Source organism: Rana temporaria, chromosome 3 (genome assembly GCF_905171775.1).
Source record: "Rana temporaria chromosome 3, aRanTem1.1, whole genome shotgun sequence".
Classification (NCBI taxonomy): domain Eukaryota; kingdom Metazoa; phylum Chordata; class Amphibia; order Anura; family Ranidae; genus Rana; species Rana temporaria.
The window spans coordinates 119,731,811-120,012,073 of record NC_053491.1 but is presented as its reverse complement, the minus strand read 5'-3'; the positions used below and the strand labels follow the sequence as shown (position 1 = coordinate 120,012,073).

The 280,263-nt window shown below is 43.6% G+C and overlaps 5 protein-coding genes and 1 pseudogene across 6 annotated transcripts; 5 read left to right on the top strand and 1 right to left on the bottom strand.

Annotated features, from left to right (window-relative positions):
* The first annotated feature begins 12,645 nt into the window (after window positions 1-12,645).
* LOC120931677 (carboxypeptidase A1-like) lies at window positions 12,646-49,792 on the top strand. Its single transcript, XM_040343335.1, has 11 exons — window positions 12,646-12,743; window positions 14,039-14,120; window positions 15,383-15,517; window positions 21,884-21,982; window positions 23,540-23,641; window positions 27,940-28,038; window positions 28,178-28,288; window positions 30,859-30,949; window positions 35,038-35,237; window positions 37,304-37,388; window positions 49,517-49,792. The coding sequence occupies exons 1-11, from the start codon at window positions 12,679-12,681 to the stop codon at window positions 49,702-49,704; spliced, it is 1,257 nt and encodes a 418-aa protein (XP_040199269.1). The 5' UTR covers window positions 12,646-12,678; the 3' UTR covers window positions 49,705-49,792.
* Window positions 49,793-87,954: 38,162 nt separating this feature from the next.
* On the top strand, window positions 87,955-95,232 carry LOC120931676 (carboxypeptidase A1-like). Its single transcript, XM_040343334.1, has 11 exons — window positions 87,955-88,061; window positions 89,210-89,291; window positions 89,735-89,869; window positions 90,527-90,631; window positions 90,881-90,982; window positions 92,185-92,283; window positions 92,908-93,018; window positions 93,141-93,231; window positions 94,336-94,535; window positions 94,682-94,766; window positions 95,001-95,232. The coding sequence occupies exons 1-11, from the start codon at window positions 87,997-87,999 to the stop codon at window positions 95,186-95,188; spliced, it is 1,263 nt and encodes a 420-aa protein (XP_040199268.1). The 5' UTR covers window positions 87,955-87,996; the 3' UTR covers window positions 95,189-95,232.
* A 17,917-nt stretch (window positions 95,233-113,149) lies between these two features.
* On the top strand, window positions 113,150-123,810 carry LOC120931675 (carboxypeptidase A1-like). Of its 2 annotated transcripts, XM_040343332.1 has the most exons (11): window positions 113,150-113,257; window positions 114,520-114,601; window positions 115,089-115,223; window positions 118,132-118,236; window positions 118,483-118,584; window positions 120,482-120,580; window positions 121,225-121,335; window positions 121,458-121,548; window positions 122,883-123,082; window positions 123,299-123,383; window positions 123,617-123,810. In XM_040343332.1, the coding sequence occupies exons 1-11, from the start codon at window positions 113,193-113,195 to the stop codon at window positions 123,802-123,804; spliced, it is 1,263 nt and encodes a 420-aa protein (XP_040199266.1). In that variant the 5' UTR covers window positions 113,150-113,192; the 3' UTR covers window positions 123,805-123,810. The 2 variants fall into 2 exon arrangements, with proteins under 2 accessions (XP_040199266.1, XP_040199267.1); XM_040343333.1 differs by lacking the exon at window positions 115,089-115,223.
* A 12,691-nt stretch (window positions 123,811-136,501) lies between these two features.
* On the top strand, window positions 136,502-193,845 carry CEP41 (centrosomal protein 41). The gene is made up of 11 exons (XM_040343330.1): window positions 136,502-136,696; window positions 149,571-149,634; window positions 158,940-158,987; window positions 168,627-168,688; window positions 172,024-172,096; window positions 177,888-178,044; window positions 178,296-178,465; window positions 182,706-182,773; window positions 184,660-184,774; window positions 190,990-191,208; window positions 193,406-193,845. The coding sequence occupies exons 1-11, from the start codon at window positions 136,664-136,666 to the stop codon at window positions 193,543-193,545; spliced, it is 1,149 nt and encodes a 382-aa protein (XP_040199264.1). The 5' UTR covers window positions 136,502-136,663; the 3' UTR covers window positions 193,546-193,845.
* A 10,632-nt stretch (window positions 193,846-204,477) lies between these two features.
* On the top strand, window positions 204,478-276,636 carry MEST. Its single transcript, XM_040343329.1, has 13 exons — window positions 204,478-204,594; window positions 228,951-229,105; window positions 230,095-230,174; window positions 232,576-232,653; window positions 232,734-232,870; window positions 234,205-234,263; window positions 245,874-245,914; window positions 246,801-246,871; window positions 247,105-247,206; window positions 247,840-247,916; window positions 250,138-250,201; window positions 257,267-257,401; window positions 276,512-276,636. Exons 2-12 carry the CDS (start codon window positions 228,952-228,954, stop codon window positions 257,382-257,384), a joined length of 981 nt encoding a protein of 326 aa, XP_040199263.1. The 5' UTR covers window positions 204,478-204,594; window position 228,951; the 3' UTR covers window positions 257,385-257,401; window positions 276,512-276,636.
* Window positions 263,165-265,040, bottom strand: LOC120931672 (annotated as a pseudogene).
* Window positions 276,637-280,263: the final 3,627 nt, after the last annotated feature.

Sequence of the window (280,263 nt, the reverse complement as noted above, 5' to 3'; positions counted from 1 at the left end):
AATTAAATAACACTTGATGCATGGAGAGTGTGGAAGACATTGTGGGCAAGTTTAAGTGATCTCAGGAAAGTGGAAAAGGCACACAGTGGTGATGATTTGGAGTATGTTTATGAACTTTTACACTGGAAATTTTTCCTTTGGACATAGGACTTTATGTAAAAATGTTTGCATGATTTTTTTTATATGAAATTCACTTGGAACATAATATTTTTTCAGTTATATGTTTAATTATGTGCACTTTTATCATGTTTCAATAGAGTATTTTAAAGTGGAACTACACTGCATCTAATCAAAACAAGCTAAAAACACTATTTCATTCATTTTTAATATTCAAATCAAACCCACCCATCCATGTCTCTACACATTATTTTGCTGAGAAATCACCTTTAAAAACACCACCTAGCACCTCTATGGTTGTGGCCATCTTGAGTAAGGGCAGATGATTCATGTCGCATTTACTTCCTGGAATCTATCTGCCCTTGGCTCAGTCATGCAGGAAGGAGGGTGCCCTTAGCTGAGAAAATCCCTCCTCCCCTCCTGAAGACTTCTGGGATGTATGGCATTATTTGCCTACACATAGAAACCAGAAAGTAACTGAAGAAATAAATAAATAAAAAGTTTTAAACAAGTAAATATAATATACTTTCCTATATATTTACTAAAGCTAGCAGCATAAGGAATAACAATAGTTCATATTGATTGAGAGAGTAAAGTTCCACTTTAATTTTGTTGTAGTATTAGGATCAGTAACTTTATTTGAAAAAGTGGTTCACTATATTGATTTATTAAGGAAGAAAGGTGACTGGCAGGATCAACCAGGTACTTCAGATGGAAGAAGTACGTGAAAATAAAAAAAGTCCATGATTTATAAAATACACATATATGAGAGCACGCATAGATAACAAATAAATATTTAGGGTAACATACACTTTAGAGTATAACTAAGGGCAAAACTTTTTTCAGTTTTGGATAGAGTGGAGAAGGATTAGAACACCTGTCAGTTTTTATTGATGTCTGGGTTGTCCCCAGAAAAGTAAGAAAAGGGAAATCTTACAATGGGGACATTAGTTCTGGTGACCTAGGGGGCCCCACGGGATTCCCTTAATTTGCAGGGATTTCCTCTCACATCCTGCTTTGGCTGTGACACAGGAAGGAAAATCTTCCCAATGGGACACATGGGTTATAACCCTCTCTTACATGCTTCAAAATAGATGTATATGCCTATAGTTCTACCTTAAAATATGTGGACAACAAATGCACAAATGTTACAATACATGGGCAAAAGAAAACAGGCATTTCTGACTATGTGAGGATGACAAACAATATATGGACAACAAACTGATGCTTGTGGCACTATGTAGACAATAAACTGGCAATCATGACAATATGTTAGCAATTCTGACAATATATGGGCAACAAACAGGCCAACATGAAAATATGTGGACAACAAACAGGCAATTCTGACATTATGCCGACAAACAATGGACAATTGTGACAATATACAACCAAAAAAATTTCCTCTTCTCCCCAAAGAAAAAATCTATTTCTCATTTTCCAACCTGCTCTAGCAAAAATCCTCCTCCCACAGCAAAACCTCCAATATCGCCCCCCACCCCCTCCCCCAAAGCACGCACATGCATTTCCCCAGAACCCCTTTTTTAAGTTTTGAAGGACATCTTTTAAGCCTTTATTGGATAGGCTGCAATGTTTGGAAGGAGAGAGAGAAATCCGATTGCACCTGGAAATCTAAAACTTGTATCTTCTATTTGTAGCGCCTGTGTACTTTTAGTACAGGTGTTATGTCAAATTTAGAGGGGAATGAGAAAGTTATTTTGCTCTCATTCAATATGATTTGTTAAATTGGGCTTCTGCTGGACTGGGTCGTCCTGTGGGTTAATTTTGTGTTCCAAAAATGCCTTTCCCATCTTTGGATAGCAGGTGGCGCCAGAGGAGGCCAGGCGGAGGCGCTTTTCTCCAGCAGCCAATCACAGGAGTTTTTCCCTCGCAGGGCATGCTGGGGGAGGATACTTCTAGGGCAGACGCCATGTTTTAGGGAGACTGTTCCTGGTTCCGGGTGCGGCACCCACCTTTAAGGTGTGCGCACATCACGGGCCCCGGCGAGATGGCCTACCAGGCCAGGGCGCACGTGCTATGCGGAGTTCCAGACTCTGGGCTTTCATGGCCTGGAGAAACTAAAGCTACAAAGGGGCACCAGTGACTTACTGGGTCCCCACACTTCATGAGGAAGATCCCAAGCAAGTTGTGCTGTTCGATGGGGAGTCAGTCTGAGGTGAGCCTGGAGGCAGGCAATCCAATAGGGCCTAGACAATCAATCGGGGATCGCGGTGACCGGACACTGACAGTTTGCTCGATGGCAACCTGTTAGTCGGTGATCATACAGAAAGTCTACCTCAGGGAAAATTTGTATTTACTGAAAGGTTTCGCTCTACTATCCATGTTCCTGAGTACTGACCTGTGGCAGAGGTCTCACTCCTAATTAAAATTCTACTACAGCCAAGTCGGTGGCAGAGACTTTTTCCTTATCAGAAGTTCTAAGCGATACTCTGGCTGCCAGGTCGGCGTGAGAGGCTTGTCCAGGTACACTGTACCCACTCCGGCTGGAGTGGCGACGTGAATTGAAGTTTCATTGGAGGCAGGACTGCTTCCGTTATCCAAAGGCCTGAATCTGCAAATTCTCCTTTCACCAACCTTTCTCTATCTATCTCAAGTTGACTGTTAGCCATGTTGGGCGAGAAATAAAAGCACAGATAAAGACACTCTCCTGATTGGACATTCCGTTATTGCATCGTCATCATTATCATCACCCCTAGACACTTCACAGAGGTAACATAATCATGCCGTCCCAATCTAACCAGCGGCTCCTGAGAGGGTAGCGCTACATATTGATCAGGCAATTAGCATCTGGAAAACCATTGTCTCTTTTTTTTGGACACTGACAATGGAAATAGCGTACAGATTTGCACCACCAGCTAGAATGCCTTTTTAACCACTTTAGACCCCAAGCTGCAACTGGAATTGGCAGCTCCCGCGGTTCCCGGCAGGGATAATTGACGGAACTGCCAGATGCCCATGACAGCTGGAATCTAGCATCCAGTGCCAATGATGATCCTTTCAGCTCCAGGGTTTCCGATGCTTTCACAGAGTGCTCCAAAGAGCATTTTGTGAAAATAAAAGTAAACACAGCACATTGTAATGTAGCATAAAATGGGAATAAAGCTCATCTAAAGTAAGAAGCACACACTTACTTTGAGCTTGAGTATTCTGCTATGTTACATAACAGACAAATTAATCTGATATCATTTTAATTAGCAGACGTTGTTGATTATATTTTAGGGCAAATGTATGAGGGTGCGTAAATTATGATTCCTTTGGAAAAAAATGTATACTGATTATTCTCAATAAATGCTAAGGAATTAAAAATATATGTATCCAAATTTGCTAGCTATCTACCAAATGAAAGCCATATTTAGTATGGGGAACTCTGATGTAAGGGGGTCTCTGGTCATCAAAGCCCCCCTCTTGTATCAGAGTCCACAGAACACCCCTTAAATTCATTTTACACTAAGGTTGCCGCTTACCTCCTGCTGTGCGGCCAGGACATCAACAGGCCACAGAGCGGGCGGCCCCGGCCCGCGCGGTCCCCGCCCACCAGGCATATGCCCGGTCTGCCCTATGGCCAGTCCGGGCCTGTACCAAAGACTCTCAATGTGTCTATCAATGGACTAATTGTGATTACAGTATACAGAGGAGCGCTGGATGTTTTGTGTAATTTTTACATGTTTCTTTTGTTTTTGCTTATGCAATGTGGGACCTATCAATCCCTGCAAAATGTCCACTGTCAAAAAAAGCTAATGCTTTGAATGATTACATTTTTAATAACACAGAAGTTTAGCTAGGATTATTCGAGTAGCTTGAGGAATTTACCTGTTAGCCAGTCGGGGCAAAGTATCAGGTTGACTGGTCGTGGGCCGGAATCACACTACCTTGTGTATGGCACCCATTTGGCTGGCTTCTGTCGAAGGCTCATGACCAAAAACTCTGCCGACCATCTCCCGATCAGTGCTCTCAGCCATTCGCTCACCAGAGTGTTCTGGCGGGGGGGTCTCCCCCCTGTCAGAACACAATAGCTTAGCAGGGGAGATCGTTGTACTAACATTGGAATTGAGCTGTCAGCTAGTGGTGTGTACTAGACTTTTTTTTTAACTTCAAAACCAAGTTTATTGAGGTGTAGAAAAAATAAGAGGTACATACATGGTAGGCATTTGATCAACATTGATCAATAATCAGTACGTTTTTTTACAGATATATATTTTACAGTTTGGGTTCGCAGACCGCTTCATACCAGGACCTGTGCACATATATTTAACATTGTCATGCGTATAAAAAGAGACCCTGCACATTCCAGAAACCCCAATACTTGCAACAAATCGACCACGCCACACTCCCACCACAGACGCTCTTCACCTGCCCGGAACTCAGTCCGTGCATGTTTCCCCATCTTCTAACCACCTGTCCCATACACTGGAGAACTTTTGTGGGCGCCCCCTGTGTATGTAGATCATCTTCCTATAGGGAAGAGTGGTGTTCACCTCCCTTTTCCAGTCCTCCAGCGTTGGGGCCCTTTCCCTCATCCATGCCTTGGCCACCACCTTTCTAGCCATAAAGAGCGATTCACAAATAAAAATATTCTGGTATTTGTCTACGTCCACATCTGGTACCAGTCCCAAGAGACATAACTTCGGGTCCATACCCACCGGTGTTCCCATATTGTCATGGAGGAACAGCCAGTAGGCCTGCACGTCAGGGCAGTGCCACAACAAGTGGTAGAACGAGGCCGCAGCAGCGGCACACATGGGGCAGGCAGTGCTCCGTGTGGGTTGAAATTTTGCAAGTCTCATGGGCGTCAGATATGCATAGTGAATTATATACAGCTGCGTCAGTCTATCCGATAGTTTGGGGGATGACGTCTTTACTCCCTCTAAGATCTCTCCCCAGTCAGTGTCATCTATCTGTCCCAAGTCCTCTTCCCATTTTACCTTTGCCGCCTGTGACACCCTGCCCACCTTTTTCAGTCGAATAGTATAATATAAATTGGATGTGAGTTTTGTTGGATCAGCCCCGAAAATGATATCCAGCACCTGCGGCCTACTCAAATCCACAATGACCTGTTGCATTTGTGTTCTAAGTGCATGCCGAAGTTGCAAATACCGGAAAATAAATTGAGGCGGAAGGGAAAATTCTTCCCTAAGGCTTGTAAAGGATTTAGGTCCTGAGTCAGTCAGGACCTGTGACAGAAAGAGTATTCCATATGCCGCCCATATCCCCGGGTTCGGTACTGTTCCTAGTTCGGGTAGACTTCCGTTTCTCCACAGTGGTGTGTGAGAGTGTATATGCGTCCTGTCCAGTTTCTTAAGGGCTACATCCCAGATTTTTTGTTGGTGCGTCAGCATATCTGCCCCAAAGTGCGTTGTCCTGCATCCCCCATGTCCCGTCCTAAATATTGCCTGCACCAGGGTATGAAGAGGGCTATCTGGCCTGTTACACACTAATGACCTATGTCTCTGCGCTTCCGACGTATTAAAATGATATACATGGGACAGTTGCGACGCAATATAGTAATCTTGCAGATCCGGAAGGGAGCAACCTCCCTCCAATGCAGGATTTTTAAGTATGTGCCACGCCAATTTATGTTGACTTGAACCCTAGACAAATGAATTTAGGATTGCTTCCATCTGTTTAAACACTTTTAAGGGTATGTACAATGGGGCGTGCCAAACCATGTATAGTATTTTGGGCAGCAAAATCATTTTTACCAAATTTATTCTACCCATTACTCCCAGGGGTAGTCTGGCCCATGCTTGTGTTCGAGCCTTAATGACGACAAATAGGGGTTCTACATTCAAGGGGACATAATCCCTTAGATTCCTGGTCACACTGACCCCTAGGTATTTAATCTCTGCTACCCTCTGTAAAGGCAACTCCGGGGACGAGATCGGTGGGGGGAACTGATCCAGTGGGAGGATGCGGGACTTGTCCCAGTTAATCTTTAGCCCCGAATATTTACCCGCCTCTTCTATTATAAGCAGGGCTGCCCTTAGCGACGGTCCCTGATCTGCCAAATAGAGGACAGTGTCGTCTGCGTATAATCCTATCTTTTCCCATGTATCCCCTTTTCTGAGGCCTATCACGTCTGGGCTTGCCCTAATTGCCATGGCCAGCGGCTCCGCCGCCAGAGCATACAATAGCGGCGACAGGGGGCATCCCTGTCTCGTGCCCCGCTCCAATGCAATCTGTTCTGACAGCCACCCATTTACAAAGATTCTGGCCTTGGGTGTCTGGTACAAAAGCTGGACCCATTTAATGAAATTTGGGCCAAACCCGTAGCACTGTAGGCACTCCCACAGATACAGCCACTCGACTGAGTCGAAGGCCTTGGCCGTATCCAGGGACACTACCACTCTGGTCCCCACGTTGTCATGTTGTGCCTGTATGTTCATAAGCAGTCGCCTGATATTCATGGCCGTATTCTTACCCGGCATAAACCCGGTCTGATCCGGGTGTATCAGGGAAAGAATCACCGCGTTTAACCTGGAGGCCAAAATCTTAGCCAATATCTTGATGTCGACTGGCAGCAGAGATATGGGTCTATACGATTCGGGAAATCTGTGATCCTTACCTGGTTTGGGGAGGACTACGATCTGAGCCTCCTGCATAGACAAGGGGAGAATACCCGAGTCAAAGATAGAGTGGAAAACATCCCTCAACTTGGGCACCAGTATTTCGGAGTAAGTGGCATAGAACTCCAGTGGTAGGCCATCCAGTCCTGGGGCCTTAGACTTGGCTAGTTGTGATATTGCATTAGCGACATCCTGGGCGGTAATAGGGGCTTCAAGCTGCTGTACCTGCTCTGCTTTCAACTGTGGGAACTGTAACGCATGTAGGTACTCCTGTATTTCCCTCGGTGTGTGTTGACTTTGGGAGCTATATAAGTCTCTGTAAAATCTCATGAATCTTTCCGCCACCTGCGGGGGGTCCGTGACCAGCGAGCCGTCCGGCTCAGCCAGGGACACCACCACGGGTGGTCTGTCCTCCAAATGTGCCAGATACGCCAGCATCTTCCCTGCCTTTTCCCCGTGCTCGTAGACCCGTGTCTTACAAAAGAAGATGCGCTGTTTGGCTTTTTCCATATGTAGCTGTGTCACTACTCTGGCCTGCAACTTTACCTTATTTAGGTTCTCCGGGGTAGGCTGTGTGTTAAAGGTTTCCTCTAGCTTGCGCAACGCTTCTTCCGATTCGCACACTATTACCTGTGAGGAAAGCTGCAGTCTTTTAATTCTAGTGTCTAGCACCCTGCTCGCGTGTAGTTTAAATGCATCCCATTGGGGATTAAGTGTTGAGGGGTCCTGGTCGTCTGGGAAAAAGAACTTTAACTCCCGCTCAATACTGTCATGATCTTGTAGGGCTTTCAACCAAAACGGGTTCAGTCTCCACACCCTCCTCGGGGCCTCCCCCAGCAGAGACAGCTGCATCCAGCATGGCGAATGGTCTGACAATGCTCTGGGAGCAAATCCAACCTCCCCCACCCTGGGCACCAGGGGTGTTGATACCAGGATATAGTCAATACGGGACATTGTGGCGTGGCTGGTAGAATGACAGGTGTATGCCCTAGTCTCTGGGTTTCTTAGTCTCCATACGTCCGCCAGGGCGAATTCCTTCACTAGGCGGCCCAGTCTGGTCAGTCTGGGCCCCCCCCGAATCCCCTCCCGCCTGTGTCGGTCTGTCCAGAAATAGATCCATGGTCATGTTAAAATCCCCCATCCACACAGCCGGAACCGTCGGGAACTTGGCCATAAATGCCAAGCCCATCGTGACGACCTCCGAGCTGTACGGGGGGGGGGACATAGCACGCTATCAGCAACATAGGAATTCCTCCCACACGGGCATGTACAAATACATACTTCCCCTGCTGATCCGACTCCATGGAAAGTAGCTCAAATGGGGTGGCCTTTGTCACTAATAACGAAACCCCCCTAGAAAAGCTGGTATGCGTGCTGTGATACGCCCAGCCGATCCAGGGGCACTTCAATGCTGCCTGCAGGTGGCCCGTGACATGTGTCTCGGTCAACGCCATTATGTTAGCTTTTTGTGCTTTCAGATAGGCCAGGGCTGCAGTCCGCTTAATCTTATTTCTCATCCCCCTGACATTCCACGTTAGAAATTTAAGTGATGTCATGGTGTTACCAGGTGTATATTGTACCATCGGATCAGCAGGGTAGCATAGGAATACAACAAGTACATTAGTTCTGCAACATATGGTTTTCCCCTTTTCATTACCGCAGCATGTATATGTCCCCTTATATCTCCACACCATTCTACATATCTCAGAAACCTATAAGGGTCACAACGGTGGCCCTGCCAACTCCCCTCCCCCCTCCCCCCTCCCAGCCCATCACCTCCCCAACCTGGTGTGAGCATTTGATCCCTTAACCGAGTATCCAACACAAAATAACTTTTAATCATATCTTCCAGCAGAGAACCCTGACTGGAGGCACATATCTTGAAATCTATGATAGACTTTACATCACAAAACCAGTTTGTTACGTGGGGGCGGTTGTTCACTGAGCAACATATGGGTTCGGAGCTGGAAAAATGTAACATCCCCATGATGGTAAAAAAGAGGGTGATGTGGCCCATATTCTCCGATATGAGAAACAAAGATCCAAAAAAAAAAGGGGAAAAAACCCAAATTTAGGGCCTTGCTCCTCCCGCCCAACAGTATGTTACACTGTGTACCCTCCCCACCATTTCCAGCATGACCTCACCGGATCCATTGTTCGTCCGCATGCGTTGTGTAGAAAAATACATATAAGGACACGGTGGTATATAAAAAGTAAAATAAAAGGGAGCAGACCCCCCAACTGTGAAAGAATTGGCATGTGTAAACAAGGTCTACCACTCCTTCTTCTGTCCCCCCCCCCCCTAGTTCTACATGCAGCTGAGTCCTCCCCATCCCTGTCACATCGTCCGCAGCATGTGCCAGCAGAAGCATAAAAAAAAAAAAAAAAGGGGGGGGGGAAAGGGGGGGGAGGGCCCAAGGCCACGAGTCCTGGGCTGAAACAAGTATAAGGTAGATGAAGGATAAGGAGGGGGGGACTCCTGGAGGGCCCCGAAAAGTCTGAGTCAGTCAAATCTGAAGCAAAAAAAGTGGAAGAAAATAAGTTTTACAAAAAGAAAAAAAAACACCCGATAAACCTGGGGTCTCATCCAACTTGCGCTTCTCTTCGTCTAGGCCCTAAACGCTCGGGCCCCTGACATGGGAACAAATAGCCTCAGTGGCCTCCAAAGGATAGTACTCACGGTTCACCATAGCGAGCTTTAGTCTTGCCTTCCCTTGCGGTCCAGCCACGCCGCGGCTGCGGCAGGTGTATCGAAGAACTGCGCCCTTCCATCTTCCTCCACTCTGAGCCTTGCAGGGAACAGCATGGCGTACTTGAGATGAAGCACTCTCAGGCGTCGCTTCACATCTTGGTATTGCGCCCTTTTCTTTTGCACCTCGTTGGAGAAGTCCGGGAACACCGCCACGTGGCCATTGCCCATCTTCATGTTCCCCTTTTCTCTCGACAGTCTCATAATTTTGTCCCTATCCCTGAAGTTCAGGAACTTGGCAATAAACGTACGGGGGGGTGCTCCTTCAGGTGGGGGTTTCGCTGGTATTCGATGCGCCCTTTCCACCGCAAACATCACTGAGAATGCATCTCTCCCATATTCGTCAATAAGGAGGTTCTCCAGGAATTCTGCCAGTTCCCTGCCCTCTGCCCTCTCAGGAATGCCTATGAACCTTAGGTTACAGCGGCGGAGTCTGTTCTCCATTTCGTCCTGGTGGGCATGGAGCTGCCGTATCTGCTGCTGCATGTCCTCTGTGGCTTCTTGCATAGGAATCAGGACATCCTCCGCCGCGCTGATTCGGGCCTCCGTTTCTGTAACCCGCTCCCGGACCGTGGATAGGTCTTGTCTCATGAGGGAGATATCTATCTTCACCTCATCGATCTTGGTAGTGAGTGTGCTTTGCAGCGTGGCTATGGCCTCTAGCACTTTCGAAGTGTCCCCCGCATGGCGCCCTTCTCCCGGAGTTTCGTCGGCGCCATCTTTGGCCTGCTCCTCCTCTCCTCCGTGCCTGTATTTGGCTAACTTATCCGCCGCTGCGGACGACTTTTTCGGCGGGGACATCCTCCGTTCCGGTCCCGGAGACGGTTAGCTGCGTTGTGGGCTCTTTACAACCCCGGTGGCTGTCTCAGGCTGTAGATCAGGAGAGTCGGCGAGAGGAGCTCCGGCGCCCTGCTTCCTACTCCATTGCCAGTCAGGCCACGCCCCCGGTGTGTACTAGACTTTACTCTTTGTTTTAGAGAACATGCCATCTTAATGCTTCTCACCTTTCTCCAAATATACAGCACTGGATGCTTAAGCAAACAATAACCAGGCCTGAGTGGTGGCATGTCAAGTTAGCCCTTTCCAGCACTGAGCTTATATAGTTCTAACAATGGTGCACGTCTGTCGATTTAATCCTTTGCTAACTAAACACTACAATGAGACATCATGATTTTAACAAAAGTTATGAAGAATAAGGGCAGGCAGATGCCCATGGATTTAGATACTGTGTACACCATAATAGATGGTTATTGGATCTACAGTATATGTAATAGTTTTAGAATAAAAAAGATGCTTAGGGGGCTACAGTATTTATATTTGTTTTACACAAGATTCACACAACATTCACCCAGGATTCACAAGTTTGTCTAGTTAACATAATTAGTTAAATGTCTGAATTTTGGCAAAAAGTTAGACCCATTAGTGAGGGATATAAGTGTGGAGTGGTGTGCATATTGACTGTACATATTTTAATACAGTGCTAATCCATTCTTATTTGGACACTTGAAGCTTGAATGTACTGTTTATATGTATATATGTAGATTTTATAAAATCCCAAGGACTGGTTACAGTTTACGAAAAACAATAACTGCAAATGCATAAGCTTTTACCATAGTATCAATGCTTTTACCCTTAATAGTTAATTTGTCTTTCCATTTGTAATGTTTGTTTCCTGGCAGTATCCGTATAGGACAGCAAACAAGCTAATAACACAAGTTCACAGAAAGGAATACACTGAGTACAGCTTTATCTCTATGTCCTAAAATGATCACAACAGCTGTGAGAGTTTTCACTCATGTCTTTACACAGGTATGGCAAATGCGATCTAACTTGCTAAGTATGACAGTATGTGGGTGATTCACTAATGGAGTACAGACTGCCCACTTAGCAAAAATGGGTTCACTCCAATCTTGCAATCATTTGCAAAATCCTACTTGTGTGCACATAATTGAGAATTCAGAGTCAAAGCTAACAATGCAAAGTTGACATTCACTTCCGCATTCAATATGTCAATATGTCAGGAAAGCAGTAGGGAGTCCTTTCTTAAATGAGTATTATGGGAGCTTTATGCCATTGTTTATCTAAAAAAGATTTTACTTTCAAAAGCCCCTTTTGGCAGTTCATTTCAGGAAGCAAATTGAACCCAGCAGGGGATCTGTTCTCTACAAAACTTTCCTGGTCCAGCTAGAGGAATCTGCACATATCTAATCAGAGACATTTCTAGGATTGTAAAAGGTCTGCAGTAGTCCTTGGCACCTGGAGGAGAGCAATGGTATGGTGCTCTTTGGGGTGAATGGTCAGTGTGACCAAACCTCAGTAACAGTGAGAGGAGCTTAAAAGAGTAAGGTTAAATCAAACCTGAGCCTACTCTGCTCTTGGTGAAGAATGCTTCATGCATAAAGTTCAGGCTCAGGAGTGCATGCCACACAGACTGCAGAGGTCAGGTGTGCATAATGTGCAAAATGCAGGTCAGAAGTGCGTACCACACACTGCAATGGTGACAAATAAGTAATGCACAGTGTAATAGTTAGTAATTCCACCCAAGCAAACCCCCCCCTCCTCGTACAACCTACACCCCCCCCCCCTTGTGACAAAACTACCTTCAGCACAAACTCACCCTCCCTCCCTCACTCCCTGAAATGTACTCATCAGTCCTCATCTGCTGGTGAGTGTCCCAGGTCCCAATGCTGCGACCACCCATGTTTTATTTTTCAATGTGGCTGCCAGCTTCTGTCCCTGTCAACTTCCTGTCCGACTTGTAGCACAGAGCCAAGGAAAGAGCTCTGAAACTCCTCCTCAGCTCTGTGCTACAGGTCTAACAGGTGTCAGCAACCAGGGCATTTACCAGCAGATGCAGGGCACATGCTCCAGGTGCTTGCCACTAGCATTACCCTGCAGCTAACATTGGAGGAGGGTGAAGAAAAAAACCGAGCACCATCTTTCTTGTGGAAAATAACCTAGCACTTTGACTTTCATCATGTGAGTTATTAACTAAGGTGTTTGCTGTTAAAAAATGAAACACATCCAAAATCAGCTTCACTGAGAAGCAATGTCCTTAAATTATTTGGCAGCTTAGCTCCTTAAAACTCATTTAAGCATTATCTACTAGGTAAGTCATAAGAGTTGAAATGAGTAATGACTGCTGATATAAAAAGACCTTGATAATTCAAATAAAGCCTTATAAATAAACAGCATTTCTGCTGGTTGATTTTTTAACAAACAGTAGCAGATATGAATACTTTGCTAGCCATCTCCATCCTTCTAGTGGCTGTGTACAGCCAAGAGCTTTTCGTTGGGTAAGTCATTTACTCATTTTATTCTCCTAGAGGCAAATTTAACTATAATGTATTAATAAAAATAGAAAAAAACTTGCTGTAGATGCATCTGGCACATATGTAACCCTTTATGATTTTTACATCCATGCATTTGCTAATATTGCATATCAATCTTCATTATAAAAAAAATATATATATATATAAAGATATAGGGGCAGATCCTCGTAGGGTAGCGCAGTCTTCCGTCCGGCGTAGCGTATCTATGATACGCTACGCCACCTTAACTTACAGTTTTTGGTATCCTGAAAGAATTTCCGCCGTAAGTTACAGCGGCGTAGTGTAACTTAGGTGGCGTAAGGGCGCGCAATTCAAATCGATGTGATGGGGGCGTGTTTTATGTTAATACGTCGTGACCCAACGCAAATGATGTTTTTTTAACGACGCATGGGCCGTCCATGGGGGTATCCCAGTGCGCATGCTCGAAATTAAACCGAAACAAGTCAATGCTTACGACGGTGACGTCATTCTACGCAAAGCCCTATTCGCGAACGACTTACGCAAACGACGTAACATTTTCAAAATTCGACGTGGGAACGACGGACATACTTAACATAGGATACGCCTCATATAGCAGGGGTAACTATACCCTGAAAAAAGCCTTACGGAAACGATGTAAAAAAATTCGCCGGACGGACGTACGTCCGTGGATCGCAGTATCTAGCTAATTTGCATACTCGACGCGGAATTCGATGGAAAGGCGGCCAGCGTAAATATGCACCTACGATCCGACGGCGTACTAAGATGTACGCCAGTCGGATCGCTCCCTCATTCAGTCGTATCTTGTTTTGTGTATACAAAACAAAGATACGACGGGGGAACTTTGAAATTACGTGGCGTATCAATAGATAAGCCGGCGTAATTCGTTTGTGGATCTGGGCCATAACTGTTTGGAAGTTCAGAATGGTTTTGTTGCTATTTGCAAATAATTGATTAAGGAGTTTCTTATTGCACATGTGTGTAGTGTACCTAATATACCTATATGCCTAATGTAGTATACCATACTTGATTTTATTCTTGTATCATTGATAATGCATGCAGTCTGCTATATGCATAGTATTTCTAAATAGTAGACTCTTTTGGGAACGGCATACCTTTTCTCTCTCTCTTATATATATATATATATATATATATATATATATATATATATATATATATATATATATATATATATATATATATATATATATATAAATGTATAGCCATATTGTGCATGTGTGTGTTTGTAAGGATAACAAAATAAAAACAATTTATTACAGAGATCAAGTTCTACGTGTTGAAGCCAAAGATGATACTCAGCTTTATATATTGAGACAGCTGGAAGCTTTGAATCATTTACAGGTACCAGTCCTACACCTTTTTAACACTAATATTTAAATTGCAACTAAAGATTAATAATGCACAGGAATCAATCAGTTTTCTTTATGCTGAAGTTACCGTAATTTATTGACAAGTGTGTTCTTATCGACCTGAGCTAACACTCAGCAGAGTGAAGTGTTGGGTGAAGCACGATTTTCCATCTTGAAAACAAGGATATGTGTATTATGTGGTTATTGTAGATGTAAATGAATCCACAACAATGTGACTACATTGTAATGACCAATCACATTTCATCCTATACTCTGAAAAACGCAAAGTAAAACAAAAAACCTTTACATAAAAATGTTTTAAAGAATAGAATAAAAGGGGAGGAAGTATAAAAAAAAAAAAATTCGCAAACGCGAGTTTGCTTAAACTGATATTATGTCACATTGTATTCATGAATGAAGCCTGTAATAACTGTTTGAAGATTGCATTCATACATTACCTGCTGTCAACACGTCTAATATACAGAGCAGGGTAGGTTGTCATACTGACAGCTGGGCACTGCAGGTCATTCTGGGAGAGAGGTTCTCTCTGTAATCTGCATAAGAAATGGGTCCACAAACCAGGTGCACCTTTCCTACTGTAGCATCTGATGTGCCTCTGCTTCATTGTCAATGGCCAGGCCCTGGAGGTACAAGTAAACAGTACATTTTGCTGAAAAGGTACACATATTCTTTTACATCAACATTCGCAGGGTTATTTACTAAAGACAAATCTACTTTGCACTACAAGCGCAAACTACAAGTGCAAAGTGCACTTGAAATTGCACTAAAGGGGACTTGGAAGTACAGGCACTGTAGACCCAAGGGGGACATGCAAGAAAAATAAAAAGGATTTTAGCTTGCACATGATTGGATAATAAAATCAGCAGAGCTTCCCCTCATTTCAGATCTACCCCTCAGATTTACAGTGATTGCTTCCAAGTGCACTTTCAGTGCAATTTCAAGTGCACTTTGCACTTGTAGTTTGCACTTGTAGCGCAAAGTGGATTTGCCTTTCGTAAATAACCCCCAAGGTGTTTTTATCAGTCTGTTCTTCAACTCCCTACAACATTGGGCATTTTTAGCCGGTATTTGCTTCTTGTGTATGTAATATCATATAATTGCAGTCTATACAGCAATATTGTCCTAACTAAGTAGCTTGTATGCTGGTATAGAAATAAACCTTTTTAAAATGTAAGTTATTATGCAAATTCTTCCTTTATTGTGGACTAATCATATAAATTATTTGTATTTCAGATTGATTTTTGGCGCAGCCCTACAAGACCTAAACTTCCTGTAGACATGAGAGTTCCTTTCCCCGTTTTACAGAACGTTAAAGTTTTTTTAGAATCCAACAATATTGAGTATTCCATAATGATAGAAGATGTTCAGGTAACAACTATGTGGTTTATAAATAGATATTGCATTCATTTAATTAGTTAATATTTCCTGTACCTCTACAACTATTTCTTTAAAGCCCAAAAAAACAATAGTCCAGTCTGTGAAAATAATTGTTTAGATTCACCAACCACTCTATAAGAATAGTTTGGATTTAAGGCAGTATCTTGTAACAATATTATATTTAGCACTGAAGTGGGAAATTGCACCCATTTTCTGTGGTACTCCAAATGGCCACCCAGTATGTGGGATTTTTGACATCTGAAATCTGCAAATTGATTCCCCTCTCTCCTTGAAATGTTGTATTTTAAGGACCTTAAAGGGGTTGTAAAGGTAACAAAAAAAAATTCTAAAAAGCTTTCTTTACCTTAGTGCAGTCCTCCTTCACTTACCTCATCCTTCGATTTTTCTTTTAAATGTCCTTATTCTTCTGAGAAATCCTCACTTCCTGTTCTTCTGTCTGTAACTCCACACAGTAATGCAAGGCTTTCTCCCTGGTGTGGAGAGTCATGCTTGCCCCCTCCCTTGGACTAAAGGAGAGTCAGGACTGACGTTGCAGATAGAAAAAAGGAGCTGTGTGTTAGTGGGCGTCCTGACTCTCCTGTAGTCCAAGGGAGGGGGCGAGCATGACACTCCACACCAGGAGGAAAGCCACACACTACGGTGGTGAGTTACAGACAGAAGAACAGGAAGTGAGCATTTCTCAGAAGAAATAAGGACATTTAAAAGCAAAATCGAAGGATGAGGTAAGTGAAGGAGGACTGCACTAAGGTAAAGGAAGCTATTTAGGGAGAAAAAAATGTTTACCTTTACAACCTCTTTAACATCCAAGATATGGCTTATATTATAGTACAAAGTAGCCCTATTCCCAAACAATTGGTTCTATTTGTATGTTTATGTTACATACAGTGCCTTAAAAAAGTAGTCATACAGCTTGAAATTTTCAAAATTTTGTCATGCTACAACCAAAAACGTAAATGTATTTTATTGGGATTTTATGCAATAGACCAACACAAAGTGGCACATAATTGTGAAATGGAAGGAATTTAAAAAAAAATTATGTATTACAGATAAATATGTGAAAAGAGTCAATACTTTGTAGAACCACATTTCGCTGCAATTACAGCTACAAGTCTTTGGGGGGGATGTCTCTACCAGCTTTGCACATCTAAGAGAGTGAAATTTTTAACCATTCTTATTTGCAAAATAGCTCAAGCTCTGTCAGATTGGATAGAGAGTGTATGTGAACAGTAATTTTAAAGTCTTGCCATAGATTCTAAATTGAATTTAGGTCTGTACTTTGGCTGGGCCATTCTAACGTGTGAATATGCTTTGATCTAAATCATTCCATTGTAGCTCTGACCATATATTTAGGGTTGTTTTCCTGTTGGAAGGTGAACCTCCACCCCAGTCTCAAGTCTTTTGCAGACTCTAAAGCCGCGTACACACGATCAGTCCATCCGATGAGAACGGTCTGGTGGACCGTTTTCATCGGTTAACCGATGAAGCTGACTGATGGTCCGTCGCGCCTACACACCATCGGTTAAAAAAACGATCGTGTCAGAACGCGGTGACGTAAAACACAACGACGTGCTGAAAAAAACGAAGTTCAATGCTTCCAAGCATGCGTCGACTTGATTCTGAGCATGCATGGATTTTTAACCGATGGTTGTGCCTACTAACGATCGGTTTTGACCTATCGGTTAGGAATCCATCGGTTAAATTTAAAGCAATTAATTTATTAAAAAGAGCACACCACACATAGGATGGACTGTGGGTGTCTATAATAGTGCAGTGCCACATCCTAAATATATTAAAACAACGGATGTTGGGTATGGACAAAAATGGACTTTGTAGGCACCAATTGTAAAAGTATGAATACGTTTATTGATACAATGCCCAAAGGGGTTATTGGACCAACAATAAAATAAATTAAAACATTAAAACAAAAGAACAACACAGTAGCAACTGTGCTTAACAGCAAAATTATTATCCAATAATGATCCAAAAGAAGGCATCAGATCTCAGAAGAGATGTAATGACTATTGTGCATAGTAGGACGCAGAAAAGCTTGACATGTTTCGCGGATACCGCTTCTTCGGGAGCTATTAATAATTCATACAAGGTACTGAGTTATATTTAAAGATGGGTAATATTAAACAGGATTATGATGATTGGTAGTGTATTCAGAACTTCCAAGAATGCCTCATTAGTATCCAAGGTGGAGCACATCTATTTGTCGGCTACGCGAGGGTGAACCGTGGCCCGATAGGTTAAATTGTATGAGGGTGGTTGAAAACCAAAACAATGATGAGACAAGATGTCCCATAGGGTTTAGAGGGTACGTCTAAGGTAAGTTTTGGCCACATAGGTTACCACAATGGCTGAATCATTGATGTGATATCACCAAGAGGACATTCATGAAGGGAGTCAGTGTAGTCTGATAAAAGACGATAGGTGAGTGTGTCAGATGAAATGTTCAAAGCTTGGGATATGTTTTTATAACCTAACCATGCTTTAAACTTCTCCACAGCTTTATCCCTGACCTGTCTGGTGTGTTCCTTGGCCTTCATGATGTTTGTTCTCTAACAAACCTCTGAAGGTTTCATAGAACAGCTGTATTTATACTGAGATTAAATTACACACAGGTGGACTCTATTTTTCTAATTAGGTGATTTCTGAAGGCAAATGGTTCCACTAGATTTTAGTTAGGGGTATCAGAGAAAAGAGGGCTGAATACAAATGCATGGCACACTTTGCAGATATTTGTTTGTAAAAAAAAATTGAAAACCATTTAAAAATTTCCTTACACTTCAAAGTTATGTGCCACTTTATGTTGGTCTATCACATAAGAACCCAATAAAATATGTTTATGTTTTTGTTCGTAACATGACAAAATGTGGAAAATTTCAAGGGGTACGAATACCTTTTCAAGGCACTGTAATGAGTGTATGTTATATAGTGGGACAAGTTAAATAAAGTCCATCCAGTTCAACCTGAGGCCCCATACACACCATAGAATCTATCCGCAGATAAATCCCATCAAATGGGTTTCTGCGGATAGATCCTATGGTGTGTACACGCCAACGGATATTTATCCGCAAATAAATCTCCCCTGGAATGGATTTCCAGCAGATAAATATTTGTCGACATGCACAGAATATCTATCTGCTGGAATCCATTCCAACGGATGGATCCGCTCGTCTGTACAGACTTACCGGATCCATCCGTCCAAAGGGATTCCCCGCACGCGCCGTAATGAATAGACGCATGCGTGGAATTCCTTATATGACAGCGTCGCGCCCGTCGCCGCGTCATAATAGCGGCGACGGCGCGACACGTCATCGGCAGAGGATTTCAGCGCGGATTTCAATGCGATGGTGTGTACACGCCATCGCATAGAAATCCTCTGAAATCTTAGAGAGGATTTATCCGCGGATACGGTCCGCTGAAGCGTATCTGCGGATAAATTCTATCGTGTGTATGGGGCCTCAGTGTTTGTACTTGTGTGTGTGTCACTACCATTTTTCATATCCCTGTATATTGCGTTCACTAAGAAACACATCTAAAATGTTTGGGAATTTATCTACACTCCCTGCTGACACCACCCACTGTGGAAAGGAGCTCCATGTTCTTGCTGCTCTAACATTAAAGAACACCTTAGGCAGTTTAAAATAGAACAACCTTTTGTCCAACTTCATTGTTTGGGCACTTGTTTTCCTTAGAGACCTTTGGTTAAACAGTTTCCTCTCAATGCTAGAGTCACCATTTAAATATTTGCATATTGCGATCATATCCCCTCCTAAGCAACTTTTCTCTAGGGGCAAAAAACTTTAATGTTTGTAGTCGTTCTTTATAACTGAGGTCCGGAAGTCCCTTTATTAGCTTTGTTGCCCGTCTCTGGACTCTCTCCAGTTCAAGAACATCCTTCCTGAGGACCAGTGACCAAAACTCAATGGCATACTCAAGATATGGCCAAACCAGAGTTTTGTGAAGTGATTAGTTAGAATTATAGTTTTATCTCCTAAGTAAATACCCTGTTTAATTCATGCTAATAGTCTGCTAGCCTTGCTTGCTGCAGCTTAGCGTTGCATGCTATTCCTGAGTCTGTCATCTACTAGGACTCCCAGATCCCTTTTCATCCTTGATTCATCCAGATGTTCTCCCCCCTTGCATTCATTCTTTTAGCTCCCAAGTGCATTATTTTACATTTTTTTTTAAATTAACCTCATCTGCTATATAGCTGCCCAACCCTCTATTTTAACTAGGTCTAATTGTAAAGTTGCTATGTCCTGCTAATCAGAAAATACTGAGATCAAACTACTTATTCCAACCTCTATATCATTAATGAACAAGTTAAACATAATTGGTCCCAGGTCAGTGCCCTGGGGAACCTCACTCACAACTCTAGACCATTCAGAAAATATGCTATTAATAATGACCCTGTGCACAGTTTTCCATCCAGGTACATGCAAAATCATCAATGTGGAAAAACCTTAATTGATGTGGAAATCTAGATACACTACATCCCCAGTCCTTCCGCTATCCAAATCTATATTTTACCTCCACATAGAATTTTAAAAGGTTTGTCTGGCAAGACCAATCTTTTATCTAATTCTACATTGGTTACTAATGATACTGCTTTCATCAAAAAATTATTGGATATGGTCCCTTATTATTCCTTCCAATAGTTTTCATACCATTGATGTTAGGCTAACTGGCCTGAATTATCCAATATCCATGTATATATCTTGCCCCTTTTTTGAATAATGGTACCCTGTTTGCTTTTTGCCAATCTGCTGGTACCCTTCCAATCAGTAAGCTGTCCTTAATAAATAGGATTAATAGTCTGGCTATAACATGGCTAAGTTCTTTAAGAAACCTCTGGTGTAAGCCATCTGGTCCCGGTGATTTATTCATATTAATTTTTTTTTGTCTTTTTTGAACACCGGTCTCTGTCATCTACAATGGTACATTCAATGTAATGTTATTAACATTACTGTCTTGCTTATTATACTCCTCTTTTTATAGAAACTAGAATAATGTCTTTAATAAAATTGCTTTCTCCCTGTCACTTGTGACCAGTTGGTATTCATCTTCACTGGTGATCATCTTTTATGGGGCCAATATGTTCTGACCTAAATATTGTTACTATTAATATACTTGATTTTTTTTTTACTTTTTATATTTGTTGCCCATTGTAATGCACTGAGGAATGCCATTGTTTAATATGTCTTAAAAACATTTCCACTTTTTTTTCAGTGTTCTTTGTCCCAAGAATGTGATACTATTCAGTATGATTATACTATTGCCCTGCCTCCCCATATCTCTAACTGTGAAAAGAGACTTGTCTCCTCCTCATCCTTAATGTTAGGGGGTCTATAGCATACACCCACAATTAATTTACCTTTTTTTTCGTCCCTTTGTAGTTTTAGCCCCACCTCATCATTAGCCCTGTTAACATTGTCAACTCTTTCATATTCACTATCAAATCACTCTTGACATACAGGCACACCCCTCTCCTTCTTCTACCTACCCTGTCCCTCAGATTCAGGGAGTACCCTTGGTTAGTCATAAGCCAGTCATGTAAGATGTCAAAACTGGTTTCTGATGTTCTCACAAACTCAAAATCCTCATGTATCAGAAGTTCTAGTTCTTCCATTTTATTAACCAGACTTCTAGCATTTGTGCACACACCCTTTGCCTTTTAATTTTGCACAAGTGCATATTGTTTTATTCTTAATGGCTCCCCCACACACACATTCTTCTTCCCAACAGAGTGGCACCCTCCCCATTTACTGTACTGCAGTCTGTAGAGCTGTAGAGCAGGTGACTGACAGAAAGTCAGCCCAGTCCACATGAACCTAAAACCCTACTTCTTACACGAGTTCCTCAACTACTTGTTTAGCTCTTTAGGGTCCTACAGCCTCTCTGGTGTGGCTTGTGGAACAGGAAGTATTTCTGAAAATACTATTTTGGAGAGGCTTTTCTTTAATATGTCCCCCGAAAATCACGTTTAAGGACTATCCATCTTCCTCTAACTTTGCCATTTGTACCAATAAGTACCATGACAGTTGAATCTTCCCCAACCCCACCCAATGTAACATCTATCTATGTAACAGATTGCCCTATCTGTAATCCTTAAAAAAAGGGGGACCCTACCACTAGCATCTTTGTATCTTTGCTTGTTGTCCTGCCCCCATCCTCACTGGAGTAGATGTTCCCCTAGCAGCTAGAGGATGGATCCTGCTTTAGCAATGTAACTACTGAGCTGATATCCCCAAAACCACACAACTGGGCATATTTATCGGGATGTATCCACTCAGGACTAACTTCTCCAACATTTTAATCTTTCTTCAGGAATTACTGGATCAGGAACAGAAGGAAATTAAGGAGTCAAAATCCCGGGAAAGAAGTTCTAACAGTTTTATTTATTCTACATACCATCCACTGGATGAGGTTGGTATAATTCCAGATTTACAAGATTTGAATAACCATGTGAACACCACAAATAAAATAAATGCTGTATCCAATACAGCAATACTGACATACAGTAGGCAAAACAAACAAAGTACGGGCTCCATAATAATATACATTGTCAGTGTAACTAGCACACTAAGCAGAACACGAGCAAATTACTTTTGCTTGGGAGGCACCTATGGTTGCAGTATAAACTGACATGGTATTAGTTGTCAGAGTAATACAAATATTAGAGCTGCTAGAATTGACTTTTTTTTAGTTTTGGTTTCCAGACAGTCATCCTTGTTCAGACTCTACCTAGTATGTCCCCATTATACAGCAGCCAGTCAGTGTAAACCTTTACAGCATGTAATGTCAAAACTTTTTTTTTGGGGGGGGGGATATATTAGGGAAGGGATAGAAGCCCTCTTGGGTTTTTATTTCAGCTTGCATCCATGTTGGGAAAATTCACCCTCGACTTGTTCTGCTACCTCTTGTGACTAAGAGAGAAAGAAATGCAAAATTTAATAAGCTGTCACCAGAATAGATGGTAAGGAGAAATCTTCCAATGGGTGAAAATGTTCAAATGACAACTGTTTAAGATGGAAATTCCCCTTAAAGGAAGTCAAGGGAGATCTCCCTACTGAAACTCTGACAGAAAGAAAAAAAAAAATGTATGCCTTTAGATAAACTGCAGTGTACCTGGTAGACATAGATGACTGTGGTGTTGTCATTGACTTATATCATTACATTTAAAATAAAAAACACCTATTCTTTTTTGCCTTGTCCATGCTATCATAGCCCTCCTAGATACACCATTACCTTGCAATTGCATCTTCCAGCTTTGGAGGTTTGTTTACAAACGGTTATTGATCCTCTGCACACCTGTGCCACGCTTACCCATAACGACACTATTTCTGGGTTATGTGTTCTTCACCTATAGCAGCCCCCTTTTCCCATAAGGCAAGCAGGCCTACCCATATTTGGTTGCCCCCAAGACTTCTACAAAATGTCATAGTGCCTGGCTACCACTGAGCAAAGCAAACAGGTACTTGCGGTTGGCAGACAGGCAGAGTGGTTCAATGACAGTCCAGGTAAAAGGCAGGCAGAGTTCAGAGAATAGTTGTTATCTGATCTGAGGTCATACACAGGTAAATCCATCTATCAGAGGAGGGCAGATAGACAGAGGGCTTGATTAGGTATTACACACATTATCACACTCTAACACACTTTATCACAAGCATGAGACTGAAGGTTTGGCTGGCTTAAATCAGGTTTGGTCTTTATCCAGAGACTGGCCACATTAACCACAAGTTGCAAGTGGACAGACAGACAATGAGAATGTCACAGCCTAAACCAGGATGCTGGAATGAGACGCTATGATGGAGTAGGAGCGCATAAGCTCCTGAGAACCAGCCAAATCTGCATAGTAGCGTCTCATAGAGTTTTTGACATCATCCTGAAAAACACATTTCTAAGTAAAAACAAGCACAAAGTCTTCATATTTGTATTTGCATAGGACATACCAGGTTATCATGTTGTATTCATTTTTCTCAGATTTACAGCTGGATAGACAGTTTCGTAATGGAATACCCAAAATTGGTCAGCAAGATTGATATTGGTTCAAGCTCTGAAGGTCGTCCAATATATGTATTGAAGGTGATTTATCTGTTATTTTCATTTCTACAGCTTTACCTTTTAGTAACCAAACAAAATTTTTTTGCCTAAAACTAAACATAAATGGAACAGATGTAAACAGAAAAGGACACAGATTTGTTCCGTTTAAAAAAAACAGACCTGGAAGTAAGCAGAGTAAAACAGATGATCATCCGTTTACATCCACCCACATAAAGCCATGCATTGTGGTTCAATCTGGATTCGTCTAATAAACTGACAGACGGATCCAGACTGATGTAAAAGGGGATTTACTGTTACTATCATTCCAAGTGAAGAACTTGGAAATGATTAAATGTAACAAGTATCTTACATAAATAGAAAACGCGTGTGCTAGGGTCTCCACAATGTGTAAAGTGAGCTGCTAGCACAATACCCCAGCAGAGTATCACATAAATATGTGCAGCGCTAAAATGAAAAATTATGATGCAAAGAATGGATGTAGACAAACAGCACGTGATACTAATGTTATGTGCAAAAGCACGCCAGTGTTAACTACACATGTAAGTAAAATATCCAAATGCCACGTTCCAAAATGACCACCATATCTAAGTAACTACAATTCCAGTCTGGAAGATGGAACTCCCCGGGCATTGGCCATCTTGCCTTATATACAGCATAAAGAAGGTAAAATGAGGCTTTCAACCATGTCCAGCATATCAGAGACACTTCTTGCTGTCAAACGTTACTGCCCTTTGCATAAGTCAGTGTCCAGGAAGATTAGTCGCAGATGGAAATAAAGGCATAGCTGCTGATTTTTAACAACAAAACAAACGAGTGTTAGTAAGTCTGCTCAAAATGCACATTTTGGCCCAAGAAGTAGTAGATTTGCAATAATTGATAGAGTTAATAATGAAGGTAACAGTATGTTTACATGCTTAGGTCACTGTTTCATGCATACATGGACCCTGGAAAAAAAAAATCAGTTATGGGATCCTGTTAAATTTTGACTATTATTTAAAAACAGAAAAATAAAGAGTTTGCCCTAAAACGCTGTACAGATTACCAGATAGTTACAAATAGGTATGTAGCTCTACCCCAGGAGCCACTGGTGAATGTTGGTAATCTCCCACCCTGCACAGCCAGGCACATACATTTCTCAATCATTTCTGAGACAAGAAGCGGTTCTTGCAGCTTTGTTTGTTTTATTTATTAAGGGAAATTGAACTTGGATGGGGAAGGGTTATTATGGGATGTCCATTTGATCAGTAGAAGCCCTTTAGGTACACAACTATATACATCCGGTATATACACACTCCTCTTCTACCTCCAGCACACTAAAGCCCTGTACACACGATCGGTCCATCCGATGAAAACGGTCTGATGGACAGTTTTCATTGGTTAACCGATGAAGCTGACTGATGGTCAGTCGTGCCTAAACACCATCAGTTAAAAAAAACGATCGTGTCAGAACGCGGTGACGTAAAACACAACGACGTGCTGAAAAAAAACGAAGTTCAATGCTTCCAAGCATGGGTCGACTTGATTCTGAGCATGCATGGATTTTTAACCGATGGACGTGCCTACAAACGATCGTTTTTTTTCTATCGGTTAGGTATCCATCGGTTAAATTTAATACAAGATTGCTGTTTCTTAACCTATGGATAAATAACCGATGGGGCCCACACACGATCGTTTTGGTCCGATGAAAACAGTCCATTAGACCGTTCTCATCGGTTTTACCGATCGTGTGTACGCGGCATGACACAAACAAAAATCCTATCACTAGCACTCTAGCAATGCTAGGGGTGCTACAGGTACAATTTCAAAAACATTGCAGATAAAACACACTTTGGGAGAACGAAAAGAGAATGGCGCCTTAAATATATTACATTTTTTTCTCTGTTATCTCTCAATAAGTACAAATGTTTAAAAGTCTTTAATAACAGTTCCAATGCTAATTCTTGAATCCTGCCCTGTTGTGGTAATGTGTGCTAAGATGCATAGGGCATCACATGTGAATGACCCTTAAAAGTTCCCTCCCATATCACATCATTCAAAGATCAATAGGGGACAAATTAGGTACATCACCATGTTAATTTACTGATATTCTTATCACTTTATTTTACAGCAGATTTAGTTTTGAGTTATTGATATGGGATTGCATGTTTTTCAGTTTGCTATATGTTCTGTATGTATATATATATATATATATATATATATATATATATATAAAAAAAATCATATAATAATTTCAGACAACAGGTGAAAGCAATCAGTGAGCTATTAATGCTATCAAGAACACATGCCACCATGCTAAAATATGAACCTTCTCAGTTTACCTCATTGTGAGTTCTTGGTATTGCAGTGTACTCACTTGCACACAAACCTTCTAACATGATAAGTTAGAGGAGAAGTATTCCTCCCACTAACCACCAAGGAGCACTCTTCCCACAGGCCATCATTGTAAGGACAAAAAAGTGGGCACTGCCCCCACCTATGACTGGTCTTTGTAGCAAGGAGCACTGGAATGGCAATGTTTGTCAAACAAATATAAAGGGATTTCCAAGCTCAAACTTACCAACCAGCCAGAGGCCAACCGATTTGACCTGTCTAACAATATGCGTTAAGAACAGGGGTTTACTTGCACACATTTGCAAATACATGCGTTCTTAACGCATATTGTTAGACAGGTCAATTCGGTTGGTCGCTGGCTGGTTAGTAAGTTTAAGCTTGGATATCCCTTTATATTTGTTTGACATACATTGCCATTCTAGTGCTCCTTGCTACAAAGACCAGTCATAGGTGGGGGCAGTGCCCACGTTTTTTGTACCTGAATATATTGGTCAGGCAACGCCCTTGCTGCCTAAGTGCTATGTGCTGGGTGTTTAGTGTGACACTGCACCTTTAAGGAGGGGTTTCTCCTTCCAGGCTCACCTGTCCTCTACCTAAGCAATTATAAATAACAAGATGGAGACTTTCAGTAATTAGGGACTGCAGGAAACAGGGTGCCTTGGCAGGGCCTGCAGCTTACGCATTTATTTGCAAATGTGTGCAACTAAACCGCTGTTCTTAATGCATATTGTTAGACAGGTCAATTTGGTTGGTCGCTGGGTGGTTGGTAAGTTTGATCTTGGAAATCCCTTTATATTTGTTTGACATCATTGTAAGGAGCATTCTTCCCACTGGCCACCAGTGTAGTGGGGCCCCTCTTCCAATAATCACCAATCTAAGGTGGTAATACTGCCACTGAACCACAACCTAAGGAAGCCCGTCTCTACTGATCACCAAAGTAAGGGAGCACTTCACTGACCATCAATGTAAGGGGACACTTTTTTACAGACCACCAATATACAGAAAGACAACAAATTGCATGTCTCTTCTGACAGTTATGATTTAATTCCTTTCATTAATATTATTGAAATTAATTTTGTAATATAGAACAGCCCTGGGTGTGAAATTTAAAGTTTTAGCATGTCACATTTATCCTTGCCAATGTTCTTGTAGTTGTAAATATTAAAGTGGTTTCAAAGACGGAATGTTTTTTTTCATTCTGCATTAGGGAAAAAAACCTGTGCGCAAGATCACCCCAGCCCCCCCCCCATACTTATCCGAGCCTGACCTTAATCCAGTGCTGCTCCCGAGAGCAGTAGAACTCTTTGCTCTCTCCCTCCTCACAGGACAGAGAGGCAACAGCAGAAGCCATTGGCAAATCAAATCCTGTGATGAGTGGGGCTAAGCCACGTTATCTGTGTGAATGAACGCATGTAGCATGACTTGAGATCGAGCCATCATAAGAAATGGCTTCCTATGATGACACACAGGGATTAGGGAGAGCCTGGAGTGCTAGCTTGGGACCCTAGAGGAGGAGGATCAGGGCTGCTCTGCAAATCATTGCACAGAGCAGATAAGTATGATTGATATATATATATATATATATATATATATATATATATATATATATATATATATATATATATACATATACATATATATATCTTTTTTTTTATTCTATTTTTTTTTTTAAGAAAGGTCTACAATCACTTTAATTATTAGCAAAGGTTTCCTGAGACCCAAATTTCTCTTCATGGGTTTTTCTGTGTTAAAAGAGAAAAGCTGAGATCACCAGATTATGAACACAAGCTAATTGGGTGGACTGTAATGCCTGGATGAATGACTGAGCAAGAAGGCTATGCCCCCTGCATGCCTCTCAAGTCTTTTTTTTTTTTAATTTTTAACTAGAATATACCTATTCTACATGCTTATATGTTTGCATTTGATATTCTTGCTATTTTTTTAAGCTCTACAAAAGATCTGATTAATTGATATGTTTTATTTCCTAGTTCAGTACTGGAGAGAATAAGCCAGCCATTTGGATTGACACTGGAATTCATTCTCGTGAGTGGATAACTCAGGCCACTGGAATATGGACAGCTAAAAAGGTTATAAGCAAGAGCTAATCAATTCAAAATGACATGTATCTGAGATTGTACAGGTTTCTTATATTTCTTTAATCAAGAAAGGTTTAAATACCAAAAAAAAATAAAAATTTACAATACAATTTGTTGTGTGTGTTTACAGATAGCAAGTACTTATGGGGTTGATCCATCACTTACTTCTGTATTAGACAATATGGATATTTTTCTAGAAATTGTGACAAACCCAGACGGATATGCATATACCCATAACAAGGTAAGGTTGAATCCAGCTCTCAGATATTATTGGCTTTAAACTTGTTAAACTTGTTTTTTTTCTTGTCAAATTTGTTTATTGAATTTTAACAATTAGCATACATTAGTACATATGGTGGCAGCAAAAGAAAAGATCACATATATGTTAAGGATATTGAGTTGTAGTTCCAACAAAAAATAATGCTGCATAAAGACGATCATATTTTCCGTCGGAAAAACCTTGGATTGGTTTTTCCGGCTGGATTCCGCTCAAGCTTGGCTTGGCTTGCATACACACAGTCACACAAAAGTTCTCTGAACTTTTGTCCGTCAAGAACACAGTGATGTACAACACTAAGACGAGCCGAGAAAATGAAGTTCAATGCTTCTAAACATGCGTCAAATTGTTTCCGAGCATGCGTCGGAATTTTGCACATCGGAATTGCTACAGAAGATCGGATTTTCCGATAGGAATTGTTTCCGTCGGAAAATTTGAGAACCAGCTCTTAATCTTTTGTTGGTGGAAATTCCGACAGCAAAAGTCCGATGGATCATACACACGGTTGGAATTTATGTTCAAAAGCTCACATCGGACTTTTGCTGTCGGAATTTCCAATCGTGTGTACGGGGCATTAAAGTAGTTTAACTAAAACAATTTTAGCATGGATCTAACTACTCAAAAGATTATGTCATACATTGTATAAGAAAGGATAAAACCAACTTAGACCAGGTTAATATAAGATGACCTCAGATAAAAAAAAAGGTATAATTATTATCAAGAGTATAGTTTTTAAATAAAAATAAATAATTTATTATAGTGTAGTGCTACCCCCTCAGGAGCCGCTGGTTAGATTTGGGATCGGCGTATTTAAGTTACCTCCGTGATGTGTCTAGGGGTAATGATGGTGATGAGAGCAGTAACGGAATGTCCAGACTGTTGGTTGATGTTTTCAGTGCTTTATTTCTGGTCCAACATGACCAACAGTCAACTTGAGGTAGACAGTGTAGATTGGTGAAAAGAGAATAAACTTTGCAGATTCAGGCTATGGATAGAAGAAGCAGTCCTGCCTCCAATAACTTCACTTGTCACGTCGCCACTCCAGCCGGAGTGAGTAAAGTGCCCCTGGACAGACCTCTCTCACAGGCCTGGTAGCCAGAGCGTCACTTAGAACCTTTTGGGGAGGAGCGGGTCTCTGCCACAGACCCGGCTCTATTGGATTTTTGGGATTTTTTAAGGGACCCCTGCCACAGGCCCAATGCATCAAGAGTGTGAATAGTAGAGCGAATCCTCCCCGTTAATGATCAGCCTGAATCTCCCTCAGGTAGACTTCTTGTCTTTGAGTCACCGACTGACAGCTTCCAGCATACAACCTGTCAGTGTCCGGCCACCCAGATCCCCAATGGTTCGTCTAAGCCCTGTTGGATCACCTGCCTCCGGGTTCACCTCAGACCGACTCCCCATCAAACAGCACAACTCGCTTGGGATCTTCTTGGTGAGGGACGGGAACCCAGTCAATCACTGGGGCCCCTTTGCAGCATCAGTTGTCCCGGGCCATGGGGGCCAGAGTCAGTAACTCCGCGTAGCACGTGCGCCCCGGCCTGGTAGGTCCGTGATGTGCGCACACCCTAAAGATGGGTGCCGCACCTGGAACCAGGAACCCGCGAAGAACCCCGAGCAATGGCCTCCGCCACAGAAATACCCCTCCCCAGCTTGCTCCACGAGGGAAGACTCCTCTAATTGGCTGCTGGAGAGAAGCAGCTCCACCTGGACCCCTCTGGCGCCACCTGCCACCCAGAGATGAAACTGCATCTCTGAAGCACAGAATGACCCACAGGATAGTTCAGGGCTGGCGACAGCCAAATTTAAATAAATCAACATGGATGAGAGCAAGTAAGTCTCTCATCCCACTAAATTTAACGATAGCACCTGTACTGATAAGTACACAGGCGCTACAATAGAATCTAAAATCTTATATTACATATTGGAACTATGTACAATTGGTATAACGATATTTTTAAACAGCTTTAACAGTTTAAATATAGGTAAATTGATCACCAAGCACCAGCTGTGGCACTTTGTTCACCTTGCTGTACACACACATAGTTTTCTGTTTCAGGTGGGAAGACAGTTGCTAGGCAATGTTATATATCAGTTTATATCTGCAGTTTGTTTCTGACTTCTATTGTTATCGAGATCATTAACACACAAAAATGGCCTGTGGTTTTCAAAGAAGTTTTGGTGTGTCCTCATAGGATCTATCACTTCACAAAATGTAATATATTCCCAAACTGCTGAATGCAACTGTTTGTAAGATCACCTCCCAACACGCCTCAATACCTGCCGCACAATATTACTGTCCCCATGGTCAACAATATACAGCAGTATATATTCTCTTATCTTCTGCCAAGGGCATGCTAAAAATATAAAAGAGTAGCATAGATACACCGCAAAGTCACCTCTTCCATATATAAAGCAATAGAACTCTCATTCAAGGTGTTTCCCAAAGGCTTGCATCTGTTATGAACATTATACATTACTATGATAGAGATAGAAACTAATATATACTTTTGCTACACATTGTTTTTCACTAGAATCGCATGTGGAGAAAAACCCGGTCTATCAATGCCGGCTCTTCTTGTGTTGGGGTGGACCCAAACCGGAATTGGGATGCTGGCTTTGGAGGTACACAGTCAACTAATTTCCTAGTTTATTTTTACAATTTTTTGGGTAAATTAGTAACAAGGAATACTATGTACCATGTACTCATTCACCTGGGGGTGGTGGATATCTGGGGGCCACCTTATTCTAATAATATGTCTTATAGCTAATAAGTATCTTATAAGCCCCCCTGTAGAGCCCCACATTTTTGGGGGACATGATGCGAGGATGAGGCCCTTGTCCTTTCAACTAAAGGAACACTGTGCTTTGCAGGGTGGATTATTCAATCTGACTGCTTTCGATTATTTTTAAATATTCATTGGAGTTTCTGAGGAACTTTTAGTGTTACCTGGTTAGTTCACAAATAGACTTTACCTATTGCCTGGGGTTGCTCTTTAACTAGGCTGCTAGCATAGGTGTTGCCAGTCTATAAGATTAGGGTGTGCACCCCAAACCTCCAACACATATAGACATTTGACAAATTTACCAGCCTCTTCCCCGCTCTCCATCCTGAAACAATGGGATGAAGGGGGAGCAAGGGAGCACAGAGGGGGACCTGGGCAACAGAAGGAAGAGTAACAGGGAAAGGAGGGGTGGCATATATTAGTACCGATCCCCTATATTTTGTGGCAGCTGAATGTTGACAAAAGGGAGAGGAAGAGAAGCCTACTTTCAGCTGCTGCAGGAGGAAAATACAGATCAGTTCCACTAAATTCCACACCACCACCTCTTCTGTCTAGGTTCTGAGGGTCGGCAAAGAAGGTTTGCAATTTACCTGTCACCTGCCCACCATTGACAGGTTGCCAACCCCAGGATTAGAGTGTGCCCAGGCACACCTGGCACACCCCTTGCGCACGTCTATGGCTTCTAGGATGAAAGGTAAATTTAGTTATTATTGACTCTTCTGTAGTCAGCAGCTACTGATTCCTTTGGGCTGTTCTGGATCTCGCAAGTTGCAGGTTTGACCATTTTCCCCTGCCTTCTAGAAGCTTCAAGAACACAGGGGCTGGAAAAGTCAAATGGGCAACTTGCATATTTAATATGTGTCTGCAATCCCTGAGAATATGTGCCCAGTAGGTGGCTGAGGAGAACATACATAGTTTGGGGTCTAGAGCAACCAGGTTCTTGTACTTCTGGAGAACTTCCATAGCCTAAGGCAGTGGCTTCACCTAAGGATCTGGTCTGGAGAACTTACTGAACAGTGCCTGTGGAAGCGATAAAGTACATAGTTGTCCTGTGGCATTGTGAGTATTAACCTCTCCCTAATTGTACAGTGTCTGGTGGAAGCTAGGAATTGAGACAGCTCTTATAGTATCTCAGTTCTGCCCATCCACTTTGTACTTGGCATAGAGACTTTTTACAGAAACCTAGCCTAGTAAAGTGTGTCCTCGTGCTACATACAAGGCTTTCCAGAGAACCCCATACCACCCCAACCCCTCCCCTTTTATAAGTTCTGAGAAATAATAAATTACAAAAAGACAACCCCCAGAGTGTTTATTGGAGCCAGAGTGAAATGACTATTACTTGGGTGATCGGTCATTTCTGCAGTGTTTGGGGAAGAACCAATTAAAACTAGAGGCTCCTATATGGGGGTAGTGTTACAATTGATATTATAAAGCATAGGTGTGTAACCTTTAATTGGGTCCCTAGATGATTTCCATCAAAAATGGATGTTATGTGTGATCCTTTATCCTTCTAAATTTGGAAATTTAATTAATTTGATAAGGAATTTTCTAAACATATTTATAGAGCTCCAAAACTATGACAAAATGAATCCCATAAACAGCACCCTGAAACTTAAGACCATATAAAAATACAGTGCCTTGAAAAAGTATTCACACATTTTGTCATGTTAAAACCCAAAAATGTAATGTATTTTATTGGGATTTTATGTGATAGACCAACATAAAGCAGCACATAATTGTGAAGTGGAAGAAAAATTATAAATGTATCTCAATTTTTTTTACAAATAAATATGTGAAAAGTGTGGCGTGCATTTGTATTCAGACCCCTTTTCTGTTATATACCTAACATCTAGTGGAACCAATTGCTTTCAGAAGTCACCTAATTAGTAAATAGAGTCCACTTGTGTGTAAATTAATCTCAGTATAAATACAGCTGTTCTGTGAAGCCTTCTGAGGTTTGTTAGAGAATCTTAGTGAAAAAAACAACATATGAAGGCCAAGGAACACACCAGACAGGTCAGGGATAAAGTTGTGGTGAAGTTTAAAGCAGGGTTAGGTTATTAAAAAATATCCCAATCTTTGAACATCTCACAGAGCACTGTTCAATCCATCATCCGAAAATGGAAAGAGTATACTAATTTGACTAAAAAGGCATACCTATAATTAGTTGCTATGAATAATTACATATACTCTACAGTATATTGTATTATGTTACTGAATAATATAAAAATGTCAGGTGCAATCCTCTCACAAAAGTGTAACTTAGCAAATGGTAAATAATACAATTATGAATTACTAACAGATAGAGGAGCAGATACATCTGTAGTGTTAAAAGTCAAGAGCAGAGTAGGAAAATGTGCACACAACCACTTAGTTTCTGGCCCTCCAGTGTCCCTTTTGATCTATTTCTCCTTTCAGATTGAGGTAAAGTAGAGGTTAGATGGAGGTTCAAACAGAAATAATTGATTTCAAGATGAAGGTTCACACAGAAATCATTGATCTCTATTGATCAGCGCAGATTATGGTTACTAACGAAAGGCCAATGTCCATAAAGAATAAGAGAATTGTAAGCATCCCTATTCCTTTTACTTTTTCCATCTATGAAAATAGAAGAAGGTGGTGGAGTTTAAATCCAAACACCTGCATGTTCAGCACTTAACTAGTTACCGACCGCCCACCGTCGTTATACGTTGGCACTTTAAAGATGGATATGTCGGTAACGGCAGCAGCTGCTGCCACAACCGAGATATTCATCTCTTCAGTGGGCGGTCCTGTGAACGATAACGGCGGTCTCAGCGGCGGATTCGCTGCGAGATCAACGTTATCGGTGGCGGGAGAGGGCCCCCTCCTGCCACTCTCCCGCGCCCTCTGCCGCTTACCGTAGCAGCGGAGGAGATCGGGTGCGCTCGGCTGCTGACTGGGGATGCGAGTGAGGGAAAAATGTCCTTCACCCATCCCCATAGCTCTGCTGGGCTGAAGTGACGTCAAAACGTCAGTCCCGCCCAGCGTCTTAAAGAAATTTTTTTTTTTTTTTGTCATTTGAAAAAATGACAGTTTCAATTTTTATTTTATTTTTTGCATTTAAGCCTAAATATGAGATGTGAGGTCTTTTTGACCCCAGATCTCATATTTAAGAGGACCTGCCATGCTTTTTTCTATTACAAGGGATGTTTACATTCCTTGTAATAGGAATAAAAGTGATCATTTTTTTTTATTTCAGTGTTAAAAATTGTGAAAAAATAAAAATAAATCCGAAAACCCCCAAAAAAAATTTAAAGCGCCCCGTCCTGAGGAGCTCAAGCGCAGAAGTGAATGCATACGTGAGTAGCGCCCGCATATGAAAACGGTGTTCAAACCACACAAGTGAGATATTGCCACGATCGTTAGAGCGAGAGCAATAATTCTAGCCGTATACCTACTCTGTAACTCAAAAAATGCAACCTGTAGAATTTTTTAAACGCCGCCTATCGAGATTTTTAAGGATAAAAGTTTGACGCCATGCCACGAGCGGGCGCAATTTTTAAGTGTGACATGTTGGGTATCATTTTACTCTGCGTAACATTATCTTTTACAATATGTAAAACAATTGGGCCAAATTTATTGTTGTCTTATTTTTTAATTTAAAAAAGTGAATTTTTTCAAAAAAAAGTGCGCTTGTAAGACCGCTGCGCAAATACGGTGTGACAAAAAGTATTGCAATGACTGCCATTTTATTCTCTAGGGTGTTAGAAAAAAATATATAATGTTTGGGAGTTTTAAGTAATTTTATAGCAAAAAAAAATGTTTTAGTCTCGTAAACACCGAATCTGAAAAACAGGCTCTGGGCTTAACTAGTTAATCGCAAAGGCTAATGAATTACCTTGTACTGCAACCCTATAAATAAAGAAAAGGAAAGGTGTTAAGAATAATAAACGTGTTTTATTGCAGGTCCCGGATCTAGCAGCAATCCTTGTGATGAGACGTACCATGGACCAAATCCTCATTCTGAGCCTGAAGTTGGTGCTATTGTGGACTTTATCCTAGCACATGGGAATGTGAAGGCTATGCTCACTATACACAGCTACTCTCAGATGCTGCTGTTTCCTTATGGCTATACAAATAATCTTGCACCTGATCACCAGGAGCTGGTAAGAATGTGCAACAGACAGGAATTCTGTGCAGAATGTATAGTTTCCAATGGTGTGTTTAATAATTGCTAACTTAGGATTCCAATGTTGTTTTTGCTAAATGCTAAACATAGATTAAAATTATTGTTTTCTTTTCTTTAGGTGGTTTTTGATAAGCGGTAGTGGTGGCCCCGTTAGGGAGGCTTACTCTCGCTATTTGTCCTGGTGACCATTAAGTGAAACATAATCCCAAATTTTAAGTGGTCAACAGAACAGGAATAGAGGGGAAATCGTCCAATGGGGGTACTAGTTCTGGCGACCCTAGTGACTATCAAAGATTTCCCTCACTTTTGGGGAATTTTCTTTCATCTCTGTTGAGGACCAATGTCCCCCATCAATATCTTAAAGAAATAGGTTAGACATGACACTTTCAACTAATGAGAATGAATTTACAAACTAAGTATAGTATTTGAAGAACCTTACTTCCTCACTCTAATCTGTTCAGCACTAGTGACTAGGTACTGTAGGTGTGGAGATCCATTTTTTTTATATTTACCTTCATAGAATAATGTTTTATTTTCATAATTTATTGCATTTTGACTATGATGTGGGACCACCTTTGCATGATTTCACTTTAGAGTTTTAATCATGACAGTTCTTACTGAAAGAGTAGTTGATAGACATTCAGCAGTGGTGTTGAGTCAGTCAACATTAAGTGGATTCAAACATGTTTGAGATAAGCATATATCTATAATCAGTCAAAAAATATATATATATATATATATATATATATATATATATATTCTGCCATCACCCTTTTATGTTTCAATGTTTTGATTAGCACAACATTTTTTTAAAGTAAAAACTAACTGTATTCAGGACCATCACGACCCAACATAATTAGAAGCTTGGGAGTGAAGGAAACACAACAATTGGAGGTGTGATTAAACGACATAATCTACACTAGAAATGGGAAATACTGAACTAAATTACTTGCTTTGGTAAACATCTAAATTTTTCTTTGAACCACAGAGTTAATCTGCGAGATTAAAGCATTAAGTCTTTTATATGTGTATGTATTGCTACGAGGCCTAATCAAAAGTATGTGGGTGAGGGTGGCTCACATACACATGGTCATCACATACAGCCGAACCCCAACCCAGTAATTTCACTTTGCCGGGCTACACCAACTGTACAGCCCAACACATACTGTCTGATGCATGGATGGTGGCCAGAGGCCTACACTTTCTATCCTCCTGGCCCTGGTCCAAACGCCCAGCTTCCAGGACTCATCGGCCAGGTTTGCACCCCTCTCATCTCATCTTCCAGGCATTGGCTGTAAAGGCACTTCTCTCTTACATATTTACATGGAGGCAAGACCTTGTAACAGTTTTACTGTTTTAAATCGGTAGTAAATGCAGCATAATCTATATAATGTCAAAAGGTAGACACTGTCCAGATACTGGATGAGGTGAATGAAGGATTACTTCAGTCTGCACGTTCTTGTAACCCTGGTAAGAGTTTAAGGTGATTCTTCCTACTCTCCACAGCCAGATCACTATCTTTACAATTCACCTGACCCTGAAGGAAAGAACCAAGGGAAACACCAGCTCTTGCTTGGCCCAATGTGGCTTTTAGAGATCTACTCCATTTCCAGGTATAATCACCTTCTCCTCAATAGATGTTCAATGTGGGTTCCCCTCCTCAGCCCCTCTCCCAAAGGAGAAGACCAAGAGAACCTCCAGAAGGCCTTCCCTGTCCTAAGATTCCCTGGTCAGCAAGAGTCCCAGCCCACCCATCTTATAAAGAAACTCCCAGAAGCCCTCCACAAAAAGTAGGAAGATCCTTATAGTGATCTAGGCCAAACTCCACCTGCCTAAGCAGTAGAAAGCAGAGAAATAGTTACAATCACATCATCAAAAAGGTACATTATAAAGAAAATAGGAGCTAGTCATTTTCAACTGGACTTGTTTGTAATGTTGAACAGAGTAAGTATGATTACCTACTACTATGACATTTACAGACACACTGTAAGGTACCTGTTACTTAGAGTGAAGTTCTCTAAACAATTCAAAATATGTTTTCAGAATGAACTGGCCAAAGAAGCAGCTGCTGCTTTATCATCTTTACATGGAACTCGGTATAGATATGGCACCACCATTGCTACCATTTGTAAGTAGTCACACAGGAAATTGTGCATGTTAAATTAAATTAAGAACTTCTAAATTATTGTTTTTTAACATAAAGAGAAATTGTGTCACAGAATTGTGGTAATTGTGGATGCAAAGGGCGATAGTTAGCTAATATATTCCAGTACTTGTACAATGTGGGTGGCTATGAGGAACTAAAATAGTAAATTTTTCAGGCTTAACCAGTAATGCAAAGAGCAACGTGTAGGCGTAAAACCACTAGGAACCTATAAAAACCCAAATTGTACTGTCTAGTTTCGTTAATGTGAAATCTAATGTGTTGATGTGGCTAGCTGTACTTCATACCCTACACTATAATTAAGCTGATTTGTTTCAAAAGCTGAGACTAATGTACTATTTGCTTGCAGCTTCTGCTGTAAGTTCACTTTCTCTTGAAGTAGCTTTACTTCTATTTAAAACTGAAGTTTAATCTGCTTACATTTTGCCTTCCCTAGTACCTCCCTACCTAATATCAACATGCTAATGAATTTTTTAAGTAACACTTTTCTGTTTCATTACATATATTATTTTATAAACAGTGATAAAACTACTTGGTATGCAATTTTCACTTGCTATGTAATGCAGGCTAATTATGGCTGGTGGGAGGGGAAGGCAGAGGGCTGTACATAGCTGCATGAAAAGATCACAGAATTCTGCCTCAGTACTTCTCCTGAGAGTTCCCGGCCCTGATGCAAATAGTGGACTGGCTTTCAGGATGAATTATGTAAATATCAGAATGCTTGGTTGAATGGATGAATGTCAGTCTGGAGGAGTACTTAAAGGTTGGAGATCGCGCTGGACTGGCTCATTCAGTTAAGGGTCTGTGAGTGGGTAATGGTGGGGGCGGGTTGGGAGAGTTTGCTCCCAATGAATTCAGCCTAACAAAAGGGTGGCGGTGAGCCCTTTTGAGGGGCTGCTTGGGCTGCTAACTCTGGGTACAGCCTGAAGGTAGTCTTTGCATATTTTTATAAGGGTAGGTAAAAGGAGCGCCTGATATCCAATTAGAAGTAAATTGAAGGTGAATATGTAGTAGTTTTATTGGAACAAAGACTCCTCCTTCTTCAGGGCTATCAGAGAGAAAAAATAAAAGTGTACAGAAATATATATGTATATATAGCATGATGTGCATATGTAAAAATAAAGGTTAAAAGATACAAATCATTGTATTAGTGCATTGAGTGTGTGTATATATATATATATATATATATATATATATATATATATATATATATATATATATATATATATATATTGTGAGGGATTAGCTCGTGGGGATCACCTTTTCTGAAATCACAGTCTGTAAGCAGGCACTTTCTTTTAAGTCTGGCGGATGCCAGATTTTATTTATAAACGGTTTGCAGATTAAAATAAACAAAACAATAAATTAAATCCTTGCCGTCCGGCGCTAAACTAAACAAACAGGATCTCCTCTCTATACAGTGTGGGGCTAGTCCCTGACACCCACAAAACATGTAGTAAAGCAAACCTTTTTAGTACAGCACTCAGCGCTCCCCTCACTCAGGTCCCTTCCTGAGTTTCAAGCCAGAGCCCTGTTGTGCTCTCTTCCTGGACATTTAAAGTCCAGCTGATTGTGGACTCCAGTGGACCCAAACATCCGGACCGGAACCCTAGCCAGGCCCAGAGGCTGTAAAACCCGGAATGGATTCCGGTTCAGTCTCTCATGATAGAACGTATGCGAGGTGAAATGTACCTATGATCATGTATCGCACCTCGCATAGCGTCACATATCCTCCCCCTCTGCTCAAGCCCCTGCGGCTGAGCACTTGACCCAACCATACAGTGCACACGGGAGAGGGCATCTGCATTATTTTGGAGCTTCCCTGGCCTGTGCTCCACCGTAAATTTAAAAGGCTGTAGAGCCAGGAACCACCTTGTCACACGAGCATTTTTCTCCCTGTTATCACACATCCACTTCAGGGGAGCATGGTCTGTGACCAGCTTAAATGACCTCCCCAGTAGGTAATACCTCAGGGAGTCTAAGGCCCACTTAATGGCGAGACACTCCTTTTCTACGATGGCATAATTTTTCTCGTGCTTGTTCAGCTTCCTGCTCAGGTATACCACTGGGTGCTCCTCACCATCCCTGATCTGTGACAGTACGGCCCCTAGTCCCACCTCAGAGGCGTCCGTCTGTATAACAAACTCCTGGCTAAAATCCGGGGTTACTAGTACGGGTACCATACAAAGAGCCTGTTTTAACTTCTGAAATGCCCCCTCGGCTTCGGGGTTCCATTTGACCATGACTGACCCCTTACCCTTCGTTAGATCGGTCAAGGGGGTGGCAATGGTGGCAAAATTGGGTATGAAACGCCTGTAATACCCCGTAATGCCCAGGAAGGCCCTCACTTGTTTTTTATTGACTGGTTGGGGCCATTTTTGAATTGCCTCAATCTTATTGGTCTGCGGCTTGACCATCCCCCGGCCAATAACGTACCCAAGGTATTTGGCCTCCTCCAGGCCTATGGCACATTTCTTTGGATTGGCCGTGAGACGTGCTTCCCTAAGGGAATCTACGACCGCTTGTACACGGAGCAGGTGCGATTCCCAATCTGGGCTGTGGATGACCACATCGTCCAAATACGCCGCTGCATACGAGCGATGTGGTCTCAAAATTTTGTCCATCATTCGCTGGAATGATGCAGGGGCTCCGTGCAGACCAAACGGCATCCGCTTATACTGAAACGAGCCCTCAGGAGTGGAAAAGGCAGTCTTCTCCTTGGCCGATTCAGTAAGCGGTATCTGCCAATAACCTTTCGTTAGGTCTAGGGTCGTTATGTAGCGAGCCTGTCCCAACCTGTCCACAAGTTCGTCGACCCGGGGCATCGGGTAGGCGTCAAATTTGGACACACTGTTAAGTTTTCTAAAGTCATTACAAAACCTGATACTGCCATCAGGTTTTGGGACCAGCACTATGGGACTTGACCACTCACTGTGAGACTCCTCGATCACATCCAACTCTAACATATTTTTTATTTCTTCCGCAACTGCCTCTCGCCGGGCCTCTGGAATTCTATATGGTTTTACATTTACCCGAACCCCTGGTTCCGTCACTATGTCATGTTGGATCGTGTTGGTCAGTCCGGGTAAGGGGGAGAAAAAGTCTCTATTTTTCTGCACGAATGCCCTAACGTCACTTTGCTGTGCTACAGACAGGGAATCCGTGATGGGAACGTCAGGTATCACGGGTATCCGGTCTGTTGGAGGCGGGGACGTGGCCAGTAAAGTCTCTCGGTCCTTCCAGGGCTTTAAGAGATTTACATGGTAAATTTGGTGTGGTTTCCTTTTCCCTGGCTGGTAGACTTTGTAGTTTACCTCCCCCACCCTTTGGACAACCTCAAAGGGACCCTGCCACTTGGCTAAAAACTTACTTTCTACCGTGGGAACCAGTACCAACACTCTGTCCCCCAGGTTGAAAGTACGGACCTTGGCACCCCGGTTATAGACCCTCCTTTGGGCCTCCTGGGCTCGCTCCATATGTTCCCGTACTAGGGGCAGAACGGCGGCGATTCGGTCCTGCATCAAGGAGACATGCTCTATGATGCTCCTATATGGGCTGACCTCTCCTTCCCACGTTTCTTTAGCAATATCTAGCAGGCCCCTGGGATGCCTACCATACAAGAGCTCAAAGGGGGAATAGCCTGTGGAGGCCTGTGGAACCTCTCGTATGGCAAACATGAGATATGGTAGCAAAAAATCCCAGTCTCTCCCATCCTTGTCGACCACCTTTTTCAACATACTCTTCAATGTTTTATTAAACCTTTCGACCAGACCATCTGTCTGGGGGTGGTAGACAGAAGTACGGAGATGGGAGATTTTGTACAATCTACACAATTCCTTGGTAACCCTTGACATAAAAGGGGTGCCTTGATCGGTCAAGATCTCTTTTGGGATCCCCACTCGACTAAACACCTGGACTAATTCCTTGGCAATAACCTTGGCGGAGGTGTTACGCAAGGGTATGGCCTCAGGATAGCGAGTCGCATAGTCCAGGATCACAAGAATATGCTGGTGACCCCGGGCAGATTTCACGACCGGCCCCACCAGGTCCATGCCAATCCTTTCAAAGGGGACCTCAATTATTGGTAGAGGAATAAGGGGGCTGCGAAAATGGGGCGATGGTGCTGACATTTGGCACTCGGGGCACGATTCGCAGTACTCCTTGACCTCTGCATGCAAACCGGGCCAGAAGAATCTTTGGGTGATTCTCTCCCTGGTTTTTTCGACCCCGAGATGTCCCCCCATTATGTGACCATGAGCCAGGTCTAGCACCACCCTGCAAAAGGGTTTGGGAACCAGTAGCTGTTCTACCTCTTCCTCTCCATGTTTTATCACTCGATATAACAAATTGTTTTTAATTGCCATGTAGGGAAAGGACACCACCCAATTAGGATCCCCCGGTTCCCCATCCAACACCTTAACATTTTCCCTGGCATTCATGAGGGTGGGCTCTCGCAGCTGCTCGGTACAGAAATCCTCCCTCCTGACCTCCAAGTCGGGTACCACATTTTGGCTACTCTCCATGTCAGGGTCAGGCGAGGTTTCCTGTTCGTTACCCTCAGGCTGGGTGCTAGCTTCTAAGTCCTCCGGTTCCCCAGCCATGGCAGGGAATGGTGGAGGATCTCCGGCCTCCTCGATCCCACCAACAGCATGCCCTTCCCTTTGGCAAAACGGGTCTGGTGAGAGTTCTCGAGTTTCCCCAGTAGGGGGAACGCTATCTACGGGCCTCCCTTCACTCTCCCATAACTTCCAAAAATGAGGAAAGTCCCTCCCCACTAAGGCTTCATGGAGCAGTGAAGGTACCACCCACTGAATGTGTTACACAGCCCCAGGGGGTATCAACCTCAACCACCGCTGTCTGGTAGTCCCGAGTGTCCCCATGGATGCATATTACCCCAATACAACTGGGGTGTAGTTTTGCGGGGTCTACACACGCACTCCTGACTAAGGTCACCACACTACCAGAGACTAGCAGGGCTGTAAGAGGCTTGCCATCTACTGAAATAACGCACATTTGTTTTTCCAGGCGACGCTGACCTGTCGCAACACATGCGACCTGTGCAAACAGAGAAAGGCGTCTTACCCTATCAACATAATCACATTGCATAGGTTCATCATTTAGAGGGCAGTCTGCAGCAATATGGCCTAATGCATGGCAACGAAAACACCGTATTTGCCCTACCCCCAGTCCTCTTACCGGTCCCAAAAACCTTCCTGGCTTCTTTGGCCAGTCTCCAGGTCTAGGACCTACAGTCTCATCTGCTGTAACAACAGTCTTATCCACTCTCCCCAAACTCTTGAACCCTGGAACAGTCTTACCCGAACTGCTGGGAGATCTTGCACCCCTAGACACACCGAAGTGGGGCGTAGGTGGGTTTATCAAGTCCTCAGTAGCACTGTACCTCTCCACTAGGTCCACCATTTGGGCTGCAGTGTTGGGGTCCCCCTGTCCCACCCACTTTCTCAGGGTAGCAGGGAGCGCACGCAGGTACCGGTCCATTACCACACGCTCCACAATCTGAGGGCTGGTCAGAGTCTCTGGCTGCAACCACTTCCTGGTGAGGTGGACCAGGTCAAACATTTGTGACCGGGGTGGCTTGTTGCTGGAATAGGACCACTGATGCACGCGCTGGGCCCGGACTGCCATGGTGACACCCAAGCGTGCGAGTATTTCTGTCTTTAGAGTCTCATAGTCCTGGGCCTTATCTGGTTCTAGGTCAAAATAGGCCTTTTGGGGTTCTCCTGTTAGGAATGGGGCCAATAGTCCCGCCCACTGCTCTTTTGGCCATCCTTCGCGGTCAGCGACTCTCTCGAAAGTCGCCATGTACGCCTCAACATCATCCGCCGGTGTCATCTTTTGCAGGTGGTAGGAAGCACGTACAATCTTTGGTTCCGCTAACACCGGAGGTGCGGACCCCTTTTTCAGTTCCACCAGAGCTTCGGCGAACTGTCGGTTCATCTCCTGCTGGGCAGCCTGTTGTGCTGCAGCGGCCTCTCGTTGTGCTGCAGCGGCCTCTGCGACTTGGCGGTTGGTTTCCCGCTGGGCTGCATTGGCCTGTAGCAGGGCCTTTAACATTTCTTCCATTTTCAGAAAAGTGCCCGCTGAATCCACCACGTGTGAGGGATTAGCTCGTGGGGATCACCTTTTCTGAAATCACAGTCTGTAAGCAGGCACTTTCTTTTAAGTCTGGCGGATGCCAGATTTTATTTATAAACGGTTTGCAGATTAAAATAAACAAAACAATAAATTAAATCCTTGCCGTCCGGCGCTAAACTAAACAAACAGGATCTCCTCTCTATACAGTGTGGGGCTAGTCCCTGACACCCACAAAACATGTAGTAAAGCAAACCTTTTTAGTCCAGCACTCAGCGCTCCCCTCACTCAGGTCCCTTCCTGAGTTTCAAGCCAGAGCCCTGTTGTGCTCTCTTCCTGGACATTTAGGCCCAGATTCTCGTACATCGGCGCATCCTTATGCGGTCGTAGCGCATCCAAGATGCGCTACGCCTTCCTAACTTAGAGAGGTAAGCTCCGTATTCCCGAAGCACTGGCGTTCAAATTTGCGCCGGCGTAGTGCAAATTCGTGGGCGTATGTGGGCGTAAGTGAAAGTAGGAAGGAAGTGGGCGTGATACATTTAAATGAACCGTGACCTTATGCAAATGATGGTCTGAACGGACGGCGCATGCGCCGTCACGTGACCGGGTGTCCCCCGCCCCTATGCGCATGCGCACAACGCGATTGGCGAGTTGCTCAAAACAAGTGCATAAATACGCCCAGACATGCGCCCATCATGTGCAAAAGTACACCTGTTAGTTTACTGTTGGTGGTGAGCTTACTTTTGCAGTGCTTTGCCATGTCTGCTGAGCGTACAAGTAGAAGGAAAAAGAATTTCTCTCATGATGAGAGGGCCATAATTCTCGCAGGCATGGAGAGGCACTATGACCGCCTCCATGGGTCCAGGAGTAAAACCACAAGCAAGGGGCGAAGGGATGAGATCCTGCAGAGGATAACGGATCAAGTGAATGCTGTGGGCAATGAGGCGAGGAGGCCCCATCATATAGGCAAAAAAATTAATGATCTTCGGAGGAGGGTCAAGGACAAGATGGCCCTCATGGCGAGGCATGCCAGGGGCACTGGTGGGGGACCTGCCTCAAGGATCCGTCTGACACCAGATGAGGAGGTAGTTGCCCGGTGCCTTACCAGGGTTCAAGTTGAGGGATTGCCTGGCTATGATTCTGTTCATCCGCCCTTGAGGACAGGTAAGTGTTTATTTCAACTATCTGGTGTGTAGCATGTGTGTGGGGGGAGGTTGGGAATATGTGACAAGTTTGTGGGTCCACCAACATGTGAATGTTTTGTGTCATCCACAGGTGTCCAGGATGAAGCTGGCCCGTCTCGTGCCCCTGCCCGTCCCACACCATCCCCTGATGATGATGTCCCTGCCTGTCCCACACCATCCCCTGATGCTGATGTCCCTGCCCGTCCCACACCATCCCCTGATGCTGATGTCCCTGCCCGTCACACACCATCTTCATCTGATGAAGATGCCCCTGACCCCCAGGGAAGGCAAGCGGCATTGGTGGAGGAGAGTGGTGGCCACGCCTCCATTGAGGAGGTTCTGCAGGATGCGGAGCATTTGGGGGAGGAGGTGTCACTGTCCCTTTTCTTGGAGGATTTGGGAAGCTTGGCTGGTCCATCCCGGACCTCAAGCCCACGATCCTCCATATCCTCGGACTCCATCTCCAACCCAGCCACTCCCTCTGTCTCCATCCCCAACCCACCCCCTCCATCTAATCCCTCACCCTATGCCAGGCCTGAAGCCTCTCGTGGACCAAGGAGGTCAACGCCGAGAACCAGGGGGGTACCCGAGTTGCTGTCTGTGACACTGACCACTGCGCAGGAAGACCAGACCCGCCTTATGGGTGCGATGGGCCAGGACTTCACTCGAGTGGCTGACAGCCTAGGGGAGAGGGGACATGTCACCGATGTGATTCAGGACATTGCAGGCAACACCACTGCAATTATCACATGTTTGCGGGATCTCGAAACCACCACAGCAAGCCTGGTGAAAGAGGTGCAGACCCTAAATGAGTCCGTCCAGGGGCACACAGCTGCCATTGTTGGTGTTCAAACCGAGACCAATAACCTCCTGAGGAGGATAGCGGTGGCATTAGAGGGCAGGCCTCCAGCCCCGGTGGATGCTCCTCTGCCTGATGCAACCCCCCCCCTCAACCAGGCAGTTGAGGAGCCGGGGCCGGGGCCGTGGCCGAAGGCAGGCCAATTAGTTTTTCGTGATGATTATTGCTCTGGTAAAGATTTTATTTTTTTATTTTTCTAAGTATTGCTCTGGTAAAGATTTTATTTTTTTATTTTTCTAAGTATTGCTCTGGTAAAGAGTTTTTTTTTTTTTTTTCTAAGTATTGCTCTGGTAAAGAGTTTTTTAAGTTAGTGTTGACAAATGCACACGGTGAGGCGTGCAGAATAGTGTGACTGGTGTGAGAATGGGGGGGGTTGACACTCCTGCCAGCAAAGGGGTGTTACCCTCTGCCGTGTGAAAGGTGTATGAATGTACAGTAACATAATTGGAGCCTTGGCGCGGCGTTACTGCTCCCTAAAACAATGTGGTTTGATTGGGTCTAATCCAATTCGATGTGCATGTGGGGGGTGTGTGCTAGGGACCACAGTGGTGTGCACGTGTGCATTCACATTGTGCCATTTTTAATGTGTGTGTTTAACGTTCAAAGAGACGTTCAACGAGGCATCTCCTGATTGCTGATCCCTCAGCAGACGGGGTACCCTCAGGCAGGGGGGGATTGTCGGGTTGGGGGCTCAGGTCATCACGTAGTTCAACCTCCAGGCCCTTTCTCACTGCGAAGTTGTGCAGAATGCAACATGCCCCGATGATCTGGCACACAAAGTCTGGGGAATACAACAGGGTCCCCCCAGACTTATCCAGGCATCGGAAACGGGACTTCAGTTGGCCAAAGGTTCGTTCCACCACTGCACGGGTACTTATGTGTGCAGCATTGTAGTTTTCCTCTCCTGGGGTTTGTGGGTTCCGGAATGGGGTCATTAGATGAGGTCCAAGTGCATATGCAGAGTCACCTGGAAGAGAAAAGACAGGAGGAGGTTAGTCATGCATGTGTCCCTCGTAATGTCTGCGTCATGGGGGGGACAGTCATACCTGACACCCATGTCACTCACCAACCAGCCAGCTGTCCCCGTACACATTCTGGTCAAACTCCATTGGGATGTCGCTTTGGCGGTAGATGAAGCTGTCATGACAGGATCCGGGGTGTTTGGCACGGACGTGCCATATGAGGCCATGGGCATCCACGATAACCTGGACATTGATAGAATGCCAGTGCTTCCGATTGCGGAATAGGTGCTCTGTGTCATGGGGGGGCTGTAGTGCCACATGGGTGCAATCAATTGCCCCGATGGTGCGTGGGAATCCTGCAATTCTGACAAAATCTGCCCTTGCCTTATTCCGCTGGACCTCCTGGGTGGGTCTGACGATTTGGTTGGACATGTGTCTCAGGATTGCGGGTACAACCTGGTGCACACATCTGCTCATGCTGGTTTGTGACATCCCAGCCACACCTCCACTTGTGCGCTGAAAAGATCCAGTGGCCAGGAAGTGGAGTGTTGCCAGGACCTTGATCAGTGGCTGCACTGCATGTGAGCGGTGTGTTGGGCTTGTAAGGTCATCCTGCAGGATTGTGGTTATTTCCTGGATGGCTTGAGTATTAAATCTGAAGAGGCGATACACCTCTGCTTCCCCGATGGCCAAGACGTCTAATGGCGTTCGGTAAAAACGCTGCCGTGCCCTCCTCCTTCTCCTTCTCATTCGAAGCGCCTGGGCGCACACTAGTTGTGCTATGACCATGCCTGCCCCTGGCATGTTGGCATACAGAAGTCTTGTCCTGCAAGTGTGGTTGCTGAGCTCGTCCGTAAGGGTGCTGCTAAAGCTGCTCTCCAGCTGACCTGCACACGTCTGGTGCAAAGTTGCCCCTGCTTTTATGAGGGGCAAGTTTACACCGGACGAACAGCTTACGCGCACCGCTCGTAGCCTGCGTCGGGCGGTCGTACGTTCGGGAATCTCGGTATATCCCTCATTTGCATATTTGATTAGGAAATCAATGGGAGCGCTGGGCGTTCTCGGCGTAAATGTGCGCCTACGCTACGCCGGCGCACAAACGTTGCGCCGATCGAAACAAGACTAATTTCTGGCGTACCTGGTTCTGTGGGTACGGCGCACCGATACGACGGCGCATCTGTTCAATTGCGCCGCGCAAATCAAGGTGCCCCGGCATAACGCCTTTGAGAATCTGGGCCTTAAAGTCCAGCTGATTGTGGACTCCAGTGGACCCAAACATCCGGACCGGAACCCTAGCCAGGCCCAGAGGCTGTAAAACCCGGAATGGATTCCGGTTCAGTCTCTCATGATAGAACGTATGCGAGGTGAAATGTACCTATGATCATGTATCGCACCTCGCATAGCGTCACAATATATATATATTGCATTGTATTTAAAATCTAATAAAAACAAATAAAAGAGCCGAAGGGAAGGAGAAGCAACATATTGAAATGGATAAGAAGAGCTTCTCAAAAAGTAATGTGGTCTAAAATTCATCCAAAAGATACTTAAAAAAAAATCACTTTAGCAGAAAAAATAGTTCAGTAACTGACCTGCTGCTATATGCTGGTGAGTGGGCATATATCCCAAATTGGTGTGTCTGTGACACGGAAATCTGTAGGAAAAAAGTCAGTCCGATGTTAGTGCTGGGGGAAAGAAGAGAGGAAACAAAATGATAAAAAAGAGAGTGGGGGGGGGGTTGGCATAATGGGAGACTGGGAGAGGGAGGGGAAAGGAATGGTAAGGTAAAGGGGGGGGGGGTGGCGAAGGTTGGTGCAGGGACACTTTTTTAAAGTATCTTTTGAAAATTTTAGATGACATCACTTTTTAAGAAGCTCCTCGTATCCATTTCAATATTTTGCTTCTCCTTCCCTTTGGCTCTTTTTATTAGTCTTTAAATACAATGCAAAAAAAAATGTTTTATATATATATATATATATATATATATATATATATATATATATATATATATATATATATATATATATATATATATATGTGTGCTTTTTAAACACAGCTTTACCCCTTTATACAATGTTCTGATACATAAATCATGTAAACGAATAAAAAAAAATTCAATATTTTTTATTGATAACATTTATTTTTACATATGTACATCATGCTATATACGTATATGTTTCTGAACGTTTTTTTTTTTTTTCTCTGATAGCCCTGAAGAAGGGGGAGTCTTTGTTCCCCTGAAACACATTGACTTTATCATAGTTTGCTACTTTCAAGAAAAACAACTACATATTCACCTTAATTTTGCTTTTAATTGGATATCAGGCACTCATTTTACCTACCCTTACTACCCTTACAAGTCAACATTCCTTTGCAGGCTGAATTTTGCATGCAGACCACCCTAGATAACTCCCAAATATAAAGTTGAGCCGCTATGTTTGAAAGAATAGAAATCCACTGAATATAAGGTGTGGGCACGGACAATAAGGCTGGGGAGAAAAAGGCTAGATGATGCTGAATGTCCTCCAGCCAGGAAATGAGGAGGGCTTTGTCTGACTTGCTGCAGCTTCTGATGCACATTTTAAGAAGCTCACTGTATTAGTGTCACTGGTTCCCACAAAGTGTCAAAAGTGTGAGTTTCTGATTTGTCCGCCGCAATGTCGCAGTCCTGCTATAATTCGCTGATTGCCGCCATTACTAGTAAAACAAATAATAATAATAATATGTCCCCGTATTTCATTTTAAAAATCTGGTCACCATAGCCTAAAGCAGATCCCTGATTTGTGTTCATAGTTTCCTATTTAGTAAATATATTCATACTTTGGGTTGTACCTCCTAATGCAATAGGCAGCGCACACCTATGGTGCCTAGCTTTATAACCCCCTTGTGTGTTTGCATCACATAAACAACTGGGTATAAATGTTTAAAACACATACGTATTTGACAGTGAGGTAAGCAGGCTTGTAATGTTCCCAATTTCTGTGTCCTATATAGATCAGGCGGATGGCACAACAACTGACTGGGCATACGATAATGGTATTAAATATTCCTACACCTTTGAGTTAAGAGATACGGGAAAATATGGCTTCCTCCTTCCTGCTGAGCAAATCCTACCTACAGCTGAGGAGACATGGCTGGCACTAATGACAATCATGGAGCATGTCAGGGATCATCCCTACTGACACTCCATTCGTGGCCTTTCTACAAAAAGTAATATCTTTAGTCTATGTTTTAAGCATCTTTAAATAAACATATTAACTGCTATTATCACTGCAGTGTAAAGTATTTGTTTTTTCTAACAGGTGCTTGTAAGGTTATCAGCACACAACAATATACTGCATAATGATGCTTTTTTTTTTTAATTGTTTATACATGGAGTCTTCAAAAGGTTTGTATATCCAGATAAAACTTTTTTACTTAGATAAAATGGGGAGGGGTTATGTTTAGGAGATTTGCCCTCACATCCTCTACTGCTGACAAACAGGAAGTGAGGAGAGCTCTCCAACAGCAGAATGTTCCTAAATTAATGCAGCCTTGTGGTCTGAAAACTCAGTTCCATGCACACTGAATAGCACACCAGCCACATGCCCTTGGGCTCTCCATACTCTTGGCTCAGACAGCACAAAGCTAGTTCTCCTGGGTGGTGTCCCAGCAAACAGCAGCAGGCCCTGACCCCTGGACACAGACTCATGGACGCTCATGTCCCACAGTATTGAGCCCCCTTGTAGACAGGGGGCCTCAGCCAAGATACCAAAACATGGAGTAAAAACATACACAATCTTTGGTAATCTGAATGTTCTTGTATTCATCTGTACAAGGTACTAGTATCAGCATAAACATATCAGCATAAACACTTTTGTGGGTACCAGTATAAGGCTATCCAATATCTGTCTTTAACTTGTGTTACCAGAGGTAGGGTTGCCAACTTTTCATCAACCAAACCCGAACACTTTAGCGGCGCACAGCAATTTTTTTGTAGTACGTGCTATAGGATTGTAAGAGACCTGGGACAAGTTTGAGTCACCCTAGGAGAGTAGTAAGGAGGCGCGCATAGCGAGCTGCAGTGAACAGTGGCTGTGGCCAAATTGTGTTAACAGTGGAGAGGGTGGTGGACTTAAAGGGGCATGGTGTGCCCATAAAATATGATTAGATTAATAAAATAAATGTCACAGTTAAAATATGAACCTAGCTTATCTTAAAAGTGGACACTGTCAGTCAGTGGAGCAGTGGACGGTGTCAGTAGAGCAGTGGACGGTGTCAGTGGGGCAGTGGATGGTGTCAGTGGGGCAGTGGACGGTGTCAGTAGGGCAGTGGGTGGTGTCAGTAGGGCAGTGGGTGGTGTCAGTAGGGCAGTGGACGGTGTCAGTAGAGCAGTGGGTGGTGTCAATAGGGCAGTGGGTGGTGTCAGTGGGGCAGTGGACGGTGTCAGTAGAGCAGTGGACGGTGTCAATAGGGCAGTGGGTGGTGTCAATGGGGCAGTGGGTGGTGTCAGTGGGGCAGTGGGTGGTGTCAGTGGGGCAGTGGGTGGTGTCAGTAGGGCAGTGGATGGTGTCAGTAGGGCAGAGGACGGTGTCAGTAGAGCAGTGGACAGTGTCAGTAGAGCAGTGGACGGTTTCAGTAGAGCAGTGGACAGTGTCAGTGGGGCAGTGGGTGGTGTCAATAGGGCAGTGAGTGGTGTCAGTGGGGCAGGGGACAGTGTCAGTAGCGCAGTGGGTGGTGTCAGTAGAGCAGTGGGTGGTGTCAGTAGGGCAGTGGACGGTGTCAGTAGAGCAGTGGACGGTGTCAGTAGGGCAGTGGACGGTGTCAGTAGGGCAGTAGACAGTGTCAATAGGGCAGTGGACGGTGTCAGTTGCCAAAAAAATAAAAATAAAAGCAATCCACAGAAGAAAGAATATATTAGATAAAGACTACAGAGCTCTGGACAGTGAAGTGATTATGCCAGGATGGGACTGCAGGGAGAACTAGACTGATCTTCAATCAGCATTCAGCAGCCATGTCCCTGGAAAGAGCAGTATGACAAGTCCCACCACTGGAGAGCTGTGCACTGATCTGCAAGAATGTAAAGATAAAGACCCTCATATCTGCACTCACCCAGCTGTCGGTGTCCCGACCCCTTATCTCGCACGGAAGGCTCTGTGTTTGTTCCTCCCGCTGTGCTGTCCAGACAGGTCACATGCTCGTCTTGCAGAGGGGAGAGGGGAAGAGCCCGAGGCTGTGTCTCTGCATGGAGAAGGCAGTGGTGTGTCTCTCCCCCTCACAGCACACAGTCACTCCAGCAATGTGTCCCCGCACACATTTACACAGCACCAGAAACTCGGCCAGCACGTCGGGCAGACAGTGCAGGCAGGGAGAGAGACACTGGCTGCTCGGAACCCTACACAGTAATATAGGAGACTCCTCAGCACTGTATCCGGGGCTCAGGCAGACTGATTCCCGGACACAAGTTTCAAAACCCGTACTGTCCGGGGGAAACGCGTACGGGTGGCAACCCAAACCGGAGGACAGCTTCCGTTGGAGGGATGGTGGTATAAGATGTACCAGGTTGGCACTATCTTCATTGTATAAAGAGACTTCACAGTCTTGTTCTGGGGCACCAGGTATTTCAGGAGTTCTCACTATGCTGTGTCTACTGGTTAGGAACCTTTCATTGCGCTACTCTCTTTCCCTAACGAGCAGGTACCTGTCCTTGACCTATCTTGACCTTGCTTCAGGAGCACCCAATTGATGCGGGTCACCCTATTCATAGGGTCTCTAATTAAGATTAAAAAAGTAAAGCTGCGCTGCAAGATGAATCAACATAAACAATCAATGATGCACAAATCACCAGTGCAATCTGAATAAAAGCAAGTGAGAAATTGTGCAAAAGTCCATATGAAGGATGTATCGCAGAAAAATTCAAAGGTGACAGAAAGTTCTCCGAATGGGTGAAATTAGATGTCCGGATAATATCCTGTGAATCTGTATAGCAGATGACAGAATCCTCCACCACTTAAGTTCTAACTGCTTACCAGAACAAGAAATTAGTCAGGCATGTAAACACATAAGCCAGTTTAAGGGATCCGGGATATGCTGTCACTCTCTCTCTATTTTCACCAATCTTCTATATCAGACCCAGAGGAGAAAAACACTGACATAGCGTGATATCGTTTTAAAAGTTTTAATAGTAAAAAGTATTGCACTCACATGTATGTAGATAAAAAAAAGTGCATGTATCAATAATAGCCGGCCGGCTCTGCTGTCCGCTCGTCCTTCCGGGTAGACAGCGTGGTACGAATCGTGGTGACGTCAGCACGCCGCTCCTCCCTACGCCGTTTCGTCACAAAAATGACTTCTTCCAGGGGCCTCTCTCATTAAGATGACTGCATGAGATCTCAAAAAATGTCAGGGTCCAATCAGACAGCTGTCTTCCCTGAGAACGCCAATGGAGTCTATAGGGGACAATTCCCTTAACAAACTCAATTTTATGACCTCGTCGATGACTTTTTTCATCGAGGGGTCATAATTAAAGACTTATGGGACTTTATAAGGGTTCAACATCCCAGACAACCCACCTTCTATGCTCTCCCTAAGGTCCACAAAAACCTTGTGGACCCTCCAGGGAGACCCATAATATCGGGTAATGGCTCAATCTCTGAAGGTGTCAGTGAGGTCATTGACCAATATTTGAGACCACACGTCCTCAACCTACCATCCTACACCAAAGATACCATACATCTTTTACAGATGCTCGAAGATATGACGATACCGACGGATGCCATCTTGGTCTCCGTCGATGTTGAGACCCTGTACAACAGCATTCCCCATTCATTTGGGTTGAGGGCTGTTGAACAGGTTCTCAAGCAGCAGCCAACTACTGATTGGAAGTTCAACACCTTCATCCTTACCATGTTAGAATTTATTTTGTATCACAACACCTTTCTCTTCCAGGGCTCCCACTACCTCCAGGTACAGGGTGTGGCTATGGGAACGTGCTGTGCGCCTTCCTACGCCAACCTGTACCTGGGGGAGTGGGAGCGGGATTTCCTCCTGGGAGAGAATGCGTCGATGTGCGCTGCTCATATTTTGATTTGGCAGCGTTACATCGACGACATTTTTATTATTTGGGATGGACCGCAAAGTGGCCTCGATGAACTTCTGAGACTTATGAATATCAACAAATTTAATTTGTTTTTTACCATGTCTCATGACCAATCAGAAATCATTTTTTTGGACATTAAAATCAAAAAAGATCCCGATGGTAAAATATACTCGACTCTCTTTAGGAAAGAGACCGCCGGGAATACCATATTACATGCTGGTAGCTTTCACCCCGAACCTCTCAAGAGGTCTATACCTTACAGCCAATTTCTTAGAATCAGGAGAAATTGTTCTTTGGAGGATGACTTCCATGAACAATGTAATGCACTCTCTCTCCGGTTATCCTCTAGGGGGTATACAAAAACTTGTCTCCGGAAGGCGTTCAACAGAGTTAAAGCCCTAGATAGACGCAAGTTGATTTTTAAAATCAAATCACAAAATGTTAGGTCAGAAGAAAACAACTCAAGGATCATTTTGGGGTTCTCAAATGAGCATGCAAGAATTAGAAGGATAATAACAAAATTTTGGCCTATACTCACTGAGGACCCCATCCTCCAAAATCTACTCTTGGATAGACCTCAACTTACGTTTAAACGTGCGGACTCACTAGGGACCATGTTGGTCCGGAGTGAGTACAAGGGCAACTCTGTCAAAGACCCCTGCAAGACACATGGGACTTTCCCATGTGGACATTGCGCGCAATGTGAGGTCATTGGTAGGAGGACCACACTGGCATTGCCCAATGGGGAGACTCTCTCGCTAAAACATTTTGCCAACTGTACCACACGAGGGGTAGTCTACCTCATGCAATGCCAGTGTGGTTCCTTCTACGTCGGCAAGACCAAACAACCCTTCCATAAAAGAGTGGAGAAACACATGCATTCTATGAGAATTGGCAACTTGTATTTACCCCTTGGGAGACACGTGGCCAAAGCACATGGGTACCACATGCCCAAAGTCAACTTTTCCGTCCTTGACAGAATACATATCCCCCTACGTGGGGGGGATTGGAATAAGGTACTTCTCCAGCACGAAATGCGCTGGATTAGACACCTTAAAGCTACAATCTTTCCAGGACTGAATGAGATGGAGAGCTTTAGGCCCTTCTTAGAGGGGTTCAGTTCGGGGAAAACGGACTAGCCCCCACAGGCCACTGGGAGATCATCCTCCTGCCCCTTCCCCCTTTCCTTAATCGACTAACTGTTATTTCTTTCCCTTTCCCCCCCCCCCCACTCAGACCCTACTTGTACCCTTTGGGACACTGGGGCCTTAAGTTGAGATTTGTAATAAGTAGGATTTACATTTATAAATTATTGTATGATTTGACTTTGTAAATGTATGAGTCGAAAAGTTTTTCTTGGATTTATATATGAAACCTTTGATTGTAAACCTGTGATTAAATATTGACGATTTGTTTGCAGCACACCTTGTGGCCCTCCAACTAGGAGCCATATGTGATAGGTACCATTTCTCGACCGGCCCTTTCTGGGTGTCTTTGGTGTCCGTGATGATCCCACCCCTCCTATCACAAGAGGGCTCCTCCATCCACTGCCGGGGGACAGTAGCACCCTGGTGCCCGCCCCAGGGGCATTCTATGCCCTGGGGGCACTCTCTTACCCGGCAGTGGTGACTTTATTCCCCTTCTCTCAACTGTCAGACTTCCCATCTGCCAGTCTTTAAGTATTTAGGCATAGCAAACATCTTTGCCCTGTTTCTAGAAGTTCCTTCGGGAACATGATTTCCCCTCCCTTCCCTTGGGAAGGCACTGTTTGGAAATCTGTGGGCCCCCCTTTTTCCCCCTCATTTTATGCAGCGTTCCTCCAATGGTCCTTTTCCATCTTTGCCCTGTATTTATTTTTTGATTTCTTTATTTTCCCTGGTCCCCTTGTCCAATGACGTCCCGAAATTGCATTTTTATTGTTATTGTTTAATCCCATAGACTACCCGGCCCTTTTGAGTAGGCAGTGATTTCCGCTCCCTTTGTGCGGACACTTTCTTGTTTTCCTGTACCCGGTTATTGAGCGCCCTTGATTCGCGTCGTTGTGACGCGCACAATGGGCGGTTCCAATGAATGCGTTGTGTTCCGGTGTAGTCATTTGACATCCCGTGCACCTGATTGGGTGCGCTGCGGTCACATGATCCCTGGGATGCTGGGACTGCACTGGACGTCTTGGGTCATGTGCTGTATGACGCGCAGGATGCGCGTCACCAGCGGCCTGGCCATGGTGCTGCGCTCTGATTGACTAGAGCTCGGCCACCTGACGCTGATGTCAGTAGTGGGCGCGCTGTTTGCACGCCCAACACGGTGGACATGGAGGACAGGAATTATGCTTGTTTGCTTCCAATGTTTATTCATTGCTCCACCCACAAGCAATTACCCCATTCAATCCAGGGACAGCTGTTGTATCGCTGGAGTGAGTGGATCATTTACACCTGAGGCCCATCATCCTTCAAGTAAGTATAAAGGGGAGTCAGGGGGGTTTCTGTCAGCACTCATTTTCCTCCCTTCCCTTGTTGGAGTTGGAGGTTATTTTGGTTTCTGGTCTTTTTTGGTTTCCATGACTGGAGTGTCCGTTCATTCCTATTTGAGCTGATGTACTGGGAGTGGTAAGTACACTTTAGGGAGATTTTATTTATTTTACTCCTAGCTTCACCTTTTTAGTGAAGAATCTAATACCCTCCCTGTATACATCTATCTAAATTTCTCCCCAGCCATGACACTTCTTATTGCTCTATGACTGCTGACTTTGTTGTGGATACTCATGTTATCCCACCCCCCCATGGTTATGGAGCCCTCTGGAGTGGGGGATCGTTATGGACATTGAGCATATCATCTGGTTTGGTCGCCCTGATTGCGGCTCACATACAAGCTCCATGGGGATGATCTAGGCGCTCTGTGTCTGGAAAAGGGTGAGTCCCATTCCTTTTACATATTGAGCTTTCCACCTCTCCCCTTTATTTTCCACATGCTGCAAATCTCAAATTTTTGGTCACAGGTATATTTTATATGTATGTTATTATATACCCTTCTTTTGTTTTAGGAAAAACTTTCACTGCTTTTTGTTCCCTGAAGAAAGATGTATTACTGAGACATCTGAAACGCGTCGGATAAATGATCATCCATGCCCTTAGCCTAGTCCTGGGGTGTGCGGTGATCCTCTAGCAGTAACAATTTTTTCAATCTAGAAATTTTTCATCTTTTTAAATAATGTTGTTATTATGAAGTGTTTATGCTTTGAACAAATGTATTAAAATTTATATTTTTATGACCTAGTTGTCACAATTGCTTTTTGGTTGCCCGAAAAATCTCACCTCACTTAGAGGTATCCATCTTTTTCATTTGATACAGGGATGTTGGCAACCTCATGCCTCCATACATGAGCCAAATCTTTTCATAAATTATAGGGTGGACAATACACCCACATACCTCGCTGGGCTCATGTATCTTGGCATGGATCCTACTTTTTTCTAAAAACAATTTTCTTTTTTCAGACTCTGGTTTATATTTTACCCCGGACTCTATTGGGTAATTCCATGAGAACAGGGTCCAGAGCCTGTCCAAACTACCCACTTCTATATATTTTTTTGGGTTTCCTCCTTGGAGGATTAGAAATTATGATTGTTTTTGTTTAAAACATCTCTCGCTTAAAAAAAATTCCCCCCCCCCTCCTTCCCCTTTTTTTCCCCCCCACCCCCCCTTTTTTTGTTGTGTTTTTTTGTTTTCTTGTTTTTCGTTTTTTGGTCTTGCTTTTGTTTTTGTTTTTGTTGGTTAGGAAGGGTGATTAGGACGGCGCCACTACATCATGGGGGATCTCAAGGGTGGTCAGTGGGAAGAACTCATGTCCAAAATTGAAAAGAACTACCAAGGTAAGGAACAACTCACATCTGACCTGGCATCCCTTTTCTTTAACCTGACCAAGGTTCTAGAGAAAAAAGCTGCCTTGCATTGGCATATACAGTCCATGGAAAGATACATTAGTGAACATATTAATCCAATTGGATTACGCATTCAGATCTTTCCGATTTTGGACACAATTAGCAAGGAGCTTAAAAGTAATTGGGAGGCCAGACTAGATGAATGTTCCAAGAACCTAATGCAACTGCTACAAAACGAGTATCGTCAGCAGCTTCAAGTGCTGGATAAAGAAATTGAAGCCCTTTATGCTAATTTGACTCCTTTAAAGCCCTTAGAAGAATATGCCAACCTTGAACAAAAACTCAAGGAGCATCTGGAAACCTTCAGTAAATCAATTCTGATTAAAAAAGAAAAAAAGTATTGGAGAGACAAAAACGCATTCCGTGAAGGGAGAGCATATAAATGGGACAATATTAAAAGGTTTAGAAATCAAAATCCCAAGAAAAATAGCAAAATAGATGGTAAACATAAAGACTATTCCTCTGACACTCCCTCAAACTCCTCCTCCTCTATGTCCTCCAACACGGGGCGTATAGCATCAAAAAGGAAAGGGGCCTCCTTCAAACAAAACGTTGAAGGGGAAGTCAAACAGGCCAATAAAAAGGCCGCAACAGTGCCACAACTATCCCTGGTCACAAATAATTCTAGAAAAATAACGACTCCCTCGAGTGAAGTAATTGATGGGGATACTAAGGATCCACCATCCAACAGAAGCAGACTTTTCCCCAAAAAAGACAGTGGGGCCATTCCCAAAATACAACGTACCGCATTGGACAATTTTTTGGACAAGAGGGGGATGCCAGCAGCGTCCCCCAACCTAACAATAATGGATATACCTCCTGCACTACCGAATCTGAACCAGGAGGGGGTCTGAACATCATCAATCTTTCCTCCCATAGCCTCACAGCAGTAGAGCATGAGGTTTTGTCATTGGGACTTTCCTTTTGTCCCAATATGGGTACGAATATATTCGATGCTGTTAAAAACATACATTTGTTTGCCCGTAGGCCGTTTTATAAAAGCCTATATGCAAAACATATTGATCCACTCAAAGAGCTGGCCCCTAACCTTAAGGCAGCAGACTTCAAAGCCCTTAGGGATCTAAATCTCCTACTTCAGGAGAATGAGACATTAGATGGAGCTTGGGACAATGAGGCTTTGGAGGAAATGGAGAATGAGGATAACATCAAAAATAAGGATCCAATGTCTAGATTCAAACGAAGATCAAATAAATTTCCTATGCTAAATCAAAATCCAGCCATTTCCCACTTTGTCAGAGAAACTTCCAAAGAGCTTGAAGCCATGAAAAAGGACAGTGTCCATTCAAATCTAAGTTCCGAACAACAACTAGCTTTGAAAACTCTGAGAAATCTTCCAGATATTACTATTAAAGCCTCTGACAAAGGGGGAAATGTGGTCTTGATGAACAACAGTAATTATGAGCGAATGTGTCTCAAAATCTTAAATAACAAACAGTGCTATCTCAAAATTTCGCCAGCCCAGGTTGATGGCTTCAATAAACAATTTTATGACCTCGTCGATTACTTTTTTCATCGAGGGGTCATAATTAAAGACTTATGGGACTTTATAAGGGTTCAACATCCCAGACAACCCACCTTCTATGCTCCCCCTAAGGTCCACAAAAACCTTGTGGACCCTCCAGGGAGACCCATAATATCGGATAATGGCTCAATCTCTGAAGGTGTCAGTGAGGTCATTGACCAATATTTGAGACCACACGTCCTCAACCTACCATCCTACACCAAAGATACCATACATCTTTTACAGATGCTCGAAGATATGACGATACCGACGGACGCCATCTTGGTCTCCGTCGATGTTGAGACCCTGTACAACAGCATTCCCCATTCATTTGGGTTGAGGGCTGTTGAACAGGTTCTCAAGCAGCAGCCAACTACTGATTGGAAGTTCAACACCTTCATCCTTACCATGTTAGAATTTATTTTGTATCACAACACCTTTCTCTTCCAGGGCTCCCACTACCTCCAGGTACAGGGTGTGGCTATGGGAACGTGCTGTGCGCCTTCCTACGCCAACCTGTACCTGGGGGAGTGGGAGCGGGATTTCCTCCTGGGAGAGAATGCGTCGATGTGCGCTGCTCATATTTTGATTTGGCAGCGTTACATCGACGACATTTTTATTATTTGGGATGGACCGCAAAGTGGCCTCGATGAACTTCTGAGACTTATGAATATCAACAAATTTAATTTGTTTTTTACCATGTCTCATGACCAATCAGAAATCAGTTTTTTGGACATTAAAATCAAAAAAGATCCCGATGGTAAAATATACTCGACTCTCTTTAGGAAAGAGACCGCCGGGAATACCATATTACATGCTGGTAGCTTTCACCCCGAACCTCTCAAGAGGTCTATACCTTACAGCCAATTTCTTAGAATCAGGAGAAATTGTTCTTTGGAGGATGACTTCCATGAACAATGTAATGCACTCTCTCTCCGGTTATCCTCTAGGGGGTATACAAAAACTTGTCTCCGGAAGGCGTTCAACAGAGTTAAAGCCCTAGATAGACGCAAGTTGATTTTTAAAATCAAATCACAAAATGTTAGGTCAGAAGAAAACAACTCAAGGATCATTTTGGGGTTCTCAAATGAGCATGCAAGAATTAGAAGGATAATAACAAAATTTTGGCCTATACTCACTGAGGACCCCATCCTCCAAAATCTACTCTTGGATAGACCTCAACTTACGTTTAAACGTGCGGACTCACTAGGGACCATGTTGGTCCGGAGTGAGTACAAGGGCAACTCTGTCAAAGACCCCTGCAAGACACATGGGACTTTCCCATGTGGACATTGCGCGCAATGTGAGGTCATTGGTAGGAGGACCACACTGGCATTGCCCAATGGGGAGACTCTCTCGCTAAAACATTTTGCCAACTGTACCACACGAGGGGTAGTCTACCTCATGCAATGCCAGTGTGGTTCCTTCTACGTCGGCAAGACCAAACAACCCTTCCATAAAAGAGTGGAGAAACACATGCATTCTATGAGAATTGGCAACTTGTATTTACCCCTTGGGAGACACGTGGCCAAAGCACATGGGTACCACATGCCCAAAGTCAACTTTTCCGTCCTTGACAGAATACATATCCCCCTACGTGGGGGGGATTGGAATAAGGTACTTCTCCAGCGCGAAATGCGCTGGATTAGACACCTTAAAGCTACAATCTTTCCAGGACTGAATGAGATGGAGAGCTTTAGGCCCTTCTTAGAGGGGTTCAGTTCGGGGAAAACGGACTAGCCCCCACAGGCCACTGGGAGATCATCCTCCTGCCCCTTCCCCCTTTCCTTAATCGACTAACTGTTATTTCTTTCCCTCCCCCCCCCCCCCCCCCCACTCAGACCCTACTTGTACCCTTTGGGACACTGGGGCCTTAAGTTGAGATTTGTAATAAGTAGGATTTACATTTATAAATTATTGTATGATTTGACTTTGTAAATGTAAAAGTTTTTCTTGGATTTATATATGAAACCTTTGATTGTAAACCTGTGATTAAATATTGACGATTTGTTTGCAGCACACCTTGTGGCCCTCCAACTAGGAGCCATATGTGATAGGTACCATTTCTCGACCGGCCCTTTCTGGGTGTCTTTGGTGTCCGTGATGATCCCACCCCTCCTATCACAAGAGGGCTCCTCCATCCACTGCCGGGGGACAGTAGCACCCTGGTGCCCGCCCCAGGGGCATTCTATGCCCTGGGGGCACTCTCTTACCCGGCAGTGGTGACTTTATTCCCCTTCTCTCAACTGTCAGACTTCCCATCTGCCAGTCTTTAAGTATTTAGGCATAGCAAACATCTTTGCCCTGTTTCTAGGAGTTCCTTCGGGAACATGATTTCCCCTCCCTTCCCTTGGGAAGGCACTGTTTGGAAATCTGTGGGCCCCCCTTTTTCCCCCTCATTTTATGCAGCGTTCCTCCAATGGTCCTTTTCCATCTTTGCCCTGTATTTATTTTTTGATTTCTTTATTTTCCCTGGTCCCCTTGTCCAATGACGTCCCGAAATTGCATTTTTATTGTTATTGTTTAATCCCATAGACTACCCGGCCCTTTTGAGTAGGCAGTGATTTCCGCTCCCTTTGTGCGGACACTTTCTTGTTTTCCTGTACCCGGTTATTGAGCGCCCTTGATTCGCGTCGTTGTGACGCGCACAATGGGCGGTTCCAATGAATGCGTTGTGTTCCGGTGTAGTCATTTGACATCCCGTGCACCTGATTGGGTGCGCTGCGGTCACATGATCCCTGGGATGCTGGGACTGCACTGGACGTCTTGGGTCATGTGCTGTATGACGCGCAGGATGCGCGTCACCAGCGGCCTGGCCATGGTGCTGCGCTCTGATTGACTAGAGCTTGGCCACCTGACGCTGACGTCAGTAGTGGGCGCGCTGTTTGCACGCCCAACACGGTGGACATGGAGGACAGGAATTATGCTTGTTTGCTTCCAATGTTTATTCATTGCTCCACCCACAAGCAATTACCCCATTCAATCCAGGGACAGCTGTTGTATCGCTGGAGTGAGTGGATCATTTACACCTGAGGCCCATCATCCTTCAAGTAAGTATAAAGGGGAGTCAGGGGGGTTTCTGTCAGCACTCATTTTCCTCCCTTCCCTTGTTGGAGTTGGAGGTTATTTTGGTTTCTGGTCTTTTTTGGTTTCCATGACTGGAGTGTCCGTTCATTCCTATTTGAGCTGATGTACTGGGAGTGGTAAGTACACTTTAGGGAGATTTTATTTATTTTACTCCTAGCTTCACCTTTTTAGTGAAGAATCTAATACCCTCCCTGTATACATCTATCTAAATTTCTCCCCAGCCATGACACTTCTTATTGCTCTATGACTGCTGACTTTGTTGTGGATACTCATGTTATCCCACCCCCCCATGGTTATGGAGCCCTCTGGAGTGGGGGATCGTTATGGACATTGAGCATATCATCTGGTTTGGTCGCCCTGATTGCGGCTCACATACAAGCTCCATGGGGATGATCTAGGCGCTCTGTGTCTGGAAAAGGGTGAGTCCCATTCCTTTTACATATTGAGCTTTCCACCTCTCCCCTTTATTTTCCACATGCTGCAAATCTCAAATTTTTGGTCACAGGTATATTTTATATGTATGTTATTATATACCCTTCTTTTGTTTTAGGAAAAACTTTCACTGCTTTTTGTTCCCTGAAGAAAGATGTATTACTGAGACATCTGAAACGCGTCGGATAAATGATCATCCATGCCCTTAGCCTAGTGCTGGGGTGTGCGGTGATCCTCTAGCAGTAACAATTTTTTCAATCTAGAAATTTTTCATCTTTTTAAATAATGTTGTTATTATGAAGTGTTTATGCTTTGAACAAATGTATTAAAATTTATATTTTTATGACCTAGTTGTCACAATTGCTTTTTGGTTGCCCGAAAAATCTCACCTCACTTAGAGGTATCCATCTTTTTCAACAAACTCCTCTCTACCTGTAAAAATGGCACAGTTCTACCTACAGGTCGGAGGAATGCCTGCACCTGCCAACACCCTGCCCAGGCTCACCATATTCTCTGGCCACAAAGCAGCCTCCAGTTGAGCCCTCCCATGAACACCCTCCCAGAACCTTGCCTCCCGCATGCCCTCTGGGGTGTGCATCCAGCGCGCTCTGTGACTGCTGTGTCCTTCAGCAACAGCTGATCACAAATCGTGGTGAAGGGCCAACCACAGCAGCCCTTTACCATTTGATCAGCTGATCACATGTAATCAGACTTGCCGGTTATCGGCAGTCCTTTGTCAGTACATTGTTTATACTTATAATCAGTGCCCTGATTATCAGTGCAGCTACCCTATCAGTGCCACCTACCAATGCCCATCAGTGCCGCCTAACAGTTCTGCCTATCAGTATCACCTATCAGTGGTCATCAATGCCACTTTTCAGTAAAGCCTATTGGTGCTGCCTATCAATACCGCTTATTAGTGCTCTTCAATGCCCATGAGTGCCGCCTGCCCGTCCCCATGAGTGCCGCCTATCAGTGCCCATCAGTGTCGCCTATCAGTGCTGCCTACCAGTGCTTCCTCATCAGTTCCTCCTCAGCAGGACTCTCACCTGAAAGCATCTCTCTCATACAGCCCAAAGTCTGCATTGACAGTTCCCCCTCCCATCTCCCTCGCACGGATGGGAGAAGAGAGACCTGATCTGCTCCTTCTCCTCCCACCCATCTTCTCTTGTGTGCACCACGGGAAGTGTGAAGCCCAGCAGCGGAATGATCAAATTCAGATGCTTAGCTTCACACTTCCTGTGGTGCACACAGGAGGAGAAAGAGCAGATCGTCTCTCTCCTCTCCCATCCATTTGAGGGAGGAGGGAGGGGGGGGGGACTGTCAGTGCAGGCTCTGGGCTGTATAACAGAAATGCTCCCAGCTCAGAGCCCTGCTGCTTGCAACCCTGCTGGGGCCCCCAGACAGTGGCAGAACACCAGGGTCTGGTTGCAAGTGGGACCTTTGTGACCTTGGTAGCTTCACCACTGGGCCAGTTTTTTTTTTTTTTTTTTACATGCAGTTTAAAAGGTAATTACACTCCAAGTGAATACATTTTTAAGGGTGAACACTGGTGATCTGCCCACCAGCTTCTTACATATCTAAGGCCGTGTACACACGGGCAAACATGTACGATGAAACCGGTCCGCCGGACCGTTTTCACCGTACATGTCTGCCCGGGGATTTCTGTACGATGGCTGTACCAACCATCGTACAGAAATCCGCGTGTAAACAATACGCGGGGCGTGTTCGCGGTGTCGCCGCGACAATGACGCGGTGTCGCCGCGACAATGACGCGGCGACGTGGGCGGGCCTGCCAGTTAAATGCTTCCACGCATGTATCGAAGTCATTCGACGCATGCGAGGGATGGCGGGCGCTCGGACATGTACGGTAGGTCTGTACAGACGACCGAACATGTCCGAGCGGGCAGGATTCCAGCGGACTGTTTTAAAACAAGTCCAGGAATATTTGTCTGCTGGGAAAAGGCCCGGCGGGCAAATGTTTGCTGGAATCCTGCACGCTCGGGCCTACACACGATCGAACATGTCTGCTGAAACTGGCCCGCAGACCAGTTTCAGCAGACATGTTTGGTCGTCTGTACGGGGCCTAACAGATTCAAGCTGTAAGATATTTCCACCTGCATTTCAGTTCTTTCTGTGGTGCCAAGCGGTCTCATCAATTCTTTAATGAAGCATCTACCTTTCCACTGCTTCTACAATATACATGAATACATAGAGATAATTCTACAAAAAGGATGAGGTTGAATTTAAAAAACTGTGATAAAAGCAGCAATTTACAGAAAACCCTTGCTCATGCAGAGAAAAGGATGAGGTTTGCGTCAATTACCTATGCCTCTCTCTCCAGCGTATACTCAATTTTCCTTCAAAGCCCTGTCCTCCATTCAGAGTATGTAACTAATTCACTGTGACAACACTGGTCCAATCAGCTGAATGGAGCAGTGAAGAAGAAAATGTAAGGAAAGTATATGCTTTGGGGTTTCTTCCCAAACTCTAGATGTGCTGCCTTGACTCCTGTTTAAAACATAGATTGTAAATGCCCTGAGGGCAGAGACTGATGGGAATGTACAATATGTAAAGAGCTGCATAATTGTTGGAGTTATATCAATACCAGGTAATTAGTGGAATTTGGTCTTTTAGATTTGCAGTAGACTATGCAGTTCAAGGGAAGAACAGTAGAGGGAACCAGCCAACCACATATCTTAACATTTGCTGGTTACTTCACAGCATTTATGGTTTGCGTTAATCAACAAATAAATCGTATTTGTATATTCACTATATTCCATATTTTAAGAAAACTATAATTTGACTATAGTGCAATGCTAATTGCTGGAAGAAGTTTCAAGCACATAATATCTACATTAAAGGGGTTGTAAAGGTTTGTTTTTTATTTTCTAAATAGGTTCCTTTAACCCTCTGAGCGGTAAACCCGAGCGTGACTCGGGGTTCGTTTTTTATGTTAGGATCGGTTAGCCCGAGTCACGCTCGGGGTGGATGTGCAGAGAGCGCAGCGGCGTTCCTTACCTTGTCCAGGCGATCCAGCGATGATCTATCATTGCTGTGATCCCCGCCGAGACACACACCGCGCCGTCCATCCGCCATCTGACTTCCTGGTTCCGTTCCCTGCACCGCAATGGTGCATGGGAACGGAACTGGGAGGGAAATTCAAATGTTGCACCAACACAAACACATAAAAAGGTGGTGATACAATGTAATCTGAGAGGATTACACTGTATCACTTTGAAAACTGACACAGTGCCCTTTCATTGCCCCTTGCCATTGTCATTGCTGACATATAAAACCTTATAAAACCATATAAAAAATGGCATCAAAAAAGCGCTGTCCTCCAAATGCGCTTTTGGACCAGCTGAGCGACAGCGATAGCGGCAGCGACACGGAGTTGCTCGCAGATCATAGCGACAGTGAATCGTATGGAGATTTATCATCTGGATCTGACACTGACACTGATATAGAAAGTGACGCCGCAGATGATCCCGCACCTGACCTGAGTGATGTGCGCACTTGGTGCCCTATAGACAGCGATGCGGACCAGACATCGCCCCCGAGGTTCCGATTTACTGGATCTCCTGGGATGAAGGTAGATGTGGAGGCCGACAACCCTATGGCGTATTTGAAACTCTTTCTATCTGAGGAGGTCATTTTACAAATTGTGACGGAGACCAATCGCTACCACGATCAGCAATCTGCTACGCTGCGTGGCAGATTTTCCAGGTCCAGAAAATGGGAACCGGTCACCGAGGAGGACATTTGGAATTTTTTGGGACTCATCATCCTTCAGGGGGTGGTGGGCAAACCACTCCAGAAGTGGTACTGGACCACCAATAAGATGCTGGCCACTCCGTTTTTTGGCACTGTGATGTCCGAGTATCGCTTTTCACTAATAATGAAAAACCTGCACTTCGCCAACAACGAAGAATTTGACGAGGCCACACATCCTGCGCCAAAGCTGAAAAAAATCTGGGAGGTGTGCCAGATGATTGTTGCCAACTTTCAGCGGACCTATGTGCCAGAAAGGGATGTAAGTGTGGACGAAAGTCTGATGGCCTACAAGGGACGCCTGAGTTGGATCCAATTTATTGTGTCCAAAAGAGCGCGCTTTGGGATAAAATTTTACATGCTATGTGAATCATCCACCGGCTATATATGGAATTCGGTAATTTACACCGGGAAAGGTACCAAATTCAATCCCAGGTACAGCCGCTATGGGATGGCCACATCTTCTGTCATGTCACTGCTGGACCCATTGCTGAACCAGGGATACTGCGTGACAACAGACAATTTTTACACGTCACCGGAACTTTATGAGGTTTTGCTCCTCAATAAAACGGACGGGTATGGTACCGTGAGGCCAAACCGGCGTGACATGCCATCTACGTTTGGCAATAAAAAAATAAAAAAAGGAGAGATGGTTGCCTTTCAAAAGGGCAAAATGATGGCAATGCGCTGGCGAGACAAAAAGGACATGTGTCTCATGAGCACCATGCACAGCACCTCCACTGCCATGGTCCGCACAAAATACGGAAAAGATGTGCTGAAACCACAAGTCGTGATCGACTATAACCACACAATGGGAGGTGTCGACCGAGCCGATCAGGCGATGACATTTTACCCGGCGATGCGAAAACAACAAAAGAAGTACTATAAAAAGATTTTTAGGCATCTCCTTGAACAATGTCTTTGGAACGCCTATATCCTTTACAAAGAAAACACGAACATATCTCTTGTTCATTCGGACTTTATATGGAAGGTGGCTGAGCAGATCTTTATCAATCACCCGACGGCATCAGTGTCTGCTAACAGACACGGACGACGCTCTGTTGACGTTGGGAATCCAGAGCGCCTGACAGGTCGTCATTTTGTGGAATTTGTACCGCCAACCGCACGAAAGTTAGCGCCTACCAGGATGTGCGTCGTTTGCTGCTCCAAGAGGGATGAAAATGGGAAAAAAGTCCGAAAAGAATCAAGGTACTATTGCCCAGATTGCAATGTCGGACTTTGTCTCGTTTCTTGCTTCAAAGTGTTTCACACTATGGATGTGTATTGAATTTCTTTCTTTGACTAATTTCTTTATTTTTCATTGCTTTGTTGAATAAAATTATATTATTGATTAATTATAATTCATGTGTTTGTGTTTCAAATTTATCACATCTGGAATGTCTACTAGAGTCTTGTTTTGGTCAGGTTTAAGTAAGTAATTACTAAGAATTGCAGGCCTATAATACATATCACCAAATTTCCATGAAAAAAAATGTACCGCTTTTGGTACGTAATTCCAGACAGAATCATACCGCCAGGGAGGTTAAGCTAGTGCATTGTTGGTTCTCTTACCTTTTTCTTTGATTTCCCTTTTTTTTAAAAAATGTCTTTGTTTTCTTTGTCTGAATTTCTCACTTCCTGTTCCTCCTCAGTAAGCTGTTCTGGCTGACTAACCCCCAGCCAGAATAGCTCGGATGATGGGGGCAAGCTTACTAAGGAGAAACAGGAAGTGAGAAATTCAGACAAAGAAAAAAACATTTAGAAGGGAAATCGAAGGAAAAGGTAAGTGAACCAACAATACACTAGCTTAACCACTTGCCGACTGTCGCACGCAGATGTACGTCGACACAATGGCACGGTCAGGCACATTGGCGTACCTGTACGTCCCTTTAAATTTGCCTCCTGGGTCACGCAAGTGCGCCCTCCGCGTGCCTTGTGCGCGTGCTCGCGTGTCCCGTGAACTCGATATTCCTGGGGTGGCCTGCAATCGCGGTGGGCAAAGGCGTAACAGGGGGATGTATTTGTAAACAAGGCATTTCCCTATTCTTCCTAGTGACACTGTCACTGATGGCTGTTCCCCGTGATCGGGAACTGTCATCAGTGACGTTTCTTGTGTAGCCACGCCCCCTAATAGTAAGAATCACTCCCAAGTACTGACTTAATCCCTGCAGCGCCACCTAGTGGTTAACCCCATTCGCTGCCAGTATAATTTTTACAGTGATCAGTGCATTTTTATAGCACTGATCGCAATGGTCCTAAAAATGTGTCAAAAGTGTCCGATGTGTCCGCCATAAAGTCGCAGTCACAAAAAAAAAAAAAAAAAAATGCTCATCGCGATTTTTTTAACAAAAATATGTACAAGAATACGTATCGGCCTAAACTGAGGAGAAAAAACATTTTTTATATATTTTTGGGGGATATTCATTATAGCAAAAAGTAAAAAATATTGAATTTGTTTCAAAATTGTCGCTCTATTTTTGTTTATAGCGCAAAATATTTAAACCGCAGAGGTAATCAAATACCACCAAAAGAAAGCTCTATTTGTAGGAAATATTCTTTGGGAGCCACGTCGCACGACCACGCAATTGTCAGTTAAAGCGACGCAGTGCAGAATCGCAAAAAGTGGGTTGGTCTTTGACCAGCAAAATGGTCCAAGGGTTAAGTGGTTAAAGGAACCTATTTAGAAAATATAAAACAAACCTTTACAACCCCTTTAAGGCCCCTTTCACATTGAGGAGTTTTTCAGGCGGTACAGCGCAAAAAATAGCACTGCTATCCCGCCTGAAAAACTCCTTCACTGCAGACTCAGTGTGAAAGCCCGAGGGCTTTCGCACTGAGGCGATGCGCTGGCGGGAGACAAAAAAATCTCCTGTCAGCAGCATCTTTGGAGCAGTGAGAGGAGCGGCATGTATACTGCTCCTTCACTGCTCCTTCCCATTGAAAACAATGGGAAACTGCGGCAATACTGCCCGCAATGCGCCTCTAACCCTTTATCGTTAATACCGCACAGCTAGCGGCCGATTCCCGCGGCAATCCCGGCGGTATAGCGCCGCTATTTTTAGCTGCGATATACCGCCACCGCGGCTCCCGCTGTAATGTGAAAGGGGCCTTACAATAACCTACAAATCATGATAATGCCTATATACATACCTCCCAACTTTTTGAGATGGGAATGAGGGACACCTATCAGCAAAAGCATGCAGGCAGAGGACACACCCCTTGCCACACCCCCTAAAGGAGAATTGTACAAAAAAACAATATTGGAAAAAGAGAGATACCCCCCCAGATGGGACTTTAAAGGCCAAACCACAGTATAGGTATAAAAAATATGTATTATTTGGACAAAGTGAACCTGTTGACATTGGCTCAGAACGCACATAGAGCACCTTGGTACATAAAAACATAAAAAGCATATTCCATAGCCATATGGAATCACCAAAAAATAAAGGGCATTATCTACCATTTGGAGAGTGTATTTGATGTTACAGTTCTTTGTTGTGTATTGTATTGTGTTATGTTTTTTCTTTTTGCCACTCGGCACACGCTTTAATATATTTTTTGGTGATTCCATATGGCTATGGAATATGCTTTTTATGTTTTTATGTACTTAGGTGCTCTATGTGCGTTCTGTCAACAGGTTCACTTTGTCCGAATAAAACATATTTTTTATACCTATAGTGTGGTTTGGCCTTTAAAGTCCCATCTGGGGGGTATCTCTCTTTTTCCTATACAACAGGGATGCGGCCCACACCACTACTATTGGATCCAGCAGCACCTCCTCCTATAGCAAAAAAACAATATTGGTGCTTTTTTTTTACCACTACACTACTACCACTTCCTTTATATTGGCTTTTGGAATTTACAAATGCAGCAATTTAGAATTTGGATGAAAGGTTTAGCACTGGAAAACACTTGTTGATAGATAAAAAGTGCATTTTATATACATCTATATAGATCAGACCAAAATGAGGGACAAATGAGGCGGAGAGAGGGACATTGCTCCAAATCAGGGAAAGTCCCTCGAAATCAGGGACAGTTGGGAGCTATGCCTATATGTGTATGCTGTGGGATATAATTTTGTTTTTAGGTACAAAACTTAGCACATATTAACACTTCAGACTTGCAGCACTGGGGTCCACAGATCAAATACCAGTCAGGCCACTATCTGTATAGAGTTTGCAAGTGTAATATGCAAGTGTCATTTTGTAATAGTGTATTGTTACATTGTATTACCCATTTTATTCATACAGTATGTAGCTCAGAATGTGACCAGGTAGCCTGGTTCACACTAATGCGATTTCAGATGTGACTTGGGTCGCAATGAATCGCATGGCAGTGGAAATCAGAGGCACATTGCGGGCGGTATTACCGCGGTTTCACATTGTTTTAAATGGGAAAGAACGGTGAAGGAGCGGTATAGATACCGCTCCTTTCACCGCTCCAAAGATGCTGCTTGCAGGAGATTTTTTTCTCTCCTGCCAGAGCATCGCCTCAGTGTGAAAGCCCTCGGGCTTTCACATTGAGAAGGCTGGGGCAGGAGTTTTTCAGGCGGTATAGCAGCGCTATTTTTAGCGCTGTAACGCCTGAAAAACTCCTCAGTGTGAAAGGGGCCTAAAGAGAGCCTGTCACCAAAAACTCACCACATAGGACACCTTTTGTTCCCTATGTGATGAGAAAAAAAAAGCTAAGTAAAAAAAAAAATGGTATTGCAAAATTGAAAGTTACACACAAGCACATAACAATTCCCCCCCCCCCCCAATTTTTTTGGAGGCCCCCCACATACACGCACATAAAAACATAGATGCATGCATTGGTGGCGCCTACGCATAAAGACGTCAATTGCGATATACATGCTAGATATCACTGCTCACAGAGTGAGAGTAATATTTCTAGCACCGGAACGCGACATGTTGGGTATCCATTTACTCGTTGCAACCTCACCTTTTATATTTTGCCCTAAAATTAACTTTAATGTATTTTTTACTGAAATGTTGCTTTACCTTTGGGGTAATATTGTGTGACATAAAAAATTGGAACTACCGCAATTTTTTTTCCCAGGGTGTCTGCTTTCAAGAAATATATAATGTTTAGGGGATTTTTTTGTAAACTTCAGGCCTAAAAGCATTTTATAAAGATATGTGCAAAAATGGAAAAACGGATCTGGCAGCGAAAGGGTTCATGCATGCCAGTATTTTGCTAGCTTTGTTAGCTGTATATTATTTCATGCTATTGAATGAGTCTGTGATCTTCAAGCACCTCCAGATCATTCTCCATAAATGATTCCCCCAGGAGAGCTCTTCCTGATGTGTAATTTGCATGTATTTTTGGCACCCAAAACTTTACATTTCTCAATATTGAACCCCATCTCCCAGGTAGATGTCTACCTCCTATTTTATTAAAGTCTTCCTGTAATTATGCTACATCCTGTGCCAAAGCTATTTCCCTACATAACCACTTAACGACTGCCCTACAGCAGATTTACTGCTACAGGGTAGCCATTCTGTGCAGAATCACATGTATACGGGATTCTGCACTTCCAAGTAGGAGGCGCAACTCTTCTGCTCTGATTGGTCACAGCAGATGCCGATCAGCTGGTGTCAACCCATGGATGTCCACCAGCACCCACCTATCTTCCAAAAGACACATCGGACGGAGCCTATTTAAATAAGGCAAAGCTCCATGCTGACGAGTCCAGATGGGCTATCAAACATGAGTTCGACTTGAACATTGTCTGTTCGCCGGTTCGCCGAACAGCGAACACCCTTCAAAAGTCTATTGGAGAAATCGTAAGTGCTAATTTTAAAGGTTAATATGCAAGTTGTTGTCATAAAAAGTGTTTGGGGAACTGGGTCCTGCCTCAGGAGACATGTATCAATGCAAAAAAAAAGTTTTAAAAACGGACGTTTTTTCGGGAGGAGTGATTATAATAATGCTTAAAGTGAAACAATAAAAGTGAAATATTCCTTTAAATTTCGTACCTGACGGGTGTCTAAAGTATGCCTGTAAAGTAGTGCATGTTTTCTGTGTTTAGAACTGTCCCTGCACAAAATGTCTTTTCTAAAGGAAAAAAGTAATTTAAAACTACTCTCGGCTATTAACCTCCCTGGCGGTATGATTATGTCAGATTTTTGATGCTGAAAGCTGTACAATTATTTTGCATGGAAATTTGTCGTTTTATATTGTAGGCCTATAATTCTTAGAAATAACTCACTTAAATCTGTCCAAACAAGAGTCTAGTAGACATCCCGGGTATGATAAAGTTTGAAACACAAAATCATAAATTATAATATAATAACTATAAATAATTATAAAAAAATAATAATATAATAATTATAATAAAATTAATTTCCCCACTATTCACTATCGCTAAATTCTGCAAGTGTTCTTATTTACTATCGCTGTTTTCTAGCTGGTCCTAAACCACTTTTGACATAAAGGGACACTTTTGGTTGCTATGGACAATCTCAAGTTTCCAGGCAGAAAGAACAGTATATATAATATAAATCTGCATGCAGGGCACTGGACAGACCACTAGGGACAAATGGGATACAAAATTATTTCATACAGTAATGTAATCTGTAAGATTACAGTGTACTGTATGTATTATGAATTTTGTCATTTTTGAATTTGCCCCCAGGCTCCGCCCCGTGCGCCGCGATGCTCGCAGGGAACGGAGCCTGACACACAGAGGCATTGGGGCGAAGGACACAGCCTGAGGACACAGCGGGGGGACATCGCAGGATCCAGGGGATCCAGGTAAGTAACCTGCACCAGGATCCTGCAATGCAATCCCGAGTGTGGCTTAGGGTTACCGCTAATGGGACTGAAATTTAACCCCGAGCCACACTCTGGAAAACCACCAGGGAGGTTAATGAATTGTTTAAGACATCATCCGAAAATGGAAAGAGTATGGCACAACTGAAAACCTACCTAAGACATGGCCTTCCACCTAAACTGACAGGCCGGACAAGGAGAGCATTATTCAGAGAAGCAGCCAAGAGGCCGTGGAGGAGCTGCAGAGATTCACATCTCAGGTAATAGAATCGGTCCACAGGACAACTATTGGTCATGCACTCCACAAATCTGGCCTTTATGGAAGAGTGACAAGAAGAAAGCCATTGTTGAAAGAAGGGGACGGTGGAGAAAGAAGGAATGGAGTAATGTGTGTGTGAACTGGTATGATGTTATATGATCGTCGCCACCTCTAATTCCTCATTCAACCCTCCTGGCGAGTATATCCAGTATGTCTCCCTTTCGCAAAGCCAATGGAATCTCTCTGCCTCTGGGTATTTGTTCCAGCACCCAAACTTCGAGGCCTGTGGTGGATTTTTTATGACAGCAAAGTGGCGAGAGACACCATGTTTGTCCTTTCCTTCCTTTACTAGGCAACGGTATTCTCCAAAATGTTTTTGGAGTAGGCGGATGGTACGGTCTATTTACAACAAGTTACATGGGCATGTCAAACAGTAAATGGCAAAATCTGATGAACAATTATAAAATTCATCAAATTTATATGTTTTTCCTTTGGCAGTGTATTCTCTTTTACAAAAGCACACATTTTACATAGTGCCTTTTTGCAACAGAACATAATCAGTCTACCACGGACCCTTGTGGTTCTCCTGCCAGAATACCACATACCCCTAGAGACCATGTCCTACTGACCAAAACTCCGGAGCCAAACACCAGTGCTTATGACCTCACAGACATAGCTTATACTGTATGTCTGATCCCAATTATGGACCCAATGTTCTGTCCCACGTCATTTCACTTCCTATCACCCCATGCGACAATTCAGTAACTCAGATTAACCCCACTGTGCAGACTTTTTTGTGGTAAGTCCCCCTCCACAAAGCACACAAAAAAGAAAGTACACAGAAGAGGCTGCAGAGGGGGGAAAAAAATAGAGGAAGAGCCAAACAGCACCACAAAAAATTCACGCAGACTGTAAAGCTATTCAATCTCTCATCACACACACTCATAGTCACTCATGGATATTGAGATTTCTGTGCAAACTGAAGAATGAATGTGTGTTTTGGTGGAGCAAACCTACAGCTGTAGTGGGAAGTGAAACATTTAGAAGCAGTTTTACAGTTTCCTGCTCAGGACAGTTTGGTCACTACCTAGGTTTGGACTGAACTCTGGCTGTTTGGGAATTCATGGGGAACCTCATGCTATTGTTTCTTGTTTTTTTGTTTGGGGTCCCTCTTAAATTCTATTCCACACCTTAATATCCATACCATACACCGACCAACCACCATATCTGATCCTGCCACTTCACTTGCACCAATTGAAATCTCCAGTCCTCGCTAATAAAGGAAACAAAGAGGCAGAGCTTCTGAGTGACATCATTGACCAAATATTGACATGATCATTTTTGGTCAGTGACATCACATGTCAACACTTAGTCAATGACGTTGCCTGGGGGATCAATTCCTTTTATTTACAATGCATAGCAGGGACCAGGAGCAGTCAACAGAAACACATTGCGTAAATAATTGGTGTTTTTTTTTCTTTTGGTGGGTTGGCGAGTTCTTTCCTGTTGTTTGTGGGTTCCCAGTGCTGCTAAATGTTTCACTTCCCACTACAGCTGTAGGTTCATTTGGCCGAACACCCATTAGTTCTTCCATTTGCCGAACCACTGAACAATGGACAGACCTACAGCTTATCCCTAGAGAACACAGAAATCTCCATACACTTTGTACACAGATGTTTCCTACATATTATTTCGTCTTCTGGTTGAATATTCTTAGCCTATAGTGTTGGGCTATTTTCTCCACTGGTCTTCAACTCTTCTGGTTGAATATTCTTTTGGGTAATTTTCTCTTATGCCCCGTACACACGATCGGAAATTCTGACAAGAAAATCGTGGATTTTTTTCCGACGGAATTTTGGCTCAAACTTGTGTTGCACACACTTTTCCCATCGGAAAATTTAAGAACCAGCTCTCAAATTTTTCTTGGTGGAAATTCCGACAGAAAAATTCCGATGGAGCCTACACACGGTCGGAATTTCCGACCAAATGCTCACATCTGACTTTTCTTGACGGAATTTCCGAATTATGTGTACGCAACATTAGAATCAAATGTTAGGGGATGTTTCCTTTGCCAAGTGAAAGGCAACAAATAGAAACTGTCATTACACACATATTATAACAATTGAGGGTAGTAGTCATGATTTCTGCTTGAATTCTGACACAGGGAAAGGGAAGGGTGAAGGTGCTGAGAGGAGACACTTGAGAGGAGAAGAGGGCTATGATCTGTAAGGAGAAAGGGAACCGTGAAGCCTAATAGACTTTCCTAAGGTAGTCAGATTTTCAAGCATGTTAAAAGATGCTGCAAGTAATGAAAAAAATTATTTATAGAAGGGAAAAAAATGCAAGTTAGCAGTTAAAATACTTGATTTGACTTTTTCTGCCATTTTTTAGGTTGGTGACAAGATAGTGTTCTCCTACACAACAGTGCAAAAAAATAAAACATTTGTTTGCAAACCAATTCTTTACAAATATGTGAAATAACAGATCTAATAACATGAAAAAAAAAGAAGTGATTTCAATGCTCTTAAGTGTGAGAAAACAGCACATTGCGAGTTTCAACTCCAGATTAGTAAATTTAATTTTTGCTCTCGACCTGTTATTTCAAGGACTTGTTATGCAGGAGCTCAAGAAAACAAGCTTCCTACAGATGTTATATAAGAAGTGTTATATTTTGTAGAATTGAAGGATATATACAGTATATATATATATATATATATATATATATATATATATATATATATATATATATATATATATATATATATATATATATATAGTATCTCACAAAAGTGAGTACACCCCTCACATTTTTGTAAATATTTTATTATATCTATTCATGTGACAACACTGATGAAATTACCGCTTGCTACAATGTAATGTACTTAGTGTACAGCTTGTATAACAGTGTAAATTTGCTGTCCCCTCAAAATAACTCAACACACAGCCATAAATGTTTAAACCGCTGGCAACAAAAGAGCGTGCACCCCTAAGTGAAAATGTCCAAATTGGGCCCAATTAGCCATTTCCCCTCCCCGGTGTCATGTGACTCATTAGTGTTACAAGGTCTCAGATGTGAATGGTGAGCAGGTGTATTGAGTTTGGTGTTACAAAACAGTACAAAATAGATTATAGCGCACACATACAAAAATGACATTAAATCATGCAAGGCTATTTAAAACACCTGGACTTATTCAAAGTACCCCGATACCACTGATAATGGGGTACTTTGACGCAGTAGTGAGGTTTTCTCTGTATGGCCATATAGTGTGACCAAATCCCCATATTTTGAATATGTCCAGGTGTTTTAAATAGCCTTGCGTGATTTAATGTAATTTTTGTATGTGTGCGCTATAATCTATTTTGTACGGTTTGTTGGTCTATTAGCAGCACAATCTTGAATGTAAAAGCATTTAGGGTGTGCCCCCCAAATCTGTTGTTTTTAAATTTGGTGTTATCGCGTGCACTCTCTCATACTGGTCACTGGAAGTTCAACATGGCACCCCATGGCAAAGAATTGTTGCTCTACATAAAGATGGCCTAGGCTATAAGAAGATTGCCATAACCCTGAAAATAAGCTGCATACAGCGGTTTAACAGGACATGTTCCACTCAGAACAGGCCTCACCATGGTCGACCAAAGAAGTTGAGTGCACGTGCTCAGTGTGATATCCAGAGGTTGTCTTTGGGAAATAGACATTTGAGTGCTGTCAGCATTGCTGCAGAGGTTGAAGTGGTGGGGAGGTCAGCCTGTAAGTGCTCAGCCTTTACGCCGAACACTACATCAAATTGGTCTGCATGGCTGTCGTCCCAGAAGGAAGCTTCTTCTAAAGATGATGCGCAAGAAAGCCCTCAAACAGTTTGCTGAATACAAGCATACTAAGGACACGGATTACTGGAACCATGTCCTGTGGTCTGATGAGACCAAGATAAACTTATTCGGTTCAGATGGTGTCAATCGTGTGTGGCGGCAATCAGGTGAGGAGTACAAAGACAAGTGTGTCTTGCCTACAGTCAAGCATGGTGGTGAGAGTGTCATGGTCTGGGGCTGCATAAGTGCATTGTGGAGCTATAGTTCATTGAGGGAACCATGAATGCCAATATGTACTGTGACATACTGAAGCAGAGCATGATCCCATCCCTTCAGAGACTGGGCCGCAGGGTAATTTTCCAACATGATAACGACCCCAAACACACCTCCAAGATGACCACTGCCTTGCTAAAGAAGCTGAGGGTAAAGGTGATGGACTGGCCAAGCATGTCTCTAGACCTGAACCCCATTGAGCATCTGTGGGCATCCTCAAATGGCAGATAGAGGAGCAAAAGGTCTCTAACATCCACCAGCTCTGTGATGTCATCATGGAGGAGTGGAAGAGAACTCCAGTGGCAACCTGTGAAGTCCTGGTGAACTCCATGCGGGAAAATAATGGTGGCCACACAAAATATTGACACTTTGTGCCCAATTTGGACATTTTCACTTAGGGGTGTATTCACTTTTGTTGCCAGCGGTTTAGACAATAATGGCTGTGTCTTGAGTTTTTTTTGAGGGGACAGGAAATTTACACTATTATACAAGCTGTACACTCACTACTTTACATTGTAGCAAAGTGTAATTTCTTCAGTGTTGTTGAAAAGATATAATAAAATATTTACAAAAATGTGAGTGGTGACTCACTTTTGTGAGATACTGTATATATATTATATTATTGAAGGCAGGTTGCCAACTCGCCATTCACAATCTATCCGTCTAAGGCTGCATTCACACTATAGCGTACTGAATCGCGGCGTTTTGTCCCGCGAATTGCGGCGGCAAATAGCGGCGTTTTGTACCGCGATTCGCGGCGTCAAAACGCTGCGATTGTGAATGCAGCCTGTGACCCCCCTCTATGGAGATGGTTCACATCTCCTAGCCGAACGCCGAAAGACGCCTGAAAAAAAGGTCCGGGACCTTTTTTCAGGCGGCAGGCGTCAGGCGTCCGGCGTTCGGCATGGAGATGTGAACCATCTCCATAGAGGGCAATGCTAAAGCATCCCTCTGGCGTGTCGGGGCGGCAGCGGCGTTCACACTACAGGCGTATATACGCCTAGGTGTGAACAGGGCCTAAAGCAGGCAGGTGATTGGTAGAATGCGAACATGTCCTTGCTTTGTCAACCCTCTAGTCCAAGTGCGGTCTAGCCACCTCGGTGTTGGTTCTTCCCCCCAGCCTCTGCCACTCTCATTCTCACAGCACAGTGGAGAACTGGATGCAGCACAGTTCTGAACAGAGGGCGGGAGCAGAAGCTGCCCAAGTTAATTTTTCAAGTTACCGGCAGGTGATTGGTTGCTACAATGCAGGGCAGTCCTAACAACGAATCACCAGCTTGTTAATATGAAAGTAACTTGGGCAGCTCCTGTTCCCACTCTCCATCTAGAACTGTGCTGCTTCTCACTCTCTGCTCTGCTGTACACCTGTTTAGGTGGGAGAATGAAGCTAGGAGCTAGGACACTGCTGCGTGTGTGTGGCAGGGGGGAAGGGGGTGATGTAGAGGGACAGAGGACACTGCTGTGGGGGGCAAAGGACACAACTTTGCTGGAGAGGGGTCAGAGGAAACTGCTATGGGGGGCAGAAGACACTCCTGGGGGGGCACAGGACACAACTTATTTGCAAACTTTAAAAGATGATATTACACCAAGTAAATAGATACCAAACATGTCATACTTCAAAATTGCACACACCAATGCAATGGCGACAAACAACGTAAATTTTACTATCCCATCCATCCATGTCTCCAAGCTTTATTATATAGAAATCACTTTGAAAGACACCCCCCTAGCATTTCTGACCATGGCCACTTTGAATAATGGCAGATGATTCATGTAGCATTGACTTCTTGGAGTCCATCTTCCCTTAGGCCTCGTACACACGACCGAGTTTCTCGGCAAAAACCAGCAAGAAACTTGCTGGGAGATATTTTTTTGCCGAGGAAACCGGTCGTGTGTACATTTTTGTCGAGGAAAAAGACGAGCCAAAAAGACGAGCCAAAAAGATAGCATGTTCTCTATTTCCTTGACGGGAATGGAGAAAATTGGCTTGTCGAGTTCCTCGACAGCCTAACAAGGAACTCGACGAGGAAAACGATGTGTTTCGCCCGTCGAGTTCCTCGGCCGTGTGTACGAGGCTTCAGTTAGGGCATTCATGCAAGAGAGTGTGCTTAGCTAAGAAAACCCATCCTCCCCATCTGAAGACTCCTGGCATGTATGACATAATTTGCCTGGGCCTGGAAACCAGGAAGTAACTGAAGAAATGTAAACATTTTTAAAACAAATAAATATGATATACTTTCCTATCTATTTACTAATGCTAGCAGCATAAGGATTACAAATAGTCAATGTTGATTAAAAGAGTGAAGTTCCGCTTTAAAGGGGTTGTAAAGGTAACACAAAAATTCACTAAATAGCTTCCTTTACCTCAGTGCAGTCCTCCTTCACTTACCTCATCCTTCCATTTTACTTTTAAATGTCCTTATTTCTTCTGAGAAATCCTCACTTCCTGTTCTTCTGTTTGTAACTACACACAGTAATGCAAGGCTTTCTCCCCGGTGTGGAGAAAGCCTCTTGAGGGGGCGAGCAGGAGGGTCAGGACGCAAATAGAGAAAGGAGCTGTGTGTTAGTGGGCGTCCTGACACTCCTGCTCGCCCCCTTCCCCCTCAAGAGGCTTTCTCCACACCAGGGAGAAAGCCTTGCATTACTGTGTGGAGTTACAGACAGAAGAACAGGAAGTGAGAATTTCTCAGAATAAATAAGGACATTTAAAAGTAAAATCGAAGGATGAGGTAAGTGAAGGAGGACTGCACTGAGGTAAAGGAAGCTATTTAGTGATTTTTTTTTTTTACCTTTACAACCCCTTTAAGTACATCAAAACTATATTTATTTACACACACACATCCTCTGCCATTCATGATGTATTTGAAAAGTTGTAGTTTTATGAATGTTGTTGCAGATTGCAAAGTCACTGCCTCAATAATCTGTAGTACTAACTCTCAAATTAGCATCAGAGTTGACAGTGTTGGTCCCCATAGTTCTAGGAATTTCATCAGATCTTTTTCTGAGTGATAAATGACTTAGTTTACTTGGAATCTATCATGTAAATGTCATTTGTAATGGAGGCCATCAGGAAGTTCTACATGTGCAAGGCTAATACTAATATTATCCATAATCGTGACAATTTTCAGTTGATAAATTCTCCTTTGTCACATAAAAGTTCATAAACTCCTTAACTGTGTAATTTATCACCAGTTCACCACCAAGTGGTGCAAGGCTCAGGCAAGTTTACTTCCGTATTGCATCATCAAAATATACACAATCTGTCATAAATTTACTCCAAGAAATTAACAGTGTCTCTATTGGAGTCTGTCTTGAGTTGACCAAGTATTTAATTATTAAAACCAATTTTACCTGTAAATTTATGTTAAAAAAATAATAAGGGTTGATTTAATAAAACTGGAGAGTGCAAATCTGGTGAAGATCTGCATAGAAATCAATCACTCGTTTTTTTCTCAAAAGTTAATTGAACAAGCCAGGGCTTTTCTTTCAGGGGGAACTTGGGGGAACTCAGTTCCACCACCTCTGGCTCAGACCCTTTGGTGCCTGCTCACCATAATCACTTGTAAACACAGAAGTCTGGTTTCTGTGTTTACAAGTGACAGCTCTGCACTCTGTGTGTAACCCCCTGAACTCTGCACTCTGTATGTGATGCAATCCTGGTATTTAATGCCAATTTAAGACCCTTCTACTGTTTGTGAAATCTAAACAGGTCGTATTTGGGTTCCTGCACCTATTTTCTGAGAAAAAAAGCTCTGGAACAAGCTGAAGTTAAGGTTGAATATGTTTATATTATCTATTTTTCAGGTAAAACAGTTGGGGTACAGAATAAAGAAAAAGAGGGGGTGGGGGCAGGGGAGGGCTGGCAGCCTTAGGCCTGGGGGGCAAGTCCAGTCAAGTGGCCCATAGAGCGTGGAAAAGTGATGGATCAAGGAAAACAGTCTAAGATTTTTCAAGATCGCAAGAGTCCGCACAGAGCCTCCCCTTACATCAGAGTCCGCACAGAGGCCCCCCTTACATCAGAGTCCGCACAGAGGCCCCCCTTACATCAGAGTCCGCACAGAGGCCCCCCTTACATCAGAGGCCCCCCTTACATCAGAGGCCCCCCTTACATCAGAGTCTGCACAGAGGCCCCCCTTACATCAGAATCCGCACAGAGGCCCCCCTTACATCAGAGTCCCCCCTTACATCAGAGTCCACACAAAGGCCCCCCTTACATCATAGTCCGCAGAGAGGCCCCCCCCCTTACATCAGAGTCCCCCCCTTACATCAAAGTCCGCACAGAGGCCCCCCTTACATCAGAGTCTGCACAGACCCCATATACATCAGATCTGATGTAAGGGGTGTTCTGCGAAACTTGATTTAAGGGTGCATGCTGTGGACTATTGTGTAAAGAGGGTCTCTGCTCACCAAAGCCTGCCCCCCCCTCCCCTTTAACAAAGTCCACAGGGCACCCCTTTTTATACACTGGGAGGCAGGAGAGACTAGAGAGGATGAGCTTACCAGGATGGAGGCTGAGGCGCAGGCAGGCTGTCTGATGCTTTTTTGGGTGCCCACAGATGCCCGGGGAGTGTGGGCAGGGCAGACTCAGAAGGAGGAGGAGCAGATGAGCTTTATCTCTCCTTGTGTCTGTGCAGAGAGAGAAGGGGATGTCAGCATTGGTGTGCGCTGAGGCCGAGCTATGTGTGAGATGAGACATAGCTCAGCTCTGCAGCCATCTACCTCGGAGCTGACGCAGGCACGGCTGCACAGTGGGAGGTGAGCAGCGGCCGTGACCTGTGTTAACTGAGCTCCAGCAGGCATATTCCTGCTCTCCAAAAACAGCATTTGGTAGTGGCGGCCGGTGGATGTGCATAGTGTCACCAGCCCGGGGGGAGATTTCCACCCTGCCCCCCCTGCCAGCCCTCCCCTGGGTGGGGGGTAGTGCTGGACATACATCAGCATGTTAACATTACATATAGGTGGGTCAGATAAATGCTAACATCATAACATGAGGGCTGCAGTCAATATCTCAGCAAGCAGCGTACTCAGTCAATTGGATACAGAAAAGGAAAACACATAAATAGTGTATAACCCAGGATTAGGGAAGAAAAAAAATTATAATAATAAAAACATAAACAAATAAAGGGGTGGACAGGTATGGGGGGGAGTGGGGAGAGGGGGGTATAGATATACACTTAGTATGAAGGTTATCTCTCGTACTCAGTTCAGCTGAAATTGAATGCTTAGAGGCCCGGTCACCGGGTTGTGGTCATTCATTCTTCTGGAGCATTTGCCCCAGTGACATTATGGCCGTTGGTCCCAAGGCCATCCCTCTACTCAGCTACCATTCATTTTGTTCAGTAATCTCTCTGAGCAAGCTGAAATTATAAGCTGATTGGCCACTGCACAGATTTTCCTGTTTTAGTAAATCAACCCCAAGGTGTTTACTAAATTCAAAGTGCCAAAGAGCAGCTTGTCCCTTGGCCCCCTTGGAAGTGTTCATGGGCGACAACCACCCACAGTAGGATCCCCAGCACACCCAGTTATCGTCTCCAGAAGCAGAATTCCCAGCATACTTGGGGGCAATTTTCAGCCATGGGGTATCTTGCAGAATGGCAGCTCCATCCCCCACACACTCCTGCACCCAATTATCACATGTGTCCACTCTCCTCTCCTTCATCCAGCACCTCTTTTAGATAAAACCAGACACCTCCAAAATAGTTGTCCCCAGTGGTCTCTTTAAAGATGGCCGCTGCATTTCCATTTTATTAACCACTTAAGCCCCGGACCATTATGCAGCTAAAGGACCAGGCCCCGTTTTTGCAATTCGGCACTGCGTTGCTTTAACTGACAATTGCGCGGTCGTGCGACGTGGCTCCCAAACAAAATTGATGTCTTTTTTTTCCCCACAAATAGAGCTTGCTTTTGATCGTATTTGATCACCTCTGTGTTTGTTTGTTTTTTGCGCTATAAACAAAAATAGAGCGACAATTTTGAAAAAAATGCTAAATTTTTTACATTTGCTATAACAAACATCCCCCAAAAATATATAAAAAACGTTTTTTTTCCCCTCAGTTTAGGCTGATGCATATTCTTCTACATATTTTTGGTAAAAAAAATCACAATAAGCATTTATTGATTGGTTTGACTTTTCACTAGTAATGGCGGCGATCATAAATTTTTATCGTGACTGTGACATTATGGCGGACACATCGGACTCTTTTGACTCCATTTTGGGACCATTGTCATTTTTACAGCGATCAGTGCTATAAAATGCACTGATAACTGTAAAAATGACACTGGTAGTGAATTAATAATAATAAATAAGTAATGAATAAACAAATAAGAAAAAAAATTAAATAAAGAAGGAAAGAGGCAGAGAACTAAAAAGGAAGAATGATGGAGAGGAGGTCAGCTGAAGATCCCCAGAGTGAATCCATATAGGTTGCTACTTTTCCATCCCCCCGGAAGCAAACCCCTCAAGGAAAGGCTTGAAAGAATCAGCCTTGTTGAGTCCCAGGGGGGGCGGGGGGGGGTTGTGTGTGGCCCTCAAAGTATATATCCAGTGTAGCTCCAGCTGGAGGAGATCTTTGTTCCAGCCTCCTCCCCTGGAGTTAGGATGGATACGATCCAAAATTAGAAACAAAATTTAGGGAAATTTTCCCTGATGGACAATAGTTGTGTGTCTACCCAAAGGTAGATCAGGATTACAGGTCTGCATGCTTTTAATATGTCGGTAAGCTCGCTTCCAAAATTTGATCTTGGTCTTACCGACATAAAAGCAACCGCAGTCACATCTCAACATACAGATCACCCCAAACGTCCTGCAGTTTGCAAAATGTTTGGGTCGAAAGACCCTGCCATCAGGTAGAATTGGTTTCTTATTGGTATACATGCACCTGCAATAGCCACAAGAACCACACATGAAAGTGCCTCTGTATTTGCAATGTTTCATGCCCGAGTCACCTTTATATAAAATTTTCACTAATTTGTTAGCAATTTATGTAGCTCTCTTAAATGTAAAGAGAGGAACCTCTGGGATAAATCGACCCAGAGATGGGTTCCTTGTTAGCACATTCCAAAATTTGGAAACAAGTTTCCCAATTTCGACATTTTGGTTACATTATTTTGTGATAATTCTCAAAGTATTATCCTGACTTGGAGATTTATGGGAATACAGAAGATCATGTCGGGTGTGTGATGTGGCACGTCTAAAAGCTTTCTTAAGGGAGGTATGGGAATAGCCCCTCTGCAGCAATCTATCACGCAGCTTGTCAGCCTCAACTGTAAAGGTGTCATCATTAGTACAGTTGTGTCTCACTCTGAGATATTGGATGTAGGGGATAGATCTTACTAAGGTCTGAGGATGAAATCTTAAGGCATGCCTATTGCCTGCTGTGGCCTTGCAGTACAGACCGCTGCAGAGGGTGCCATCATCCCCCCCTGGAAACCTTCACATCGAGAAAAGAGATACGATAAGCACTAGAAGACATAGTAAATGTCAAATTGAAGTCATTCCTGTTCATTTTCTCCAGACATTGAGACAACAATTCCAGGGGGTCATGCCACATGGCGAAAACGTGGTTGATACAGTGGGGATCGAATGTTTGGGCACCCCAGGTAAAAATTTGTATTAATGTGCATAACGAAGCCAAGGAAAGATGGAAAAATCTCCAAAAGGCACCAAATTACAGATTAGACATTCTTATAATTTGTCAAAAAAAAGTTAGATTTTATTTCCATCATTTACACTTTCAAAATTACAGAAAACAAAAAATTGGCGTCTGCAAAAGTTTGGGCACCCTGCAGAATTTATAGCTTGTACTGCCCCCTTTGCAAAGCTCAGACCTGCCAGTGTCATGGATTGTTCTCAATCATCGCCTCGGAAGACCAGGTGATGTCAATCTCAAAGGATTTAAATGCCCTGACTCATCTGACCTTGCCCCAACAATCAGCACCATGGGTTCTTCTAAGCAGTTGTCTAGAAAACTGAAACTGAAAATAGTTGACGCTCACAAAGCTGGAGAAGGCTATAGGAAGATAGAAAAGCGTTTTCAGATGTCAATATAATCTGTTCGGAATGTAATTAAGAAATGGCAGTCATCAGGAACAGTGGAAGTTAAAGCAAGATCTGGAAGACCAAGAAATATATCAGACAGAACAGCTTGCAGGATTGTGAGAAAAGCAATTCAAAACCCATGTTTGACTGCACGTTTGACCTCCAGAAAGATCTGGCAGACACTGGAGTTGTGGTACACTATTCCACTATAAAGAGATACTTGTACAAATATGGTCTTCATGGAAGAGTCATCAGAAGAAAACCTCTTCTACGTCCTCACCACAAAAATCAGCGTTTGAACTTTTCAAATGAACATAAATACAAGCCTAATGCATTTTGGTAACAAGTTCTGTGGACGGATGAGGTTAAAATAGAACTTTTTGGCCGGAATGAGCTAAGGTACGTTTGGAGAAGAAAGGGCACAGATTGAATGAATGAAAAGAACCTCTGTCCAACTGTTAAGCATGGGGGTGGATCAATCATGCTTTGGGGTTGTATTGCAGCCAGTGGCACAGGGAACATTTCATGAGTAGAAGGAAAATGTATTTAATAAAATGTCAGCAAATTTTGGATGGTAACTTGATGCCATCTGTGAAAAAGCTGAAGTTAAAGAGAGGATGGCTTTTATACAGTAAATGGATAATGATCCTAAACACACCTCAAAATCCACAGGGGATTACATCAAGAGGCGTAAACTGAAGGTTTTGCCATGGCCTTCATAATCTCCTGACCTCAACATAATTGAAAATCTATGGATAGACCTTAAAAGAGCAGTGCGTGACAGACAGCCCAGAAATCTCAAAGGACTGGAAGACTTTTGTAAGGAAGAATGGGCAAAGATACCTCAAACAAGAATTGAAAGACTCTTGGCTGGCTACAAAAAGCGTTTACAAGCTGTGATACTTGCCAAAGGTGGCAGTACAAGATATTAACTCTGCAGGGTGCCCAAACTTTTGCAGACGACATTTTTTTGTTTTCTGTAATTTTGAAAGTGTAAATGATGGAAATAAAATCTAACTTTTTTTTTACATATTATAAGAATGTCTAATCTGTAATTTCATGCCTTTTGGAGATTTTTCCATCTTTTCTTGGCTTCGTTATGCACATGAATACAAATTTTTACCTGGGGTGCCCAAACTTTCGATCCCCACTGTAGAGCGGAGTTATTCACTTAAAGCGGTAGTAAGCTCTGTCATTGATACTACATTTAATCATTATATCAAACAAACTACTTGTTTGCAATAAAAAAACCTGCTAATAGTTTGCTTCAAAATTGTTCTTATTTTTATAAGAGATTGTAAAATGATCCTGCTTGTTCCTAGCCACCACCATCACAACTGAGGTCTTCCGCATTTGTGCAGCACCTTATTTTCACCCTCAGTATGTTTCCCTGACCGTAATCCCATGCATGTGCACTATTCGCCTTATCCAAGCCTCAATGAGAAAGGAGTAGGAAGAAGTCTCACAGGATCTCGGGGCTGACGATAACAGTAGCAAATGAGGCAGCCCCGGCATAGACCCCTTTTTTTTCAATCAAGATAAGTTTCCCGGAAAATTAGGGCTAAGGGCGCATGCGCGGGTGACGTCATTTAAAAGAAAAACAAAGATTACTCGGAAAGGAAACCGGTAAGAGCAGAATAACAAGTCACAATAAATAATATAGCCTGCGATTATTAATTTAGAGAAAAGTGATAAGAATGGGTATACAAAGGCTTTAATATATAGCTCACAAATCCTTGTCAGGAATTCATCAACCTTAATTAATTCAATATCTGTCTAATGCCGCATACACACGATCGGTCCATCCGATGAGAATGGTCTGATGGACCGTTTTCATCTGTCCAAACCGATCCTGTGTGGGCGCCATCGGTTATTTAACCATCGGTTAAAAAAAAGCCTACTTGTTTTAAATTTAACCGATGGATTCCTAACCGATGGGAAAAAAACGATCGTTAGTAGGCACAACTATCGGTTAAAAATCCACGCATGCTCAGAATAAAGTCGACGCATTCTTGGAAGCATTGAACCTCATTTTTTTCAGCACGTCGTTGTGTTTTACGTCACCGCGTTCTGACACGATCATTTTTTTAACCAATGGTGTGTAGGCGTGAAGAACCATCAGTCAGCTTCATCGGTTAACCGATGAAAACGGTCCATCGGTCCGTTCTCATCGGATGAACCGATCGCGTGTACGCGGAATTACACATTCAACTTATGATGGAATACAAGATAGTTTATTTAAACATGCTACTGTAAGTGCTCCACGGTGCTGCAAAAGAAAAAAAAACAATAGTGAAGAGGGCCTCTTGATAAAAGAGAACTTAAATATAGTAACCTGGCTAACAGCTGCTATGTTCCCATCATATTAATCAGGTATATGTGGGAATAAAATCAGGTGCTCTTCAGCCAGTAAATTTGGCAGCACAGTGCAATACCGGAACAGACAAGAGTATAAATATAACGGCCTGGATGGTAAACATTTGAAGCATTCCAAGATGAAGGGTGCACTGGTATTCCTTGCCTTGGTGGCTGCCGTCTATGGTGCCGGGGATTTCAGTGGGTATGAAGAAAATTGTTAAAATATAAAAGTTTATGTATTCAAACCTCAAGCATAGTGTTGACGGTTTGGGCTTGTGTTGTTGGGCAAATGCAGTGCACTTTGAATATCATTTAAAGAAGCTGTTGAGATCAATCAGAATTAATTGACTGGTGCATTGGCCTGCCCTATCTATATGATCTGCATTTGACCTATTTCAAGTTAATCAGAAGGAGTGGAACAGAATCACAAATATTTTTGCAGGAAAAATGTTCTTATAAATTGATTTCAATTGTATATTTACCTTCTTGTTCAGAACTGTATAGTAGGTTGCCATTTCTAAACTATCTTACTGGAAATGTTTGTTTCCAGGCTATCACTAGCTTTATTAATTTGCATAAAATTTTTCCTGCATAAACAGCTATATTTGAATTTAAAATAACTTGAGGTTAAAAAACAAATCTGCAGTATTACTGTATATACTCCAGTATAAGCCAAGTTTTTCAGGAATTTTTTTTGTGCTGAAAATGCCCCCCTCGGCTTATACTCGAGTCACCTTTTTGTGCCTGATCTCCCGGACTTTGGAGACCTACTGGGGGACCTACGGTCGGGGAGCACCAATTTTTCAAAGCCGGGCACCCCTTTCATAGACTTGGTCATTTCTCTGGTGAGTTGGGGACCCCTTACTGATTGGAACTTGGTACCCATGTAGCCTAATTTCTCCTCTACAAGTGTGCAAAGTTTGTTGTCTGGGGGACCTACAGCTGGGTAACACCGATTTTTCAAAGCCGGGCACCCCTTCCATAGACTCCCATGTTAAACGAGAGTCTAGTCATGGACACAGTGAGGCATGGGCACAGTGAGGCATGGACACAGTGAGGCATGCACATGGCCAGATGGACACAGTGAGGCAAAGTGAGGCACAGTGAGGCATGCAGATGGACACCCTAGGCTTATACTCAAGTCAATACGTTTTCCCATTTTTGTGTGGTAAAATTAGGTGCCTCGGCTTATATTCGGGTCGGCTTATACTCGAGTATATACAGTACATAACATCAATCCATTTTTAATCTTGAGATTTGCTCCATCAGCATTGTCATCACAAAGTCTTCAGTTTACCTGTCTTAACAGTGTTAATGTGTAATTTGCATTATCATTTCATCTACTTGCAGACAACAAGTCCTGAGAATTCTTCCCATCAGTGAAGATGAAGTTAGCGTGGTCCGGGAGCTGGAAAACTTTGAGGACCTGGGGGTAATTACATAACTTTTTTCATCCTTCCAAATTGACATGTGTGCATATAGAATATATATATATATATATATATATATATATATATATATATATACACACACATACATACTGTACATACCAATATAGTAGGTCTTTGAAAAGAAAATAGAAGTATTAGTAAGGTTGTTTTATTACATTTTTAAAACAAGCTAAATATTATTTATCTTCCCTTTTCGAAGACCTACGAATGCCTACTATATATTGTTAAATGCTGGTACCTTGTGGGGGTGTGTCTGTGTGTAACTTTTACTTTTTTTTTCGAATTGTGTATTTTCAAGACCCAACAGGGTTTTATATATAGTTTGATTTGATAATCACATAAATAATTGTGGGACTGAGAACTTTGGGTGCATATTTTTTTTTAAATAATGCTGCTAACAAAGTCTTTACTGTATGTCTTGCAGCTTGACTTCTGGACATCACCCTCACATGCCAAAAGACACATTGACATCCGTGTGCCATTCTACAGCCTCCAGGATGTCAAGGTCTACCTGGAGTCCAACAACATTCAATACAGTATCATGATCCAGGACTTGCAGGTAAATGATACCACAATCATTAAGAGAGGCTCTGTCTTGATATCATTTGAAAAAAAAAAATAACGACATTTCCGCATGATCTAATAAGATGAAGCTCAATGCTTCCAAGCATGCGTCGACTTGATTCTGAGCATGCGTGCATTTTTAACCGATGGACATACCTACAGACGATCGTTTTTTTCTATCGTTTTTTTTATCCATCAGATAATTTTAAAACAAGTTCCTATTTTTTTTAACCTATGGATAAATAACCGATGGGGCCCACACACGATCGCTTTGGTCTGATGAAAACAGTCCATCAGACCGTTTTCATCAGACTAACCTATCGTGTGTACGCAGCATTAAAATATTTGTGTAATTTTTAAGTCATTACCGAGAAAATATTTAATTGCATGCTATTTCCACAAGACCAACACTATATATAAAAAATGAAAGAAAACATCTACTGAGAGAAATACGCAGATTGTCATTACTGACCAAAAATGCTAGTTAACCGGCTAATATGGCTTAAGACTTGAGATTTACTTTTTGTTTATCAGCCATCATTAAATACATTTGATTTTTTTTACACTTCTTGGAATATATTACTGTAATATAAAATAGAAATAATTTTTTACAAGTTTGAATACATGATCATTCATTTTTATATTATGACAGGCTTTGCTGGATGAAGAACAGAGAGAAATGAAGTTTGGTCGTTCTATGGAAAATACCCGTTCCACTGACGCCTTTAACTATGCCGCCTACCATACCTTCGATGAGGTATGATTGTGTTTAACTTTGTAAAGAAACATTTAGCTTGTCATAGCCAAATGGACAGTCATTGTAACCAATAAATGATCATCTACAGTATTAACAAAATCTTACAACCTGACAACTTGGTGATCTTTCTCCCTGTGTTGTACCCAACCATACATGGACAACTGTCTTCATAAATCATAGTTTCTTACTCTGATCTATCATATGACTGTGTTTTTGAAAATGGTACACATCTATTATGTGTTCCTTCAGATTAACAACTTTATTGACGCACTGGTGGCTGAAAACCCTGGTTTAGTGAGCAAGATTGAGATCGGCAAGAGCTATGAAGGTCGCCCACTCAATGTCCTCAAGGTAAGTGATATAATGGTTTTTGAAAGTGAATTTATGTTGTAGTAAATTGAAAATTATGTTGTTTCTATTGAAGACATACGTGCTTGTGTAGTAGGGTCAATGATTGTAGCACGCAGTGTAAAAAAGAGAAAAAAAGGTAAGCTAAAATGCAAATTTTAAAAGTCTTTTCATCTTCAAGTTTTACTTCAGTGACAGAAAGAAGCTGGTAAGATAAGGCAACCTTAGCTTTCTTATAGTTTTTGGAGACCCCAGTAGTATTACGTTACTGCCATATTTTCTGGCTTTATTCTTGCTTGACTGGCTGCTTTTATTCACATTTGATATATTATAAAATAAATAAAAAATGCAGAAGACAGAATGAGAGTTTCCGATATTAGCTGTAGCCATAGGCGTGCACAGGGGGTGTGCCAGGTGTGCCTGGGTACACCCTAATCACTCTGTGCGGTGCTGACTCCCCATACTGCCCGGGGATCCCCCGTGTTGCCCCCCTCTGCATTGCTGCTGGCTTCTTTTCTCTTCTCTCCTCTCATCTTCTGTGAGTTTCAGGATGGAGAGTGGGAGAAAGGGCGAGTCAATATGTAATTTACCAGACCCTTTCTTTTCTAAATGAACACACTCACTCTTTGTGTTCATTTACAAACTGAAGCATAGTAAACACGGTTTGTGCTTTGGGGTGCACACCCTAATGCAATAGGCTGTGCACACCTATGGCTGTAGCTGTCATGCAGGACTGAGAACTAGCCATGAAGATTTCCCTCCCAAAGTTCCCAAGATACTAGACTTTGTACAATGGTTTACAGCTCGATCAACCAAAAACTGGGATCTGAGTTTTTGGGCGACTGACTCTGTAAGAATCTGTACACAAAGTATATTTACCAGAATAGGGTTGTCAAAATTCTACTGTATATATATATATATACATATCTATACATACACAGATATACAGATAGGGATGACAGATCTTTATATATATATATATATATATATATATATATATATATATATATATATATATAATAGGAATGTCAGATTAATGTAATGAAGTTTTAAGCATCCAACAGACCTTATTCACATTTTAATAAAATAGATCATATTGTAGTACTTTCTGGTACTAATTGTTGTGGCAAGCAACTAACATTTGCCAAATGGCACGGGCTGTCAAATATTGTTTTTGTCAAAAAATGTGTTGCTTTCTTTTTTAGTTCAGTACTGGAGCCAACCGTCCTGCTTTCTGGATTGATACTGGAATCCATTCCCGCGAGTGGGTAACACAGGCCAGTGGAGTATGGACTGCTAAAAAGGTAAATACCCATTTCTTATTCTGGGTTAGAGTGGTGTATGATTAGGGCACACATTTTGAGTATGACGCTAAACTAGTCTGCCAACACAAACTATGTTACTGGTTTAGGTTATGGTTAGGGAGCCTGAAGTACTGTGTGAGGTACTGGTATGAGAGTTATGTGATCATGTCCTCATCTGAAAATGTTAATAGCCTGGCTAGCCGTCCAATCCTTCATCTTTGTTATTGAGTACGTGACCTGGAATTACTATGCAGTTTCCAAGTTATGACTAATTAATTGTCTCAGGTTAGTAGTAAAGCTTGATGATCAGAATGATAGTCAATCAACCAGTGGTTTCAGAAAAGATGACAGGAATGGCATCTGAGGTATTCTTTCATGACAGGTTCATTTTAACCAAGCAGAATATTTTTTTTTTAAATGAAACAAGGTCTTTTTTGAAAGTAAAATGTTTTGCTAAAATGACAATATAAGAAATTGAAACAAACTGATGCTTTTATCAGGAAGTGGAAAAAAGTAGAGCATTCCTTTAAAAACATGGTGACTGTACCCATAATAAAAAAAGTCAAACAAAAGTAATGCATAAAAAGAATATATGTTGATTTATTTATGTGTCTTCCTATGCAGATTGTCTCAGATTATGGCAAAGATGCCTCTCTCACTGCCACCCTGAACAAACTGGATATCTACTTGGAAATTGTCACCAACCCTGATGGCTATGTTTACTCCCACACCACGGTAACTATGCTGTGTTCTCTTTTGTGTTCTTCATCATTTTACAATAAATGATGTATGTACTGTATATCATCAGCAAGAACTTTAGCATTTGCCTACTAAATAATCCATCTTTCTTGTTATAGAACCGTATGTGGCGTAAGACCAGATCCCCTAACACTGGCTCTACCTGTGCAGGAACTGACCCCAACAGAAACTGGGATGCTGGCTTTGGAGGTAACATTTACTGATTTTCCTTGTCAATATCTATGAATAAATTCATTTTCAATGGAACAATTTAAACAAGAGGCTAAAGCTAGTAGCGGTAGGGGAAGGGTTTGATGTGTCAAAAGATGAATGCCTAAACATCCTTTAGAATATAAATTTAGCCATGGCATTTTTCATTGCTGTTCATTTTGCTTTCACCAAAGCATTCACAATCAGTTTAAGGAATTACATAATACATGTAATGGAGGTATAGAATCTAAAAATCAAAATTTCAATGGCAAATTCAAATGCCACGTACACACGGTCGTTTTTTTTGTGATGAAAAAAAAACGAAATTTTTAAAAACGTCATTTAAAATGACCGTGTGTGGGGAAAACGTTGTTTTATGTCTTCTGAAAAACGACAAAAAAAAATTCAAACATGCTTCAATTTTTTATGTCGTTTTTCAAAACGTTGTTTTTTGTGTCATAAAAAATGACCGTGTGTAGGCTAAAACGACGTTTAAAATTACGTTTTTAAACCCGCGCATGCTCAGAAGCAAGTTATGCCTCGAGCTTGAATGGAACAGAGTGCCGCCGTACATTCTGAACGTAACCGCGCTTTGCTAGAGCCTTTTGAAAAAACGATGGTGTGTAGGCAACGTCGTTTTTTAAAATTAAGTTTGAAAAACGTTGTTTTTTTTCATGAGAAAAAACAACGTTTTTTTACAAGACAAAAAACGACCATGTGTACGCGGCAAAAGACTACATCCCACTAAATATCAAAACGTATTTTTTCAATTTTTAAAAGAGTGAGGAAGTTCCATTACATCCTGACCTACAACAGGACACAAGGGCATATCTCCTCACTGAGTACAGAAATAAAAATATGACAAAGGTTGTATTTGTGTTGCAGATATTTTCTTCACTTCCTCTTCCCCTATTACCAGGAAATGTAGTAAGGGGAAATCCATACATCAGTAAAATCTAGAAAGAGGTTCTAATCCTTTCCACTCTATCCAAAACAAAAATATTGTCTGGACTTGGACTTTAAACAGTCAATGAAGCATATAATAATTTAAAACACAAACGACTAGAAACGCAGAAATATAAAAATTGATGAATTGTTCACCAGGTGGTGGATCCAGCAACAACCCTTGCTCTGAGACCTACAGAGGACGTGCTGCCGAATCTGAGTCAGAAGTTAAGGCTATTGTGAACTTTGTGAAGAGCCATGGCAATATCAAGGGATTTGTTTCAATCCATAGCTATTCTCAGATGCTTCTCTACCCTTATGGATATACTACGGTTCCTGCCAGTAACCAAGCTGAACTGGTATGCTCAATGAGCTTTACTTTACTTATCAATATTTCTATGTATTACTTCAATGACAGTCAACATATTTTGCCTTCAAAAGTTGCTTCTAGTAGCAAAATGTATGGAAACAATTTCTAAAACATGTTTTCCTTTTTTCTGTACAGCATGCAGTGTCTAGAAATGCAATTAACGCTTTGGCCTCCCTCTATGGCACCTCATACGAATATGGAAGCATCATCACCACCATCTGTAAGTATTTCCTTAAAATACTTAGCATTGCCTCAGTGCCAGTTAAAGTGTCAGAGAATCCCTTTTTGATATTTTGTGAAATCTAATACTGATCATGCTGTTTGACTGTATATTTTCTCTCTGTTCTATCTGGCATATACTGTAAGATCATTTTAAAATTGCTTTCAAATTCAAAACCTTTAGAATTTCCAGAACCATCAGCAATAGTTTTTTTTTTTTCATTTTTCTTTGCAGACCAAGCCAGTGGTGGAACCATTGATTGGACCTACAACCAGGGTATTAAGCACTCCTATACGTTTGAGCTTCGTGACACTGGTCGCTATGGATTTGCTCTTCCAGCTAACCAGATCATCCCCACTGCTGAGGAGACCTGGCTGGCTCTTACTGTTCTTATCAATCACACCCGTGACAATCCCTATTAAACTATAATATAGTATGTACAATAAAAATTCATAACCATCCTAAACTGACTTGAGTTTGCTTTCACTTTAAACGGAAACTTTGTTTTTGGTCAGTTAACCACTTTAGCCCCAGACCATTTGTCAGCCTAAAAAAAAAAAACAAGCACCGCCTTCAGGATTTCTTAGGGGCGCACATTTTTGATTTCACTCCTCACTACCTATGACAGTTTTGAAGGCCATAAAATGCCCAAATAGCACAGCCCCCCCCCCCCAAATGACCCCATTTTGGAAAGTAGACACCCCAAGCTATTTGCTGAGAGGCATGTTGAGTCCATGGAATATTTTATTTTTTGCCACAAGTTGCGGAAATATGACAATTTGTTTTTTTTTTTGCACAAAGTTGTCACTAAATGATATATTGCTCACACATGCCATGGGCATATGTGAAATTACACCCCAAAATACATTCTGCTGCTTCTCCTGAGTAGGAGGATACCACATGTGTGGGACTTTTTGGGAGACTAGCCGCATACTGGACCCCAAAAACCAAGCACCGCCTTCAAGATTTCTAAGGGCATACATTTTTGATTTCACTCCTCACTACCTATCACTACCTATCACAGTTTTGAAGGCCATAAAATGCCAAGATAGAACAAAACCCCCCCAAATGACCCCATTTTGGAAAGTAGACATCCCAAGTTATTTTCTGAGAGGCATGTTGAGTCCATGGAATATTTTATATTTTGCCACCAGTTGCTGGAATATGACAAACTTTTTTTTTTTTTGCACAAAGTTGTCACTAAATGATATATTGCTCAAACATGCCATGGGCATATGTGGAATTACACCCCAAAATCCATTCTACTGCTTCTCTTGAGTACGGGGATACCACATGTGTGAGACCAGGGTGGTCAAAAGATTCTTTCCGATCAATGAATCAAAAAATCTGCCACAATTCAGCCACATGCTTCAGTGAAATACTCAGTACACCCCTGTCCAACTCTATAGACTGAGATTTTGATTTTGATGCTAACATCATCAACACACTTGAACAACTATATCAAGAGAACACAGATGAGGATCTCAGTTTGTTCACACAGCATCTTGCCACGTCCCCCCCAGGCACACACTCTTCATTAAAACCCAAATCTATCTTCTACCCCTACCATGCCAAGGGTCAATATTTAGAAACTTTCTATAGGGTCGTTTCCTCAGATTTTCTCAAAGTCTTTCAACAACCTAATACTAATAATAGAGATCTGGGCTATCTGTCTAGGGACGAACAAACAGCCCTCAATAGTCACTCATGGATATTGAGATTTCTGTGAAAACTGAAGAATGAATGTGTGTTTTGGTGGAGCAAACCTACAGCTGTAGTGGGAAGTGAAACATTTAGAAGCAGTTTTACAGTTTCCTGCTCAGGACAGTTAGGTCACTACCTAGGTTTGGACTGAACTCTGGCTATTTGGGCATTCATGGGGAACCTCATGCTTTTGTTTCTTGTTTTTTTGTATGGGGTCCCTCTTAAATTCTATTCCACACCTTAATATCCATACCATACACCGACCAAAAACCATATCTGATCCTGCCACTTCACTTGCACCAATCGAAATCTCCAGTCCTCGCTAATAAAGGAAACAAAGAGGCAGAGCTTCTGAGTGACATAATTGACCAAATATGGACATGATCATTTTTGGTCAGTGACATCACATGTCAACACTTAGTCAATGACGTTGCCTGGCTGATCAATTATTTTTATTTACAATGCATAGCAGGGACCAGGAGCAGTCAACAGAAACATATTGCGTCAATGTTTGGTGTTTTTTTCTATTGGTGGGTTGGCGAGTTCTTTCCTGTTGTTTGTGGGTTCCTAATGCTAAAACAGTTGGATTTAGCTGCGCTGCATGACACCTCTAATGATCAAGTGAAATTAAATAAATAAATAAATCAAACACAAATACGTGTGCACAAAAATGACCTGTGCAGACAAAACAACGTGACCTATTAAAACATAATTAATGTGAATAACAATAGTCCATATGAAATCCAATTCCCGTGATGTTCCAATGAGATTTCTAAAAATCAGTGCCAAACAACTCCAAAGGAAAACGTGCCAAAGAACAGGATGGATGAAACCTCCACCTCTTATCTCTTATCTGCTTACCAGCTCAAATGGATCTCTATGAATGAGATCATTAGCGTGTGTGGCTAGCAGCCCTGCTTTGGATTTTCCTGGAATCTCCTGTATGTTATTCGCCTGTGCGTTCCACCTTTGTTCTCTCAATCAAAGCTCCCATTCAAGGTGACCCAACAAGGAAGGATGCTGATATAATGTAATAACGTCAAATAACATTTATTGTGTAAAAAACAGAATGCACTCACATGCCGTAGAATATAAAAGTGCGTGTATTGTTGCTGTAGCCGGCCGGCTCTTACTATCCGCCCATCCTTCCAGATAGCAACGAGGTATACTATGGTGACGTCAGCACGCCGCTCATCCCTATGCCGTATCGTCAAATCGATGACTTCTTCCAGGGGCACAAGCAGCGAGCTGACTATGCCACTTTTTATTTATTTACAACACCCAGGACCGCCCAGCTCTGAGGTCCAGGAATCAAGGGCGTACATCCGCCATCTTTAAATGGGGATCCCTGCCAGTAGTGTGTTACAATATGAAAATAAAGTTTGTGGCTAAAATGTAACTTTTGTCAATCGACGGTGGAAACACTAGATTGACTAGCATGAGGCTCCATACATTTATAGATAACAGACCTTGAAGTTAATGACCTGGGAGATATTTTATCTGTCAGAACATGAGTGACAGCTCTCATGTAGGATCAGTGCAGTATCGCAAATCAGATCGAATAAAAAATTATTCATTTAAATTACAAATGAATAAAATACAAAAATAATATAAAAATGAATATAAAAAAATTTGTGCCAATGTACGCCAATTTCTAGCCATAATGGAGCCTACACATGATCGGAATTTCCGTCCAAATGCTCACATCGTACTTTTCTTGACGGAATTTCCGAATTATGTGTACGCGGCATTAGAATCAAATGTTAGGGGATGTTTCCTTTGCCAAGTGAAAGGCAACAAATAGAAACTGTCATTACACACATATTATAACAATTGAGGGTAGTAGTCATGATTTCTGCTTGAATTCTGACACAGGGAAAGGGAAGGGTGAAGGTGCTGAGAAGACACTTGAGAAGAGAAGAGGGCTATGATCTGTAAGGAGAAAGGGAACCGTGAAGCCTAATTGACTTTCCTAAGGTAGTCAGTATTTCAAGCACGTTAAAAGATGCTGCAAGTAATGAAAAAAAAAATTTATAGAAGGGAAAAAAATGCAAGTGAGCAGTTAAAAGACTTGATTTGACTTTTTCTGCCATTTTTTAGGTTGGTGACAAGATCTCAATAGTGTTCTCCTACACAACAGTGCAACAAAATAAAACATTTGTTTGCAAACCAATGCTTTACAAATTACTTACAATTTTCTCTTCTTTGATTTTTTAAACATCACTTAAATGAATACTGGTGTAGAATTAAATATGTGAAATAACAGATCTAATAACATGAAAAAAAGGAGTGATTTCAATGCTCTTAATTGTGAGAAAACAGGACATTGAGAGTTTCAACTCCAGATTAGTAAATTTAATTTTTGCTCTCGACCTGTTATTTCAAGGACTTGTTATGCAGGAGCTCAAGAAAACAAGCCTCCTAGAGATGTTATATAAGAAGTGTTATATTTTGTAGAATTGAAGGATATATATATATATATATATATATATATATATATATATATATATATATATATATATATATATATATATATATATAGTATGTCACAAAAGTGAGTACACCCCTCACATTTTTGTAAATATTTTATTATATCTATTCATGTGACAACACTGATGAAATTACCGCTTGCTACAATGGGAAGTACTTAGTGTACAGCTTGTATAACAGTGTAAATTTGCTGTCCCCTCAAAATAACTCAACACAGCCATAAATGTTTAAACCGCTGGCAACAAAAGAGAGTGCACCCCTAAGTGAAAATGTCCCAATTGGGCCCAATTAGCCATTTCCCCTCCCCGGTGTCATGTGACTCATTAGTGTTACAAGGTCTCAGATGTGAATGGGGAACAGGTGTATTGAGTTTGGTGTTACAAAACAGTACAAAATAGATTATAGCGCCAAACATACAAAAATGTTGTATGTTCGCACGCACATTTTCACTTAGGGGTGTATTCACTTTTGTTGCCAGCGGTTTAGACAATAATGGCTGTGTGTTGAGTTTTTTTTTTGAGGGGACAGGAAATTTACACTATTATACAAGCTTTACACTCACTACTTTACATTGTAGCAAAGTGTAATTTCTTCAGTGTTGTTGAAAAGATATAATAAAATATTTACAAAAATGTGAGTGGTGAATCACTTTTGAGAGATACTGTATATATATTATATTATTGAAGGCAGGTTGCCAACTCGCCATTTACAATCTATCCATCTAAAGCAGGCAGGTGATTGGTAGAATGCGAACATGTCCTTGCTTTGCCAACCCTCTAGTCCAAGTGCGGTCTAGCCACTTCGGTGCTGGTTCTTCCCCCCAGCCTCTGCCACTCTCATTCTCACAGCAGAGTGGAGAACTGGATGCAGCACAGTTCTGAACAGAGGGCGGGAGCAGAAGCTGCCCAAGTTAATTTTTCAAGTTACCGGCAGGTGATTGGTTGCTACAATGCAGGGCAGTCCTAACAACGAATCACCAGCTTGTTAATATAAAAGTAACTTGGGCAGCTCCTGTTCCCACTCTCCATCTAGAACTGTGCTGCTTCTCGCTCTCTGCTCTGCTGTACACCTGTTTAGGTGGGAGAATGAAGCTAGGAGCTAGGACACTGCTGCGTGTGTGTGAGTGTGTGTGGCAGGGGGGAAGGGGTTGATGTAGAGGGACAGAGGACACTGCTGCGGGGGCAAAGGACACCACTTTGCTGGAGAGGGGTCAGAGGAAACTGCTATGGGGGGCAGAAGACACTCTTGGGGGGGCACAGGACACAACTTATTTGCAAACTTTAAAAGATGATATTACACCAAGTAAATAGATACCAAACATGTCATACTTCAAAATTGCACACACCAATGCAATGGCGACAAACAACATAAATTTTACTATCCCATCCATCCATGTCTCCAAGCTTTATTATATAGAAATCACTTTGAAAGACACCCCCTAGCATTTCTGACCATGGCCACTTTGAATAATGGCAGATGATTCATGTAGCATTGACTTCTTGGAGTCCATCTTCCCTTAGGCCTCGTACACACGACCGAGTTTCTCTGCAAAAACCAGCAAGAAACTTGCTGGGAGATATTTTTTGCCAAGGAAACCGGTCGTGTGTACATTTTTGTGGAGGAAACTGTCGAGAAACTCGACGAGCCAAAAAGAGAGCATGTTCTCTATTTTCTTGACGGGAATGGAGAAAATTGGCTTGTCGAGTTCCTCGACAGCCTAACAAGGAACTCGACGAGGAAAACGATGTGTTTCGCCCGTCGAGTTCCTCGGTCGTGTGTACGAGGCTTCAGTTAGGGCATTCATGCAAGAGAGTGTGCTTAGCTAAGAAAACCCATCCTCCCCATCTGAAGACTTCTGGCATGTATGATATCATTTACCTGGGCCTGGAAACCAGGAAGTAACTGAAGAAATGTAAACATTTTTAAAACAAATAAATATGATATACTTTTCTATCTATTTACTAATGCTAGCAGCATAATGATTACAAATAGTCAATGTTGGGTGGGGAAGAGTGGGAGCAGGGGAGTAGGGGCTAAGGCTAACCCTATGGCATCTCCACTCAGAAGTGTTTTTTTTGGACTATCTCTGTACTGGTAAATAACAATATACAGTATAATGTAAAAAGAATGATTTATTGTAAAACCAAAAATACAATTAATATTATTAAAAACAAACAAAAAACAGATGCTCAGGGGTCACCCAAAGAACATCTGTAGTTGTCGAATGATAGATTGGTCAAAGTCTCGACTAGTTTCGCGGTCACCCGCTTCCTCAGGAGAGCCAATCTATAAGGCAAAAAATACAGTAAAGACAAAATAGAAAAATTGACTTGGGAAGATTACAGCATATGAAGACAAGAAAGTAATAAATTGAATAGCTTACCCAATGAATGGAAATTAATGTGCGAACCATAGCCGCCATCGGGAGTGCCCCCCAGGCGGACAAGGGGGGGTGTGAGTGGATCTCTATAAAATTAAAGTAGGGTAAAATGAAGAGGGTTGGAACACTGAGGTATAGGGCTGCCGTGGGAAAGGGGGGGGAGGAAGGGAGACAAAGGGGGGAAAAGGGTATGGAATGAACAGGGAAAGAAAGGGAGAGGAGTAGGGAAGGACAAGGGGAGACAGGAGGGGAGAGGGGAAAGGAAGGAAATGATGATGGTTGCCAGCAGCAAGCCTGGACTGATTCACCTTTTTCCCCGTCACCTCCTATGCAGCTGCATCTGCCGGCTATCTTCTGCCCACCAGTGCCAGCCCTCACAACCCTGACACTATGGGTTATCTTTTGACATACCCGTCGGGTGAGTTATATCCCTTATTGTTTTATGACTCTTATTATCAGTTTTGGCCACTGCCCATCATCCCCTACCCTCCCCACCCCACCTCCTCTAAAACCCCCCCTCCCCTCCTTCCCTTCCCCCTCCCCTCATTCATCCCTTTTCCTCCCCTGTCACTTTTCCCTTTTTCCCCCTTTTCCCCCTTTCCCTCCTCGCTTCCCATCCTCTCTTGTTCCCACGACCCCCCCTTTCCTTCCTTTCCCCTGTCTCCCCTTGTCCTTCCCTACTCCTCTCCCTTTCTTTCCCTGTCATTCCATACCCTTTCCCCCCTTTGTCTCCCCCCCCCCCCCCTTTCCCACGGCAGCCCTATACCTCAGTGTTCCATCCCTCTTCATTTTACCCTACTTTAATTTTATAGAGATCCACTCACACCCCCCCTTGTCCGCCTGGGGGGCACTCCCAATGGCAGCTATGGTTCGCACATTAATTTCCATTCATTGGGTAAGCTATTCAATTTATTACTTTCTTGTCTTCATATGCTGTAATCTTCCCAAGTCAATTGTTCTATTTTGTCTTTACTGTATTATTTGCCTTATAGATTGGCTCTCCTGAGGAAGCGGGTGACCGCGAAACTAGTCGAGACTTTGACCAATCTATCATTCGACAACTACAGATGTTCTTTGGGTGACCCCTGAGCATCTGTTTTTTGTTTGTTTTTAATAATATTAATTGTATTTTTGGTTTTACAATAAATCATTCTTTTTACATTATACTGTATATTGTTATTTACCAGTACCGAGATAGTCCAGGAAAAAAACTTCTGAGTGGAGATGCCATAGGGTTAGCCCCTACTCCAATGCTCCCACTCTTCCCCGCCTTACTTGAGTAAATTGGATGATGGTACGTTTTAACTCTACTATGTTCTTCTAAATGAAGCTACACTCCAACTTTTGCAAATAGTCAATGTTGATTAAAAGAGTGAAGTTTTCCTCTCTGCTAATTAAGGGGAGGGTTTAATTGTTCACAGGTGTGGGTTTGTTCACAGGTCTTCACAGGGGAGTATAAAGTGGCTGTACCAGCTCCCAGAGGAGCTGGCTCCCAGTTGATGGTGGCCTCACATGTGCATTCTTTGATCAAAAGTGCTGGAGTTAAAAACCTGGAGTTTGAAACAGGAGGTAAGACAGGAGTCTTCATTATTTTTTCCAATCACTGATACAGAACAAGCTTGCAGCTAATAAAGTTGGAACTCTTGATATACCGAGAGCCCCTGGCGGCAACTCTGTATTCCCCGGCTTGGCGCCCCCCCCCCCCGATACACCATTCACCTGCCAGCTGCACATCAATCCCCCCTGACACCAGCAGGACCCCCCTCTTCCCTAGGGCAAGAAATGCATCCCGGCAGCTACCGGCGCATGCTTCCTAGGAGTAGGACGTGTGGCCCACGGGATGTAGATAGGTAGGGCCCCATCCCCCTCCCTTCATCGCCGCGACCGAGTGGCTCCCCACTCTTCCCCTCCAGATACCAGCCTGCTCCCCCCTTGTAATTGGGTCACCTACCACCATCTCCTAACTCAATAACTACCAGTTGGCTATCCCCCCCCTGCCCCCCCCTCGAGGTCACCACCATGGCTCTTTGCAGACGGAGTGGTGGCCATCTTGCAACACCCTAGCCCCACTCCCCCTCTCTCAAATACCATTTGTACTTGATCCAGGGTTCGCCCGATCGCCTCTCAAGGGGTCAGGAAGGAATTTTTTCCCTGTCGTAGCATATTGGCGTAGCACAACCAGGGTTTTTTTGCCTTCCTCTGGACCAAGTCAGGATCGAGGATTAAGTTAATCCTTGATTAATCCCCCCTCCCTCCTCCCCCTGGTGTTTGGCGACTATGGTTAATCTGCAATATTCTGCAGAAACCATTGGGGATCTGAGACAATTTGCCGCAATACTACCAGCCATCACTAAAAAAGCCCTAAGAACTGAGCGACTTTTGAGAATCGATCGACGATCGACTATCAAAAATCTCAGCCGTTTACCCCAGCCTAAGCATATATCGTGTGCTTTGATCAACACAAGATCGGCAGTAAAACACCGACTGGAAATCCATGATTTCATTCTACAATATGATTTAGACTGCCTCTTTATTACAGAGAGCTGGCTTACAGCTGACTGTAACACCATTCTCTGAGAACTGGTGCCAGAAAACTATTGTATCATAACTGAAAACAGAATAGGGCAAAGAGGAGGAGGACTGGCGGTGATCCATAAGACTCATCTTGCAATCACTAAACCTGTCCTTCAAAACCCTCTTCCATTTATGGAAACCCTTACCCTGCAACTACAAACAAACTCCCAGGAGACCGTCCGGATTCTACTCTGCTATAGGCCACCTGGCCCAAAATCGCAGTTTCTCCCATCATTGACGGACTTTATCTCCACCTATAGCCTTAACAGCAAACACCTTTTGCTGCTCGGGGACTTCAATCTCTGGGCCAACTCCCTGCAAGACCCCGTTGCCGACGCCTGCATTGATCACTTCGAAGGATTAGGGCTACAACAACTAGTATGTGGGCCCACACATGCTTCAGGTCACACACTCGATCTTATTTTCAGACAAGATCTGGAAATAAAAATCTTGAAAAATGAACCATTGCCATGGACACATCACCATGCAATTAAATTCATTATTTCCGATTTCCCACCCTTAACTAAAACATCAAATCTAGTGACAACACACTGGACTAGATGTCAGAAGAAGCTCCACTCGGAACTCTTCAAAACCACGTTAAGGAAAAAAATAAATACAATTCAGCCGCATCAAACGGCTGAAGAAACGCTGGATACCATAAACACAGCCCTATTACAGTCAGCCGACTTAATAGCGCCGAAACGTAAAACCCGCATCCGGAAAAATAACTCCAGCTGGTTCAATAACCAACTGGCATTACTGAAGCAAGAGGGTAGAAGGGCGGAAGCCGCCTGGAAAAGAAGCTCTTCAGATGAGAACCTTATTGTCTACAAAGCAACAACAAGAAAATACCACAAAGAAATCTTCAAAGCCAAGAAAAACTATTTTTCCGAGGCTATCAACAGTGCCCTTAATCGCCCACGCAAACTCTTTAAATTGGTCACTCAGACCATGAATCCAAGATGTCTTGAAGCCCCCAATTCGGACTCACAAGAATTTTGCAGTGAATTGTCGGATTACTTCATTAATAAAATCGAGGGGATCCGACAAAGCATTCAGCAAAATAATTCCCCCCTCAACTCTCCCCGTAATGATTTACACAATACCTGCTGTAATTCACCACAACCAGGTAAGTTCACGCTGGAACCTATCTCTATCCATGCCACTAAAAATATCATCGTACTCTGCGTAACAGCACCGCGCCGAATGATATCATCCCCACTAAACTGCTGAAGGAATGCGCCGACATCCTGGCACCTCCTATCACGCAGCTTATCAACCAATCCTTCAGGGAAGGCATAGTGCCCTCCCAGTTGAAGGAGGGTATAATTCGACCCATCTTGAAGAAACCCAACCTGGACCCCAAGGACCCACTCCACCGTCGTCCAATAACAGGTCTAAATGTACTCTCAAAGGTAATGGAAAAAGTAGTGGTACAACAGCTGCAACATCATCTAGATACCCACAACCTACTTGACCCATTTCAATCGGGATTCCGGCCTGGACACGGGACAGAAACCGCATTGCTCAAAATATGGGACGACGCTCTCGAGGCCGCAGATGAAGGAGAATCTTGTCTTCTGGTTCTGTTGGACCTGAGCGCAGCCTTCGACACAGTAGACCACAAGCTTTTATTGACTCGGCTAGCTGAAGTAGCCAGAGTCGCAGAAGGCGACTATCTTGGTTCTCCTCTTTTTTGGAAAACCGATCGCAAATAGTGAAGTTAGGACCTTTCACTTCTGAGAAACGCACGGTATCGTGCGGAGTCCCTCAAGGATCCCCCCTGTCGCCGGTGTTATTCAACATCTATCTTCGCCCTCTTTTTGAGATTATTAGCAGTCAAAAACTGCTCTACCACTCATATGCAGACGACACGCAACTATATTGCCGCATTTGCAATAAAAAGGATCATCACCTCAATCTAGAGACATGCCTCTCTTTGATAGAGGACTGGATGACAAAGAGTTATCTTAAACTCAACGGAGAGAAAACAGAACTTCTCCTGTTTCACGCCAAGCGTATGAATCAACCTACAACAACTTGGACCCCCCCGCCCATTCTGGGCAAAATCATCACCCCTAGCGCCAAAGTCAAAAGTCTCGGGGTCATCTTTGACTCTCACATGACATTGGACGCACAAATAGGGTCAGTAGTCAGCGGATCTCACCATCTGCTGCGCCTACTACGCAGACTTACTCCTTTTATTCCCAAGGAAGACATAGCGGTCGTGGTGGGAGCTATTGTAAACTCAAGATTGGACTATGCAAATGCCCTTTACCTCGGACTCCCCAAGTACCAAATCGCTCGTCTACAAGTCATTCAAAATACGGCCGCTAGACTTGTGACTGGGAAAAAACCTTGGGAATCAATCTCACCTTCACTGAGAGCCCTTCACTGGTTACCAGTAAAAGACAGAATCACTTTTAAAGCACTCTGTCTAACGCATAGATGTATCTATGGGAATGCTCCCCATTATCTATGCGAAAAAATAAAAGCTCATAAACCCAATCGCGTTCTGCGTTCCACCAATCAAAATTTCCTCCAGATACCCAAAGCCAGATACAAGTCCAAAGGAGAAAGGAGATTCGCGGTCCAAGGGCCTAGACTATGGAACGCTTTACCAACCAGCATTCAGTTGGAGGAGAATCACTTAGCATTCAGGAGAAAGATCAAGACTCATCTCTTTTGATACCAAAGGAGACAGGAACAACAAGCGCCCAGAGGCGATTAAATTCGCATGTGCTGCGCTATATAAGTTTTCATTCATTCAAGTTCCGCTTTAAAGGGGTTGTAAAGGTAACACAAAAATTCACTAAATAGCTTCCTTCACTTACCTCATCCTTTGATTTTACTTTTACTTTTAAATGTCCTTATTTCTTCTGAGAAATCCTCACTTCCTGTTCTTCTGTCAGGGTCAGGACGCTCTCTACTTTGCAGATAGAGAAAGGAGCTGTGTGTTAGCGGGCGTCCTGACACTCCTGCTCGCCCCCTTCCCCCTCAAGAGGCTTTCTCCACACCAGGGAGAAAGCCTTGCATTACTGTGTGGAGTTACAGACAGAAGAACAGGAAGTGAGGATTTCTCAGAATAAATAAGGACATTTAAAAGCAAAATCGAAGGATGAGGTAAGTGAATGAGGACTGCACTAAGGTAAAGGAAGCAATTTAGGGATTTTTTTTTTTACCATTACAACCCCTTTAAGTACATCAAAGCTATATTTATTTACACACACACATCCTCTGCCATTCATGATGTATTTGAAAAGTTGTAGTTTTATGAATGTTGCTGCAGATTGCAAAGTCACTGCCTCGATAATCTGTAGTACTGACTCTCAAATTAGCATCAGAGTTGACAGTGTTGGTCCCCATAATTCTAGGAATTTCATCAGATCTTTTTCTGAGTGATAAATGACTTAGTTTACTTGGAATCTATCATGTAAATGTCATTTGTAATGGAGGCCATCAGGAAGTTCTACATGTGCAAGGCTAATACTAATATTATCCATAATCGTGACAATTTTCAGTTGATAAATTCTCCTTTGTCACATAAAAGTTCATAAACTCCTTAACTGTGTAATTTATCACCAGTTCACCAGCAAGTGGTGCAAGGCTCAGGCAAGTTTACTTCCGTATTGCATCATCAAAATATACACAATCTGTCATAAATTGACTCCAAGAAATTAACAGTGTCTCTATTGGAGTCTGTCTTGACCAAGTATTTAATTATTAAAACCTGTTTTACTTGTATGTTTAAAAAATAATAAGGTTGATTTAATAAAACCGGAGATTGCAAAATCTGGTAAAGATCTGCATAGAAATCAATCACTCGTTTTTTTTTTTCTCAAAAGTTAATTGAACAAGCTGAAGTTAAGGTTGAATGTGTTTTTATTATCTATTTTTCAGGTAAAATAGTTGGGGTACAGAATAATGTTAACGGCAGCATGTTAACGTTATATATAGGTGGGTCAGATAAATGCAAACATCATTACATGAGGGCTGCAGTCAATATCTCAAGCAAGCAGCGTACTCAGTCAATTGGATACAGAAAAGGAAAACATATAAATAGTGTATAACCCAGGATTAGGGTAGTAAAAAAAATTATAATAATAAAAAAAATAAAAAAAATAAAGGGGGGGCAGGTATGGGGGGAGTGGGGAGAGGGGGGTATAGATATACAGTTAGTATAAAGATTATCTCTCGTACTCAGTTCAGCTGAAATTGAATGCTTAGAGGGCCGGTCACCGGGGTGTGGTCATTCATTCTTGTGGACAATTTACCCCAGTGACATTCCGGCTCTTGGTCCCAAGGCCATCCTTCTACTCAGCTACCATTCATTTTGTTCAGTAATCTATCTGAGCAAGCTGAAATTAGAAGCTGATTGGCCACTGTGCAGCTGCACAGATTTTCCAGTTTTAAGTAAATCAACCCCAAGGTGTTTACTAAATGCCTCACCCCCCACCCCCCCCCCCTACACCAAGGGGAATAGATTCAGGATTTCTAATTGAAAGTGCCAAATAGCAGCTTGTCCCTTGGCCCCCTTGGAAGTGTTCATGGGCGACAACCACCCACAGTAGGATCCTCAGCACATGCAGAATTCCCATCATACTTGGGGGCAATTTTCAGCCATGGGGTATCTTGCAGAATGGCAGCTCAGTCCCCCATACACTCCTGCACCCAATCATCACATGTGTCCACTCTTCTCTCCTTCATCCTGTACCTCTTTTAGATAATACCAGACACCTCCAAAATAGTTGTCCCCAGTGGTCTCTTTAAGATGGCCGTTGCACTTCCATTTTATTAACCACTTAAGCCCCGGACCATTATGCAGCTAAAGGACCAGGCCCCGTTTTTGCAATTCGGCACTGCGTTGCGTTAACTGACAATTGCGCGGTCATGCGACGTGGCTCCCAAACAAAATTGATGTCCTTTTTTTCCCACAAATAGAGCTTGCTTTTGATGGTATTTGATCACCTCTGCGTTTTTTTTTTTGCCATATAAACAAAAATAGAGTGCCAAATTTGAAAAAAAATCCAAATTTTTTACATTTTGCTATAACAAACATCCCCCAAAAATATATAAAAAAAAGTTTTTTTTCCCTCAGTTTAGGCTGATGCATATTCTTCTACATATTTTTAGTAAAAAAAATTGCAATAAGCGTTTATTGATTGGTTTGACTTTTTACTAGTAATGATGGCGATCATTAATTTTTATCGTGACTGTGACATTATGGTGGACACATCGGACACTTTTGACTCCATTTTGGGACCATTGTCATTTTTACACTGATCAGTGCTATAAAATGCACTGATAACTGTAAAAATGCCACTGGCAGTGAATTAATAATAATAAATAAGTAATGAATAAATAAATAAGAAAAAAATAAAAATAAAGAAGGAAAGAGACGGAGAGCTAAAAAGGAGGAATGATGGAGAGGAGGTCAGCTGAAGATCCCCAGAGTGAATCCATATAGGTTGCTACTTTTCCATCCCCCCGGAAGCAAACCCCTCAAGGAAAGGCTTGAAAGAAACGGCCTTGTTGAGTCCCGGGGGGGGGGTGTGTGTGGCCCTCAAAGTATATATCCAGTGTAGCTCATGCTGGAGGAGATCTTTGTTCCAACCTCTTCCCCTGGAGTTAGGATGGATACGATCCAAAATTAGAAACAAAATTTAGGGAAATTTTCCCTGATGGACAATAGTTGTGTGTCTACCCAAAGGTAGATGAGGATTACAGGTCTGCATGCTTTTAATATGTCGGTAAGCTCGCTTCCAAAATTTGATCTTGGTCTTACCGACATAAAAGCAACCGCAGTCACATCTCAACATACAGATCACCCCAAACGTCCTGCAGTTTGCAAAATGTTTGGGTCGAAAGACCCTGCCATCAGGTACAATTGGTTTCCTTTTGGTATACATGCACCTGCAATAGCCACAAGAACCACACATGAAAGTGCCTCTGTATTTGCAATGTTTCATGCCTGAGTCACCTTTATATTAATTTTTCACTAATTTGTTAGCAATTTATGTAGCTCTCTTAAATGTAAAGAGAGGAACTCGGAAATCGACACAGAGATGGGTTCCTTGTTAGCACATTCCAAAATTTGGAAACAATTTTCCTAATCTCGACATATTGGTTACAATATTTTGTGATAATTCTCAAAGTATTATCCTGACTGGGAGACTTATGGGAATACAGAAGATCATGTCGAGTGTGTGATTTAGCACATCTAAAATCTTTCTTAAGGGAGGTATGGGAATAGCCCCTCTGCAGCAATCTATTACGCAGCTTGTAGGCCTCAACTGTAAAGGTGTCATCATTAGTACAGTTGTGTCTCACTCTGAGATATTGGATGTAGGGGATAGATCTTACTAAGGTCTGAGGATGAAAGCTTGAGGCATGCCTATTGCCTGCTGTGACCTTGCGGTACAGACAGCTGCAGAGGGTGCCATCATCCCCCCCCCTGGAAACCTTCACATTGAGAAAAGAAATACGATAAGCACTAGAAGACATAGTAAATGTCAAATTGAAGTCATTCCTGTTCATTCTCTCCAGACATCGAGACAACAATTCCAGGGGGTCATGCCACGTGGTGAAAACGTGGTTGATATATCTAAACCATAATAGAAAATGGTCAGTGTATATCGACAAGGCCTCGTCAGTGAGGAACATGTAATCCCACTCCCCCAGGTACAGGTTGGCATATGACGGGGCACAGCATGTCCCCATCGCCACCCCCTGCACTTGGAGGCAGTGGGAGCCATTAAAAGTGAAAATATTGTGTAAAATATAATCAAGAAGGCACAGGATAAATTCATTGTAGCCCCAATCCTGATCCCCGCTTTGGAAGATAATGTGGTAGATCCACAAAAGGATTGCGCCAGCATATCTATTGATACCCCGGCGTAATTTGAAATTTTTGTATCCACAAAACAAGATACGACGGCATCTGGGGCATGCCGTCAGATCTTAAATGCAATTTTTTGGCGTCCGCTAGGTGGCGTTTCCGCATCGAGTATGCAAATTAGCTATTTCCGACGATCCACGAACGAGTTCACATCTCCACGCCGAAAGCCGAAACGCCGTACGCTTGAAGCTCAAAACAAGTCCCGGACCCTTTTTTTCAGGCGGCTTCGGCGTTCGGCATAGCCGACAATGTTTAATCACCCCTCCGGCGTATTTTAGGCTAAAAAACAATGCGTTTTGTTGCGGCAAATCACGGGACAAAACGCCTCAATTTGTTGCGGCAAATCGCGGTACAATACGCCGCGTTCAGGTGTGAATGCAGCCGAAAGAGCTTCCACATCTATGAACATAATAATGCCAGAAAGTGATTTTTGTCATCCATACCCAGTTTTTTATATATTTTTTGAATGACATGAAAAATTGTCCAAGTTGGCCTAAAGTGGAAGGAATTGGAACATTTCAAAACATTTGACACATGGTCAGATTTCCATCATATAAAAAGACACATCACATGTGCTGAATATACAATATTAGATGGGTTTACTATACCCCCAGATTAAATAATAACTTGCATTTTAAAAATGTTATAGTCTAATTAACTACATGAGATAAACCTTCTAGCCATACAGTACTTTTTACAGATGAAATCAACCTTGGATATACCTCTATATAAATTCATATAAAACATCTATTATAAGTGAGGTGGGCAAAGCTAAAGGGTGTGCTTCATTACATGCCAATCTCTTTCTTAAAATGTGAACATTACCACACCACAAACACATAGATGGTTATCATTGCAAAAAAAAATATCCTATTTTTACGCAGGTTTAACAAATCTTTGCACTTGCCTCCGATCTGAGCTTAGCCGGCTGACGTCATCATGCAAGCTTGTTGTTCTGTGTATTACAAGCTGTATACATCTCTTTCTTTGAAAGAACCTATCAGTTATTTTATTAACAATTCTCCCATTCATACAGGACATGACATTGCTAAGGAAGTGATTATCTAAATAGTGTGGTGGTCCATGTGTTAGATTCTCAGGATGGTCTATGGGGCCTAATGGCCTCTTTAAAGGAGGTCTTAAGTTTTTGGTAAGAGGCTTGTATTTGCAGTGGTGAAGTTGCCACATGTGCATATCATTTACACATGTGCACCCATTGGATATGGACTTTTGGTATAGTAAGATTTTTTTCTACATTGTTTAAAAAAAAATACATCACTTTCACTATACACTGTTTAGTGATTTTGTTGTTTACACTGTTAGTGTTATTGATTGTATGTTCAAAAGGGATGCACAACATATTAATGCTTAGGGTTTTGATGATATCTTGCATTTGGATATTTTTGTGAGTGCAGCGCCCACAACAGTATTTGTAATTTTCACATACATCACCTAGAGTTATTCTCTTAAAGCGGTAGTAAGCTCTGTCATTGATACTACATGTAATCATTATATCAAACAAACTACTTGTTTGCAATTAAAAACCTGCTAATAGTATGCTTCAAAATTGTTCATATTTTTCCAAATAAAGAGATTGTAAAATGATCCTGCTTGTTCCTAGCCACCACCATCACAACTGAGGTCTTCCACATTTGTGCAGTACCTTATTTTCACCCTCAGTATGGTTCTCTGACCGTAATCCCGCGCATGTGCACTATTCGCCTTATCCAAGCCTCAATGAGGAAGGAGTAGGAAGAAGTCTCACATGTGCTCGGGGCTGACGATAACAGTAGCAAATGAGGCAGCCCCGGCATAGACCCAGCATTTTTCCATCAAGATAAGCTTGCCGGAAAATTAGGGCTAAGGGCGCATGCGCGGGTGACGTAATTTAAAGGAAAAACAAAGATTACTCGGAAAGGAAGCTGGTAAGAGCAGAATAACAAGTCACAATAAATAACATAGCCTGCTATTATTAATTTAGAGAAAAGTGATAAGAATGGGTATACAACGGCTTTAATATATAGCTCACAAATCTTTGTCAGGAATTCATCAATCATAATTAATTCAATATCTGTCTTACACATTCAACTTATGATGGAATACAAGATAGTTTATTTAAACATGCTACTGTAAGTGCTCCACCGTGCTGCAAAAGAAAAAAAACAATAGTGAAGAGGGCCTCTTGATAAAAGAGAACTTACATATAGTAACCTGGCTAACAGCTGCTATGTTCCCATCATATTAATCAGGTATGTGTGGGAATAAAATCAGGTGCTCTTCAGCCAATGCCAGTAAATTTGGCAGCACAGTGCAATATCCGAACAGACAAGAGTATAAATATAACGGCCTGGATGGTAAACATTTGAAGCATTCCAAGATGAAGGGTGCACTGGTATTCCTTGCCTTGGTGGCTGCCGTCTACGGTGCCGTGGATTTCAGTGGGTATGTAGAAAATTGCTAAAATATAAAAGTTCATGTATTCAAACCTCTAGCATAGTGTTGACAGGCTTTGGGCTTGTGTTGTTGGGCAAATGCAGTGCACTTTAAATATAATTTAAAGAAGCTTTTGAGATCAATCAGAATTAATTGACTGGTGCATTGGCCTGCCCTATCTATATGATCTGCATTTGACCTATTTCAAGTTAATCAGAAGGATAGTGGAACAGAATCACAAATATATTTGCAGTAAAAATGTTCTTATAAATTGATTTCAATTGTATATTTACCTTCTTGTTCAGAACTGTGTAGTAGGTTGCCATTTCTGAACTATCTTACTGGAAATGTTTGTTTCCAGGCTATCACTAGCTTTATTAATGTGCATTTAATTTTTCCTGCATAAACAGCTATATTGGAATTTAAAATAACTTGAGGTTAAAAAAACAAATCTGCAGTATTACCGTATATACTCGAGTATAAGCCAAGTTTTTCCGAAAAAAAGATTTGTGCTGAAAATGCCCCCCTCGGTTTATACTCGAGTCACCATTTTGTGCCTGATTTTGTGCCTGATCTTCCAGACTTTGGAGACCTGGTACCGGTAGGTCTCCTGGACCCCAAACTTGGCACACATGTAGCCCCACTCTTCCTCTACAAGTGTGCAATGTTTGTTGTCTGGGTGACCTACGGTCGGGCAGCACCGTATTTCAGAAGCCGGGCACCCCTTCCATAGACTCGGTAATTTCTCTGGTGAGTTGGGGACCCCTTCCTGATTGGACCTTGGCACACATGTAGCCTAATTTCTCCTCTACAAGTGTGCAAAGTTTGTTGTCTTGGGGACCTACAGCTGGGTAACACCGATTTTTCAAAGCCGGGCACCCCTTCCATGGACTCCAATGTTAAACGTGAGTCTAGTCATGGACACAGTGAGGCATGGGCACAATGAGGCATGGACACATTGAGGCATGGACACAGTGAGGCATGCACATGGACACATGGACACAGTGAGGCAAAGTAAGGCACAGTGAGGCATGCAGATGGACACCCTTGGCTTATACTCGAGTCAATACGTTTTCCCATTTTTGTGTGGTAATATTAGGTGCCTCGGCTTATATTCGGGTCGGCTTATACTCGAGTATATACAGTACATAAAATCAATCCATTTTTAATCTTGAGATTTGCTCCATCAGCATTGTCATCACAAAGTCTTCAGTTTACCTGTCTTAACAGTGTTAATGTGTAATTTGCATTATTATTTTATCTACTTGCAGACAACAAGTCCTGAGAATTCTTCCTATCAGTGAGGATGAAGTAAGCGTGGTCCGGGAGCTGGAAAACTTTGAGGACCTGGGGGTAATTACATAACTTTTTTCATCCTTCCAAATTGACATGTGTGCATATACAATATAGATATATATATATATATATATATATATATATATATATATATATATATATATATATATATATATACACACACACACACATACTGTACATACTGTACATACCAATATAGTAGGTCTTTGAAAAGAAAATAGAAGTATTAGTAAGGTTGTTTTATTAAATTTTTAAAACAAGCTAAATATTATTTATCTTCCCTTTTCAAAGAACTACAAATGCCTACTACCAGTATATATTGTGTTAAATGCTGGTACCTTGTGGGGGTGTGTCTGTTTGTAACTTTTACTTTTTCTTTCAAATTGTGTATTTTCAAGGCCCAACAGGGTTTTATATATAGTTTGATTTGATAATCACATAAATAATTGTGGGACTGGGAACTTTGGGTGCATATTTTTTTTAAATAATGCTGCTAACAAAATCTTTACTGTATGTCTTGCAGCTTGACTTCTGGACATCACCCTCACATGCCAAAAGACACATTGACATCCGTGTGCCATTCTACAGCCTCCAGGATGTCAAGGTCTACCTGGAGTCCAACAACATTCAATACAGTATCATGATCCAGGACTTGCAGGTGACTGATAACACAATCATTAAGAGAGGCTCTGTCTTGATATAATTTGGAAATAAAAAAATAACAACATTTCCGCATGATCTAATAAGATGAAGTGAAAATGTTGATAAAAGCCAATAGAATAATGTCTTAATTAAAAATGCCTGTTGAACTGCTAGTAGGCAGGGGCATACCACAAATTACTTTACTTTGTTTTGACATCTATTTCTAAGAATATTTTTGTCATTTTTAAGTCATTACTGAGAAAATATTTAATTGCATGCTATTTCCACAAGACCAACACTAGACTTCTTCCAAAAATGCTATTTAACCGGCTAATATGGCTTGAGATATTTCTGAGTTACTTGCCAAGAACAGTTTCAAAAATCAGTTTTAAGTTCAGTTACTGCATGCTTGTTCAAGGTCAATGAATCCGGCAGAAACAAAAGTAGAGATAGCCAAGCCAGGCAACTGGAAAATTAGAACCTGCTCTATTTTTTCCCGTCATGTTTCCCGTCAGTCTTTTTACTTACCTAAGCCCAGAATTTCCTTGGGAGCGATCCTGCGTCTCTCTCACCACGGCTTCTCGGCTCTTCATTGGATAGATTGATAGCAGCTCAGCCAAAGCGGCCCCCGCTGCTTTTAATTAAATCCAATGACGTGGCCACCGGGGGCAGGGCCGAGTCATACACCCTGCGGCTATGGGCGCCGAGTGTATGACATGGGAGTGCACCCGCAAGGTAACCCGCTCGGGAGAGAGCTTCCCCTAGGGGGTTATCTATTGCGGGGAGGAGCCGCAAGAGACGCTGTGGGACCCCAGAAGAGAATGATCGGGGCCACTCCGTGCAAAACACACTACACAGTGGAGGTAAGTATGATATGTTTGTTATTTAAAAAAGACAGGAGTAAGGGACGTATATACCCTAGCTTTGTTCTTTACCTGTAGATTTTTTACCTACTAATAGTAGGTGATTTGTGAACAGGCCCAGACATTGTAAGCAGCCTTGGATTTTCCTGCTAGGTCCGCTTTATCAAGTCAGTGTATAAAATATTTGCTGTACGAATGTGATAAGATAGGATTTATTGTTAAATGAGAAACAAATTCACAATGAAATTACATTTCTACTTCTATTATTCATACACTGCAATCATAAAACTGCATATTTACTATTAATATTTGAATTATACCAAAAATATTAAAAATGTCCCTGTATTTGAAAATAAAAAACAACAAAATGATAACATAAGAATATATGACCTATTTCATTGCATACCTGCATTAATTTCCCTGTTTTCATCATCCTAAAACACCTCCTAGATGTCAATTATTCAAAGAAATGACAGTCAGGATGGGTCTGGTCTCTCACTATTTATTTTCTGTCCTTCCAAAGCAGCGAGTCTTGTAGATTTCATAAAGTAGAGACAAGTTCACCCCCTACAAATTTCTGTGCTGTTTGAACCATTCTCTTTAGACCATTTGTGTCTGCCCACATACAGTTCATACAATATGTTAATATACTCTCAATGGCAGAACGATAGAAAGTCTCTAGCAGCTTCTTTTCCAAGCCACTCTTCCTAAGAAGTCTTAAAAATGTTTAATGTTGTGATTTTTTAATGATGGCTTTGACATTCATTGCCCATAACAAGTTTTCAGAAATGTATATTCCCAGAAACTGAAGGGCTGAGACCTGCTCCACGCACACACGCCTTTATAAAAAAAAGCAGTATGAATTTTAGCGGAGTTCCAGGCATAATTTTTTTTTTTTTTGCAGTCTCAATTACATTATTATGAATATTCATTAAAACATATTAATAAAGCACGATCAGTACATAAACAGTTGCAAAAACTTACCTGATATCATCTCAGGGATCTTGTGTCTGTTTCCATCATAGCTGTGGGCATTATGAAGCCCAGTTCATGCTTCTTCCTGGATTTTCCAAGAGAGGTGCATGCTGGGGTTTTTAGGCACAGTAATGCCCAGAGACTCCTGGGAAATGAGTGTCATCATTTCCCAGGAGGCAATGGGGTCTGAGGACAGGAAGTTCTACCACCTTGGACTAGGAACTAGGCTTATTACAAAATCTGCCTAGTTAAAGCCATATAGAAGTGAGTAAAAAATGTTTTTTTAGATTTTTTTTTACATTAAAGGCAAGCTGTTCAAAAAAAAAGTTTGTTTTTAGGGTGGAACTTCGCTTTAAGGCCTGTTCCTTCTGAAATCTAGGAACACTAGCAGATCCCCAACAAACATTTCCATATTTTGTGTAATTCAATCACCTCTTATGATCATAAGCACTAAAATGTTTTATTTTTTTACTACCTTAACCAGTGAAAAATGCATTTTCCCTAGATGGTGCTTAAAATCATAGGAGATGCAACGTAATAATAATTATGTTACACAAATTTTGGGGCTGTTTCTCACATTCAAACAGCAACATTTGTATACATAGACCTAGAAGAAAAAATCAAGTCAGGTTGGTATAATAAAGAAGTGTGCTGTTTTTTTCAAATCTTCATCTGAAAAAATGCATGAGAATTTAAAGTGCAAATGCCAATGAGAATGATGCATATACATGGGGTTTAATGGTGGAGTTGCTTTTTTTTTTTTACCCAATATATTTACTTATTGATATGTGTTTATTTTGATAACTGATTATTTATCTTGTAGTGTTAACAATTTTACATAATGGTGGTGTTATCATCTAGTACTTTTCATGTATCTCTGTAAAAAATAAAAAATATATTTTAATTGTGTTCATTTACTTTTTGTTTATCAGCCATCATTAAATACATTTGTGGTAATATGTTGCTGCAGGAAAAGGCTGAGTAGAATTTTCTTTTACACTTCTTGGAATATATTACTGTAATATAAAATATAAATAATTTTTTACAAGTTTGAATACATGATCCTCTATTTTTATATTATGACAGGCTTTGCTGGATGAAGAACAGAGAGAAATGAAGTTTGGTCGTTCTATGGAAAATACCCGTTCCACTGACGCCTTTAACTATGCCGCCTACCATACCTTCGATGAGGTATGAGATTGTGTTTAACTTTGTAAAGAAACATTTAGCTTGTCATAGCTGAATGGACAGTCATTGTAACCAATAAATGATCATCTATTATCAAAATCTTACAACCTGACAACTTGGTGATCTTTCTCCCTGCGTTGTACCCAACCATACATGGACAACTGTTTTCATACATCATAGTTTCTTACTCTGATCTATCATATGACTGTGTTTTTGAAAATGGTACACATCTATTATGTGTTCCTTCAGATTAACAACTTTATTGACGCACTGGTGGCTGAAAACCCTGGCTTAGTGAGCAAGATTGAGATCGGCAAGAGCTATGAAGGTCGCCCACTCAATGTCCTCAAGGTAAGTGATATAATGGTTTTTGAAAATGAATTTATGTTGTAGTAAATTGAAAATTATGGGCCAGATTCATAGAAGAAATACGCCGGAGTATCTACTGATACTCCGGCGTATTTTCAAATTTGCCGCGTCGTATCTTAATTTGTGATTCACAAACAAGATACGACGGCATTTGGCTAAGATCCGACAGGCTTACGGCTTCGTACGCCTTCGGATCTTAGGCTGCAATACTTCGGCCGCCACTGGGTGGAGTTCGCATTGTTTTCCAGCGTCGGGTAGGCAAATTAGCTTTTACGGCGATCCACGAAGCTACTCGCGTGCGTTACGTCGTCACAAATCATTTTTTCCCGTCGCAAAGTTAAGCCTGCTTTTTCAAGGCTTAACTTTACACCAGCCATGTTAAAGTATGGCCGTCGTTCCAGCGTCAAATTTTAAATTTCGTCGTCATTCACAAACACGTCGGGGCGCCGCAATTTCGCGCAAAGCACGTTGGGAAATTTACTAACGGAGCATGCGCAGAACGTTCGGCGCGGGAGCTCGCCTAATTTAAATGGTACACGCCCCATTTGAATTAGGCGGGCTTGCGCCGGACGGCTTTACGTTACACCGCCGTAAATTTACACGCAAGTGCTTGGTGAATCAGGCACTTGCGCTGAAAACTTGCGGTGGTGTAACGTAAAGACGATACGTTACGCCGCCGCGATTCTTTCTGAATCTGGCCCTATGTTGTTTCTATTGAAGACATACGTTCTTGTGTAGTAGGGTCAATGATTGTAGCATGCAGTGTAAAAAAGAGAAAAAAGGTAAGCTAAAATGCAAATTTTAAAAGTTTTTTCATCTTCAAGTTTTACTTCAGTGACAGAAAGAACCTGGTAAGATAAGGCAACCTTAGCTTTCTTATAGTTATTGGAGACCCCAGTAGTATTACGTATCTGCCATATTTTCTGGCTTTATTCTTGCTTGACTGGCTGCTTTTATTCACATTTGATATATTATAAAATAAATAGGAAATGCAGAAGACAGAATGAGAGTTTCCGATATTAGCTGTAGCCATAGGTGTGCACAGGGGGTGTGCCAGGTGTGCCTGGGTACACCCTAATCACTCTGTGCGGTGCTGACTCCCCCTACTGCCCGGACATCCCCCGTGTTGCCCCCCCTCTGCATTGCTGCTGGCTTCTTTTCTCTTCTCTCCTCTCATCTGCTATGGGAGATGTTTCAGGTAGGAGAGTGGGGGAAAGGGCGAGTCAATATGTAATTTACCAGCCCCTTTCTTTTCTAAATGAACACACTCACTCTTTGTGTTCATTTACAAACTGAAGCATAGTAAACACGGTTTGTGCTTTGGGGTGCACACCCTAATGCAATAGGCTGCGCACACCTATGGCTGTAGCTGCCATGCAGGACTGAGAACTAGCCATGAAGATTTCCCTCCCAAAGTTCCCAAGATACTAGACTTTGTACAATGGTTTACCTCTCCATCAACCAAAAACTGGGATCTGAGTTTTTGGGCGACTAACTCTGTAAGAATCTGTACACAAAGTATATTTACCAGAATAGGGTTGTCAAAATTCTACTGTATATATATATATGTATATATATATATATATATATATATATATATATATATATATATACAGATAGGGATGACAGATCTTTATTTATATATATATATATATATATATATATATATATATATATATATATATATATATATATATATATATATATATATAATAGGAATGTCAGATTCATGTAATGAAGTTTTCAGCATTCAACAGACCTTATTCACATGATCATAAAATAGATCATATTGTAGTACTTTCTGGTACTGATTGTTTGCCAAATGGCATGTGCTGTCAAATATTGTTTTTGTCAAAAAATGTGTTGCTTTCTTTTTTAGTTTAGTACTGGAGCCAACCGTCCTGCTTTCTGGATTGATACTGGAATTCATTCCCGCGAGTGGGTAACACAGGCCAGTGGAGTATGGACTGCTAAAAAGGTAAATACCCATTACTTCTATATTTCTTATTCTGGGTTAGAGTGGTGTATGATTAGGGCACACATTTTGAGTATGACGCTAAACTAGTCTGCCAACACAAACTATGTTACTGGTTTAGGTTATGGTTAGGGAGCCTGAAGTACTGTGAAGTACTGATATGAGAGTTTTGTGATCATGTCCTCATCTGAAAATGTTAATAGCCTGGCTAGCCGTCCAATCCTTCATCTTTGTTATTGAGTACGTGACCTGGAATTACTATGCAGTTTCCAAGTTATGACTTATTAGGCTTCTTAATTGTCTCAGGTTAGTAGTAAAGCTTGATGATCAGAATAATAGCCAATCAACCAGTGGTTTCAGAAACGATGACAGGAATGGCATCTGAGGTATTCTTTCATGACAGGTTCATTTTAACCAAGCAGAATAAAAAAAATAAAAAAATAAACAAGGTCTTTTTCGAAAGTAAAATGTATTGATAAAATGACAATAGAAGAAATTGAAACAAACTGATGCTTTTATCAGGAAGTGGAAAAAAGTAGAGCATTCCTTTAAAAACATGGTGACTGTACCCATAATAAAAAAAAGTCAAATAAAAGTAATGCATAAAAAGAATATATGTTGATCTCTTTATGTGTCTTCCTATGCAGATTGTCTCAGATTATGGCAAAGATGCCTCTCTCACTGCCACCCTGAACAAACTGGATATCTACTTGGAAATTGTCACCAACCCTGATGGCTATGTTTACTCCCACACCACGGTAACTATGATGTGTTCTCTTTTGTGTTCTTCATCATTTTACAATAAATGATGTATGTACTTTATATCATCAGCAAGAACTTTAGCATTTGCCTACTAAATAATCCATCTTTCTTGTTATAGAACCGTATGTGGCGTAAGACCAGATCCCCTAACACTGGCTCTACCTGTGCAGGAACTGACCCCAACAGAAACTGGGATGCTGGCTTTGGAGGTAACATTTACTGGTTTCCCTTGTCAATATCTATGAATAAATTCATTTTGAATAGAACACTTTAAACAAGAGGCTAAAGCTAGTAGCGGTAGGGGAAGGGTTTGATGTGTCAAAAGATGAATAGCTAAACATCCTTTAGAATATAAATGTTACAATGGGAATCGGATTTAAACACTTCATTTACTCTGGAGCAATGGGATACCATTTTCATTAACCTCCATAGATGTACCAAAACAACATCTATCAGAGAATCAGCTATTAAATTGCTCTATAGATGGTATCTTACACCGGCTAAACTTAATTCATTTTATCCTTCACTGTCTCCACTGTGCTTTAGGGGATGTCCCAACCATGGTACGCTATTGCATATATTTTGGGACTGTCCCCATTTAAAGGACACTTGGCACACGGCCAGCATTGTGATTGACAAGATTGCCGGCCGTAGGATCCCTCTTACACCCCTAATCTGCCTCTTATTCTGCCCTATTCAGGATATTCCAACATCAAGCACAAGGCTTATCCACACATTTCTCACCTCCATATATTGGGCCATAGCCTTTAATTGGCGCTCCACTTTGGTACCCTGGCCACAGATTCTCAACCGTATGACAAACATCAAACTCTCAGAGAGAATTCACCATACGCTATATGATTCTATGCCCCAGTATCAAAAAAATGGTCTCTCTGGGACACCACACTTCTGGTTTAAGATTAACTATTACTAACCATAACCCTTTCTTCCTATACAATGTTAATTATCAATGATACTTGTATACATTCCTGTACCATCATTGTTATTTTTTTTGTACCTTGACCTTTTCTACAATAAAATCGTTTGTAAACAAAAAAAAAGAATATAAATTTAGCCATGGCATTTTTCATTGCTGTTCATTTTGCTTTCACCAGAGCATCCACAATCAGTTTAAGGAATTACATATTACATGTAATGTACATTTTAAAAGGAGGATGCCTACATCCCACTAAAAAAATTGTTTTCAATTTTAAAAAGAGTGAGGAAGTTCCATTACATCCTGACCTACAACAAGACACAAGGGCATAGCTCCTCACTGAGTACAAATATGACAAAGGTTGTATTTGTGTTGCAGATATTTTCTTCATCTCCTCTTCCCCTATTACCAGGAAATGTAGTAAGGGGAACTCCGTACATCAGTAAAATCTAGAAAGAGGTTCTAATCCTTTCCACTCTATCCAAAACAAAAATATTGGCTGGACTGGGACTTTAAACAGTCAATGAAGAATATAATAATTTAAAAACACAAACGAATAGAAAAGCAGAAATATTAAAATTGATGAATTGTTGAATTGTTCACCAGGTGGTGGATCCAGCAGCAACCCTTGCTCTGAGACCTACAGAGGACGTGCTGCCGAATCTGAGTCAGAAGTTAAGGCTATTGTGAACTTTGTGAAGAGCCATGGCAATATCAAGGGATTTGTTTCAATCCACAGCTATTCTCAGATGCTTCTCTACCCTTATGGATATACTACGGTTCCTGCCAGTAACCAAGCTGAACTGGTATGCTCAATGAGCTTTACTTTACTTATCAATATTTCTATTTACTATCTATCTATCTACTTCTATCTACTACTATCTACTATCTACTACTACTATCTACTATCTACTATCTATCTACTTCAATGACAGTCAACATATTTTGCCTTCAAAAGTTGCTTCTAGTACTAAAATGTCTGGAATCAATTTCTAAAAATGTTTTTCCTTTTTTCTGTACAGCATGCAGTGTCTAGAAATGCAATTAACGCTTTGGCCTCCCTCTATGGCACCTCATACGAATATGGAAGCATCATCACCACCATCTGTAAGTATTTCCTTAAAATACTTTGCATTGCCTCAGTGCCAGTTAAAGTGGCAGAGAATCCTTTTTTGATATCTTGTGAAATCTAATACTGATCATGCTGTTTGACTGTATATTTTCTCTCTGCTCTATCTGGCATATACTGTAAGATCATTTTAAAATTGCTTTTAAATTCAAAATCTTTAGAATTTCCAGAACCATCAGCAATAGTTTTTTTTTTTCATTTTTCTTTGCAGACCAAGCCAGTGGTGGAACCATTGATTGGACCTACAACCAGGGTATTAAGCACTCCTATACGTTTGAGCTTCGTGACACTGGTCGCTATGGATTTGCTCTTCCAGCTAACCAGATCATCCCCACTGCTGAGGAGACCTGGCTGGCTCTTACTGTTCTTATCAATCACACCCGTGACAATCCCTATTAAACTATATTATAGTATGTACAATAAAAATTCATAACCATCCTAAACTGACTTGAGTTTGCTTTTACTTTAAACGGAAACTTCGTTTTTAGTCAGATAAACAGTGATTTGGTCAGTTTTATTTTTTTTAGTTTGCAAGTATTTAAACTGATTTTGTATTTGTATAAATCGTTATCTTACACATAAACATTAAAAAAGAAGTTCACCTTTTAAAAAAAATTAAATAAATGCAGGTAAAAAAGTCTGGAAAGCATTATCCCTGCAATTAGTAGATTGTGTGTGCCATGTAGGACTCCTGAAGGCTTCTCAGTGTATGTCTGCTCGTACCTCGTATGGGCAGACAGATACACACTGACAGGAAAATAAATGAACTACCGGAGCGTTCAACAGTGCCCTGGTAGTTAATTGAAACTACAAGCCGATAGCCGCAAAGGCTGTCAGAAATTGTGGTTTCGCATTCAAAAAGGACTGTGAGTGAATGACGTGGCTGGGTGGGTGGAGCTTCGCTTGGCAATGTTGTTTTCAAATAGTGACAGCGAACGCCCAGGGAAGATGCCTGCCTGCTGTCAAGAGGGGAAGAGGCTGCAGCTGTTTGAACATGTTACACGTTCCACCCTAAATACAGATGTAACGTGTTCCAAAAGGTGAACTTATCCTTTAAAATATATCTAAACCCAAAACATGTTTTTAAATTTTGGATAGAGTGGTGAAGGGCTAGAAACTCTGTTAGGATTGTATTGCTGTGTACCTGATAGGCAGATTCACTTTCTCTATTTGTCATGCTAATCATTGTCACTGGGGATAAAAGTAGGAGAAATTCCAAAATGTTTAGGTTGTCAGAACAAGAACAGAGGGAAAATCTTTGTTTGAGGACACTTGTACCAGTGACAACGGTCTGAGAGAAAAAAAAAATGGACACAGGTTTTAACCATTCCCTGCACTATCCAAAATTATTCACGAAAAAAAGTTTAGATATACTTTAAACACACCTTCCCACATTTGCCCCATTTTGTTTTCAAAGCATACTAAGCTTTATAGTTAGAGAGCCCAAAACTGCCTTCTTGCTTGTTGGCCATCTGTGTCTCTGATAGGACAGAGGGAGGGGGTTGTATCACACTCTACGTCATTTATGTGTATTTAAGAACTGCTATCTCAGGCTTGAGAAAACTATTGCTCTTGCACAGAATTTGCTGTCTGCTGAAAGAAAAGATTACATTTGCAATTATAATATAATAATAAAAAAAAATTAACATATTTTATATTTTTAACCCTAAATGTTGAACATATTAAAGAAAATATATTTAAAAAAACTATATAGTACTTTCGCTTTAATGCTGCGTACACACGATAGGTTAGTCTGATGAAAACGGTCTGATGGACGTTTTAATCAGACCAAACCTATCGTGTGTGGGCCCCATAGGTTAAAAAAATAGAAACTTGTTTTAAAATTATCTGATGGATAAAAAACCTATAGAAAAAAACAATCGTCTGTGGGTACGTCCATTGGTTAAAAATCCATGCATGCTCAGAATCAAGTCGACGCATGCTTGGGAGCATTAAACTTTGTTTTTTTCAGCACGTCGTTGTGTTTTACGTCACCACGTTCTGAAACAATCGTTTTTTTAACTGATGGTGTGTAGGCGCGACGGACCATCAGTCAGCTTCATCGGATAACTGATGGAAAAATCCATCAGACCGTTTTCATCAGACTAACCTATCGTGTGTACAGGGCATTATAATTCATATGGACTCATAACTATACTGTTTTGGCCATTCTATCTATCTTTAGGTGTCAGGAAAAGCTAAAAGTGTGTTCCATCATATGCCATCCTGTTTCTTCGTTGGTGGCAGGCTATTTCAACGTTACCACAACACAAATACAGGGATGGCATCAGTGCATATGTAGCACTCCCTGCAGGAGCTGCTGATGTTGTTGGGTTCCTCTGTTCTGCCCTGACTCCTAAAACCTCTCAGTCCTCACTGAAACACTTAGTTAGAGGACCATTTAGGCCCAGATAACTTAAGTGTTAGTGATTCACAACTTCGTAACAATTCACAGGAAATTGCACCAGCCACACACCCCCCCCCCCCCCCCAACTTTACATTTTGATACAAGAAATGGTTAGAGACTGTGGACATGATGCAGGAGATGGTCAGAGACTGCAGGCATGATGCAGGAGATGGTAAGGAACTGTGAAAAGATGGTCAGAGATTGCTGTTCCAGGCTGCCTCTCACAAAAGATCACTCTATTTTTACGCTGGATTATTAGGTTTCAACTCATAGGGAAGAGAACACTTGTAGATCAATTCTGATTTAGAAGTTTACATGTATTATTTTTCTGCCCCCAAACCAGTCCATGTCACAGATGTTGGTTTTCAAGGTCAGTGTAACAGGGCCCAGGGCAAAGTTGCTGAACACTCTGCTGTATCATTTATGGCTTACCCAGTACAGGCTCCAGTGAGTAGGATGGTCAGTTAGCACCATGGGTAAGCCCAATGGTAGTGCAGCCCGACTGAGTCCCACCACTATGTGACATAACTGCGCACCCCTCCCCCTGTGCAGGCCCTTGTTAAGCTTCCCAACTCCCGAGGCCTCCCCGACGAGTCTGCCCAAACCCAGCCTGCAGTTCCAAAGTTGGTGTGCGGCCAAAGTTGGGTCTCTGCCTGCAGATACCAGCCTGGGAGACTGTAACAGTCTGGCAACCCTGTCCTACAGGGCAAGTGCCTTATGGCCAGTCTGGGCCTGCCTGACACCTCCAAACAGCGCTAGCCTTATACCCCCCAATGTGTGACACCCGGGGTGGACCACCACTGAATTAGGCCCAAACTAACAGATAGCTGATTAAGTAAATGTATTATATCAGAGCAGGTAAACAGTACAAGACATGGTATAAAGTATGGTAAGTAGAACATTTCCAAGCACTGGCCTGCAACAGGAAAGACTAACTGAACCGCAGCATTGTTGAACCAAGTCTTAACTGGAACAACTACTATTGAGCTAGATTGAACATATGTGGGTATTTGTAAAAGTTCCTGAGCAGAGTACCCTTTAAAGGCACAGTACCTGGTATGTTAATGCTAGCATTGGTTGGCTTGCAGTGGGGCCCATCTGTCAGCGGTGCTCAAGAGTCTATCCCTATAGGAGTAAAGGGTGTATAGCTGCTGGGCTGCTAAGCAATGAGTGATTTATATTGTGCAATGTATAACAAGGAATTAAACACTGTCCTTTCGTGACTCCTGATATGCAACCATCCATGTGCTTTGTGGTTATGGACATCAGGTTCCAGAGGTTCAGTCCCTCAGCTCTGTTTATACACTTATGGCACAGCCTCCTAGCTCCGGTTCACCAAATGCCATGTTTGGCAAGATCTGGTAGACTTGGTGGCAGGTCTCTCTTCTGTGCAACACTCTCTCCCCCGATTCAGCTGTGGGAGCGTCCTGCTAATGGTCCTATTAACACGGCATCCCCTCGCAAAAAGACCCTCAGTGTGTGTCTTTTGACTGCAAAAAGCAACCCCTATCTCTCCTCCTCATTCTTTGTAATCCTGCCTGTAGTTTAAAGTCCATCTGTCTCCCATTCACATGCATTGCGCTCTGCCCTCTCAAAGACTACAACTCCCAGTGTTCTTTATGGCATCCTGAATTCTCCCCCTGCAGTTGATTGGATCCGAGAGTGAGTGGGGTTTCTCACTGGCACAGCTGCAGCTGTACACACACAACTCGCTCCCACGGCTCTTTAATTGGGCAAATTAGGCGGTCGCCTAAGGCCTCGCAGTCACAGGGGCCTCGCGGCCGCCTAACTTACCAAATGCATTACCCCAGTTTTGAGGGACAGGGGACGTTAAGGCTGCTATGCTCAGGCAGCGTTAAGAGTCCAGCGTCCCTAACAACCAGTGAATATCGGTGACACCACCCCTTGTGACGTCAATGACTCAGCATGCCCTCAGTCAATGATGTCACAAGGGGGCGGGTTCACCAGGTGAAATCACCGGGTGGCACGCTCCCCTTAGTTATTAAAGAGCACCATCTGGGGGACTTCCAGATTCTGATAAGCCCCCTGCCCGCAGACGCCCACAACCACCGGCCAGGGTTGTGGGGAAGAGGCTCTTGTCCTTGAATTATTTTTCCCATCATGGACGAGAGTGGGGCCCCATGTCAAGTTTTGCCTAAGGCCTCACAAAGCCTAGAGCCGACTCTGCTCGCTCCATACAAATCCTGGTTGGGAAGGGGGTGAGTGGATGGATGAGTCTGCACATAGAGAGCTGCAGAGTCTCCTCAGACAACACAGCCATCTACTTTACTCAGTTTGCAGCAACGGCAAAGGCAGAAGATCACAGAGCCATGTGCATCTCTCATTCTGACAGCAGCCTGGAGGGGAAGAAGTGGTGATCAGCAGCATATAGAAAATATACAAATTTTCTCTCATGGTTTCACAAATCTCTCTGTCAGGAATTCATCAACCAGTTAAATAAAAATTAATTCAGTAGTATTTATTTGATCAAGCTACGGTGCTTATCAGTACTGCAAAAGAAAAAAACAATTGTGAAGGCCTCTTGATAAAATAAAACTTAAATATAGTGCTCTGGATAACAGCTGCCATGTTCCCATTATATTAATCAGGTCTCTGTGGAACAAAAAGTCAGGTGCTCTTCAACCAGTTGGGCAGCACAGTGCAGTCACAGAACAGATATATATATATATATATATATATATATATATATATATATATATATATATATATATATATATATATATATATATATATATACACACACACAGTATAATGACCTGTATGGTATAACTGGATGGTAAAACTTTCAAGATGAAGGGTGTATTGATATTACTAGCCTTGGTGGCTGCAGTCTACAGTGCTGGAGATTTGAGTGGGAATGTAACAAATTATTTTTATAATACATTGTATAAACATTTATATTTTCAAAGCTCTGATACAGCTGTAGTGACCCCCCTGGCCAGGGAAAAGGAAAGACCTACCAACCTGGGTTCTAGACTCGGCCACAATCCTCCACCCAAAGAAGCACCAAGATCCTCTGAAGGCAAGCTGCATTTCCCTTCCAGAAGGACTTCCATCCTTTGGCTCACCACCTTGGGTGCTGTACCCTCCTTGACTAGGCAGGGCAGCTTAAGGATCTGAGTTAAGACCAAACTGGTTATTGGCCTAATCAGCACAAAGCACTGCAAACACCTCCTCAGGCCTCAGCCCGGAGAGGAAGAGACCTCATCAGGCCATTCCCTAAACATTTATATCCCCCCCCCCCGCAGGCACCAATGGCCAAGAACCCCCTAGTGTTTTCCAGAGGGGGCAAAAAATACTCATACCTCAAGATTGTTACCACCCTCCATGACTATTACGCTAAGTGCCATTGACATCCAATGGCAGCAGCATAGAACAGGAAGAACATAGAGGAGAGCCAAGTGAAAAGATTATCAATTCATCTGGGTAAAACTACTACCCAGCAAACTAAATAGCTAGTAGCTAACGTATTTTAAGGTCCAGTCCCAGATAGCAAGCAATTGTGCTGCAAGTATGAAAATGACTTACTAAGCTATTGCAAGACTTGCCAGGATTAACGAGTTTGTTGAACATTTGCAGCAATTCCGCATTGCATGACTCCAGATCATCTTTCTTTGCAAACATTCTGAAAGTCTGCTGCAAGTTCTAGTTATGTTGTGCAATAGTCATCCCACCACAGGGGTCACTGTGGCTGAATTTTCATGCTGTAGACTTGCAGAGCTCTTGCTGCAGAATTACCACTGCAACTTTGCTCTTGCTAGAGACTTGCCATGCAAATTTGATACAAATTGGAAGAGTGTCAACTAGAACTTGTGAATTAAGTGTTCTGCAAGGCCTTGTACACACGACCGAACATGTCCAGGGAAACTGGTCCATCCGACCAGTTTCCGCGGACATGTCCGACCGTGTGTAGGGCCTACCGGACAGTTTTCCGGCCTAGCGGACAGGTTTCCAGCGGACAAAAGTTTCTTAGCATGCTAAGAAACTTGTCCGCTGGAAGCCTGTATGTCGGACATGTCCGATGGTTAGTACGACTCATCGGACATGTCCGCTGGGCCAAAATCCCACGCATGCGTCGAATTGATTCGATGCATGCGTGGAAGCATTGAACTTCCTGGTTCGCGCACGTCGCCGCGTCATCGTCGCTGCCACGTCGCCGCCACGTCACCGCGTTCTCTGTCTGCGGGAATTTGTTCTGATGGTGTGTACACACATCAGACCAAAATCTCCCAGCAGACATGTCCGATGAAAACGGTCATTGGGTCAAAGTGACCCAATTCAATACTTCAAATATGTGACAAGCTATCATTGCTGTTTGGGGCATTGACAGGCTTTGGGCTGTTGGGCTTGTGTTGATGGGTAAATGCAGAGTGCTTTTGATATCAGGTAGATGAGCTTTTGAGATCATTCAGAATTATTGGCCAGTGCATTTGATCTGCATTTGGCCTGCTTCAAGTTATATTTGCATCCCAATAGACTTGTACTGAGAGAGAAGCCGTTCTGATGTGAACAAAAAACAATGTATACAAACCCTTAAAAGACAAGTATGGCCAAAGCTTTTTTGGCCATGTGTCTCTTTTGGGTTACAGAAGTGCACCTACTTTTGCTCGCCTGTGACCCAGAGTCAGCTGATAGCAGGCTATTGCCCACTAGGGGCTCTGACTGCTGGGCTCTGATGAAGAAGCCTTGTGCTTGGAAACGCGTCAGCCGGCAGTGACCCTCTCACTTCCTCCATGACCATTTGGAGTGCGGTTCGGGTTCTACACGCTGCAGCCTGTATGGTATAAACCTTTTTTTGGGAATCCTTCTACCACAGTTGTGAGTAGTTTTTTTTTATATTGCATTTTATAACATTTGTTTTAACAGTAACACACTATGCTGGTGCGCCTTTTTTGTTATTTGTTATTGCCCACTAGGACCTGATGTCTCAGAGCACCTCCAAGCTTTGGAAGAATTGTTTAGAATATTGTTGGGATCCACCCGGATGCCTAATCGGCAGCTGGTTTAGCCTTTGACTTTGTGGTAGTTGCATTTGTTTTCTTTATTCAGGCTTCTTTTCAATTCTTTTCACTTAGTGATCTTACCAGTAACACATTTCCTGTCCCAATATGACAGCGCTCACTCATTGTACTATACTGTATATATGAAGTAGCACCCCTGTCACCCTGTGGCAGCAAGTGTGTCAAGTCAACACCCAAAACACAGGTTAAAAAAACGCAATCCGACTGCAGTGCGTTTCCAAGGGTTGTGCCTACACTAATTTTGGTATGATGCAGTGCGATATGAGTCCATTCAAATTAATGGGCTCAAATCACACCACACTGAATTGTATATGAATTGCACAGGAATGTGCAGTGCATTCCTGTGTAATTCATAGTGTGGACTGGGGCTTAGATAACAATGCAGAGTGCAGGGGACACTGCTGGATTTGCTGCAGGATTAACAGGTATTTTTGCAGCATTTAAACATAATGGGCTAGATTCACGTAGGAGCGCATATCTTTCTTCCGGCGTAGCGTATCCTATTTATGCTACGCCTCCGCAACTTAGACGGGCAAGTGCAGTATTCACAAAGCATTTGCTCCGTAAGTTGCGGCGGCGTAGCGTAAATTGGCCGGCGTAAGCCCGCCTAATTCAAATGTGGAAGAGGTGGGCGTGTTGTATGTAAATCAATCGTGACCCCACGTAAATGACGCGCTTAAAGAACGGCGCATGCGCACGCATGCTCAGTATCACGTCAAATTTTTTCCCTAAGTTACGCCGGCTCAATGCCTGTGACGTGAACGTAACCTACGCACAGCCCCATTCACGTACGAGTTACGTAAACGACGTAAGAAGATACGCTTGTGCCGATGTCCACTTTGCATTGGCTGCGCCTCATATAGCAGGGGTAACTTTACGCCGGACGTAAGCCTAACGTAAATGGCGTAGCGGGCGCAAGTACGTTCGTGAATCGGCGTATCTACCTAATTTACATATTCAACGCGGTAGCCAAAGGAAACGCCACCTAGGGGCCATCGTAAATATGCACCCCAAGATACGACGGCGTAGGAGACTTACGCCGCTCGTATCTTGCCCAAATCTATGCGTAACTGATTCTATGAATCAGGCGCATAGATACGACGGCTCGTTTTTCGGACTTACGACGGCATACGTGGAGATACGTCGTCGTAAGTCCATCGTGAATCTGGCCCAGAGTATATAACAAAATATTTTCATTGATATATTTAACAGACCAAAAGGAGTAAATCAGGTTCATTGGGTTTACATACATTTTAAAACTGAACTATTAACACACAGTCCTCCGACTCCCCTACACGGAGACAACCTTTTGACCACAGTGCGTATAAGGAGCACTTGCCCTAGGCGGTGTCTTATGCCCTGTACACACAATCGGACCTTTGTCCGATCAAATTCACATTGGAATTCCGACGGAATTCCATCGGAGGAAAAGAGAACATGTTCTCTATGTAATCTCTGATGGATTGGATAGAAGAAGGTCCTGGACTGCCGCGCTCCTTAAAACGATGTCTTTATTATACAAATAAAATCCAAAAAACAACCAAAGCAATGCAGTCAAAATGAAGTGAACAACACTCGAGTAAGCATCACATGATGTATTTGACTAAACAAGAATGAATTTCATGGGAGGATACCACAGAGGAAGCCACTGCTGTCCAAAAAAAAAAAATTGCTGCACGTTTACAGTTTGCACAAGAGCACCTGGATGCCAGCAGTACTGGCAAAATATTCTGTGGACAGATGAAACCAAAGTTGTGTTGCTTGGAAGAAACACACAACACTATGTGTGGAGAAAAAGAGGCACAGCACACCAACATCAAAACCTCATCCCAACTGTGAAGTATGGTGGTGGGGGCATCGTGGTTTGGGGCTGCTTTGCTGCGTCAGGGCCTGGATGGATTGCTATCATCGAAAGAAAAAATTAATTGCCAAGTTTATCAAGATATGTTGCAGGAGAGCTTAAGGCCATCTGTCCACCAGCTGAAGCTCAACAGAAGATGGGTGTTGCAACAGGACAACGATCCAAAGCATAGAAGTAAATCAACAACAGAATGGCTTAAACAGAAGAAAATACGCCTTCTGGAGTGGCCCAGTCAGAGTCCTGACCTCAACCCGATTGAGATGCTGTGGCATGACCTCAAGAAAGCGATTCCCACCAGACATCTCAAGAATATTGCTGAACTGAAACAGTTCTGTAAAGAGGAATGGTCAAGAATTACTCCTGACCGTTGTGCACGTCTGATCTGCAACTACAGGAAACGTTTGGTTGAAGTTATTGCTGCCAAAGGAGGTTCAACCAGTTATTAAATCCAAGGGTTCACATACTTTTTCCACCTGCACTGTGAATGTTTACATGGTGTGTTCTAAAAAACATGGTAACATTTAATTCTTTGTGTGTTATTAGATTAAGCAGACTGTGATTGTCTATTGTTGTGACTGATGCCGCGTACAGACGGTCGTTTTTTGTGATGAAATAAAACAACGTTTTATATCATGAAACAAAACAACGTTTTTAAAACCTCAATTTTAAAAAACGACGTTGCCTACACACCATCATTTTTTCAAAATGCTCTAGCAAAGCTCGGTTACGTTCAGCACTCTTTTCCATTGAAGCTCGCTTCATACCTTGCTTCTGAGCATGCGTTTTAGCTACACACGGTGATTTTTTATGACACAAAAAACGACGTTTTGAAAAACGACACAAAAAATTGAAGCATGCTCAAAAAATTTTTTGTCGTTTTTCAGAAGACATAAAACGACATTTTCCCCACACACGGTCATTTTAAATGACGTTTTTAAAAACTTTGTTTTTTTTTCATCACATAAAGCGACCGTGTGTACGCGGCATTAGATGAAGATCAGATCACATTTTATGACCAATTTGTGCAGAAATCCATATCATTCCAAAAGGGTTCACATACTTTTTATTGCAACTGTATATAGGAAAGTTCAATTTGTCCCGAGCCAAGTGATCTAAATCCTAAAATATGGAACTCTAAGCCCCTTTCAGACGTATGGATCTCATGAGGATCCATACCTTTCTTATCCGCTTGCTCAGCGGGATTGCTCCGTTAATCCCAGCTGAGCCAGCAGATGACAGGGCGGTCCCCACACACTGTGCAGGGACCACCCTGTCAGATCTCCGCTCTCCCCTATGGGGGGATCGGATGAACACAGACCGTCTGTCCGCGTTCATCCGATTCGCAGACGGATGGAAAAATAGAATTTTCCTCCGTCTGCAGAATCGGAGCATAGCGGACACCGATGAGATCAGGTGTCAATATCAGCTGACACCCACTATCCCATAGGGATCAATGTATGTCCCTTTTTCATCTGTAAACGGATGGATGAAAAAACAGACATACGGTCCGCTGGTGTGAAAAGGGCCTAATAGCCATACATTTCAATAGGAAATTCCAAATAAGAAGCCAAGTTATTCCTATATGAAAACCATCTTGGCTCATCTAAATTCCACTTGTTTTATACTCATTGGGCATCCTACTATATAGGAAAGTTCAATTTGGCCCAAGCCAAACTTGTCAAACTGTCACCCATGCATTTCAATGGGAAATTCCGAATAAGAAGCCAAGCTATTGCTATATGAAAACCATTTTGGCTCACGCAAGTGCCACTTGTTTTATACTCATTGGGCATCCTTCTATTAGTTAAAGTTCAATTTGGCCCGAGCCAAGTGATATAAATCTTAACCACTTGCCGCCCGCCAATGACAGATTGACGTCGGCAAAGTGGTTTCAATATCCTGAGTGGACGTCATATGACGTCCTCAGGATATTGAGCCGCTGCGTGCCCCCAGCCGCGGGCGCGCATCGCGGTGATCGTTGTTGCAGGGTGTCAGTCTGACACCCCACAACACCGATCTAGGTAAAGAGTCTCTCACGGAGACTCTTTACCACGTGATCAGCCGTGTCCAATCACGGCTGATCACGATGTAAACAGGAAAAGACGGTATTCGGCTTTTCCTCACTCGCGTCTATCAGATGCGAGTAGAGGAGAGCCAATCGGCTGCTCCTCTAACAGGTGGGGTTTGTGCTGATCGATTATCAGCACAACCCCCCCGAGGATGCCCACTGGACCACCAGGGATGCCCACTGGACCACCAGGGATGCAAAACAAAAAACACAGGTATGCCACCCTAGATCATCAGGGATGACAATGACACAAAAAATGGATGCCAATCAGTGCCCGCAATGGATGCCAATCAGTGCCCACAATGGGCATCACTGATTGGCAGGCATTGTTTGGCACTGATTGGCATCCATTAGTACAACACATACGATAGTGCCACCTATCAGTGCCCATCTATGCCCATCTGCGCCACCTATCAGTGCCCATCCACGCCGCCTATCAGTGCCCATCCATGCCGCCTATCAGTGCCCATCCATGCCGCCTATCAGTGCCCATCCATGCCCATCCCTGCCGCCTATCCGTACCCATCCATGCCGCCTATCCATGCCGCCTATCCGTGCTGCCTATCAGTGCCCATCCATGCCCGCCCATCAGTGCCGCATATTAGTGCCCATCAATGCCACCACATCAGTGCCACCTCATCAGTGCCCATCAGTGCCGCCTTATCACCGTCAGTGCAGCACCATCAGTGCCCATCAGTGAAGGAGAAAACATATTTATTTACAATGTTTTATAACAGAAACAAAAAAAATATTTTTTTTTTCAAAATTTTCGGTCATTTTTTAATTTTTTTTGCAGAAAATAAAAATCCCAGAGGTGATCAAATACCACCAAAAGAAAGCTCTATTTGTGGGTACAGAATGATAAAAATGTAGTTTGGGTACAGTGTAGCATGACCGAGCAATTGTCATTCAAAGTGCAACAGCGATGAAAGCTAAAAATTGGTCTGGGCGGGAGGGTGTATAAGTGCCCTGTATGGAAGTGGTTAAAATATGGCACCTTGGGAGCCATGCATTTCAATGGGAAATTCTGAATAAGAAACCAAGGTATTCCTATATGAAAACCATCTTGGCTCACCTAAATTCCACTTATTGTATACTCATTGGGCATACTACTTGGGTATTATATTGTGTTTGTATGCCCTAGAATATATTTTAGTGTATTTTGTCCTGAAAATATGAGTTTGATGAACACTTGTGCAAAAATCATGTGATATAAAAAAACATTATTTTATTCTCCAGGGCCTCTGCTTTGGGAAAATACAGTATATAATGTCTGGGGGTCATAAGTAATTCTCTAGCAGAAAAATAATAAAAACATTGCAGATTTTAACAGATTTTTATGTGGGGGATAAATGTCCATGTGGACAAGTGGTTAGCATAATTTTTCAGCTGTATCGGATTCCATAATTCTGTGATCAGGTAGGTGAAAGATGCTTTTGATTGATGAGTTGTGGCATTGTGATTGCACGCTGCTGATCGCCACCTTTGCTAGTCTAGAGAACAGCAGAGTGAAGGAACGCTGCTCGGCTATGTCTCTGTACAGAACAATGGACTCCGATCAGGGATCGGCCGATGCGGGAAAGGCAGCCCGAACATCACTACTCAGCCCCCGGGCCGACAGGCGGGAACAGGCCGGACCACAAAGCCGGCGGACCACGGCGTCTCCGTTGCTTAGCAACTACAGGGAACTGTCACTAGCCGTGCAAGCCACGCCTTCTTACGTAGGAAGGTCGATTTTCACTGGCTGCAAGAGAACACGGAACCAATGGTCGGACGGGTTGTTGAAGAGTGGTAAAGCAGAGGCGGCAGAGAGAGGGAGGCTGAGAGATTGCTGAGAGATTGCTGGAGATTGGAGTTACTGAGCGGTTTGTGGTCTAGTTATGTCTGCCAGGAGGCAAATCGGGGACCCGGAGGTGAGACTCACAATAATGGGGGCTTCTGGGTCTGCTATGGAAAAGGACACATAATGTATACACGGGCGTTACCACTGTGATTGGGTTCTGTTACGTGTATGAATGGCTCACTTCACTAGATGACTGAGAGCATAGGCAGGGATCACAACTACATGTGTGTTCATATATAGACTGTATATGAGAGATCAGTGCCCTACATGTGTGTGTGTGGTCATATATAGACTGTATATGAGAGATCAGTGCCCTACATGTGTGTGTGGTCATATATAGACTGTATATAATGAGAGATCAGTGCCCTACATATGTGTGTGGTCATATATAGACTGTATATGAGACATCAGTGCCCTACATATGTGTGTGTGGTCATATATAGACTGTATATAATGAGAGATCAGTGCCCTACATATGTGTGTGGTCATATATAGACTGTATATGAGACATCAGTGCCCTACATATGTGTGTGGTCATATATAGACTGTATATGAGAGATCAGTGCCCTACATATGTGTGTGTGTGGTCATATATAGACTGTATATGAGAGATCAGTGTCCTACATGTGTGTGTGTGTGGTCATATAGACTGTTTATAATGAGAGATCAGTGCCCTACATATATGTGTGTGTGTGGTCATATATAGACTGGGGTAGATTCAAGTAGATTTGCACAGTTTTTACGGAGGCGCAGCACACCGTTTTGCCGCTGCGCCTCCGCAAATTACCTGCGCTACCCTTGATTCACGGGGGCAGTAGCTCCGTAAATTGCGTGGGCGCTCCAGCGTAAGCGCGCGCAATTTAAATGATCCCGTAGGGGGCGTGGATCATTTAAATTAGGCGCGTTCCCGCGCCGAGCGTAGTGCGCATGCTTCCGTCGGGAAACTTTCCCGACGTGCATTGCGGTAAATGACGTCGCAAGGACGTCATTTGCTTTAAAGTGAACGTGAATGGCGTCCAGCGCCATTCACGAATCACTTACGCAAACGACGTAAATTTCAAACGACACGTATACGTAGCATTGGCTGCCCCTGCTAATAGCAGGGGCAGCCTTACGCAAAAACCGACGTACGCAAACAACGTAAACTGCATACGCAGGGCTCGCGTAGGGTTGTGAATCGGCGTTAGTATGCAATTTGCATACTATACGCTGACCACAACGGGAACGCCACCTAGCGGCCTGCGTAAGAATGCAGCCTAAGATATGACAGCATAAGGAGCCTTATGCCAGTCATTTCTTAGGCTGCAGTCGGCGTATCGAGCTACCTGAATCAGGAGCATTCGATACGCCGGGGCAAGTAAGCAATTGCGCTGCGTAACTATGGTTGCGCAGGCGCAATTGCTCTTTGAATCTACCCCACTGTTTATAATGAGAGATCAGTGCCCTACATGTATGTGGTCATATATAGATTGTATATAATGAGAAGTCCGTGTTCTACGTGTGTGTGTGGTCATACATAGACTGTATATGATGAGAGGTCAGTGCTGTGTGTTGTCATAAATATAGACTGTGGCCCAGATTCTCAAAGGAGATACGTCGGCGTATCTCCAGATACGCCATCGTATCTCTGAGTCTGGGCGGTCGTATCTATGCGCCTGATTCTTAGAATCAGTTACACATAGATTTGTATTAGATCCGACCGGCGTAAGTCTCTTACGCCGTCGGATCTTAACTGCATATTTACGCTGGCCGCTAGGGGCGTGTACGCTGATTTACGCCTAGAAATATGTAACTCGGCTAGATACGCGAATTCACGAATGTACCCCCGGCCGACTCAGTCAGATACGCCGTTTACGTTAGGCTTTTCCCGTCGTAAAGTTACCCCTGCTATATGAGGCGTACATGCGGCGTACCAATGTTAAGTATGGACGTCGTTCCCGCGTCGAATTTTGGAAATTTTACGTTGTTTGCGTAAGTCGTTCGCGAATAGGGCTGGGCGTCATTTACATTCACGTCTAAAGCATTGGCTTCTTGCGGGTTAATTCGGAGCATGCGCACTGGGATACTTTCACGGACGGCACATGCGCCGTTCGTAAAAAGCGTCATTTACGTGGGGTCACTTAAAATTAACATAACACACGCCCACATCTACCACATTTGAATTTGGCGGGCTTACGTCGGCCTATTTACGCTACGCCGCCACAACTTTCGTTTGAGAATACGGCACTTGCCTGTAAAAGTTGCGGCGGCGTAACGTAAATAGGATACGTTACGCCCGCACAAAGATACGCCACTGTACGTGAATCTGGGCCTGTGTGTATAATGAGAGATCAGTGCCCTACGTAAATGAGACTGTAATGTTTACTGAGTGCTACAAGCAGACATGTGCCCACAGCAGACAGGCAATCAATTACGGTAACTGTAGATCAGGCAGAGTAATGGAAGGTGATAACACATTGATGTGTGTAATGTATAGCTGCACAATTCAGGGTCAAATGAGAATCACAATTTTTTTTGCTTAGACTAAAGATCACGATTCTCTCAAAATTGTCTGGGTATCATCATCTTTCACATTATACAATAAAATTGGGCTAAATTTACTGTTTAGGTGTTTTTTTATTTTTTTTATTTATTGAAGTATTTTTTTTTTACCAAAAAAGTGCTTTTGAAAGACTGCTGCGCAAATATAGTGCGACATAAACTATTGCAACAACCGCCATTTTATTCTATAGGGTCTCTATTTATTTTTATTTATACACACACTCTCACAAAAGTGAGTACACCCCTTTACATTTTTATCTTTTCATGTGACAACACTGAAGAAAATACACTTTGCTACAATGTAATGTAGTGAGTGTACAGCTTGTATAACAGTGTACATTTGCTGTCCCCTCAATAACTCAACACACAGCCATTAATGTCTAAACTGCTGGCAACAAAAGTGAGTACACCCCTAAGTGAAAATGTCCAAATTGGGCCCAGAGTGTCAATATTTTGTGTGGCCACCATTATTTTCCAGCACTGCCTTAACCCTCTTGGGTATGAAGTTCACTAGAACTTCACAGGTTGCCACTGGAGTCCTCTTCTACTCCTCCATGACAACATCACAGAGCTGGTAGATATTGGAGACCTTGCGCTCCTCCACCTTCTATTTGAGGATACCCCACAGATGCTCAATAGGGTTTGGGTCTGGAGACATGCCTGGCCAGTCCATCACCTTTACCCTCTGCTTCTTTAGCAAGGCAGTGGTTGTCTTGGAGGTGTGTTTGGAGTCATTATGTTGGAATACTACCCTGCGGCCCAGTCTCCGTAGGGAGGGGATAATGCTCTGCTTCAGTATGTCACAGGACATGTTGGCATTCATGTTTCCAGCAATGAATTGTAGCTTTCCAGTGCCGGTAGCACTCATGCCGCTCCAGACTATGACACTCCAACCACCATGCTTGACTGTAGGCAAGACACACTTGTCTTTGTACTCCTCACCTGGTTGCTGCCACATACGCTTGATACCATCTGAACCAAATAAGTTTATCTTGGTCTCATCAGACCACAGGACATGGTTCCAGTAATCCATGTCATTAGTCTGCTTGTCTTCGGAAAACTGTTTGTGGGCTTTCTTGTGCATCATCTTTAGAAGAGGTTTCCTTCTGGGACGACAGCCATCCAGACCAATTTAATGCAGTGTGCGGCGTATGGTCTGAGCACTGACAGGCTGACCCCCCACCCTTCAACCTCTGCAGCAATGCTGGCAGGACTCGTACATCTATTTCCCAAAGACAACCTTTGCACGTGCACTCAACTTTTTTGGTCGACTATGGCGAGGCCTGTTCTGAGTGGCACCTGTCCTGTTAAACCGCTGTATGGTATTGGCCACCTTGCTGCAGCTCAGTTTCAGGGTCTTGCCAATCTTCTTATAGCCTAGGTCATCTTTATGTAGCACAACAAGTCTTTTTTTGCAGATCCTCAGAGAGTTCTTTGCCATGAGGTGCCATGTTGAACTTCCAGTGACCAGTATGAGTCAAATTTAACACCTGCTTCCTGTTAACACCTGAGACCTAGTAACACTAACGAGTCACATGACCTTTGGGAGGGAAAATGGCTAATTGGGCCTAATTTTGGACATTTTCACTTGGGGGGTGTACTCACTTTTGTTGCCGGCGGTTTAGACATCAATGGCTGTGTGTTGAGATATTTTGAGGGGACAGCAAATTTACTGTTATACAAGCTGTACACTCACTACTTTACATTGTAGCAAAGTGTAATTTCTTCAGTGTTGTCACTAAAGATACAATATCAAAATATTTACAAAAATGTGAGGGGTGTACTCGCTATTGTGAGATTGTGTGTGTTTGGGGGGGTTCTAAGTCATTTTCTAGAATTTTTTTTTTTTTTTTTTTTTTAAACTTGTAAGCAACAAGTGTCAGAAAAAGGCTTGGACTTTAAGTGTATTAACCACTTAAGGACCGCCTCCTGCACATATACGTCGGCAGAATGGCACGGCAGGGCACAAGCACGTACAGGTAGGTCCTCTTTAAGTGCCTAGCCGTGGCTCCGTGACCTGCGGACCCGATCGCCGCTGGAGTCCCGCGATTGGTCCCCGGAGCTGAAGAACGGGCAGAGCTGTGTGTAAACACAGCTTCCCCGTTCTTCACTGTGGCGCCGTCATTGATCGTGTGTTCCCTTTTTATAGGGAAACGCAATCAATGACGTCACACCTACAGCCACACCCCCCTACAGTTAGAAACAAATATGAGGTCACACTTAACCCCTTCAGCGCCCCCTTATGGTTAACTCCCAAACTGCAATTTGTCATTTTCACAGTAAACAATGCATTTTTAATGCATTTTTTGCTGTGAAAATGACAATGGTCCCAAAAATGTGTCAAAATTGTCTGAAGTGTCCGCCATAATGTCGCAGTCATGAAAAAAATCGCTGATCGCCGCCATTAGTAGTACAAAAAAAATAATTAATAAAACTATCCCCCTATTTTTGTAAACGCTATAAATTTTGCGCAAACCAATCGATAAACGCTTATTGCGATTTTTTTTTTTTTTTTACCAAAAGTAGGTAGAAGAATACGTATCGGCCTAAACTGAGGAATTTATATATATATATATATATATATATATATATATATATATATATATATATATATATATATATATATATATATATATATATATATATATATATATATATATATATATACATAAATTTTTTTGGGGGGGGATATTTATTATAGTAAAAAATAATTTTTTTCAAAATTGTCGCTCTATTTTTGTTTATAGCGCAAAAAATAAAAACTGCAGAGGTGATCAAATACCACTAGAAGAAAGCTCTATTTGTGGGGAAAAAAGGACACCAGTTTTGTTTGGAAGCCACGTCGCACGACCGCGCATTTGTCAGTTAAAGCGACGCAGTGCCGAATCGCAAAAACTGGCCTAAAGGTCCAGGTCTTAAATGGTTAAACAGCCCTGTTTTAGTTCATCCCTTTGATCTAAAACAGGGGTGCCAAACTCGTGGAGCCCTCTGTTGTGGCCCACAACCTTCTGCTCTGGAATGGCTGGTTGGCAAGCCCAGAGCGCGAGTTCCCGACCCGCCATCCCAGAGCATCAGTGTTGTGAATGTAACCGGCCATAGGGGAACCCAGCAGCTGCTGAGCAGAGACACATAAGCCAATGTTTCCTGTATAGCCTCCTGTTACAGGTGTGATACCAAATGCACTCTGTCTAGGACAGTAATAGCCGGCGATACCTGAATGGAAGACTTTTATTAAAGGGAAGTTTAATACTAAAATCACAATGTATATATGGACTTATGTGTTCTGCAGTGGTTACTGGGCTGCTTTCCAACTGATTCGCAGGTGGAGTGTACCTGCGGGTTACTTGTACTGAGCCATAGTCTTCTGTTATTACCTGCGGGTTTGGTGCGCTTTCAGAAAGTGCACTACACCTGCAGTCTATGGCAAAGTGCAGCTACAGTAACCTGCAGGAAGGCCACTGGCGCACTATGTTGTATGTACCTGCAGTGTGGGTAAACCACGTTGCATCAGTGTAAAGGGAACCCTGGGCCCCTTCCACACAATCGATCAGACCCTCCATTCACCTTTCTAGGGTGGCAAATGTAAACAGACTTGTGTCCGTTCACACCCGCCTACCTGCAATCCAATCTGCTAAAAAAAATGTAATAAAAATAAAACAGAAAAGGATCCTTCCCCTTTAGGGCTGCGCATCTTCACTCGTCTCACGATTCGATTACGATTATCAAGTCCACGATTCGATTCGATTCGGCGATGCATCACGATGCATCACGATTACCGACGAGCTCTCACTTCCGCTTGGGCCGCCTAGGTGGCCCTTCCTCCCCGCAATCTTCTGAGACACATCACAGGTTCCAGAAGATTGCCCAGCTATGCAGGACAGCGCAGTGAGACATGTACACCTGGCTGTGAAGCTGCAAGCTGTCACAGCCGGATGCCCACAGAAGTATTGCCAGCGCCGTGGACAGAATGGAGTGTTCGGGTGGCAACATCGCTGGATTGTGGGACAGGTGAGTGTCTTTTTATTAAAAGTCAGAAGATACTTTTTTTTGTAGCTGCTGACTTTTAATATGTTTTTTTTTACTGAACTCTGCTTTTAAATAAAAATAACCTCACTCCCTTAAAGTGGAGTTCCACCCAAAAGTGGAACTTCTCCTTTAAGCACTCCTCGCCCCCTGACATGCCATATTTGGCATATCATTTTTTTTTTTGGGGGGGGGGGGGTCCTCTTTTTAGTGGGACTTCCTGTCCTGGCTGCCTAGGTGACTCCTTCTGTCGCCCTAGGTGGCCCCTCCATGCCAGCGATCTTCTGGGACACAGGTCCCAGAAGTTTGGCTGGCCAATGGCAGATCACAGTGCGCGCCTGGCCATGAAGCCGTAAGCTATCATGGCTGGGTGCCCACAGTAGATATGATGGCATTGAGGAGAGGAGCGGGGAAAGGTATGGGGCTCTGTGCGGTCGCATTGGTGGACCGTGGCACAAGTGTCGGTTTAATAAAAGTCACCAGCTACACTTTTGGTAGCTGCTGACTTTTACTAAACTAAAAAGCGGTGGAACTCCACTATAAAAAGTGATTAGTGCACTACAGGGTACAGGAATATACAAATGTGGCTGCTGAGAGGTCTGGAGGGATTATAATTCACAGCAAGTTCCCTGTACTGTCTGTGTTGAAATTTCCCTGGCTTCCCAAGTTCGCACATTCCAGCACACTAGGAGTTAACACAATGGAATGTGCGAACTTGGGACACCAGAGAAATGTCAACATAGAGCACATGGAGGAGGAGAAAGAATACTGCTGTAATTAAGAATCCCCTATTTGCAATACATGCCGTTCTAAACCATTTAATGGCCACTGCTGCATGTGCTGTTTAAAATATATACAGTCAGCTTCTCATACCTTCGTTTCTGTGTGTATGCTGCTCTCTGTATTTCCGCACATGTGACTCTGTCCTGTCCGGCCCGCCTCTCACCACTCGTTCTCCTCTTTCCCGACGTCAGTGGGAGTTCTCAGCCCCGCCCACCGACTGTACTGTAGCTATCAGATGAGAAGAGAGGCGGGCGGGGCTGAGACGTAGGAGGTGAGAGGCGGGCCGGAGCTAACATGAGAGGATTCCGGAATATACAGACAGCAATATAAGTATGAAACACTGTGTATTTTAAAAAGTACATGCAGCAGTGGCCATATAGTGTATTATAGCGGCATTTAATGCAAAATGGGTATTTTATTAGACGCGCTCGGAGCGATCTCCCGGGAGGGGCGGGGCAAGCCGGGATGACGTCACCCGACATCGATTATTGGGGCCACATGCATCGATGCCGAATCGGGGGCCCCCGAATCGCGATGCATCGATTATATTCAACACCCCTATTCCCCTTCCATCTGGGCGGATTGGATTGGAGGATCCATATAGTAGAGTGTGAGGCCTGCTCCGCTCATTTCGGCCCTCGACTGGTTACCAAGTCGCTTACGTGGCCCTCACTCCTCAAAAGGACACCCCTGATCTAAAAGAGCCAAATTATACAATAAAATAAAAGTGACTTCTGCGCTACTATGTGTAATCTTATGTGCCACTATAAGAGAGGTGCTGCTCAACACAAACTCTGTTCCCACATATAAAGCAAAATGACAAAAAAAAGTGAAGGGCTATTTCACCCAACTACTACTTGCTAGGTTAAACTAAGTAAATTAATATTTGTGTGTGTTATATATATATATATATATATATATATATATATATATATATATATATATATATATATATATATATATATATATATATATATATATATATATATATATATATATATATATATTTATATTTTATTATACAGGTTTGACAAATTTGCTTGGAATCTAGGAGCCATAAATGTTCCCCATCCCTCCGAGCTCGTGCGCAGAAGCGAACACATACATGAGTAGCGCCCCCGCTTTTGAAAGCAGTGTTCAAACCACACATGTGAGGTATCGCCGCGATTGGTAGAGCGAGAGCAATAATTGCAGCCATTCTCTGTAACTCAAAACATGCAACTTGTAGAATTTTTTAAACGTCGCCTATGGAGATTTTAAAGGGTAAAAGTTTATCGCCATTCTACGAGCGGACGCAATTTTGAAGCGTGACATGTTGGGTATCAATTTACTCGGCGTAACTTTCACTATATAAAAAAAATTGTGCTAACTTTACTGTTGTGTTATTTTTTTTAATTAACCACTTCCATACCAGGTACTTACGCAGCTTCCCGCCCAAGCCAATTTTCAGCTTTCAGCACTGTCGCACTTTGAATGGCAATTGCGCGGTCATGCTACACTGTACCCAAACAAAATTGGCGTCCTTTTTTCCCCACAAATAGAGCTTTCTTTTGGTGGTATTCGATCACCTCTGCGATTTTTTTTTTTTTTGCGCAACAACTAAAAAAAGGCTGAAAATTTGGAAAAAAAATTAAGTTTTTATTTTTTTCTGTTAATTTTTTTGTAAATAAGTTTTCTCTTTCAATTACGGGCACTGATATGGCGGCACTAATGGGCACCGATGAGATGGCACTGATGGACATCGATGAGGTAGTACTGACGGGCACAGATGAGGTGGCACTGATTGGTGGCGCTGGTATGCGACACTGATGGGCACACATAGGCGGCACTGATGGGCACACATAGGCGGCACTGATGGGCACACATAGGCGGCACTGATGGGCACACATAGGCGGCACTGATGGGCACTCATAGGCGGCACAGATGGGCACTCATGGGCGGCACTGATGGATACTTATGGGTGGCACAGATGGGCACTGATAGGTGGGCACTGGGCATGGATGGGCACTGTGGGGTGGCACTGGGGTGGCACTGATGGACACTGGGGTGGCGCTGATGGACACTGGGGTGGCGCTGATGGACACTGGGGTGGCAGCACTGATTTTTGCCAGGTTGCCAGTCAGTGCCCATTTGTGGGCACTGACTGGCATCTTTTTTTTTTTCTTTATGCTTTTTTTTTTTTTTTTTTTTTTCTGTCATTTTTTTTTGCCCACCCTGGTGCTCCAGGGTGGGCATCCCTGGTGGTCCAGTGTGGCGATCCGAGGGGGGGCTGCGCTGATAAACAATCAGCGCTAACCCCCCCTGTCAGGAGAGCCGCCGATCGGCTATCCTCTACTCGCGTCTGTCAGACGCGAGTGAGGAAGAGCCATCGGCGGCTCTTCCTGTTTACATCGTGATCAGCCGTGGTTGGACACGGCTGATCACGTGGTAAAGAGTCTCCGCCGGAGGCTCTTTACCGAGATCGGAGATGCAGGGTGTCAGACTGACACCCCGCATCACCGATCGCCGCGATGCGTGCCCCCACGGGCGCGCGCGGCATGAAATCCTGCAGGACGTTCTAGAACGTCCTGTCAGGATTTCATAACCACTTCCCGGACGTAAATCGGCCATAGGCCGGGCGGGAAGTGGTTAAAGTGTATTTTTTTCCCAAAAAAGTGCGATTTTTTTTTTTTTTTTTTTTTTTTTTTAAGACCGCTGCGCAAATACAGTCTGACAGAAAGTATTGCAATGACCGCCATTTTATTTTCTAGGGTGTTAGAATAAAAAATATATATAATGTTTGGGGGTTCTCATTAGAGAGAAGGAGATGGCAGTGAAAACACAGGGGACGCTCCATTAGCATTGCTGGTTGTCTTGTCTGTCATACCAACGGCCACCACAACATGGAGCCAGATCAAAGAAGGAAGCATAGGCCTATGCTTTGCGGTCTTTTGCAGGCCTATGCTTCCTTCCCCAGGCGATAGGTCACTAATTCTAGTTGCAATTGCGACCTGGCGCCCAGATTTTGTCGAACCCTGTGTGTGTGTGTGTGTGTGTGTGTGTGTGTGTGTGTATATATATATATATGTGTGGGTGTACATATGTGTGTATGTATGTGTGTATATGTGTATGTGTGTATATATATATATATATATATATATATATATATATATATATATATATATATATATATATATATATATATATATATATATATATATGCACTCCAGTGGGAATCGTGGACCCCAATAGATATTGGAGGGCACAATGTCCTATCGCACCACAGTAAATTATTTAAGTAAATGGTTACCTTGAGTTGTATTGATCTCGTAGGATGACAGATGGACTGCACACAAATTCAGCTTAACCAATGTAACTCTTTACTTGTTAAAATAATGGCAAATAAACAAAGGTAAAACAGTGGACTTCTTGCAGGAGTCAGAATTAATGGTAACAGATAAATACAAAATAAGTTATCACAACTATGCAGACCTGTATAAGCACACAGCAAAAGGGCCCCTTCAGCAAGACATCCACACTGAAGCACCTCCTTGCCAAGCCTCACCCAGCTCTTCTTAAAGCGGGGGTTCACCCTAAAATACAACTTTCTACCATGCCATTCAGCATACTAGCGTGAGCTACAGTATGCCTTTATTTCACCCTGAGCATATGTGACAGACGTGAAAGGGTCTGGAGAAGCCGCAGAGATCTTTATGCTGCCTGTAACATCGTTCAGCATGACCGTTGGTGGTGGGTCAGTGATGGTCTGGGGAGGCATATACATGGAGGGACGCACAGACCTCTACAGCCTACACAATGGCAACCTGACTGCCATTAGGTATTGGGATGAAATCCTTGGACCCATTGTCAGACCCTACGCTGGTGCAGTGGGTCCTAGGTTCCTCCTGGTGCACGACAATGCAAGGCATCATGTGGCGAGAGCAAGCAGCCAGCTCCTGGAGGATAAGGAAATTGATACCATTGAATGGCCCCCACACTCACCTAACCTAAATCCAAAACAACACCTCTGGGACATTAGGTTTCGGTTCATCCGGTGCCGCCAGGTTGCTCCTCAGTCTGTTCACTAGCTCAGTGGTGCTCTGGTCCAGATCTGTGAGGAAATGCCCCCGGACACCATCCGTCGTCTGATTAGGAGCATGCCCTGATGTCAGGCATGCATACAAGCACTTGTGGGCCATACAAATTACTGAGGATCATTTTAAGTTGTTGCAATGAAATTTCAGCAAAATGGACTAGCTTGCTACATAATTTTTTACTTAGATTTTCGGGGTTTCTTTTAATTCAGCCCTCTGTAGGTGGATAATTTTAATTTCCATCAAATGATGTGCCATCCTTTCATTCCGAGTCCTAACACATTACCCAGTCCATATCAGTATAGATATCCAGCATGAGATTTTTGCCTGTTGAGATCTGATATGTTTTCAAAGTGTTCCTTTTAATTTTTGTGAGCAGTGTGTATATTTATAATATAATAAAAAAAATTATATACACACTAAAATAATAATCAATAACTCCTAAAAATCCCAGTGACCTGAGCAATAAAAAAATATTTGGAAACCAGTCCATATATAAAGCAGTTGATAAGGTGGTAAACTCATCAATTCCAATCTGTAAGTGATCTCTTCTTAGTGTAAGTGTTTATTGTATCCAAAGGTGACAATCCAAATTACAATGACTAGGCACACCACTGTGCCTTCCACCAACCACCCTATGCGAAGACCCACAATAAGCGCCAATGGTGCCTTTCCCTTAGGGGTAATTATTCAGCAATCTGCCGTTCCTCTATCAGGACAAGGGCTCCCAAACGGCGTTCCTCATAAGTAGATGTCATAAGGGCAGGAAAGAACTTTACATTAGTGTTTACCGTTTTAAAACCGTAAACAACTCACATTTACAGATGCACTATTCTTGGTGCACATAGGTGAATCGCTTGTATGGTTAAGATAAAAACTTCCTGGATCATTAAAACATCTGCAGATCCTCGGCCCTCTCTGCTTCCTGGATGTACGTGATGACGTCACAAGCGCCGTCCGACGCAAGTAGGATCAGTTAAGATGTTGATCCAACATGGATGAGACTTTCATTCAAATCAGTGGGCTGAAATCGTGCCCTAGTCGGACAAAGGTAGTACAGGAGCCTTTTTCAAAGTCGGACCGACGCATGGCTCTCATAGGGAATCATTGATTTATACACCTCGTGCTTCCAAAGTCGGAGTGTATGTCGCACCAGTGTAAACTCAGTCAGTGTTGAGGGGAATCCGTCCCATGGAGCCATTGTGTTCTCCTGGTGGGGGTGGGCGGGGGAAGTTGTCTCTACCAAGAGAACACAGTGAATATTGCAAGAGGCTATACCGGCGATAATCGTGTGTAAAATCCGACAGGCTGGTTGTACCAAAATTAATTGATCAACTTTGGTACATTCAGCCTGCCTATTAACGGTTCAAATCTTGGCTGGTTCCTGCTGAACCGACTGAAATTCGAACGGTCTATGGCCGGCTTAAGATGTTGTGTAGTCTTCTTCTTTTTTTTTTCTTTTAATCAATTTTCTACGCAACATTTCACCTTTTTTTCTAATACTGTAATTTAAAACTCTTTCAGATTTTAAAGAAAAGAATTCCTCAGAATCCAAAGTACCAGCATGTCAGGACAAGGCTTAATACAGGTCAGTTTTCGATGTTAACAGTATGAAAAGTATTATCCAGTCTTCCTCACGTCATATTGTAGGCAAAAGGAGAGAAGTTCTTGGACTAAAATGGGCAATTTGACCTTTTATTGAAGGTTTATTTAAATGTTAGTTGATCTCCGTTCACTTCAAGGCTGTGGAGTCGAGGAGTCGGAGTCGGGGTAAATTTTGGGTACCTGGAGTCGGAGTCGGCAAACAATGCACCGACTCCTACTAAATTTTAGATTGGAATAAAAAAAAAAAAGCAAGTTTTTAAATGTCCCAATTCACAAAAAGTTATAATTAATGACTTCTCTACTGTAAGAATAAAGACCAATGCATGCAGTGCCTCACGTAACCGCAAAACGAACACGTTAAGGGACCGTGAAGAAGCATGCTTTTCATGTGCTTCACTATATGGCACGCAACGCACAATTAGGAGCTGCAATACTTATACTTTCCATAGTGTTGTGTTCTGCTTTTACAGGGAACGCATGTTAGAGAACCAGTAAGTGTCCAAATAAAAAAATTCCAACAGGAGTTTTATAAAGCACTAAAAGAAGTTGAAAAGTATGATCGCTCATCAAAACTTACTGTTGAAGAAGTCATCCTTGTTTATCCAGAGATCGTTAGTGATGTGGCCAGAATAGTTACTGCAATGCCACCCACCCAAGTCAGTGTCGAAAGATTATTTTCAGCCCTAAAAATAATAAAGTCTGACTTAAGAGCCTCTATGAAAAGAGGATCTGGCAGAGGCAATTCTCTTCCTTAGAACTCTACATTGAATTGATTTGCATTTGCTAAGCCTAGAACTACATTTCAAGATTAATATAAACCATTTCTAGGTTTTGCAGATTTTGTTTTTGGTTCATTATAGATAAGCTTTGTTTTTGTTCTAAAACAACCAAATAATGTGCTTTGTATTTTTGAACTGGTAAAGATCCTGGGCCAAATCCACAGCCCCGCAGCGCAACGTAACTTAAGTGATTTAAGTTACACTGCCGCAAATTTCCTAAGTTAGGTATCGATCCACAACACACTTACCTGGAAATTTGCGGCGGTGTAACTCAAATCCGTCCGGCGCAAGGCGTGCCGAATCTAATGGGGCGAGTCCCATTTAAATTAGGCGCGCTCCCGCGCCGGACGTACTGCGCATGCTCCGTCAGGTAACTTACCCGACGTGCATTGCGCTAACTGACGTCGCTCCGACGTCATTTGCTTAGACGTTAACGTAAATGGCGTCCAGCGCCATTCACAAACGTCTTACGCAAACGACGTAGAGTTTAAAATTTTGACGCAGGAACGACGGCCATACTTAATAGGGCTTAGTCAAATAGGACTCAGCCCTATTTGTACGTGGCGTAACTTGACGTAAACTACGTAGATTTAGCGCGACGGGCCCGTCGGAACGTTCGTGGATCGCCGTAAGTGTTCATTTGCATATTCTAGGCCGGCCGCAATGGCCTCGCCACCTAGCGGCCGGCCTAGAATTGCATCCTTAAGATCCGACAGTGTAATTCAATTACACATGTCGGATCTTCTGCCTATCTATGGTAAACTGATTCTGTGGATCAGTTCCATAGATAGAAACAGGGATACGACGGCGTATCCCTTTTGTGGATTACCCCCCCCCCCCCCCCCCCCTGTTCCTGATGTTTATGCCTGCTGCTACTATCCAGCCACTTGATTGATTGATAAAATAAAAAAATTAAAAAAACTTTGTTTTCATTGTGTTTGTCTTTTGCTTAAACTGTGCAATACAGTAGACTGTTGGCTTCCCAGCCAGTAGTCCTGTGGTAGGTTGCGTTTCTTTCCCTCAAGGAATGTATAAAATACATTCGCATATTAATACAGAGGAGTCGGAGTCGGGGAGTCGGAGTCGGAAGTACATAAAACTGAGGAGTCGGAGTCGGAACATTTATCTACCGACTCCACAGCCCTGGTTCACTTAGCAGTGAACTAATGTAGCCCAGTGATTACTGTATTATGGATGCAAAAATGAAGCCTTACAGTGTCTAGCTGAACTATTTTAGAGCTTCCATCATCGTTCTTGCCAAGATAGACCGTGCTCTTCTAATATTAAATTGCTATAAAATCCTACGGCAGCTGATTTTAGGGAGACTGCAATCAAACGTTTGCAATAACTGGCAGTGAGCCTTTCACATCTTTGTGGAGGAACTTTGGCCCACTCTTCTTTCTTTGCAGAATTGTTTTAATTCAGCCACAGTGGAGGATTTTCCAGCATGAATAGCCTGTGTAAGGTCATGATACAGAATCTCAATCGGATTTAAGTCCGTACTTTGACTAGGCCACTCAAACCTTATTTTTGTTTTTTTGATTGGAGATCATTGGAGTAGTGGTGGCTTCCAGGGACATCGGCCAGGTATGGTGTATATACATGGTTACATTGGTCCAATCTGGACCAATGTAACTATGCCAAAATATGCCATACTTGGAATTCACCTTTAACCCCTTCCTGACTTCGCTATAGCCAAATGATGGCTACAGGGCGGCTGCACGTTGCCGGGAGGCCATCATATGATCACAGATCAGGGTAAAGAACCAATCACAGAGGCTCTTTACCTCATGATCAGCTGTGTCCAATCATCGCTGATCACGGATGTAAACAGGATTTGCCAGTTATTGTCAATCCTCCCCCTCATGCTTACAGGGCGAGAAGAGAGCCGAAAACCAGTGATGCCTGTCAGTGCCAATCAGTGCAGCATATCTGTACAGCCTCATCAGTTCACATCAGCGAAGGAGAATAAATTATTTTAAAAACCTGTGTTGTGTTTTTATTGGGGGCCCCCTTATTAAAGAGGGCTCCCAGATTCCGATAAGCCCCCCGCCCGCAGACCCCGACAATCAACGGCCAGGGTTGTCGGGTAGAGACCCTTGTCCCCATGAACATGGGGCCAAGGTGCGTTGGGGTGGGGGGGCGCAGTGCCCCCCTGCCCCAAAGCACCCACCCCCCCTTGTTGAGGGCATGCGGCCTAGTACGGCTCAGGAGGGGGGGGCGCTCGCTCGTCCCCACCTCCATTCCTGACCGGCCGGGCGGCATGCTCGGATAAGGGTCTGGTATGGATTTTGGGGGAACCCCCACGCCATTTTTTTTGGCGTAGGAGTTCCCCTTTAAATCCATACCAGACCAAAGGGTCTGGTATCATCCTGGGGGGAACCTTACGCAAAATTTTTTTTTATATTATTTGCGCGGGGTTCCCCTTCAAGAGTCTCTGCACACCAGTCGCCCCGCAAGTCGGATCATCTTGATCCGACTTCTGGTGCGACCTCTATTCAAATCAATGGGCTCCCACAGGGAACCATTGATTTTGAAAAGAAACAGAAAAACGCGGCTGAAAACTAGCGCGGCAAAACGTGCATTGAATTCAATGCAAAACGCGGGAAAAATCGCGTTAAAAGCGCCGCTTTTTTTCCTGGCGTCTGTACTAGCTTTACAGCCAGTTTTTTAAAACGTCCAGAAAAATGAAGCCTAACGAATGAAGAAAAACGTTTTATTTTTAAGACCTTTTTTTTTTTGTTTAGCAAAAAAAAAAAAACAAGTGGTGATTAACACTTTCACCCTTCCTGTCCAGGCCAATGTTCAGCTTTCAGCGCTATCACTCTGCGAATGACATTTGCGCAGTCATGCAACACTCTACCCAAATTTAAATTGTTTGATTTTTTTTTTTTTCCCCACAAATAGAGCTTTTGGTGGTATTTAACCACTTAAGGACCGCCTACCGCTGATATACGTCGGCACAATCACGTACCCGTACGTCGTCTTTAAGAGCCCAGCCCTGGGTTGCGCACGCGACCGGGTCCGAAGCTCCGTGACCACGCCTGCGGAACCGATCGCCGCCGGTGTTCAACGATCGGTCACAGGAGCTGAAGAACGGGGAGAGGTGTGTGTGTAAACAAACCTTCCCCGTTCTTCACTGTGGCAATGTCAGTGATCGTCTGTTCCCTGATACGATCACTGACTTCACATGTCCAACCCCACCCCCCTACAGTTAGAAACACACTTGAGGTCACACTTAACCCCTACAGTGCCCCCTAGTGGTTAACTCCTAAACTGCAATTGTCATTTTCACAGTAATCCGTGCATTTTTATGGCACTTTTCGCTGTGAAAATTACAATGGTCCCAAAAATGTGTCAAAATTGTACGATGTGTCCGCCATAATGCCGCAGCCACGAAAAAAATCGCTGATCGCCGCCATTAATAGTAAAAAAAAATTATTAATAAAAATGCCATAAAACTATCCCCTATTTTGTAAACACTATACATTTTGCGCAAACCAATCGATAAATGCTTATTGCGATTTTGGTATAAAAAATAGGAAGAATATGTATCGGCCTAAACTGAGAGAAAATAATGTTTTTTTTTTTATATTTTTGGGGGGGATATTTATTATAGCAAAAAGTAAAAAATTTTTTTTTTTTTTTTTTTTTAAAAATTGTCGCTCTATTTTTGTTTATAGCGCAAACAAATAAAAATCGCAGAGGTGATCAAATACCACCAAAAAAAATCTCTATTTGTGGGGAAAAAAGGACGCCAATTTTGTTTGGGAGCCACATCACTCGACCGCGCAATTGTCAGTTAAAGCGACGCAGTGCCGAATCGCAAAAACTGGCCAGGTCCTTTACCTGCACAATGGTCTGGGTCTTAAGTGGTTAATCACTACTGGGGTTTTGTATATTTTTTTTTTTTTTGAAGTTTGTTATAAAATTTGCAAACAGGTAATTTTTCTCCCTCCATTGATGTGCACTGGTGGGTGACACGGATGGGCATTGATAGGTGGCACTGGTGGGAAACCAGCAGGCTGCCCTGGTGGGCACAGATGAGGTGGCGGTGGCTCTCCCCGTTCGGGACCGATGTCCCTTTTGACAGAAGTCGGTGATCGCCTTTTTTCTCCTCATGCTGTGAGTGTGAGGAGAAAAAAAGCCGATTACCGATCTTCTGTTTACATCACGTAATCGGCTGATCACGTGGTAAGGGGCAGAGGTCGGCCCTTACTCTGATCTGTGATCAGCCGAGTCTCATTGACTCAGTGAACACAGAGAGTGCCGGAAGCTAATGCACAAGAGGACGTCCATTGATGCCCTCCCAGAAATTAAGGCCTGTGCTGTAGCAGTCTTTCGGCTATAGTGGGGCGGGAAGTGGTTAAATACCACAAAGCTCTATCTATCTCCAAAATGTAAAAAAAATATTAGTTTGGGTACAGTGTTTCTCGCAATCCGAGGTTCCACTGTAAATGAATTACGTAAAATGCATGAAAACACTAAATACAAGCGGTAACAATAACTTTAGCCGTTTATTGCAGTCCCCTGTAACACTCTGGCGGGGAAGCAATACAATGAGGCAGTCGTGTGTTCTGCAGAGCAAGGTGCATTCTGATAGGAGAAAGAGTGACGGAGAGGTGGGTTCATCACTGTGCTACTTTTCCTTTCACTGTCCAGTCACAAGCTGAGAGAGGCACCTCTTAGGCCTTGTACTCACGGCAGGACATGTCCGATGAAAACGGTCTGCAGACCGTTTCCATCGGACATGTCTGGCCGGGGACTGCCCGGGGACTTCTGTTCGATGGCTATACACACCATCGAACAGAAGCCCGCGCGTAAACATTACGCGGGGCGTGTCCGCGGTGTCGCCGCGTCGATGACGCGGTGTCGCCGCGACAATGACGCGGCGACGTGGGCGGGCCGCCTTAAATATGCTTCCACGCATGCGTCGAAGTCATTCGACGCATGCGAGGGATGCGGGCGGCAGGACATGTACGGTAGGTCTGTACAGACGACCGTACATGTCCGGGCGGACAGGTTTCCAGCGGACTGTTTTAAAACAAGTCCGGGAAACAGTTGTCCGCTGGAAACCTGTCCGATCCGTCCCAAAATGGTCCGCTCGGGCCAACACACGGCCAAACATGTCTGCTGAAACTGGTCTGCGGACCAGTTTCAGCAGACATGTTTGGTCGTGAGTACGGGGCCTTACTGTTACTTGACTGCCGCAGCGAAAAACTTGGTTCAGAACTATACTGTGTAGCAGATCTGTGTAAATCTCAGGAATGGATAGACAGAAACAGAAATCGGGTGAAATGGCACCCTGTGGATTTTATCTGTGTGTGTTTTGTCTGGTGTCCGCATTAAACCCTTCCATAAAGGAAAAGGAACAAGCCCAGCTGACCCATGAAGCAAGGACCTGGTCTGTGCCTCCTTCTCTTTCCTTAATGGGCTCTTTTATTTACACTGCCAATTTCATCCTACAACAAGAAGTAGGGCTTTCACTAAGAGAATGCTCTGTACCTTGGGACCATTGCCTTGTAATATTGATACTCCCAAATGGATGGAGTGTCCTCGGTGTACTCGCAAAAGGCTTATTTGTGAACAGCAACTTGTTGATATCATCTTTACAAATAAACTATAATTCTCTTCAGCTCGGGTTTTATGGTGAGAGCGGCTCAGCGTTGTCCTCAGGTCCTGCATTTTATTTTGTTAGTTTAACTCACAGAATGGGCAAAATCTTCCATTTGTCCTGTGCTGCACAGTAGACTGACTTTGCACCGTCATCAAACAGGTTAAACTGTTTGGCATTGTGTGTATTCGCTGATGATGGTGTATTAAAAGCTACTGGCTACTGTTGCTAGTGTGCGCCAACAAACGGGCCATTAGACAGAGATTGCCTGACTGACGAATAAAGAGACTCTTCTCTGCCATTATCTAAGGTCATCTTACAGTCCTGCAGAGCACCTCGAGAAATGACAAAACCCTTCAGTTCAGTCCTCGTATTCTTCTCAAATGTTATTGGAGCTTGTACCTTGCATTATACTATAGTATAGTTTGCCCATGATTGAAAACCTTCTAGTCTCCTTTTTTATTGTGCGTTTTAATTGTATATTTTGAAGGGCGCTATAGTGCAATTTAAGTTGTAAGTTTTACATGAAAGGTATATCATTTTGCACGTACAGCTGTACTGAGCTCTGTTGAGAGCTCAGGGAATTTGACACTCCTTCCCTTTTTTTTTTTTTTTTTTTGTATTACTTGAAGAATACTTCTAACCGAGGTGGATGCAGCATGGGTCTGATGCTGCATCTGTCCTTGTGGCGCCTCTAACACTGAGAACTGAGCAATCAATCACCGTTGATCGCTGGGTTCTCGGGGCTCCCTAAGCAGAGAGCTGCTGACTGTCAGTCACTGGCTCTCTGCTCTGCCCCTGGGCTGTGGAGGGGGGCAGGAGTGGCTGGCTCGGGCTCTCAGCGGCTCACTAAAAGGCTGATCCGGGTGCCGGTCCAGGCATGTGGGCAAATCCTGAATTCATTGTTGCAATCTTTCCCGAGCCTGTACGGCCTTTGTGATTTCAGCCGACAGCGGGCTTCAGCCCCCTGTCTGCTGAAAGAGGGTAACAGGAGTGCAGAACAAACTTTGGCTGTACTTCTCCTTTTTAAATGACATTTACGTATGAAAACCTGTAGCTTTGTTGTACAGTAGTAAACAGATATTAGAACATCTGTCTTTTTATTAAGATTTTGGTAGGTTTGATATTTACCCATAATAATGTTGCTATGTATAATTTCAATAAAGCACATATATGGACTAAGGTTTGCTCAATCTATTTGTGTAAGAATACCAATATCTCGGGTATAAGCGATACACATGAGAGAGAGGTGAAGGGTCCTAAAGCATGAATAAGGTTTCATTCACACCCACAGGTATCAATTTGGACGCAGAAACTGCACAGACACAGGCGCTGCTCCCAATCTGACATCTGTGCAGATAAAGGCCCCGAATGCAGAAATGGGCCTCCACTGGTGTACACTTTAATACATGTGAATGGGGCCTAACTTGGGTTTGAGCAGTCATAAAATTGTACAAACCAAGCACAATGCAACAAGACTCGCACATTGCAAAAACATCTTAGAAACTATACCACCGTGCTTATGTTCCCCATGTTGCGTGTCTTAGGCCCCTTTCACACTGGGGCGTGAGGTGCAGTGGCGTTATATCGCCTTTTTTTAGTGGCGCGATACCGTCGGAATTGCAGCGGTATTCGGCCGCTAGCGGTTTTAACCCCCGCTAGCGGCCGAAAAAGGGTTAATACCACCCGCAATGCGGCTCTGCGGTTTCCCATTGCTTTCAATGGGAAGGAGCGGTTAACGTACCACTCCTCTCACCGCTCCAAAGATGCGCCTAGCAGGACTTTTGGAGCGGTCCTGCTAGCGCACCGCTCCAGTGTGAAAGCCCTCTGAGTCCCCTCTGTAATAATATAATATATAATGCCACAGTTCAGGACCTGTACCCATAGCATTTCAAGGAGTATTGAAGCCGTTTGTAAAGTCGATGAAGGGGCATGCTCCTTAACAGAGGATATTAATGCCTAAAGCTAAACTCGAGGTACCTCTTCTCTCAACCGTTCTTTAACTAAACGCTGGCAAGGAGAAAGGGGGGGGGGGGGGGGGAACAACCAAAATTTTCTTTTTGCTCACTTCAATCTGAAGTTCTAGTGCCAAGTACTCTTTCTTCTTCCATATACAGGAAGCAAAATCTTTTTTGGGTCTCCGCGTCATTGCCTACGTGATGTGGATGCTTCCTATTGACTGTCCATTGGTGGGATCCTCATAAGATCCTGATGAGGAATTTCAGCAGTGACATCCGCAAAAAGGGCGCTGGCTGGCATGGGCACATTACTGGTCCCCCTGCTGCCACACCTAGAAGCCGCATCGGCATTTGTTTTAAACGTTATTTAGTGCTTTAAAATTTGCTGTAAAATTTTCCATAGCGTTTTTTTTTTCCCCAAAATTTTGCAATTTTGCAATTCACTTAAAATACCAGACCCTCCCAGTCCGTAATGGATTTTAGGAGAAACCTTATGATAAAAAAAATTGGTGTGGGGTCCAAAATCCATACCAGACCCTTATCTGAGGTTGTGAAGGACACCAGCGGTTGCCAGCTCCTTAACAACTAGCAGTATTTAATCAATGCTTTTGCTTTCATTCTATTTTTAGTGAATTGACACTTAAATTCATGCGGTATTTACCAAGCATTTCCTATTTTTTTTTTCAGTAAATACCACATAAACCTATAGTGAATTAAGCTTTTCAATATCACGTGCGATATTTGGCTATGTGGCGCAAATCTCGAATGCGGTCTTCTTTGCATTGAGCCCATTGTCTTTTGCAGTAGTCGATTGCCTAAAAAAAAAAAAAAATGTTAGTTGAAGAGTTGGCTCAGTTTCCATGTTTTTATTATTATTATTATTATTATTATTATTATTATTATTATTATATATATATATTTTTTTTTTTCTTACCAGGTAGCAGCATGACCAAGTATTTGGAACGGATTGAAGAAATAAAGAGAAGTAAGTAGAATGCCGTTATAAAATATTGCTTTATTTATTATATTTTGTCACTGTGTACTGTGTCTTCTCTTCTGCCTAATCAAGCTTCAATGGACTCCTAAATATCACAATTTTTTTTATAAATCAGTTCAGCAAAAATGAGGCCATTAACTGTAGGAAATGTAAAACCTCAGATAAAGGACTCATGCACATGGGCATAAAAAAACAAAACACTGGCGTACAGCATTATTTTTTTGGGGGGGGGGGGGGGGGTTAAAGGCAGGTCTGGGTTAGTCTATGTGGCCATGCGCATTGGGTGATTAGATTAGTATTTTAAGAGGAGTATTTAGAGGTATAAGAATAAATGTTCCAAAGCTTTGTTCAGAGAGAAGCTTATGCGTATAATTTATACACACAAACTCATTCCAGTGGCCAGTAAAATGAGTGGCAGAAAGATCCAGCACAGATGGGAGTATTATTCAGTAGTATGCCCGTGTGCATGAATCCTGGTGTGAATGGACCCTTAAAGGATCAATAAAGAATTTATTTTTTAATTTTTTTTAAATAACAAACATGTTATACTTGCCTCCACTGTGCAGCTCGTTTTGCACAGAGTGGCCCCGAACCTGGTTTTATGGGGTCCCTCGGCGGCTATCTCAGCTCCCCCCACAAGGACTCAACACCTTCATGCGAGTGAGCTCGCATGGTGTTGAGTTCTTGCGGGCGCGCTCCCGTGATACTGTGAACGGCTATGGCCGCCGGCTGTATCACTCGGCCCCGCCCCCGACACGCCGCGTCATTGAATGTGATTGACAGCAGAGCAAGCCAATGGCTGCACTGCTTTCAATCAACCAGTGAATGAGCCAGGAAGACGGCCGAGATGCCTGCTCGTTCACGGCACGGGACTTTCGAGGGGTCAGGTAAGTAGTTGGGGGGCTGGTGGGCTGCTAATACTCAGATGTTTTTTCACCTTAATGCATAGAATGCATTAAGGTGAAAAAACATTTACCTTTACAACCCTTTTAAAGGATAAATTCCCCTTTGGGAACATTGTTATATGTTCCACCTGATTTTAGCGTAGAATGTGTAACATGCTCCCAGTACTTTTCTTTTTCTTTTTGCTGTGGTTCAATGTAGCCCAAGTCTGATCGGTATATCAGAGTCCTTTTTTTTTTTTTTTCTCCTCCAGAATGAATTGCGTTGCATATGGTTTTTCAGAACCTCCTAGAAAGGCATTTACCAAAATGACCTAAACAATCAAAGGATCTGAATAGGGGCTTAGGTGTGTGGCTCTGTTTCATGGTGGTTCAGCAGACCCTCTTTCAGTTACAAAGTTACTAACTGTATCAATATTTCCCTATGATCACATGCTACAGTCTAATAACCCAAATGTTCTTGTCCAGCCTGAATGTACCTTTTGAACAAGACCAGGTGGTGTTCCTCCTATGGTTGCCTTTCCCAGCATAATGTGCCACCTTGGCTTCCGTACTTCACAGTACTAAATACTATGATGCTTGGTGCCTATGACCAGTATTTTCTTATACATACAGATATATTTTTGTTGTTAAAGCGGAGCTAAACCCTCCTATTCTTTACAGCCAAGGAAGTTGCCTTCCTAGCCCCTGTTTCAAATGCGTTTGCCATGGTGTTGCACATGTGTTCAGTTATGACACCAGCCATTTGATGGCTTGGCAGTTCGATTAAGAGTAGAAGCAGCTATGTCAGTTAACATTCATGGCATGCCTTAAATGAAACGGTTTTGGGTAAACCATTAAATCATTGGGTTTAGTTACACTTTAAAGAGGAAATTTACGCAAGGAAATTAAAATGGGCCAACGCGCAGGATTATTTTCAATGCAGAAGAGACATTCTTTTGTTTCTTCTGCGTTACAGCTACTTGTCTTCCCCTGTACAGTAGCTGTGCACACGCACCGCACAAATTTGGAAATGCTGAAGCTAACGGAACTCCTGCGCATGCGTAACATCATCTTTGCCCAGCCAATGAGAGCAGCCATCGATTGAGACCTGGAAGCCGGCCACTCAAAGATGCAAGCGGCCGGTGGGGAGTTTCAGGATGGTGTATTGCTAGATTGAAGGTGAGTATAGTTCCGCTTTCATAGAACTCTTCTAAAGCCCCATACACACGGTCGCAAATCTGCAACTTTTCGAATTTGTCCGACCGTGTGTACGCTCCATCGGACCAACTTTTTCGGGTTTCATCCGACAAAAAGTTGGGTCTGCAAACGGACCAACTTTTCGGCAACAAAAGTCCTATGGTGCCTTGTCTGACTGTGTGTACAGCAATCCAACCAACTTTTGGACAAAGTGCAAATACGCATGCTCAGAACCAATGTTAAAAGCATCAAACAATAGCAGAAGTTAACCAAAGGGTGGCGGTAAAGAGCAGAAAAGAGCAAAAAAAACATGTGATGTTAGGAAAGTTTTAGAAAAGTTTGCAGAAAAGTCTGACTGTGTGTATGCTATGGGTTTGGCCGGACAAATCAATTAGGACAAAAATCCAAGGGAAATTTTGTTGGATGTCTGACCGTGTGTATGGGGCTTAAGTTGGGGTTTTATGACTTATGGATGGATTTTGGATCTGCAGTGAGAAATAAGACAGGAATGTGGCTGGCTCTTAAGCCAGCCATGGATGGAATGAATCGGTAGGGACCGGCCATGATTTGATCCACCTATGGGCAGGCTTATTGTACTCAAGTCGACCTATTGATCAACTTGGGTACAACCTGCATGTCAGATTTTTAGCATCCGATTATTGCCAGCAGCTATAGCTGCTATCAGTGATATTTTTGTGTTCACTTGGCAGGGATGGCTCCCCCTACTGGGAGGACGCGATAGCTCTGCGAGAGGGATTTCCCCATCAAAACTGACTGTGTTGATTGGGGAATCAAGTGAGTTTCTTTCTTGCAGAAATCTAGGAATCTTAATCTATGACCTGCTTAATTTGCTTGCTAAAAGATTAACGGCATGCCATAAAGCCTTTGCTAATGAAGGTTTAAAGTATTAACAATAGACTGTTGACTTGGCTAGGAACTCAGGAGTGGCAGGTGACCTAGACAGGCTGCCTGCAAAGGGGCAGGACGCTACACCTGTCTCCCGCCGCCTCCCTAAAATGCCAAGAGGGACACACTGCTCCATGTGCAAATGTGCCTAATGACCTAATCACCCAAGCCTTGATTGTGTCAATGGCTCTGTGAACTGGAAGACTTTAATGACTAGATTATGACACACTCATTGCAATTCTCAGGGTTTCAGTGTGATTTTTCTAAGACCTTGCTGATAATGACTACAGAATGTGGGGCAGATCCACAAAAGGATTACGCCGGCGTATCTATTGATACGCCGGCGTAATTTAAAATTTCCCGCGTCATATCTTTGTTTTGTATCCACAAAACAAGAGACGACAGCATCTGGGTTAGATCCGACAGGTGTACGCCGTCAGATCTTAAATGCAATTTTTCGGCGTCCGCTAGGTGGCGTTTCCGCGTCGAGTATGCAAATTAGCTATTTCCGACGATCCACGAACGTACGAGCGGCCGTCGCATATTTTTACGTCGTTTCCGTTCGGCTTTTTCCGGCGTATAGTTAAAGCTGCTATATGGTGGCGTACTCAATGTTAAGTATGGCCGTCGTTCCCGCGTCTAATTTTAAATTTTTTGCGTCGTTTGCGTAAGTCGTTCGTGAATAGGAATGTGACGTCAATAACTTTTACGTCGAAACCATTACGTCCTTGCGGCGTACTTTGTCGCAATGCACCCTGGGATATTTTAAGGACGGCGCATGCGCCGTTAAAAAAAAAACGCAGTTTACGTCGGGTCACGACGTATTTGCATAGAACACGCCCCCATCACTCCCATTTGAAATTGCGCGCCCTTACGCCGCAATAGATACACTACGTCGCCGTAACTTACCGCGCGGATTCTTTGAGAATTCACAAGAAGAAAAAGTAAGTTACAGCGGCGTAGTGTATCTTAGATACGCTACGCCTGCCTAAAGATAGGCAGATTTTTGTGGATCTGCCCCTGTGTCTTATGACTCTGGGCCATATTCTCAAAGATATCCGGCGGCGTAACGTATCTCGTTTACGTTACTCCGCCACAAGTTTAACGGGCAAGTGCCTGATTCCCAAACCACTTACCTGTAAACTTGCGGCGGCGTAGCGTAAAGTCCACCCGCGGAAGCACTCCTAATTCAAATGATCCTGGTAGGGGGCGTAGATCATTTAAATTAGGCGCGCTCCCGCGCCGATCGTACTGCGCATGCTCCGTCGGGTAAATTACCCGACGTGCATTGCGCTAAATGACGTCGCACGGACGTAATTTGTTTTGACGGTAACGTAAATGGCGTCCAGCGCCATTCACAGACGACTTACGCAAACGACGTTAAATTTTCAAATTGCGACGCGGGAACGACGGCCATACTTAACATTGAGTACGCCACCTAGGGGGCATGTTTATCTTTACGCCGCGTATCGCTTAAGGAAACAACGTAAAAACACTACGACGGGCAAGCGTACGTTCGTGAATCGGCGTGACTAGTCATTTGCATATTCTACGCTGACCGCAAAGGAAACGCCACCTAGCGGTAAGCGTAGATATTGCAGCCTAAGATACAACGGCGCTGGCCGTCGTATCTTAGGCATGTTTAGGTGTATCTCAGTTTGAGAATACACTTAAACATAGGACGGCCTTAGAATCGGACTTACGTCGGCGTATCTGCTGATACGCCGGCGTAATTCTTTGAGAATATGGCCCACTGTTACGATGCCTAATAGAAGTTCTTTGAAGCTTAATGAAAGGTCTGTGCTGGATGGTTTGTGTATTTACTTTGGGGTAGATCCACATACAAATACATCGGCGCAGCGTATGTGAGATACGTTACGCCGCTGTAACTTACTTTTTGCTGGTTCGAATCCCCAAAGAATTTGCGCCGTAAGTTACGGCGGCGTAGTGTATCTCAAGCGGCGTAACGGCGCGGAATTCAAATTGGCTATTAGGGGGCGTCCCTAAATTTCCCGCCGTGCTTTGCGCTAAATGACGCCGCAAGGACGTCATTTTTTTTTAACATAGACGTGACTTACGTACATTCCGATTCACGGACGACTTACGCAAAAAAAATTCAAATTAAACGCGGGAACGACGGCCATACTTAACATGGCAAATCTAACTATACGCGACGAAATACCAGCTTTAACTATACGCCGGAAAAAGCCGAATACAGACGGCTGTAAAAAAATGCGCCAGCCACTCGTACATTCGTGGATCGTCGGAAATAGCTAATTTGCATACCCGACGCGGAAAACGATGTGAACGCCACCCAGCGGACGCCGAAGTATTGAATCTTAGATCCGAAGGCGTACGAAGATGTACACCTGTCGGATCTAACCCAGAAGCCGTCGTATCTTGTTTTGAGGATTCAAAACAACGATACAACGCAGATAATTTGAAAGTACGCCGGTGTATCAGTAGATACGCCGGCGTACTCCGGCGTACTCTGTCTGTGGATCTGCCCCATAGTGTTCTGGTGTGGGGGAGGGGCAAAGAGAATGTCTTTTTAAAAAAAAAAAAAGAACATGTTGCTAACAAAAAGCAAGATACTTAAAGGGGTTGTAAAGGTAAAAAAAAAAAATCCCTAAATAGCTTCCTTTACCTTAGTGCAGTCCTCCTTCACTTACCTCATCCTTCTATTTTGCTTTTAAATGTCCTTATTTCTTCTGAGAAATCCTCACTTCCTGTTCTTCTGTCTGTATCTCCACACAGTAATGCAAGGCTTTCTCCCTGGTGTGGAGAAAGTCTCTTGAGGGGGGAGGGGGCGAGCAGAAGAGTCAGGGCGCCCACTAACACACAGCTCCTTTCTCTATCTGCAAAGTAGATGGTGTCCTGACCCTTCTGCCCGCCCCCTCCCCCCTCAAGAGGCTTTCACACAGTAATGCGAGGCTTTCTCCCTGGTGTGGAGAAAGCCTCTTGAGGGGGAGGGGGCGAGCAGGAGGGTCAGGACACTATCTAATTTGCAGATAGAGAAAGGAGCTGTGTGTTAGTGGGCGTCCTGACTCTTCTGCTCGCCCCCTCAAGAGGCTTTCTCCACACCAGGGAGAAAGCCTTGCATTACTGTGTGGAGTTACAGACAGAAGAACAAGAAGTGAGGATTTCTCAGAAGAATAAGGACATTTAAAAGCAAAATGGAAGGATGAGGTAAGTGAAGGAGGACTGCACTAAGGTAAAGGAAGCTAATTTTTTTTTTTTTTTTTTTTTTTTTACCATTACAACCCCTTTAAATCTAAATCAGAGGTCTCCAGACTTTAGGAGGGCTGGACTGTGCCCAGTCCTTGGGGCATAAATAGTTGGTATCAGTGGGAGGAATAAGGCCCCATCATAGATGTAAATAGAAAGAATAGTGCCCCTTCGTTGGCATCAGTGGAAGGAGTAATGCCCCATCGTTGGCATCAGTGGAAGGAATAATGCCCCATCGTTGGCATCAGTGGAAGGAATAATGCCCCATCGTTGGCATCAGTGGAAGGAATAATTCCTCATCGTTGGCATCAGTGGAAGGAATAATGCCCCATCGTTGCCATCAGTGGAAGGAATAATGTCCCATCGTTGGCATCAGTGGAAGGGATAATGCCCCGTCATTGGCATCAGTGGAAGGAAAAATTCCTCATCGTTGGCATCAGTGGAAGGAGTAATGCCCCATCGTTGGCATCAGTGGAAGGAATAATGCCCCATCGTTGACATCAGTGGAAGGAATAATTCCTCATCGTTGGCATCAGTGGAAGGAATAATGCCCCATCGTTGGCATCAGTGGAAGGAATAATGCCCCATCGTTGGCATCAGTGGAAGGAATAATGTCCCATCGTTGGCATCAGTGGAAGGGATAATGCCCCGTCATTTGCATCAGTGGAAGGAATAATTCCTCATCGTTGGCATCAGTGGAAGGAGTAATGCCTCATCGATGGCATCAGTGGAAGGGATAATGCCCCGTCATTGGCATCAGTGGAAGGAATAATTCCTCATCGTTGCCATCAGTGGAAGGAGTAATGCCCCATCGTTGGCATCAGTGGAAGGGATAATGCCCCGTCATTGGCATCAGTGGAAGGAATAATTCCTCATCGTTGCCATCAGTGGAAGGAGTAATGCCCCATCGTTGGCATCAGTGGAAGGGATAATGCCCTGTCATTGGCATCAGTGGAAGGAATAATTCCTCATCGTTGGCATCAGTGGATTACATGGAAAACACTGCATGCATTTTTTAGTGCAGTGAACTCGCACTATAATCTAAGAGCATCTCTCACGATCTTAAAAAAGTCAATTTCATAGGTTTTTTTTTTTTTTTTTTTAAAGGAAATCAGATTTTTCTAGGTCATAATATTTCTGTTAATTATACCCATCAATATTCCTGCATTCTTCTCCTCTGTCCTGACAGACACTGTTTTGTTGAATTAAATTCCCTGGGTGCTCATCAAATTTCGTTTTATTTTTCTACTCTTGTGCAGGAGAGGATTGCGCACACACGGAGCTTTGTCTCTTCCCATGTGCTGTCTAAATCTAAAGCTTCTAGGGATGCTAGAATAGCTACTTATGTAACACCTGGTAAGGGTACCCCCTATCCATGTGTAATCAAACCCCAAGTACAGTAATTCTGTCCTATGAGAACAACAGAGGGAATATGATGTCTGAAAGTATACAAATCTGATAAAAGGCAAGCACAATGGGTCTGACTGTTTCAGGCCGAGGCATAATGAGCGAATGAGGAACAGGGATCAGGCCATTTGCTCCGCTTTCCCAGTCCTGCTGAGTTGGTTCGTCTGCAGACCAGATTGTGCCTTTTCTGGTGTACATGTACCCAATTCATCAATAATGTCCCAAAGCTCCGATGAAGCTTTCTGCCAATCAGAACCAGGTAATCTCTCTGCTGAGAATGTTATGTGATTGATGATCTAATGTGCATGAATAACTTGGAGATCTAATAGGCTCCCCTGTTGCGGGTGGATGCATGAATTCTATAAGATTGCTGAATTTATGCTTATTGAAGGTGGAGTGCTGCAGTATTTAAATTGCAGAGGAGCAAAACCACCAAGGTGGAGCTTTAGGACGTATGTATGCTCTAAATGTATGGATAATGTGCAATAATGTTTTTATTTTGCTGTTTTTAATGCATTTTCACACTTTTTCTGAGATTTGAAACTTGCAATAGCAAGTGAAAATGGCAAATATATATATATATATATATATATATATATATATATATATATATATATATATATATATATATATATATATATATATATTATATATATTATGAATTTACATTTTTTTTTTTTTTTTTTTTTTCTGTTACATAGATCCATACATATCCAATGATAAAATGCATCGCTTAACGTCTCGAGAATTGAATTTACACTTCTACTCCCAGAACCATACATATATTTATAATGGCTATTCTTGTAGGAGTTGTTTCAACTAAGCTGACAATTTTATTTAAAGTTTCAGCTTACCAGTCCTGGTGATATGGCAGTGATAGTGTTCTAAAGAAGGGAAATTAAGTTGCAATGGATTATTTGCAAATATGCTGAACGTGGTCATTTTAAAGATTTATGTATATGTTTTTATTTGGTTTTATCAACCCTGGGTCGGATGCATCTGTAAATTTTTGATTTGATCGAATCTGTTTCAATGCCGAAGATGCAAGAGATAGGACATGCACCAGCAGGGCTGCTGTTAGAAATCACGGGGCCCCGTACAGCCTACCTGGTAGGGCCCCCCCTCAAATATGTATAAAAAAAACATTTTCACAATAAATATACTAAAATCATTCTTGGAGGACACACAGATAACAGAGAAGCTGTGTGAATTGGTCCCTTTTTAAAATGGTTTTCAACATTTTTGAACAAAAACATTTTATATATTTTTTTTAAATAAATAAATTATTTTATTTTACAATTTTTACAAATTATTTTTATACAATTTTCTATTTTTTTTACAAGGGATTAAAACAATGCAAGGTGTTTTTTTTTTAACAGGACAAGGAAGCCGGCAGTTGTGTCTGTGCCTCTCCCTGCAACAGCTAAAAGTCAGCGGGAGGGTTTTCAGCTGCACAGGGCTTCCTGTAATTGCCCCTCCTTCCCTCTGGTGTTTGGGCCCCCTACAGGAGGACTGGTGGTCCCCCCCCTATCAGCAGCCCTGGGCACCAGTACAGTCATTGGACAGACCAGTATGAATGGACATTGTACAATGACTTTAATTGAGCACATGCACCTTGCTTGATTTGTATAGCCAAAGCTGTTAATGATCTGTCCAAGTATACTTATTTGTAGGTGCTTTATTGTCCTAAAACATTGGTGCTCAACTTGTGGCCCTCCAGCTGTTGCAGAACTACAATTCCCATCATGCTTCTGCCTTTGGGAGTCATGTTTGTAACTGTCAGTGCCTCATGGGACTTGTAGTTCTACAACAGCTGGAGGTCCACAGGTTGAGCTTCAAAGGAATCTCTTTATAACCCATTATGCTTTGCTACAATTATACAAATATTTTTAGCAATATGTATACTTTACCTTGGATTTCTTTTATGCCTCTACGATTATTTTTAGCATTTAAAAATAAAAAATAAATAAAAAAATAAAAAACCTTTCCTGTTTCTTTATTCCAGATTACAGATATAAAAAAGATGAACTTTTCAAGAGGATCAAGGTTACTACTTTCGCCCAGCTGGTGCGTAATCTACCAGTTTATTTTTTTTTCCTTTTGATAATTAAATGGAGATAAAATCAGGACAACAGCTATGTAATTCGTTCCACGGTGTCTTATTTGTGAGCCTCATCTGGACAATATGATGGGTCTGGTTTAGAAATGAGTGGGTTAGGAAGATCATCGGAGCCAGTGGTTAGAAAAGGTCCAAAAGGCATTACCCTGTGAAGAAAACGGCTTCATTCTTTGGAATTTTTCTAACCTCCTACAAAGTGGCTTGTTGGTTGTATTAAAAATGGTGTTCTCAACCCTGTCCTCAAGTACCCTCAACAGGCCATGTTTGCAGGTTTTAGAGTCAAGAACTTGGCTTGGTATTTTGGACAGCTATAAGAGAAATTTCCAAAACATGGCCTGTTGGGGGTACCTGAGGACAGGCTTGAGAACCACTGTATTAGATGGACCTGGGGTAAGTATTAGGGGGGCTGCTGCACACAGTTTATTTTCGTAATGCATTAAGATGAAAAACCTTCTGCCTTTATAACCACTTTAAGAACCCGCTACTTGGTTTCTTTCTTTGTGCAGCTAGAACCTTAAAGTGATTGTAAAGGCAGAAGTTTTTTTATCTTAATGCATCAAGATAAAAAGCTTTCTGTGTGCACCAGCCGTCCCAGCACCTCCTAATACTTGCCTGATCCCTATCACTATCCAGTGATGTGCACGAGTGCCTCGGCCATCCGTGACTCTCTCTCCTGATTGGCTGAGACACGGCAGCTGCACCATTAGGTCCTGCTGCTGTCAATCAGTCAGTTGGCCAATCAGGAGAGAGAGTAGGCAGGTTGAACTGGGTGCCTGAATGGACAATGAGCTGTAGCTCGGCTCGGGTGTCCCCATAGCAAGCTGCTTGCTGTGGGGGCACTCGACAGGAGGGAGAGGCCAGGCGATCTGAAGAGGGGCAAGAGAAGAGGAGGATCTGGGCTGCCCTGTGCAAAACCACTACACAGGGCAGGTAAGTATAACATGTTTGTTATTTTTATAGAAAAAAGAAAACAAGACTTTACAATCCCTTAAATTCCTAGACCCTGGCAGCCTATAAAACCTCTAGAGGTGGGAGAATGGATAGGAGAGATGTGGTGTTTGATGAGGATGGAGGAAATGACTGCCCAACAACAGGATCGACACAAGGAGCTAGATTCTGGTACATCCGCGTATCTTTGCGGCGGCGTAACGTATCCGATTTACGTTACGCCTCCACAACTTAGACGGGCAAGTGCTGTATTCTCAAAGCACTTGCTCCGTAAGTTGCGGCGGCGTAGCGTAAATTGGCCAATCGCCTAATTCTAATTTGTAACAGGGGGGCGTGTATTATGTAAATGTTGTGTGACCCGATGTGATTGACGTTTTTCACGAAAGGCGCATGTGCCGTCCGTGGAAATCTCCCAGTGTGCATTGCTCCTAATACGGCGCAAGGATGTATTGGTTTTGACGTGAACGTAAATTACGTCCAGCCCCATTCACGGACGAGTTGCGCAAATGACGTAAAATGTTTTCAATTTTGTCGCGGGAACGACGGCCATACTCAACATTGGTACGCCGCACTTACGCCACCATATAGCAGGGGTAACTATACGCCGGGAAAAGCCTAACGTAAATGGCGTAAATTCACTGCGTCGGCCCGGCGTACGTTTGTGAATTTGCGTATCTAGCTAATTTGCATACTCAACGCGGAATTCGACGGAAGCGCCACCTAGCGGCCAGCGTAAATATGCATTTACGATACGACGGTGTAACACAGTTACGCCTGTCGGATCTAAGGGAAATCAATGCGTAACTGATTCTAAGAATCAGGCGCATAGATACGACGGCGCAACTCAGAGATACGACGGCGTATCTCGGTTGTGAATCTGGCCCAAGGAGTTCAGGGTCAAATGGAGCTAGTGGGTTTTATATAGAAACACATGGAATTAGACTTCTGACCTGAATTGATTTTGCTTTAAATATTATTTATTTTGAATTAAAGAATTGGAATGGATAGGTAAGCATTGCTGATAAATAATTCTTCTGAAAATGCAATGTAAGCGTTCTCCCTTTTTTATTTTTGGTTTTTTTTTTTTTTTTTTTCTTTTTTTTTTTAAAGCGGAGTTCCGGCCACAATTTCACTTTTTATATATAAATACCCCTGTAATACACAAGCTTAAAGCGGGGGTTCACCCTGTTAAAAAAAAATAAAATGTTTTTTTTTTATTAGACCATTACATTCGGCATCGTAGCGCGAGCTACGGTATGCCGGTCTTACATTTTTTATCCCCGTACTCACTGTGCTATGGCTCATTGAAGATTCCGGGGAATGGGCGTTCCTATGGTGAGAGAAGGTGATTGACGGCCGGCCCTGGCACGTCACGCTTCTCCGGAAATAGCCGAAATAGGCTTGGCTATTCACGGCGCCTGCGCATAGCCTGTGCGCAGGCGCCGTGAAGAACCGAGACCTACTCCGGCTGTCTTCGGGGAGCGTGACGTGCCAGAGCCGGCCGTCAATCATCCTCCCTCTCCATAGGCACGCCCATTGCCCGCGGGAGTCGGATTCTTCAATGAGCGATAGCACAGTGAGTACGGGGATTAAAAATTTAAGACCGGCATACCGTAGCTCGCGCTACGATGCCGAATGTAATGGTCTAATGATGGAAAGGAGGGTGAACTACCGCTTTAATGTATTCTAGTAAAGTTAGTCTGTAAACTAAGGTCCGTTTTGTTAGGTTGTTACAGCATTTAGACACTTTATAAAATAGAAATTGACTGGAGCCATCTTAAGTGTGGGCATCATGAAGCCAGACTGTATGACTTCCTGGATTTCAGCCTTGCAGATCTCAAACATGCTCAGTGCTGCACAAGCAGTGTCAGATCAGGTTTCAGCACCTGTGCTGTCCAAGTCACATGATTCTTTGAGACTGGGGAGTGCACAGACTCCTGGAAAGTTACACCCACTACATTCCCAGGAGTCTGTGCGGTGTAGGTTAGGAAGCATTAAGCACCTAGGTGCAGGAAGTGGGAAGATTAACTATTCTGCCTAGCAACAACCCTTTGAAGGCATCTAAAAAAAAAAAAAAAAAATTCGTAAAGGACTAATGACATTTTTTGAAAACTACTGATGTAATGTTATATTTATGGGTGGAACTCCACTTTAACTTTCTCTTTTCTGGTTTATGTATTACTGTACGGGGAAAAAAGACAATATGGGAGACACAGCAACTGTAAGAGTTCAGCATCATTGCTCAAATCCTCTTTTCACTGTTCTTTCCTTACTGGGATGATCTGTCCTGCTGATTGAAGAGTAAAAAGTCTTAGTAATATAATATCATATACAGGTAGTTCAAGTGGCATCTGTGTCAGAAGAGAGCGATGCTGAAATTACCAGCGAGGAGCTGCGGAGGCTGGAAGGTAATAAAAATTTAAAGAGTTTAAGTATTGGATGTCAGTCACTTGATTCCCTGGAGAAAATACTAGTGATGTTGAACTGTTTTCAGCTCATTTCATAAACTATGTTTTGAACTCCCAGCACATTTTATTCCCAGCTGCCCCCTCTATAACAAGGCTGACAATATAATCAATGCTGGCTTCTTGCTGTACAATTTTTGTGTCGGTGTTGTAGGTGTATTAACTCATCATGCATTACACATTTTCCGAAAACAGCCTTAGGACTATTCTTCTGGGTAATCCCTGGTAATTGCTTACCTGCCAACAGATTCACAAAATTGAATTGAATAAACTCTTCTCTCACAAAAAATGTAAGCATGTATGGAGTGAAGATGCTTGAAATGATTGGTTGGATGGGTCGGGGAATTTCTGTGTTGATGATCCTGCTGTCATTACCATGTGCCTATGGGCAGACTGACCAATAAACAGTGGGGGAAATAATTATTTGATCCCCTGCAGAAGTTTGCCCAGTTACAAAGAAATTAAGGGCCAGATTCTCAGTCAGCGGCGTATCTTTGCCCGGGCGTAACGTATCCGATTTACGTTGCACCTCCGCAACTTAGACAGGCAAGTGCTGTATTCTCAAAGCACTTGCTCCGTAAGTTGCGGCGGCGTAGCGTAAATCGGCCGGCGTAAGTCCGCCTAATTCAAATTTGGGTCAGGGGGGCGTGTTTTATGTAAAACTACTGTGACCCGACGTGATTGACGTTTTTGCGGAACGGCGCATGCGCCGTCCGTGGAATTTCCCAGTGTGCATTGCTCCAAAGTACGCCGCAAGGACGTCATTGGTTTCGACGTGAATGTAAATGACGTCCAGCCCCATTCACGGACGACTTGCGCAAATGACGTAACTTTTTCAAATTTTGACGAGGGAACGACGGCCATACTTTACATCGGTACGCCGCACTTATGCCTCATATAGCAGGGGCAACTATACGCCGGGAAAAGCCTAACGTAAACGTCGTAACTTTACTGCGTCGGCCGCGCGTACTTTCGGGAATTTGCGTATCTAGCTAATTTGCATACTCGACGCGGATTTCGATGGAAGCGCCACCTAGCGGTCAAAAAAAAATGCAGTTAAGATCCGACGGCGTAAGAGACTTAGGCCTGTCGGATCTAATGGATATCTATGCGTAACTGATTCTAAGAATCAGGCGCATAGATACGACGGGTCGGATTAGGACTTACGACGGCGTACATGGCGCTGCGCCGTCGTAAGTCCTTTCAGAATCTGGCCCCAAGGGTCTATAATTTTCATCATGGGTGTATTTTAATTGATCGAGACAAAATGCGGGTACTTCAGGATTTCTGTTTTAATGTGTTTATTAGTTTTAAGCCACAGTGTAAGAAATCAAAAGCAAGCATACGTGTCACCTGTGCAAGGGCTAAGGAATGATCAGGCATTGCAGAAGAATCCAAAAGGAATACAAACAGAACAATCATAGTTAAACCTTCATGCGATTGGGATGATATTAAAGGCTAACTAATGTAAATGGGAAGGGAAAAGGGCCATACACCACAACCTACTCAGTCCCGGAGTCTGTAAGAATGAGAGGAAAGAAGAACCAGAAAAAAAGTAGGAGGGAGTAAGGCCTCATACACCCTGGATGTTCTATTAACGTTATAAAAACGCCAGTAGCTTTGCAGTGAGTTTTTCAATGTTTTTGCTTTAGCGGTTTTTTTTTTTTCCAATGGATCAGAACATTTAACCGCTGGTAAGCCGCGTTTTTGATAGTTTATTAGCGTTTGGTTTGTTTGGTACCATTAGTCCCAACTGCCTTGAGATCATTCACAAGCTCCTCCCATGTAGTTCTGGGCTGATCCCTCACTTTTCTCATGATCATCCTTGCCCCGTGATGCAAAATCTTGCATGAAGCTCCAGACCGAGGGCGATTGATGGTTATTTTGTATTTCTTCCATTTGTGAATAATCGCTCCTTCTCACCAAGCTTCTTGCTGATGGTCTTGTAGCCTATTCCAGCCTTATGCTGGTCTACAATCTTGTCCCTGACTTCCTGTTGACAGCTCTTTGGCCTGTGATGGTGGGTTTGAATGTAAAAAAGATTCTGTAGGAGCTGCGGTGGCTCAACGCGATTGGCACTGCGCTGATAAGCCATTCACCTCTGCAGCTAGGGGTTCGGATCCCGGTCTCGGCTACATGTAAATTGAGTTTGGTGGTCTCAGCCCGGCTCCCGGTGGGTGTGCTATGCGAGAGCCTGCGCTTAGTACGCCCACCCCCCTCCCACAAAACCACCACACTTACACGCACTCGAAATTGGGTTGGCGAAGGACTAACAGGGCTGGTTGAGCGGGCAAATCCTCTCACTCCCTTATAGGGAGTCCCTCTGCCCCGTTGGGCTTCAAAGCTGAGCAGGTAGGGCGGGCTGTGTGGGAGGACCCCCTCGCACACCCACCATTGCCACCCGGGGCATGGAGAAAGGTGGCAGATTGCCTCTGGGGGAGGCCTGCCTACACCCAACTCCTGCAGTCCGGCTCCTCTCTCGAGTACACGCACAAAATACACTTAAAAAAAAAAGAAGAAAAACAAAAAAGAGAAAAAAAAAAAAGATTCTGTAGACGGTGTCGCATACTAGCACATTATGTGAAACTTGCCTGCAAACAAAGCCTTCCAGCAAAGCTTCCGGGTTCGCAGACTTTTGCTCTGACTCCGGTCACGGTACAGGGCTCCTTCAGAGTGCATGCGCCAGTGATGTCACTGGCTGCATGTACAGTAAATATCTGTTAAACAGCGCAAGTTTAGGAGATTTTTACACTACCTATAGGTAAGCCTTAGTATAGATGGAAGATGGAAGTTTACTTCCTCTTTAACCACTTGCTTACTGGGCACATATACCCCCCTCCTGCCCAGGTGAAATTTCAGCTTTCGGCACTGCATCGCTTTAACTAACAATTGCGCGGTCGTGCGACGTGGCTCCCAAACAAAATTGACGTCCTTTTTTCCCCACAAGTAGAGCTTTCTTTTGGTGGTATTTAATCGCCTGTGCGGTTTTTATTTTTTGCGCTATAAACAAAAAAGTGAGACAATTTTGAAAAAAATACAATATTTTTTACTTCTTGCTATAATAAATATCCCAATTTAAAAAAAAAATAACATTTTTTTTTCTCAGTTTAGGCCGATACGTATTCTTCTACATATTTTTGGTAAAAAAAAAAAAAAAAAATCGCAATAAGCGACTGGTTTGCGCAAAAGTTATAGCGCTTACAAAATAGGGGACAGAATTATTTTTTTTTAATTATTTTTTTTACTAGAAATGGCGGCGATCTGCGATTTTTAATGGACTGCGACGTTATGGCGGACACATCGGACACATTTTTGGCGCCATTCACATTTATACTGCGATCAGTGCTATAAATATGCACTAATTACAGTATAAATGTGACTGGCATTGAAGGGGTTAACACTAGGGGGTGAGGAAGGGGTTAAATGTATCCCTGCTTAGTGTTCTAACTGTAGGTGGAGGGGGGGTGACTGGGGGGGTGACCGATCTATGTCTCTATGTACAAGAGACACAGATCGGTCTCCTCTCCAGAGACAGCACCGCTGTCTCTGTGTAAAACGGCAATGAGAGATGATCTCATATGTTTACATATGAGATCCTCTCTCATTGGCCGCACAGATCGCCTCGCGAACGGCCACTCTGATTGGCCGTTCGCGGCGATCTGTAATTGGCTGTGTCCGAGGGACACGGCCAACACAGATTTTCCCCGCAGCGCGCTCTGGAGCGCGCGCGGGGAACGCCCAAAGGGGCGGCCGTCAATTGACGGCGGTTTGGCTTTTGGGATCCGCACTGTAGCCGTCTATTGACGGCAGGCGGATCCCAAGTGGTTAAGGTGGTAATTAAACTCACTTAGTGCCTTATCTGTATTAAAATATCCTCAGAACCTGTGTAATTAACCGCTTCCATACCGGGCACTTACGCACCTTCCTGCCCAAGCCAATTTTCAGCTTTCAGCACTGTCGCATCTTGAATGACAATTGCGCGGTCGTGCTACACTGTACCCAAACAATTTTTTTTATCATTTTGTTCCCACAAATAGAGCTTTCTTTTGGTGGTATCTGATCATCTCTGCGGTTCTTATTTTTTGCGCTATAAACAAAAGAAGAGCGACAATTAAAAAAAAAAAAACACTATTTTTTACTTTTAATTTAAAGCGGTAGTTCACCCCCCCCCCCCCCGACACATTTTACCATCGAGACAGGCATTGTAGCGCGAGCTACAGTATGCCTGTCCCGATTTTTTTTAACCCCGTACTCACCTTGTAGTCGTCCATCGTAGATTTCGGCTCCCGCGGGGAATGGGCGTGCCTATGGAGAGGGAGGATGATTGACGGCCGGCCCTGGCACGTCACTCTCCCCGAAGACAGCCGGAGTAGGTCTCGGCTCTTCACGGCGCCTGCGCACAGGCTATGCGCACGCGTCGTGAAGACCAAGCCTATTTCGGCTATTTCCGGAGAAGCGTGACGCGCCAGAGCCGGCCGTCAATCATCCTCCGTCTCCATAGGCACGCCCATTCCCCGGTATCTGCAATGGACGACTACAAGGTGAGTACGGGGGTAAAAAATTCGGGACAGGCATACTGTAGCTCGCGCTACAATGCCTGATTTTAGGGTAAAAGAAAAAAAAAATTTTTTTTCCCGTCGATAGGGTGAACCCCCGCTTTAATAAATATCACAATTTTTTTTTTTTTTTTTAAAACATTTTTTTTCCTCAGTTTAGGCCGATACGTATTCTTCTACATATTTTTGGTTAAAAAAAATCGCAATAATCATATATTGATTGGTTTGCGCAAAAGTTATAGCATCTACAAAATAGGTGATAGATTTATGGCATTTTTATTTTATTAATTTTTTTGCTGGTATTGGCGGTGATTTGCGATTTTTTTTTTTTTTTTTTTTTTTTACTGTCACCGTGACATTGCGGCGAACACATCGGACACTTTTGACACGTTTTTGGGACCATTCACATTTATACAGCGATTAATGCTATAAATATGCATTGATTACTGTGTAAATGTGACTGGCAGGGAAGGGGTTAACCACTAGGGGGCAAGGAAGGGGTTACTATGTGTCCTAAGATGTGTTATAACTGTAGGGGGGAGGGGACTCTCAAGGGGAAGAGACCGATGTGTGTTCCTCTGTACTGGGAACACACATTGGTCTCCTCACCGCTGACAGGAGGTGGATCTGTGTGTTTACACACACACATCCACACTCCTGCCGTGATTACCGACAATCGCGGGCACCCGGCGGCAATCTCGGCCGCCGGGCACCCGCGCCGGGTCACGAGCGTCGCCGGCGGCGCGCGCCCTAGATCGCCGGGAACGCAGGACGTCATATGACGTCCACCCGGATCGAGAAGTGGTCCCTGCCGCCGTCATTTCACAATGAGGCGGTAGGGAAGTGGTTAATATGTGTTCGGTTTTAAAGAGATGAGGTGGCAACCCTAGTGCTGATCAATATCCAAACCCCTAAAACAGAACATACAATGTCAATGGTCTTGGATATTGGCTGCAGTTGCCTGTAAATGCAGAGATCTGTGGTCTGCATTGTTCTGGCTGTTGTCTCATAGGCTAACTAGATCTTTGTTATATGACTATTGTGTGAGTGACCTACCGACTTTCCTGCTAAAGGAATACACCCGATGGTCATTTTAAATCTGACTGCTTACATAGCCGACATGTAAAATTATTGTATCAAATTAGATTTTTTTTTTTTTTCCGTTTCGTTTTTCTTAGATAACAGTTCAGTCATGTCAGAGGAAGATATAGAGCTTGCAACAGACCGGACCAATGGCAAGCACAGCCCTGGCAGTGTTCCTTTAAGCCCCGTCCAGCTGATTGATCATGTGGGGGGTGAGGAATCCTTGAGCTCTGCGCGGTCCACTCTGCAGAGGTGAGTGATACTAAAGAGCTTTAGAATTGTATATATTAATATATTACAGCTGTACATATTGAGCAGATATTTAAAAATCACTGTACTAGTTCAAAGGAGGACACTTTGTTACCAGAAGGAGCTCCTTTACCTGTATCACCATATTACTCTTTCCAGACACCGTATTATCCACATCACTGCGGTTATGTTTATAAACACTATTGCTCTTCTTTTTCTTTTCTTTTTTTTAAATGTGCATTTTTCTCATTTAGTGTTATTAGTGGAGTGGGGGAATTGGACCTGGATAATGATCCCAAGAAAAAATCTAAACCTGCACCCTCTCCAAGCTCAGCGCCTCTTGACAAACCGTACCCAGATTGCCCATTCCTGCTGCTGGATGTACGTGACCGAGATTGCTATGATCAGTGCCATGTTATCGGGGGTAAGTATATGAGCAAGATATGGGGTTACGGCTGTTACTGTTTTTTTTATGTGTTATGCAACCTGTTTATAATTTTATGAATCGCTTAACCACTTAAGACCCGGACCTTTAGGCAGCTAAAGGACCTGGCCAGTTTTTGCGATTCGTCACTGCGTCACTTTGACAATTGCATGGTCGTGCGACGTGGCTCCAAAACAAAATTGGTGTCCTCCCCCCCCCCCCACAAAAAAAAAAATCCAGCCGGCGGCACGCGCGACCCCACGGCTGGGCTTAAAGGGCAACCTACATGTATGTGCCCAGCCGTGCCATTCTGCCGACGTATATCGGTGTGAAGGGGTCCTTAAGTGGTTAATGAGGCAGGTGACAATATTTGAATAATGTGACAGGCAGGTTAGAGACAAGAATCAGCAGGCACAGGTGGAGATTTACTAAAACTGGTGCAGCTGTGCATTGTAGCCAATCGGCTTCAAACTTCAGCTTGTTCAATTAAGCCATGGGTGCTCAACCTGTGGCCCTCCAGCTGTTGCGGGACTACAAGTCCCATGAGGCATTGCAAGGCTGTCAGTTAAGCATGACTCCCAAAGGCAGAGGCATTATGGGACATGTAGTTCTGCAACAGCTGGAGGGCCACAGGTTGAGCACCCATGAATTAAGCTTTGACAATGAGCCCCTGTTCACATCAGGCCGATTTGACATGCGGTTTGACGTTCACGCACTCCACAGATTCCAAAAAGTACTTCCTGCACTACTTCTGGCAACTTTGGGGGCAATTTCAATAGACCTCTGTGCATGAACCCGCACAGATGTCTCTCAAATCGCCCCTGAAGTCAGACTGAAATGCCGGTTTGAAATTGTGCGTGTTCAGCTAAACTCAATGTGAACCTAGGCTAAAACCTGGAAGCAAAGAAGGGGAAGGACAGAGGCTCCAGGCAGGCATGGTGAAGCACACGGTTTATTACAAGTACAGTAAAGCCTTGGTTTGAGAGCGTTTTGCAAGACAAGCAAAATGTTTTAATACATTTTGCCTTGATATACAAGCAATGTCTTGATATAAGAGTAGCATCATGTCACAACTGAGTATAAAAAAGAAGAGAGGAGCCTCTAAGTGTAGCAATATGGTTACATTTAATGAAGGTACAACATTTAGCAACTTATTGCGACACTTAGAGGTGCCTCTCTTTTTTTTATTTTTATTATGCCCTGTAAAAAAAAATGCTTTGATATACAAGTGCTTTGGATTACAAGCATGTTTCTGGATCTAATTATGCTCGCAAACCAAGGTTTTACTGTATATAAATATATGAACCACAATTGCACTCACATAATGGAGGGGGAGACAGACTGGGGCTAAACGTGTGTGATTTGGCAATTCAAGGTGCAGCCTACAGTGCGAGGACTCCGTCTGGGGAGAGATAATGCCAGGGGCCGCCGTTATGGTGTATGCAGAGCCGGCATGGATGTCCAAGGAGGCGATCTGATGCCGCCATGTGTGCTGTTAGCCCAACAAGTGCAGTAGCCAATAAGGACACGTTTTGAAGGCAAGCCACGCCTTCTTCATCAGTCAATGAAAAACCTGGAAGCTGATTTGTTACTATGCACAGTTGCACCATATTCTGTGTGCGCAAGTTTCATCACCACTGCCTTTTTTACTTTCCCCTTTTTTCTTTTTTTTTTTCTGTTGATTGTGCTGCTATTTATCTACAGTATTTTTGCATGACCCTAAGTAGCGGCAGCTGCTAAACCCAGCAAAAGCTTTGTAAGCACTCCTATTTGTGCTAGAGGTCAAGGTAATCCAGATGTGATATACTTGTGTAAAACCTGAGATTTATTGTGTAGAAGAAGAACATAAGCAGATGCGTAACCATCTGCTTATGATGTTCTTCTACACAATAAATCTCAGGTAATGCACTTGGTGTTTGCGCCCTCCTGTGTGCTTTTTTTTACTGGATTTCCCTGTCGGGGGAGGGCTGCATCAGTGAAGTATTCCTGACAGATGCCATCTACAGTTGTATGCAAACGTTAAGGAATTCCTGACATTTTCCATGATTGTCATTTATAAATATTTGGGTGTTTGGATCAGCAATTTCATTTTGATCTGTCAAATAACTTAAGGTCACAGTAATATTTCAGTTGTGAAATGCGGTTTATTGGATTAACAGAAAATGCGCAATATGCATCAAAACAAAATTGGACAGGTGCATAAATTTGGGCACCCTTGTCATTTTGTTGATTTGAATACCTGTAACTACTTGGCACTGATTAATTGGAACACACAATTGGTTTGGTGAGCTCATTAAGCCTTGAACTTCATAGACAGGCGCATCCAATCATGAGAAAAGGTATTTAAGGTGACCAATTGCAAGTTGTTGTTCTTTGACTCTCCTCTGAAGAGTGGCAACATGGGGGCCTATAAACAACTCTCAAATGACCTGAAAACAAAGACTGTACTACATTATGGTTTAGGGGAAGTCTACAAAAAGTTATCGCAGAGATATAAGCTGTCATTGTCCACTGTGAGGAAATGGAAGACCACAGGCACAGTTCTTGTTAAGGCCAGAAGTGGCAGGCCACAAAATATTGGAAAGGTGAAGGATGGTGAGAATGGTCAAAAACAGCCCACGGACCACCTCCAAAGACCTACAACAACTTGCTGCAGATGGTGGCACTGTGCATCCTTCAACAATTCAGCGCACTTTGCACAGGGAGAAGCTGTATGGGAGAGTGATGGGGAAAGAATACTTTTCTGCACACGCCACAAACAGAGTCGCTTGAGGTATGCAAACGCACATTTGGACAAGCCAGCTTCATTCTGGAATAAAGTGCTGTGGACTGATGACACAAAGATTGAGTTATTTGGTCATAACAAGGAGCGTTATGCATGGCGGCAAAAGAACACAGCATTCCAAGAAAAACACTTGCTACCCACAGTAAAATTTGGTGGCGGTTCCATCATGCTGTGGGGCTGTGTGGCCAGTGCCAGTACTGGGAATCTGGTTAAAGTTGAGGGTCGCATGGATTCCACTCAATATCGGCAGATTCTTGAGAATAATGTTGAGGAATCAGTGACGAAGTTTAAGTTGCGCCGGGGCAGGATATTTCAACAAGACAGCGACCCAAAACACTTCTCAAAATCTACTCGGGCATTTATGCAGAGGGACAAGTGCAATGTTCTGGAATGACCATCCCGGTCCCCAGACCTGAATATCATTGAACATCTGTGGGGTGATTTGAAGCGGGCTGTCCATGCTCGGCAACCATCAAACCTTACTGAACTGGAGATATTTTGTTAGGAGGACTGGTCCAAAATACATTCATCCAGAATCTCATTACAGGCTATAGAAAGCGTCTGGAGGCTGTTATTTCTGCTAAAGGAGGCTCTACTAAATATTGATGCGATTTTTCTGTTGGGGTGCCCAAATTTATGCACCTGTTTAATTTCGTTTTGATGCATATTGCGCGTTTTCTGTTTAATCCAATAAACCTCATTTCACTACTGAAATATTACTGTGTCCTTCAGTTATTTGATGGATCAAAATGAAATTGCTGATCCAAATATTTATAAATGACAATCATGGAAATTGTCAGGGGCTCCTAAACTTCTGCATACAACTGTATACTGTACTTTGTGTTATTGGCAAATTTCTGAGCACTGGAAGTGCCTGTGTGTTTGTGTTTTTTTTGGTTTAGTGTGGAGAGCGATTTAGAATGCTTGTCAGTCTTTTGTGCTCCCATTAAGGAGATTCACTCTTTTCTTTTTGTCCTGTTCACCATTATCCTTGAAAGTGAAAGCAAAATAAAATCCTACATTTTGGGTTGTCCCCAGAAAAGTAATAGAATCTTCCAATGGGGACACTAGTTCCAGTGACCTGGGGGTCCCAGAGAATTTCTTCTTGCTTACTGCTTGGCTATGGGACAGGAAGTAATGAGAAATCTATGCAATGGGACACAGATGGCGGAAAAAAACTGGCGGGTTGTATAACCCACCCTTGCTCTATCCTAAATGGGGGGGGGGGTTCCCATTTTGTCCAGTACGATATGACTATCCCAAGTCAATATGACAAGCTGGTGATGTTGCTAATATTGTGAATGAGAGATGGGTTTATTGTTGCTGATGTAGATTTTTATAATATAATTTATTTTTTATTGCTCATCTGTTTTTAGTGTAATGTTTACTGAGATTCACCATTCATATGTACACATAACTTCTTATGTATTGTTCATGTTTTTATTTTCTTTCCAGCTCATCACTATCCCATTGCCATGCTTTCCAGGACAATGAATCCCTTCACACAAGAAATCCTGACTTATGTATCCATTATATTGTTATCAGCCTAATGCCTGGTACACACATTGTTTTTTTCATTCAACCCAGTGGGCTAAATGGGGGGGCAAAAAACAAGAGATCGCTGTACTAACTAAGTTATGTTGGTGCAGCGATCTTTACTACTATGCCTTTGTATTCTGACAGGGGGGCTAAATCTACCCACCCCCCTGCCAGAACACACTAATCGGCGCTAGCGAGCAGTCCTTAGACTGGCTTCTGTCGGAAGGACAGCTGTGCACATTGTCTGAATGTTCAGCAGGAACCTGCTGATAGTGTACCCAGCTTTAGAAGCCCACCTCTTTTGTTTTTTGGGTTGCTGAGGTGGAGATCAGCCTGACTTTTGTTGGTGATATGACTTATGTGGCCTTAAGTGTGGGCGTCCTTGCAAGCACTGAAAATAACAATAAAAGAAAGGGCACGCCTTATCAACATTATATTTTGTTATTCAATAAAAATGGTTATCTACTTACAAACTCTTAGCAATCCTAGGCATGTAAAATGGTGACAACAAGACCATCTCAAGATCCACAGTGCTGTGATAAGCCCTCTTCATCAGAGCTGGACGGGGTATGGATGATTACACATCAGCCTTTATACCTTGGTGAGCTTTAGCCTAGGTTTTAGCACACCCTCCTACCTCTAACAACCCTCGAAAATGCGTTGGCCTTTGGATGCTGTGAGGGCTTCCCACACCGCTGACTGAGCACTGTGGATCTTGAGATGCTCTCTTTGGGCACCATTTTACATGCATGTTTTCAATTGCTCGCAAGGAAGTCCTTTGAGGGCAGCAAGACCTTTGGCATCGCACATATATATATATATATATATATATATATATATATATATATATACACACACACACTCTCCCCTAAGCATCACCACTTAGCGCAGGAGAAAGCTATACTGTATTTTAGTACACATGAGAAAAGAAAAAAATTGCCACGGTTTAAATAAGACAACAGTGGTGATGGTTGCCTTTTGCTATTCGTTTGGGTACGATAACAGGTGCTGGTCGCCATTTGCCTTATATTCATACACATCAAAAGGGTTAATGGTTTGTTCTTGACACATGCTCTGATATGACGAGGGTGATGGTTGCCTCTTATAACATGCCTAGAGGTGTTAGCTGCCTCTTACCATATGTCCAGGTATGATGGGAATGACAGCTGTCTCATACCACATGCCCAGGTACAACAGAGGATGGTTGCCTCTTACCACTTACCTATATATGACAGAGGTGATAGTTGCCTTTTACCACTTGGCTAGATATGACCGAAAGGATGGTTGCCTCTTACCACATGCCCAGGTATGACAGGAGTGGTGGTTGCCTCTTATCATATACCCTAAAAAGACAGGGGGGTGGACATATCTGATTTGTTGACTTGGAAGACAGACGGTTGCTTCTTACCACATGCTCAGATGTGACCTTGGGGTGAATGATTGATCTAGTGACCATCCCCTCCACTTGTGTTTTTTTTTTTGTGTGCTTTAAAATCCAACCTTAGTCAGGTTAGGACTACTATGTCCTCCAACACAGTGATTTCCTCTCACTTTCCCTCCCATTGATATTGCCAGGACAGGCAGACAAATCTCTTCAGTGGGGAGACAGGTTAAAGGAAAAACCTGACCAAGGTTATGACGCTTTCCACACTATGCAAAAAAAAGATGAAATCTGACTTTAAGGATTTTCTCTTTACCATGATAGAGAAAACAACTGAATGGCTTATTGGAAAATCTTTATAACACTGCACGATATGATTGTCTCTAGCGCCCTTCCGACTGGTCACATTGCTTGCAACAGTTGAATATCGTAATGTTAGGCTATAACTTAATATTTGCTAAAAAGGTTTACCTTAACTTCTGTGTTTAGAAAAATGCACAAGGCAAAATCATTATTATTTATGATGAAGATGAGAGGATAGCCAGTCAGGCAGCTACAACCATGTGTGAAAGAGGATTTGAGAATCTCTTTATGCTTTCCGGAGGTAAGAATTTATTCTATGTTTGGTTCAAATAAATCCACAAAAGGCACTATACTGCCCTAAAGGTAAGTATAAAATGATAAAGTGTTGGTGAAAACAAAGCTGCGACACCTAAAAACATGCGATACTCATGTAAAAAAATGTGTAAAAAAAGGGAGGGTAAGGTCGCGCTATATGTGTGACACAAAACGATAATTAAACGTGCTTAATCAATTGAATAAATATATACTAAAATGATAACAAATATATATGTACATAAATAAAAAAGGGTTGTACAAGTGAACCAAGTCCCAAAAATAAATGCAGAAAATAAAAGTCCAACGCTGGTGAATGTTGGGCCGTCAGACGTGAAGGTGTTAAAATGAGTGAATCCACCACCAAAGTTATTGGAAGAAAACTGCTCCTCTCAGGTGCATCGGGAATAAGCAAAATGCAAATGAATGACAGTGATGAAAGTCGGGATGATCAAGGTTGATATATTACCTGTTTTGTGTAGCTTCTGCAGATATTCTTATGTCAAAATATAACCCTAACGTCTTATGTACCGTATTTATCGCGGTATAACGCGCTCCCGCGTATACCGCGCACCCCCGAAATTCCTGTAAAAAAAAAAATGTTATATGATTGCATTACTTACAGTTTTGATGTCTTCCCAGCGTCCATCGTCCGGTCCGGCGTCCGTCTGCGGCCTCGATGGTGTCCTCCCGGCTTCTCCAGCGCGCGCGCCTCACGTCGAGTCCCCGCAACTCAGTTCGAACGCCTCTGCCGACATATACCGAGTGCAGTACACTCGGGTACATTCGGCAAGGCTCTGCGTCGCTCACGCTCTGTGACGTTTATGCGTGAGCACGAGCGAAGCCGAGCCTGGCCGAATGTACCCGAGTGTACTGCAATCGGTATATGTCGGCGCAGGATTTCAAACTGAGCGCGGGAAGCAGCTATCGGCGTATATCGTGCACCCACGATTTTCCCTTTATTTTAAGGGGAAAATAGTGCACGATATACGCCGATAAATACGGTACTTACTGTGATGAAACTTCTAAAGATGGGGTCCAGTGCCACTTTTCAAGCCGCTGTGCTGGGAAAGAGAGGGATGTGTAACAAGAAACCACATGCTGATGGGTTATGGGGAGATGTGTAGCCCTAAATATTAAAGTTCAACACCAGGAGTTTAAAAAATGTACTCTTGTAACGGGCCCACCCGAAGTGAAAGGGTTAAAGTGGATGTAAAACTCGGACATGAAATATGAACAAAACACATACCACTATAGTGTGTATGTGTCTCAATTAAGAGTACCAAGTGTAATTTCTGTCTGCTGCTTGGTTCCGCTGCTATGCTATTGGCAGGAATCCCTTCTGACAAGTTTTCCTGACACCAAGATAAAATTGGTGACAGGGGAGGGACATTCAGGTTAAAAATAGTGAGGGGGGGGGGTCTCCACTGCAAGATTATTATTATTTTTTATTTACTTTATTTTTTAATTGCTGGAGTTGGGCAAGTTTTTGTTCAATGGCTCTTGCAGTTCGATTTTCTCAGCACCCCCATTATCACTTATGCCTTGGGCACAATACAAAATAAAACAAAACGGCTCTAGCCAGTCAGGAAGCTACTGTCTTTAGGCACAATTCACTAAAATGCAGCACACGTCTTATTTGCCATAGCAAACATTTATATTATCCATTTGATTGCTTAAAGCGGTAGTAAACTGCAGGCGGTTAAGAAAAATGTTTAAATAAATTCCCTGCAAGGCAAGAACCAAGCCCTCCAGTGCCGCGATCACTGCCACGAGGGCTGACTTCTTCCCCAGTCTTCCTTCCGGGTTTGCGGCCTCTGGCTACATGCGTGGCCGGGAGCGTGATGACGTCACTCCCGTATTTACAGCAAAGGCACTAAAGGTTCGCAACTGTAACCTGGACCTTCAGAGCACATGCGCCGGTGATATCATCGGCTGCATGCACTCTGAATATCTCCTAAACTTGCATAGTTTAGGAGATATTCACAGTACCTAAAGGTAAGCCTTATTATAGGCGTTCCTGTAGGTACAAGTGGTGTAACAGCGTTTGCTACCACTTTAAATTGAGCCATTTTTCCTGATACCATCCTTCTGTTCCTACTAGGAAGACAGTTCTTGGGTTTTACTGCCGATGTATTACATAATCCGTTGCATGAAATTTCCAGGCTGTATGGATGATGGCCAGGGCAGTGTATTTGTGAAGCCAGTGTTTTGTGGTCACTGTGGGCCAGATCCACGTACATTTAGATAGGCGCAGCGTATCTGAGATACGCTACGCCACTGTAACTTACTTTTGAATTCTTTGAATCCACAAAGAATTTGCGCCGTAAGTTACGGCGCCGTAGTGTATCTCTTGGCGCATAATTCAAATCGGCGGGTAGGGGGCGTGATTCATTTAAATGAAGCGCATCCCCGCGCCGATTGAACTGCGCATGCTCCGTTTCGAAATTTCCCGCCGTGCTTTGCGTGAAATGACGTCGCAACGACCTCATTTCTTGAACTTAGACGTGAGTTACGTCCATCCCTATTCACTGACGACTTACTCAAAAAAAATAAAAAATTCAAATTTCGACGCGGAAACGACGGCCATACTTAACATGGCCAGTCTATCTATACGCCGCAAAATACCAGCTTTAACTATACGCCGGAAAAAGCCGACTAGAGACGGCGTAAGAGAATGCGACGGCTGCGCGTACGTTCGTGGATCGTCGGAAAAAGCTCATTTGCATACCCGACGCGGAAAACGACACAAACTCCACCCAGCGGACGCCGAAGTATTGCATCTACGATCCAAAGGCGTACGAACCTGTACGCCTGTCGGATCGAACCCAGATGCCGTCGTATCTTGGTTTGAGGATTCAAACTAAAGATACGACGCGGGAAAGTACGCCGGCGTATCAGTAGATACGCCGGCGTACTCTCTCTCTCTGGATCTGGCCCTGTGTTTACCGTCCAGAAAGAGCTGTATAGAAATTCACCACGGCAGCTTCTTTATTGTTCGGTAAACACATCAAGGTGACCTTGCATCCCTTTAATGATGAGTGTCCTGTCATATTCCCGGAACTCATGCATAGCTAATGTGTGTTTGTCACCATCATAGTCACTGTCAACATGCAGTGTACAGTTGGTGTCATTCGAAATACTCAGCTTATTGTTTAAATATTAAAGGAAAAGGGAGGCTATTGATGAATTCTGTGCTAAAACTGCCATACTAGACTTAAAGTGGAACTTCTTCAGTCAGAAAATTAAGTCCTGCTAGATCACTTCAGGCTGGTCCCCTTTTATAGCTATGTAAAACATTGAATATAAGTTCCTATTTTGTTTAAAATCCAGTAATACACTGTCACTCCCTGCTCTGCACATGCTCAACTGCTCTCCATTTATAGGTACTGCTGAGTTTCTAGAGGCCAATCTGCTGACAGCCTTAAAGCAGGATTAAACCCTTCTGTCCTTTACAGCTGCTTCTGTTTGATCTGCAACTGCCATGGTGCTGCACATGTGATCAGTTATGACCCCATTGGATGGTTTGACCGTTTTGGGTTGAGGACAAAAACAAATGTGACTGTTCGCAATCCCGGCATTACAGGAATGCAACTGTTTTTTGAAAATGTTAAAATGATGGGTTTAGTTTCACTGTATGGGCTCTGGGCTTCAACAAAATGGCAGCCTCCAGCACAAAGAAACAGGCGCAATGATGGAGGCAATTTACAGCACACATTAAATTTGGTAGCATAATTATTAATATGGAATGTATGTTCCTTCCTAAAGAACATTATTTTTTTTATAAAGTTGTTATGGGTCAAGTTCTGCTGTAACCACTTGCCGACGGCCGCACAAACATTTACATTGGCAGAATGGCACGGGCAGACAAATGGGCGTACATGTACGTCCCTTTAAATTTGCTGCCATGTGGGTGCGTGCACGGCACACACGGTGGGTGTGTGCAGCAATTGTGTCACAGAGCTGCAGAACGGGGGAATGCCTGTGTAAAAACAATCTCCCTGTTCTGCCTTGTGACAGGACACTGATCTTCTGCTCCCTGTCATCGGGAGCAGTGATCAATGTTTGTGTCACAGGTACCCCAGCACCCACACAGTTCGAAACACTCCCTAGGACACACTTAACTCCTTCCTCGCCTCCTAGTGGTTAACCCCTTCCTTGCCAGTGTCATTTACACAGTAATCGGTGCATTTTTATAGCACTGATCACTGTATAAATGACAATGGTCCCAAAATAGCGTCAAAAGTATCCGATGTGTCCGCCATAATGTCGCAGTCAGGATAAAAATTGCTGATCGCTGCCATTACTAGTAAAAAATTTAATTTTTTATAAAAAATGCCATACAACTATCCCCTATGTTGTAGATGCTATAACTTTTGCAAAAAACAATCAATAAAAGCTTATTGCAATTTTGGTAAAATAATGTGGAAGATATATCGGCCTAAACTGATTATTTTTTATTTTTTTAATAAAAATATATATATATATATATATATATATATATATATATATATATATATATATATATATATATATATATATATATATATATATATATATATATATATATATATGTATATACAAATTTTTTTTTGGGGGGGGGGGATATTTATTATAGTAAAAATCAAAAAATCATTAAAAAAAAATTTAATTGTCGCTCTATTTTTGTTTATCATGCAAACAAATTAAACCGCAGAGGTGATCAAATACCACCTAAAGAAAGCTCTATTTGTGGGGCGTCAATTTTGTTTGGGCGCAATGTTGCACAACCGCGCAATTGCCAGTTAAAGCGACGCTGTGCCGTATCTCAAAAAGTGCTCTGGTCATTTGGCAGCAAGCCATACATTAATCATTTTTTCCCGTTCAACCAGTGGGTTAAATGAAAAAAAATATCTGGGCAGTCCCTCTGGACATAACCTTCCTCCCTGCAGCATGCAGCCTCAGTTTTTTTTCTGCCTAGCAGTGCCCTGAGGAAAAATGTTATTTATTTGAGAATCTTATATCAACTGCCGGCTGAGTGACAGGCTGGATATATAGATCCTTGTAGTCTCCTCAGTCCGGCCAGCGAGTGTGAGCACACCATTGCTAAAGGCTGGGTCTGTCACGACATACCCCATGACTCGTGGGGTGGGCTTTCTGCTCCAGGGTCGACATATGACTGGGCTGTGGTGTTGGTCCGGTCCACTCACAGTGGACCGGGCCGACAGCTACTCCGTACCATCGGTTGTGGGTCTGTCAGGGACGCGCCAGCAAGTCCTCGCAAGGACGGGTAAGTACGGTTCCTCCTGCCTCGGCAGGATGCAATAGCTGGGCATTCCCGGGATTAAGGGGTTCTCCTGTCCTCTTTCCCTGCTCTCTGTCTTTTACAAGGTTGATGTGAGTGCATCTTCTGATGCTTCCTTCGACCGCAAGGTTTTGCAGGCGGCTGTTTAAAGTTGCACCTCCTCCGAGCTCCAAAGCTCTGCTTGTTTGAGGTGAAGTTGTTTGTGTTCCCACCCCTCGTTTTTTGACACTGCTTGGGGACGTCCCACTTGTCAAGACTTGAGAAAGCTGTGTCCGTCCCATGGACGATAAGAGAAAATAGGATTTTTTGTACTCACCGTAAAATCCTTTTCTCTGGTGTCCATGGACGGACACCGCACCCACCCCTCCTTTTTAGGTTTGTACTGCTTGTTTACGAACTGAGGCTGCATGCTGCAGGGAGGAGGGTTATGTCCGGAGGGACTGCTCTCCTGTGAACAGGAACATAACCCACTTGTCAAGACTTGAGAAAGCTCTGTCTGTCCATGGACGACAGAGAAAAGGATTTTACGGTGAGTACAAAAAATCCTATTTTTATCTTTTTATCATATCATGGACTTATATGTGTGTGTGTGTGTGTGTATATTAAAATATATACACACACACACCACGAGAGCCCCTTGGTAGAGCATCCAGCTGCTGCATATTTTGGTCTGCCATAAATTCTGATAAGCTGCTGGCAGTGGGGCTGGACTCTGCCTGCAACTGTGCCTCCCAGGCGCCTGAAAACGCTGGGATTGACCAAAACTGCGCATGTGCATATGAAGCCTTCTATACATATTATAATGTACCCTGGGGAGATGTCTGTGAGTTGATGTGAAATCTGGGTAATTGAATTATATAGATTTTTTTATTTATTTTTTTATTTTTTTTATATACAACTGTTTTTTTTTTTTTTTTCAGGTTTGAAAGTGGTAGCACTCAAGTTCCCAGATGGCCTTACAACTGGCACATTCCCAATCGCCTGCTTAACTCAGCCAGTCCATCTGAAGTCTGCACGCAAGCATACCACACCAAGGGAGCCTAACCTACCTGCTGAGAACAAATGGAGATTTTCCAGCCAAGACTTGGAAAAAATTGAACAACATCTGGAGAAAATGCTCATGCCAACAGACACTGCCAGTAAGTAATTCCTTCCATTAGTATTCAAGCTGTCTCGTTCATCTATGTCACCCTGTCATTTGCTAGAACGTGGGTTTTTTTTATGTCCACTTTTACACCTACTTGCAACTGGTCATTGTACTTTATTTGGGTTAGAGGGCGGCAGGAATTTCAACTGATGGGCAAAAACATCTAAAGTTTAAAGATTCCCCAATTTTTTTTTTTTTTTTTTTTTTTTTAGCACACTTTTATATTAAGCGCTCTATTGCCAGTGTCCTGAAGACAGATCGGGCAATATAAGAAAGCATTTTATCAGAGAAAAAAAAATGTTATGCAGGAATTTATTCTTTATCCCTCCTATTCTTCTCAAGGAGTAAGTCTATTTCTTGTGACCATGGCAACAATATTCGGTCTGTATATACATGCATGTCTAACGGGACTGCTGGGAGGTCCAGATCTTTACAAAGCACAGACAGTTTTTATCTGTCTGTAGATATTATAGCGGGAAAGGGTCTAAAATAACGTTAATTTGCTAAAGTTACTTGACCTGTTTCTATCCTTCAACAAAACAGGAGTTCCACTTTACTTTGCATGCCCTTACTATACCTTTTTAAAGGATAACTGTATGCTAGAAATGATTTGTTTTTTTTTGGTAGAATGTAATGTGCAGTAAATCTGCATCCTGCGTAATAAATACCTGTCACTTCTAGAATTGCTGCCCTAGGCCTGACTGAACTTGTGCACCCCCTACTTTAAATATGACCCACCCCATTCCTGTCAAGGCCACACCCTTTTATGTTTAAGACCCACCCCTAGGGACACTAGTTCTGAGGGCCTGGGGGGCATTGAATTCCCTTAATTTGCATAGATTTCCTCTCACTTCCTGTTTGGCTATGGGGCAGGAAGTGAAGGGAAATCTCTGCAATGGGACAGGGATAGTAAACCATAAACTGACAGGGGCTATAACCTTCCCTTCCCTATAGTGTTGCCTATAGTTCTACTTTAAGCACAATTTTCAGATAATTTTTGGAGAGGACTAAGAAGATATAACCATGCCAATGGTGCAGCAGAAAACATATAGCAAAGTGAGGAAGGTTTGTGGTCCAGGATGATAGGACAGTCAAAATTAGAAGAAGCTTGCGTTACACTAACAGTGTAGCGCAAGCCGGCGGGGACTCTTTCCGTGCTGCCCCCCTGCAAAGTGCTGCTCTAGGCCTAGGCCAGGATACAGCATTGGATCCACCTCCGGAACCACAGCGGGGGAATTGATAAAGAGTGGCACAATCATAATGCTTGCACCACTCTTCTAAACATTAGAAACAAAGCCGATCCTGCCGCTAATTAACAAAAGGGGTGCAGTTGGTAATTGGGAGCGATTTGTTTTCTGTTCTATGCTGTGTCTGTGACAGACACAGCACAGCTAGAGCTGCATGCTACAGATTCCTCTGCCCTGCCCAACTCTGCTGAGATTAGGATGGAGGAGGGCTTGCGGGCACTACTCCTACCAGCAGAGAAAGGGATGTGGGCTGTTTGCTGACATTTTACAACTTGTACAGCAGGTCTGACCAAGTAGGAATCTGCGGCAGTTTTCTATACTGAAAGCTGCTGCATTCCCTTAGTTTGGAGCAGACTCTGTGCCGGTTTTTACATTACTCTGATATAGGAACTGGTGTCTGCTTTTTTACATTTTGCATTCATTACTACCAGGAATGTAATAGGAGGCAGGATTGTGATAATCGCATTCTAAAGTATGTGATTTACGTTTTTTTTTTTTTTTATGATTTTTTTTTTTTTCAGTCAACCCAGCAGGCTGAACAGAAAAACAAAAAGGTTGCCATGCTGTGATAAATGAGCAATTTTGTTGTGACAGGGGGACTGACCCCACCCCCACCAGAACACACGGATCAGCGCTCGCAGCTATTGGCTGCGAGCGCTGATCGGATACTGTTTTTCTGGCATGCCCCTTTTGATGGAAGGCAGACGTTACACCTGCTTCTGTATGACAGGCTGCTGTACACAAGGGCCGAATGTTAGCCGGTTTCTGTTGAACATCCCGATATTCGGCCTGTGTGTACCAGCCTCAAGTTAATTAAGCAGATCTCAATCATCAAACACTGATCGTCTGTGCTGGGTGCAGTTTTCTTAGACCGTATTCTCTTGCTTTTTAGGTATGTATTTGTAATTCATATTGCCATGCATCTCCCTCTGTCATCCACAGGTCGCCTCAGCCGTTTATCCACTGGTAGATCAGAGTCAAAAAGTTCCTACTCGAGAAACAGCCACGTTCCATCTTCTGCCAGCTCTGTCAGCTCCCGATCCATCCGTAGCATCAGTCCATCAGGCAAACCCTGGAAATGAATTATGTACAATCTCCACAATCTTCAGTCATTCCCGTTCAATCCCTGGTCTACTTGTCTAGTAGAACTTTTCTTATTCATACTAAAACAGTATTGCTAACTAGACTCAAGTTCTTTGGTGAAAAGCTGATGGAAATAGAATGTTTACAGGTTGTTACAATTACTGTGTAGAAGTTTCAATTTTAAAGTGTGGGGGGGGGGCGTTGTATGTTTTGGTTCTTTGTGTTGCGTAAAGCAGTTTCCTAAGAGATATCTCTACCTAACTTGATTGTAGATAAAATTTGGTTCAGATTACTTTAAATATTTTTGTAACTGCCCATTGAAAACTATGATGAGAAATCACTGGTTTAAAAAAATTACCACAATTTTGTGTTGCAATGTCCGTGAAAACCTATCATGGGCACATTCCACATCTTGTGAGACCAAGTACTCTTTTTATCAACGCTTGGGAGTATATTTAGAAAACATTCCTTGGGCGAATGTCACAAGGATTGCATCCAGGCAAATTTTCTCTAATGCTACGACTTCCTACGATTGTCAGCTTCATCTAGCGAGCAGAATGCTGTATAATTTTTTTTTTTTTTTTAAATGCTCCTATAGTTGTTGCTGTGGCTAGTTCACACAATACGTGCATGGAAAGGAATGGGAAAACCAGGCAGATTTCACTTGCAGAGACATAAATTTACATCATTTTCCATGCACGTTGACATTTAGTTTTCATATGTGTCAGTCATGTGCTCTGTTCACCAATTTTGATGTCACATTAGTTTTTTTTTTTTTTCGTGCAGAAACTGCATACACGTTGAGAAGAAATCTGCACGTGATGCCAGTGTTGTGAACAGGACACATTAAAGCGGGAGTTCACCCATAAAACATTTTTTACCCTTAGATTGATGCTCATTTTGTCTGGGGGATTCGGCTAGTTGTTTTAAAATCGAAGCTGTACTTACCGTTTTAGAGAGCGATCTTCTCCGCCGCTTCCGGGTATGGTCTTCGGGACTGGGCGTTCCTATTTTGATTGACAGTCTTCCAACGGTCGCATCCATCGCGTCACGAGTAGCCGAAAGAAGCCGAATGTCGGTGCGGCTCTATACTGCGCCTGCGCACCGACGTTCGGCTACTTTCGGAAAATCGGGACGCGATGGATGCGACCGTCGGAAGCCTGTCAGAAGACTGTGAATCAAAATAGGAACGCCCAGTCCCGCAGCCCATACCCGGAAGCGGCAGAGAAGATGTATCTCTAAAACAGTAAGTACAACTTCGATTTAAAAAAAAAAAGAGCCGATTCCCCTAGACAAAATGAGCAGGAATCTAAGGCTAAAAAATCTTATTTCCGGGTGAACCTCCACTTTAAGAACAACTGGCGTTTGTGTTTTTTTTTTTCATTTGTGCTCTTGCAGATCGTGTGCAGAAAGACTAACCTCTCTGCACCATGAGGTGAACAAGGCCTAAAATGTTATCTGCGCCCACACTGTATGGAAAGTCTCCCCACTGCACCATTCCCATGTTTATTGAGGTTGGGTAACCATGCTTTAACAAGTTAAATGTACAAAGTGTCAGTTTACCCAAACAGATATTTTCTTCTATTTGTAGGGAAGTTGAGCTCTGTATTTATGTTATAAAGAATGTAGCATGAGAAGTGGGAGAACCCAGAGGTGGCTGATAATTATAATGGGGAAGCCCCCAAGAGAATGATCGTGGACAACTAAGATCACTAGACCCAGCTCTAATGATATATTGGGTTTGGGTGAATTGATCCTTTGGTTATGTAATGAACCCTAAAATCAGCTGTGGGTACATTTTCATTATTTTACATAAATAATAATATTAGGCTTTTGTATATTCATTGGAAAGTAATATTCAAACATATCAGTTACAGTCCTTATTAAAGCTATGCATTCCATGTGCTAGTTGTAGTTATTACATGGTACCGTCTTTTGTAACTTACAGTAGAGTTCCAGCTAAAGCCTTGTACACATAGGCCGAAATTGTAAAGTTCGTCAGGAAGTGGCTGAATTTCGGCACGTGTGTACAGTTGTCTGTTCTACAGAAGCTGGTCTTATTACTGGCTTCTGTCAAACGGCCTGCTGGAAAACAGATTTGGCATCCAGTCAACACTGGTATCCAGTGGCTGCGAGTGCTGATCGGTGTGTACCAGGCTGGAGTGACTACTGACAACGGCTGCACCATGGGAGCCTATTCGTGACGTCATCCAGCTTTCATAGCCATTGTCGGGACTCTCTCCATTCCCCTACAGCTGCTGCTGACTAATGCAGGGGATCATGTGGAAACTTTCATACACAGGTTAGGTATTATCGGTGCCGGGAGGGGGGGGGGGGTTGGAGGGGGGGAGCATTTTTAAGACTGTGCTTTAGCTGAAATTCTACATTAAACTTGCCTTTTAGAATGGGGTATAGGTTTAGAGCAGCCAATATGCATAGATCTGTTTCCCTGTGGGCACCTCAGGAACTCTTATTGCCGCTATTACTAAACTAGGGTGTACCACACTTGCCAAATATACTTGATGTATTTGTGAATAATTGTGTGACAAGCAGTCCAAAGCTTACCTAAACACTCATTTATATAAATTGAATTCTGTTTAGTCACATATGACTTGTATTTGAGTAAAGGAAAGATAGTGCTGTTATCCATATCGGCCAAACAAGTGTTAGCTTTAGGGCTCATTCACATTATATGCATTGGGGAGCTTTACCCAATGCACAGACAAGGCAATTTGCCTTATGTTCTTAGTTCATTTAGGTCATGTTGGTGTGCGGCGAAAAAAAAAAAAAAAGTAGTACATGCTGCATACCGTATATACTCGAGTATAAGCCAAGTTTTTTAGGCCATTTTTTTGTGCTGAAAATGCCCCCCTCGGCTTATACTCGAGTCATCTTTTTGTGCTTAATCTCTCAGACTTTGGGGATCCGGTAACGACCGGCATTAGGTCCTCTGGACCCGAAACTTGGCACACGTGTAGCCCCATTTCTTATCTACAAGTGTGAAAAGTTTGTTGTCTGGGAGACCTATGGCTGGGGAGCACCGATTTTTCAAAGCCGGGCACCCCTTCCATAGACTCCCATGTTAAACGTCAGCCTAGTCATGGGCACAGTGAGGCATGCACATGGACACAGTGAGGCATGCAGATGGACACCCTAGGCTTATACTCGTCAATAAGTTTTCCCATTTTTTTGTGGTAAAATTAGGGGCCTCGGCTTATATTCGGGTCGGCTTATACTCGAGTATATACGGTATGTATGCCTTGCTTTATTCCACATCACAAAATGCCACAGTGTGTAGAAATGAATGACCTTTTATTTTGTGACATTTAAACAAGTAAAAAAAAAAAGTAGCAATAAAATTGCACCACCTATTCACAGCGCACATCAATAGGTATGCTTTATACAGAGCATAAAGTGTACATGCTGGTGTGAATAGGCCCTTAAACTGCACTAGAGAAGTGAAACATGATGAATTAAAATGTGGATGCTGTGTCATGTGCAACACATAACTTTACTTAAGGTTTTATGAATTGGACCTTGTGTAATTTACTATGATGTATCTTAAAATATATTTCCTATGGGTAGTTTATGTATTAAAGAGGAAACTCGTGTAATATAGGTCTACACTCCGAGTGTGCAATGCACCTTTTTTTTTTTTTTTTGCCATTTAATACTGTTTAGCATGGTGGCTCAGCATTAGAACATACAGTAGTGTTCTGTAAATAGGTGCAAATGGGATGTGCAGAGTTCAGTATCCATATCAACCAATCGGTAATCGGCAACAGTGGTGAAACCAGATTGTCTTTGACTCGCTTCACTTTGCACATGCTTGTTGCTTTTGTTGAATAAACTTAATTGAAGGATTTCTTAATTAACAGGATCTTTGAATAAAGATGGCCTATGTTCAGTAGTCCTGTATGATCATCTTTGAAATGTGCCAATACCTTACAACCAGCTGCATACAAATATCAAGCAAGTTGACTGAATGGTCGTTGAGCACATTGCTTTTTAAACTCATGGTGGATCACATTGTAACACATGATGGAGAGAGGGGAAAAAAAATACAAGTTCCCATATGATGTCACCCTTATTAAAAAGAATTGTTGACATTGATTTTGGATGAATTTTCATCTTGTTCTCTTCATATACTACAATGTTATTTTAGTTTTTGATGAGTAGGGGACTTGATTTTTGTATTTCTTTCATGTTTCTACACTACATACTTATTTTATTATACAAGGTACTTTTTTTATTCATTCATTCACTTCCAGGTCATAATTTTTGTGGAAATATTTAAGTTACAATGGTAGCCTTAACTTATTTGTAGCATCATTTTTGCAACTTTGTCAATATTCACAGTTCTGTATTTTTCATGCAGAGCATTTTAGCCCTCCATTCACACTTGAATGGTTTTAGGTGATTTTGAAGCATTTTATTTTGCACGTCCGAATGCACATTTTTAAGGTTTTTCTGTGTGGTGTCTTGTGCTATCTGAGCGCTTGAACCATGCCTGCTATGCCAATGTCTTCCCAGGCCCTCTGCCACTTGCTACAGTTCTTGTAATGGACATCACGGGGGGTTCTTATGGGCTTTTTTGCCAGGTGGAATAAAGCATTTACATCCTGTGTGGACACTCCTGAATGCTTCATTTTGTTTACAGGTGTTAGGTGCTAAATGCTAAAACTCTTGTGTTGTGCCTTTTCAGGCAACCTAGTTAAAGTCTATAGGGCCAAAAATGCGCGATTCTTTAAAAAAACTTTTCCATATTAGAAGTAGCAGCACAATGCAAAGGTATGAACGGGCACCATTGTATATAATAAGAATCTTCATGATGAGTGTTGTCGTTCTTTGGGAAATGCACACCAAGTTGCTCAGGTGTGATCTAAGGGCTAGCGTGCTATCATTTATCCCTATGGCACATGTGATTTCCTGAAAAACACACAAGATGAAGTAAACTAGACACCGTACACTGAAACATTTGGGTATAAGGGCCAGTCCACACTATAATGCAGTGCGGGAGACGTGCGTTCCCGCACCACATTCTGATCCCAATGCCTTTGTGATCTTCTGCAATGGTCAGTTCAAGTCAACGACAGCCCAAACGCATTGCGTTTCCCGCACCTGCCCACATTGGTTTGCATGGTACAAAAGTACAAGTTCAAAAAGTAGCGCAGCATGTAAGGTGTGGTACGATTTCAGCATGTTCAAAATGAATGGGGCTGAAACCGTGCTGCACAGAACTGCATGTGAAGCGCTCCTGTGCGCTTCACATACAGTGCCTAGTGTGAATAGGCCATAAATGTAGCCTGAATTAGTTTACAAACATGAGGAATGTGCCTTTTTTTTCATGGAATTTATAAACCTGCATGTTGGTTACAAGCGGTACTTCAGACCTAAAATACATGCTAGTTTCTGAACTCTCTGACTTTTTTTTATGTGTAAAACTCATGAGAAAAAATATTTGGGATCACAGTCATCATTTGCTGTGCCAGGGCATGTCCAAAGTAGTGACTTGGTAGGTAAAATCAAGTGCGTTTCCATGATGTAAAATGTCCTGTTATGGAAGCAGGCCTGTAGGAAGAGAAACCTTATTTTGTGAATGTTTTATTGTTTTTAAATGTTTATTTTAATAAATTACACCTGCTGCTACTGGAGGCAGTGCTGACTTTTGTGTTGTCCTATTTATTATTATTATTATTATTATTTATATACAAAAGGTCTTTAAAATATAAAAAAAAAAAATATTAAAAGCTAGAGTATTTTCTATGCTGTCTATTTTACAGGAAATAGAGTTGTGAAGGCAATACAAGTTGAAAGGGTCACAACTAAGCTTATACAAAAAATATTAATAAAGGCATACCCCACTACCAAGTACACAATGGGAACAGAGAATGTATGTAAAACGAAAAATGTACTTGGCGTGAAGCAATACATTTTTTTTTTTTTTTTTTAAGTGTTGCCAACCTACCAGATTTAAATTTTATTGACACAACACCAAAAATGTACTGGTACGGCCATGTTTTTACTGGAATTTCCAAAAGTTACAAAACTACAGTTTTAGGTGCAAATGTCAGTATTTAGGGCACAAACAAGTACAATATGCAATTGGCGACATGATGTAAGGTAGATATTAAGGCAAAAAAAACGGTTTTCTTATTTTATTTTTGACGCACATGAAATTGACTCTAAAGCCTCGTACACATCACGGTTTTCTCGGCAAGAAACAGCAAGAAAACTGCTGGCAGAGATGAAATAACCCTCTCCTGCCTTATTGCTAGGATTTTGTTAAGAGACTCCCAGTTGTTGCTCTTCACCTCCATCATAAGAGACAGCTCTCAAACTCACGGGAGCTACTGTGTCACGGGAGAACAAGAGCATGTGAGGGGTTTGAATCGGAGAAAAAAAAAAAAAGCTCACTCCTTTGATGGTAAGGGGCAACAGTAAAATCTGTGATGTCCTAGCAACATGGCAAGAACGGGATGATGCAATCTCTGGGAGTTTTTCAATCGGGCTTTAGGAGGCATGTAAATGGCCTACACCTATAGCAAGGACATTATTTAACCTTTTATCTACAGAAAACTTGACTTAATTGAACTCTTGACACCAAGATCTAAAAACAGATTGAACGCTTGATCCCAAGATCTAAAAATAGATTGACCTCTTGACCTTCAAAAGCTAATAATAGATTAAATTCTTGACCCCAAGATCTAAAAAAAAAAAAGATTGACCTCTTGACCCCACAAAATCTAATAATAGATTGAATTCTTGACCCCAAGATCTAAAAATTGACCTCTTGACCCCCAAGATCCAAAAATAGATTGACCTCTTGACCCCAAGATCTAAAAGTAGATTGACCTCTTGACCCCAAGATCTAAAAATAGATTGACCTCTTGACCCCAAGATCTAAAAATAGATTGACCTCTTGACCCCCAAGATCTAAAAATAGATTGACCTCTTGACCCCAAGATCTAAAAATAGATTGACCTCTTGACCCCCAAGATCTAAAAATAGATTGAACTCTTGACCCCAAGATCTAAAAATAGATTGAACTATTCACCCCAAGATCTAAAAATTGAATAAATGCTAATGCTATCTAATCTGTAAGATTAGATATGAATGAGCGCCTCCTGAGTGGGATATGTAAATACTATAGTAAAAGGTACGATCATCCTTGAGATTAGAATAATTGGATCTAAGGTCTCTGAATCAGAGAACCAAGAGGAGGAGGGGGCCAAATAGGACTATTATGGTACTGATACAAAGGTAAGAAGTGGAGGTAAATATTTAAAACAAGAAATACATTTTATTTAAACACATGTACTCCAACATGTGCTACCATTGCTATCAAGACAGGTAGGTCTTTCCACACATGTGTCCCCCTGGCTACTGTACGGGACCCTGTTTGGTTGCGCCTACTGTCCTCCTCTGGCGGGATCTTTTAGATTTGCTCCTGATGAAGCGGTACACACTACGAAACTAGTTGAGACTGGCATAACCTTCAACCCATCGTGCTGTCCCCCCCCCCCCCCCCCGAGAACCTCTATTTTGGTGTTGTAGATGGTTATCACCATTTTAATTTTGTATTATCTTTTGTCTGTGTTTAAATAAAATGTATTTCTTGTTTTAAATATTTACCTCCACTTCTTACCTTTGTATCAGTACCGTAATAGTCCTATTTGGTCCCCTCCTCCTCTTGGTTCCCTGGTTCGAGGACCTTAGATCCAATTATTCTATACTGTAAGATTAGATGTCCATCGCATTCCCTCCTCTTACATTAGATGTTAAGAGCCACCCCACCATCGGAAGTAAGAAAGTAAGGGCCTGGAGAAGGGCTGGAGATCTCCTGCAGCAGCAGGAAAGGTGCGAGGGCCACATGAAATGGCCTGGAAGGCCGGATTCGGCCCGCGGGCCTTGTGTTTGACACCTGTGGCATAGATGATGGACACCTCACCAACATGACACGTTCCCTCCTAAGTCACAGTGCCAGTTTCTTTCCACTCCCGGCTTGCCTTGCTACTGTCACAGACCTGCACAAAAGGCTCCGGCCACTCCACTCGGCTCCCTCTGCCAGACCCAGCCTCCACCAATGCCGCCCAAACATGCTTTAGCAGGCACTCGGATGGTCTTGGCTAGCTCCGGACCAAAACTGTGCATGCACAGTAACGAGCCGATGGTCACAACCATTTTTTTTTTTTTTTTTAATGGCAACCATTTCCTGTTACTGGCATTTCCTGGCAGGAGAATGTAGAATGAAGTAGAATGAAAACTCCTTCAAGCGTTAACCAGAAGCTGCTAGAAGTTACAAGACTGCTCTAACTGCTGATGAAAAAAGGTATTTAGTAGTTTTTATTTACTAAAATAGCATTTCCATGTTCTGTGTACTGTGGGAGACCAGATATAGTGAATGCAGGGTCCTGGGTTTAGTAACCAGGGCCGGCCTTTGGGGTGTGCGAGCTGTGCGGCCGCACAGGGCGCCATGGGCAACAGGGGTGCCGTGCGGCCATCACAGCTCGCAGAATGTAAGTCGCAGTCAGTTGCTCACATGATCACATGGGACCCGATAGTACCAATGTACCAGACGGCACTTTCAGGGGGGGCGGCAAATTGCACAATGTCTTGGGGGCGAGAGGCGAGGCCACAGAATTAGCTCGCACAGGGCGCCTGAACACCTAAGGCCGGCCCTGTTAGTAACCCTTTAACCCCTTTCTAGCTAGTTTCATTAGTATAGTGTACAGTATTATCACTGATCACCTTATTACTGTCACTAGTAACGTCAGTATCAGTTAGTCAGTATCCTTCAAAGCCAGTGTCAGTTAGTACTAGATTTCCCACCACACTATCACAGTCACATTATAAGTCACTGATCACTGCCATTACTAGTATAGTGTCTGTATGGATCAGTATCTCGATCACGATCAGATCTATACTAGTGTCTCCAATAGTATACCGATAGTGTCCCCAAAAACGCAGTTTGGTTTTTACCAAGGACATGTAGCAGAATACATTTTGGCCTAAATTTATGAAGACATTTTCAAAATGGCCGCTCTTTTTTTCGTTTTTTGTAAGAAAAAAGAAAAAAAAATCCAATAGTAATCATCAAATGCCACCAAAAGAAAGTTCTAATTGTATGAAAAAAATTATATAAATCTCATTTGGGTACAGTGTTGCATGACTGTGCAATTGGCAGGTAAGTAGCACAGTGCTGAAGGGGGTAAAACCTTCCAGAGATCAAATGGTAAACCTGGAGATCAGATTTACAGATTTTTTTTTCCTGGGAAACAAGGCTGAGGGTTTGCTATTCGCTGCCAGGTACGTACATGATACGGACCTGACAGTGGGGGGGGGGGGGGGGTTCACACACAATCCGGTTCCTGCAGCCACCGGGATTGTGTGTGAAACTAACAGGCAGACTCTTACCTGTCAGGCGAAAGCATTCAGGCGTCCCCCTATGTGGTGAAAAAAATAAGTTAAGTAAAAAAATAAAGTTACACCCATAAACCCCCCAAAAAAACGTGGATGCCCCCCAACCCAAATATACACACACACACATGAACGTAAACGTACACATCAGGGGCACCTACATGTGAATACGTCAAATGCGATTCGCATGTTACATATCGCTGGGCATGCTGAAATGAGAGCAAATTTTCTACCACCAGACCTCCTCCATAACACTAAACTGATACCTATAGGGGGCTTTTAAAACGTTTGCAAACTGGTAATTGTTCTTCTTCGTTGATGTGCGCAGATGAGGCTGCACTGATGGGTGGCATTGATGAGGCGGCACTGATCAGGAGGCACTGATAAGGCTGCATTGATAGGTGGCACTGAAGGGTACTGATGGGCATTGATAGGTGACACTGATAGACAGCACTGATAGGTGGCACTGAATAAAAGCACTGGTGGGCACTGATAGGTGGCATTGCTTAGCAGTATTTATGGACACTGGTAGGTGGCACTGATGAGGCAGCAGTGGCTCTCTGTGTGCAGGACCGATGTCCCGTTTACACAAGCCGGTAATCTGCTTTTTTTTTCCCCTCACACTGTCAGCGTGAGGAAAAAAAAGCTGATTACTGGCTTTTGTCTACCATCACTTGATCAGCTGTCATTGGCTAACACCTGATCACAAGGCAAGGGGCCAGGATCGGACCCTTACTCCGATCTGTGATCAGCCGAGGCTTATGGACTCGCTGATCACAGAGCGTGTGGCCCGCAGGGGGCGCCCAGGCAGCTCATGCACGGGAAGACGTACATGGAAGCCCTCCAGGCAATTTAGGCCCCCGTTGTAGCCATCTTTCGGCTATAGCTTGGGTGCGAGGAGGTTACGGTTTGACATGTTGGGTGTCTATTTACTCTGTGCAACCTCGTCACTTAAATTTTACCAAATTTGGGTAGTTTATTGCATTTGTTTGCCCTAATATTCATGTTAGTGTGTTTTTAACCTTTGCGTTAATAACGTGTGACATAAAAAATTGCAACTACCACTATTTTATTCTCTAGGGTGACTACTTTCAGAAAATATAGAATGTTTGCTGGTTTTGTGTAAACTTCAGACGTAAAAAGATTTTTTAAACATGTCTGCAAAAAAAAGCAAAACTGCTTGTTGCAGCGAAAAGGTTCTGTGCTCTTCCCCATACTGCTGTGCCAAGGCCAGAATGGTCTAGAACAGGAGGACAGGTATGGTCGCTGACAAAGCCTCCATGAAAACATGTGGTGAATTATTTGAAATAATTTTTGTTTAAAAAGTCCCTTGGCCATGCAGTGAATCTTTCCTTTCCCTCATGACTGGAATATCACTTGGTTTAGAATAAAGTTCTTGTTGTGCTGATATGTCCTGCGCCGTTGTCTGCTCGCCCTGTCACTTGCTGATCTTGTATGTATATGATCAGAATATATCATTTTGCCAGAAAGAAAGATGGCCGCCCGGTTGTCTTATTCCATGTTTCTGTGCTGTTCCCCCTCAGGCACGCACACATAAGGAAACCTTACTGTAGTCGCGGGAGCGCGCTGGAGTTGGTATTGGTAGTATGATGGGAAGTTGAGCGCAGGTAAGAGGGGAGCGAGGTGTGCGAGGATTGGAGTTCGGGGTGGGCGGCACTGATTAGTGGAGTCTCCACATGTGACTCCTCCATGTCTGTCTGCTGTTACGAGCAGGTCACTAGATGTGACAATATAGCGGGGGCACTGTATAGAAGGGCTAGGAATCCGGCTGTTCGTATAGGAGGAAGTCATCGGGCTCCTTTCACACTGCACCCCCCCTTCTGTGTACACCCCACTTCTGTGTGTGTACGTTACACCCCCCCCAATTCTGTGTGTGCACGTTACACCCCCCCCCCAATTCTGTGTGTGCACGTTACACACCCACTTCTGTGTGTACACCTTACATCATACACCCCACTTCTGTGTGCACGTTACACCCCCCCCCCAATTCTGTGTGTGCATGTTGCACCCCCACTTTGTGTGCACACGTTACATCATACACCCCACTTCTGTGTGTGCACGTTACACCCGCCCCCCCCCCCCAATTGTGTGTGTGCACGTTACACCCCCCACTTCTGTGTGTGCATGTTGCACCCCCACTTCTTTGTGTGCACACGTTACACCCTCACTTCTGTTTGTGTGTACACGTTACATCATACACCCCACTCGTGTGTGTGTGCACGTTACACCCCCCACTTCTGTGTGTGCATGTTGCACCCCCACTTCTTTGTGTGCACACGTTACACCCTCACTTCTGTGTGTGCATTTCTGTGTACACCCCACTTCTGTGTTTGCACGTTACATCATACACCCCACTTCTGTGTGTGCGCACATTACATCATACACCCCCACATTACATCATACACCCCACTTCTGTGTGAGCATTTCTGTGTACACCCTGCTTTTGTGTGTGCACGTTACATCATACACCCCACTTCTGTGTGTGTACACGTTACATCATACACCCCACTCGTGTGTGTGTGCGCGCACGTTACACCCCCACTCGTGTGTGTGCGTGCTCGTTACACCCCCACTCGTGTGTGCGTGCTCGTTACACCCCCACTCGTGTGTGCGTGCTCGTTACACCCCCACTCGTGTGTGTGTGCTTGTTGCACCCCCCACTCGTGTGTGTGCACGTTACACCCCCCACTCGTGTGTGTGTGTGTGCGTGTTACACCCCCACTTGTGTGTGCGCACTTATGTGTACACCCCCACTTGTGTGTGTGCATTTCTGTGTACACCCCCACTTGTGTGTGTGTGCATTTCTGTGTACACCCCCACTTGTGTGTGTGTGCATTTCTGTGTACACCCCCACTTGTGTGTGTGTGTGCGCGTTTCTGTGTACACCCCCACTTGTGTGTGTGCGTTTCTGTGTACACCCCCACTTGTGTGTGTGTGCGCGTTTCTGTGTACACCCCACTTGTGTGTGTGTGTGCGCGCATTTCTGTGTACACCCCCACTTGTGTGTGTGTGCGCATTTCTGTGTACACCCCCACGTGTGTGTGTGTGCATTTCTGTGTACACCCCCACGTGTGTGTGTGTGCATGTTACACCCCCACTTCTGTGTGTGCATGCGTTATACCCCCCCTTTTGTTTGTGTGCACGTTGCATCATACACCCCTCTCCTGTGTGCACCCCCACTTATGTATGTGCACGTTACACCCCCACTTATGTATGTGCACGTTACACCCCCACTTATGTATGTGCACGTTACACCCCCACTTATGTATGTGCACGTTACACCCCCACTTATGTGTGTGCATGTTGCACCCCCACTCCTGTGCGCATTTCTGTGTAGACCCCACTTCTGTGTGTGCACGTTACTTTCTGTGTATGCGCACATTACACCCCCCACTTTTGTGTGTGTACACCCCACTTTTGTGTGTGCATGTTACATCATAACCCTGTGTGTGCGCGCGCACACACGTTACACCCTACTTCTGTGTGCACGTTACACCCTGCACCCCATTTCTGTGGGTACCCTACACCCAACTTTTATGGACGCTTGTCATGACGGTGTGCAGTGTATAAGCAATTTTTCTAACCTCTTCAACACGGGCAAAATCCTTTATATGTACTTTTTTTTTTTTTTCTTCTACAAAATGACTTGGGAACCCCCAAAGATAATGTATATCTATCGCACGGAGGCCCTGGGGAATAAAATGTTGGGTGTTTTATCTCACACGATATTTGCGGAGCAGGTTTTCAAACACAAATCTAATCAGGAGGTAGAGTCCTAGATGGCTGTGACATTTGTGTACATCGCTGGACAGAGTGGGGGCTCAGGTAAATATTAGGGGGGCTGCTGCACATAGAAGTTTTATATCTTCTGTCTTCGGCTTTCTATATTCTTTAGAAAGTGAACATCATGTTAGAGATTTTCTCTTCTTGTTCAGCACTGGGGGTGGATTCTTGGCATACAGCCAAGATAGCTGATTGGAGGAAGGGCACCCCTTCCCCCCCCCCTCCACATTGGAAAAAAGAAGGAAGTAATGTGCAGAGCTCTGCTATGAGAAGGCAAGCTTTCTGCTAATCTATTTCTAGCAATCTGCTTGTTGGAAGTTATTAGGCTGACAGTGCTACGGAGCAGGAGAAGGCCACGGGATTCATTGCTTTGGGGAGGGATAAGAAAACGCTACAGATATGTGCCCAGCTCAAATTTCATGAATCGGGCTAACATCCACTTTAAACTGATGGTAAAGTCTTTTTGTTATTTTTAACTAACTAAAAAAAACAAAAAGCAAAAACATTGTTATACCTACCTGCCCTGTGAAATGGTTTTGCACAGAGCAGCCTGGATCCTCCTCTTCTCAGGTCCCTATTCTGTGCTCCTGGCCCCTTCCTCCCTGCTGAGTGTCCCCACTGCATGCAGCTTGCTATGGGAGCACCCGAGCCGAGTCACAGCTCAGTGTGTCCATTCAGCCCCGCCCCTTTCTCTTCTCGTTGGCTGACTGACTGACTTTGACAGCAGTGGAAGCCAATGAGCTGAGTCCCAGGCAGCCGCCACATTGCTGGATCTAGATGGGGCTTAGGTAATTATGAGGGGAACTGATGCACAGTTTTTTTTTCTATCTTCATGCATAGAATGCATTTAGATAAAAATCCTTCTGACTTTACAACCACTTAGTTTATGCAAAGAATCAATATTTTCTCTGCAATTTGCCCTGGCATGCTGTCAATCACTTTCTGAGCCATATCATGTCTGATGGCAGCCCATTCTTGCATAATCAATGCTTGGAGTTGGTAAGAATTTGTGTGTTTTTTTTTTTCCACCTGCCTCATGAGGATTCACCACAAGATCTCAATGGGATCAAAGGAGTTGTAAAGTCTCAAGGTTTTTCACCTTGATACACTCTATGCATTAAGGTGAAAAAAATTCCTACCCCCCACCACTGACACTCATTCCTACCCCCCACCAGCACAGCCACTCATCCCCCAACTCTGATGGGGACACCACTTGCTGTGGGGGGGGGGACTCTGATGGGGACACCACTTGCTGTGGGGGGGGGGGACTCTGATGGGGACACCACTTGCTGTGGGGGGGGGGACTCTGATGGGGACACCACTTGCTGTGCGGGGGGGACTCTGATGGGGACACCACTTGCTGTGGGGGAGACTCTGATGGGGACACCTGCTGTGGGGGGGGGGGGGGGACTCTGATGGGGGCACCTGCTGTGGGGTGGGAGGGGGAGTAATAAGTATGTTGGATTTAGTTATTGTGCACTTTTTGTATGTATATTAATTGATTTTATGGTACAGTGGTATTTTTTGCAAATGTTCAATTGTTGAAAATGTTCAAATTTTATGCACATTATATGCAACAGCAGTATTTGCACTGTAAACATTTTTTATTTATATAACGTGTGGGTGAACCTAAACTGTATCGCTATGCTGTGGTTCCTGTAGGCTTTGCGTGTGTGCGCGGGGGGTTGGGGGCCTCCATGTCTATTTTGCTTGGTGCCCCCAAATTCCTTCAAACGGCCCTGCCTGAACCTGATCGTTCCAGTGATAGGGTAGAGTAGAGCAGCTCCGGCCTTTGTCTTGGGTCCTCATTGGCTAGATTGATAGCAGCAGGAGCCGTTGCCTCCCCCTGCTGTCAATCAAATGCAGTGACACGGGGCTAAGTACTACGGTCTGTCACTGTACAGCAACAGTACTTGGGAGCACACCAGCACAAGTTCCCCATGGAATGTGGCACTCAATGAAGGGGAGGAGCCAGGAGTGCCATCGGGGGACCCCAGAAAAGGAGGATCTGGGCTTCTCTGTGCAAAACCCGGGACCCAAATTTTCAATGTTTTGTTCCCAAAGCCACTTGGTTATCACTTTTGCCTTATGGCAATGTGCTCCATCATGCTGCAAAAGGCATTGTTCGGCACCAAAGTGTTGGTCAGCTGTCTTTATGAATCCTACACTTGTACCTTTTCACACTTGTTCTCTGGTATGTATAAGGGGAACTGTTTGCAGACTTGCACTATGCACATTGTATGCACTCTGCCCCTATTTATTGCAGGTGGAAAAATCTCCTTGATAAGTTATACAACCTCTTTATGGTGACTATATCTGGCAGGCATCACAGTTGTAAAATGTAGTTCAACTAGATCTTCTTCTGAACCAATCATCTAAAACAATAGTTCTTAAATCTAGGGAGACCAGGGCCCAGGAGATTCTTCCAAGCTCTGACATGGCTGCGATCGACTGGTAGATTGCAATCGATCTGATGCCAACTCTAAACCTTCCCTTCTCCGTCCATAACGATCAAAAAGAAAAAGTTTAGGCTGTAGATGCACTTTAAATTTGTAACCTATTCTCATAAGAAGCTGCAGGACTGATCCATTAAAGCTGAAAAAAAGAAATGACATACTATTGCAGTCGAAACCCACAGCAACCGATCAAAATCGTATTGGCTTCCTGAAAAATACAGTAAAATCTGATTGGTTCCTCATAGTTACAAGTCCAGTTCTCTACTTTATTTTTAATTTTCCTTTTTTTAGGCCTCGTGCACACTGGAAGTCCCCTTCTTTTTTTTTTTTTTTTTAACTGCTGCTGAATGCCCCTGCATGTTGGCCTATGTGTCCATGGTTTTGGCAGAAAAAAAAAACAAAAAACGCTTGATGCACCCAAATGCGCATTGGCGGGTTTAGTGCTTGAGCGTTCATTAATTTCAATGGCCAGTGAAATTAATTGATGCCCAAATGCCTGGCACATCTGAACACGTGTCAGTATTTTTTCTGCCAAAACTGCTACCAGGAAGCAAAGTCCAGTGTGCATGAGGCTTTAAGCCCCTTTCAGATGTGCGGACCGTATGTCCGCATTTTCATCCATCCGTTGTGGATGAAAACGGGACATACATTGGTCCCTATGTGATTGCGGGTGTCAGTGGATGACCATCCGCTGACACCTGTAATCACCCGCCTCCACAATGATCCGATTTTTTTCGGACGGAAGAAAATCCTATTTTTCTTCCGTCTGGCGGATCGGGTGAACACTGACATACAGTCCGAGTTCATCCGAGCGGAGCGGAGGAAAGACAGGGCGGTGCCTACACAGTGTGCGGGGACCGCCCTGTCAGCCGACGGCTCAGCTGGGATTTTACGGAGGATCCCCGCTGAGCTTGACGGACACACGGAGGTGGATCATTACTGATCCGCCCCGTGTGAAAGGGCCCTAAGTCCCTGGAGCAGACATTATTGTACAGCGATGAATACAGACTTGCAGTGAGCAATTTTGAATTGGGTATCAATGAAAAAAGTAATCGCTGGGCAGACGGCAGAGAAAACATTTTAGGATGAGGACAGTGTTCAGCTCCACAATAGATAAAAGCCCTGGATAAGAATGCTAAAGTGCATACCCAAAACCCCACACATGCCCCTACAATAGATTGCATGCTTCCCTGCCAGCCTACCATGTGTGCTGCAGTTCATCCAAACATGTTGGCTGCAGGAGGCTTCTGTGTATTTTCAGCACAGCTTTCTGCTGGTTATGCAAATGGGGCTCCACTGTACTGTCATCAGCTCTGGTATCCCTCATGACCATGATCTGCATTCTCCTAGGTTTCCACTGGCCCCCAGAACAAAGGCAAAACCAAAAGGCTGCTTCAAGCCAGCCCCGGCTGCTGCCCTGTACTAGTATGCAAGCTGGCACCTGGTGTGCATCACTGTCCTGGCACTGTCAGGTAGCCAGAAATGGTCATACCTCATAATATGGTTTTGATAACTGAGCTCTAAAGGTAAAATAAATCTAAAGAAAATGGTATACTGTGTATCCAACTTTAATGTTGACTATCCATAGATGATGATTTAAAAGCCTTTACAGAGGCGGTCTAGTTACTGCTTGTATTCTGTTTGTGGTGATACGTAGAAAGATCGCTGTTTGCATGTGTGCGGGACCGATGTGCGCATTTGCCTTTGCAAACAAAGGTGGGGAGCCGGAATATATATATTTTTTCATACATTTTATTTTTACACTGTTGCTATGTCTGGGTAAACTGGAAGTGATGTGAGGTCGTTGCTTCTGGGTTACTATGGTGCAGAGCCATTCAAAGTCGATCCCAGCTTTGTTCGCCTGTCTGGCAAGCTGTGGGCGTGCTGGCTGGTCACACCGACTAGTAGCTCAGGTCTACTGGAGGGACGGGAGAGCCTGAGAGAACTGTGAAGAAGGGGAGGAGGAGGAGGGGGGACCGACCCCCCCCCCTCCCGCTGCTTTTAAAAGCAATTCAGATGCTATTTAGCAGCTAGGATTGTTTTTACAAGGGAGCTAACTGACGGTTCTAAAAAAAAAGGGGGGGGATGCAGGCATCATCCAGTATAACCACTTGAAGTCCAGCGACGTTATGGGTATGTTGCTAGTTGGAAAGTGTTTCATGAAGGTGAGTTGGAATGAGGGGAAGAAAGCATTTTCCGTAGGTACAGCAATGAACACAATGAATGGGCCTATGTGCCCATGCAAACATGGCTGCAGGGAAACCAACATAGTGTTAACCTAGCCTTTTGGGGATTTAAGAACCAGAAAATCCACTAGCACTTTAGACGCACAAGCATTGTAATGTGTCCTCCTATTGGACTCTCTAAAGCAGGGGTCTCAAACTCAAATTACCTGAGGGCCACAAGACAAGTTTTCATATGCCATGGGGGGCCGCATGCAAACTTTCAAACTTCAAAAACAACAGTACTGGTGTCAGCGAGCGCATTATTACCCCCAGCACTGGTGTAAGTCAGGGTTTGACAGATTTGCTTGGAATCTAGGAGCCAGCTAAAATAGTTAGGAGCCAGAAAACGCACCCCGTCCCGACGAGCTTGCTCGCAGAAGCGAACACATACGTGAGCAGCGCCCGCATATGTAAACGGTGTTCAAACCACACATGTGAGGTATCGCCGCGATTGGTAGAGTGAGAGCAATAATTCTAGCTCCTCTGTAACTTAAAACATGCAACCTGTAGTTTTTTTTAAACGTCGCCTATGAAGATTTTAAAAGGGTAAAAAAGTTTGTCGGCATTCCACAAGCGGACACAATTTTGAAGCGTGACATGTTGGGTATGAATTTACTCGGCGTAACATTATCTTTCATAATATTAAAAAAAATGGGGATAACTTTACTGTTGTCTTATTTTTTAATTAATAAAAGTGTAATTTTCTCACCTCGTCTTTTCAGGACAGCACCTGGAGAGAGCGCAGCTCCACCCACTTCCCAGGAAACACCGCAGTCAATGCTATAAATTCCGCCCCCTTCCACCATGGCCTCAGATGTAGTGTTTCCTCCGGCCATGGTGGAAGCGCTGCAGGGAACCAGGGGTGTGCTGTTCTCTCCCCAGGCGGGGAAGGTGGATTGTGTGTAAGCATACCGGTGTTTTAGGTTAGGAGGTGATCCTCCAGAGGCGGACTCGACTTCTCCCCTGACGTGCGGGTGAAAGTCGGGTGCTTCTCCTCTTCGGTCCGGCGAGGACAGAGGCTGCTGGAGGTCCCGCTCCCTTAGTCCGGGCATCGTAGCTTGCGGGGGGGCGGTCAGGTGCCGTCCTTCCCGCATACGAGGCTCCGGAGCGGAGGGCGTAGTGACGTCCTTTCCGGGTGGAGGCGGGACTTCCGGCGGCGCGTGGCGGCTTCCGGTTCCGGCCGCCTGGAACGCAAGAGGGGGAGTGAGCCTCGGCGGTGCTATTTCCGGGTCTCGCAGCGGCGAGAGGAACCCGGGAGATTTAAAAGAGCTGTCGCACGCCCGCAGCGTTCTGGGACCATGGAGCCAGAAGACGCAGCGGAGGTGGCGGGAGCAGGAGCCACAAGCACCAGCCCGGCCCAGGTAGGAGACCCAGCGAGGGTCAATGTACCAGGGTGTTGTTATGTCCCTCTTTTCTGCCCCTTCGGGGGAGGGGAGCCTGCCTCACTCACCCTAGTCACTTCTGTGGGTGCGTGTAGTTTTTTGGTACAGTGGTGATGGGTGCTGGTTTTTTATTTGTTCACTAGCTGTGTGCACTTGTGTGTTTTGTTGGCTGGCGTACAAAGGTTAAACATAGCGTTGTTGTCCTTTGTGTCGTTTCAGAAAGTTAAAGAAAAACTTAAAGTGGTAGAACCTCCTCCTTCCAAGAAGCGGTGTGCTACTTGTAAAGCTTCCCTTAAAGGGAACTGGACCAAACCTTTATGCAAAACTTGTATTGCGGAGATTGTCAGGGGGGAAGCCTCTACTAGTTCGGCCTCTGAGCAGACCACCGTCAAGGGAACGGGGGAGTTGCTCTCTTCATTTAGGGAGGAGTTGCACCAGACTTTCCAGTCTTTTCGCTCCTTTCTGGACAAGGGTCCGACTAAAGGATCTAAGGCCAGGGCCAGTACCCCCTCCACATCTAGAAGGTTAGACAGTGAGTCCGAGGAGGAGGAACCTGAAAATGCTATTTCAGGATCAGAGGCGGAGGATGAAGAAGAAAGGGATACTTCTTCCTCACGCTATAAACTGTCCTTAGAGGAGGTTGATGACCTATTAAGGACAATTCATTCTACCCTAAACATTAAAGAAGATGCGACTCAGCTGTCATTGCATGACAGGATGTACCAGGGTTTGGATGAGGTAAAACATCGTACCTTCCCGGTACATAAAGTATTGTCTGAGACAATTAAAAGAGAATGGAAGGACCCAGAGAAGGCACCCTTCTTTTCTAAATCTCTGAAAAGGAGATTTCCTTTCGATGAGGATCCAACGCAGGCCTGGAATAAAAGGCCTAAACTGGATGCAGCATTCTCAAAAGTTTCCCGCAATACGGACCTAGCTTTTGAGGATACAGGTGCCCTTAAGGATCCCCTGGATAAAAGAGCAGATAGCCTGCTCAAAAAAGCCTGGGATACCTCCTTGATTAATCTTAAACCAGCTATGGCATCCACTGTGGTGGCCAGAAACCTTGAGCATTGGCTGGATCAGCTCAAAGGTCATATCGAGGCCGGTACCTCTCGTAGAGAGCTTTTGGAGTCCTTTCCAGTCCTTATGAAAGCGGTAGGCTATATAGCGGATGCTTCGGCTGAATCCGTGAAGCTCTCCGCCAGATCCTCGGCGTTGATAAATTCAACCAGAAGGGCCTTATGGGTTAAGACCTGGCAGGGGGACACAGCCTCTAAGCTGAAACTGTGTGGGTTACCTTTTGAAGGAGACTTGGTTTTTGGCACAGGACTAGACACCGTCCTGGATAGGACGGCGGATAGAAAGAAGGCTCTTCCTTTAAAGAAGGTAGATTCGGGGCCCAAGAAAAATTTTCGTCCTTTTTTCCAAGCCAAGGGTCCTAAGGAGGCACAAAGAGGTCAGGGTGGTAGACCCTGGCGGTCCCAGAGGGGCCGCGGGAAGCCTGGGGTGTTGTTTCGCTCCCCCAGCCAACCTGCTAAGCCCCAGTGACGGTCTCCCAGCTGTGGGTGGTCGGCTCCAAGCCTTCCTTCCACAGTGGGCAGAGGCGACGTCCAGTCCGTATGTGCTCAAACTGATTGCAGAGGGATACGCACTGGAGTTTTCGGGAAAACCACCGTCGCGGTTTTATGTGACCCAATTGCCCAGGGAGCAAGAGAAGTCTCAGGCTATGCTGACATTAGTGGAGGATTTTCTCCAACAGAGGGTGATTACGCCAGTTCCCCAGAGAGACCAGGGGGAGGGCTGTTATTCCCATATATTCCTTGTAAAGAAGCCGTCGGGCAAATTCAGGTTAATTTTAAACCTGAAGGTCCTGAATCTAGCTATCCGGTACAAGAGATTCCGCATGGACTCTATATACTCGGTGAGAAAGCTTCTTCCCCTGGGGTGCTTTCTAGCTTCAATAGATTTAAGGGATGCTTATTTGCACGTCCCGATCAGGACTTCCTCCCAGCGCTATCTGCGTCTAGCCATCAGAACAGAGAGCGGAGTGAGACATTTTCAATTCAGAGCCCTCCCATTCGGCCTTTCCTCCTCTCCCAGAGTCTTTTCAAAGGTGGTGGCAGAGGCCTTGGCACCCCTAAGGCTCAGGGGGATTTCCATAATTCCATACTTGGACGACCTCCTGCTGTTCGCCAAGTCGGAGGAGCAGCTTCTCCTGGACCTGAGGAGGACCCAGGCTCATTTGGAAGGGCTCGGTTGGATCCTGAACAAAGAAAAGTCAAGTCTAGTGCCCTCCCAGAGGATAGTCTTTCTAGGATACGTTATAGACTCTGTTCAGGGGAAAATCTTTCTACCAGAAGAAAAGATAGAGAAAGTTCAGGCTGCGGTGAAGGCAATTCAGACGAATGTGCCGATTTCTGTGCGCTCAGCCATGTCCACAATGGGCTTACTCACGGCCTCCATTCCGGCGGTGCAGTGGGCTCGTCTCCATTCAAGGGGCCTACAACAGGTGATCCTTCAGAATTGGACCCATGGGGAATCCCTAGAGAAGAGATTCAGAGTTCCGTCTTCAGTGAAGAGGAAACTTTGGTGGTGGAGAAGCCAGGCAAATCTGCGCCTAGGTCTGTCTTGGTCCTTCCTCACTACAAAGGTCCTAACTACGGACGCGAGTTCGTGGGGATGGGGTGCTCACCTGAACGGGCAGATGGCACAGGGATCCTGGACGAGGGAAGAGTCCAGAAGGTCCTCCAATTGGAGGGAACTCAGGGCCATTTGGTTAGGGCTAAGGGCCTTCCAGGAGCTGATTCTGGACCAGCATGTCCAGATTCTGTCAGACAACGCCACAGCAGTGGCGTATGTTTCCAGACAGGGGGGCACGAGAAGCAGAGTACTCCTCAGTCTGGCCTTACAGACTCTGTCCTGGGCAGAGGTGAATTTGGCTTCCCTATCGGCAGTACACCTAAAAGGCAGCCTAAACATGCTGGCAGACTTTTTAAGTCGGACGAGGGTTCTGGAATCGGAGTGGTGTTTATGCCCGGAGGTCTTCCAAGAGCTAGTAAACAAGTGGGGAACTCCTCAGATAGACCTGTTCGCGGCCCAGTCCAATGCCAAGGTTCCGGTTTATTTTTCTCTAAACAGAATGGACCAGGCAGAGGGTCTAGATGCGTTAGTTCAACGCTGGCCCTTCCGCCTGTGCTATGCCTTCCCCCCGGTTCAGATCATTCCCTTAGTGTTACGGAAGCTTCAGGAGGAGAAGACTACTCTGATCCTGATAGCCCCATACTGGCCCAAGAGGCCTTGGTTTTCGAGTCTGTTGGAACTGGCGGTAGAAGACCCCTGGGTTCTACCAGTCAGAAGAGATCTACTTTTTCAGGGCCCTCTACTGCATCCAGACGTGAGTCGGTTAAGGCTCACGGCCTGGTTACTGAAGAGCTAATTCTTAGCAGGAAGGGTCTATCCAAACGTTTGGTAGACACGCTACTTAGTAGTAGGAAAGAGGTCACTAGGGCCATCTATTTCAAGACTTGGAAGGTTTTCAATTCTTGGTGTGAAGTTAAAAATTATTCTCCTTTGAATACTTGTTCCGTCTTGGAGTTTTTACAAGACGGTATGGATAAGGGTCTGGCAGCCAGCACCTTGAAAGCGCAGGTGGCGGCTTTGTCAGTGTTTCTAGAGAGACGTTTATCTCTAGAGCCTTATGTCATCAGATTTTTTAAGGCCTTAGCCAGGGCTAGGCCTTCCCCGTTTAAATTTTTCCCCAAGTGGGATTTATCAGTGGTCCTGGGGGGTTTGACTCAAAAACCCTTCGAACCACTGGTAGACGCCTCTGTAAAGTCTCTAACTTTAAAATTGGTGCTTTTGGTGGCGGTCACCTCAGCAAGGAGGATTAGCGAGCTTCAGGCGCTTTCCGTTTTGGAGCCTTTTTTGTCAATCTTCCCTGATAGGGTAGTATTAAGAACTGATCCGAGTTTTCTTCCGAAGGTAGTGTCAGTATTTCATAGGACGCAGGAAATAGTGTTACCTACATTTTGTCCAACTCCTTCTTGTCCGAAGGAGAGGGAATTCCATTCCTTGGATGTCAGGAGATGCATTAGACGCTATCTAGAGGTCTCTAGCGAGTTCAGAAAGGCGAATTCGCTTTTCGTTCTGTTTTCAGGTTCCCGCAAGGGGCATGGGGCTTCCAAAAGTACGCTGGCTAGATGGTTGCGCATGGCTATCCATGAGGCATACAAAGCTAAAGGTTTGGATCCCCCTCCGGGAGTTATGGCCCATTCTACTAGGGCGGTGGCAACTTCCTGGGCAGAACGGGCTGGAGCTTCACCAGAACACATCTGTAAAGCGGCAACGTGGACGAGCTTTTCCACCTTCGCTCGTCATTATAGGATGGATTTGCTCTCTGTGTCAGAGCAGTCTTTTGGCAGGAAGGTCCTGCAAGCGGTGGTCCCACCCTAGAGTAAGTACTCGGTTATCATCTCCAGGTGCTGTCCTGAAAGACGAGGTGAGAAAACCTTAGTTAGACTTACCGGTAACGGTATTTCTATGAGTCTTTCAGGACAGCACCGATAACCCGCCCTTTTATGATTAAAGATAATATATATATATATGCTAATGTGTGTAGTTTCTATGTTCTGCTTATCTAATTTCAGCGTGGCCGGAGGTACTCGTGAACAACTGAGGCCATGGTGGAAGGGGGCGGAATTTATAGCATTGACTGCAGTGTTTCCTGGGAAGTGGGTGGAGCTGCGCTCTCTCCAGGTGCTGTCCTGAAAGACTCATAGAAATACCGTTACCGGTAAGTCTAACTAAGGTTTTTTCCCAAAAAAGTGCGCTTGTAAGACCGCTGCGCAAATACGGCGTAGCAGAAAGTATTGCAACGATCGCTATTTTATTCTCTAGGGTGTTAGGATAAAAAATATATATAATGTTTGGGGGTTTTCTTTAGAGGGAAGAATATGGCAGTGAAAATAGTGTAAAATGACATTAGAATTGCTGTTTACCTTGTAATGCTTAACTTGTAATACCAACGGCCACCACCAGATGGCGCCAGCTCACATCTGGTGGTAATAACTTGTAATACCAACGGCTCACCACCAGATGGCTCCAGCTCAAAAAAAAAAAAAAAAAAAATTTTTTTTTTTTTTTTTTTTTTTGCTCCCCTCACTTCCACCCTGCCTGAGGGCCATTTATAACTGGTCCGCGGGCCGCAAATGGCCCGCGGGCCGGTACTTTGAGACCACTGCTCTAAAGCAATGCGTGGAAAACAAAGGCAGGTGACATAATCTAAGCTCAAATTTTGAGAAGTCAGCTGGTGAAAGCGGTTTCAGGGGTTGGGGATGAACAGCAGTAGAGTGTTTTAAGGAAATTAAAACCTGCATTGTTTCATTTAAAATGTGTGGAGACATTTATTTTGCTGCTCTTCATCCTGCTTCTTTGACTAGCACAAAGCACATCAAGGGTCAGCTTCACATAGGTCGAGTGTGAGAATGGCAGGTGCACATTGAGATCAACACTGGAAATCTCATTGGGTGGTATACATCTGCCACAATGTTTATTTGTGGCAGAACCCTTTGGGACCACCAAAATGGTCTATGGATCACAGGTTGGTGACCGCTGTTATAGACCTTGCCTTAGAGCCGGTTTACACAGGGGCGGCTTGGGATCCGACTTTAAGTTGCCCGACATGTCAAATTACATTGAAATGAATGAAGCCGTCTTAATGTACACTACTGAAGTCACTCCGACTTCAGAAAAGGTTCCTGTACTACTTCAATCCGACTTCTAGGTGACTTGTACCCATTGATTTCAATGGAAGTTGCCTCCAAGTCGGATCCCCGGTCTTAACTGAAGCAACTTTCTTGGCAAACCCCTCCCTCCCCACAGAGCCGATTACTCTTTGGCCACTCGCAAAGTCCCCTGTCCTGGAGGTGACATCAAGTTGCGCTGTGGTTCACGCTTAAGTCACGCTGAGGTCGCCTCGCAAAGTCGCGCACAGAATCGTGTTGCCCCTGTGTAAACCAGCTCTAACTGTCACATTACTTACTGGATTGACTTTAAACTATAACTTTATGAATTACATTTATAAAAGCATTACAATAGAACAACCTCATCACTATTATGATTTTTTTTTTTTTTTACAGTGTATCTATTTTACCCTGGTAAGAAGCAAGTGTTGTTTCATATGGGGCTGAACACATTTTTCCCTCTCAGACGTCGAACGGCCTGTTGAGAAAAAGCTTCTCAGTCAACCGCTGATCAGTGTATTCTGACAGAATACCCGCTATAAGAACACAATGGGGGGTGGTTACTAAAACTGGTGCAGTTGATTGGTTACTAGTCTCAGCTGCACCAGATTTGAGTGTACCAGCTTTAGTGAATCTCCCCCAATGTCTCAATGGGGAGGATTCCTGTATCTGCTGACTGATTAAACAAGAAGGGCTAATCTATGGCCATCTTTACTTCCTGCCTCTAAAGGATCTGAGGTTGCAATCAAATGACATCTGAGAGATTTTCGTGCCTGGTGTCAGCTTATCAGACCAGAGGATCTTGTTCCAAGTAGTACTGTGACATGGTGTTCTACGGCTTGCAAAACTTTTGGAAGGAGTGTGGTCTGTTTTGTCATTGACTATGTCAAAATTTCCTTTCATCAACCTGTACTTGCTATTTGGTGTTGGTGCAAGGCAAAATATTGTGTTTTGTGTGTGTGTGTAAAGCTTGGCTATACACTATTGGGATTCGTTTTAAAGTTTTTCATTTTAAGAATGTACTTTTGTTCAATTTTCTGATTGTTAGTTGGGTCAAATCAACATTTGTTTTCTACTGGACTGACAAGAAAACTGGATGGAAAATTTTTCCTAAACGGACAAATTTGTATGTAATTTTTGTTCATTCAAGTCCATGCACTCAAATGTTAAAAGCAAACTACATTTTGAATTATAAAATATTTGAAGTTGATCCTTCAACAACCCCTTTGGGCACTCTTATCACCTTTTTGGAGTTTGACCCTCAAAACAACTGTCTTAAGTCTATATCTGGGACCAGGCTGTACGCTGGCTGATTACATTCAAGGATATCCAGCCACCCAGGAATGTATCAGACAACCGAGTTCAGACACAAGGAAGAGATGTATAGATAGATATAGATATATATAATATATATGTATGTGTGTGTGTGTGTGTGTGTGTGTGTGTGTGTGTGTGTGTGTGTGTGTATATATATATATATATATATATATATATATATATATATACAGAAAATGCACTCACTTTGAAGCAAAATGGTATCGCTTAACACACTCCTAAAGTGTACAGGACGGAGCCGCACTGTCAGCATGCAAAACACCAACAAGATCAGGAACTCGTCAGTGTTTTACAGAACTCTTGCATAGGGATAGTGACCTCTCTTAACCTACATGATCGATTTTTTTTTTTTTTTTTTTTAAGCTCTAATGCCGCGTACACACGGTCCAACAACAAATGTTCGATGTGAGCTTGTTGTCGCAAAATCCGACCGTGTGTATGCTCCATCAGACATTTGCTGTAGGAATGGTTCTCAAATTTTCCGACAACAAACGTTGTTGGAAATGCCGGCTGTGTGTACAATCACAATTCAACACACAAATCCTACGCATGCTCGGAATCATTGAACTTAATTTTTCTCGGCTCGTCGTAGTGTTGTACATCACCGCGTTCTTGACGTTCGCAATTTCCGACAACATTTGTGTGACCATGTGTATGCAAGACAAGTTTGAGCCAACATTCGTCGGGGAAAAAAAATCCAAGTTTTTTTTTTATGTCGGGAATGTCCTACCGTGTATACGCAGCATTACTGTTCCCTGCTCACATAGGGACCTGGCATCACTACTGGAATACCTGCTGCTTCTCAGAGCATTGGCCTTTATGGAATTCTCAGGCGACCTTCTGTTAAGAGTTGGGTCTCTGGATCATTGTAGTCGGCATGTTCAGAAGAGCCTAAGAGGTGGTTTATATCTTTGATTCAGAGACCGTTTCTTAGGGGATTTGTTTTCTTCCCCCCTGTGTCTTTTCTCGTCTGCTTCTATATGGAATGTACAGTGACCCTTGGCTGGGCACCATTGAAGCAGTATTGGGGTTAACACAGGTGAGATCTAACGAAAAAGAACAATACAAACTTTTGTGGTGGAAAGAATTGGAACATTTCTTGACCTATATCTTTTATGGTATTTCAGATGGGGGTGTTCCTCTTGTACAATAAGATACCCTTTGCCGTCCGTTTAAGCTCCCAGTATTTTTATTAACAGGTGGGATTGAGGGGAGTGGATCTCATGTATTGGAACCTGCTATGAACTCTTAGGCCCCGTACACACCATAGAATCCATCCGCAGATAAATCCCAGCAAATGGGTTTCAGCGGATAGATCCTATGGTGTGTACACGCCAGCGGATCTTTTTCCACGGATATATCTCCCCTGGGATGGATTCCAGCAGATCGGATATTTGCTGACATGCAGAACATATCCATCTGCTGGAGTCCATCCCAACAGATGGATTCGCTGGTCTGTACAGACTCACCGGATCCATCCGTCCGAAGGGATCCCCCGCATGCGTCGTAATGATTCGACGCATGCGTGGAATTCCTTATATGACAGCGTCGCCGCGTCATAATCGCGGCGACGGCGCGACACGTCATCGCCAGAGGATTTCGGCGCGGATTTCAATGCGATGGTGAGTACACTCCATCGCAGAGAAATCTGCTGAAATCCTCGAGAGGATTTATCCGCGGAAACGGTCCGCTGGACCGTATCCGCGGATAAATCCTCCTGTGTGTATGGGGCCTAAGGCTTCGTACACACGATAGGTTAACCAGAGGACAACGGTCTGATGGACCGTTTTCATTGGTCCAAACCAATCGTGTGTATGCCCCATAGGTTATTTAACCTTCGATTAAAAAAAAAGCCAACTTGCTTTAAAATTAACCAATGGATTCCTAACCGATGGGGGAAAAAAACGATCGTTAGTAGGCACGTCCATCTGTTAAAAATCCACGCATGCTCAGAATCAATTTTTTTAGCACGTTGTTGTGTTTTACGTCACCGCGTTCTGACACAATCGTTTTTTTAACTGATGGTGTGTAGGCATGACGGACCATCAGTCGGCTTCATAGGTTAACCTATCGTGTGTACAAGGCTTTATACCCCACTCCTTTTCATTCATTTGATGTAACCAATGTATGTTGCAGGTCACACTCTTGAAATCGTTTTTTGGGACAAGTGTTATACCACTCCATACGGGGGATCTGGCACCAATTGGACTGGTTCTGGTTGTGAGGTTAAAGCGCACTTCAGGATTTTAGTTCCCCTTTGTGAATTAACTCCTATACTCAGTTCTAGAGGTAGGAGTTTCTTTGTATTGGGGGCCATCTGTGCTTTGTGTTATTTACAGTCATGCATCTATGATATTTAGAATGTTAAAATGCTATCATTTTGTTATATTTTTGTTTGTCATATACACCTAAAGCTGATTGAGTAATGTTCTTCCATATTTAAAGGAGTTGTAAATGAAAATGTTCACCTTAATGCAATCTATGCATTAAAGCGGAGGTTCACCCTAAAACAACTATATACCATTACATCCAGCATACTTTTGACTTCCGTCACCAGTTTTTTGTAACTAGCCGACCTGCGAGTTGGCTCTATATGGCGCCTGCGCAGTCAGCTCTGCACGGCGGGCGCAGGCGCCGTACAGAGCCGACTCGCAGGTTGGCTAGTTACGGAAAACTGGTGATGCGCCAGGGGAAGTTTTTCACCAGACTTCAATCGTCTAACCTCTGAATAGGAACGCCCACTCCCGCGGGAGCCAGAACCCGGAAGCCGGGGGGAAATAACAATAAAACAGTATGTACAGCAAAAAAAAAAGAAGCATACTGTAGATGTCGGAAGTATGCTGGATGTAATGGTATATAGATGTTTTTTAGGGTGAACCTCCGCTGGCACTACTGTCAATCACATCCAGTGACGCAGCGCGCCGAGGGGCGGGGCAGAGTGATACAGCGAGCGGCTATGGCCGCTCGCTGTATCACGGGAGCGCGTTTGCAATTAGTGACCACCATGCAAGCTCTCGCATGACTGTGGTTACTAATTGCGGGGAGGACCGAGACAGCCGCCAAGGGACCCCAGATGACGTGGATTGGGGCCACTCTGTGCAAAACGAACTGCACAGTGGAGGCAAGTATCACATGTTTGTTAGTTTAAACAAAACATTTTTTTTCCTGTACAAACGCTTTAATAAATGAGTCCTTGTGTCCTTTCCTGAAGAAGCCGTTTAAAGGCAAAACATGTTGCAAAAAGTGGATGTAATGAAAATTATGTATGTGATTACAGCAATTCATTGTGAACAATAGGATGTTTGTATTCATTACTTTTTATGATATTGTTTTTTTAAATATTTTTTATATATTTTTATATCAATCTTGAGTGAATCTTTATATGGTGCACCTCTAAAGTCCTATATCTCCAAAAAAATCTATTTCATGTCCAGAAGAGTCACTCGGTATGATCCAGCTCCTTTGTCATCAAGTAGGGAGTTTATCCTCTTTCTTTCTTCGAGACTCCCCCACACCCCTCTTCTCAGGATGGCCTCTTCACCTTTTCTTCCTGGCTCTCTTCAGCCCCTTCCCAGCCATTGTGGGTTTGGCTTTTAAAAAGGCCCATGGTCTTTTCTCAGCAGATTAGGTCGTTCCTGGCACTGTCATGCAGTTTCTTTTGGTAACTGGGGAAGACTTTTCCTCCCATTACTGGGGCATTCCACTTTCTACTACAACCTCCATCCCTGAGACTACTGTCTGATCCCTCTGAAAAGATAGTTCTCTCTACAATGGGGGACCCCATCTTGGCTAAGTTGTCACTCTATTGGATACCATGTAGGTTTTGTAGTGCCCTTGCCACAGGAGAGGATTAGGACCAGCAGCATCTTCCCCCGAGAAGAGAGGTTTGTGTGATCTTGCATGGTAGGTAGAGGTCATCGCCGTTTCACCTGTGCCTCCCTTGATTGCCAGCAGGTGAAACATCCTAGCCTCCTGGTACTCTTTACTCATTATGTCAAGAGGACTTCATGAGACCCTTTTACCAGGGGAATGGTTCTCCCTTTTTGCCTGGTAAACTTATCAACAGCCTTCTTGGGAAGATCCTACAGATGCCTCTCTGATCAGAATAGTCATGCTTCATAGCCACCTTCTGCAGGCCTCCGTTTCATCTAGGAGTATCAGGATTTTAGTTTGACCTTCAGTGTCCTGTGGTGTTTCCCATCTTTCAATAAGATGGGAAGCTTAAGATTAAAGGAGTTGTAAATAAAAATATACTTGCACCCTTGTGGACTGAAGAGGTGAACTAATATTGTACAGTCAAGTGTACCTCCCTTGGCGAGGTTGGTTGTCTGGCTAGGCGATCTCCCTTTCGTTGCCTTGACCCCAAGGATTATGGATGTTAGGCCTTGGGTCATGTAAAAAAGCTGGTCTTGACTGGGGCTGAGTTTTAGTCTTCTGTGGGTTATTCCCATTTGTTCATTCTGTTGATATCAAGTGATGGGTTCCCTCTCCCCTGTTTGGGAATGTATTTTGCTGTTTTGGTGGGTCTGGAGATTCTCTGGCTCAAAATTGGGTTTCTTCTTGTGTGGATTCATTCCTTTCTGGCAGTGACCCTCTCTATTTCGTTTTGAAGCATTGGGTTGATCCTCTATGCTCTTCCCCTTGTTCACGTTGGCAGTTGGCATCTACTAGGGTGGCTCTTTGGTTGCAAGTGGTCTTTAGTCCACTTAGGACTGCTTCACACCCGGAAATCCCACTGAAATGCACTGTATGTTCTGTGCAACTCACTGCAGTGCAATTTGCGTTCATTTATATTGAGGCTCAAATTGCACTGCACCAAAAGTAGTACATGCACTACTTTTGGAATCTCGCTACTACTGGATCACCAGCTGATTGGAGAAAAGCCAATGTGAATGTAGCACCAATATTCCCTGGGAATTACAGACCAGTTGGCCTAACATCAATTGTATGCAAGCTCTTAGAGGGGATGATAAGGAACTATATGTAAGATTTTAGTAATGACAACGGTATCATTGGCGGTCATCGGCATGGATTCATGAAGACTCGTTCTTGCCAAACAAATCTATTGGCATTCTACGAGGAAGTGAGCTGCCATCTAGATAAAGGAAGTCCTGTAGATGTGTGTCTGGATTTTGCAAAAGCATTTGATATACTCCCCCCATAAACATTTTACTGTACAAAGTAAGGTCCGTTGGCATGGACCATAGGGTGAGTACATGGATTGAAAAGTGGCTACAGGGGCGAGTTCAGAGGGGAGTTCTCAGAATGGTCCGGGGGGGGGGAATTGGGGTCCCCCAGGGTTCTGTCCTGGGACCAATCTTATTTAATTTATTCATAAATGACCTGGAGGATAGGATAATTGGCTCAATCTCTGTATTTGTGGACGATACCAAGCTAAGCAGGGCAATAACTTCTCCACAGAATGTGGAAACCTTGCAAGAAGATCTGAAGAAATGAATGGGGTGGGCAACTACATGGCAAATGAGGTTTAATGTAGAAAAATTTTAAATTATGCATTTGGGTGGCAAAAATATGAATGCAATCATCAATTCCAGACTCGACTACGCAAATGCCCTCTATCTAGGACTCCCCAAATACCAAATCACTCGTCTGCAAGTCGTTCAAAATACGGCCGCTCGACTAGTGACTGGAAAAAAACCATGGGAATCAATCTCACCTTCGCTGAGATCCCTTCATTGGTTGCCAGTAAAAGACAGAATCACTTTCAAGGCACTCTGCCTAATACATAAGTGTATTCAAGGCAACGCCCCCCAATATCTATGCAAAAAAATAAAAGCCCATAACCCCAATCGCATTCTGCGATCCACCAATCAAAACCTCCTCCAGATACCCAAAGCCAAATACAAGTCCAAAGGAGATCAAAGATTTGCAGTCCAGGGACCTTGCCTGTGGAATGCACTACCAACTACCATCCGACTGGAGTCGGACCACTTGGCCTTCAGGAGAAAGATTAAAACTCATCTCTTCTGAGGTCAAGGGGTTCCTTACCCATGAAATGGATACAGCGCCCAGAGGCGATTCAGTTTGCATGTGTTGCGCTTTACAAGTCTCTCACTCACTCACTTGGGGGAGAACCTCTGGGGAAATCTAGGATGAAAAATGACCGGGGGGTCCCAGTAGATGACAGGCCCAGCAATGGCTGCTGCAAGCAAAGCAAACGGAATATTGACATGCATTAAAAAAAGGGGATAAACTCCAGAGATAAAACAATAATTCTCCTACTCTACAAGACTCTGGTCCAGCCGGACCTGGAGTATGCTGTCCAGTTCTGGGCACCAGTACTTGGAAAGGATGTGCTGGAACTGGAGAGAGACCAGAGAAGGGCAACAAAACTAATAAAGAAACTGGAGGACCAGAGGTTGAGGATAGGTTACAAGCACTAAACTTGTTCTCTCTGGAGAGGAGACGCTTGAGAGGGGATATGATTTCAATGTACAAATACTGTACTTGTGACCCCACAATAGGGATAAAACTTTTCCGCAAAAGAGGATTTAATAAGACACACGGCCATTCACTAAAACTAGAAGAAAAGTGGTTTAACCTTAAACTGTGTAGAGGGTTCTTTACTGTAAGAGCGGTTGGGATGTGGAATTCTCTTCCACAGGTGGTGGTTTCAGGGGGAGCAATGATTAGATAAGCATCTAAATGACCACAAAATACAGGGATATACAATGTATTGCTGACATAAAATGAGATATATATTTATATAATATATATTTTTTTCAACCTTGCCTACTATGTAACTATGTATGGGTAAGAGTACTTTGTCCCTGTCTTCAATTTGTGTTTTGGGGTTTTCACCCGCTGCATGCTCTCCCAACCTACGTTGCTGTACCATCACAGTAGGGGAAACAAACTCACTCTAAGTAATGTCATGCATCCATTGTCACCCAGGTAGACAGACATTGGCTGCAAAGAGGCTGCTGTAGTCCAGCAGTGCTAGGATTTAACAAAAGATGAAAAAGCAGAAACCGGATTTTTTAAATGCTGTAACAATTGTTTGTAACACAGTGCTTTAGCTAACTAAATGCCATTCAGGTAGGGCTTACACGTTCTTATAATTGCTATAGCCTCATCACTCTAATGCAATAAATTACCGTAGTTGGTTTTTAAGGAATATCCTTGTCTTGTCATAGTTTGAGCTGATTGTAGAGCTGATTTCTGCGCTGCATCCTGAGCAAGCAGAATCGCTAAGGAGATTAAATGTCTACGTTTTTAAAGCTGCTTACAGCCACTTAGGCACAGGCGTTATGACTTAATTTTGAGTATACATTTTAAGTTTAAATTTATTGTCAGAAAATGTATTGCACTAAAGTAATATTATTTTCTTATACAGGATTTATACAGTGCCAACAGTTTAAGCCGCACTTTATAACAAAAGGGCAGACAGTACAAATATAATGCAATTTTAATGAGGGAGTAAACACTGGTGGGGTTTTTCTTCCTTTCATCTTCCCTACAACGTAAAGGCATATCATGCTAGTATGCGTCACCTACTAGCACATTATGTGACACTTGCCTGCAAACGAAGCCCGTAACGTCCCCGCCGCAGGCCGCATCCACCTTTGCCCACCTTTGTACCAGGGCCGCAGACTCCTGCTGTGAGACTGGCCGAAGCCACGTGTCATCACTCCCATGCCGGTCACGGCACACACTCCTGAAGAAACAGCACGGGCGCCACGAGCGACAGCAGAGCAGTAATACAGTAAATATCTAAACTGCGCATGTTTAGAAACTCTTTACAGTACCTATAGGTAAGCCTAGAATAAGGCTTACCTATGGGTACAACTTACACAGGGAGGTTTACAACCTCTTTTTATACAGTAGGAGTCAGAGGGCCCTGCTCGTTGGAGCTTACAATCTAAGGGGGGTAGTAAAGGGATACAGAAGGTAATGACTATGGGGATAAGCGAATGGCGAAAAATAGCCAAAAGTCCAGTTTTTAGGTGGGGGCAGGGTAGGCATCTCTGAGAAGGGTTTTCAAGGATCCTCTAAAAATGGACAGACTAGGACAGTGATGGCGAATGTTGGAACTACATGTTGCATGATGCTCATGCACTCTGCATTGTAGTTGAGCATCATGGGAAATGTAGTTTCAAAATATCTGGGGTGTCAAGGTTTGCCAGCACTGGTCTAGGAAATAATTGGATAGATTGGGGTAGGGAGTTGCAGAGGATGGGAGAGGCTTGGGGGAAGTCCTGGAGGCAAGCATGGGAGGAGGTGACCAGAGAGCCAGAGAGCAGGGAGGTCTTGGGAGTAACAAAGAGTTGTGGATAGAAACGTATAATATTTGACAGAATAAATATGGTTGCATAATAATGTAATATATAGGATTTCATATGATCTCTCTGCCATTTATACGAAGCTTTGCTTGTAAAAAAATATTGCTAGTTTATTGTGCAGACAAATGAATGTGCCCTTTTGGCTAATTAATGGCATATCTATGGTCAATGTAAAATGTTTGTTGGCTTCCACAATTATTTCTTGCCTACTCCTGTTTTAAACTGCACAATCTTAAATTTTATAAACTTACTTTGTGTAAAATCCCACACATTTACTTCTGTGACCCATATTCGCTATATGCTGTGTAAGCACTGGAGTGTAATGGAATTGCTGCTTGCAGGCAGCAAGGCACCAGGGGATATGTAGTCCTTAGAAATCAAAAGCAAACGGTAAAAGAGAAGCTGCAAAACATGCAGGGAATCCAGGTAGTTGTGGAAAGATCTTCAGCAGAAACACATGACAGGTGATTGTTCAAGTAACATTATATTGGCTAGTAGGAATGTATGGAGTGGTAACCTTTTGACACTACCAGGAGGTGTTGGCACTTTTCCTGTCAGTGTACCCCAGCAGTCAAGGGTAACAGCAGAGACCTGGGGCTTCTAAAGGTTCCTTGTAGCAGCCCCCTTCTCTGTAAGCCATAGGATGGTATTCCGTTATTAATGAATAGAATTGATAAAATTGCTGTTTACATTACAGCTTTTATTAAGTGTTCCTTGTATTTCCCTTTCTTGCAGGATGAAGGAATGGTGGATTCAGGTGGGCCTTCTTGCTGTTCCTCTCCTTGCTGTGTATCTGAACATTCCTCCTCCTAACCTCTCCCCTGCACTCTTCGCATGGAGATCAACTGGAGCATTCTTCACCTTCAATGAGCAGCAGATTTTCTATAGAGGTGCCTAGATAACCATTCTCCTTCAAAATTACGTTTGGAATGAGTGTTCATGGAATTTCTGGATTTAAAGTGGTTGTAAAGCTTAAACATTTTTTACCTTCATGCATTCATTGCATCAAGATACATTTTATTTTTTTAGGTGTCAGCATCCCCCGTTTTTACTTACCTGAGCCCTCATTCGATCCAGGGCCATGCACCTCTGCGGTGGCTCTTTGCCAGCGGTGTAGCCGCGGTGCCTCATTTATTTCAATGGGGAGGAGCTGTATACACACACCGCTCCAAAGATGCTGCTAGCAGGACTTTTTATTTTATTTTTTTTTAGTCCTGCTAGCGCACCGCTCCAGTGTGAAATCCCTCGGGGCTTTCACACTGGAGAGACAGCCGCAGCTGTTTCAGGTCGCTTTGCAGGCGCTATTTTTAGCGCTGTAGTGCCTGCAAAGTGACCCAGTGTGCAAGGGCTCCAAGTTGGGAGCACCCCATCAGTAAGCAGTGGATTGACATGCCACCATTTCCCACTTTCTGTCTGACAATTGAAAACTACTAAGTTTCAATGACATTTTTTTGGGGGGAAATTGGGTGTTTTTGATGTTTTGCTGTCAAGATTTAAATCTCTCTTTATGGTTCAACACCAGAGATATTACTGTGGGGGGGAGAGTATAGTAATTGTGTGTTTTAGTTGTACAGAATGATTTTGCATATATAGGCACCTTGTAAAAGTTTTGAGAAAATGTACCATCAGGGAAGTATAGAGACTGTCATTACTGTCACTTCTGAAAATGTAAGTTGCCTGGCTGCCTTGCCGATTCAGCACCTTTTTGCTACTTTTAAGTCACTGACCCAGTACAGGTATGCATATCTGTAGCTCTCATTTTAGGTTAATGACTTCAACTACTGAATCAACGTGACTGCCAGACAGCTAATGTTTTCAGAAAGTCATTGGTTACAGACTACATATTTCTCTGATTTCTTTTAACTATTGTTTCTTCCAGAATCATGGGGAGCAGTGGGCAGCTCAGATGTGGTCATTCTCTTACATGGATTTCCAACCTCAAGCTATGACTGGTACAAGGTAATGTTCTCCTCAATCCGTACTTTTTATGGTGCTTCCAATATTAATGAATTTGTCTATTTCCACAAGGTATCATTCATGGAGGGGGTGGGCGGAAATGAAACCTACCAAACTTTACAGTATTTTTCCAGTGTTTTTTCTTTTTGTGCCTGTACAACAGTTGTAGCAGCCTTGGAGAGTGCAGTTTTCTGACCAAAGCATTGTGCACTACATTTTAATGTTTTAGAAAATCTTAACAGATTTTTTTTTTTTTTTTATTCAAAATCTCATCTCAAAATTATATATATATATATATATATATATATATATATATATATATATATATATATATATATATATATATATATATATATATATATATATATATATATATATATATATATATATATATATATATAAAATATATTTTTTTAAGGTGGCAACACGTTTCAATCTTCTTGCACAATCTCTGCCCACACGACTGCATCATTTAGTCAGTTTCCTGTGAATGAATAGACTAGTACTGCTTGTAGCACTCAATGAACTGTGAGGGTGCTGGTAAGCGCTCTCGTAGTTTGTTGGTGTTTCTGCTCTCAAGTAACTGCCTGCCTAGAGGTACAGGCAGACAACTATCCTGAGAGTTTGCTGGATCCTCTGGCATAGCGTCTGCGATCTGCTGATCAGGGGTGCAGTGCTCTGCAGACGCTATAGGAAAAAAAAAATACTAAATGCTCACTTTTTCTGCAAAATGTTTTATATATACTCCTACCCATATACAGTATAACAAGGTGCCTTTGAAATAAAGTATTCATAACCCTTGAAATTTTCCATTTTTAGTCATGTTACAACCAAAAACATCATTTTTTTTTTTTTTTTATGTGGTGGACCAACACAAAGTGGCACATAATTGTGAAGTGGAAGGAAAAAGATAAATGGCTTTTAATTTTTTTTACAAATATGTGAAAAGTTTGACGTTCCTTTTTAGTTCAGCCCTCAGTCAATACTTTGTAGAACCACCTTTCATTGCGATTACAGCTGAAGGTCTTTTTTGAGATGTCTCTACTAAGGTTGTCCCGATACCACTTTTTTAAGATTGAGTACAAGTACCGATACTTTTTATTTATTATTATTTTTATTTTTTTTACGTCGTGTGACAATTTTGACTAATATCCACTGATGGGCAGCACTGATAGATGGAACTGATGTCACCTTTAGGCACTTATGGGCACTGAAATGCGACACTGATTGGCAATTGCATAATAAATGACATGAATGAGGAGAGGAAGGATTTTGCAATGCTATTTGGCATATAGCATTTCAAAATCCTTCCTTTCCTCTCATCATTCATGTCATTTAACTTCTAGTAAGTATGTGCTGCGACGCCCATATGGGTACAGGGTTAAAAGGGACTGAATTCAAATGCATGCTATAGGTTTTTGCATATTTATTTTAACAAAATATTCAAAACCATTTATTTTCCTTCCACTTCACAATTATGTGCCACTTTTTGTGTTGGTCTATCACATAAAATCCCAATAAAATACAATTTACATTTTTGGTTGTAACATGACAAAAATTTGGAAAATTTCAAGGGGTATAAATACTTTTTCAAGCACATTTTTGCTAGGATCATTCTTCATCCTTAGGGCTCTTTCACACGGAGCGGATCTGTATTGATCCGCCCCGTGTGTGTCCGTCTGCTCAGCGGGGATCATCCGTAAATCCCCGCTGAGCTGTCGGTGGACAGGGCGGTCCCCGCACACTGTGCAGAGACCGCCCTGTCTTTCCTCTGCTCTCCCCTATGGGGAATCGGATGAATACGGACCGTGTGTCCGTATTCATCCGTCTGGCGGAACGGATCGGTAGAAAAATAGGGTTTTCTTCCGTCTGAAAAAGCGGATCTTTGCGGAGGTGGATCTTTACGGACGTTAACGGATGCTCATCCGCTAACGTCCACAATCCCATAGGGATGCATTGTGAGTCCGTAAACGGACTTGTAAAAAACGGACCGTTCGTCCGCCCGTGTGAAAGGGCCCTTACTTGTGATGCTGGCCATGTGGGCAAATTCTTAATTATGAAACTACGAATCACTGACTGTCCCTAGCCTGAATGCAGGCACATGTAGAAGTAGAACCCACATTGACCTACAATGGCTGTAAACACCGTAGCCACAGAGTAGCATGATTGAGAAATTGCTCATGTAGTAGAGCGCTAACGGTAAAGTGTGTGTGTGTGTGTTTTTTCCCCCCCCCTCTTATTAAAATGATTATCTCATAATAATCAAAAGGCATTTTGGAGTGACTTGTTATAAAACCTCAAATCTTGGTGTATCACTGTCCTTTTATCAGAACTGTGGGGGGAAAATTGGAGGGCAGTGTATCAGTTTAGTTTATGGCCGTCTTTACCTCCTATTCCATTGCAGATCTGGGAAGGGTTAACTGAGCGGTTTCACAGAGTCATTGCACTGGATTTTATAGGATTTGGTTTCAGTGACAAACCGGTGAGTATAGCAATTATATTCAGCATATATTTTTTACAGCATATTTAAGAAATACATTTTTATTCGCTTTTATTTTTTAGAGGTTCCACCGCTATTCAATTTTTGAGCAGGCCAGTATTGTAGAAGCACTTATCACCCACCTGGGCCTAATTGATCAAAAAATAAACGTATTGTCTCACGATTATGGCGATACTGTAGCCCAGGAACTACTGTATAGGTGAGTGCTGCAATCTCTAAAAGGACAGACAAAATATAAACATTGACTATGCTTGTATATTATGCTGTGCATTGTACCACATCCTCCCAGATATTACCGGTACTTACACTAATATTACTCTAGAAACAATGTCTCGGACGCTTTTCCTACGCCAACCCACTCTGGCATACCGTTGCTTACTGCTTCTTCAAATTTAGCTGTAAAAAGGCTTTGTTTTATATAGGTACTGATTCGGGGTCTTTACTATGCAGGTTTGATGCCCACTGAACAGCTCCCATGGTACTTAATGCTCACCTTCTTCAAGATGGTTGTTTTTTCACATTACTCCACCTCAATGTTGCATGCAACATTTGGCGTTCTAGGCCATAAAAGTACATTTTCTCTTATGGCGGGTCCTCTGTTCCCTGCACAGTGTTTCTGCAATGAGCCAGAACAGTGCCTGAGATAACATCGGTGTTGGCTGCTCCCATGCATCCAGTACCCTTGTGTACAAATCCTAAGAGGTAACATATTGCTTTTCTTGTATTCAACATTTTATCTACTACTCGTTGGTTTTTACTACTCATAGAACAAGGGTGGATTTTTAAAATAGGGGGGGGGGGGGGGGAAACTTTAAGCATATTAAAAACATGAGGCATCCTGAGAAGCAACAGGCTCTAGTATATTCCAAAGACCAAAGTAAAAAACTAGTCTCAGTAGGATGGTGTCCAGGCAAGAGTAAATGGCATATAAAACCCAAAGACATAGTACATAGTATCTTGTGCAATAACCTTTATAACCAAATTGTATAGAGTGTTTTTTTTTTTTTATTCTAGTGACACTACTAGTTTAAGGTTAACAATAATTTTGAAACATTGGGATGTATTTTATTTAAATGTATTGATCCTCCAATCTCGGCACAAGTGAGAGACTATTGGAAGCTAGAATGGCACATTCTTGATAGTTTGGCCCCTTTTCACATGGGCACTGTCAGGTGGGAAAAAACAGGCAGCTGAGGCACATTTGTAACTTGCTTGAGCTGTCTGTCAAAACCGGGCAATGACATTTTTTTAAATGGTACAATCGAAAGGGCACATTTGGCAGGCGATACTGACATGGAAGTGATGAGGGATTTCCGTGTAAAATGTTATCCTCAAACAGGAGTGTAGGCGCGGGTGCATCTTCCTCCTGATCACCTTCAAACCCTGGGGCCAATGTCAATGTGATCCACTGGCTAGGCCCATGTAAAAGAGGACTTTATGTTAATGGATAGATATCTTGGCTCTTTGTTTTTCTACCTGACATGAAAACTGTGTTTTATCTACTAGTCATACCTATACATTATTTCTTTGAAGGTATAATAACAGAAAAAAAGGACACCTTAACATTGACAGCCTTTGTCTTTCCAATGGAGGTGAGTGGATGTGTGTGTGTGTATATGTATATGTATATATGTGTGTGTGTGTGTGTGTGTGTGTGTATATGTATGTGTATATATATATATATAATTGTACAGGACACCGGGGGTGGGTCCTGGACGGGTGCTATAAGGCACCACTGTTTGGACTATGGTCCATTTAAATAGAGGTAGAAGGTTCAGGGGGTCACCCAAAAGTGGGTGAAAAGTTCCAGGCAGGCGCTAATTCAGAGAGGACTGGCTCGCAGTCTTCTCTATCTTAATAAAGTAGTTTGGGGCCTGGAATTTTGGAGGCTCCAAAGTGTTATTTGGGTGGGATGGAGCCTCCACTCCTAAACCCTGGAAGCCAGCGCACAAGGGGTTAAAATCTCAGACAACCACCCATTAAAGCAGGAAGTGATGCTGGAGGGAGTGAGTGAGTTGTGAGAGTGCACCTGTGAGGACAAGATGGAAGTCTGCTAGCTGCTCAGAGAGGACCTTTGAGTAGTTTGGAAGTGAAGCTGTGTCTGCAGGGAAGGTCTGGAGGACTTCTTACTAAAAACGTATGTGCCTTTCTTTTGGTTGTTTTTCTGAAGAAAGACTTTTTCCTAATTTATGCTGGAAACAAGCAGGACTTTTGTTGTGACGTTTTGGATGCTGAAGAAAAGCTTTATTTTGTTTTGTTTGGTCACCAATAAAGACCCTTTGCTTTACTGACACGGTTTTACGCACTTGTCTCGCGGAGCTTAAAGACCCCCAAAGTTTACAATTGGTGTCGAATGCGGGCAAAGTGCATTTGCAGGCGCAAAAAAAACGTTTAAAAACTGACATTTAAAGAGACAGTGTACCTATGGCATGTCTTGGGTGAAGCCAGCCCAGACATTACAAACAGCACGCAACGACATGGAAGAGGTCATTAGGGCTTTGGCACAAGCCACAGTGACCCAGCAGCAAGCCACCGTGGCCCAGCAGCAAGCGTCAGCAGACGCCAACCGTCGCCATGAGGAAGCGATGGCTCAGCAGCAGGAAAACACACGGCTGCTAGCCGCCCAGTTTACAGCCCAGCAGGAGTCCACTCAAGCGCAGGTGACTGCCTTGCAGGAGGCAGTACAGCGGCTGGCTCAGGGACAAGAGCAATCGGCCGTTGGCGTTAGCAACCCAGTGTCTGTTAGAGCCAGCTATTTCTTGCAGAAACTAACACCCAGCGATGACGTGGAAGCCTTTCTTACCACCTTTGAAAGGATAGCAGAGAGAGAAGCGTGGCCCCGGGACCAATGGGCCGGTATTATATCGCCTTTTCTCACTGGTGACCCGCAAAAGGCCTATTTTGACCTCCCAGCTGAGCACATCAAAGACTATGAACGTCTAAAAGCTGAAATCCTGGCCCGCCTGGGAGTGACCACAGCTGTCCGGGCTCAGAGGGTGCATCGCTGGCGGTACAAATCGGACCAACCACCCAGGTCCCAGATGCATGAACTAATCCAGTTAGTCAAAAAATGGCTGCAGCCAGAAAAATTGTCAGGCCCACAAATGGTGGAACGAGTGGTGATGGACTGGTACCTACGGTCCCTGCCAGATGACCTACAGCGCTGGGTAAGCCACGGAAACCCTACCAATGCTGACCAGCTGATCGAGCTGGTTGAACGGTATATCGTGGTGGAGGACCTGCTTGGGCCTGCCAAGCGTCGAGAACCCACGCCAAGGACACCCAGACCAGCCACCAACCTTATTTCTGAGGTTATTTACCCCTCCTGGCAGTTTTATGGAGTGTACCCCATGGCAGAAGAATTTCTAAAGAAATGGACTTTGTTCCCCCTGTGGACTCGGTTATATTTGTACTAAACAATTAATCTATCTTAATCGTACAGGACACAGACTAAATGCTGATAGACCCTGGGTTACAGGCTGTTACCAAGCTGTGATTGGACACTGGCAACGCTTTTAAACATGCCCCCTGGACATGCCCTATAATCGTTGTGAGACCTATAGTGCCCATCTTCCTCATGGTGATGTTTTTTTCTTTATCGTACATCACGGGACACAGAGCAGCATAGCCATTACATATGGGTTATATAGTGTACCTTCAGGTGATGGACACTGGCACTCTCCGACAGGAAGTTCCCTCCCTATATAACCCCCACCCATAGTGGGAGTACCTCAGTTTTTTCGCCAGTGTCTTAGGTGTTGGTGCACGTTGAAGGTTGTGCCTGCAGTTTGTCCTTGGGACCAGGGCCAGCCGACCGGATCCGTCCAAGGTGCTTCATAGCCAAAGTGGACGGTACCCGGGCCCCAATTCGTGGATGGGGTTTTGCCTATAATGCCTCTCCTTGGAGGGCTGGACTCTGGGTTCCAGGACTGGGTTTTTTAACCTATGGATACCTGCTGCCAGTAGTGCTGTATGGGTCCAGGTGTGTGGTGTTCCTGACTTGGACCCCGGTCCCTGAAGGTCTATGACCATACCCACGGTGAAGGGGGAAGATTGGGCCTCTTGCATGAGCAATACCCTGCGGCGTGGAAAGGTAAGCGGGGGGCCTACGGAACTTGGTTTGTCAGTGGGCTCCCCACAGGGGACTCTGGGGGAAAGCCTTTTTTATGCCTCTGTGCATGGGCTAAAGAGAAACCACAAAGTCTGCATGACTGGATGGCTCAAACACCCAGGTATACTGTTCCTCTGGCTGGGCTAATAGACTGCTGCTGCTACAAGGTGTTTTTGCTCCATGAAATGTAAAGGGGAGCATGTCAGGTTTAAAATACTTACTTCCTGATGTCTGTGTGTCTCCAGCAGCTCCCGGGCTCCTCTCCCCACATGGCTTCTGCTTCCTGCTTCCTGTAGAGCGGCGTCGGGAGCGCGCGTGCGCGCGCACTGTTATAGGCGCCGACGCTGCGTGGAGGGGGCGGGGGACGCCCAAGGAGTTCCCTCCCCTCTGTACATCAGAGGGAAAACTCTATTTAGCCTGTCAGTTTGCTGAAGGCTGTGAAGGGACACGGAGCAGCGATGCTGAGCTGAGCAGGATAGGTTTGCCTATGTTATGCTGACACAGTGACACCTAGTGGCCGTTTTTTTGTACACACCTTGCTAAAGAGCTGTTTAAGCTCATATTTTCTCTGTAAAAGCCGGTGTACTAAGTAGCAGTCAGAGTACTTTTAGTATTTGGTACTCTCTTAGCCCAGCATTAAGGGAAGCAATATTAGGATATGATTAAGCCCTTGGGGCTCAATATTGCTATCTCTTGTTAGGTTTTGGGAAGTTTAGGTTCTGTCTAACATTACCCTAGCCTAATTTTCTTCCTCATTTATTTAAGTGTGTGTTTTTCTCCAGCTATTACAGTTAGTTGTATATTAGCGGAGTATCTCAGATTTGTTTATTATGGCTCCTAAGGGTGCAGGGAACGCTAAAAATGCTAAAGGTGTTAAAAAGCCGAAGGGTTCCCCATCGGGCTCGGAGGATATTTCCCAGAATCCACCTGCCCCTACCTCCCCGGAGGATCCGGAGGTTGCTGCCCTGGGTGAGCCATCGGGGTTGCTAGGTGCTATGGCGGGCCCTATTCAACCAACTCCTTCCTATGTCACGGAAGAGATGTTAGCCTCCACCTTGGGTGGATTTGAAAAAAGGATGGCCGCTTTTATTACGGCCTCTTTATCCGGGAAGAAGCGGGCTAGGTCCCCGTCTCCTAGGTTTGAATCTCCTGAGGAAGATGTCCTTTCCACTGAGGAATTGGAAGATACAGGAGACCAGGCTGAGGATCACCTGGACCATTTAGGTTCTGAATATTCTACTATAGAAGAACCTTTTTCAGCTTCTCACGCAGAAAAATTGTGGGTTCAGTCCTTAACGGATATGGTGCGGTCAGCTTTTAAAATGCCGTTGCCTCAGCCTCTGGCTTCCGCTGTGTCCTCATTGGGCTCCCTAAAAGCGCCCCAAGCCAACCTGGTGTTCCCAGTCCATCCTTTGTTAAAGGACCTGATATTTCAGGACTGGGTTAAGCCAGACAGGATTTTTTTGCCTCCTAAAAGGTTCGCAGTTATGTACCCTTTAGAGGAGGAGTTTGCGAAAAAATGGGCTGTCCCCACTGTTGACGCAGCCATATCATGTGTCAATAAAGCTTTAACGTGTCCAGTGGACAATATTCACATGTTCAAAGATCCTGTGGATAAAAGGCTTGAGACCTTACTGAAGGCATCCTTTGCCACAGCGGGGGCAGTGGTCCAGCCAGCTGTAGCTGCCATTGGCGTCTGCCAGGCTTTAAAGGACCAGGCCAAGCAGGCCCTAAAGGACCTCCCGGCTCAACAGGCTCAGGACTTAGCCGATCTACCTAGAGCTTTATGTTTCGCGGTAGACGCTATCAAGGATTCAATCCAACAGGCGTCCCGCCTATCCCTGTATTTGGTTCACATGAGAAGATTACTTTGGTTAAAGAACTGGTCTGCAGAAACCCCCTGCAAAAAACTCCTTACAGGATTCTCCTTTCAAGGAGAGAGATTGTTTGGAGAAGATCTTGACAAATATATTCAAAAGATCTCTAGTGGTAAAAGCACCCTCTTGCCGGTTAAGAAAAGGTTCCGAGGTCCCTCTTTTAAGCGTCCAACCTCTCCAGTTCCAGGGCCCTCATTCTCTAGGCAGTATCGACGGCCTCCTGGACGCGCAACTGCAAACAGGCCACAGGGGCAAGCTGCAGGGAACAAGAGACCGTGGAACCGTAAGCCGGTTAAGGCTGCCCCTAAGGCAGCCTTGTGAAGGGGCGCCCCCACTCTCTCGAGTGGGGGGAAGACTCCGGATGTTCTCGGAGTTGTGGGGGGCCCAAGTTACCGACCAATGGGTTCTGTCCTCAGTGACTCAGGGGTACAAGCTGGAGTTTCGGGAGTTCCCCCCTCCTCACTTTCAAACGTCAAGACTTCCAGGCGACCCTCAAAGACAGGCATCACTTCTGTCCGCCCTAGAGCGACTCCTATCTCAAGGAGTGATTATGGAAGTACCAGCAGGGGAGCAAGGGCAAGGGTTTTACTCAAACCTCTTCGTTGTCCCGAAGCCAAACGGCGACGTCAGGCCTATACTGGACCTAAAGTCATTAAACCGCTTTTTAAGAGTCCGGTCCTTTCGAATGGAGTCCATTCGTTCGGTGGTGGCCGCCCTCCAAGGAAAGGAGTTCTTGGCCTCCATCGATATAAAGGACGCATACCTGCACGTTCCGATTTTCCCAGGCCATTACAGGTATCTGCGTTTTGCCCTAAACTATCGGCATTATCAGTTCGTGGCTCTTCCGTTCGGACTAGCCACGGCCCCTCGGGTTTTTACGAAGATCCTGGCCCCCGTATTAGCCATCCTAAGGGAACAGGGCATTCTGATCATGGCCTACTTAGACGATCTTCTGGTAGTCGACCACTCAGCGGCCGGCTTAAATCGGGCAGTGTTGCTAGCAGTAAACTGCCTAGAGTCCCTGGGTTGGGTGCTAAACCGGGACAAATCGGCTTTACAGCCCACAAGAAGGTTGGAGTATCTAGGTCTGATTTTAGATACAAGACAACAACGGATCTTCCTGCCCCAGTCCAGGGTGGACTCGATAACGGAGTTAATCCACATAGTCCTAAGCAGCACATGGCCATCTATACGCCTCTGCATGCGCCTGTTGGGAAAGCTAGTGGCCACCTTCGAGGCAGTGCCCTATGCCCAGATCCATTCTCGGAGGCTACAGAGAGCAATTCTCACGGCCTGGGACAAAAGACTCCAGGCCTTGGATCTTCCCATTTCCCTTCCCTATGCGGTAAGGCAGAGTCTGTGTTGGTGGCTAGTCACAAAAAATCTTCTGAAAGGAAGATCGTTCAGTCCCCCCTCATGGAGGATAGTAACCACGGATGCCAGCCTATCAGGCTGGGGTGCAGTCCTAGACGATTTAACCCTACAGGGGAAATGGTCAAGGGCAGAATCAGCCCTACCCATAAATGTCTTAGAGATCCGAGCAGCTCGGTTGGCTCTTTTGGGCTGGACGGAGGTTCTGCAGGGCTCCCCAGTAAGGGTACAATCCGACAATGCCACTGCCGTAGCTTATATAAACCACCAGGGTGGCACCAGGAGTCAGGCGGCCCAAAGGGAGGTAGATCGGATCTTTTCATGGGCAGAAGCCCATGTCCCCTGCATCTCAGCTATCTTTATCCCCGGGGTGGACAATTGGCAAGCGGACTTCCTCAGCCGCCAACAGATGTCTCCAGGGGAGTGGTCCCTCCATCCCGAAGTGTTCCAGGTCATTTGCCGGAAGTGGGGTACTCCGGAGGTGGACGTTATGGCGTCCAGATTCAATGCCAAAGTAGCAAAGTTTGTCTCTCGAACGAGGGATCCATTGGCCTGCGGGACGGATGCCTTGGTGTGCCCTTGGCATCAGTTTGCGCTAATCTATGCCTTCCCTCCAATACGGATGCTACCCCGTCTTCTTCACAGAATTCAAAGGGAACGCAAGCCAGCGATTCTAGTGGCCCCAGCGTGGCCCCGAAGACCTTGGTACTCCTTGATAAAAAGGATGACCGTAGAGGAGCCTTGGGTCCTCCCTCTACGTCAGGACCTCCTCTCACAAGGGCCATTCTACCACCCTGCCTTACAGGCCCTAAATTTAACGGCCTGGCGGCTGAGTCCCTGATTCTCAGAAACAGAGGCCTTTCAGGGCAGGTCGTTTCCACCCTTATAAACGCAAGAAAACCAGTTTCCAGGTTAATATACTATAGGGTGTGGAAGGCCTATATTACCTGGTGTGAAACCAGGAAATGGGATCCCCGCAAATATACCATTGGGAGAATCCTGGAGTTTTTACAGTTGGGAGTGGAAAAAGGTTTGGCGGTCGGCACAATCAAGGGGCAGGTGTCTGCCTTGTCGGTCTTCTTCCAGAGACCTTTGGCTGCCCATTCCTTAATGAAATCCTTTTTGCAAGGTGTTATTCGGGTGAATCCCCCGATTAAAGCTCCCCTGTATCCTTGGGATCTAAATTTGGTTCTATCGGCCTTGCAAAGGCAGCCCTTTGAGCCCTTGTCCGCGATCCCTTTGGTCCTTTTGACTAGGAAACTAGTGTTTCTGGTGGCCATGGCATCCGCCAGAAGAGTGTCGGAGTTGGCAGCCTTGTCATGTAAGGCACCTTATTTATTACTGCATAAGGACAGGGTCGTTTTGCGGCCGCTTCCGTCCTTCCTGCCTAAGGTGGTATCGAATTTTCACCTTAATCAAGATGTGATTCTTCCATAATTTTTTCCCAAACCTTCTCCTAAGGAAGAGAGGTTACTACATTCCTTGGATGTAGTTAGAGCTGTAAAGATTTACTTGGAAGCTACAGCCCAGATTCGTAAGACGGACGTCTTATTCATTCTGCCGGAAGGGCCCAAAAAGGGCCAGGCAGCGTCTAAGGCCACTATTTCTAAGTGGATTAGGCAGACAATTATACAGGCCTATGGCCTGAAGGGGAAGAGTCCACCCTTATCGGTTAAGGCTCATTCCACTAGAGCTATGAGTGCCTCTTGGGCAGCGTATCACCAGGTCTCTATGGCCCAGGTCTGCAGGGCAGCAACCTGGTCATCTGTCCACACATTTGCAAAATTTTATCAAATGGACGTTAGGAGGAACGCTGATTCAGCTTTTGGGCAGGCGGTACTACGGGCCGCAGTTTAATCTCCTCTTGTCCGGTGGCACCTCCTGTTTGGTTTTTTCTGGTTGTCTCCCTCCCCTCATGGAGCATTGCTTGGGGACATCCCATATGTAATGGCTATGCTGCTCTGTGTCCCGTGATGTACGATAAAGAAAAAGGGATTTTTATTAACAGCTTACCTGTAAAATCCTTTTCTTGTAGTACATCACGGGACACAGAGCTCCCACCCCTCTTATGGGGAATTTTGGGATGCATATTGCTTGCTACAAAACTGAGGTACTCCCACTATGGGTGGGGGTTATATAGGGAGGGAACTTCCTGTCGGAGAGTGCCAGTGTCCATCACCTGAAGGTACACTATATAACCCATATGTAATGGCTATGCTGCTCTGTGTCCCGTGATGTACTACAAGAAAAGGATTTTACAGGTAAGCTGTTAATAAAAATCCCTTTTTTTATGCTTAAAGTGATCCTGAACCTAAAAACGTATTTTTACCTTAAAGTGGATGTCAATTATTAATCTGTTTTCATTGGACGATTCAGTTGATGAGTTTGAAGACCCTTTCTTACCCTGTCAGGTCCAGCCTTGCAGCTGGCTATTGCTACCATAGCACTTGCCTAGATTATGGCAAACTGGGGCGGAAAACCCAATGGTGAACTGTCTCCTGATACAGTCCTATTCTTTCTACAAGATTACAGCATTTGCTATCGTCCCTACTTGTATTGACGCGGTGGAGAATGTTTGGTGAAATCTCTAGTTGGGCTTTTGCTGACTGTGGTGCTTTATACATTTTGACACTTAATCACACCTGAACATTTAGATCATAAAATGTCTCGGAGCCCTTCACTAAAGTTTTATGGGAGAACTACGACAATTTGTTTCAACTACTGCTTTTTGAGGACCTACTTTAAATCCGGGTAAAATAATCCTTCTCCGACTCGTGCACATTTGCTTGTACTGCCAAGGGTGTCTAGGTCTAATCCTGACATTGATAATTAGGTGTTTTTTGGCACAACTTTAGTCTGGTCTATGGTTGACACTATGTTCAAGAACATGCTGTCGTTGCCTCCCCCCGGTTGCTCTTTTATGAGAAATCCTCCTGGATTATGTTGGCAAATTCTTCGAAACAGCCAATGCCTGATCTTTTTCTACTCTGGGTCACTGGTACCCTGCTCCTCATTATGTGGGGAGGTAACTCCATTATCTGGACCCCATGTTTTACTCCTATTGTTTTGGCTTATGACCCTCGGACTCTGTTCTGGGCTTATATGCCTTTCTCCCTGTATAAGGCTTGCGAACTATCAGGTAACTTACCTTGTTAGATTTAACTCTGTTCACTGGAATCTGTTATTGTCTGACTTGCTTACATAATGTTATCAGTTGTATAGCTTCCCTACATAATTCACCTAGAGATCTACTAGCATCTCTAGTTCCCTAAAACTCTTCAGTGAAACACATTCTAATTTTGGGTTGATGCTCCTCCTTGACATACATATCTTATCCACCCACCAACAATGTTTAGTCCTGCGTTCTGAGCAGGCATTGATTCGGGCTGGTGTATATTTTCTTTTAACACCCTGTTTTTTGCACTGTTTGTGCTTCCCTGTTGCAAAGTTACTACTTTTAGCCTGTTGGAGCCTTCTGTATCCCTCTGGGACATTATTAGGAGCTCTTGCCTGGCTTTACTTTCTTTCAAACCCCTGGTGTCACCCCAGTATAAGATTTCTTAATAAGAATATGGACTTGTTCTTCTTGTGGCCCCTAGCAGCTGTAGTGCTGTGTGGGGTTCCCCTAATTTTGATATCTTTTTTTTCTTAGCTTCCAGGATATTTTTTGCCAAATGTTGCACAACGCCTCATTTTGCCACCCTGGGGATTGTCATACTTTCTCCCCAGGTCTGGCGTTGAAGGCATATCTAACAATTCAGGTTAGGCCTATGCTGATGCATGCTTTGGCCACAAGGTGCTTCTGCTGTCAACTGTTTGTTTAGGTTTGTTGACCCTCTGACATGTTTCATGTGAGCTGGTTGTATCCATTTTGGGTTTAGTTGATTTTATTTATTTTACATTCTATATGTTGAAGTAAAATGCAGGACTGGAAAGGGGGGGGGGGGCTTTCCTTACTTCCTCACAGGGACAAGGTTAGATGGCTGTTTCTCTAGGGAGTGTTCAATCGCCTGAAGGTAGTGCCACTGTTTCGTCACATATGGCGACCCGTCACATTTGGCTACCCGCTGGAGTGGTTTGGTTTCTAGCATGGAAGAGAATATATCAATATGTACAGTCTACAATTGAATTTCCAGTTATGGTGGCATAGCTCCAGCCCCATGGTCTGGAGCCAGAGAAGAGTTTGCCATTTTTGAAGATGGTCAAGTTTTATCATGCCATTCTTTCACTGAAAGATGCAATGGAACTTTAATACACTTACAGAGCCAATACGTTGGAAAAGCACCAGTCTAGAGCTGCTTAAAATGTCTTTCCAAACAAAAAGAAAGAAAAAGGTATTTTGACTTGCCATATCTTGGAAGTACAGTACAGGGCAAAGGAACATTATTCTTAGACCATGAGATGTGGTGTTTCGTCACATATCACCTTTTGGCTACCCGCTGGAGTGTGCATGCGTGACGCCGCCATGTGTGTTCCAACACTTTTACAAATGCTAAATTCTCTTCGAAAAGCAATTACTAAAACGTTCACAAATTCCTTTCAGCTAAATTCTATAGCTATATTCTTTGTCTCATTCGGCTACCCATTACATTTGTAAAAGTGTTGGAACACATATGGCTGCGTCACACATGCACACTCCAGCGGGTAGCCAAAGGTGATGGGTAGCCATATGTGACGAAACACCACATCACATGGTCTAACAATCACGTTCCTGTGCCCTGTACTATACTTCAAAGATATGGCAAGTCAAAATACCTTTTTCTTTCATTTTGTTTGGAAAGACACTTTAAGCACCTCTAGACTGGTGCTTTTCCAACGTATTGGCTCTGTAAGTGTATTAAAGTTCCACTGCATCTTTCAGTGAAAGCATGGCATGATAAAACTTGACCGTCTTCAAAAATGGCAAATTCTCTCTTCTCTGGGTCCAGACCATGGGGCTGGAGCTTTTCCACCATAACTGGAAATTCAATCGTAGACTGTACATATTGATATATTCTTTTCCATGCTAGAATCCAAACCAAAATATATTTTTATTGGTTCAAATGATTTAACACTGCAATAGAATGAACACGGCTAGGTAGAATATTATTGTAGATAATGTAATGGTGTTAAAGCACTAAACTAGGTTTTCACATGGTAAGTGTAAAAGATCTTCTAGTTCAACAAACCTGTTCATTACAATTCTTTCATTCCTATTAATCGATACGGTGTCAGCTTGACAGTGTTATAATATTTTTTATTGTAGAAGTTATTTTTAGTAGTTAAACAAGTTGTTTGCACCATTGGTCCGTGTTTCTCCAGTTTTTGGCTAGGGACATTTTGTCCAGATTTTTAAACTGCTTTCAATTTCATAAAATGTACTTTCATGATGGCAGGTCGATTTAGTTCAGCATAATATAATGACTATGAAAGAACGTTCTATGTGCTTAGACCCTAAAAGGACTCTGTCAACAGATTGTAATTTTATTTAATACCCTTGCAGCAGAAAATTATTTCAGGCTTCTCAAGGTTATTTTTCTTTTCTAATTTATTCTGAGCAAAGCAAGTCTAGAAGGAATTTGATACTCCCATACCTGGCTCTCCTTCACTTTAGATCATCTCTGGATAAGTTGTGATAGGGAAGCGACTCTCGTATCGTACTATGGTGCTGGGTGTTTTAATGAGCTGTGCAGGATTTGCATTACCCTGACCATTTTCTACTGGGAAAGTATTTCTTAACTTTATAGACAACCCAGTTGTCATGTTGTGAGCACCTGTTACAGTACATATAGACTTGTTGATAAATTTGTATATCGAGGTAGGAAATCCAGTGTTTTTGTCCTTATTTTCTTTTATAATTACAGGTATTTTTCCAGAGACTCATCACCCCAGACTAATACAAAAGGTCAGGTTTTTGTTTTTATCAAGGTATAAATTTACCAGTATTGTATTTGTCCTTCGTTCATTAAGGGACGCATGATTCAGACAATTTGGATCCATCTACAGGAGGATTTGGATACTGGCAAAAAAAAGTGACCAACCTGGTATAATCCCTCCCACTCTCAACATGCCTTGGCTTTTTTTTGCAAATGACCTATTAAATTGAGAGAGTTTTCCTTCTAGCCCTCCATTCCCCCCCCCCCCCCCATTTTCATCAATTCTTTAAATTTTTTAATCAAGACGTCATATACGTGCTGCTTGAGGCAGCTATCCGGATTGGCATAATCTCAGCAATAGCGTTGGAGGCCATAGTCCAATCCAGCAGGGTTTGGGTATCATTGTGGCATTTTCCAGACCTCCGTGTACTAGGTTAATTGGCCTCAAAGCGATTTCCAGGTCCAGAGCCGTTGCAATAGCCTCTACCCTAACCTGGTTTTATCGCTTTGTCTGACATTACTTGCTAGTTCCCAATTCCTCCTCCTTTAGGCAGCAGTATAACCCAGTTGTCTCTGTATCCTGTTAATTGAACTCCAATAACTAATTTTACAGTAAGAACAAAAATCCTATTTTTTTTCTATGGCTTAACTATGACCTTTTGTTATCTGGTATTGTGTGCTTATTTGCTGCGTGCTACAGTGTGGTGAGCTACACTGTACTGTAATGGTGCATTGGATTGCCACACAAAAAAACGGAATGTGCCCTCAGTGATATGAAATGCACTGTAAAATCTACCATGCATGAACCTTGGCTGGGTTAAATAGTGATGATGAGCTTCCTTCTCGCCTAATTTTTATTTTTTTGTCAAGTCATTGGTATTAACCAAGTCTGTTTTTTTGACTTCCTCCTTCCAGCTGCTGAAAGATGGTGGTATTTTTTCGCCAATTCTTACTAGGCTGATGAACTTCCTTTTCTTCAGCAAAGGGTGAGCAGGTGTAAATGAGATTTATGTGGGTTATTCAGTTTTAAGTAGTAGTTTTCCAAAATGTGAATGCATCATCCAATAGATATTCTCTTGCTATCCAATAAAGTATCTAATGTGGACCTAAACTTGATAATTGTATGTAAAATTGTAGGACTTGTCAAACATGTGCAATACGTTACATTTTATGTAGTTACTTTTGTATGTTACACCTTTTTTATTTTGCTCTAATCAAGGATCGGTGAGGTATTTGGTCCATACACACAACCCTCAGAGGCTGAATACTGGGACATGTGGACAGCACTGAGGATCAATGATGGCAATCTGGTTGTAGACAGGTATACTAGTGTGTTTGTGTTTGTGTTTGTTTGTGTTTGTGTTTGTTTGTGTTTGTTTGTGTTTGTTTGTGTTTTTTTGTGGTGTAAAAAAAAAAAAAAAAAAAAAATGTTCTACAAATCCCCTTTAAAATAGTCTGAGCAATACTGTAGTCTACTTCCTACTCCATTCATCTGTAATATTGGTGACTAAAGCAGCCCATAGATTATGCAATTTTCTTTCCTTCCAGAAAGAAAACCTCTCACTTTACCCCATCAACACGGACTGTGCATCTCTCCTGCAGCACATCCGTGTTCTGCTGGCAGGGAGCCTTCCTGACCACCAGCAGTAATTGCATGTAAAAAAAAATCCAACAGGCTGGTCGTACCCAAGTTTGATTAATGGATCGACTTGGGTACAACCAGCCTGCCCATAGATGGATTGAATCTCAGCCAATCCCTGCTGAACCGGTCAAGATTCAATCCAGCTTTAGCGGTAATTAAAAACCTCCTGTAACTGATGGATAGCCGCACTTGAACCCAGAATACCTGCATATTTTATTTTGTATGTTAATATGTATAGTTTGTGTAAAGACTTTTTACACCTATATTCCCAGTTGGCGCGACATCTTTTCCTAACTATTTTCTGGCAATTAGTATTTTGCAGTATATAAACCAGCGTAGAAAGCACAGGGAACGCTGGGTGGAAGCCCTGACCAACTCCTCAGTCCCTTGTAAGTATTGTTTCCCTGTGTAGCAAAAAAACACTTCTATACTGAGATCATGTATTATGTTATAGCAGTTTTACAGTATTTGTATTTTGAACAGGATCACCAGAGTTGACACTAACCTCAAAACTTTAAAGTGGTTGTAAACCTCAGACATGAAATCTGAACAAAATCACACATTGGCCATAGTGTTTACTTGCCTCTCTCCAAATCAATATATAATTTCTCTATGCATTCTCCTTCCTCTATCTGCATGAGTCTCTTCTGACAAGTTTTCCTGTGGCCAAGACACAGCCTGTGATTGGCTTTCATTGCAATATTTTATGCTGCACCGCACGGTATTTGTGCAGCGGCCTTTCAAGAGCAATTTGTAGGGAAAAAATACACTTCACGGAATAAAAAAAAACAGACTTGGCCCAATTTTTTGTATATTGTGAAAGATGTTACGCTGAGTAAATGGATGCCTAACATGTTATGGTTTAAAATTTTGGCACACACGTGGAATGGTGGCAGACTGACCATTAGGGCACTTAGGCACTGCCGGGGCCAGTAGAGAGGGCCCCATGAGAGTACCTGCGTCCCAAGGAATCTGCTTATCATGGAGCCCAGTGCCGGAACAAGTTCCAGCACTAAGCTCCAGTAATGGCCTGACAGGGGCTCGCTAGTGTAGGGCACTGGCAGGTGCCGTGCCTGCCAAGCATCACCCATTCAAGTGAATGGGACTGCTCTGCAAAGGCTGTTCAACCTTGGTTAAAACAAGCAATAAGGAGGCATTGTATTGCCTTCTCATCACCTGTTTTTAACACCTTGGATCCCACACTAGCATGCTGAAGCTGCATGCATTGTGTGTTTGCAGAGTGGCCCTATTTACTTGAATAGGTTGTGATCATCCTCCGGGCATGAATTAGGCTTCAGAGGCAATTGATGGCACCTTCTTTTTATTCTACAGATCATGTGCTTTCAGAAAACATATGGTTTGGGTGGTCTTTTACGCTGCCTTCTGGGAACTGTGTGTATCCCAGAGAGCAGCCGCCCATTCAGAAAACAATGCGAGACTCACGCATGCGCAGTAGGAAACGGGCAGTGAAGCCACAAGGCTTCACTGCCTGTTTTCCTTAGTAAGGATGGCGGTGCCGGGACCTTCCAGGATCAAGGGGGTCGGCTTTAGGGGGGACAACATCGCGGGCGCCTTGGAAAGATAAGTATCCTTATTAAAAAAAAACATCGCTGGTGGAATCCTGCTTTAAGTCCAATTTTTTTTTTTTTTTTTTTTTTTTTTTATTGTATAGCCACTTACCAAGTTTTCGATGTGATGGCTGCATACATGTTGTGTGTTTTTGCTTTTTCCCAAAAGAGAGCTTTTTTGCAGATGTTACAGTGATGAGACTAACCATGTAACACTAACAGGAGTGACTACAATGCTTTTATTTATGTAGCACCTTTTATCTCAAAAGTGGGGGTTTGCTGTAATTGCTTATGAAGTATTGGAGTTTGGCTTCAGTCAGTTAGTGTATTTAAATCTGCTAGTATGTCTAGCACTCCCCTTCCCCCCCCCCCAAACTGACAATGCTGCTGTCCAAATGTGCCCCCTATGCTCTTTCATCTAGTGGGGGCACCAATACAGGAGGTGTATTGCTGGCCAAATTACCAGTTGAAAACCAGAGAGGGAGAAAAAAAGCCTAAAAGAAAACTGATGCAGCCATCACATCTAATGCTTGCCAAGCTGCAATATATTACATATTAGTTTTGGGATTAATATCACTTTTAAAGCGGGCTTTACACCAGCAATAGAAGGTTTAAAAATGGAAGTTGTCAGTTTATTGACAAATGTGGTCCCTATCTGGCTGTTCAAAGATTACACTGAAAATAAGAAGCAAGACCCCTTTTACACTGGGGCGTTGCTGGTGTTGGCGATAAATCGCTTCTAGTTTTAGCAGCGCTTTACCGCTGTTATAGCAGCGCTTAGCGCCTGTGTTGTGGCGCTGCTGAGGCACTTTGGCAGTGCTGCCTATTCATTTAAATAAGCAAGGGGTATACACCGCTCCAGCACCGCCCCAAAGATGCTGCTTGTAAGACTTTTATTTCCCGTCCTGTAAGGGCACCGCCCAGTGTGAAAGCACTTGGGCTCTCACATTGGGGTGGCTTGAGAGGCGCCTGAAAAGCACCCCAGTGTGAAAGGGGCCTAAATGTAAAATTGTAGATTCTAATTTTCACTTTGTAATTCTAGTGCACATTATATATGGACCACTGGACCCAGTTAATCCCCATCCTGAGTTCATGGAGCAGTACAAGTAAGTTAAGCATTTTATAGTAATTGGGGGTGAAGTAGCGAGTATCTGGGTTAACCATCTTGGCTGATAAAGGGGAAGTTGCTGTTTTTAAATTTTAAAAGTTTTTATAAACTGATATTTTTATTTTATTTTCTAATTTGTATACAATCCTTTGACAAAAATTGACAGTGCCCTTCTAAGCAGTGCATGATGAGCTAACAAAGCCAAGCATTAGCTTTACTTCTAGACAGGACTGTTTCTACAACCTTTGTACACCCGATGAGAAAATCTTTCAAGAGACGATCACGTTTCATGTAAAATTATCTGAAGGGACAAGCAGAAAAAAAAAATTCTCGTAAGATAATGCAACGAATAATTTTTATGTTTGGGGGGAAAAAAAAAATTGTGTTACTAAGGCTACGCATGCTCCGGAATTAAAGAATACATTACAATACTGCATTACAGGAAGTTGTATTCTGTCTTATGAGAATTTTCCTACCTCTAGCAACATATGTTTTTAGTCTGAGGCCCCGTACACACGACAGAGTTTCTCGGCAGAATTCACCGAGAAACTCGGTCAAAACCCGGATTCTGCCGAGAAACTCTGTCGTCTGTACAGTTTTGGCTCGATGGAGCCGCCGAGGAGCTCGACAAGAAAATAGAGAACATGTTCTCTATTTTCTCGTTGTTCTATGGGAGAAGGCGGCCCGCCGAGCTCCTCGGCGGCTTCATCCCAGAACTCGACGAGGAACTCGACGTGCTTGGCACGTCGAGTTCCTCGGCCGTGTGTACGGGGCCTGAGACTAGCATGGAAAAAAAAAAAGAAAAGCTGATCGTCTGATTATTCATATTGTGTGTACCAGGCTTAAAAGAGGTAGATTTGTCCCTCTAAAGCCTCGTACACACGACCGATTTCCCGGGAGGAAAACTGCCAGGAGAGCTTTTGGTCGGGAAAACCGGATGTGTTTATGCTTCCTCGCAGTTTTCCTGTCAGGAAAACAGCCGGGAATCCCGGGGGGGGGGGGGGGGGGGGGGGGGGGGGATGAAGAGCCTACTCTCTATTTTCCCGTTGGGATTCCCGTTTTTTTTTTTTTTTTTTTTTTTTAAGCCAGATCTACTACTTGCCTATGGGGAACACTGCGTGGCAGTGCCACTGGAGCATACGCATGGCCGGGATTCCTGGCCAAAGCTCCATGGTAGTTTTCCTGCCGGGGTTCTCGGCTTTCCCCTCGGTTTTCTCGGCTGACTATTTTCCACCAAGAAAACGGAGTGTGTGTACAGGGCTTTAGTCATTGTGATGAGTCAGTCAGCTGTTGATGTAAACTGGGATCCTGCTATTTAGGTCTGTATTCACAGCAATGAACCAGGTAACCCAGAGTAGCAGGCTCCAACGTCATTACATGCTAGCTGAAAAATGACAAATATAAGATGTTCTCCTACAGTATTTAATATTCATCTGACTAATTATGTACTCCTGATTACAATACCTAAAGAAAATGTACAAAAACACTATACATTGCAGTATTTTTAACATTTAAAGAAGGTAAAACAAATCCCAATGCCTGAACACAATTTGTAAAACTGTACACATCATTGCAACCTCTTGCCATTTCCAGGTGAATATTGCCATTTTAAATTTTTTGAGCAAATTGGCCTTTTATTAAAATTTAAATCTCCTAGATTTTTATTAAAGGAAAACCAGCCCAAAATGTATATAAAAAACACAAAGATTACCGTAGACTGGTCATACAAGTACATATATTGTGTGGTAGGTAGGGGGCGCTAGTAAAAAAATAAATCAAAGGTGATAGCAATTACAAAATTCATGTGATATCAATTAAAAATAAACAACAACTATCAATCAAAGCTAAATGGCAAAGACCCAGTTGGATCAATAGTGAAAGAAATAGATTCACAAGAGAACCTCTACTTAAAAAAGTGATGTGCTCCCAAAACCTTAAATCAAGAAGAAAATAAATTCTTTAGTGATATTGATAATGTCCATAAATTTCTGTAGTAGTAGTGAGCCACTTAAAAATAACGGAGTGAATCTTGCAATGGACCAGAAGATAAACATGCAATCTTCTCATGAGCTGCAGTGCTTCAAAATCCTTCCACCAATTCCGCAAAACGACACCCAAAAGTGAATATAATATATGCGCTTACCACAGCGCTTTGACTCCTTTAACTAAAAAGAAAGTCAAACACGCTTGTGCAGTTATGAATGTCTGCAAACATATAATGCGTCCTCCAGTGGTTGACACAGGCAAATCTTCTCCCAGTATTCTCAGAAATGGAATAAAAAACAGAAAAACTCCATAGTGCAACCGGTTTTTAATAAAAAATAGTAAAACAAAACATGGGCCACATTAAAAGGTGCCCATCCCGGCACTGGGTCTGCGGGCCTTTGAATAGAGGAGGTAGAACCTCAGTTTGCGTGCGGCGTGTGTCTCCTCTCGCCTCGCCAGCTCACATGTGTCGGATGATGGGGGAAAGTAAAAAGCGTGCGGAGAAGATTTGCCTGTGTCAACCACTGGAGGACGCATTATATGTTTGCAGACATTCATAACTGCACAAGCGTGTTTGACTTTCTTTTTAGTTAAAGGAGTCAAAGCGCTGTGGTAAGCGCATATATTATATTCACTTTTGGGTGTCGTTTTGCGGAAATGGTGGAAGGATTTTGAAGCACTGCAGCTCATGAGAAGATTGCATGTTTATCTTCTGGTCCATTGCAAGATTCACTCCGTTATTTTTAAGTGGCTCACTACTACTACAGAAATTTATGGACATTATCAATATCACTAAAGAATTTATTTTCTTCTTGATTTAAGGTTTTGGGAGCACATCACTTTTTTAAGTAGAGGTTCTCTTGTGAATCTATTTCTTTCACTATTGATCCAACTGGGTCTTTGCTATTTAGCTTTGATTGATAGTTGTAATATATATATTTTTTATTTTATTATAATAAGTTTATATGTTCCACACATATTTTTTTGGCGCGAAAATCAATCCTCAAAGTACATATATTGCCCAATAAATTTGTGTAATAAAAGTTACGGTAATTAAAAACGGTCCCTAAAAGTGCTCAGTGCAAAATAAATGCATCAAAAAAATATGAAAAAAAGTGATGAAAAAGGAGGGTAACACCCAGGAAAAAATAATGCTCTTCCTCCTCTCCTAGTAGACACACTGCACTCACCAGAAATATGACCTCTTTTCTCAAAGAAGTCAAAGATCGCTTAAAGGTCATCTCCAGTAAGTGTTTCCACATAGAGCTACAGTGCCTTGAAAAATTATTCATACTTCCTTGAGATTTTCCACATTTTGTTATGTTACAACCAAAAACTTAAATGTATTTTATTGGGATTTTGTGTGGTAGACCAACACAAAGTGGCACATTTCTTGTAATAGGAATAAAAGTGATCCAAAAATTGTATTTATTTTAAAAAGGGACAGTGTAAAAATACAAAAGTAAAATAATTTTTTTTTTTTTAAAAAGGGCACCCAGTCACTCCGAGCCTCCGCACAGAAGCGAACGCAAGTCGCGCCCACATATGTAAAATGGTTTTTAAACCACACATGTGAGGTATCGCCGCGATCGTTGGAGCAATAGAAATAATTCTAGCCCTAGACCTCCACTAACTCAAAACGTCACCTGTGGAGATTTTTAGGTGCCAACGTTTGTCACTATTCCACGAGTGGGCGCAATTTTGAAACATGATATGTTGGGTATCAATTTACTCGGCATAACAATTTTTCACAGTATATGTGTATTAAATACATTTATATATATATATATATATATAATATTAATATATATTTAATGCACCTAAAAATCTCCACAGGTGACGTTTTGAGTTGGCAATAAGTTGCTAAATGTTGTACCTTTTATTAAATGTAACCATATTGCTACACTTAGAGGCGTCTCTTCTCTTTTATACTCATTTGTGACATGACGCTACTCTGATAGCAAGACATTGCTTGTATATCAAGTCAAAATGTTTTAAAAAAAATTAGCTTGTCTTGCAAAACGCTCTCAAACCAAGGTTTTACTGTATAACCTTATGAGTCTCAGGAAAACAATCATTTCAAATTGGACCTATCCTAAGATTTTTCAAAAGTGTTCAGTTTTGGCCATCGGTGTAGATCAAGGCTTTCACTGCTAGATATGAACTGTGGTACCAAACGCTGCCGTTGATTTACTAAAGAAATGAAGCGTTTGCCACATGATTGGTTATTCACACACAGGTTTTCCTTGTTTATTGTCATTCACTTTGGTACGTGAACGGCTTTCACTCGTTTAGTAAATCATTCTCAATATCTTTTGAACGATTAAACATATTTTGGGCTGTCATGGGCAAATTTTACTTCGGCGAACAGTTCCTGTCGTGGGTGAAGCTGTTATATTGTTCGCCCAGGGTGGTGATTAGGGAGGCAGGGCATGTTTCTAAGCCTTTTACCCTGCATAAGGGTACTCGTCAGGGGTGCCCGCTGTCCCCTCGCCATTGAGCCCATGGCAGCCTTGATTAGAGCAAACCAGAAGGTGAGGGGACTACAATATGGGGGGGATTCAGGAGAAAATTATGTTGTACGCCGACGACACCATGCTGCTTTTGACAGAATTCTCACCGCTCCAGGTGAGCCTCGTGATGATCAGGGGTTGTTGAACCACCAGGGTGCTGGCAATGCGGTAATGGCAAAAAACAAAAGCTGGACAGCCGCACTCCAAAATTTTCTTTAAAAGAGATGTCTTTATTTTCAACTGTGCATACAGTCACTGCAAGCCCACAAAAATCAGTATGGCCAGCGTTTCGCACTGGCGTCAGTGCTTAGTCATGGCTCATGACTAAGCCATGACTTAAGCCATGACTAAGCACTGACGCCAGTGCGAAACGTTGGCCATACTGATTTTTGTGGGCTTGCAGTGACTGTATGCACAGTTGAAAATAAAGACATCTCTTTTAAAGAAAATTTTGGAGTGCGGCTGTCCAGCTTTTGTTCTTTTGTTTTTTACCATGCTGCTTTTGGGTGACACAGATGGCTCTCTGAAGGAGGCTATGGAGGTGGTCGGCAGGTTTGGGTCCTATTCCGGCCTAGTCATTAACTGGACCAAGTCCTCTCTTCTGCTGCTGGATGATATCTCGGGTGGCGGGGAGCGGACAATACACAAGGTACCGGTGTCCACTGGATTTAAGTATCTTGGCATCCAGATTACTTCCGAACCGCGTGATTTTTCTCTCACTTAACTTGACACCATTACTAAATAGAATTTGAGACAAAGGTAAAATCTGGTCTCGTCTCGGGATGTCCCTGGTAGGCAGGGTCAATCTTATTAAAATGATTTTCATGCCCCAGCTCTTATACCTTCTTCACAATACCCCTATGGTCCTCCCTCTAAAAAATTTCAGGATTATTTAATTCCCTTTTTAGGACCTTCATTTGGTAGGCCAAGTCCCCTAGGGTGAAACTGGAGCAGTTTCAAAAGCCTAAGATGGCGGGAGGCCTTGCCCTCCCTAATCCTTGGGTCTACTATTTGGCGGCTCAGGCGCAGCACATTGCCAGGGTTATGCCGGAGAGTCAGGTTCTTGAGGGGGGTGGTGGGCAGTCGGATCCCATTAGGGCCCGGATGTGCTACGCCACTGGCCTCGACAGCATACCTACTGGTATGGAGGCCTTGGCGTATGCATTATCCAACAAAAGGTTTCCCACATATGCGCTGCTGCAAAAAATTTGGAACAAACTTAGACAGTTGCAGGAGGTGGAGGGGTTCACAGGTTACAGCCCGATATGGGACAATGGGTACTATGAGGAGTTGCTCTCACTGGATTGCGGAGCACGGTGGAGGAGGCATATGAGACATATTTTTGAGGCGGGTGAATTTATCCCCTTCCCAGAACTGAGGGAGAGGTATCACCTCCCACAGTCCATGCTCTTCCAGTACATGCAGTTGAGACATGCTGTGATGGCACAGGCGGGGGGGCCCCGTGGGTTCTTTCGCAAACACCAATATTCAAATTTATGGCCGAGGTGACCCAGTTTTTAAGGGCTTCATTTCTAGCGCTTACTCCATGATTCTAAATATATACTTGGAGGGTTTTCCCCTTGCGGTATCTACTAGGTGGGAGGGGGACGTTGGGACATTCGAGGATGAACAATGGGAGGAGGCACTTCAGGCTCCCTGAATGTGGCCCAACGGTTATCCCAACTGTACATTGTTCTCAGAGTGCATTACACGCCCGACAGGCTGTTTAAAATGGGTGTGAGATCGGACTCCGACTGCCCTAGATGTGCAAGGGACCATGGGGATCTAATTCATTTGTTGTGGTGGTGCCCCAAGCTTCATATATTCTGGTCAGTGGTCGTGGCTCTTATTAACAGAGTTTATCTGACTACCATACCTATTGACCTAAAACCATGTCTTCTTGGAATTATGGACGATATCCCAATGGACGATAATAGCAGGCAGGCCATATTGAGAGCTTTATTTCAGGTCCGTAGACTAATCCTTCGGCATTGGAAGGCGGTTGATCCCCCAACGTTGAAGGAATGGATTACCCAAATGGGTGACACCATAAGAATGGAGAAGTATGTCTATCAGCTTAGGGGGTTGTCCGAGAAAATTTGAGCAACTGTGGACCCCATGGTTAGATTCCCCTGGCCTGTCCCCGGTCAATTTGGTCATGGACAGGTTGCTTGGATAGATGAGGGGCGACCAGCTGTGATGCGGGGAGTTCGGCTCATTGCTTATATGCGGTTCAAGTACTGGGGGGGCATATCCTACGAGACTAGTGCCTTTAAATAGTAGTGTCAGACATATGTAATGTGCTATGGCAGAGAGGCTGTTGTGCTTATTGTTTGATTGTATTTTTTGAGCTGTCATCTGCACTGTTGGAATGTTTTGGTGTTCTAAGTATGAGCTGTGAACTTGCTGTGATTTTCTTTTCTGTTCAATAAACATCTGTGATTTAAAAAAAAAAAACATATTTTGAAATGATTTCCATTTTGCCTACAGAATATTGTCATTATATAGTTGACATCTGTATGCTTGAAAAAGCTTTTCATTTCAGGCTGTTATTTTATCCACAGAAAACTGATACCAAAGTCGACCTTCACTATTCTGGATGACCATATCAGTCACTACCCCCAACTGGAGGATCCTACTGGCTTCTTAAATGCCTATCTAAGCTTTATCCATTCATTCTGAGGGCTCTTCCGTTCCAGGTGACAAGCTGTGGTGTGAATAAATGCGATAATAATTTCCATGACGTTACAGCTCGGCTGGCACTGCATTCACATACAAGTGACTATAAATATCTCGGGGATGGCAATTCGGTCGCTCTGTCTAAGCACATGAGCCATTTTCCATTGCTTGCCATCTGAGAGCATGACATAAAGCTGACCGATCAGTTTTAGAGGAATACTACCCTCTCTATTTACAGTGTCTGCTGAAATGTAATGTATACATGGTTAGGTGGTGTTGGCAGATAACGACCTTGTGAGACACAATGCATTAACGCAAGCAAACAATAGATGGGACTTTTTGGTAATTCCCTCTAACTTGGAATATTGCAGGCTTTAGGGGCACGTCTTGAAACGGAACAAAGCAGATGTTTGACTGTTACTATCTGCAGGTTTCATCACAGAACATATTGCTGACCTAGAACTTTGAAGACCACTAGTTAACTTTTGGAGAGTTAAGTCAGCCATAGACTTTGGATCTTGGCCGGTCCCTGCTGATCCAGCCGAGATACAAACTATGTATGGGCAGGCTGGTTGTACCCAAGTTGATCAATGAACTTGGGTTCAAGCAGCCTGACCGATTTTACAAGCGATTTATTGCTAGCAGCTATTATAGCCACTATCAGTAATCCCTGTGGTCTCCCAGCGGGGACGGCTCCCCCTGCCCCAACTGACTGTTGTGGAACTTGTTGATGGGGGAATTGTGTGAAATCTCTCAATCTATGGCTGGTTTTAAAATAAGGCCCCTTTCACACGGACAGACCGTTCAGCTCCGCCTGTCAGTTTTGACAGCAGACCTGAACGGCTGCTCCATGCATCTCAATGGAGCGTCGGATGTCAGCGGAGACCTGTCCGCCGACATCTGACCCGCTAAAAACAGACATATGGGGATACGTCCATATCGGATCGGGTGAGATCTGATAAAAACGGACATGCTGTCCGTTTTCGTCCGATCTTTCCATAGGAGACAGCGTCGCCCGACAAGCCCCTCCCCGCTCAGTGAGCAGAGGACCTTGTCATCTGCCAGCTCAGCGAAGATCAACTGACTGATCTCCTGCTGAGCTGGCGGGAGCAGGCGGACTCCGTAGTGACGGAGTCTGCCTCGTGTGGAAGGGGCCTAAAAGGTTAGTAGTGCCTTTCATTTTGTGTTATTTGCCACAGCATTAGAGGGACTGATGTTTAACTAGTATTTTTTTAAATGCATTGTTTGTTTTTCATTATTGAGATAATTAGTTTGGCTTTGAAGCTCAACGTGAAGCAAATTTGCAGTCTCTTGGTATTTCAGGGATTTGTGTTCACATACATTGAGCCATAACAGTATAATGCGGATTGCGTTATTCTCAAGGGCTTTAGGAATAATAAGCTTTTCTAAGTGTAAACATGTACTTTTATAATGACTAAACTAGTTTTGGAATATTTTTTTTTTTTTTGGATTGGCTGTGCATTAAGAAATCTGATAAATAATACTGGGCAAATCACTAATCCTAGCAAACAATTAGAATCCATTGTGTATTGCAATATTTGCTGTAAAGTGAATTTTGTTCAGTTGCAATGGATTACTGCGCTTTTCTCCTTGCTTGCTTTACTGAATAAACCGGCTTAATGTACCCGTCACCTACCTGTATGTATTGTAACAAATTTGCGGATATTCATTAAACTCTGCTGTTCAACTTAATAAATATGAACAATAATGCAGAATTTTTCAGTGTATATATTGAATTTTACTAGATGTATTTCTCATGCATAAATAGCTGCAGCTGAATACCCGAAAGTATTTCCTGCCTGTGGCTCTGGCACACACTCTTGCATATGTGAAGCACCATTTAGGCATGTTTTGCCATAAAGTGTTAATGGCAAACTGTTTTAGGTTTGTGAGTCCTGTTTGTTTTTGTATTTTTATTTTATTTGTATAATTAACAATCTTCCTTTTTTTTTTTTTAAATAAACACTTATTTCCTGAAAGACAATTCCCAAAGCACCATGGGCTAGCTAAAGAAGAGTACAGGAGAAGAATCTCGCTTTTTAGGCTCTGTTTTGTCTGATAGGGATATGAGTCCCTAGTGTAGTGACTCATTGAGTAAACAGACTTTTCAGGAAATCAGAAAGCAATAGGGCTCCTAGAGCATTGACTACTGGCTGGCAGAATGCAGTTTTTGTTTAGCCCTGGTCATAATGATAAATTAAGTGAAGTAGTCCTTTTAATGTTCCACCTCCTCAATGAAGCCTAGGTAGTAGGGCTGCAACTAACAATTATTTTCATAATCAATTAGTTGGCCGATTATTGTTTCGATTAATCGGATAATAGCCTTTTAAAAAAAAAATAGCTTTTTTTGGGCCAATTTGTTGCTGGGCAGATTACAAAACACAAATTGCCGCAAAAACACATTACATGCTTTTCTGCAGTTTCTCCATTGAAGTATATTGAACAAAAAAAATAAAAAATAGCACCGTTTGCGTTTAAAAAGTCCTTGCCCTTTCCAAATACGCAGCAGCTGAAAATGTGAACGTGTCCCATAGGAGAACATGTAAATGAACTGTAGTGTGTTTCTGCAAAAAGCACCAAAAAACTAAGGTGTGAACCCAGGCCTGAGCTGTTTAGTAACATAATGGGGTTAAAAAAAAGGGATTTTTATAAACGGCTTACCTGTAAAATCCTTTTCTCGTAGTACATCACGGGACACAGAGCGGCATAGTAATTACTATGTGGGTTATAGAGTCTACCTTCAGGTGATGGACACTGGCACTCTCAGACAGGAAGTTCCTCCCTATATAACCCCCTCCCCTAAGGGAGTACCTCAGTTTTGTAGCAAGCAATATTATTCCCAATTTTTCCCCAAGAGGGGCGGGTGCTCTGTGTCCCGTTATGTACTACGAGAAAAGTATTTTACAGGTAATCTGTTTATAAAAATCCCTTTTTCTCTATCATACATCACGGGACACAGAGCGGCATAGTAATTACTATGTGGGATGTCCAAAAGCAATGCCCAATGAGGGGAGGGAGAGCTAGAAGAAGGACCCAGAGGTGCCACCAAGTGCAGGGATCTTAAAGAGCGGCCTGTAAGACAGCCTGCCCAAAGGCCAGGTCCCCGCGCCTCCTCACGTCCAGCTGATAAAACTTTGTGAACGTGTGGACTGATGACCAGGTTGCCGCCCTACAAACTTGGGCCATGGAGACCTGGTGCTGTACTGCCCAAGAAGTCCCTAAAGCTCTAGTAGAATGAGCCTTAATAGAAGCCGGAGGCTCCTTACCCTTCAGGCCGTAGGCCTGAGCGATTACTTGCCGAATCCATCTGGCTAGAGTGGCTTTCGATTTTGCCTGCCCTTTTTTGGGCCCATCCGGCAGGATGAACAAAGTATCTGTTTTTCTAATTTGGGCCGTAGCCATCAGATAAACCTTTATTGCTCTTACCACATCTAAAGCATGTAGTAACCTTTCCTTTCCTGAATTTGGTTTAGGAAAGAAAGACGGGAGAATCAGGTCCTGGTTCAAATGAAAGCTTGAGACTACCTTGGGCAAAAAGGTAGACAAAGGTCGTAGCATGACCTTGTCACTATGTACTATTAAGTAAGGTTCCCTACAGGAGAGAGCTGCCAACTCTGATGCCCTCCTGGCTGAAGCCATAGCCACCAGAAAATCTAACTTCCTGGACAGCAGGATCAAGGGAATTTGACCTAAGGGCTGACAGGACCAAATTTAGGTCCCATGGACACAAGGGGAGTCTGACCGGAGGATTTATCCGCAGAGCTCCCTGTAAAAAGGTTTTGACCAGGGAATGTGTGGCCAACGGTCTCTGAAAGAGCACCGACAATGCCGAGACCTGGCCCCTGATGGTGCTGACAGCTAGTTTCATGTCCACACCATGTTGCAAGAATTCCAGGATTCTACCGATGACAAACTTCCGTGGATGCCACTTCTTGGCCTCACACCAAGAGACATAGGCTTTCCACACCCTGTAGTATATCTGCCTAGAGACTGGCTTTCTGGCACTAATTAGAGTAGAGAGTACTGACTTCGACAATCCCCTTTTTCTTAAGACGAAGGATTCAGCCGCCATGCCGTCAAACTTGCTGGCTGCAGAGGTAGAGGCCAGGGGTCCCCGACTGACATCTTGACTATCAGTGAGTACCATGATCTCCGTGGCCAAGCCGGGGCGATCAGGATTATGGGTTTGCCCTCTATCCTGATCCGACGCAGGAGTCTGGGTAACAGCTGCAGCGGCGGAAAGGCATAAATCAGGGAAAAACGGTGCCAAGGACATACCAGAGCGTCTGTTCCGCAAGCCCAAGGGTCCCTTGGCAGGGAAACGAACTTGGGCAGCTTCGTGTTTAATCTTGAAGCGATCAGGTCCACATCCGGAGTACCCCATCTCTGGCAAATGGTCCGGAAAACCTCGGGGTGGAGAGACCACTCCCCTGGGAACAATTGCCGACGGCTGAGATATCTGTATGCCAATTCTCTATGCCGGGAATAAATTCTGCTGACAGGCATGGTATGTGGGCTTCTGCCCAAACAAAGATCTGATCCTCCTCCCTCTGGACTGACCGACTCCTCGTGCCACCCTGGTGGTTTATGTATGCCACGGCCGTGGCATTGTCCGACTGTACTCTGACCGGGGTGCCTTGCAACCTGGTCGTCCGAACCCTTAGTGCCAACCGAACTGCTCGAATCTCCAGGAGATTGATAGGCAGGAAACTTTCAGAGTTTGACCATACTCCCTGCTGGGATAAGTCCCCAAGGATCGCTCCCCAACCTGTTAGGCTGGCATCCGTGGTGACTACCTTCCAGGCTATTGGATTGAAGGATCTTCCCTTTCTTAGGTTTTGGGGTGTCAACCACCAACAGAGGCTCCCCCTGACTAACGGGGCGAGCGCCATGGGACAATCCAAGGACGGAATCTTTCGGTTCCATTTCGACAGGATCGGACTTTTGTAATTTCCTTGAGTGGAATTGAGCGTTGGGTACTGCCTCGAAGGTTGCTACCATTTTCCCTAACAGTTGGCTTTTGCCTGCTTAGCAACGATAGTATAATCAACCTTAGGGAATCGACCTTTGCCTGAGGCAAAAATATCTTTTGCTGGGTTGTATCGAGGTGTAAGCCTAGGTATTCCAGGCCCGTCGTTGGTTGCAGGGCCGATTTGGCCCTGTTTATGACCCAACCTAAGGCCTCTAAATATTGAACAGTGGTTCGAACTGCTCGCTCCAAGCTGGGGGCTGAGTGATCTATCAGCAACAAGTCGTCCAGATATGCCAGAATTGGGATTCCACAGGTTCTTAAATTGGCCAATACTGGAGCCAGGATCTTTGTGAAGACCCTTGGGGCTGTGGCCAGACCGAACGGAAGTGCCACAAATTGAAAATGGTGCTGACCCACCGCGAACCTCAAGAATTTGTGGTGACCTGGGTAGAGGTAGACCGATATGGGTTTTTCTATGGCCGATGCCGATATTTAGAAATCGGGGTATTTTAGGCCGATTTATTTATTCCCCCCCCCCCCATTTTGGAAAATTTTAACAATTTAGTTAAATAACAAAGAAGGAATACAGAAAATTGCAAAAATTAACCATTTATTAAAACAACAGAAGTACACAACACATTTCCAGTCAGTGCACATGTATCTTAAAAATACACAAACACAGGTGAGGTAATCAAAACTTTTGAAAGAAATCAACAGCAATAGATAATGAACATTAATGAGGTAAGTTTGTAAACAATACAAAAGTGCAAATTTTCTTAGTTTTAGGCTTTCTTCTTCAGTTCCAGTCCCTCTCTTCTCTTAGTACTCCCAGTTTAAAAGCTTCAAGTTGTAGTTCAGGAAACAGTCTCTCTGCATTTTCTCCAGTGAGCCTGCTCCTCTTCTTTTTATAGATAATCCCAATCTCGCTGAACACTCTCTCACTGGGAACAGAAGAGGCAGGTGGACAGCGAAATTTTCTTGCCAGTGGTGCAAGGTGGCACAGGCGGGATGCATTCTGTTTCCCCCAATCCAGTGGCAGACCAGTCCGTCGGTCTATGAGTGGCTCTCGGAGGTACTTCTCCAACTGTTTGGAAATTAAGTGCTCGTTACTTTCTTCAGTAGGAGTTCCATGAGCCCCCAAAATGCTTTTGTACATTTTCTCCAGAAGACTGGGTTCCTCCTTCTCCTCTTCTACCCTTGTCCTGGTCCGTTTCGGTTCTGGTCCTTCATCTCCACTTTTTTGTTGCTCGGACACAATGCTGGTGTACTCTTCTCGCAGCCACGTTTTTGCTTTGCTGACTGTGTCCCCTGCAAATACATGGCCCTTGTACCGAGGATCAAGAAGTGTTGCCAGCACCAAACATTTGGTATCCTCTATCTTAGAAAATCGACTCTCCAAGCTTTGCCACATGGTTTCTCTAAGTGTTTTTTTATCACCCTTGTGGTGTGACCCTCTGCCTGAAGCACCATCTTCAGCACAGCTATGCATGGGATGATGCAGGAGATGGATGCCTCTGCCTTGCTGATATCCAAGGTCGCTTCCTCAATGGGGGGCCAGTGTATCTATTAAATTTGAGATGATATCCCATTGTTCTGCTGGAGGTGTGGTAAACTTGCCATGTTCTGCTACATAAAAATTCAGGGCACACTTCTGCTCCAGCATCCTCTGCAACATGTGTAATGTGGAGTTCCAGCGGGTGGGAACATCCTGAATGATGCTGTGCTGGGGGAGGCCAAGATCTTTTTGGATGGCTCCAAGACGCTGCTTTGCAAGCACAGAGTGGCTAAAGTGTGTAGCACAAGTCTTTAATTTGGCAATGATGTCCCCCACTACTCGCTGACTGCTGATGCCCTCTTTCACCACAGGCTGTAATGTGTGTGCACTGCAGCTTAAGTCTGGTATATCTGCCAGTCTGAGGCCTTTAATCATGTTGGCACCACTGTCTCGCAGCACAAGCACCACTCTGTCTTGGTTGATGTCCCAATCATTGAGCATGCTAAGAAACATCTCCCTGATATAGTCCCCAGTATGGGAGCCAGACATAGCCTTGACATTTAGAATGACTTGTTTCCTTTCCCAGTTGTTGTCTATAAAATGACATGTTAGGCTCATAAGCGATTCTGTTTCTCCAGACCAACAGTCTGTTGTGAAGGACAAATAGGGGCCAGCATTCTCTGTTGCAATAGGGTCTTAATTCACTGCGTAACCTTTTTGTACACGCTGTCCAGCATGTCTGTGCGGTAGTATTTGTCACTTTTGATCGAATATCTTGGTTCTATTGTTGCCAGCCAATATCTGCAACAACTGTAAAGGGCTGGTTGTCCGTGACAATCATTTCTGTGATTAGGGTATCAATTTTCTTGCACCGGGGATCAGTATTTTGCCATTTTCTTTTAGCATCAAACATCTGTACTACAGTGGGCTGAAAGTTGTATGAAGAAGCAGCTGCTCAGATGATTCCAGATATTTGTTGTATTTTTAGCCTTTCCTTTTTCTGCTCCCATGCTCAGCAATTTCTGGCAGATATTGCACTTGGCCTTCCCCGATGTTGGCTCACTGAAATACTGCCATACTGGGTTTGATTTATTTTCAGCCATCATTAGACTGTAATTATTAAAAAAAGAGAAAGAAAAAAATGTTTTAGTCATTTTAAAGGAGGGGCGGCTGGTGCTCAAAATTTTATGGGGGCGCAAACAAACTGAAAAAAAACCCCACCAAGCGCAGCCACCGACAGACCTGGGTAACAGACGGGTAACAGACCTGAGCACCTGATTGGCTGAGAGGTGGTTTAGTGTTAGGAAAGCGATTAATTCGCTTTCCTAACACAACTCTGAGTGAACAGCGAGCGCCCAGCATGGCGCCCGCTGTTCACCTTTTTTGATGCCTATTAGAGCCTATGGCTCTAATCAGGTGCTTCAAAAAAAATACCACACCGCTGTAATTCAGGTGCCCTGGCGCCTGACAAGGGGCCGGCAGCGGCAACCATAGATAGATTCATGCATTGCATGAGAAGAGAGAGGTGGCGGCACTCGTGTGCCCCATATAGATGCACCGCCACTGGGGTACAGAGAGGTGGCCGTAGAGGGGGGTACAGAGAGGTGGCCGTGGAGGAGGGGGGTACAGAGAGGTGGCTCCACAGCCACCTCTCCATATTTATTGTCAAGTTTCAGGTGCCCCCATCACAGTGCCCCTTTACACAGGTGTCCCCATCGCAGTGCCCCTTTACATCAGGTGTCCGCATCGCCCCTTTACATCAGGTGTCCCCATCGCATCGCCCCTTTACATCAGGTGTCCCCATCGCATCGCCCCTTTACATCAGGTGTCCCCATCGCATCGCCCCTTTACATCAGGTGTCCCCATCGCATCGCCCCTTTACATCAGGTGTCCCCATCGCCCCTTTACATCAGGTGTCCCCATCGCATCGCCCCTTTACATCAGGTGTCCCCATCGCATCGCCACAGTTTTTGTTATTAAGGGTGCCCCCATCACAGTGCCCCTTTACACAGGTGTCCCCATCGCAGTGCCCCTTTACATCAGGTGTCCGCATCGCCCCTTTACATCAGGTGTCCCCATCGCATCGCCCCTTTACATCAGGTGTCCCCATCGCCCCTTTACATCAGGTGTCCCCATCGCCCCTTTACATCAGGTGTCCCCATCGCCCCTTTACATCAGGTGTCCCCATCGCCCCTTTACATCAGGTGTCCCCATCGCATCGCCCCTTTACATCAGGTGTCCCCATCGCATCGCCACAGTTTTTGTTATTAAGGGACACTCTGATGGGCACAACAAAACTTTTATGTTAAGGGGAACGCTGATGGGCATATTTTTAATGTGTACGCTGATGGGCATATTTTTAATGTGTACGCTGATGGGCATATTGTATGTTAAGGGGCACTCTGATGGGCAAATTGTATGTTAAGGGGCACTCTGATGGGCATATTGTATGTTAAGGGGCACTCTGATGGGCATATTGTATGTTAAGGGGCACTCTGATGGGCAAATTTTATGTTAAGGGTCACGTTTTTTTGTGCCCATCAGAGTGCCCCTTAACATAAAATGTGCCAATCAGGGTGACCATTATTTTATGTTAAGGGGTATATTTTTAATGTGTATGCTGATGGGCAAATTTTATGTTAAGGGGCACTCTGCTGGGCGCATTTTATTTTAAGGGGCACGCTGATGGGTATATTTTAATTTGTACGCTGATGGGCTTATTTTATATTAAGGGGCACTCTGATGGGCAAAACAAAATGTGTCCATCAGTGTGCCTCTTAAAAAAAAAAAATATGCTCATCAGTGCACACATTAAAAAATATACCCATCAGCGTGCCCCTTAAAATAAAATAAAATGCGCCCAGCAGAGTGTCCCTTAACATAAAAAAGTGCCCATCTGTGTTCGTGTTGACAATAAATATATGCCCATTAATAGTGAGCAATTAATTAAAAACGCATATGCCACATACCGAATGCAGGGGCGGATGCTGCAAGATAAGCCGAGAACGAGTAGCAGGGGGCGGGGCGCGCACTGGACGTCACCCCCTCTACTCGCAAGGAGAGCCAGGAGAAGAACCGGGAACCAAGAGCAGCAGGGGGCCGGGCACGCAAGTGACGTAGGAGACAGGCGTGGCCCCTACTCACAATGCGAGCAAGGAGTGGACAGCGAGCTGCAGGGGAAGGAACGTCACGTCACGCCCCTACTCGCCAGCCGTACGCGCGTGTAGACTTCCAAGGACCTGCCGTGAGGAGCAGAGGCCATGCGGGAGCGGGGGCACTGGTGACTGCTGGTCAGTTCAGTACTTCAGGGCAGGCGGCCATGCTGGCCGGATATTGTAGCTGCGAATCGGCCGTTTTTTTTACAAAAATCGGCCGATGCCGATTTAAAAAAAACGGTCAAATATCGGCCGATATATCGGTCGACCTCTAGACCTGGGTATATCGGGACGTGGAGGTATGCGTGCTTGATATCTATGGACGCTAGAAAATCTCCCCCATGCAGGGATGCGGCTACCGAACGAATGGATTCCATCCGAAAGGTCTGAACAACCATAAATTTGTTACTTAGGGGAAGGCGATCTAGCCCGTTTCCTCTCAGGAAGGGAGGCAGCAATTAAGGCTGCCAATCTCTCTTCCAATCCCCCTCAAGGTGGTAGCCAGGACTTCTTCTGTAACAAACACAGGGGCTGGCTGAACAGGGCCTGCTACAGCACCAGGCAAATCCATCGGCTCTACCCGGACACTGCACTCTGGTCTTCCAGGGGAGAGAGGTGCTGCTGAGGCCTGGCCCAGATCCTTTGAACCCGATGGGGACCCCCTAGGTTTCTTTGCCGCTTTAGCAGAGCCTGCCCCCTTGGGAGCCATTTGCCTAAACCCAAGGTACTTCCTCTGTATTCAATACAGATCAACAGGCCGCAGTAAAGTCTTCCCTTATGTAGTGAAAAACAACTACATAGGAAAACTTGTGGAGCTACCCATAGGCTGAAGCTTCCACCAGAAAACTGGAACTAGTGAGACCTGTTTTGGGGGAGGAGGCTAAAGGCAGGTACTCAAAATGATGTGTCCAGACTTGGGTTCTCAGCCCCTGAACAGGTACATTTAGGGTACCTGGGTCCACCAACCTGAAAAAACTCCTAAAGAGTCAAAGGCGCCGACAGCCTCTGGAAGCGCACGCTCTGTGTCTCCTCCACCACCGCCATCCACCGGCGTTGTGCCTCTGTTGAAGAGACGCTGCCTGGCTCCGCCCCATCATGCCGCCCCACGCCTATAGAACACGTGTATGCGTGTGAGCGTGACCACGGCGGACTGCTGAGGGGGAGCTGCAGCCAGGGATGGAGACCGTGCTGCAGGGGGGACCCGAGGAACACCCAGGCCGACCAAATTCCTCAGGCCAGTAAGCTTTAGTGCTTTTACCTCCATAATGCACCTTGTACCTGTTAGCCCAACAGACCACTAGAGCCAGGCAGGGGAAAAGTATGGGTTACAAAAAACAAACCATCCTGTCTCAACAGACATAGTGGTGGATATGCCCATGCATAGCAGCATAATATAGGCTTACCCATAGTCCCCTTAATGGAGAACCTGCTGACGGACCAAGTCCCGCAGACCCTCCACTTACCTGTCCACGCTGCAGGGTATTGCCAAAGCAAGAGGCCCAGCCTTCACCGTGGGCTTTGTCACCGACCTTCAGGGACTGGGGTCCATAGCAGGTCACCTCTCTCCTGGACCCATATAGCATCCTGGCAGCAGAAAAAACATTTGGTCCTTTAAACTGACCAATGCTCTGGAACCCAGGATCCAGCTCTACAGAGAAAAGCATTATAGGCAAAACGCCGTTCTACCCGGGGCCCGGGTACCATCCACTTTGGCTATGAAGCACCTTGGACGGATCCGGTTTAAACAGCGTTAGCTAAGCCACAAAGGACCTAGACCAGCTTCGGCGAAAAAACTGAGGTACTCCCTTAGGGGAGGGGGTTATATAGGGAGGGACTTCCTGTCTTTGAGTGCCAGTGTCCATCACCTGAAGGTAGACTCTATAACCCACATAGTAATTACTATGCCGCTCTGTGTCCCGTGATGTATGATAGAGAAACAAAAATAAGTACAAAAAGAGCAAATAATCGCTACTCTAAGGGGTTCATTTTCTTTATCGTTACATCACGGGACACAGAGCGGCATTCATTACTATATGGGTTATATGGAGTACCTTCAGGTGATGGACACTGGCAATCTCAAACAGGAAATGCCCCTCCCTATATAACCCCCTCCCATAGGAGGAGTACCTCAGTTTTTACGCCAGTGTCTTAGGTGTTGGTCATGGTTTAGCTTGCCTCCGCATCCTTGGGATTAGGTGAGCTAACCGGTTCTGTCCAAAGGCCTCAGCGCTAAAGTGGTCAGTAACCGGACCCCAAACCCTTGGGGTATAGCCCATAATGCTTTTCTTTTTAGAGAGCTGGACCCTGGGCCCAGAACTTAGAAACCTTTGGGTGCCTAATGTTTCTGTTGCCAGAGTGCTATATGGGCCCAGGACAGTGGATCCTTCATAGGAACCCAGGGCCTGAAGGTCTAGACATCCCCACGGAGATGGGGGAAGATTGGGCCTCTTGCTTGGCAAAGTCCTGCGGCATGGAGCAGGTAAGTGAGGGGAAAACTTGCGGAACTTGGTTCTTAGCAGGTTTTTTCTGGGGGGTCACAGGGGACATGCCTAAAGTTATGCGCTGCATCTGGCAAACTAGTCACAAATCTTAATGATAGGATGGCTCTATGTGTATTTTTTCCCCATAAGAAGTGACCTCCCTTGTAGTGTTGGAAAAGCATTTGAGTAGGGCCTGTGTAATATAAAGTGTATGTGTGTGTCAGAGAGCTATGCTTACCTGCAAGCCTCCAGGCGATGCTCCATCAGTCTTCCTCCTCAGAGCCTGCAAAGCAGGCAAAACGCTGACCTCCTCGTGGTTCCAGCTGGAGCACAGAGGCTCCCTCCCCCCCACCCCCCCCCCCCCTATCGGCGGGCGCGCGCGCGCGTTCACGTGTTATAGGCGCAATTCGCGCCGTTTAGCTGAGGGGGGAAGGGCGGGTCAGTGGTTTAAGGAAGGGGCGGCCCTTCCTTTTCGTTCCAAACAGCATTTGATACATTGGAACAGGGGAGGAAAGACCAGAGCGGCAGCACGGGGCGCCGAGGACACACAGTGGCCAAAAAGAATATTGCAGTCTTCAGAAGACTGTTTTCAAGCCTAGAAATAGGCTGTTTCTTTCCATCTCATAGTTTTTCTTGCAATACTACTCAGGGGGACAGAATGATTTTTCTTTCCTGGATTTGAAACAAAAAAAAAAAAAGAAAGATTGAAAAAAAAAAAAAAAAAGTCATCTAGGGGAGAGGAAGCATTTTTTATCCCCCAAACAGGTGTTTGGGCAATTAACTTTTATAGTTCCAAGTACCAATAGGTAGCAGGTGTACCTCGGTATTGTACCATGGCATCCGGGTCAGAGGGTACAAGAGGTGGGGATTCCCCCAGAGAGTCTGAGGTCTCGGACAAAGCTATGCCGCTGCTTTCCCCACAGGGAGCCTTGGGGCCATCGGGATCTGGGGCTGGAGCTGGCGCGGGTCAGTCCAACCCTAAGATGGTCACGGACGAGGTATTACTCACCTCTTTAAGAGAGATGGAGAAAAGAATGGGAAAAATGATAGCCACAGCTATGCGGGGCAGTAAACGGATTAGATCTCCGTCGCCCGAGCGTGGACCCTCAGAAGAGGAGCTCCTTTCCTCAGGGGAATTGGACGATCTCTTGGACAAGGACCAAGTAGGTTCAGGGATCGAAGATCCGGATACAGAGGAGTCTGGAGCAGTCTCCCAAGGGGAGGGCTGGTGGATTCAAGCCTTAACGGACTTGGTCCATAATGCATTCAACTTGCCAGTACCAGATCTCCAGGTATCGACGGTTTCAGCTTTGGGCTCACTGAGGGCGCCTCAAAGCAATGCAGTGTTTCCGATCCACCCTCTATTAGAGGGAGTTTTGTTCCAAGATTGGAACAAGCCAGATAAAATCTTCTTACCACCTAAAAGATTCTCTGCCCTATATCCTATGGAAGATAAATTTTCCAAGAAATGGGCTACTCCTGCAGTGGACGCAGCCATCTCATGTGTTAACAAGTCGTTAACATGCCCTGTAGAAAACATACAGGTATTCAAGGATCCAGTTGATAAACGCTTGGAAGCACTACTTAAGAACTCCTTCACTACGGCAGGGGCAGTAGTACAGCCAGCTGTGGCTGCGATTGGGGTTGCTCAAGCATTATCGGATCAAATTAAGCAGATGCTTAAACTTATTCCTGCCCAGCAGGCAGAAGAATTTTCGGATGTCCCTAGGGCCATATGTTTTACAGTAGACGCAATTAAGGATTCTATCCAGCAAGCGTCACGTTTATCGTTATCCCTTATCCATATGAGAAGACTCTTATGGTTAAAGAGCTGGGAGGCCGAGCCCCCATGCAAGAAGCTCCTGGTAGGGTTTCCCTTCTATGGAGGACGACTCTTCGGAGAAGACCTAGATAAATACATTCAGACCATTTCAAACGGCAAAAGTACTCTCTTGCCAACTAAGAAGAAGTTTCAGGGGCCTGCGTTTAAACGACAGTACTCCCCTGGGCAGGGGCCCTCTAATGCCAAACAGTATCGACGGCCTCCTGCGAAAGCAAACTTCGGCTTCAACAGCAAGTCTCAAGGACAGGCTGCTAGAGGCAGAAAGCAGTGGTTTCGCAAACCAGCAAAACCAGCCCCCAAGCCCTTATGAAGGGGCGCCCCCACCCACGAAGGTGGGGGGAAGGCTGCGACTCTTTTCAGAGGTTTGGGAAGCCAGCATTCCCGACGAGTGGGTACGGTCTTCCGTGGCCATGGGCTACAAATTAGATTTCCTAAAGTTTCCTCCTCCTCATTTCCAGGAGTCGAGGATTCCAAACGATCCGGAGAAAGGAGCCGCATTAATGTCGGCATTAAATCATCTACTTTCCCAGGAAGTAATAGTAGAGGTACCAGTCCTGGAACAGGGGCTAGGTTTCTACTCCAACCTATTCATCATCCCGAAGTCCAATGGAGATGTCAGGCCAATTTTGGACCTAAAGATGGTAAATGCATACCTAAAGATCCGCTCATTTCGGATGGAATCCGTGCGGTCAGCAGCTGCCACACTCCAAAAGGACGACTTCATGGCGTCCATAGACATAAAGGATGCCTACCTTCATGTTCCAATTTATCAGCCACATCAAAAATATCTACGCTTCATGGTGGCTTTGCGTCACTTCCAATTCGTGGCACTTCCCTTCGGGTTGGCTACGGCCCCCCGGGTGTTCACGAAGGTCCTAGCTCCAATCCTAGCCAAACTAAGGATCCAAGGGGTCACGATCCTAGCATACCTGGACGACCTCCTAGTCATAGATCACTCGTCTCCCGGCTTGGAGCGAGCAGTGGCCCTCACGGTCCAATACCTCGAGAAGTTCGGCTGGGCTTTCCTGCCCACAAGGCAGTTGGAATATCTCGGCATGAGATTAGACACAGAACAACAAAGAGTGTTTCTACCTCTGAGGAAGGTCAAAGCCATCAAGGAATTAATCCTACTGGTTCTAAGCAAAAAGGAACCGACTATTCGCCTATGTATGAGGTTACTAGGCAAGATGGTGGCCACATTCGAGGCGGTACCATACGCCCAGAGTCACACTCGCATCCTGCAGGCAGCCATCCTGTCAGCATGGAGCAGAAGGCCACAGGCCTTGGATATCCCGTTGCCGCTCTCATCAAGAGTCCGACAAAGTCTGTGTTGGTGGTTAGACCCTCAGAACCTACTGAAGGGGAGATCTTTCAGCCCAGTGGCTTGCAAGATAGTGACCACAGACGCCAGCCTGACAGGCTGGGGAGCAATTTTGGATGGTTGCACTCGCCAAGGTACTTGGGCAAAGCTAGAGGAGCAGTTGCCCATCAACGTCTTGGAGCTCAGAGCTGCTCGACTAGCCCTCAGGGCTTGGACGTCAAGATTGCAGGGGTTCCCGGTGAGAATTCAATCAGACAATGCCACGGCCGTGGCATACATAAATCACCAAGGGGGAACCAGGAGTCAAGCCGCTCAGAGAGAGGTGAGCTTGATTCTCCTATGGGCAGAGGCTCATGTGCCCTGCATATCGGCAATATTCATTCCCGGAGTGGACAACTTTCAGGCGGACTTCTTAAGCCGCCAGACTCTATGGCCGGGGAATGGTCTCTGCATCCACAAATCTTTCAAGCACTCTGCCAAAAATGGGGAGTGCCGGACGTGGATGTCATGGCATCGAGACTCAACAAGAAGCTAGACAGGTTCATGTCCCGCTCAAGGGATCCGATGGCCTGCGGAACCGATGCGCTGGTTTGCCCTTGGCATCAGTTCAAACTTCTTTATGCGTTTCCCCCGCTTCAGTTACTACCCCGCCTGCTGCGCAGGATCAGGGTGGAGCACATACCAGTCATCCTGGTAGCTCCAGCATGGCCCAGAAGGGCATGGTACTCACTAATCCTAAAGATGGTAGTGGGAGACCCTTGGACTCTTCCTCTACGGCCAGACCTGCTATCGCAAGGTCCGATCCTCCACCCTGCCTTACGGCATCTAAATTTGACGGCCTGGAAGCTGAATCCCTGATTCTCAGGGGTAGAGGTCTGTCTCAGAAAGTAATCTCTACCCTAATCAGAGCCAGGAAACCGGTCTCTAGGGTGATTTATCACAGGGTCTGGAAGGCCTATGTAGGCTGGTGTGAGTCCAAGCTATGGCTTCCTCGCAAGTTCACCATCGATAGAGTTTTGAGTTTTCTCCAGCTAGGAGTGGATAAAGGATTGGCATTAAGCACAATCAAAGGACAGATTTCTGCTCTGTCAGTGTGGTTTCAGCGGCCGCTGGCCACCCACTCGCTGGTTAAGACCTTCCTTCAAGGGGTCTTACGTATTAAACCTCCAGTTAAATCCCCGCTTTGTCCGTGGGATTTAAATCTTGTTCTGTCAAGTTTACAGAAACAACCGTTTGAGCCGTTGGCTGAAATTCCTTTGGTTTTACTGACAAGGAAGTTAGTATTTTTGGTCGCCATAGTTTCCGCAAGAAGAGTATCGGAACTGGCGGCCTTATCCTGTAAGAAACCATATCTTATTTTTCATAAGGACAGGGTCGTTCTCCGCCCTCATCCTTCCTTCCTACCGAAGGTTATATCCAGTTTTCATTTAAACCAGGATTTGGTATTACCATCCTTCTTCCCTAAACCTACTTCCAGAAAGGAAGGGTTGCTGCATACCTTGGATATTGTCAGGGCCATGAAGGCCTATCTTAAAGCTACAAAGAAGATCCGGAAAACAGATGTGCTGTTCATTTTACCGGATGGGCCCAAGAGGGGGCAGGCAGCTGCAAAGTCCACCATTTCTAGGTGGATTAAGCAATTAATCACTCAGGCCTACGGCTTGAAAGGGTTGCCTCCTCCAGTATCATTAAGGGCTCATTCTACTAGGGCCATGGGCGCCTCCTGGGCAGCACACCACCAGATCTCTATGGCTCAAGTTTGCAAGGCGGCAACCTGGTCTTCTGTCCACACGTTTACAAAATTCTACCAGTTGGACGTAAGAAGGAATTCTGATACAGCCTTTGGGCAGGCAGTGCTGCAGGCTGCAGTTTGAGACCCTCGGATTCCGGGGGCTCCTCTTTTTTGAGTTAAATTTAAAATTTAAGATTATTTTTCTCAACTAAGTTGGATTTATTATGATTTGAGTATTTCTCTAAATTAAATCCTTTTGTCTTGGAGATGTTCTCCCTCCCCTCATTGTAAGCATTGCTTTGGGACATCCCATATAGTAATGAATGCCGCTCTGTGTCCCGTGATGTAACGATAAAGAAAAAGAGATTTTTAATACAGCTTACCTGTAAAATCTTTTTCTTGGAGTACATCACGGGACACAGAGCTCCCACCCCTCCTTTGAGGACCATTTTGGGAGGCATACTGCTTGCTACAAAACTGAGGTACTCCTCCTATGGGAGGGGGTTATATAGGGAGGGGCATTTCCTGTTTGAGATTGCCAGTGTCCATCACCTGAAGGTACTCCATATAACCCATATAGTAATGAATGCCGCTCTGTGTCCCGTGATGTACTCCAAGAAAAAGATTTTACAGGTAAGCTGTATTAAAAATCTCTTGTTTTACCGTGGGACAGTGAAAGTAATATTTACAGTAGCGATTTTGCTTTTTTTGTACTATAAAGGGCCATTTTTTTTTTGTAACCCTATTATGTTACTGGCCGATTAATCTATTAATTTCATAATCGATTAGTTGTTTCGGCCCTACTAGGTAGCAACGTACCTTCAGCCCCATTAGAATTCCATCAATTTGCGCCCCTGCCTCATGCCGCACATACCATAGGCTTTGTCCAGCTCTACTGCATATGTATGCCTCTTGGTCTATGCTTGCCTAGGTCTCATCTGTACTCATGGGGCCAGATTCAGGTACAAATGTGGCGGCGTAACGGATAGTCTTTACGTTACACCGCCGCAAGTTTTTCTCGCAAGTGCTTGGTTCACAAAGCACTTGAGTATAAACTTGCGGCGGAATAACGTAGACGTCCGGCGCAAGCCCGCCTAATTCAAATGGGGCGTGTACCATTTAAATTAGGCACGCTCCCGCGCCGAACGTTCTGCGCATGCTCCGTTAGTGAATTTCCCGACGTGCTTTGCGCGGAATTACGGCACCCCGACGTGTTTGTGAATGGCGACGTGCGTAACGTACTTACGCCGAGAAAAAAAAAATTAAAATTCGACGCGGGAACGACGGCCATACTTTAACATGGCTTGTGTAAAGTTAAGCCATGAAAAAGATTACTAACTTTGCGACGGGAAAAAACGATGTAACGCACGCGAGTAGCTTCGTGGATCGCCGTAAAAGCTAATTTGCATACCCGACGCTGGAAAATGACGCGAACTCCACCCAGTGGCGGCCGAAGTTTTGCAGCCTAAGATCCGAAGGCGTACGAAGCCGTAAGCCTGACGGATCTTAGCCAAATGCCGTCGTATCTTGTTTGTGAATCACAAATTAAGATACGACGTGGCAAATTTGAAAATACGCCGGAGTATCAGTAGATACTCCGGTGTATTTCTTCCGTGAATCTGGCCCATGGAGACCTTCAACCACCTAGAGGAGTATAAAATGAGCCATAGTAATGAGAAGGGTGAGTGGAATACATATCCATTATTTACTGGATGCGCAGTGAAAAAAAAAAAAATCAAGCAGGGTTTGAAGGCAAATGTTTTATTTCTTAGACTATTCGTTTCTATGGCCCATCTGTACTGATGGATACCCCTGTCATTATGCATGCTGACCACACCATTGAGGCTCTGGCCTGTCAAAATATAGTTTTAATCCTGGAGTTTTACTAGAACATCGAATAACATAAGTTGTGAAATAATTTGATTACTATCAAAGCTTGCAATGCATTTTTGTGCATGTTATCCATTGCGGCTTCAGAAGGTAACTTTGTATTTAATGTCTACTGTCCTGTCCCCTTTGATCAATTTTTTTTTTTTTTTTTTGAATATACCTGTTGTGTCCCAGTATATGCAAACATCTCTTATATTGAAGTTGTGTCCATCTCATTACAGATCTGAAAATTTTAACTGGTTAAAAAGAAATCTGAATATGTTCTTGTATTTGGAATGCAAACAAAGCGTGTGTAACGACATTTTGTTTTTGAAGAAAATTTAAATAAAAACCTTTTAATAATGAATGTGTACAAGTCTTTCTTTTTTTCTAAAAGTAATGTGCAAACCATGATTGCATTTCTCACCTTCCAGAATATGCAGCTCCTGTATGCTAAAGGAGAAGTCCACTTTTCTAAAGAAAACGAATACATAAATGCACTTTTTTTTTTTTTCCCAGCTAAAAAAAAATTGGCATTTTAAGTGTGTGGGGGGGGGGGGCTGTAACGCATTGCACCGCATGTGTTTTGCAGAACTTTCCGTGTGCCTGTACATCCCATAAGGGCAAACGGATACCCTGACAAGAAGAATGAATGAACGCCGTGGTAGTTCATTGAGAACTACAAGCCGACAGCCACAAAGGAGCTTGTAGCCCATTCACACAAACAGCTATATGGGTTATTTACTAAAGGCAAATCCACTTTGCACTACAAGTGCAAGGTTCATTTCAATTGCACTTGGAAGTGCAGTCGCTGTAGATCCGAGGGGGACATGCAAGGAGAATAAAAGAACAGCATTTTAGCTTTCACACGATTAGATAATACAACCAGCAGAGCTACCTCTCAGATTTACAGCGACTGAAATTTGAGTGCAATTTCAGTAGTGCAAAGTGGATTTGCCTTTCGGAAATAACCCCCATTGTGAATGATGTGGGCGGAGCCCCGCACGTGCTGATTTCAAAGTTACAGCTTTCACAGGGAACGTTTCACATTGAGTGAATATTCTATTGTCAAAACATCAGTAGGCCCTCAAAATCTGAAGGCTATATGTGGGGGGGGGGGTCAAGCCAATCGGTGTGTCTGCCTCCCTCATATTGCCTTTGGTGGCTGGTAGTACTTCAATGATTTGGCAGATGGTTTCCAATGGGATTTCAATTCTCTTATAACTTAAATATTTTAGGGCGGTGCTCAGTCTCTTTTTTTTTTTTTATGTACTTTTTAGATCTCAAGTGGCGGCAGCAAAATACTTTATGGATTGGAAAGAACAGATGAAAAGAGATGCCTAAAATGTTTGCTGCAACTGCATGTAAAATAAAAAATCCAAGAAAGCAGTTCTGTTCTCCATTTCATAAATGTCTTGGTGACACTCCAATCACAATGACTTGTATAAAAAGTAAAGAAGATCATTTTACCCTTTCCAGTTGGCCTAGGTCTTAAACACCACCACTTCTACTGCCCAGTAGCCCCAGGTATTGGACCCTTCCTGTGTGTCTCTACCTGCTACATGCTTTATTTCCTCTCTGCCTCACAATCCAAAGGAACAATGGGTGGAGTAAACCTCAACCTTTCTTTTAATCAAACTTCTACCATCCAACATAGATGTTTTTTTTAAATATTAAAACTTAAAATGCATAAATTATTTGTTGGGGGGGGGGGGGGGGGGGGGGGGGGGTTCAGAAGTAAACATGGCTATGGTATCTCTGTGATTGTATTCCATATGTGACTCATTTTCATGCCAGAAGGGTAAAGTAGTATTAAAATTCAAAATTTGATAAAAAAAAAAAACACATGCAAGGTTTTTATGGCAGAAGCGGTCTCTTCTGCCATAAATGCTTCCTCCAGCCTGTCGGCGGTAATGTACACGGTACACTGAGCTGCATACGCAGGTCAGACTACATTATAGCATCAACTCTCTGCTATATTGATTCAATTTGACCACTAGGGGTTCCCATTAGAAAGTAACAAAACTACATTCTAATAAATGCACCTATTTTCAACTATGGAAAGTGTACATTGTTTTTTTTTTTTGCAATTTGATTTTTATTTCAAATCATACTTATGACACATTTTGATGACAACAGCTGCAGCTCGATTAAAAGGTAGGTGAATTTAACAACTGCATGGTTTCCTACTGGAATACTTAAAGCAGGGATCCTCAAACTACAGCCCTCCAGCTGTTGTAGAACTACACATCCCATGAGGCATTGTAACACACAGACATGACGGGAATTGTAGTTCCTGAACAACCGTAGGGCCATAGTTTGAAGACCCATGACTTAAAGTGATATTAAAGGTTCGAACATTTTTTTAACAAACATGTCATACTTGACCCCGCTGTGCAGCTCGTTTTGCACAGAGTGGCCCCAATTCACATCTTCAGAGGTCCCGCTGTGGCTGTCTTGGCTTCCCCCCCCGTATCAGATAACCCCCTCAGAGAAGCGCTTTCCCAAGGGTGTTTCCTTGTGGGCAAGCTCCCGTGTCCAGGATTTGATGGACAGTGAAAAAACAGGAAGGTTTACAATCCCTTTAATACACACCTAGATGTCTGCTAATTATCTGTACGTTGAAGCACTTTGTGTGAAACGCATGTACAAAAACTTAAGCCTAGTACACACTATGAGGTTTTTATCCATTCAACCAATCAGGTTGACTGGAAAAAAAAAACACTCGGCTCCAGTTGGAGCTGCTGTACCAACTATCCAACGTTACTAAAGCGATCTCCACTACTGAGCTGTTGTACTCTGACAGAGAGAGATGTCCCCCGTTTTAACAAGGTCACATAGATGCAGCCTTTCAGCATTGGGGCCCACCCACAGAGCAGCCGCATATATGCACATGGCTGGCATCAAGAGGTTAACTGAATGTTTTATAATGTATATACATTTTTTTTTTTGCAACAGAGATAAATCCAGAAGAGTCCATGGGTTGTCCACTGGCAATTTCCCAGCATCGGAGTACCAAGTTCTCCTGGGCCAGGGAAATTGGAATCACTGAAATTCTTTCCACTCTCATTCTGCAAAGCAGACAAGGTAGTAGAAGCTGTACCAATGGTAATGCATGGACTAGGGAGACCTGGTCCCACGGTTTCACCAATGCATTTTCTGAAAATGCCCCGGAGACTAACTCCGCAAACACTTCTGGGTGGAGAGCCCTCTTACCCAAAGGTAGTTGACGGGTAAAAAAAAATTAAATAAATAAAAATCTGCCTATCAATGTTCCATGGAAATGTGGGAACATGAAGTTCCACCCAAGACAGGATGTAACAGGAAAAGGCAAATTTGTCAGATATGACCTAAGACACGGGGGGAAAAAAAACAAACAAACTGAAGCCTTGCCAATGATCAAACATCTGAACGTGGCAACATAATCTTAAAATGAAGATATTGTGTCCTGAAATAATAAAAAAAAAAAAAGGCTGCATTTAACAAATGCCTGGGTACATAAGCCCTAAAAGTGAACTTCTGACACCTTTATGCTTCTGTCCTATGACGACCAATGGACAGGTGGTATTGACTGAAATTGTATTACTGCACATAAAAAGCATGACCTCGCATGGATTTTTGGCCTTTTTATTCTGCTCTGAAAATCACTATATGTAGCATTCACCTGCCTACACTGCCAGTAGTCAGGAAATTGTCTTTTCCAATATGTTCATTGGAACACACATAGCCCATAACATGATTCCTGTGTTATTCACTGCAAAAGAATCTTCAACAAGGCAGTGCTGAATTGGAGTCCTGAGCCCTGCATTTTTCCAGATTACTCATATTGTGCGACACCAGTTACATTTTTACCATATGCACAATAAATACAGAATGTACTTCTTGCCTGAATAAACAAAGAAAGATCTCAGACAAGATAGTATTTGGATGGTTTAAAGTTTATTTTTTGTAACGTACAAATAAGTTAAACAAGTTGTTAAAGGTTTATCTATAT

Bases quoted from the DNA above. Each gene is read 5' to 3' on its own strand.
- CEP41 (XM_040343330.1), top strand. From the start codon at position 136,664: ATGTCTGCCAGGAGGCAAATCGGGGACCCGGAG. The intron at 149,635-158,939 runs GTCAGTTTTCGA...TTTTCTTACCAG, and splicing joins CAGGACAAGGCTTAATACAG to GTAGCAGCATGACCAAGTAT. The intron at 184,775-190,989 runs GTAAGAATTTAT...TTTTTTTTTCAG, and splicing joins TCTCTTTATGCTTTCCGGAG to GTTTGAAAGTGGTAGCACTC.
- LOC120931675 (XM_040343332.1), top strand. From the start codon at position 113,193: ATGAAGGGTGCACTGGTATTCCTTGCCTTGGTGGCTGCCGTCTACGGT. The intron at 118,237-118,482 runs GTATGAGATTGT...GTGTTCCTTCAG, and splicing joins CCTACCATACCTTCGATGAG to ATTAACAACTTTATTGACGC. The intron at 121,336-121,457 runs GTAACTATGATG...TTCTTGTTATAG, and splicing joins ATGTTTACTCCCACACCACG to AACCGTATGTGGCGTAAGAC.
- LOC120931676 (XM_040343334.1), top strand. From the start codon at position 87,997: ATGAAGGGTGCACTGGTATTCCTTGCCTTGGTGGCTGCCGTCTATGGT. The intron at 88,062-89,209 runs GTATGAAGAAAA...ATCTACTTGCAG, and splicing joins GGTGCCGGGGATTTCAGTGG to ACAACAAGTCCTGAGAATTC. The intron at 89,292-89,734 runs GTAATTACATAA...TATGTCTTGCAG, and splicing joins AAAACTTTGAGGACCTGGGG to CTTGACTTCTGGACATCACC.
- MEST (XM_040343329.1), top strand. From the start codon at position 228,952: ATGAAGGAATGGTGGATTCAGGTGGGCCTTCTTGCTGTTCCTCTCCTT. The intron at 230,175-232,575 runs GTAATGTTCTCC...ATTCCATTGCAG, and splicing joins CAAGCTATGACTGGTACAAG to ATCTGGGAAGGGTTAACTGA. The intron at 232,871-234,204 runs GTGAGTGCTGCA...ATTTCTTTGAAG, and splicing joins GCCCAGGAACTACTGTATAG to GTATAATAACAGAAAAAAAG.
- LOC120931677 (XM_040343335.1), top strand. From the start codon at position 12,679: ATGAATACTTTGCTAGCCATCTCCATCCTTCTAGTGGCTGTGTACAGC. The intron at 15,518-21,883 runs GTAACAACTATG...ATCTTTCTTCAG, and splicing joins TAATGATAGAAGATGTTCAG to GAATTACTGGATCAGGAACA. The intron at 35,238-37,303 runs GTAAGAATGTGC...ATATGTTTTCAG, and splicing joins CACCTGATCACCAGGAGCTG to AATGAACTGGCCAAAGAAGC.